This window comes from Mesocricetus auratus, unplaced genomic scaffold, assembly GCF_017639785.1.
Source record: "Mesocricetus auratus isolate SY011 unplaced genomic scaffold, BCM_Maur_2.0 Super-Scaffold_100676, whole genome shotgun sequence".
NCBI lineage: Eukaryota > Metazoa > Chordata > Mammalia > Rodentia > Cricetidae > Mesocricetus > Mesocricetus auratus.
The window spans coordinates 34,513,055-34,801,412 of NW_024429266.1; the positions used below are offsets into that span (position 1 = coordinate 34,513,055).

General features: G+C 42.2%; 3 protein-coding genes, 2 long non-coding RNA genes and 1 pseudogene across 13 annotated transcripts; 1 reads left to right on the forward strand and 5 right to left on the reverse strand.

The window, feature by feature from the left end:
• Positions 1 to 62,458: 62,458 nt before the first annotated feature.
• LOC121136644 lies at positions 62,459 to 63,513 on the reverse strand. Its single transcript, XR_005873687.1, has 2 exons — positions 63,303 to 63,513; positions 62,459 to 62,671 (listed from the first exon to the last, which is right to left on the reverse strand). It is a non-coding gene; the product is annotated as an uncharacterized LOC121136644 (long non-coding RNA).
• Positions 63,514 to 98,114: 34,601 nt separating this feature from the next.
• Positions 98,115 to 100,471, reverse strand: LOC121136979. Its single transcript, XR_005874179.1, has 2 exons — positions 100,102 to 100,471; positions 98,115 to 98,822 (listed from the first exon to the last, which is right to left on the reverse strand). It is a non-coding gene; the product is annotated as an uncharacterized LOC121136979 (long non-coding RNA).
• Positions 100,472 to 100,593: 122 nt separating this feature from the next.
• On the forward strand, positions 100,594 to 237,389 carry Ralgps2 (Ral GEF with PH domain and SH3 binding motif 2). Of its 7 annotated transcripts, none has more exons than XM_040738637.1 (21): positions 100,594 to 100,716; positions 131,468 to 131,605; positions 134,653 to 134,757; positions 135,660 to 135,710; positions 150,515 to 150,598; positions 154,354 to 154,443; positions 157,089 to 157,181; positions 163,616 to 163,742; positions 204,718 to 204,855; positions 204,991 to 205,081; positions 209,230 to 209,297; positions 210,769 to 210,904; positions 211,493 to 211,644; positions 214,293 to 214,347; positions 217,162 to 217,239; positions 218,673 to 218,778; positions 222,674 to 222,766; positions 227,501 to 227,606; positions 228,132 to 228,223; positions 236,802 to 236,869; positions 237,243 to 237,389. In XM_040738637.1, the coding sequence occupies exons 2-21, from the start codon at positions 131,549 to 131,551 to the stop codon at positions 237,274 to 237,276; spliced, it is 1,824 nt and encodes a 607-aa protein (XP_040594571.1). In that variant the 5' UTR covers positions 100,594 to 100,716; positions 131,468 to 131,548; the 3' UTR covers positions 237,277 to 237,389. The 7 variants fall into 7 exon arrangements, with proteins under 7 accessions (XP_040594571.1, XP_040594574.1, XP_005071372.1 ...); XM_040738638.1 differs by lacking the exon at positions 100,594 to 100,716 and adding an exon at positions 101,338 to 101,469; XM_040738639.1 differs by lacking the exon at positions 100,594 to 100,716 and adding an exon at positions 105,557 to 105,697.
• Angptl1 (angiopoietin like 1) lies at positions 173,628 to 191,400 on the reverse strand. Of its 3 annotated transcripts, XM_021227880.2 has the most exons (6): positions 191,094 to 191,400; positions 185,097 to 185,647; positions 184,802 to 184,973; positions 177,571 to 177,764; positions 175,636 to 175,906; positions 173,628 to 174,303 (listed from the first exon to the last, which is right to left on the reverse strand). In XM_021227880.2, exons 2-6 carry the CDS (start codon positions 185,619 to 185,621, stop codon positions 174,116 to 174,118), a joined length of 1,350 nt encoding a protein of 449 aa, XP_021083539.1. In that variant the 5' UTR covers positions 185,622 to 185,647; positions 191,094 to 191,400; the 3' UTR covers positions 173,628 to 174,115. The 3 variants fall into 3 exon arrangements, with proteins under 3 accessions (XP_021083539.1, XP_012969799.1, XP_005071371.1); XM_013114345.3 differs by having other exon boundaries at positions 184,802 to 185,647; positions 191,138 to 191,400; XM_005071314.4 differs by having other exon boundaries at positions 184,802 to 185,647.
• On the reverse strand, positions 199,284 to 202,994 carry LOC121136978 (zinc finger protein 217-like). Its single transcript, XM_040738636.1, has one exon. The coding sequence runs from the start codon at positions 202,626 to 202,628 to the stop codon at positions 199,512 to 199,514; it is 3,117 nt and encodes a 1,038-aa protein (XP_040594570.1). The 5' UTR covers positions 202,629 to 202,994; the 3' UTR covers positions 199,284 to 199,511.
• Positions 237,390 to 255,636: 18,247 nt separating the features above from the next.
• LOC101828710 lies at positions 255,637 to 256,800 on the reverse strand (annotated as a pseudogene).
• Positions 256,801 to 288,358: the final 31,558 nt, after the last annotated feature.

Here is a 288,358-nt window from a genome sequence, read left to right on the forward strand (position 1 = left end):
TGGGGCGGGGTAGGGGTTTGGGAGGTTTTCCATGGCCCTGTGGGATGGGTTCCAGTCAGGAACTGGAGCTCAGTTTGCCCCTCGCCCCCCACCCTCACAACCGCTGGCCTTTTGTTCTTGCCATGGTCCATTAGCTCTCTAAACAGAGGTTGAACAAGGAAAATGAAAGGAGAAAAATGGGGAAGCAAATACCTCCAGTAAAAGATCTGGTAGGGAAGGAAGTCAAAACCAATCATCATGAGATTTCAATTATCCCACCCACTGGCCTCTTGCTGGTGCATAGCCAGGGACCGGAATTAAATGCCGCACAGAAAAAACACATCTTATGCCTGTTACAGAGTTATTGGTCTTCAGTGTGAAAGCATGTGGGTCCAGGGGTCAAGGTGCTGCACTAGGGCTTGTTCTGTGGAGGAGCAAGAGCCGCCATGGGTGTGACTGGGAGCTCTGGGCTCAGTGAGGATCCTTCCGGCACCATGGAGATGTAAAAGGCTGGGCTGCAGGCATGGAGACCGTACAAGAGTCAAAGAAGCATCTCCCCCGTCACTCCCTGGAAGGACGCCAGAGTCTTGATGTCTGGGCCAGAAAATTACTGAGCTTTAGAGGAACATCAAGGAACAGATCTGAGCCGTGGGAAGAGGCCAAACAGTAAAGCCCCAAGTGCCCCTCTGGCAACCAAGGTGGGCCCGGCTGCCAGGAACACCAGGCCTGGAGGCTTCTTCCTCTCTCCCTTCACCCCCTTGTTCTTTCTCCTCACTGCACCATCAGTCAAAATAAGATGCTGATGCCGCACCGGGGATGAGCTGCAGAGTTCTAGAATCTCAGTGGTCCACTAAGAAGTGAACTGGGAACAAAGGAATGCCACAATGAGTGGGAAAAGCCCAGAGCTAAGTTCTATTCTCCTGTGGGCTGTGCAGAGTTATTGCGCCCCACCCCCAAAGCCCCATTCCTCCCTGTTCACAGGGCTTAGTCAGGCCCGTGGCCCCAGAGAGGCCACTTTCTCTAAGGCTTATTCCTTGTGCCTAGAATCCATCTTCGGATACAAACCATGGAACATCAATGGAGTTCCTACCTAGAAGATCTTGTCTCTGATTTAATGCCATATGTATCACCGTGGTTTTTGTATACAGCATGTCCCCATCTGGGACCATAGAGTTACAACTCAAGCGATATTTGACAGTTCCATAACCCACCCTGAGTTTGGATCACAGAGCACGGGAACTTGATAAGCCAACCCTGCCCCCAGATCAGCAGCACGAATTCAGCAGCCATGACCTTGAGAGATGGACATGGAGCCCTGGGTCAAACCCTGTCTATCCATGAGGGACTTCCCACACTGATGACCTGCACTAGGAAGCTTTCTGGCTTTACTGACGGGTCCTCTAGAGGAATGTACTGGAGCAAATGTGTTAGCATGTAAAGCACGGTGTCAAGTGCTGACCCACAGAACAACTACAGGAAACACGTTCTCCAAACACCACCTAGAGAAGAGAGTGGCATTCCCACTGTGTAAACCATGTTCAGAGAAGGGGAGGGAGTGCTTATGCCTCCCCGCTGAAATGGAGAAGAAAATAAACGGTTGAAATGACTGTTTCCAGGCCGGGGTTGTAGCTAAGTTGGTAGAGTGCTTGCTTAGCTTGCACAAAGCCGAGGTTCCAAGTCCCAGCACTGCTTGAGATCGGGTGTGGAGGAGCATGCCTTCAGTCCTAGAGCCAGGGAGGTAAAGCAGGAGCGCTAGAAGTTCAAGGGTGATCTTTGAGGCCAGCCTGGGCTCTGTATAAGACCCCATCTTATTAAAAAAATTAAAGAATTTCTATTTCTTCTTGCAAACCATTAAAGCAAGTAGATCAATATAGTGGGACTTTACTTTGGGCCACCAACCAGCCCCAAATAAAGACACAGAGACTTACTCATTCGGAATGCTCTGCCTCACCTTAGGCTTGTTCCGCTAACTCTTTTAACTTAACTGTCTCTAGTCACCTGTGTTTGCTCGGGGCTTTTAACCTTTCTTTCATTCTGTACGTCCTACTCCCCTCTCCCTCCACATCTGAGGAAAGGGACTCTTTCCCTCTTACATGGCACTGTAGCGCTACCTCACCTCACATGGCTGTCCCTCAGGCTTACGACATTCTGTTTACTAGACACGAATTATGATCCTCATAGCACAGACGGAAAAGGCGGCAGATGAGAGATTAAGTAACTTCTCATGAGCCTCCCTCTTTCCAAGGGGGCAGAGCTGGGGTTAGAGCCTTGACGCTCTGGCTTTAAATGATGTAACGGAGCTCTAACAGCTATGTCAGGGGTTTCTAACTATGTACTCAACAGGAAGTCCTCGGAGGGGAAGGAGATCACAGAAGCTGCAGTTTTACCTGTTTTATGTATGAGAAGCTTTGACTGTAAGATTTTGTGTAAACATGAGGGGAGAGTCTAAAGTAAAATGAAACCTCGCTGTCCTTTGCCATGATCTCTCTAGCCTTTGGCCACAACACAGGGAGCCTCACTTGGACTGAACATGTGGCAAAAGGGCAGAGAACCCAGCGCAGTCACTTCCAGGAGGGTCCCGCTTGCTCTAGAACTGCTTGCATGTTCTGCAAGGTCTGTGCTAAGAAGTTTGCCCCGCCATGGAGCAGTATTTAGAGGCTGTGTTAGTTACTTGTTTGACTGCTGTGACCAAACACAGGACAAAGGCAACTTAAGGAAAGGAAGGTTTACTTTGGCTCATGGCTTGAGGATACCAATACATCCTGGCAAGAAAGGCCTGGTGGCCAGGGAGTCACACTGTGCCTGCTGTCAGGAAGCAGAGAAAGGAACACGACATTCAGCTGGCTTCCTCCTTTACTCAATCAGGGACCCCTGCCCACAAGATGCTGCTGCCCTCTATCAGGGCAGTTTTCCCTCCTCAGCTGAACATCTCTGGAGAATCTCTCACTGCAACCAGCAGATGTGTCTTCTGGGTGATTCCAAAGCCTGCGGAACTGACAGAAGATGGACAGTCACAGAGGTCCTGGAGCCTTTGAGAGGCAAGCTTAGTGGATGGTAACTAGGTCACGGAGCAGTGTCCTAGGGCAGGATTCACCAGTCTCAAAAAGTGGGTTAGTTCTCATGACATCAGGGGCTTGTTCACTGAAGTTCTACCGCGTCGTTGACAGCATTTGCACACGGTGAGTGTCCTTTCCTTTTCCCTGTTGAGTTGCTGCAACCAGGGGCCCTTGCTGGGACACCAGCACTGTGCTGTTTGGATTCTCCAGTCACCAGAATCATGAGCCCAATAAGCTTCCCTACTTAAGTGCATCAGCCCAAGGTATCTCGTTAAAGCAACACAACATGGACTCGTATGAATGAAGGGCTCACAGACAGTACAGGGTTCTATTTGGCCAGCTCTGTGCATCTTTTCCAGATGTATCTAAAGCTTCGGCTCATAAATTGCCCAAACTTAATTGGTTTCTGCAGCCACTATAGCTGGTAACAGTGGTTCCAAGGTCCTCAAGTCCAGCCTTCGGTGAGATTCTTCTTATTCTAGAATTCACTTACTCTGACATACCACTTTTCCCTGGTGCATGGAGATTGTCGTCACTGATGCTATAAGCCCTAAAATATCCGCTATGGCTTGTAAATGGTTTGAGGGTTCTCTACGCTGGGTCATGTGTTAGGAACTTGGGCTCCAAGCTGTGGCGATGCTAGGAGGCATTGGAACCATTAAGGGGTGTGGTCTAGTGGAGGATATCTGGGTTGCTGGAGGTGCTGCACTCAGAAGAAATCAACACGTACCTCACAGAGCCGATTCTTGTGGGAGGGGCTTGGTATTTTGAGCGAGACTGGCCATCTCTATGGCCTCTGGCTTCCTGTTTAGTTCTGCGACCTGTCACTCTTGGGTGCACTCCCACATCCACCATGATGTGATGTAACCAAGGGAGCCCTTACCAGAGGCCAAACAGATCTGACTGCCTGATCTTGGACTTTGAGCCTCAGAAATGAGGAGCTAATGCAGACCTCTTTTTGCCAGGAGCCAAGCCCTGAAGGGCTAACACAGATCCCACCCCAGTCCCCTTCCAGCTAGGCTTACAAGTCTCCAGCCCTTCTCCAGCTGCTAAATAGATTCAGGAACCCTGTGTTCACCTGCTGGTTGTAGCTTCCCGGTAGCTCTCCAGGAATAGTCTCCTGATCTTAGCCCCAGCTGGCAAATATTTGGGTTTCCCAAGGGCGTTCTGTAATTAGGACGCAGGGAAATCAGTTAAGGTTGGTTTTACACTCTTAACATAGACAGCTGAACAGCTGCCCTCCAAAGAGAAACGGCCTGTCTAATTGCCTCCACCCAGCATCACAGAGGCCTAAGTTCATCCCTTTGTTCCGATTTTCTGAAGTGGTTGTGACTTGGTTTTATCATTTGCTTCCGTGGCTCCCTCCTTAAGCTATGTATGGCAGGGAGATGAGACAGGTTTCGTCTCTACCCTTGTTTTGCATTAGTTGCACTGGGTACTCACCTTTCCGGCCTTCCTTTCCCTCATTTCTCTGAAGAATCAAACAGGGCTGCTGTTGTTAAATGAAGAATGAACAAGAGTCTTGTTCAGGACCAAAGGGATGGCTCAATGGGTAAAGGGGCTTGCTGTGCACGCCTGGTGACCTGAGTTTGATCCCTGGAACCCACATAAAGGTGGAAGGAGAGAAGCGGCTCCACAAAGTGGTCCTCTGATCTCCACACACACCATGGCCCACCCCCCAATCATGTTCAGTGCTTTCACAGTGAGGGTTCAGCAAATGCCAACTTCCCAACCCCTCCCCTTAAAGATACAGCCCAAACTGTGTCCGCAGCTGGGTCTCCAAATTTAACACAGTGGCTCTCACTTATGCAGTATAAATGCAGAGACACCAGATCCAAAGAGTATAAGCAGCTCAGCTCACTTCCAATACTGGTTCCAGAAGGAGTTCCAAAGCTGGCTGAATCCCATAAGTCAAATGATCAAATTGGCAGTGTTAGAATTTGAGGATTGGGGCTATGGTTGTAGCTCTGTGAGAGCCCTGAATCCAGTGAAATAAAGAAGAAAGAAGGGGGGAAGGGAGGGAAGGAGGAGAGGAGAGGAGAGAAGAGGAGAAGGAAGGAAGGAAGGAAGGAAGGAAGGAGAATTTGGAGACATGAGAAAATGAGAAATATACTTTAAAAAATAACAAATGCACCAAAGTGTACACAAGCTATTCAGTGCTGTGCTTCTTGTCATAACAAAACTTGTAACAATCTAAATACCCAGTAAGGAGAGCTGAAAAAAATGAAAATGCCCTCAAATTCAAAGACTACCTTTCTTTTTTAAGATTTTTTTCTTTCTCTATTTTTGAAAATTTAAACTAGAATCAAGTTTGTTTTATATGTCAATCTGAGTTTGCTCTCCCTTCCCTCCTCCCCACCAATCCCCTATCTCATCCCCTTTCTGCTCCCCAGGGAGGATGAGGTCTTCCATGGGGGATCTTCAAAGTCTGTCTTATCATTTGCGGCAGGGCCTAGGCCCTCCCCTGTGTGTCTAGGCTGAGAGAGTACCCCTCTATGGGTCCCCAAAGTCCATTCATATGCTACGGATAAATACTGATTTACTATCTGAGGCTCCATAGATTGCTGAGGCCTCCTCACTGACACCCACAATCAGGGGATCTGGATCAGTCCTATGTTGGTTTCCCAGCTATCAATCTTGGGTCCATGTGCTCCCTCTTGTTCAGGTCATCTGCTTCTGTGGGTTTCATCAGTCTGGTCTTGACCACTTTGCTCATCACTCCTCCCTCTCTGCAACTGGATTCTAGTTCAGCTCAGTATTTAGCTGTGGGTGTTTGCTTCTGCTTCCATCCGCTACTGGAGGAAGGCTCTAGGATGAAATATAAGGTAGTCATCAATCTCATTATCAGGGAGGGGCATTTAAGGTAGCCTCTCCACTATTGCTTAGATAGTAAGTTGGGGTCAACCTTGTAGATCTCTGGACATTTCCCTACTGCCAAATTTCTCTTTAAACCTATAATGGCTCCCTTTATTATGGTATCTCTTTTCTTGCTCTCCTCTATTCTTCTCCCAACTCAACCTTCCTGCTCCCTCATGTCCTCCTCTCCCCTTCTCTTCTCCCTTCTCTTTCTCCTAACTCCCTCCCCAGCCCTCCATGATCCCAATTTGCTCAAAGTATCTTATCCCTTTCCCCTTCTCCAGGGGACCATGTATGTTACTCTTAGGGTCCTCCTTGTTTCCTAGCTTCTCTGGCAATGTGGATTGTAGGCTGGTAATTCTTTGCTGTATGTCTAAATTCCACATATGAGTGAATACATACCATGTTTGTCTTTTTGTGACTGGGTTACCTCACCCAGGATGGTTTCTTCTAGTGCCATCCATTTGCCCGCGAATTTCAAGATTCCATTCTTTTTATTTTTTTCCTGACTGAGTAGTACTCCATTGTGTAAATGTACCACAGTTTCTCTATCCAAAATGAAACAAAAAAACCTGGTAAAATATTAGCAGACGGTGGCTCTATCTGGCTGATGGGATGATAATAATTATTGCTCCATATATTGTACTTTTCAATGTCTTCTTTTCCTTAAGAAGTATTTTATTCTTATCTATGTGGCTGAGTGTGTGTATATGTGAGTGCAATGCCCATGAAGGCCAGAGACAAGGGATACTCCTGGAGCCGGAATCATTGATGGCTGTGACCCGCCGGATGCGGGTACTAGGAATCAAACCCCCGTCCTCTGTAAGAGCAGCATGCCTTCGTGACCATGGAGCCGTCTCTCCAGTCCCTCATTGTTGTATTTTGCTTGTCAGTGTCAATGCTAGCTTTACATTCTTTTAGACTCAAAGGAGAATGCGTCTGAAGGGACTGCAGCAGGGCTGGGGTGAGCTGGCTGTACCCCACAATTGGAAATGCCCTACAGCTCTCCTGCTCGCCACAGCTTTGGGTGTTAAGGGGCCTGATCCAGCCTTTCTCCTACAGGCCAGTTGCCTCAACACGACCCGTGCTGCCATGATGCCTCCAAGCTGCCGGTCTTCCTGGGCACCATGCTTTGTGTCCCTAGGTCATAAATTCCAAGGAGGGATGGCAGCCCCTCCCTTAACTTAATCTCTGCAGGAGACAGCTGTGATCAACAGTGGCCCAGCTTGTGGCCAGCCACACATTTAAGTCCATCACTGTGGCTCAGGAGGTAGGGCTGTATAGTAAGGGCTAGTGGATGGGTTGAGAAATAACTGACCCCTTCCCTGTCTATGAACCCAGATGGCCTTGAAAGTGAGGAGGAGAATGCAGTGTTACAAGTCTGCTTTGCTTTGAGGAAGACTGCCGGGAAGTGGTAGGCCAGGATGGTGGGTTCCTAATGATAACCACCAAAGGGAATGGGGTCTCAGAGACAGGACTTGGGAAAGGAGGACTGTAGTATGAATAATAAGAACCCAGAGACAGATGTTGGGGTTCAAGCTGAAGATCAGAGAAGCAAAGCAGCCAGCCACTAGAGAGTTCTCACCTCTACCAATGCTCAGACTGAAGGGGCGATCTACTCAGAATACCCAGCTCCTGCCTTCTCTGCCTTATAGTCCTCTCTAGTTGCTGGGATTAAACATGTGGCATCCCAAGTGCTGAGAGCTGAGATGACCTCTAGGTGAGCTCTGTTTCTGTTTTAGACTGGATCTATTTTGTGTATCTCAGTGTGGACTTGAACTCACAGAGATCCATCTGCCTCTGTCTCCCGAGAGCTGGGATTAAGGGCGTGTGCCACCACTGCAAGGCCTCTATGGCTTCGGTTAGCTTTGCACTCTGATCTTCAGGCAAGCTTTATTTGTTAGATCACAAAATAGCTCCACAGAGGACAAAGAGAAGACCTGAGAGGTTATGGGCTTCCAACCTGATTCTCCTTCCACTTTAGTAGCTGGAGTTCCTTCTCAGAAACCACCAGTGATGTCCAAACTCACCGATTCTCCAGGTTAATTACCCTTTAAGCCTACCCACAGTGGCTCCTCCTTCAACTCCCAGGAACAGAATCACAATAAGAAGCAGTGAGTGGAGATTGACCCGGGGCTTTGCAGGTAAATGCAACCTAGTGTAAAAAGAGTTCCAGATGAGAGCTGGAGAGATGGCCTAGCAGTTAAGCGTGCTTCCTGCTCTTGTGGAGGACCTGAATTCAGTTCCCAACACCCCTATCAGGCAGCACACAGCACAGGGGGATCAAATGTCCTCTCTGGTCTCCACAAACGCATACACAGACACACATATGCACATGATTAAAAATCAAATAAAAGCCGGGCATTTGGTGGTACACACCTTTAATCCCAGCACTAGGGAGGCAGAGGCAGGCGGATCTCTGTGAGTTTGAGGTCAGCCTGGTCTTCTGAGTGAATGCCAGGACAGCCTCCAAAACAATACAGAGAAACCCTGTCTCAAAAATACAAAAAACAAACAAAAATAAGACTTGCACTTAGGCAGGGGATACAGAGTACAGCCCAGAGCCTGCATCCAAAGGTCAGGGCAGGGCATCCCTGGCTAGTAGAAAGAGTCTGTGGCCAATCCTTGTCTAGAGAAGAATTTGGTACCTAAAGAGGGGCTCAGCCAGAAGCCCCAAAGGGAGACAAACTCACAAGGAGAAAGGAAGGTGAGGGGAAACAGCATCTGTGTACAATGACCTTGCAAGCCAAGGTTAAAAGGCATGAAGAGATCATATACCAATAAAGACACCTAGTGGTAAGCTGGTTGTGGTGGCACAAGCCGGAAACCCCAGCCCCTGGGAGACAGAAGCACTTCCGCTGCTGTGAGGCCAGCTGTGAGACCTGCCAGTGACTGAACGTGAGTTTTCAAGAAAGAAAAAAAATAATGGAAGTACTCGATAATTTGAAAATGCTTACATTTAGATCCCTCAAAGAGACAGATGAAGAAATGACACTCTTAAAAAGATGTGCGCTACCCTAGGATAAACATAACCCAGGCAGTCAAAGATCTCTGCAGGGAAACTCTAAAACAGTGGGAAAATTCAAGAAGCCACTAGAAGAGGGAAAGATATCCCACGGATTGATAGAAGCAATACAGCAAAAATGGCTGTCCTACCAAACGGAACCTACAGGTTGAAAAACTATGACACCAGCTAAGTTCTAATGCCATTCTTTATATTAATAGGATGAAAATCTTAAAGTGCATATAAAAATCTCTGGATAGTCAAAACAATCCCAGCAAAAGACTAAGTCCCACAGTGCCTGATTTCACAGTATATCACAGAGCCATAGTGACACACACAGCGTGGCACTGGCACAAAAACAGACATGGCATCAGCGGATGGGAGCAGATGGCCAGGCTCAGGCAGACTACATCGTGTTTCTCCTCATTTGGGCTCCCTAGACTTATAGTCACACACACACTCTGATATGACAGTAGAAGCAGTGTTGCTCGGAGGGACAAGGGGGACTACAAGAGAATTAACAAGAGGGGTGTGGGGTGGGAAGGGGGTCAGGGAGTACAAAGGGGAATATGTTCGGAATACAATATGTACACACACTAAAGCTTAATGTAAGTAAGATGACTGAAAACAAAAGCTGGGAAACCCTCTCATAGAAGAGTGTAAACTGCTGTGTATTGTTGGGCAATTTCTGATTTTTAATGAAAATACCTCACTTTCCCCCTTCTCTTTCCTTTCTCCAGTCTTTCCCAAATCCTCTCTCTCCAATTGCTACCATGTCTCCCACCTCACTCTCAAAATGATAACCTCTTCCCTAGCTGTTGTTACACACACGCACACACACACACACACACACACACACACACACACTCACACACACACTCTGGAGCACATGCACACACACTCATGTGCACACATGCATATATAAACACAACCCTCTGAGTTCTTTTTTTTTTTTTTGTATGTATATGGCCTCAGGCCTGAGCACTTTGCACTGGACCATCCCTCAGGGAGCTAAATTCTTCTCCCCCAGCGGTCATCAGTTGCCTGTGTAGTTTTAAACACCTCTTTCTAAGAGGTTTGACTAATAAATGTGGTTTTAGGTCCAAGTGGAAGAATAAATGAATGTATGCCATCAATATATATCCCCATTTAGTGCTATAATGTAAGTGTGGGTGAATCTAAAGTAAGAAATCATGGAAAAGAAAATACATCCTCTCTATTAGATAGGCTCTAAACAAAACGCAGTTGAAGGCACAGTAAACGGGGTAAGGAATTCTTCTGGACTAACAATGGTGAATAGGCTATGGAACACAGGACAGCAAGGCTTTGGTTATGGACGGGGCTCTGGAGACGCGTGAGCAGTGACCTGAGTCAGAATACTGCGAATGTAAATAGAAACACGTTTGTATTCGCACAGGGGTCAGAGAGCTAAAACTTTCTCAATTGTTTCAAGGCTGAAGGTGGACAACATAAAAGCGCACACAGTGCCCGGTGCAGAGTTAGTAACAGGCAAACGACTCTCTTCTACTTCTAGAGATCTGAGTGAACAGAATTCAGCACCCCCCCCCCCCGAGCTCAGGGGCTTTGGCCACCCCCTACTGGTTGCCAAATTTCAGTTGGCTGAGTGTGTCTGGATCCAGTAGCAGTGGCCTTAGTTCCCTGTGACAAAGAGCCTGGCCCGCCGTCAGTTGTTGCCTGCCTTTCTCCTCCTGCTCTCTCCCTTGAGAACATGCTCTGCCCCCCCCCACTAGCATTCACTAAACAAGCTAGTGCCGTTCAAATGTTCAAAATGTAGAGGTGACATTTTCAAATATCCAGGCAGCCTGGCTAGTTGTTCCTTCAAAATTCAACGGTCCATCCTCACAGCTCTCAAAACCTCTCTCCATTATGTCGGCCTAAGGCACAATAGACCTGGCAGGGGAGAAACACCACCTTCCTGAGCTCTGTGCCCTTTCCACTCCTACGCCTGATGACAGCATCTTCTAAAGAAAAGAACAAATAAGGCTGACTCCCAGCAAGCAACAACAAAAGGTTCCGTCAGGCAAAGAGCAGCTTCTTGGGACGTGGGAATGTGAGAGACTGGATTGCATTCAAAGCAAATTCCCCCCGAGTGATAGAGATTAGTACATCCTAGGGACTCAGCTACATTTAAAATTCTGGATGGGGGTGGGATCTCTGCCAAGGCCAGGGGGTGGCAGCTGGGTATCCTAGAGACTGAGCCAGGAAGGGATGTGCAACGGCCAAGGACGTGTGAGTGAGTTGGCAGCTTGGCGCTCCCTTGAGTGAGGCAGATAAAGGAGCCTGTGATGTCCCATGGAGGGGAAACTCGTGTTTGTTTGTTTTCTAACCAAAGAGAAAACATGTTCCATCCCGAGTCCTTGGTCAGGAGATCATTATGCAGAAGGAAGAAGAAAGGGGTGCCTTTGCTGGCTGACACTGGTGAGAGCATTCAACTCCCAGGGGCAATGTAGGCTAATGAACCATCTTCCCTCCCCAGGGCCATTGGGCCATGTCCAGGCACCTTTGTCAATCCTGTCTGGGCAGCTCCATCCTGCTCTCATCAGCAAAATTGTTCCACAATAGAAAATCTGTCTCCCCTCAGTTACTTGGAGTTCTTTCCTTGGTTTTCTCCCAAAACTGCACATCTCACCAAACATGAATTATTTACAAGAAAATCATCATTCAAACCTGGGCTCAATGGAGGTAAGTGTTCACACTTAGAATGAGAGAAGAGGAATTATGGGATTAAACAGTAAAGATTTTTGACATCTTCTCACATTCCATGATGCATCTTTCTCCTTCTCATATCTGGTAGGGGCTGTGCAGGAAGGTGGGGGACTTTAGGTCACATTAAAAAAAACAACAACATTAAAAAGCAGGTGTTTTTGAGGTGAACGCAGAAAAGAAATTGTCTCGCGCCAAGAAAACGAGAGTGTGGGGTGTGCATGAGCGAGCCCGTGTGAGCTGGACCACTGTTCTGGGGTCTTCACATGTGTTTTACTTTCACTTGTTTATCTCACACCTGCATGCAGCTTGAGATGTATCTTAGGAAGGTTTCAGTCCAAGTCGTAATCACGGAAGGAGAGAGATCAGAAACTTCACACCGAGCATGAAAGATGGGTGTAGCGGTTCAGTCCTGTAATCCCAGCCCTTAGAAGTCCTGTAATCCCAGTTTGAGGCCAGGCTGAGTTACACAGCTAAACCCTGTCCCAGAAAGAAACAAAACAAAAATGAGAAAATAAACCCCCAATTGACAGTCTGACATGACTTAGTAATGGGTTTATCAGACAAGGTTCCTGAGCATAGTGGGCTTGTGTATCTGTTGATTAAATCAATGCTGGTCACTAACACAGCAAGTGAATAGGTCCCTTTTCATAAGGACCAACATTTTGCCTCAATACCACTGTGTAAACAGTTGCCAACCCACGGAGACCGCAGAGTCTGTCTGAACAGCGAGTTGGAGTCTCACAGCGAAAACCCTCTAAAGCTGTGCCTCTGGCTAATTAGAAGCTTGCTGTTGACCTGTGTTCTTTCTTCTTGCCTCTGCTACTTGAAACTTTTGAAATACCCATGCTTTTTAGAGTCAACCCTTTCATATGACTCGAACCCATGATCCCTTGTGACATTCAGGAGAATAACCTGAAGGCAAATGACTTCCAAGGCACTTACTCTCAGAGCCTCTCTCCCTCCTGCCTCCACCTTGATAAAAAGGCCCCTAGGAAGACTTACAGTCCATGCTCTCATTTCCACTGTCCCCACAGAATGGGGGATTTGGAGTATAAGAGTAGAAATCACCTGTTCGTCTTGTAGAGGAAAACAGCAATTAAGCCAAATGAGAAATTAGTATTTACTGGTTGCAAGTGATCTTTTAAGGAAGCATAGTTTCACGTTCCATTAGACTATACAGAACAGCTGTATGCAGGATAGGTTTTTTGTTTTTTTGTTTTTGTCATGTGCTCGTTTGTGTAGGGACACGTTAAAAAGGAATGCATGGGAGCCGCAGAACCTTAAGACATCAGTTGAGCTAAACTAGGACTATTCATTTGACTAGTGAGTAGCTTGACTGGGAGCAGAAGAGTATTCTAGTAGCCTCCTCTTGGATGCGGGTCCCCGCACCATCACCAGCTGCCCCCACTCCCTTGTATCCTCCTGGAGCGACAGCCGCTCAGCAGCTGTTACAATTCAGCTACTTCATTTCCATTTTAATCAGCACAGATTACTTTTAACCAAACTAGCATTTCTGGATATAATCTATATCACCTGACCTCGTTCCATTAATGAGAAATGGTCTCCTCTGTTCTTTCTCTGTTTGTGGGATGCTAATTTATTCTGACCAACATTATTATGTTAATTATGTAAGAGCAGTTGTTCTTTCGGGCAATTTTGGTTATAAAAACTCTTGAAAATGCAATGAGAGAGGGAACAAAATGGAGCAGACAGGTAATCAGGGAGATTACAAGCATCCTTTCCCAGGCATTAAGCAAGTGCATTCTAAGGGTGAGAATTTGGGTCTTTGTACTATGATGTGCTTTCATCTGGTCAGGCTAATTCTTCAGTTCCCTGGGGTAAAATCTCAGATGACTACCAGACCAGGAAGATATGTGAGAAAAACAGGCTCCCATGCAGTCATGGGAGTGAAGACTGAAGACCCGGGTCAAACCCGAGGCTTGCTCCTCCTCCGGAGCTCTCTGCCTCCATACCAGTCACTTGATGTCATAGGGAAATAACCACAATGTGGCCAAAGAAATCTGGGCTAAGGACCCTGGTTTTTAAGTGGCTTTAGTTTTTATTTATAAAGTACCAAACTGGGTCAAATAACTTTCCCTCAGGGTAATATCTAGCAGAGTGCCTGAAACACTTTGGTGTGTTCCATGATCTATTCTTAACGTGCAACATAATACTCTTGACACTAGATGGGGGTCAGGGAGAGGTCTCCTCGAATTAAGCAAGTCTCCAGCAGATATTGGATGTCATCTGACTCAATTCTATCCTGGCACTACCTGGAGAGAGCCTCGGACCCGTAGATTGAAGGCTTAGTCCCCAGTCAGGGTCACCACTTCAGCTGCCGTTAAGTCCCAAGTTGTGATTTGTACTTCTCACCAATCAGTGGTCAGGTTCCCATGCCTGGCTCTGTCCTGGCTAGATTCATGTCAATTTGACACAAGCTAGAGTCAACAGAGAGGAGGGAACCTTAATTAAGAAGATGCCTCCATAAGATCAGGCTGTAGGTAAGTCTGTACAGCATTTTCATAATTAGTGGGAGGGTCTAGTCCAATGTGGGTGGGGCCATCCCTGGGATGGTGGTTCTGGGTTCTATGAGAAAGCAGGCTGAGCAAGCCATGGAGAGCAAGCCAGTAAGCAGCACCCCTCCATGGCCTGACTTCCTTCTGTGATGGACCACAATGTGTAAGTATAAGCCAAATAAACCCTTGCCTCCCCAACTTGCTTTTTGGTCATGGTTTTCATCCAAGCAATAGAAACCCTAACAGGATAGTGAGGTATATCTGTGACTGACCTGACCATATTTCTTTTTGAAGGACTGTGGGAATTTTCTTAATTATTGACTAATGGGGGAGGGTCCAGCCCATGGTGGGTGGGGCCATCCCTGGGCAAATGGTCCTGGGTTCTATAAGAAAGCAGGCTGAATAAGCCATAAGGAGCAAGCCAGTAAGCAGCACCTCCTTGGCCTCTGCATCAGCTCCTGGCTCTAGGCTCCTGCCTTGTCTGAGTTCCTGTCCTGACTTCCTTTGATGATGAACAGTGATGTGGAAGTATAAGCCAAATAAACCCTTTCCTCACCAGCTTGCATTTTGGTCATGGTGTTTCATTCCAGCAGTAGAAACCCTAAGTAAGACACTCCCTCTTCAAATTTTACAATAAAGTCCTAAGTTGGAGTAGAGCCTGTTTTACAGAAGCCATTGGTTGAAGACCTCTCTCAGTTTCTTGCTATATGGGTCTTTACATAAGGCAACTTATCATGTGACCACAGGCTTCATTGGAAGTAGCAGAGGAGACTTCAGGCTTGCATGTAAGGGTGGCCTTGCATATAAGTTGATATTCAGCCCTTAATAAACTGAAAATGCAACTCTCAACATTTTAAGAGATTTGAGATTACTGGGAAAATTACTGTCCCTAAAATTGGAGAATGGCAGGTAGACACAGAGACTCTCAACTCCCCCACCAAGCAGAGACTCACCAGCAGAACTGTCTTTAGGACATACGGTGCAAGCATGGAGAGATCTGAACTGTGTTTGATGAATGCAGGAGGATCCTGTGAACAAGTCTGAGAGTCAAAAACTCAAGGGAACACAAACATCAGAGGCCCATGCTCCAAAAGATTAACCTCTAGGAAGAATCTCAGTGAGATTCTCACATTACACATCACAGGGAAAGAAACACACACACACACACACACACACACACACACACACACACACACACACACACACACACACACACACACACAAACCGTCCAGGCTTCCAGAGGAGGAGAAAGAAACCGTTTTAAAACAGTACTCTGTTCTTAACGAGCCTCCCCTCCGGAGAAACTTTAACCAGAGCCTAAGCTGCTAGAGTGTTTAACTGATCTTTCGGGAAATGCTTAGGCAACTTTGGGCATCCTGATACGGGTCACAGAGAAACTACTGTCCTTAGAGTTGAAGAGACTGGCAGGTAGATACAATCACAGCTTACCTATAGGACAGACAGTGGGAAGGGCGGTACTGGAGGGCCTTGTGAGGTTCATAGAACAGAGCATGAGCACTGACAGACCCAGCTCTGGAACTACAGACTGCTCCCTCCTCCCTAGGCCTTCCTCCATGCTGCTAAAGGCCTTTCACCCAGCACATCATGTCCCTCTCTCAAGACAAAATTACAAGGCATGCTAAAAACAAAAACACACACAGTTTGCAAACAAACAGAACAATCTCCAGAGAACCAAAATGAAGGCAAAGCAAAAGGAGGAAACAGCCAAGACATGTGGGCATAGCAGAGGGTACCTAAATAAACAGAAGAAACAGCAATAGCCACTCATGAATTAATGGGTAACACCACACCACAGACTCAGAGAGCTCAGAAACACCAAGAATAAATTCACTGCACCCATGAATAGCATATTCAAAACTAATTAGGAACAAAAGAGCAAGCAAGAGTGAGGTTGAAATTCTCACTTGTCTCCAAGGTGACACCCCATCACTTTAGCCATTTCTGTGGCCTATGCCCCAGGGAGAGGGGTGCACTGGCATGAGTATCAGGGGTGAGTTCTTGGGAGCTACTGTAGAAGCTGCCTAGTATAGCATGTCTCCAGAGTACCCCTAATGTACAGATTCTTTTCTTTCTTTCTTTTTTTTTCCGAGACAGAGTTTCTCTGTATTGCTTTAGAGCCTGTCCTGGAACTCACTATGTAGACCAGGCTGACTTCGAACTCACAGAGATCTGTCTGCCTGGGATTAAAGGCGACATAAATGCTTCTCTACCAGAAGAGTTGACACATTCTATTTTTTACTGCAATCTCCAAGATTCTCATCCAAACACATTCATGGCTCTGACATCTTAAGCACCTGAGAGTCTCCTGGTGAAAGGTATCTAGAAAAATCATTATATCCATTAGATGCTTCAAGGAAGACCATGCATCCTCTCTCTCTCTCTCTCTCTCTCTCTCTCTCTCTCTCTCTCTCTCTCTCTCTCTCTCTCTCTCTCTCTCTCTCTCTTTCTCTCTCTCTGTCTGTCTGTCTTTCTGTCTTTCTCTCTCTGAAGCACCTGTTCACCAGGTGACCTCACTGGTAGACCAGTGTTTTTCCAGAATAGCCTTAGAAAATATGACTGTGGAAATCAAACAGATCAGTTCCAGCAATGCCAAGAGAGATATCTCAATTCAGAGCCTCTCCCGAGTTCTCACTGTCTGCACAATAATTGAAGTTGGAGGTTCCATTATCTTGGAGGGAACCAGTTTCTCTGGGATGGTAGGACTTTCTTGAGACAGCTGAAACATAATTCTGTTGTGCATTAATCCCTCTCAAATCTGGCAAGGACTGTTGCATTAACTGGAGTTAAATGAGACTCCCTCCCTCTCTCCCTCCTTCCCTCTCTCCCTCCCTCTCTCCTTCCCTCTCTCCCTCCCTCCCTTCCTCCCTCTCTCCTTACTTCCTTTCTCCCCTCCCTCTCTTCCTTTTTTCTTCCCTTCCTTCCTACCATCCTTCCTTCCCTCCTTCCCTCCCTCCCATTTAGTCCATTGGAAATCCATATTTCCTTCAGGAATAGCCCTCTTTAAAATCATGGCCATGAGCCCTTTACATCTTCATGTCTCTGAGAACTCTTCCATCTTGGAAAGCCAGCTTACTAATGTGCACACACAATCTCCTGGGCATTCAGCCAAGCGAGCATCGCCTGCCTCTTACACACAGATGACAGCTGGAGCCATATTTCCTCTTCTTTCTCATTTTGTGAGTTCCTGAGCAACACACTATGCATTTGTGACATGTTTTTCAGTTGGTGTCTTTCAATTTTCTTTTTATCACACGCAGGAATCTTAGGCTTATAAGATACTATGACTTAAAACTATCAAAGCTTTTTTTTTTCATTCTTTATCTCAAACCTTAATTTTTAAAATGTCATTCTTCCTCAAGGTCATGAGTAACCACTGAATGGTAGAACATCTGTTTTGCTTGCATGAGGCCCTGGGGTCATCTTCAGAAATACACACACACACACACACACACACACACACACACACACACACAGAGAGAGAGAGAGAGAGAGAGAGAGAGAGAGAGAGAGAGAGAGAGAGAGAGATTCTTTCCCATAAAGAAATCCAGTAGACTTTCTATCAGTGGTCTGGCTTAAGATCTTGGGTCCAGGGGCTGGGCTGGGCCTTAGTGGCACACGCCTTTAATTCCAGCACTTGGGAGGTAGAGGCAGGGGTGTGAGTTCGAGGCCAGCCTAGTCTGCAGAGTGAGTCCCAGGACAGCCTCCAATACAATGCAGAGAAACCCTGTCTGAAAAAACCAAAAAAAAAAAAAAAAAAAAAAAAAAAAGATCTCAGGTCCATAGCTCATTAGCACTTTGCATGCAGACTTTTGGTAAGTTACTTAACCTCGAAGAGACTCTATTAATAGACTCTCATCTGTAAAACAGGGTACAAGGCTTTCTTTAAATCTTATGCAGAAACAAAGAAAGGTCCCAAGGGTCTCCAAATGCTCAAATGAAAAAGGAATCCTTGAGTCTAGATCATCGACCTTCATTGTGGCCTCTTCATTCATCTCTTGAGCAATTTATCATCCTAACATCTGGGCTCACCGCTTCAGGCCGCTTTGTGCACTGAGCCTGAAGTGACACAATCGAGAATGCTCCTCTGTGCCCTCAGAGGTGAGCAGATCTGCCGTCTGTGTGTCAAGAGGAGCATTGTGGGCGATGCCTGTGGAACCAGAGCTTGGCCTATTTCTGAACTCGGGTTATTATTGGTTATGTTTCCACCTTTGCATCTGTGTGAGTAAATAGCAAGGTCAAGAATTGCATGGAGGCTTCTGACAACCCTTCCCATAGGTAATTCTCAGATACATGTGCAAACAAAATGCCATCTTCTATTCTCATAAGTGGCCCATGAGAGGCTCAGGCTGTCCAGGAGCAATTTGAAGCATAAGCAACCATGTGGACACACACAGCACCCGAAGTTTGGCCAGGAAGAGAAAAGCAGAGAAATGGACAAGTTCCAAATCAGGTTAAAAGAGATGCTCAGAAGCAGCAGCGGCTACTGGCGCCAGGGGCCAGGACCTACATCTAGAATACCTTGACTGTTTCAATAGATGTGAACAGATAACACACGGAGCTGATGGGGCCAAAGTGTCTCTCAGTCACTGGAGGGTTACAGAGGTCTTTTCTAGCTAGACAAGTAAAGACAAGGGACAGAATTGAATGTTCTGTTTGGAAAGTTAGGACTGGATGACACCATCAGTCCCTCCTGCCTTCAGATTTCTTTTTCCCAAGACCTTACCATAGGATCCAGCTCTGCCTGTATTTTTCATCCCTAATCCAGGATACCCAGAGAGATGGTTTTAGGTCCTAAGCATCCTGGCCAAATTCTAATTGCTTTCTCCTCTCTGCCACTGCCATTCCACACAGCCTAACCTACAACCCATGGTGATGAAGCTAGCTGTAAGAGCCTCTACAGAGAGCACGGGGTTCCTTGTATGAAAGAAAGACATCTTCCAAAAGCCACATCAAACTTAGCTTATAATCTTGCTAGTGAATTTCTTCTGGGATTGTCTGGGATGGTGGTGGCATTCCCCACCCCATAAGTGCTGGAAATGGATGTTCCTGGATTTATGATCTGTAGCTTTCCAGGACTGACTTTTCACTTACCTGGTGATTCTTCTGCCTTGCCATTAACAAGGTTTCTGTCTTTGCTCTCTTGTATATATAACAACCCAGAAATGAAAGCTCAAAGGAGATTCAGGTGTAAGCACTGCAAAGAATTTTGCTTATAATCTTTCCCCCATTGTCATCTCCAGCTTCTTAGCTATATATGTATGTATATATATTGTTTTGTTGTTTTATTTGCGTGTGTGTTTGGGAGGGGGTATGCTTGACTGCGCATGTGTGTGCTCATTCACACATGTGCATGTGGTGGCTGGAGGTCAATGGTGCGTGTGTTCTTCTAATACTTTCCACCCTTAGTTTTGAGAGCTCACCTTTTCAGTTAGACTAGCTGGCCAGCAAGTCCCGGGGGTTGTCTGCTTCAGCCAGTCTGGTGTGCTGGGGTTACGAGCCTGCACCTTTGCATTTGGGTTTTGATGTTTGCCTGGGCTCCAAATTCAGGTCCTTATGTTGCATGGCAAGCACTGTACTCACTCAGTCATCTTTCTAGACCCCTAGTATGTAGCTTTTGTCTGTGTAAATACTGGATTTTTTCTTCCTCTTTTTTTTTGTTTGTCTGTTTTGATTTTGGGGGTGGGGGTACAGGGTATTAAGTAGCCTAGGCTGGCCTCTTGCTATGTAGCTGAGCCTGACTTTAAAATCCTGATGGTCCTGACTCCACTCATCCACTCCCAAATGCTAGACTTACAGGTGTGTGCCGTTATGTCTGGGCAAAATATGAAATTTATAGAGTCCTGTCTAAGAATTCAGGAGATAGCTCAACTACAGGAGCTATCCCTGGCTACCAGAGCATCAACAAACTTGCCTCTAACCCTGTGTATGTGTGTATGTGCACGAGTTCACATACTGGTTCAGGGCTTTGTGCTGGGACACTCATGCACATTTTTATGGAGGTCAGAGGACAACCTTGGCTGTCTGTCCTCGGTTTCTTCTAACCTTTTATTTGGCATGGGGCCTCTCATCAGCTCAGCACTTCACTAAGGCCAGGCTAACTGGCAATAGAGCCTCAGGGGCCCACATGTCTCTGCATCTCCAGAACTGGGATTGCAGGCCCAGACCACCATGTCGAATTTTACATGGGTGCTGGGGAACTGAACTCTGGTCTTTAAGCTTTCGAGGCAAATACTTTACCAAATGAGCTATCTCCCCATAAGAAATTGCACCAAATCAATCTCCCCTGTTTCCATCTTCACTAGGGTTAGTAATAGAGTCCCAGCCTGGAGGACAGACTGAACTGCTCTGGAAAGTCGGGAACTACAGCTAGGACACGTTTCCACAGTGCTTGCCTGTGCGTGTCACACAGACCATGGCAGGTCCTCAGTTCTGCACCAGTCCCTCACCAAGCTCCTTCCCAGCGTCTCCCTCCCTCGCTTTCCCTCCCACCTGGTCACAGGGGGCATTTTCTGCCCTCTTTGAGCACACTGGTGTGACACGAAGATCCTGGGGAAATTCTTCAAAGAGACAGATCCACTAGATCCCTGAACTGCACACACACCCAGCCTGAGGCAGGGAGGCCGTTCTCAGCCAAGCCAGCTGCAGCGCCACCACCCACCAGGTGCAGCTGCCCTGCTAATTTTAGGGCTGGAGATGCCATCTTGTTTCCAGGCACTTAGACAGACACCTAACAAGCACCCTGTATATGAGGTGATCCTTGTAACATCTACCTAGTAATTTTGCAATTTTGATAGATTTGCCAAATTCTTTGGCTTCAATAAACATAAGTGAAATTTTTATTTTTTTGTTAATTTGATATAAGGGGGAAATGGAGGGACTTTTTTAACGTAATACTTATAAAAATCCAAGTATTATGACATATATGAAAATGTCACAGAGAGACATTGTAATTCAAAACATTAGTTCAACTGTAAATTTGAAAGGAAAAATTATTCCCTTATTGACTAATACAGAATGTATGCTTGTTTCAATGTTCCAAAACTATCAGATAATTTTGCAATTCTCTTAAATAAACTGTGTAACTGGGGGCCATAATATTTTCACCTGGGTGTCCTCTTATGAAAAATGACCATTTATTGTTAATTGTTAGTATATATTAGTAATGAAGGCCCAATTCTATTTATAGCAGGACACCAGAACTGGCTTATGAATGACTTGTGTGGTCCATAACACAAGTCAGTGACTAAAATTTTCACCCCTCTGACTGAATGACCAAAAGGAATGTTCCGTGTTACAAAGTTTAGCTGGAAATAAGGAAAGTTTTCAGGAGGGATGATTGTCAGGACCGGGGCAGAGGCCTACTCACCACAGAGTACATAATGCAACCTAGGAGACAGGTCAGCAAACCAGTGGTCCTTAACCTGTGGGTCACAAGGCATCAAACAATCCTTTCACAGGGGTTGTCTAAGACTATCAGAGCACAGAGATAGTTACATTATGATTCACAACAGTAGCAAAATTGTAGTTGTAAAGTAGCAACAAGAATAATTTCATGATTGAGGTCACCACAACATGAGGAACTATATTAGAGGGGCACAACATTGGGAAGGTTGAGAACCACTGCTCTGGACAGTCAACAGGGGTCCTCCCTGGGAATGCTACTCTAAGGCACTGTCGTTGGTTTCTTCCACAAGAAGCAGGGGCTGTTCTGAGCATCTGGGTATGCTGCTCTGTTTGGTGCCCCTGTTTTATAGTTGTTAATAGGCCATATCCAGACTGTCCTACATGGCCCACATGTCCACTCAAGGTTTGAAATCATCTTGCTGACATGGAAAAGATCACAGAGTGACTTCAGTGTGGCAGTATTAGCCAATAACTAATTCAACCAAACCACTATCTAGTTATTCTAAAATATTCCTTTCAAAATATTTGAACAGAGAAATTTCTGTATTAAAGGATTTGTGTGTGTGTGTGTGTGTGTGTGAGTGAGTGTGTGTGTGTGTATCCCATAAAGATGCCCAAACTAATGACCAGTAGGAAAGGCCCCTGAAAGCAGAATAAAGCCGGGATGGATGCCCCTTGCTCCCGCTGTGTGTCAGCTGGCTGCCCTGCTATGGTGACCGTCAGTGGCTGGTTAGGAAGTGCTGACAACGATAACATCAGAGCAGGGAAGGAGGCATTCCCACCGGAAAGCTGTGGTACTTAGGAGGTGGCATTCTTGTTAGGGTTATGGAGTACAGGGCAAACCTACAAAACATGGTAACATGCAGAAAAGAGATTCCATTTTAAAGAAGAAATAAAGCACATACATTCTTGAGAGCTGACTAAATCTGGAATGAAAAATACATTATCTTATTCAAAGAAATATAAGACATCACAATTGGAATAATAAAGACATTAAAAATGGGAACACTGGGTTCCTGGTAAAGAAAAACACACAGTCAAGATAATCTATTAAATTGGTATGTGAGCTTTACACAAAGTAACGTTCCCCCTAAGATGGTTTACAATGTGAAATTATTCATCCAAAACAAGGAACAGCCAGGAATAAAATCTCTTAACAACTTCATTGTTGAACCCTGTTAGATTTAGAAACATATAACAGCTAAGTCTGTGAAAATCATGCTATCTGACAGAAAAACAGAGAGAAAAAAGTCACCAGCTGATAAAGCAAATATTCCATAAACAGTCAGCTGCTTTTGTGGAAATATTCTGAGAAGAAGGAGTTGGAACATAATCAGTACAATAGCAATAGAAGAAAGAAATTAAAATAAAGTTGTAGGGAAACCTTGGGGAGAATTTCATATGTTTGCCTCTAAAAAGAGTGTGATATGTGATTCATGTAATAAATTTTAGTTCCTTTAGATTTTAAAATGCAGAGTACAGCTGAGACATGATGAATTACTTACATTGCTTCTTTGTATGTCCTTAGTCGGGTTTTTGTCACATACATCCTCATTCAACATCATTATGACCGAAAGTAAATGAGCCAGATGCCATGATTCACACTGGTAACTCCAGGACTGTAAAGAGGAAGGCAGGAGAATCGTGTATTTGAGGTCAGCCTGAGCTACACAGTGGCACTTGTTCTAAATCCACCAAACAAAAGTAAATGAATGTGGCATTCACTTAGTTGAGTTTTTGACATGACTTACTACTAAGAAAACTTAGCATTTCTGCTCAGACCAATGGACTGAGGCAGCCGATCTAAACCTAAATCTGTAATGTAAGAAACTTTGTTGTAAAAAATAAATAATAATAATAATAAAAGAGCCTTTTTGTAATATGAACAGACTCCACACTATTGTTAGACCACCGATGATAGTTGATATCTTTCAAGATTTTACTTCTATTAATCTTGTGTGTGTAAGAGAGAGATGTATGTATGTTATGTGATGTGTGATATGTGTATTCAGAATATATGTAAAACTCAGAGGACAACCTAGGGCATCAGCCCTCATCCCCTTCTTGTGTGAGACAGAGTTCTATGTCACTGAAGTGTACATACACCAGGTGAGCTGGCCTGTGAGCTCCCAGGGATTCTGTTTTCTGCTGTCTCCCCATAGAAGTACAGACCCTTGCAAACTGCATCCAGTTTTCTGTGGAGAACTCAAGTTCTCATGCATGCACATTGAGCATTTTACCCAGTGAGTTACCTGGCCAGCCCTCTCCCAAGCCTTTGTTTTTGTTTTTCTCTATTCCTTCCTGAGGATTCTCTGGCTGTGTTTCTTTACTTCTTCTTTCTTTAGACAGTAACATAAACTTGGATTCTTTATTTAGTAAGTTGGAATGTCATGACTATCCAAGAAAACACCAGGAAGGCCAAGTTCAATGTGGCAAGGGCTGAGCTGCAGCCAAGTGGTAGTGTGTGACTTCATGAAGTTGCTTGGCTGCACAGCATTGTGGTCCTCCAAACAGGATGGATGGGATGCTAAAGCTTAGGCTGATATTCTTCCCCGGCTACTGCGAGGCTCAGGTGAGATATGACACAACTGTCTTTGTTAACCTGGAGCCTGTAATCCCTATGGTATTGTTATTGGCACCCACTAAGACTGACTACATTTAAACCCTATTGAGCACTAAAACTGCTTGAAACTGTTAGGGTTGTTTGTTTTTGAGTTATTTGTTTGTTTATTTTCAGATAGGCACTTGTCATATATTCCTGGGGCCCCAAACTCTATATATCTTCCAAGATGGCACCCCACTTGTGTCATTCCTCCTGCCTCAGCCCCCTGGGTGCTAGGATTACAGTGTGACCCACCATGCCAGGCTCACTTCCTGGTTTAAATGCTCATTAATGGGCTCTACATCCATTGGAAGGAGCCTGCATATCTGCCCTGTTGATTTCTCCTCACTATCATCACCACCCTCTCGCCTGTGGTGTGTTTTGGATATAAACAATTTTGGGAAAATCATTGGAGAATTATTGGTGTTAAGGTGAACTATTTGAGGAGTTTGAAAATGGTCCCTTCAAAGAATAAACTAGGTCTTGTTCATTTTGGGTTGAATATTCAAGCATATGTCGTTGCTTTAATGAACGGATGGCCCATTAGAAGGTAGTACCCAAACTGTAGAAGAGGGTCCTTTAGGATTGGGTTTAGAGCTGGCTAGAAATGCAGAAGGCCTCTTGCTTTCCATGCTCTAGCTCCTCTGATCCCATTTTGGGAAGTCTTTGCCTTCACCCTGTCTCTGACAACATGAGTCCCCTTCTGGTTGGCCCTTTTCACTTTGGGGACACTAATGCGGGCATGTCACCGGCCGGATGGATGAGACAAAAATAAAGCTTCAAATATTCTGGCAAGCATTGGTGCATTCAAAACAGGAAGTAATAGAGATTCTGTCCATCAATAGCAATAGAACCCAGTGAGAGCAATTTTTGTCTCTCAGGACAGATCGCTAGTCCTGAGCTAAATTAAAGTCATTAAAGTCCACTGATGTTGTTGGTTGTTGGGTTTTGTTTTTGTTTTTGTTTTTCTCTTTTTACTCTTTGCTCTTTGAGGGCCTGACACCCCGATCCCAAATAAATACATACAGGCTTACTATTATTTATGAATGCCTACACTTAGCATGGCTTGTTTCTTGCTTATATTATCCCATCTACCTTTTACCTCTGGGCTTTTTCATCTTTCCTTCTTTATTTCTTTTTCTTTTTCTTTTCTTTTTCTTTTTTTTTTTTTTTTGGTTTTTTAGAGACAGGGTTTCTCTGTATTGTTTTGGAGCCTGTCCTAGAACTCACTCGGTAGACCAGGCTTGGTCTCGAACTCACAGAGATCCTGCCTCTGCCTACCGAGTGCTGGGATTAAAGGCGTGCACCACCACCTCCCAGTCCTTCTTTCTTTCTTATTTATTGCTGTTTGTGTGGCTGGATGGCTGGCCCCTTGCATCCTCCTCTCTTCCTTTTTCTTTTGCTCCTAGATCTTTCTTCCCAGATTTCTCCCCCAATTTATTCTCTCTGCCTGCCTTGCCTATCCTTTCTACTGCCTGCTTATTGGCTATTCAGCTATTTATTAGATCAATCAGATGTTTTAGAAAGTCCAAGTAACATAGCTTCACAGAGTTAAGCAAACGCAACATAAAAGAATATAACATATCTTTGCATCATTAAACAAATGTTCCACAGCATAAACAAATGTAACATACATTAAAATAATATTTCATAACACACTGACTTTCATGTTCCCACTATCTCTACTTCCTCATCATCTTTAGCATCCCTTCCTCTTACCCTGACAGGAACTCAGAACACTCCCACTATGATAACCAACCCTGCCCTTTCTGATTAGCTGGAATTGGGAACTTTTCAATTCCCAATACCCTATAAATCAGGCATGTTGGTACACATCTGTTGGAGGCAGAGGCAGGAAGATCAGAGCTCAAGGTCATTCTCAGCTACATCTGGAATCCCAGGCCACCCTGGACTACATGAGACCCTGACTTCATTCTAGGGCTAACTGGTCTACCTGGTAATTCTACCACCTTAACACATCTTTGTTCCTCCAGCCTAGGATGTCTTCTCTAGCTCCCGCATTCACACCCAATTCAAGTCAACAAAAGGGAGACAGGCAATGACATGTCCCAGAAGATATTCGCAGCACTTCTCCTTATGTACTAGAACTTATGTGCAGCCACACCAAATTCTGACTGAGAAGCAGGTCTTTTCTTGAAGGCCACATGCCTGGCTAGATATGGGGATTCTGCATCTGGGAGAAGAGGGAAATGACTTGGGGTGCAGAAACTAGTCAGGGCCATGCTGCATCTTTCCTGTTGCTCAAGACAGTTTGACTTGGGCTTCCTGTTCCTTGTGATCAAACACATCCTAATTGGTGCAACCCCACACACTCCGTACCTGACATCTCCAGTCACACACTGAAGGCTGAAAACATCTCAAGATCTTCCCTTGTTTTCCTCCCCAGACTTGGGACAACGCCTGGCACATGGAGTTGCTTGATAAATATTTGCTGAACTGAATAAAATTAACCATGAGGATTCAGACAGGGATGGTTTAATCACAGTTTGGCTTTGTGGTTTGTCAGGTCTGGTCTTGGGCATGATAAAACCCGAACTCCAGCTTCCTTACAGAAGTGAGAGAAGAATAGCGGCATATAGACATTATGAAAGTGCGTAGATGACTCTGGAATTTTCCCGATGGTCACACATAGACACACACATACACATACATGCCTGCACACCATGCATAAGTGGTTTTTTCAAGTTGCAACAATTTCAAGGTACAATTACATTAGGTGTATTGACATAACCCCTGAAGTTGCTAAAAGAGATTTTTGGCAAATGTCTCAATTGCAGGAAAGTCTAAGGGCCTTTATGTAACTGCTGTGTTCAAAGCAAAGAAAACTTTGGAGAGATTTTTTTTTATTAAAACTCTGAAGGCTTCTGAGATCCCAAATCTTTGTTTAGTTGACTAGAGTGTGAATAAGTCAGAACATATATGTGTTGACTTTATCCTGGAGTCCCGTAGCAATAAAACCAAACTAGAAAAGGCTCTGGCATTCTTTTGCTGCCTAAAGGCTAAAAAAACAGCATAGTGTTCTGCTGGACTTTAAATGACCTTGAACTCAGAAAACTGACCAAATGATGCAGAACACTGGGCCACTTTTAAAGGTCTTTACCATTTAATGACTCAAAACTTATGATTTGTGATCTCTCTTTTTGTTTGGTTGGTTGCTTTTTTGTTTGTTTTGTTTTTGTTTTTTGAAACATTGTTTGCTTGTTTCCTTTGGTTTGGGCTTAGAAACCTTAGGGAGAAAATAGAACTGAAAATAGAACCTGCGCCTTTCTCCGTCATGCAGTTGTTGAGGTGTGAAAACAGATGGGGAGTCGACTGGAAGTCACCCCTGTGACAATGTGCTCTGACAAGAAAGGAGAATTGTGGAGGCAGGGAAGTCATTCAGCTCTCAACTCCCGGCAGAGAAAGCTTTTTAAGAAAGTGAGAGATGGCAGTGGGAAGGTGTTGGAATATGAATGGGGTCAACTGGTCCAGCCTTCTAGTTTGTAGTTGAGGAAACTACCTCTTGGAGAAGTGACAGGCCATTAGAAAGGCCGTCACAGTAGTAACTGCGCAGCAGGTCTCTGGTTCCATAGCCCAGCACACACTTCAGGGAAAAGAAAGGGTAAAGTAACAGGAAGATCTGTCTCACACTATTTGAATTTGAGACTGGTTTCCTGTATGATGTCCCACTTGGATCTCACTCTGACAGGAGGCATCTTACATCCAAAGGCTGGAAGCATCTGGGAGAAGTGAAGAGACTTTTGTCCAAGGTGTCAAAATGCTCAGAGGAGTGGTAACTCCATTGTCTCCCCCACAGACATGCCACAGGCGAAAATCGTCTTGCAGCTCTTTTCACAGAAGAAAGAAATCCAATGCCATTTGAGAATTCTCTATTTAGACCTGTACCCCCATTTTTAAACTGGATCATTTGGTTTGTTGATGTCTAGTTTCTTGAGTTCTTTATGTATTTTGGAAATTAGCCCCCTGTCGGATGTTGAATTGGTGAAGATATTTTCCCATTCTGTAGGCTGCCGTTTTGTCCTATTGACAGTCCAAACCCTCAACCAGGGATCCTGCATGGGACCGACCTAGGCCCTCTGCATATATGTGACAGTTGTGTAGCTTGGTCTACTTGTGGGACTCCTGGCAATGGGAGCTGAGCTCTCCCTGGTGTTTTTCCTGGCTCTTGGGAACCTATTCCTCATGCTGCACTGCCCTGCCCAGCCCGAATACAGGGGGATGTTGTTGTTGGGTTGTTTTTTTTTTTATCTTTATTCTTTTACTCTTTTGACTTTTTTTGTTCTTTGGGAGACCCGTCACCATTCTCCCAAATAAATCATACATGCAGTCTTATTAGTTATAAATGTGCAGCCTTAGCTTGATTTGCTTCTTGCCAGTGTTTCTTAACTTAAATGGTCCCATCTACCTTTTGCCTCTGGGCTTTTTCCTTTTCTTACTTCTGTGTATCTTACTTTCACTCTTACTCCACGGCTGGCTGGGTGGCTGGCCCCTGGCATCCCCTCTCCTTGTTCTATCAATCATTCTTTCCTTCCTCCTCCTCCCAGATTTCTCCTCCTATTTATTTTCTTAGCCTGCCTGTCCCACCGATCCTTTCTCCTACCTTGTTATTGGCCATTCAGTTCTTTGTTAGATCATCAGGTGTTTTAGACAGGCAAAGAAGGATAGCTTCACAGAGTTAGACAAATGCAGCATAAACAAAAGCAACACATCTTTACATCCTTAAACAAATGTTCCAGAGATAAACAAATGTACCCCACCCTAAAATAATATTCTATAGAGATAAACAAATGTACCCCACCCTAAAATAATATTCTATAGCAGGGGGCGGTGCTTGGTCTTGAGGCAGCTTGATATGGCAGGCTTTGCTCATACCCATGGCAGGCCTGCCCCTTTCTGGTTGAATATGGAGGAGGAGTGCATTGAGATGGGCGGGGAGGAAGGGGTGAGGAGTGGAAGGAGAGGAGGGAGAAAAGTCTGCAGTCAGGATGCAAAATAAATAAATTAATAATAAAATGAATGCCAATGTATTATCCTAGTGTAATAACCTCCGTTTATTGACTACATGTCATTCAGGGGCCAGGGTTCCTTTCCAAAATATCTGAAAGTTTTCCAGGGCTTTTTTCATGGGGAGACTGCTGACCTCTTCCTTGGAGCTTTGACCTGATGAGAAGGGGGATGAGGGTGTGTTAGACTTTCCCTCTCATTGTCCACTCACCTCCCCAGGGCCCTCACCATCTCACATGTGGTGTATAGCCTAAGTCTTCTGTGGTCCCTGTGTCCACATCACTCCCAATGTATAATGTTCTTTCTATCCAACTCTGCAGATATGGATATCCCACTGAGATCCTGAAATCAGCCTTGCAGGGAGCATTTGCCCCAGAAAACCTACAAAACAGAAAAGACTGCAAAGCATGGCTCTATTTCAGAATGCCATTGTTTTCAAGATATGTAGACTGGTTCAACCTGGAACTTACTATTAAGTCTGAGGCTGGCTTTGAACTCCTAATCCTGCCTCTTCCTCCCAAGTACCAGGATTGCTTTTTTGGGGAGGCACAGGGGTACAGGGTTTCACTACGTAGCTCAGATTATCTTTGACCTAGAAATTACCCTGCCTTGGCTGCCTAAGTCCTGGTGGTGTGGATGTGTACTCATATACTCAACTCAAACCATTTTTATGCATTTACCAGCATGCCAAGGGCCAGAGCTAACTGCAGACAAAGCAATGAGGGCCTATCAAGATGACTGCTTTTGTCTATGGAAGATCTTATTTAAAATGCCACCAATGTATCAAAGAGTGACAATAGGAACTTAAAGGATCAGGCAAGTTTTAACTGGTATAAAACAAGAGTGCTTTTTGGCCTTCCTCCCTGCAGTGGTTAATACTAGATGATGTTTATTTATTTGTATGTATATGTTGTATGCATGTTTCTGTTGTGGAATATTATTTTAAGGTGTATTACATTTGTTTATGCTGTGGAACATTTGTTTAATGATGCAAAGATGTGTTGCATTATTTTATGTTGCATTTGTTTAACTCTGTGAAGCTGTATTACTTTGCCTGTCTAAAACACCTGATTGGTCTAATAAAGAGCTAAACAGCCAATAGCAAAGCAGGAGAAAGGATAGGTGGGACTGGCTGGCACAGAGAATAAATAAGAGAATAAATCTAGGAGGGAGATCAAGGATCAAGAAAAGAAGAGGCCAGTCACTAAACCACACAATCAGACATGGAGTAAGAGTGAAAGTAAAATTACAGAAGTAAGAAAAGGAAAAGGCCTAGAGGCAGAAAGTAGATGGAATAATTTAAGAAAAGCTAACTTATTTGGGAGCAGGGTGGCAGGCCCCCAAAGAGTAAAAAGAATAAAACAACCAACAACATGTTTCTATGTTCCTGTCTGCATGACATATGCATGGAGACGCAAGTATGTGTGTACGCGTGCATGAGGAAGTCAGTGGTTACCTTCCTCAATCTCTTTCAACCTAAGTTTTAAATGAGACCCCGTCACTGAACCTGAGGTTCACTGGCCAGCAAGTTCTAAGAATCCTCCTGTCTCGGCTTCCACATTGCTGGGATCACAGGTAAAGTCTACAGTATGTGGCTTTTGTGTGGATGCTGGGAATCCAAATTCAAGTCTTCATGCTTTTGTGGCAAGCACTTTCCTGGCCAAGACATCTTCCTTGAGCCCATGATGGATGATCTTGATTGGACTGAAAAACACCTGTTCCCCTGAAAGAAATTTTCAGACAAGACCAGATCAAAAAGTCCTTGGCATAATGAGTGGTTTAATATGTTGATTAATTCAAAATCTGAATAGACTATAGGGAGGTGGTTGAACTATAGAAGGCTAGAATAACTATGTCGCCTCAGGGCAGGAATGCTTTTGAAGGGCATATCCTGCCCTGGTACCTTCCTGTTAACTTTTTTCTGCTTCCTGATTGTTAGAAGACAAAAGCAACATTTCCAAGACAGTCTTGCCTCACCTTAGGTTCAAAGCAAAATTGTGGGTGAAACCTCTAAAACCATAAGCCAAAATAAATCTTTGTTAATTTAAACTATTTACCTCAGGTATTTGTCACTGTGATGAAAATCTTTGAATACAGCTCTTACTGGTTGATGATACTTTTAAAACAATATAGACAAGCACTTCTGCCATAATAGCATTATAGCATTAATAGCCATTAATAGCAGGTGTTATCTTATTACTTTATTTTTAAAATCAATTTATGTGTATAGGTATTTTGCCTGCATGTATGTTTATGCACCTTATGCCTGCCTGATGCTCACAGAAGCCAGAAGAGGGCGTTGGATCCCCTGAAACTAGAGTTAGAGATGGTTGTAAGCTACTATGTGGGTGCTGGGAATCTAACTTGGGTCCTCTGGAAGAGAAACAAATGCTCTTAACTGCTGAGACATCTCTCCAGACCCTCTTATTATTAAAAATAATATATAGAGGCCTGGTGGTGTGGGCTTATAACCCCAGCCACTTTAGAGGCTGAGGTATGCAGTTCATAAATGCAAGGCCAAAATGGGCAACTTGGTAAGATCCTATCTGTAACCAAAGCCTAAGGTTTTATCCCTAGAACCAAAAACAAGGAAGAAGAGGGCAAGGAGTAGGGTAATGTATTAATTCACTTTCAAAATCAAGTGTTTAAGCTCCATCGCCAGTGTCTAGGCGACCAATCTCAGATATATAACATGCTTTTGATTATTTGTGTGGTATTTCTGTGGCTAATTTACCCCAGCACTCACACAGGGGCTAAATTCCGATAGTTCAGGGCAGCTGAGAACTGTTCTTGAGTGGTGAATTTGGAGGGTAAAGCTGAGCAGGCGTGCCCTGCTCCCCTTCCTCCCTCCTTTGGAAGCAAGGATTCATTAGAGGCCACATGTTCTCTTTTAGCTCCTTATAGATGTCTGTGCTGCCCAGATGTTTTCCTTGATGGTACAGGAAGGACTGTCTAATTCTGGGGCTAAGACCCAGGAAACCCATTTGCCTGCAGCCACAAGCCACAGATGTATTTTTACTTACTTCTACTTTAGCCTTTCCTCGTCTTTCTCCATTGATTCAGGGCCACCAGGGAAAGAGGAGGCTGTGTTATGAGACCAGGGAAGTATGCTTAAGAATTCAGCTTCCCAGGGTTTTACTGAAATGTTTCTACGGACTAGCGAGGAAGCTGGCAACGTTCATCCACAACACATTTCTTATTAAAAGTGTTAATGTCCCACTCTGTAGAAATGTCATGTGTTGATGAAGTCCCAGCTTGGACTCACCCAGCTCCAACAATAGTTCCTAAGGGGAGGAAAATCCTGGCTTTTCCTCAGATTCTGCCCCCACACCAGTGGCCCGGAGGCCTTTGATCTAGACAGGGCTCCTCCTCTGGTCCTTTTAAGTTTCATAACGGAACACTACACTTCCCACAGGCTCACCTGGGTTTCAAAGTAAATGTTCCTGCCTGTGGCCATCTACTTGAGAGTTCAGACCCTCCCCAGGGAAGGCACCTAGGAACTGTACTCTCCCTGTGTCTCCAGAAAGTCCATCTGAGACCATCTTCATTAGGGAAAATAGATTAATATTTGCTATTGACATACTTATAAATAATCAGGTGAGCGAGCACTCCTGATATATATGTAGGAAACTGTCATTGAGAACACTCTCTAGTCATCTTCTAGAACCTTCTGTCTGATGACGTCCATGAGGGGAACCTTGGATCTTGTACTGGGTAGGAAGTTCTGTCTCCTATGGGGAAGTGACTTACTTCTTCATGTAGGATGACCAAATTCAACTCACTCTTTGTCTTGGCTCCCCAGCCAGATCCTCCAAGCCTAATTACTGAAGCTATACTATCTTAGTTATGTTTCCATTGACATGATAAAACACCATGACCAAAGCAATCTGAATAAAAAAGAATTTATTTCACCTTAGGCTCCACATCATAGCCCATCATCAAAAGTAGAGTTACAGACTAGGCAGGAACCTTGGAAGCAGAAGATTGTCATTTAATTGTTCAATCTTTCTTGTACCACCGGGGATCACCTGTTAGAGGGTAACACCAAGCCCTGTGGACTGAGCCTTCCCACAACAATCATTAAACAGTAAATTGCCCCACAGGCTTACCCACAGGCCAATCTAGTGGGAACATTTTCTCAACTGGGATTCCCTCTTCCCAAATGACTAGTTTGTATCAGTTTGACAAAACACTAAGCAGGACATATACTAACTCTTACTGGGTTAGATTTTTGGTTTCTTCTCTCTTTTTTTTTTTCCTTCCACTTTTATTGATTTTGATGCAGCTTATTTCCAAAGGGCTTGATGGGAACCTTGAGAAGCAGCTCCGAACCAACACTAGGGGCACTACATTTAGCCTCAATTGTTCAGGGTTGCAAGAGACTTGGGAGAGAAGAAACACCATTAACTTCCTGCAACAAAAGGAATAAACAATGCCCAAGAGACCCTGGGAGTTAAGGCACAGGTGGGGTTAGAGCCCAGTTTGGTTTAAATGCAAACTAAGCCAATGTTTACTGATTGCTGTACAAGTCGCTGTCGCTCCAGAGCCATTTAGACATTGTAAGATTCAAACCCAGAACAACTGGACTGGTGAGATGTTGCGGCTCACACAACTGACCAGAAGCAAGAATTGCCTGGGGGAGCGGAAGGAGCAGGAGTTGAAGGTCAGACTCAGCTATGTTGAAAGTTCAAAGTCAGTGTGCTACATGAGACCTTGTCCAAAACAACAAACAAAATCAATTTGTGCTGAAGCCAGTTCCCTGTGCTGAGATGTAGAAATGGGAGGAATCAAGCAGATGCTGTAGAGATGAGACGATCCAAGCAGATTATAGGGATAAAAGTGCCAAAAGAGTGGTGGTGCACGCCTTTAACACCGCCAGCACTAGGAAAGCAGAAGCATGCTGTTCTCTGTGAGTTCAAGGCCAGACTGGTCTACAGAGCGAGTTCCAGGATAGCTAGGGCTGTTACACAGAGAAACCCTGTCTCAGAAATTTAAGTGCCAAAGGTTATGTTGGTGCTTCAAGGTGATGATAACAATACCAGGAAGCCCAGAATCTTCTTTGAAATCCAAGAAAAGCAAGACTTGGATGGAAGCTGTGCCAGGAAATAGCTGCCTACCCCCCATGTCATGCCAGGGTCCGCATGACTGCCTACACACCCTTCCTTCTCATGCTCTGCCCATCACAAGGGTGGGAAAACAGACTAGATACCCCAGCTATCATCCCTCTGTCCTGTTAGATGATTTGCTGACTTACAAAACCAGGGTCCTTAATCTCCCTGTTCAGGTAAAGAAGCTAGATCCATAAGGTCGTAGCCCACAGACACACACCACTGACCCATTCCTTCCTTCTGTGCGTCAGATATCCCAAGAGAAGCAGGAATTAGGCTCGCCACCGTCTACACAAGCCTTGGCGCCCTACCCAAGCAGACAGAGAGCAACAAACGAAGAATCAGGCTACGGTTTCAAGGGACATTTTCCTTTGAGTGTGAGAATAGTTGGTTTTGGTTTTGATTTCCTTTTTTAGAAAGTGACTTTTTTTTTCAGCTGGCAGATGCTTCCTTCACTGACTTCTGATTCACAGTTGTACCCTGAACAGTGGAGCTAGCTCATGGAGTCAGCTGTGCACCTGACCTCAGCCAGGAATCTGGGTGGCTGAACTCTAAGTGAATGTCAGTCTTTCCCTTGCAAGGGATAGATCAACTTAACACTCATTGACTTTATAGTTTGTGACCTGGCGTTTCTGCTCATTGTCTCCTCACACGGACACTGCCACTCAGCTGGTGTGGAGAAAATGGCAGTGCAGAAATGACTCTCTTCAAAGTTAGGGCTTTTTTTTTTTTAATAAGCAGCAACAGGGTGTCCCTGAGACCAACAGCAGCATTGTAGATGGGCCTCAGGCTCAGTAAGGCCTGAGCCCTGGCTGAGAGTATGGCAGAGGTCTTGTGTTTTTTGCTGGTCCCTGTTTCTTACTTTGCTACCACACATGAGATAGCTCTCTTCTAGTCTGAAAACCCAGGAATGGCCGCAGCCCTTGCCTCCATCCTTACACTTCTTCACTTCAAGGGAACATAGTCTGAGAACCAATCCAGTCCTAAACTCTGGAGAGGCTTCTTGATTGTCCACTGGATGTCAGTGGCTTTCTGGGCAGGGCCGGCCATGCTACATGGATCAAAATAGCTTAACTTTCTTTTTGAGCTGCCTGCCCCCAAATAATGAAACAGAGACTTATTTTTAATTTGAAAGCTTGTCCCACTGGCTCATTTCTACCAATCGATGTGTTTCCATGAGTTCTTTACCTCTCCTCCATGTCCAACTCCCTCCAATCTCCCTGGCTAATGCTGTGTGCCTAGATTCACCCTGAATTCCTCTTTCTGCCTGGAAGTCCTGCCTAACTTCTCCTGCCTAGCTATTGGCCATTCAGCTCTTTATTAAACCAATCAGAAGGCACCTTTCATGCGGTGTGATCAAATATCCCGAAACAGATAAGCCATCCACGCAGGTCATTTAACAGAATGTCCTCTCACTGCCAGTTTGTCCTTTACCCTACTGATGGCAACAGCTCCAAAAGCATCTTATGACTTGGCCAATTGGTCCACCTCCGCTTGTTTCATTTGGTTTCTGGTTCCTGGTGAATTCTAACCCAGACAGGAACTTCTCTCAGAATGAATCCTAAAGGACGGATGTGTAGAACCTTGGACTGTATTTTCATTTCTTTGATTCAGCATTACCGATGTTCGTTTCTTAACCACATGTTTAGAGTCTGAACCACATCTTACTTTTGTCGTACAGCCTCCTTGTTCTGCTTACACAATGGCATGATGATGAAATCGAGGATATGGGAAATGTTTACTTCTTTTCAATCAGATAGCACAGTGAGTAGTCAACCTGGCAAATATTTACTTCTGAGCTGGCATTCTCCTTTGGACTCAAACATCCAAATACCCATTCAACTCAAAGGTCCCTCTGTCAGGCACCCCCAGAAGTGTGCTCTGGTAGGGGGACTAAGCAGAGAGGGGGCCTGCCAGCTAAAGCAGCTGTTCCCTTCATAGAAATCTGTTTTCTCTGTGGGTCTTTGCCTGCTCCTTTTCTTCCCATGGGCTTGAGATGGGGTTCCCCCCTTACCTCAAGGCTGCCAACACAAATGTGGTTAGATTGCTCACACGTGAGTGCTGAAGAACTCTGAAAGTAGGCAGAAAGGGTGAATATGTTGTTTTAATGGGAAAAGAAAATGTTGATTTTTAGACAGTCTTACACTCCAAGGATGGCCTCAAACTCAGGATGGAAATCCTCTTGTCTCAATCTACTGGTCCTGGGATTATAGATATGAACCACCATGCCCTACTTAAGGAGAACTTTATAAATTGCTATTGTGACTTGGAAAATACTTAGCTCCTGTCCATACTGCTGGTATACTTTGGCTCTAGCCTGGACCCTGCACTGGCTAAGAAAGGGGATAACCATTAAGTTTATGGACTGATTTTTAAAATATTCCAATTTGGTTTAGTAGTGTTTACTCTCTCTTTTTTAATATTACTATCCAAAAGTACAAAGTCCATGTGTGGGTCTCATTTACAACTTACACAATATTTATGTTATGTAGACTGGCTACAGTATTTTAATCTTCATAAAATTAATTTCTAGTTGAAAATTAAAATTTACACTTTCCATATTCAATGTGATATTTTGAAATATAGCCATGTTTTGTCAATGTTGACATAGGATGATGGCATCACAAGATTATCATGAAGCCAAAAATTTCTAATATCTAGTAGCATTGCAATCATGCTCAGGCTGCAGTAGAATGCATTACTCACATGTTTTATGTTAATGTTGATATAAACAAACCTACTGGTGTTGCCCATCAGTCATATAAATGTATAGTACATGCAATTATGTATGATGCATGATACTTGATAATGATAATCAGCAATTGTCTTACTGGTTTGTGTAGTGACTACACTATACTTTAAAAAATATTTATTTTGTTATTTTTTAATTATGGTCTGTGAGTGGGTGGGTGCACTCACATGAATGCAGGTGTCTGTGGAGTTCAGAAGAGGCAATTGGATCCCCTGGAGCTGGAGTTACAGGCGGCTATGAGTCTCCCAACATGGATGCTTAGAACACAATTTGGACCATCTGCAAGAGCAAAGCATTACATGTTCTTCACTGCTGAGCCATCTCTCCAGCCCCCATTTATTTACATGTGTCTGCCTAAGTATATATGTGTGTGAGACTATGCAGCCGTGTGTGTGGGTGGGTGGACATGCTTCTCTGCACCTGTGTAGGCCAGAAGAGAGTATCAGACCACTCAGAGCTGGGGTTACTGGAATGTTCAGAATGCTGGGTTTCATGTGTGGTTGCTGGGACCCGAACTCTGGTCCTCATGATTGTTCAGCAAGTATGCTTAGCAACTGAGTCATTTCTCCAGACTCTATACTTTTAATCATTATTTTAGAGTATACTGTTTACTGTGGTAAAAATTAGCTAAGGTGAAGCCCAATACTGAGCCAACAGTAGCCCTACACGACTCTGATAACAGCACCTCTAGATTGCATCAAGAGGTAATGGCCAGGGAGTGGCCTCCACTTCCAAAGTTAGTGTAAGTGTGTTCTAGATGGTCCATACAACTGTGAAATTGTATGGACAATACATTTTTTTACAATGTGTCTCTGCTGTCACTCTGCATGTGACTATATGTTAGCTTTGCTTTTGAATGAATGTGATAAGTTAATAAGCATTCTGAATTAATTAATAGTGTTGTAAGTGGCAGTACCACATGGTAGAAGGAGATTTAACTTGGAAACCCAGAAGCATGAATTCTAGAATTAAAGAAATAATCTATGAATTTTCACTGACATGAACAAATAAGAGAAAGAAATTAATGTAGAATTCCAGTGAACAAATAAAAAGAAAGCATAGAATTAAAGTCACCTCCAGGTAACCCACTCATTCAGACAAAAAGCACCAGTGGCTAATGAAATTAGAGAAAAAAAATGTGTGGAAGATTAGACCGAAGTCTCAAACTCTCTCTTTGAACAACATTAATTACAAAGGTGATAACTTTATGGTGGAAAAACCCAGCAGATACCATCTCCACCATGAGATCAATATTTACATTGCTGGAATGGGATAAGTTGACTTTAGGTGCCTCTTGGTTTCATGCCCTTAAGATGATGTTATAGCATGGTTGTGACATTTGTGAGTGCCGAGAATTCAGAACTTGAGTTTTATTGAAAGGAAATGTCAGAAAACCTAAACTGAAGGTGGTTCCTTAGGACAGCTAACCTGTACTCCTCAAACATCTCAAGGTCCTGAGACTGTCAGGGCTGCCCCAGATGAAAGAAACTGGCAAGATACAACTAAATCTGTCTGAACCTAGATCGAGTTAGTGAGAGACTGATAAAGTTTGAGCTAAGTCCATATTATTTTAACGTTAGTTTTTTCATTGTAATTTTACTGGGATGATGAGAGAGGATATCCTTGCCTTTAGGAAATGATTAGTGAGGTATTTAGAGCAGAGGGAGAGAATAAGACTCTTGTTTCAACTTTAATAAAGGATCTAGGACAAGATATTCATTTAAACATTGGGACCGTTTCTTCTTTCAAAAATGAGGGGGTTGTGTCAATTCAGTGATCATCAGGTTAGTCTCCTCTTAAAACTGAGCCAGCTGGGAGGTGGTAAAAAAATGCAGATTCTTAGGCTTCATCCTAGACCAGCGTTAGAAACTCCAAGAATATTCCAGAAGTCCTTGGTGCATGCTCAGGTTTCAATGCTATCATCTTTGCTGACCTTAAGATCTCTCTCTCTCTCTCTCTCTCTCTCTCTCTCTCTCTCTCTCTCTCTCTCTCTCTCTCTCTCTCTCTTTCCCTTTAAATGTTTTATTTATGTTCATTGATGCTTTTGCCTACATGTATGTCAGTGAGTGTGAGGGTTCCAAGTTCTTTTGAACTGGAGTTAATAGGCAGTTGTGAACTGCCATGTAGGTGCTGGGATTTGAAACAGGGTCTTCTGAAAGAACAGCCTGAGCCCTTAACCACTGAGCCATCTTTTGATGCCCCAACTTTTTTGTAATTTTTTTTCCAGACAGGGTTTCTCTGTGTAACGGTCCTGGCTGTCCTGGAACTTGCTTTGTATATCAGGCTGGCCTCAAACTCACAGAGATCTGCCTGCCTCTGCCTCCCAAGTGCTGGGATTAAAGGCGTGCACCACCACCACCACCACCACCACCACCACCACCACCACCACCACCACCACCACCCGGCTCAAGCCCTAACTTTTTTGTTGTTGTTTTTGGTTTTGGTTTTTCGAGACAGGGTTTCTCTGTATTGTTTTGGAGACTGTCCTGAAACTCACTCTGTAGACCAGGCTGGCCTCGAACTCACAGAGATCCGCCTGCCTCTGCCTCCCAAGTGCTGGGATTAAAGGTGTGCGCCACCAACGCCCGGCTTCAAGCCCCCAACTTTAAGATCTCTTTAACCTTAATGTTATGTGGTCCAAAAGACAGCCATTCTCCCAATTCATTCATCATGTACTTGGTGCCAAAGAAGGCTTGGCCAGGGACCTGGGAAAGCTGGAGCTGTGGAAGGGTGTTTCTCTCCTCCCAGGCAGTCAGACTAAGTATCTGCTCGTAGCAGGTACAGATTAAACGTAAAACATTTAACAGCCCCACTTGGCTTGGGAACCATAGAAGAAACCAAGTAATGCATAATTAAGTTCCATGCAGTGGCTCATCTGCCCCGGGCTCTCACTAAAGTGTCTCACCCAGTGGTCCCTGGAAAAATGGAGGGATGAATCGTTCCTGCACATCTCTATTAAAATATGTTCACTCAATCCTCTCCATGGGGCAAACATTTCCTGGATTCCCTGGGTAGTGTGACTCCTTCCTGGTCCTTCTTAGGAGTGCAGAGGCTAAGCTATGGCGTAAAAGAGGATTTAATCTTGCATCTGATTGGCTGATTAAAAAACTAAATATAAACAAATACTCTTCCATCTTGATTTATCGGCTGAGCACTAAGCCCCACCCTTGAGGATTTTCCACTCATATTTACACCCTTGTCTTCAGACCAACCTGATTCCCGGGATTACTGTTTTTAGTCTCACTTCAACTTCTAACCTTTAAAATTTTATATTTTTATCTATTGAAATATTATATATTCATATAATCATAGTTAAAATGGCATGAATGCTGTGGAAATTACTTTAACTCTGTAAAGATGTATTACTTTTGTTTATACTGCATTTGTTTAATGATGTAAGGATGTGTGTTTAGTTATATAAAGATGTGTTGCACTTTTTTGTGCTGCATTTCTTTAATTATGTAAAGATATTGTTGCATCTGTTTCACTTTGCCTAATTAAGGCACCAATTGGGCTAATAAAGATCTGAACAGCCAATAGCTATGCAGGAGAGGGATCGGTGGGGCTGCCAAGCAGAAAGAATAAATAAGAAAAATTTAAACTTATGAGAGAAGAACAAGAGAAGGAGGAAAGAGGTCAGGCAGCCGCCAGCCAGACGTAGCCAGTGAATGTATGACAAACAGAAAGAAAGGTAAAAGCCACGATGCAAAATGTAGGTAAAGAGAAACAGGCTAATTTCATTTAAAAGAGCTAGCCTAAGCTAGGCTGAGCTTCAAAACTAGTAAGTCTCCATGTCATGATTTGGGAGCTGATTGGTGGCCTAAAAGAAAAGTCCTGATTCACATGAAGATCTCCAGAGTGCACAAAAAAAAAATCTATACACCCTGTATCCTTTCTCCCTCTCACTGTCCCTACCCCCAGTCCTCCAGGTTCAATTTCCAACTGATTGATGATTGATCTTAAGATTAGGGCTCAATAAGTTGCCCAGGCTGGCCTTGAACTTCTAGGCTCAAATGATCCCAGGCTCTGAGAGGCTGAAACTACAGACACCAACCACTGTGGCTGGCTCCAGTATATGCTTGGAGAGTCCCTTTTACAAATCACATCACCTGGAACTCATTATGTCCAACATGCATTCATCCTCCTAACACCTGGCACTCCTCAAGCTTCAGTGTCGTTACTCCTGTGGGATCACAGTGGCACTTTCCTTACTGGGTCCTTCTTTCCTAGTAGAGCCACATTTGCAAGACTCCTGGGCACTCGGCTCTCAGTAAAAGTTAAATATTGATGACCCAGTAATAATCATAAAAAGAAAAGGAAATACTTCTTACATTTAATATCTAGCATGGTTTTGCCTCCCCCTCTCCCCCACTGCTCCCAGACCCCCAGTCTTCCACAATAGCAGCCTCTGGGGTTCTTTCTCCCCCTTCTTCTCCCTCTCCATTTCAAACAATTGTCCTTGTCACACTTCATCTTGTTCCATCTTGATGGGAGTTTGGCTGGAGCAAGAAAAACTCAGGAAGTTCCCCAGGGGGCTGCTTTGTTCTCAAAAGGCTCAGGGACCAAGCTTCGGACAATACTCAGCTGCTGGGTCACACCAGCTGCACATTGATCCCCACAGCGGATCTTCCAGGATGTTGCTAGCAATCAGTACTTCATTCCTGATGTCGTTGTCTCCTCCTGGGCCAAGTGACAGAGACAGATATATTTAAACATGTGAGGTTTCCTGGCTCTCTTTGGTGCAATAATCTTCCCACCACAGCTTAGACCTTCATATTTTGAGTCCCACAAACAAATGGACAACTCTTGCTTTTGCAACAAGAACATTCGAATGACTATATCCCTGTGCATGTCAAGTATTCCAGTTCTTATATATGAAGGATGGCATTTTGACCTTGAAGGCAGGGAGAGGCGTGGGGCATGGCTGTCTTACTACCCGTAATCAGTGTTTCAGAGAAGGAAGATGGCACCATGCTCATTTCTGCATTCCATTCTGTAGTCTGTCAACTGTATTGTCCCATTCCCCACCCTTAGCAAATGGACACTTAACACTAATGACTGTATTTGAATCTACTTGTATGAACCATTAAAATGTTTTAAGACCTTGAATTAAAAAACCCTTTCTCATCTTCGTGATAACTATGGAAGTGATTAAATTGGTTTTTTCCCCATATGTGTGTTTGCATGTATGTTCATATGTGTGGATTCATGAGCATATGCACAGTGTTTGCATTCATATAAAGGCCAGGAGTCTTCTTCAATTGCTGTCCGTCTCATTCATTGAGGTAGGGTCTCTCAGTTGAACCCAGGCTTAAGGACAAGGCTAGTCTGAGCAGTCGGCTTGCTCCAGAGAGTTCCTGTCGCCAACATCAAGAGTGCTGGGATGACAGATGTGCTGCCACATCCACTCAGCGTTTTTGTGACTTCTGGAGATCCAAACTCCATTCCCTAATGTTTGTTTAGCAGATGATTTAGCCACAGGTCCATGTCCCCAGACACTGTACCAGTGCTTCCAACTGCCCTCCATTTAACGAGACACCCTTAGACCAGTACAGTAGGACTCGCCCACGGAAATTACAGTCTAGTAGACCGTTATAATCTTGCCAGGTAAAGGGGTTAGAAGAAAAATGGCTCATGAACCCAAGCCAAAATATCTGTTCTTTTGTTGTAATGTTTTATCATTGGTTTCAAGGAGTGTTGCGTGTTACCCTGCTGGGACACCACTTGTGGGACCAACGACTCAGACACTGGGAGTCAGTGAGCAGCAGACCGTGCTACAGACTTGTTTATTCAGGAAGTTAGTCCCGCCTTTATACCCCCTCCCAAAGTCCCGTTGGCTCAGGCTGCTGACTCTGCTGCAATGTCCTTTTCTCATTGGTGTCTCTGGTCAGGTAGGTGCCTCTTCATCAGCAATCTTTGGGCATAGAGGCAGGCTTGGCTCAGGAAGTGCCTGCCTCGAATGCTCTGCAGGCTGGCCTGGCCACCTGGACAGGGCGACTCCAGCTCAGGGAGGCTGGTTGCAGTAGTTCCTACAAAGGAGTGCTGGCTTTATTACAGTGTGTGCTTCTTTCTCTCCTAACAGAAGCTTCCACTGTAGGACATGTTGGACTCAGACTCATCCTTCATGAAGCCTACCTTGGCTTTACCTCTTTTCCTGGCCTTAGTTTTGTTCCCAGGTATCTAGCTAGGGTTTCTATTGCTGTGACGAGACACCAGGACCAAACAAACTTGGGGAGGAAAGGGTTTATTTGCCTCATGCTTCCACGTCACTATTCATCATTGGAGGAAGTCAGGACAGGAACTCAAACAGGACAGGAACTCAAACAGGACAGGAACCTGGAGACAGGAGCTGATGTACAGGCTATGGAGGAGTGCTGTTTACTGGCTTGCTCATCATAGCTTACTCAGCTTGCTTTCTTATAGAACCTAGGACCACCTGCCCAGGGATGACAACACCCACAATTGACTGGGACCTCCCCATCAATCACTAAGAAAATGCCTTGTTGATTTGCCTGCAGCCTGATCTCATGGAGGCATTTTCTCAATTGAGGTTCCCTCCTCCCAGATGACTTTAGCTTCTGTCACGTTGGCATAAAACTATTCAGCACACCTGGGATCACATAACCCATAGCCAAAACTAGACAGCAGGGGCATTGCTTTGGGCTATGCGTGTGTTTGCTTGTTTATTTTCAGATGTGTTTTACTTTTAATTATGTATATATGTATTTTGCCTATGGGAAGATGTGTGCAACCAAGCACAGGAACCTGAGGAGGGCAGAAGAATGAATTGGATCTTGGGTCTCCAGGGCTGGAGTTACTGGAGGTTGGGAGCTGCCCAGTGTCGGTGCTGTGAACTGAACTTGGGTCCTCTGGAACAGCAGTGTATTTCCTGATAGTTATTAGACAGGGAATACGGAAATAAGCTTGCCTGAATGTGGGCTCTAGCTGCTTGTATTGTTCCCATCTTTGGAAAGAGAAGTAACAGATGGCGTTTAGCCTTTGCAAACGGCAAGAACTACCCACGGAAGGAGATCCAGACTGGCTTCTCTGGCATCCTGGTGGGGGTTACTTTTCCAGCAGAAACAGATGGATCAGACTTTCGTAGCTTGGCGGCAAGAGCCATTAAGACCATTTCAAATTCCCTTTGCTATAATTCCATACTCGCTTTTAATTGTGCTTTGGCTGTCTGCGAAGCTTTTATACAGCAAGATAATGAACTGGTCAGCCAAAGTGAAGGCTTTTAATCCACTTGATGTTATTTCTTCTTCATAAATTAGTAATTTGGCCTTCTGGTTCATGTATCTTATGGGTCTTATAAGTATGAGAGGGAAGCTAGAGCAGTCTTCCTTAACTTGCTTCAAGGGATCCATTAAGCTCTGAGAGTATATGCAAAAGTAAGTGTGTGTGTGTGTGTGTGTGTGTGTGTGTGCATGTGTGTGTGTTATACATTTATCAAAGGGTCAATATCTTTCACAAGGTTCTCATAAAGACTTTCAGATGCACTGACAAAAATAGAATGTCTGTTCCTGTAAAACCAGAGTGACCACAATAAAACACTACGATAACATACTATGGTTTTCTTTCCTTCCTTCACTTCCTCTTTCTTTTTTATTTCTTTATTACTCTATAGTCCACTACAAAATTATCTAACAATATAGCTTTATTGACTTAATTTTCCTTTTGAAATTTTGAAACTATGTCTCACTCCGTAGCCTGGACTGATCTAGAACTTACTATGTAGACCAGACTGACTTCCATCTTTTGACAATCACCCTACCTCACCTCCTGAATGTTAGAAATATACGCATGAATATACTCACCTGGCGATTTTTTTATTTTATTTATTTTCACAGAACACGCCATAATATTTTCCAATTTTTCTTTGCCACATTTTTTGAAACTTCATAGGATACAATTGCTCAAATTCATCTCTTTTAAACTTTTTCACTTACAGTGTCTAATAAGTTTTAGAGAGGTGTTGGTTATATCAGTAGATGCCCTAGCGTGACAGTGACTAATCCAGCTGACATATGTGAAATAATCGCTGTGCTCCAGTGTAACTTATTGCGTACTATGTCTAACCCTGAGTCCTGGGAAGTAGGTCTTGTTTCCATTTAACAGCTGAAAAAACAGAAGAGTAAGAAATTGACAAAGACACACTTCTCTCAGCAATGAGTTGATGAGCCAAATCTGCTGATTTTTTCCATGGACCATAATGTCCAATGCTGCCCATTAAGCTCCACTTAGACACACTTAAAGCTTTATTCCTACCCAAAGTTATCTCTTCCTTCTTGGAAATTTTTCGATTCTTTCTTAGCTGGTCTGAGCCTCCCACGTCAACACCATTAGAGGTCATCATACTTTCTCCATAGAGGTTCAGTGAACATTTTCAATTTGGGGGCTCTCTGTCACAACCACTCATCTCTGCTGCCCACTGTAGCATGAGACAGGCCATCAACAATACACAAATTAGTGAGCATGGCTGCATTCCAGTTAAATCTTACTTAGGGATGTTGAGATTTCCCGGGCAGTGAGGGTGGGAGCCTGTGGAGATGGCTTGGTTGGTATAGCACTTTCCCTGTAAACATGAGGACCTGAGTTTGATCCCCTGAATAAAGCTGGACATGGTAGTGCATGCTTGTAATCTCAGCAGTTGCAAAATGGAGGCAGCTTGATCCTTGGTGCTCACTGGTCAACTTGATTGGTTCCAAATCAGTGAGAGAACTTGTCTCAAAAATCAATCTGGGTGGCTCCTGAGGAATGCAAATTTAACCTCTGGCCTCTACATGAACACACATAGCCCTGCATCTGTATTCATACCCACTCATGAATGCATAGCTGCACATTTGCACATATGTGTGTGCATACATATATGTACATACAAAAAACACTTGGATTCCATGTAATTATTATATACTACAAAATGCTGTTCTTTGGATTTTCTTTCTCCAACCATATAAAAACAATGCATCCTTAGACCCATGAGGTGTCAGACCAGATTTGACCTCTGGGCCAAATTCTGCTGATTGACCTATCTTTTATGTGCATATCTCCACACCTAAAAAAGAAAAGAAATGGAGATTAACAACTCTGTACCGTTGCCCATGAACTCAACATGGAGGTCTCTAAGAGGAAATATTTTAAATGTCCATTTAAAAACAGGTGACATCTTTATCTTCTTCATCCTTCGAACCCCCCCATGACATTCTGTATCTCTAAAATATGACAGCACTTTTTCAATTCTGAGGCCCCAAGAAGAAGCATCCCTGAGCTTGGCTAACTTAAAATCAAATGGCATCTTGGCTGGGGACCACGGCATACAGCTGGTGAAAATTCAAGCTGCCATACACTTGTTGCTGGCTCTGGTTTCCTATCTCTTTCCATGTGAATTTTTAGATTATTTATCATAATGGTTCACTGCATGAGCAATCATCTTTAAAACCATAATCCTCAACCAGAAGAGATGTCATGACTTGATGGACTAAATTTAGGAGCATGAGAACCATGCTCTAAGACCAGCTGCCTTGCATCTTCTGGGTGTTTCCTTCCTCATCTATGAGTAGAGAGCCACAGTTCACCCTCTTCCTATGGCCAACACAGAGGCTGGGTGTGCAGTGCCCTGCAGATAGAGCCCAACAGCTGCCAGCATCTCCACTTATTTTGGCTTACCCCATGGAGCAGCACTGGGATACAGTAATCTAACACAAGAATGTGTCATGCTGTGTGTGTGTGTGTGTGTGTGTGTGTGTGTGTGTGTGTGTGTGACTTTAAGGCCATCTCAGCAGGCCATGGCATCAAGCTGATATTTACTACTCAGGACACAGTTGGAAGTGATATAACATATGTCAGTGAGCTTTTCTGTTCCGTCACGTCAGTGTGAAATCCCAGAGACCTCAGTCCTTTTGCCATTCTGCCACTGGCCAAATGCCACTCTACTGAACAGTATGTGACACTCAGGGAGTCATTTTAGTTTTGGTAAGGATGGTCTATGACACAGTTTCCAAGACAAAACTTGTCATTGTTTCTAGTCCCCCTTAGGAAGGGCTAGCTGCTCCTCGGGAATGAATGACTATTCTGATTTATTTTAGGTATTTAAAAATACTTTCTCACTAGAGTTAGTTTTCACTCACTTTTCAAATGCCTTAAAATAACCTGGTGTTGAAAAGCCTTCAGACAGCTGCCACCTTGCCCTGGGAGGTGAGGAAGCTGCTCCCTTGGGGGCAAAACAACACTTGGTATAAGCAAATATTTAAAACTGGTGGCAACCAAAGACCTTTAGGAGTGCATGGTAACTGCAGTAAGAAGGGACTTCCTACTTGGAAATCCCCCTACATGTGTCAGCAGACTCACGATCCCTTGCTTAAAGGAAGACAGCAATCTTATACATGACATACATGTAAAATATAAATGGATTTAGAGAAGGTACAATTACTATGAAGAAGGCTAAGTGGCATTTAGTTCTGTAACTAGAGCCTCCATCACAGTTGGAGGGTTAAGAGTGTCTGCCTCAGAGGTACTGGTTGCTAACCTTCTGTGTCCCAAATGCTGCCTCTTGCCACAGATGGGCCAGCTGGTACCTGTCTATCTAGTTTGTGACTTATATTGGGTACTCATGGTGCTTGGATGAAAGTTGCTTGTAGGAATGCCGGTACTTAATAATCATTACTACAATAGGACTGGGAGACTGATGACCTTATATAAATACCCAGCTTTGATGTAAGACACTCCCAACCCCTGATAGGTGGTTAGTGTCATTTTGGTCAGCTGTTACAACCTGCGGTGGCTATTATGGAGCCTCACCAAACATAACCCCAAACTGTAGTTTGCAGGTTCTGTGTCCCTTAGTCACCGAATCATTAATTAGTCAGGAACTCAGGTTGCTGGCATGGCAGATCCCGTCTCTTACCTCCTAGCATGCTAGCTGTCTCTCCCTCCAGCTGCAATGATAAGTCCAAGGTAGAGGTGAAAATCTTTCCCCCTATATTTGAATTCCTACTGTTTGAAAATGAAAAGCCCACAAAGTAGTCCCATTAAGTAAAGCCTCAGAAAGATATGGAAAGGAAAGGAAAAAAACACGATCTGGGGGAGCTGCTAAGTATGTTTGATTATTTTAGTGAAGATTAAATTCCCATGGAAGCCAGTTATTGGAAGCACAAGAAACAACCCTGTGGGGCAGACTGCAGGCCAGAAGACGATACAGACAGACTGACAGCTTCCATAAAGAGCCACATATGTGGGTCTGGGGAGATGGCTCAGTTGGTGAAGTGCTTGATATAGAAGCATAAGGGTCCTCGGCACCACAGACAAAGCTAAGTGCAAGGCACGCCTGTAACCTTGGTGTCAGAGAGATGGAGATAGTTGGGTCCCTAGAGCATCCTGGCAGATAGCCTAGCCAAACCAGTGAGCTCCAGACTCAGACAGAGATATAAGATGAGAGAGATTGAAGAAGGGAGCTAACACTGACCTCTGGTTTCCAAACACACAAGGACACAATGTACATGCATTTTGCGCGTGCGCACACACACACACACACACACACACACACACACACACAGAGTCACAAATACAAGATGCACACACTAAACATAGTAGAGGCATAGAGGCAAGAAGGACTTTGTCTACAGGAGTGAGCTGCAGGGGAGAGAACAGACAGTAGCTCACCGTTGGAAACTCCAGAAAAAGTGATGGTGCTCCAAACTCACAACCCCCCTGATGCCAGGGAGCAAGCGCATGGAGGTGAGAAACAGGCCAGCCTGGGTGGTGACTTCAGAGAAGTCAAAGGCAGAAATCTCCCAAGTCCTGTAATCACGGGCACCAGTCCTGTCCAGTCCGACCAGGGGCCTCTCCAAACACACTCCTCCCTAAAACCTTCTGGTCCCTTTCGCTCCTGAAGCACTTCAACTGTGTGTCCCTTCTCTGACGCACCAGCCCCCTTCCACCCTACCCCATTTCCATGGCATCCTTCTTGGCCCTGGTGACAGGGACTGGGTCTCTGCAGGGGCATGTGCCACTATTCCACAAACACTGCACTTGGTTTAAAACAGTGTGAGTTACTCTGCCCTAGGACAGAGACCCACAGTAGAAACTTTCTTCTGTTTTGTTTTGTCTTTATTATTTTTTCCTTTGGTTTAAAAATACATAGAAAATTTGTACAAATAACACTTGAAGCTCTAAGTACTTCCGCCTACAACCCTCAAGTACCAGCACACCGATCATTACCCAGAACGCTACTTTGTAACTACATCTGCTTTATTCTCTAGACAAACACCAAAGCTGCTTTTTCTCTTGGATCGCTTGGAAAAAAAGTTGTGGTCAGGATGCCTCCTCACTGCTAAATCCTGCAGTGTTTGTTTCCTATAAACAGAGATACTCTCTCACACACTAGAGTCATCAATAACAGTATCAATAAACAACATAGACTGACAATACTCTTCCTAATCTACCATGCAATTCATCAATATTTCCTGTATGGTCCCAGTAATACCTTGTGGAGGTTCAAGCTCTTTAAATCATTAGTGTTTCTTTTTAATCTTCATTTTGGAACAATTCCTCCATTTTTCCTTCTTTCCTAGCCTTGACATTTTCGGATGCACACACATCCTTTCGTAATTCCTCATATGATTTTCCTTGTGATTGATGCATTTGGAGCAGAATCTCTGGGGTAAAGCTTTGCTCTCCTCATTGCATTGTGTCAGGAAGCAAAAGATACCAAATTGTCCCACTTCATGGGGAGTTCCACTGAGTGACTCCTGAAAATTTGGTCAGAAGGCACCTTCCAGCTGCCATTGAAAGACGGAGGTTTCTTTTTCTTTTTTTCCCTCTCCATTTGTTCATTTAATTTTGCATGTGTGTGAAAGTGCACCTGGGTTTTTGTTTTATTTTTTAAGTGTTCATTTTTTGAGACAGGGGTCTAACACTGGCCTGGAACTAGCCAACTATGCTAGGTTGCCCCATGGATCCATGCGTCTCTGCCTCCCAAGCAGTGTGATTAGAAGATTAGAAGCACACACCATCACGCCCAACTTTTTTCCAGGATTCTAGGGATTGAACTCACGTCTCTGCATGCAAAGTAGGCACTTTTCTGATGGAGCTATCTCCCCAGCCCTGTTCTCTTAAACAATCAGACTCATAGATTCCTATTGTACTCCAAGCATTAAAATCTGTGTAACTATTGTTGAGAATGGTGACCCATGCCCGCAGTTCTAGTTACTCAGGAAGTTGAGATGTGGGGTTCTCCTGAGCTCAGGAGTCCTCAGATCCACCTTTCTAAGAGGTCTTTTAAGACAGCTCCTGGGTGTTTTTGCTATGCCCCCATCATGCTGGTAATGTTTTCGTACCCCATAGCACAGATGCTCCTATTCCATATTTTATTTTTCACACTCCACCCTTAGAGCCAACCATTTAAATGGAGAATTATATTTAAAAGTTGAACCCTAGGCATGCTCACTGCTATCAAGAAATCTTTGCTTCTAACCTTCTCAGCCCAGAGAAGCAGGAAATAATGTATATACCTATCTACATGTGCATATGTATGTGTGCATATATGTATGCCTATCTGTGTATCTACACATATACCTATCTATATGTGAATATGTATATAAACATAAACATCTACATACTTATACACAGTGTCTATATCTACCCAAAACTATGAGCACGCACTGGCTCTTAGCCACACAGCTTCACAATATCCGGTTTATTGAAGACTTTCCCCTTTCTGTATTGTCATTTTCTCTGGACAGCAAGAAGCCTGATGACCCTCATCATCCTTGGGGCATTTACTTATTTGACCAATCATCCTGACACAACCTCAGGCCCCAGCTGCAATGGCCAAAAGCTTGCTCGCTCACCACAGGCCCCCAAACAGGCAAGTCCTTCCCTACAATGGGAAGGGGGCTGTGAACGAACAATGACTCACTGTGATCAGAGTGCACCCTGGGAGTGAATTCTGCAGGCCTCCGTCTGCTGTCTGGTCAGAGAAGCACGGAGGTCTGCCTTTCCTGTTGTTGCCTAGCAGAGTGAATGCTATGGTCTTTGCTATAGCAGTGACCACTTTTAAAAAATTCTCCTCCTTACTCTGATTACCCGTGGGACAGAAGAAGACTATCGAGATCCACCCAAAGATGTGTGGTTCCCCAAGCTTCTCCCAGGAAGAGTGTATTATAAATATTATACAGTTGTTAAAACCCCAGCTAGAGGTCAGAGGGCAGCCGATTCCCTCCCCGCAGCTGCCAGATGGCTGACTTCTCTGGCACATTCTCAGGGTCACAAGCATATTTCTTTAGGTCACCTCTGACTCTGCTGTCCTGCGCCCCCACCCCCCTCACAACTGTAAACTTGGAAGCATCAAGCTCTCAGTGCACTGCAGCTGGTCAGCGGTTTCTCCCTGACTTGTTCGCGGTGGCAGTGCGGACTGTCATCTCACAATGTCCTTGCTGTTCTTCAGAGCAAGGGAAATCCTTTTTGGAGCACTAAATCCTCCCGACTCGTTTCAGTGTTTTCTTAGGGAATTTTAAAAACCAGATAATTATGCACTCCGTGTTTACCAAAGGCAGCTGGAAAACCAGTTTCTAGAATCACTTCCAGCTCTCCCACAACTTCTATTGTCAGAGAAACTGGACAATAATGAAGCCCCCAGATTTTCCTCTCAGACTTGACTTGTAGAGAGGCACAGATCGCTGCCTGGCAACACAGTGCATTGCTGTGCATCGATTTTATTTACAGCCAAGGCTGGAGTAAAGGAACAGATGGTGAGAAATCGGATTTAAAGGAGGGGCAGATGCGCCCACATGGGAGCTGGGTAAATCTCCTGGCTACCGACGTGCACACAAACCTAAAGCCTAGCTACCTCCACAGTTGCACCCCACCTACTGTTGATCTCAACTTGTTTGGGGCTTGTTTCTCAAGATGGTTAATACAACCCATTACAAGCATGTATCTCATCCCCCACCCCTAGGGACTGTGTTTTATGGAAAGCAGTTTCTTGATCATCTGTGTGATCGTGCATCTAAAATATCACAGACATTTAAGCTGTTAGCCTGCTTGTCTGTAGAGGACGACTTTACATTTGTATGATCTTGGAAACATTTACAACATTCACAACCATATACATACGTCCCTTTCAGCTCCCTCCCTCCCTCCCTTCCCCCCTTCCTCCCCCATGCTTTTCCTGTGAAGGCAAAACAACTTTTCAGTTGTTTGAGCCACAGTGTATAAAATAGCTATTACAAATGCAAATGCTGGTATTTCCCCAGACTTACCCTTCCCTCTTAGAGGAAAATGGAGGTTACTCTTCAGATATTATTTCCAGTGTCTCCCTTGGGAGAGGGAGAAGAAGGATGCAGGCTCTCTACCCCAGCGATGTATGGTCACACTCAGCCCCAGTTGTTCAATGCTGGATTAGTCATAAACAGTATTGTTCCAACGTGACCCCCATATAACTTTATAGCACAGCTGGACATGGGGCTCATGCCTACACTCCCAGTACTCTGAAGGCCAAGCTGGGAGGATTGCCATGAGTTTGAGGCTGACCTGTACTACTCAGGGGGACCCTGTGTCAAAGAAAGAATAGTATGGCAACTTTGTGGTCTTCAAAGTCACACCTGTGACTTTCTGATCCCATTGCACTGTGACAAGAAATTGCACAGATTCCGGAGGTTAACAATGTGACATTCCTCAGCAGCCCGGCCTATGACACTCACTCCAGATCCATGCTGAGTGAAAGATGGAATGATTTGAGCAGAGCAGAGTCTTGTGAAAGTAGTCCCTACAAAGTAGCCGAGAATTAAAAACTCAAAACATTGCACAGGATCATTGTAAACGAAATCGTTACAATGGACTCAACTTGACTCCTTGCTTCTCAGTCTATGCCAGGCCGAGTGTACCTCTAGGATTGGGGTAGAGTGGGATTTCCTTTCGTTGGTACCCAGTTTCTCTCTTCAGTGAAACTCCAGGCCCTCCTCACCTTTCCTCTTTCTTCCCTAAGGTTGTCCCCTAGACCTTCTAGGCAGTTCTCACAGCCTATGATTCTGTGTTCAATGTTTGGACAGGCAAGGTTAGGATAAGCGACCTGTAGCTTGATGATACCCTCATCGCCCAGGGCATTTGGATTCTGGCTTACAACCTTACTCTAACAGCAGAGAGATTTCCTGCTCCTGGCAGACAAAGGCTAAGCTGGGCATGGGATGCCTATGGACAATTTACCACTCTCAGTTAAGTAAGTCATTCTTCTACCTCACACAACTTCTGAGTCAGCCATGAATTCCCATCTTCTACCTCCAGTCTATTGCAGTTAACCAGAGAAGATGCACTACCAAGAAATCCCAGAATAACTCACAGCGCCATACCTATTCACGTGCTACAATCTATGGACCTAGCGGTTACTCAAGGTCAGTGATGAAAGCCCCAACGCTGGGACAAGAACCAAGGCTGTGACTCATCCTACCAGCATCTTTAATTCACTTTCCTGTTTGGGAATCACGCTGGCATCAAGTATGTTCTCACTGGCCTATCCAGGTGTTGGCTCTGGCCAACAGCAGCCAAGTGAAAGGCAATACACGCTTCCTTTGTTCCCATTCCTGGCTTTGCCTGACACAAATCCCTCGGTCCCGTGGGACACAAACTTTGAGAACAGGATCCCATTTAGGGTATCTTTAGTGCAGTTTTTGGGGTCTCCCTGGCCTCTGCCATTCAGATTCATGAGGTCCAGTGTGGGGCATGGAAATGTGTGACCTCGGGGGTGAACCTGGGGAAGGGGAAGTGCCCTAAATAGTAACCTGTGTCTCTTTGTCTTTCACTTGAAACAAGCCCTCTTCCCATCTGCTTTATCACAAATATGCTAATAACTTCCGTCTATACTTTTATTGCCCTAACTGTTCTCTCGAATGCTAGGCCAACAGCGCCATCTCCACAAAGCCAGTCCGATGGCCTATAGATTTGCTAGGTACATCAAATACTGAAGACGTAACAACGAAAGTGACAGAGGCTCATCTGCTACTTTGAGAGTAAAGCACACTACATCTAGGTCAATTATCCCCTAATCCAGTGGTTCTCAACCTGTAGTAACGACCCCTTTGACAACCCTTCATTTCCAAAAATATTTACATTATGACTCATAAAAGTGGCAAAATTACAGTTATGAAGCACCAGTGAAAATCATTTTATGGTTGGAGGTCAGCACGATATGTGGAACTGTATTAAAGGGTCATAGCATTAGGAAGGCTGAGAACCACTGGCCCAATACGTGAGTCCCCAACATGGGCCAGCCAGCCTCCACTGTCTTCCCGGTGACAGCCCATCTGACCTGCAGTTGGCTCTTATTCTTAGAAAGCCCTTATGTAAGTGGTGTCAGGATCTATTGCCTTCCTCTGTGTCTTGACAGGCCTTGGTTTCCTCCTCTAGAATAGTAAGTTAAATGTTCTTTCCTCTGACCACACTTCAAATATTGGTTAGTCGACACATTCCGAGTCCTCCTGCCTGCTTCCTTCCATCTCCCTGCTTCTCTCCTCTTTCCACCACTAGCACAGATAAAGCTGCTTCCTTCTGTTCCCAGCATGTTTGTGCACAAGTGTGTGTGCACGCACATATGTAAGTGTGTGAATGTGTGTGTGCATGCATATCCATATATGTAAATGTTTATATAGATATGCGAGTGTGTGTATGCCTGCACCTGTTCATGTATGTGTGTGTGCCTGCACATGCCTGTACATATGTTCATATGCGCATGTGTGTGTGCCTGCACATGTGTTCATGTGTGTGTGTGTGCCTGCACTTGAGTGCATGTGTGTGGTGTCCACCTCTGAGTTTCATTTATAGCCTTTTCCTCCATTTTTGCCTTATCTCCTCTTGGCCTCATATTAATATTTTGGCTCTTTGGGGCTTTTTATTCCTATACTTTTTAAAACGTATTTTTCCTTCATGCCACATCTGTCTCCTTTCAGTTGGTGTCTGCGTGTGGTTGTATATGACTATGTGAGTGTCATGGCTCAGGTATGGAGATCAGAATGTATTTCTCTCCTTCTACAGTGTGGGTCCTGACAATCAAACTCAGATTAGCAGGTTTGGCAGCAAGCTCCCTGACCCACTGAGCTGTGTCCCCTGCCCTCTGTGCCTGTTTTTTGAACTAGGCTGTTACCACTCTGGACAAACTAGAACCAGATAGATTGTGGTGACATGGGAGTTCTAAGTGTGGTAAGGCTGCTTTTTCTCTGGGGGTCTGTTTTGTTTTTGGCAGGGTCTGTTATTTCTTTAGTCTAGAGAGTTACCAGGCAGAAACTGGGGGATTCCAGGGATCCACTTATTGTAATTCTTTTGATTACTAAAGCGAATGGTAGTGAGGCATACATACCAGCAAGCCTTTGTACAGAGGGAGAGCACCAGCTGAGAACGAGGAATAGATGACCAACAGATGCCTCCGGGTCCCTGAGTTCCAGAATCGGCATTGTCCAATTTTAGTTTATTCCAACTCACACCAAGTAGATCAATAAAATGGATAGTTTTCAAAGCAAAGTAATCCTGTTCCATTACCACAACTAGTTTATTGATACTGTTCAGATGTGTAACCCTGACACACTATGAGGCATAATTAGCAAGCACTTTGCTGTTGAAGCCATGGCCCAGTTTCCTCAAGAAATCTGTTTTCTAAAAGGGTTCTTTTATAACTGAAATTAACAGTTACTATTCAAGTAGGGCTTCCAAATAGAATATTTAACCTTCGCTTAAGTTAGAATGCTGAAGGAATGACAAACAATTCTGTAGCATACGTTGTGTCCAGCATTGCACGAGACATGCTTATCCTAAGACAATACTGAGTTATGACTCACCTGGCCATCCTGTATTGTCTTCAGCCTCTCTGTCATCCTTTCTTCTTTCATTTCTCTTTCCCCTCACGTTCCTTCTTTCTATCCATTCTTTTGTGTATGTGTGTATAAATGTATTTATTTGTGTGTAGGGCACATGTGAGCCCTGGTACATGAGGTAGCAGACACCCTCAGATAGTCAACTATCGGTCCTCAGCTTCCAGCTTGTTTGAGAGAGGTTCTCTTTGACTGTTCATTCTAAATTCCAGCCTCGCTGGCCCCAAAGCATTCTGTCTACCTCCCGTAGCTCATGTGTCTACTGCGCCCAGCTTACATTGTTTCTGAGAATTTGAACTCAGGTCTTCACACCTGTGAGGAAGCATTTACTCACTAAGCCATCTTCCAGCCTCCGACCATTCTTTGTCTCCTTCCCTTTTTCTTTTCTTCCTTTGCTCTTTCTTTGTTTCCTGTTCATTCCCTCCTTTCCCTTTCTCTCACTCCCTTCCCCCATCTTCTCCCTCACCTCCTTTCCTAACCGTGACCATTAACACACAAGACTTTATGCCTTGATAACCCATTCCAACTGCTCCTGGTCTACTACCACCCTCCCCTTCTCCATCTCCCCACCTCCCTTCCATCTCCCCACCCATGTTTCTTTCCTGCCCTGCCCCCACGCTTTCTTCCTTGTGAATGGTCTCTCTGGTGAGAATGTTGTCTCCCCGGGCCCAGTGAATAGTCTCACCTCTATTTCAAATTCTTTTCAGATTTCAGTCTCATAGGACAACATACAATAGATGTGTTGCCTTTGTTGATTTCTACTATGGGATTTCAAAGTGTGTGTAGGATAAACTGCCCAGGAAAGCTGCTTAAGCAACCTCCCAACTGATGACTAATAGATCAACAGTTGCAAACAGGTGTAACCAGTCTAGCTGTGTAAATGATACAAACGTCACATGGGTGGAGACCCATGGTAGTTAAGACAGAGTTCTTGTCAACAGGAAGCATCGTGCTGGGAGGTATCTGCAGTGGTCTGCAGGCATGTATATTTATGTCCTTTCTATTTGTTTTAACCAAAGAAAGATCGATTTACTATTTTACTTTAGTACTACTATGATTCCATTTTACCCCGTAAGTTCTTGACCCCATTTGTGGGGTGTCTTTTCTGAAGGCTCGGGTCATCTCATACATCAAAAGGCTTTATATCTTCCTGCCTAAGGAGTACCTAGCTGATGAGAAATCTCTTCTCAGCTGAGGCAAACAAGCATCATTGTGCTTGCAATATGGTTGATTCTCAGCCCCCACCCCATTCCGTGCGTGTGTGTGTGTGTGTGTGTGTGTGTGTGTGTGTGTGTGTGTGTGTGTGGTTTCTGGGGACTAAATCCTAAACCTGTGTACACTGGGCAAGTGCACGGCCACTGAGCCCTCCAGCCCCTGTTTCATTATTGCACCTGGCTCTCAGCAGGCAAATCATAGTCACAGGACAAGAAAGCACATGCTTGTTAAGGACAGGCTGCATCAGTGTCCCTCATGCAACTTTAACTTGCTAAGTAATTATTGTCAGCATGTTAGATGGATGCAAGCTGGTTCCATGTGCAGGAATATGCTCTATGCCTCTGGAAATGACAGCTATGCAGCGAGTCGTTATCTGTGTTTAAAATTTTTTACTAAGAGTCATCTCTGAAATGAATGCATACCCTAAACGTGGGTGTTAAGAAATGTCAAAGAACTTAGTAGGGCAAGACTGAGATATCTCTGAGGTACAAGAAACATACTTGAAATCCAGTGAGCCATAAAAATGTCCCAGTCATTGTTCTAAATACAGGCTGCTCTGTGGCCCATCTCCAAGGACTCTGTTCCTGTGGGTCCTTGCAGCACTTTTTGTGAGAACAACAGCTCAAGAACTAGACTCACTGGCTGCTGAATTACTTACAGAACACTCTCAGGCCTCAGAGTCCTCATCTGTGATGTGAGGACAACGGTGCCTATCCCATGATGTGTTGTGTGACCAGTGAGTGACCATGCAGAAAGCACCAAGAAGAGGGTATGCATATCATAGCAATTTATCTTAAAGTGTCACTGCAGACACGGGCAATGCTTTATTATTTTTTCTTTTAATTAAAATAGAATTACATCACTTTCTCCCTTTCCTCCCTCTAACCCTTCCCAGCCCCTCCAACTACCTCTTAAAGTGATGGTTCCTTTTTCTTTGATTATTAATAATATACATAGATATCACTATATACATATATGCATGTGTGTATAGAAACATGTAATATGCAAATACAATCTTCTGCAGTTGCCCGTAGTTCTTTGCCGAGGGATGAGATGCCATGAAATTTCCCCTTGTTCGGGTCTCATTTAGGTAACCATATTATAGAGGGACCATGGATACAGTCTCATTTCTAGGAGACATAACCTCAGCTGGTGTCCTGGTCCTCTGCCTCTTATAGTCTTTCTACACCCCTTTTCCAAAAAGTTCCCTGACCTTAGGTGCAAGACTTGTATTGTAGTTGCATCTATTGGAGGTGGACTTCCCACAGTCAGTTAGTTGATCTCTACTAACTAGTTGTGGTTTTCTATAATGGTCTCTGATGCAAAGAGAGGCTTCTTTGATGTTGGTTGAGAGCTACACTTATCCGTGGGAATAAGGATAAGTCTCAGAATGCAGTTAGAATCATGCTGGTCTCGTGGAGTGGTGGTAGTAGATTCTCCTCTTAGATCAACCCACACTTTAATGAACACTGTGTCCTTGGGCTGGCTTGTGACACAGTTAGGCTGTGCATCATTTTCTCTGCTTCTGTTTACTGCTAGTTGACCTAGTCTGAGGATTTAGCCCTCAACAAAGGAAGTAATTCATTTCCCCAGGAGCCTGGCAGTGTCTTTCTGCTCTGAGAGTTTGGAACACTGGGAAGCACATGGCAAGCAAGGACCCTACCAAGAACATATGCACCAAGGAAACACTGTCAACTTCTAGGGCGCTCTTGTGGAGGCGCATGAGTGGTTACAAGACCTTTGCGGCATTGGTCCTCCCTGACAATCTAGCACACACAGAGCTGGTATTATACCATATACCATGCCTCCTGAATGTGCAGGACACCTCAGGACATGTGTTCAAGATCCCCCTTCTAGCACCTCCTTCCTGAACTCCAAATGCTGCTGGGTCCCAGGGCACTGGCCTCTTCTCATCTCAACCTTCTCATTATTTTCTGAAGTGATGTCATCCAGCCTTCTTGCTTTTGATGAGTTCCAAGTTTATATTACATCTCTTGATAGGCACAGACTCTTACACATCCTGTAGTTTGTCTGCACCTACATGTGGATGTCCAGAGGGCTCTTTCCCATACTGTGTCGGAAAAGGAACTCTTGCTTCCAGATCCAAGAGCCCCGCTGTCTATCCCACAGATCTGTATCCACTTCCTTCCCCAAGTGTTTCCTCCTGGGAAAGGGCACCGCCACCTCTTGGGGTGCCAGCCTGAACGTTAAGGAGGTGCTCTTGCTTCTGCTCCCCACTCAGTGCCTTCCTTTCATGTCCTTTCCTCCCCACTCCACCGCACTTCCTACTGTACTCTGCCCCACCCGTTATCTCTCTAGAACATTCATGTCTCAGGAACTTCCTGAATTCCTTTTACTTCAAACACTCTTCTTTTGTATTAGTTGGTGAATGATTTCTTTTAATAATTTAAATTTGTGCTCAAATAGCAAAGACCTACCCAAAGAAGCCTTCCCTGCCACCACATGGAAAACAGATCTGCTCCCATGGCCATGCTGGGAGCAAACCTGGCCCTACCTTTTAAAAAGTTAAATAATTGACTCATTTGTTGCTATCTAAAATGTGTCCCTTACAGCTCACTTGTCAACCTGAAGCGAGTCTGGACTATCTTATTCAACACAGTATCCCAAGTTCTAGAATAGTGAGCAGCTTATACTGGGTTCTTCATAAATACTGGTCGCAAGAATAAATGAAGGATGAGTAAATGCACTGGAAAAATAATTAGTGTTAGTAGATTATATTTTGAAAAACCCAGCTTGGCCCTGAATGACTGGAAGGCCCTGTCAGAGAGGTGAGAAAAGAAGAAAGGAATAGCAGGTGGGGAAAGAAGATAGGGAAAGTATAAACAAGATCATGAGATCTGTGAGACAGCAGATAAAAAACAAAAAACCTGAGCAGCAAATGACAGACCAAAAAGAAAGGCAGGAAGGAGAAAAAGCCAAGCAAATGCTGAATCTGTCACAGAGAGGAGTTATTTGTTGGGGGGGGGGGGGAAGGAGGGTAACTTTTTCCAGCCGGTGTCAAAATGGTAATGATGTGTGCCTATCCTGGTGACGGGAAGCTGGGAATAAAGGAGTGCTCCACCACCAGCCAATGACTCAAAGGTTTGGTCAAAGCCTCAGAAAAAAATAGAGGACTCTTCAGTTAATCTCCCCCATGGCCTTGGTAGAAACCCTAGAAAGAGACCCCATTGCTCTTCATATATATTTCAGAAAGGAGAGGTTACTACAGAATCTGACAAAGGGTCTAGCCCGACCTCTGGTTAGGGAGGAGCTGTTTATTGCTGAAAGACCCAGCAAGCATTTTTGTTGTTGTTGTTTGTTTCCCCTCTGAACACAGGAGAGTGGGTATTTCCCAAAAACACACTGGAAATATTTTGGGGGCAATGTGCGTTTTTAATCATCAAAAAATAATCACAGTAGAATCTCAAACAAATCACCTACATGGTTTTTGGTGCTTGGTTCTGCTTTAGGAAGTGTGACTTTTGTTGGTTTGAAGTCACACTTGGCAGCTTTGCTCTGAAGATGCACATGTGACCTTTGAGAAGCCCTATTTCTTGCAAACGTGTGGACTTGTGTCAGTGGTGCAGAACTGATGGACTGTGTGAAAAGCTGGAAATGGCCTAGATAAGTGCAGAAAACCCCAGAGGATCTGCTTTTTTTTTTTTTCTATTAAGATCAAGTGACTAATTGGATGGTAAAGCCGGTTACAGTTGCCCGGCTTCCCTCCCCTCCAGGATGAAAGCAGCATCTCATTAGGCTTCGCCAAAGCCAGGGGTTAAAGAAGCTCAAGAAGGCCTCGGCATCACCTCAGCCCCAAGCCTGTAACTGGGTCATTTGTTGTGCTTGGTGAAACATCCTCCCACTGTCCTCCCGCCAGGCCACACGTCACAGCATCATCACGGGCAGGAGGGACACTCAGCTTGAGCTACCCTCTTCCCGGCTTCAGGGTGCCTCTCCCCATTCCCATTTTTTCATGCACTTGGATAGAAAACTCCATTTAGGGATGTCACCTGCCTGGGCTGTGTGCCTTCAATATTGTCACTCAGTGAATCCTCACATCTAAAGGAGACATCACACCATGACACACATGAAGAAAGTAAACCCAAAAGACATTTTGAAGTGACCAGACCCCCTCCCCCTTTTAGCAGCCATGACAGGCTAACATGTGCTTGCATGACCTTGCTGCTCCTGTCCTGGTCACTAGGAGGTCAGATTGGCATGGAACCAATCAGAAGTCAGCTGGCAGGGCTGTGCTTTACAGCTCTGGGTGTGCTTTACGGACAAGTGCACAACAGTGATGTGCAGAGCATAGCAACTGCCCTGGGAGGGCCTATGGGCCATAACAACCAGTTGACCAATCAACACAGGGCAGGTCGTTCAAGCCTGGAAGCGCACCAATCCCGAGACTGTTGTATACCCCTTGACACTCCCCTTACGCTGCTCTATGAGATCCCTGCCTCGGGGTCTTTTCTCCAGTCATCCACCTTGGTGAATGGGTGAAAGGCCCAAGGTAATGGGGTTAGCTCATTAAACAACTACAATAAAAGACTCTTTGCTTTTGCATCGAAATGGGCCTCTTGGTGATTTTGGGGTTCAGAATTTGGGCACAACAATTCGTACTTTGAGGTCTGTTTCTTTCAGATAAAGAATATCTTGACTCTCAGAGCTCCTTTTTTGGGGACCTGAACCTCCACAATAATAGCTCTGCCCAGTCACATATAGGTGGAGCCCTTTACAATAGCATTGCTGTGTGACACAGGTACAGTTGGGGCTTGCTTCGTGCTGTTCTCCCTTCTCTTGCTCTAATTGTTAGGTGGCTTTGCTTCTTTTTTGTTTTGTTTTGTTTTGAAACAGGATCTTTTTTTGTTTTAGCTCAGGCTGACTTCAAACCAGCAGTCCTCCTGCCTCCACCCCTCAGTGACTGAGATCACTCTTGCTAGACTTCACTTGTTTCAAGTTGTTGCTGAGAAAACAAGCCCAGGAGTCAAAAGGGTATGCAAGTCACAAATCTCTTCCTTCTGCACACAGCTCCCATTATCTTTGTTAATCCTGATGCCTACAGTCAGGAGAAGGAGAGACAGACTCCTGTTCTATCTGTATTGTGGAGTGGGGTGGGGGGGGGATCTAGTTCCCCAGATTTTGCTTGAAGTAAGTGAGGTTTGGTGTGTGTGATTCCAGCACTTGGGAGATGGAGGCAGGGGACCAACCAAACTCATTCTAGGTCTGTTTACACCCAAAGTAAGCAAGAAATGGATCTGGCCTATCTCCCTAAGGTCTAAAAACCAACACAGATGGGCAATCTGAACAACAAAATAGGTTTAAAATAAACACAATCCCATTGTCTTTTCTGGTTTTATTTTGTTTTAAGAAACAGGCATCCATTGGCAGGAGAATTCCTGGATGTTCCCCACAGCAGATAGAATGTTCCTTTACCCTCATGTTGTAGGAACCAGCCAGAGTAAGGAATGATGGAGCAAAGAACAACAGGGCAGGCCTAGACAAACTGCATCTGGCAAAATCCTCCAGTTCAAACAGCTCTTGAAAACAATATCTGCAAAAATATTCAACACAGTCATTATATTATTAGAGCCTACAGAGTAAACACATCCTACAAGCACCTGGGCACTGCCTATCATGGCTATTCTTAGTTATCAACTTGGCTACATCTGGAACTAAAACCCAAAGCTAAACCTACATCTTAACTGAAACCTAAATGTCTAGGCACACCTGTGAGGCATTTTTTTTCTTAATGGTAGCATTTGAAGTAGGAAGACCCACTTCTAATCCAGATCTTTGAGGTGGGAAAATTCACCTTTAATCTGGGCCACCCCTTTTCCAGGCAGTCTATATAAAGGACATGAGAGAAGGAAGCTTACTTTCTTTGCAAAGTCCATTCCTCCACTTGTAAAGTCTACTTCTTTAGGATTCTGACATACTGAAGACTATCTGAGACATCCAGCCTCACGGACTGAACAACTGCTGGATTCTTGGACCCTCCATTGGTAGATAGCCATTAGTAGACTAGCTGGGCCACACTCTGTAAGCCATCCTAATAAATCCTCTGTGTGTGTGTGTGTGTGTGTGTGTGTGTATGGGTTCTCTAATTCTGTTTTTCTAGAAACCTCTGAGTAGTACACTGCCTCACATGGCAATTATTGACAACAAGCCTGACTTAATCTTACCATCATCATCATCATCATCATCATCATCATCATGTTTTGCTGTTGTTGTTGAGCCGGGGTCTCTATGCTGTGGACCCTGCTGATATTAAACTCACTGTCCTCCTGTTCAGGCCCCCAGTGGTGGGATTACAAGCAGATTAAGCAGATTCACCTCTCCGGAGGAAGTGGGTCAATATTAAACTTTGTTAGAGCATTTTTAAAACCTGTTAAAATCACTTAGTATAAATGTTAGTGTAAAAAAAAATCACTGTTGGTGTAAAAAGTTTATATTATAGGAATGCCTCCCAAGGTTCATCTCCCAGAAATAAACATTGGGGATCGGGCAATCTGATACCCTGATTAGCAGCTATTGAACTCTCTCCTGTTGCCTGAACGAACTACCTTGAGCAAAAGACCTATTTGTCTAAAAGCTAGCCAGACTATTCTTATGGCCCTACCCACTGAGGTGACAGACTTTGAGATAATTTGCCAAGAGTGCAGCTGATTGCCCCCAACTCCTGAAGGCACAACCCCAGCCAGAGCTGTTTAAAGCAGCTTGTATCCGACTTTTTGCAGTCATAATCTTCAAGAAACTATTCACACCTTGGCGAGACAGGGAGCACTTTTCTTGATGGAGGGGCTACTGTGGTTGGTGATAAGGAGCTGGGCTAAACTTGGTTTAAAACCTAAACCTTAATGACTGTGATTGCAAAGCCATAATTGGTTGCAGAAAGGGCCACTAATTGACCCAAAATGAATGGTTGTGATTGGTCCAAGCACCTTCCCAAGCTACTTAGGTTCACCCAGGGTCACATGGGATCCAATGCCACTTGCCTTATAATCACTGGTGCTGGGCTCCTGAGTAGCCCAACTTATCTTCCAAAGCTTCTGGCCTCAGCATCCAAACATGCGTGAACTTTTCCCAGTGCCGGGATCCTGGGCAACCTGGTTTGTACCTGGCCCTTGGGAGGGAGGGAGGGAATAAGATGGTTTTCTGATGCTCAACCTTTAGTTACTCTAAGACTACATCAAAATTTGTTTCAAATTCTCTTGACATTTCATACATAATTCCCCTCAATACCCTAAAATCTCTCATGAGAATCAAGTAGAGATCCTAAGGCCTAGGTAAGATTTGGTGGTTTGCCTTTTCTTACCATCACAACCTCCATATTAACTCCCTAAACCACACCTACAGCTACCATGGTCTCTTAAGCTAGACTGCATCAGCCATGAAATGCAGTTAAATTACAAAATTACAGTTTCTTCTACTTCAGATTCATCCTGCTCCATACCACCTGGTCCAACTGTATATACCATAAAAAGATGGTTGCAGCATCCTGGTGTTGCATACTGGGTAAATGTTCAGAGCCAAGAAAACAGGGGCAGCTACTCACCCTACTTCTGCTTTTAGCCTCTTTTAATCCATAATAGTTCCTCAGCTTTTCTTTGTCTTTTATAATGTTTTTTAAGAAATCAAATGGGGGGGCAGGGGAATAGGGGAGGGAGAGGGAGCTGGGATTGACATGTGAAGCAAGCTTGTTTCTCATTTAAATAAAAAAAATGAAAAAAAATCAAATCAGGGCCAGGTTGTGGTGTCACATGCTTTTAATCCTAGCACTTGGGTGAGTTCAAGGTCAGCCTGGACTACAAAGCGAGTTCCAGGACAGCCAGGGCTGTTACACAGAGAAAACCTGTCTCAGAGAACAAAAAACCAACCAAACAACAACGAAATATATAAAAAAGAAAAGAGAGAAAGAAAAAAGAAAGAAATCAAATCAGAGACAGGTGTGGTGGCTCATGTTTAAAACCCTAGCACTTGTATGACTGAGGCAGCAAACTTGCTACTAATTCAAGGCCAATATAGGCTACATACATAAGCAACATCATGAGACCCTATCTCAGAAAAAGAAACTGTAAGGTGCATTCTTCCTGCCAGCCTGGTCCCAGAGGCCGGGGAGTCCCAAATGAACACGCAGGGCACTATATTAATTATGAAGCTGTTGGCCATTTGCTATGGTTTCTTAATGGCTAGCTCTGACTTAATTATTAATCCATAATTACTAATATATATTTTATAAGGTCTTATCTTACTGAGAACGACAGACTTGCATTCTCTCCTCCTGGGATCACATGGCAACTCTTTACTCTTGACTACATTTCCCAGAATCCTCCACCTATATTGCTTCCCTATTGGCCAACCGTGCTTTATTTATCAACCAATCAGACAAACATATACACATAAGGACTTCCTCCATCAAGAAACAAATCCAGTCGTTTATTGTAGTGATTGTCCCTCTGGTGGTTTCATCTGATGCTTTCCCAGGTTATCCACTTAGGAATGGGAAGCTACACTAAAATTGTGCCTGGTTCAGAGTCACAGATATCTATCTTCCTGTGCCACTAATGTCAAGTTTGAATACAGTCAGGGGTGTACCGGGTTCATATTCATGTACTTACAACTTCCCTCCCTTTCCATGTTTGCTTACAGTAAACATTTACACACACACACACACACACACACACACACACACACACGTATCCCTTGTGAACTTCAGAAGGTGTAGGGCACATTTGATGGCTTCCTTGCACTTGACAAAATGAAGTACTTTGGAGTCCTCTCCACTGTCATCATGCAATATAAAAACCCATTTCATTCCTCTCTTTTTCCTTCCTTGGTTTCTTTAAATATTTGAGGTGAGAGAATTTTGAAAATGCAATTATTTCACTTTTAATTTTTTTATTATATTTTGTCTGTCTGTCTGTCTGTTTTTCAAGACAGGGTTTCTCTCTGTAGTGCTGACTGCCCTGGAACTCACTCTGTAGACCAGGCTGGCCTGACTCACAGATATCTGCCTGCCTCTGTCTCCTGAGTGCTGAGATAAAAGGTGTGCACCAACTACCACCTGTCTTTTTTATTTCATTTGTTTGTGTGTGTATGAGCATTCATGAGAGGCTTGGTGCCAATCGCCTTTACTACTGAACCATCTCACTGGTCTTTTTTAAAATCAAACTTCAAATTACAAATGCATATATTTCTATGGAGTCCTTCTTTTCAAAATGTCAGCACATTATTCAGAACAAGATATGCCTTTCTGTTTAAATATAGGATCTTGATAGCTGTTCTGAAAGTGAAAATTGTTCAGGGAAAGCATGCCATTTATGTGTGGTTGAGACCTTTACACTCTGATATTGACAAGCCCCACTGTCATCAGTTTGTTGAGTATTTAGTAACTAGCAAACTGTCTGCATTTTACTGTATTGTCTTTAGGGGTTGGGCTTAGGTGGGAATGGGTAAGAGATGGCAAAGGTCTTTGGCTATCTGAAGATACAGAGGTCAGCAGATACTGGGCACATTGAACCCAGGTACTAACTACAGCTTTTATCACCTGATAACACCTGCATATTCTACTTATTTCTCACGTCTGTTGTTAGTTATTCTTCTTACCTTGCTTCTAAGCGAAGAAAGTTCTACAAAGTTAGGCAGCTTTCCACAAAGCTTTGTTCCATAAACACTGGTTCCTGTTCCATATACTTCCCCCAACCAGATCTGCTGTGTGAGCAACTAAATGAGCTTGGTCACCAGTGCCATTAATGTAATGACTGCCACTGACTTGCTTACTTAACATGATTAAACAGGAAATATATTTTGCCATACACACAAAGTTAAAAATATAGCCAGTTGTCAGGGATGGTGGTCCATGCTTTTAATCCTAGCACTTGGGAGGTAGAGACAAGAGGATCTCTGTGAATTTGAGGCCAGCCTGGGCTATATAGCAAGTTCCACAATGCCAGAGCTACATAATAGGCAGACCCTATCTTAAACAAAACAAACAAACAAACAAACAAAAGCAGCCAGTTTACGAAGGCTGGCCCTAGATTATGTTATATAACCTCTGCCCTTCATCCCAAGGACCAATGGAAGATCAGTCAGTTTCAAAGTTCCTTGATTCAAGTTTTGTTAAGTTCATAGTGTTTCTTGATGAGGTTGAAGAGTTACAAAGATAAACAGCCCCTTTGGCTTAAACTTTCCTGTCATGTCACACTCTACGGAGGCTATTACTGTTGCTGCTTTCAGAGGTTTGAAGAAAGGAGCCTCAAACCTTAAGATTCCCATGTGATCATTTTGTGTTTCCCACAAGGAAAGGTGAGGCACTGGTTGATCATCTATCTGGACCTGAGTGCTTGCTGCTGGGAAACTAGAAATTGCCTCCTTGAAGAGAATGGAGTTTGTTTCGTGCTCTGTTTTCAGGCAAATCTTCTTGCCTTAGTAGGAGAGCCCATCTCTGCTAATGATGACATAAACAAACAACAAACAAAACCAAAAAACATAGACAAGAATGACAGGTGGTGTGGTTGCACACCTGTCATCCCAGAACTTAGGAGGCTTAGGGAAGAATTAAGTTTGAGGTCAACCTGGGCTATGTTTAGAGGCCCCATTTCCAAAACAAAGCAGAATAACAGCTGACAAGCATTCTGTGAGTTCATTTAACCGAAGAGCAGTAGTGACATTCATCATCAAACCCGGGGAACTTTCTGCATCATCTTTGTGTACAGCCTTATGCCTTATGATTGACAGATACATTCAAGGGCTCTACTAGGCAGAATGTAAAATCATTATAGATCAAAGCTACTGCTCTACACCTTTCAAATTACCCGGTTTGCTTTTTAAATATGTGAGCATTTTGCACAAGGTATAACATGAATTTAGACACATCATGGTCTTTATGAGTGGATCTTGACCTATAAAAGTCTCCACCCCAACGCCGACTCTCTCTGAGGCTTGAGGGTAAAAGAGAAGCCTACAGGGGTACAAACTAATAGGAAGCTTATGGTGTTCACATGAGGTCTGGAGTATAGTGAGTGTTCACAACCACCAACGAAACCTGTTGAATTTGACATCTAATTCAGTGAGTTAGTACCAGATAAGAAAATAATAACAAAAGGCTATGAAGGGTAGAATGGATGAGCGCTTATCATTCACAAATTTCCTACCACAGATTCAGATGGGGAGACTACAGACATTGAACATCTAATGTGCATCTTTTAAGTGCTTCCACACAATTGATCTCATTTCACTTATAGCTATAGCTACATGGATTAGAGAATTATGATAGGGCTGCATTGCAACTCAGGGGTACATCTCTGGCCTGGCTTGCAAAGTAATAATAATAGCACCCTTGATTATGATAGCCAGTGTATTGCTTTCTGTCTGTCTGTCTGTATGTCAGTCTCTCTCTTTTATTTTTTGTGGTGCTCAGGATTGAACTCAGAACTTCAAGATGCTAGGCAAATGCTCAGCCACTTAGCTTCAACTCCAGCGCAGCACGTTGAACTCTTTGAGATGAACAGTTGTGTGCTCTGCTAAGAAACTCATCCTCTCTTACTTCTGCTCTTCTTTTTCAATTCTTTTCATCTCCCTGTGTTCCCCCACACCTCCTTTTCGTTTTGTTACATTATAGAAAGAGGGAGATTCTCTTATTTTCATTTTCATACTGCTACCTTCAAAGCTTAGATACATATTTTTCATGATCCTAACAAAGAGGGGAAAGAGTGCTTATGTTGAAAGACTTCCAGGTTGACTTTATGAACTCCAAGCTGATATTTTGTAACTACATTTTATTCTAACTATTCATTTTAGTTAGAATGTCACTACCGTATTTAGCTTAATTGCACACTTTGATTACGGGTTGCAATAAAGATGCTGGGCTTGAACTAGAAGTGTCACAGAAGAGAGTAGAAAAGTTTCCAGGATAAGAACTGTTGACTCAGCTAAATGTGATGGTACACACCCTACACTTGGGAAGTGGAAGCATAAGGATTAGGAATTCTGGGTCACCCTTGGCTGCATACCAAGTTCAATGCCAGCCTGAGTCTGAGACCCTGTCTCAAAACAAAAGCAAAATCCAAGGACAACAAAAGAAGGGAAGAAAACTTTATAGACTCAAGAAAAAAGAAGAGGTAAGGATGGGCATAGATCCCAGTGGCACAAGGCCCTAGGTTCAGTCCCTAAAACAAGGAGAGACAGGTGGGGACAAAGTGTTAGTAGGAGTAGGAGTAGGAATAGTAAAAGGCATCCGAATTGAAAAGGAAGAAATCAAATTGTGTTTGTGAAGACACAGTCTTACATATGTAACCCGAAAGACTCAACCCACAAACAGTGGGAAATGATCAATTCTATAGACCAGGACACAAAGCCAACATACAAAAGTCAGTTCCACTCCCAGACACCATAATGGAACCTTCTGAAAGAGAGACTAAAGGTTGGGGTGTGGCTCAGATGGTTGTCATCTAGTTCTTGTGGGTGGTGGGAGGAAGATGAAACATTCAAGATCATTCTCAGTGATGTAGTGAGTTCAAGGCCTGCCAGTCTGGAATAATGAGATCCTGAAAGGGGGGAGGGAGGAAAGGAAGGAAAGAGAAAGAGGGAGAGCAAAAAATTAAGAAAAATCCCATTTAGAATAGTACCAAAAAGAATAAGATACTTAAGAAATGAATTTAACCAAGTAGATGAAAGACATATATACTAAAATTTTAAAGCCTTGGTGGAAGAAACTGAATGAAACACAAATAAGAACACGGACTGGAGACATTAATGTATGTTAAGAAAATATCCATTCTTCTCAAAGTTTGCATACATTGAATGCAATCTCCCAAAAATCCAACGGCATAAATGTTATAATGAAACTCATTGTCATATATATAATCAATATATGCTAATAAAACATCTTAACCATCCATTGACATATTTTACAAAAATAGAGCATTTCCAATTTTCATGTGGAACTACAAAAGATTCTGAACAGCCAAAGAAACCTTGACTAATAAGAATAAGCATAGTGGAGCTGGGTAGCGGTGGTGCATGCCTTCAATCCTACCACTTGGGAGGTAGAGGCAAGAGGATCTCTGTGAGTTCAAGGCCAATCTGGTCTACAGAGGAAGTTCCAAAACAGGGTCCAAAAGCTACACATAGAAACCCTGTCTCAAAAAACAAAATAAATAAATAAACATAGTAGAATAATATTCCCTAAGTCCAAATGATGCTATAAGTTAGAATAATTCAAACAGTAGGACACTGGTACAAAAACAGACACAGAATCTGTATGTATTGTCACCTAGTCTTTAATAAGAGCATTAAGGTGACATGCCAAGGAAAGAATAGTCTCCTAAACAAATGCTGTTGGGAACGCTGACTATTGCCATACCATAAATTTGCTCTTAAATTGTACACGAAAATTCACCCAAAATTGATTAGAGACTTAAATAAAAGCTCAAGAACCATAAATTATTAAAGCAAAACATGGGGGAAATCCACAAGATTAGCCTTGGCAATCCCCCTGAAAACATATATACAACTGAGAGGGTTGTTTTGTATATATATATGTGTGTGTGTGTGTGTGTGTGTGTGTGTTCCAAAGCATAACAACAAAAGCAAAATAAGCAGTCAGATTGCACCAAACTGAGAAGCTTCTGCACTACAAAGGAAGCAGTCTGCAAAAGAAAAAGGCGACCTACAAAATAAGTGCAAATATTTGCCAGCCCCTGTCTGGTAAGAGGCTAATGCGATAGAGCTGATAAAGAGTGCAATGCTCAACAGTAGAACAACCAAGTAGCACATAAAAAAAAAGGGCATGCCTTTGCACTCAGAAAGCTGAGACCTTGGGAGTGTTGTATGTTTGAGGCCAGTGTGGACCACACAGTGAGTTCCAGGACAGCCTGAGCTAGAGAATGAGATCCTGTCTCAAAAACAAGTAACAGCAACAAAATGAGGCTAAGTTTATAGCTCACTGCTTGTACTGGATAGTTTTGTGTCAACTTGGCACAAGCTAAAGTCATCTGAGAGAAGGAAGCCTCAATTAAAAAAATGCTTCCGAAAGATGGGTTGTAGTGGGTTGTAGTCCTATAAAGCATTTTTTTCTTTTATTTTTCCTTTCCTTTTTTTATTTGTTTGGGGGGTGGTTGTTTTTTCAAGACAGCTGTGTAGCCCTGGCTGTCCTGCAACTTGTCCTGTAGAGCAGACTGGCCTCAAACTCATAGAGATTCACTTACCTCTGCCTCTAGAGTTCTGGGATTAAAGGCACATGCCACCACCAACTCACTAAGGCATTTTCTTAGTGATTGATGGGGGAGGGCACAGTCCATTATGGGTTCTACAAGAAAGCAGGTTAAGCAAGTCACGAGGAGCAAGCCAGTAAGCAGCACCCCTCCATGGCCTCTACCTCCAGGATCCTGTCCCTGTCCTGGCTTCCTTCAAGATGAACAGTAATATGGAAACATAAGCCAAATAATTCTTCCCCATCTTGCTTTCTGATCATGGAGTCTCACCTCAGCAATAGAAACCCTGACTAAATCAGTGGTAGAGCTCCTGCCTGTTACAGCACCACCACAAAAAAACAAAACAAAACAAAAAAAAAACTTGAGTAAGCAAATACTAGGTGATATGCACGCACATGACCAGAAGGCATATCTAAATGCTCAACAGCATTAATCTGCAAGGAAATGCAAATCAAAACCACAATAAGATATCTGTCATCACCATATGCTAGGATGACTTATCAAAAAGATAAGAGGTAGCAACTGTTGGCAGAGCTGGGAAGAAAAACAAAGCTTGCACACTGCTGATGGGACATAAATTGGTACAATCATTGTGAAAAGAGAATGGAGGCTCTTCAAAAAGTTAAAAACAGAATTGTTAATCTGGCACTCCTACATCTGGATATATGCAGACGAAATTAAGTCAGTATGAGACATTTGCATCCCTATGTTCATCACAGTAATATCTAAAATAGCCAAGATATGAAAACAGCCCAAATGTAAGCAGATGAATGGATAACAAGAATGTGAGAGACAGACAGACAGAGATTTATACCCAGTGGGATATTCAGTCTTTTAAAAGCAGAAATCCGCTCCCTGGGGAAACAAGGGAGTATGGGGAAGTGGAGGAAGGGTGTGGAGGAGAGGAGGGGAGGGGAGAGGGACCTGGGATTGACATGTGAAGCAACCTTGTTTCTAATTTAAATTTAAATTTAAAAATAAAAAAAAATAAAAAAAAGAAATCCAGGCTAAGGACTAAGGAGACAGCTTCATCAGTAAAATACTTGCTTTGAAAACTAACTACCTGAGTTCAAAAATTGAAACCTCCCTTGGTGCTGTGGTAATCCCCTAACTGGGGAGGCAGAGACAGACAGATCCCCAACTGCTAGCCCAGCCTACATGGTGAGTTCAAGGCCAGTAAGAGACTCTGTCTCAAAGATAAATGCATACAAACATACATACATACATACATACATACATACATACATATGTACATGCATGGTAGTGTGTACCTGTGGTTGTCCCTCTGGTCTCCATATGCACTCACTTGAACCCCCGCAACACACACACACACACACACACACACACACACACACACACACACACTAAATAAAGTAATAAAGAAAGAGAAAGTCTATCATTTGTGAGAGCATGGGTCAACCTCGAGGGTTTTATACTAAGTAAATTAAGGCAGACCCACATTCTGCATGATCTTGCTTCATGTGGAATCTAAACAAGCAGGGAGTGAACAATTGGCAGCAGGGACAAGGAGGTCACAAGTCAGAAATGCCTGACTCTGATGCACGGCGTGGTAACCAGTTAGTAGACTGTGCTAGGTGCCCAATGAACAGACCTCACGTGCTCTTACCACACATACAAACACGGCAGCTATGTGAAGGGATGGATGTCAATTACTTGATTAAGGTAATAATTTCAGAATGTATACATATATCGAGTCGTCACATTGCACACCTTAAGTTATGATTTTATTTGTGAAAAATGAGATACGTGATTTTATTTTTCAATTATATTTTAATAAAACTGGAAAAATTGCAGCAGCTTTCCAAAATAAAATCAGTTTTAAAATTCTAACTTTAAAAATCAGTAAGATGGCTCATTGGGTAAAAGCACTTGTAGATTAAGCCTTATGACCGGAGTCTCACCATGGATCCCACACAATAAGAAGAAAACAGACAAGTTGTCCTCTGACCTCCATACATGTTGTATGCACTCACACATGCATACTAAAAATTTTTAAGTTAAAAAATTCAAGAAAGGAAGATGAATAAAACAAAAAAAATGGGAAAGAAGAAACATTTTCAATAGTTGTACCATCCTTCTTCTAAATCTTTGCTCGAACATTGATTTCTCCGTGAGCTTTTCATGACATCTGCTTTGAAATTGTTGCTCATGGACTGGGGATGTAGTTCAGTAGGTAGGATGCTTGCCCCAGCACCAACATCATCAATCAACAGACAACTAAAATAATTGCTGCTCATCCATCTCCACATGTGAGCACCAGCACTCTCTATCTCCAGCACCTCCAGATGTTTGACCCATCATTTAGTTTATCTGTTTATCATATGTATCTCTCCACAAGAAATTAAATGCAAGGACCCTGACCACTTTATTCCTTGTTGTCACCCTAACACCTACCTGCCCATCATCAGTCTTGACAAGTGTGTGTTGAATGAATTCAGCACACATTCTATTAACATGGAGATAGGTTTCTCCCAAATAGGCTTTTAGATTTATATGGTGAGGTTATTACTATCTTTTGAACATTAAGGAAAAGTGACTTCTATTAAACATCAGGCACAGTGATAGGGATTTTACATACTGTATTTCATTTAATCTCTCAATAGCAGTGAGAATGTTATCTCTGGTTTACAGGCCAGAAAGCCAAAGGCTCAAAGGTATTTAGCAATGTGCCCAAGGCCACACTGGTCAATCAAAAGTATATATTCAAATCAAAGTGTTTGACTTGAGTCTGACTATTCCTTTGATCCCTAGTCCCCGGCCTGTGTATTTATTCCCATTCCTCTCTCCTCCTAAGTATTTTCTCGTTTCATGCCTATTGTAAAGAACAAGCTAGCTGTGTAAATGTGGACAGATGAAGGCTGTATTATGAAAGACTTAGATATGAGTTTTCCTAAGTATCACATCCAACCCAGTCTCTATGCTTAGCCCAGAAGCCCCTTGCTAGCACCCACCACTCTACATTTCTGTGAACTGAGATTCTCAGGTTCAGCCAAGCTGCCTGAGGTGTTTTGTTTTGGTTAGGTTTGGTTTGGTTTTTGTTTTGGTTTTGGTTTCAGGGTGTTTTTGTTAGAGGAAACTAGATTTAAAACTGAACAGTTAGGTCCTGAAAAGGACATGTCCACTGACTCCTGGCTTTTGGACTCCTCTCTCCTCTCTCTCTCTCTCTCTCTCTCTCTCTCTCTCTCTCTCTCTCTCTCTCTCTTTCTACCTGTTGCTGTCAGGCCCTCAGACAGGCCTTCTTCATGGGAGAAGATCTAGTTGAGGGCACACATCCTTGCAGCTTCCTACGAAAGAAGTAGGAAGGAAGGGAAGAACAGAGAGAGGGAGGAGAGGAGATAGAGAACGAGGGAAATGAAGAGAGAAAAAGAGGAGAGTAGGAAGGAGAAGAAGGTAGATGGGATGGGACGCAGAGAAAAGAAAAGAGAAAAAAACAAAACAAAAAAAACCAAACAGGCATGCCTTTTTCCAGCTGAAGTTTGACACTCATTAGCAAAAGAACAGGCTGTCCAGGCTGGAACCTTGAGCCTGATGAGGACGGGTGGGTGTGTCCAAGGAAAGCCAGGCAGGGCTGAACTGCTGGGGCCATGTGTCTTTCTTCAGAAGCACTGCATGATTAGTATCTCCTCCCCACACTGAGCCTGTTCTAGGAAAGTGTCTGTTTAGAGAAACCAAAGGCTGACTGCTCCATAAACTCGCATCACCCCTGACTCCGTCATGGCTGCCTCGGGCAGTCGTCATTCCATAAGTACAGAGATCCATGGTCCATGCAATGCTACCATGCAGGAGGCCTTGTTGGGTTCTGGAGACACCCACTCATTAAGCCTCTCTCCTAGGTTTGTGCTGAATCACCCAGACACTACAGTGAGGAAGGCAGATGGGGTCAGATAAACCTTGTCATAGAAGAACAAGCAGATAAACAAAATGAGCCCAGGTTGTAAAGTTCCGCTCCATGGTAAGAGAGTAATGAGGGCGGGCACAGGGACTTAAGTCGGTGAAGGTCAGGCTCTGAAGAACTGACTGTTGAGAAACCAACCACCTACTGGGGACCTGAGCAGGCTTCTCCCATGGGCCCTGGCATAGAGGTTGAACACATGAGATTTACTAAATGAAAAAGGAATAACCGGCTTAGTATTTTATTTGTTTTAAAGAATTAAAATTTTTAATTCTTAACTGAGAACTCTTGGTTAAAGGAGTCCATACTCGCTGCCGGGCGTTGGTGGCGCATGCCTTCAATCCCAGCACTCGGGAGGCAGAGGCAGGTGGATCTCTGTGAGTTCGAGGCTGGCCTGGACCGATAGCCTCCGAAACAATACAGAGAAACCCTGTCTCGAAAAAAAACAAACAAACAAACAAACAAAAAAAAAACCCAAAAAGGAGTCCATACTCCCTTAGGAGTTTCTGGTCATTTGTTTGTTTGCAGGGAGGGGCACTATTTAGCAGTCATTAAGAAAAAAATGTGTCCACAACACTGCCAAGCTCACATGGTCTCAGTACTCATTTGACACAAGCCTCAAAATTAACAATGAAATGTGTCACTGCTGTACAACTCATTCAAAAGCAAATCTATGCTGACGGAAAAGAGCAAGGCTGTTGTGTGGTCCATGCCACTGAGTCCTTCTGAAAGCCCAGTCATCTGTTGCTTTTGATAATTTTCTCCCCAGATAATTTGGTGGTAATTTATGAACAACAAATAATAAAACCTTTCAGGATTGCCGTGAACACGTGTATGCTATCTAACCACACAGAATCACAAGCATACTCTAGAGATGCATATATGCATGTAAACACGCTTATGAATGTAAAGGCAGGGGTGTGTAGGAGGAAGTATGGGTTTGGTTAGTTAGAACTGACCCTCGATTCTGGTTCTACAACTTCTTGGCTATGTGACTTTGAACGAGCTTTTTAACCATTCAAGACCTAAATTTTTGAGAAATGAGATGTGTTGGATGCTAAGTGGTACATAAAACAAACACACACTAAAGTGTGTTTACTACAACTGAGTATATGAGGTGTGGATCAGACATGATCGTTTGATTAAGTTTATAGTCTATGAAATGGCAAATTTGGGATTGTGTGTGTGTGTGTGTGAGAGATCCTGATATTAGAAATGTAATATGAAAGTGACTATTCACCTGCTGAACATAAATTGAAGCAGGTCCAGCAATAAAATCACTGAAAGAGTTAGATCAAAAAGAGGGCTTTGTGGTGACTCATGTGTAAACAGAACACCTCAGATAGCATTCTGTCAATTGGCCTTTCCAGACATTGGGGTGTTTGGGAGTTGCTGCTGCTCCCTGTCCCTTCTGGTCTGTTTCACTTCCATGTTCTGGCTCAAGTGCTCTTTCACAGGCCTGGCCTGCACCTCTGTCCATCTAAAGCACATCCTTCTTAGATAACTACTCACTACTTATGCCATGATTGCTCTGGTTTTAAGAGAAAGGAGGCTCTGATAGTCTTATTATGATTATTATTCTATAATGAACAACAGTTACTTTTTTGCTTGTTTTTGTATTTTCGAGCCAAGGTATAGCTATGTAGCCCTGACCAATCTGGAATTTGCTATGTAGCCCAGGCTGGCCTCAAATTTAGGGCAATCCTTCTGCCTGTCTGTGAAGTACTGGGATTATAAGTGTGTACCACTATCACCTCCAGCTTAGTCTTGAATGTCTTAACTTTTCCTAACCCTTTGTAAAGTATCTTCCACACTTAATCACTACTTGATTCAATCATAGAGTACTGGTATCCTATAGCTACTTAGGTCATCTTTATCTAAAGTAGAAATTTTCTTAAAATAACTTGCTTAAAGAGACAAATTAAGAGTTCTTTAGCATATAGACATATCAGTATTGGGAGGTGGTTATTTTTGAATTTTAAAGGCAAGGCACAGTCTCACATGACTTGAACTAGCTGTATAGCCAAATTTAGTGTTAGATTCCTGGTTGTCCTGCCTTTATCTCCCAAATTCTGGGGTTATAGGCATGTACCACCATGCCCAACAGGTAGTTCTAGTCTTCAGAAAGTGTTTCATCAAATAGTTCCTGATAGCTCCGGAAGGTTCTGGCAGAGGCACACGAGAAGCCAGGAAGAAAATGAGGGAAATTTTCACATTTCGTTGCTTACATTTCTGTTTCGATTGTTGCTATTTTTTTCCTTTGTGAATGAATTACTTAAATTTAATGAAATTCTGATTGTTGGTAAACTTTAACCTCCAGAAGTAGGGTTTTGCAAAATAAACCAACGTTTCTTCCAGATGGCACCTTAAAATATTCAAAGAAAAATCTCTTAGCCTTACTTTCCTGCATTTTAATGTTCTTCCTGTAATGAGGTGGTAGCTTTTATTGGTTACTTCTGCAGCCTCTATTTCTCTTTCCTTCTCCCCAGTGGCCCTGATTTCCACATGAGGCTCCCCAAGGCCTGGAAAACTGGGGGAACCGAATGTGTTGCCTGGACTAGTATTTCATTTTCCTGGACTCAGTGATATCTTAAGGAATATGCAGTTGGTAAGCCAACCCAGTAAGAAGAAAAAAATCTCAGGACTTCCTCTAGAAATGCTACTAGCTTTAAAGTGTGGGATGAGGATGAAGACACATTGAGCCCTGGGACCTGATGACCTTCACCTTGGACCACAAAGGAAGAGTCTATCTGAAATCACCAGTATCCAAAAGCAAGTGGAGATGAGGGAAAGGCGAGCTTATTACAGCGTGCAAACTCTCAGAGAAGCTCTGGGTGTTTGTTTGGGAGTTTTTGTTTTGATTATTTTTGTTTTTATGACAGAGTCTGATTCTGTATCCCAGAGTGACTTAGAACTCACTATGTTGTTTAGACTATAGACAGAAGTTTCTGTCCTGCCCAGTGCCACAGCTGTTTAGTCCCAAATAAACACATAGAGGCTTATATTAATTATAAAATGCTTGGCCAATGGCTCAGGCTGCTTATTGGCTAGCTCTCTCTTAATTATTAACCAATTTCTATTAATCTAGGTATCTCCATGTGGTCTTGCCTTACCGGAGAACGTCCAGGTCTCTTGCTTCCTCAGCAACTATATGGAATCTCGCTTTCAACTCATTCTCTCCGTTCCTCGTTCCACTTCCCTCGTCTCATCATCACACCTATACTTCCTGCCTGGCTACTGGCAAGCAGCATTTATTCATCAACCAATAAGAGAAACATATATTCACAGCATACAGAAAGACATCCCCCATCATAGACTAACTTTGAACTCTTAGTAATCCTTCTGCCTCAGCCTCCAGAGTGTTGGGGTTACAAGTATGAGTCATCATGTCTTGCTGCAGAAAAGCCTTGTTTAAAGATAGTTCTAGCCTGGACCTGGTAGTGGACAGCTGTGATCTCAGTATTAGGAGGGAGAGGCAAGGTGATTCAGAGTTCAAGGCAAGTCTCAGCTGTACAGGGAGTTTGAGGCTAGCCTGGGCTAGAGAACCAGTAGCAATAGTAATAATAATAATAATAAAATGTAGCAATAATTTATAATTGTGTGGTTTAAATCATAGGTACATAAGTTATTTTATTCAGCCCTGGTTAATACTAGTGCTTTGTTATTCGCAATTTAAAATATCCTGACTGGCACAAAAGAGCTGTTTTTTTTTTCCTATGGTTGCCTTGGTTTAGATAAACTCCAGTTTGTCGTGACCCTCTTCCCATATTCTCAGAACAAAGCCCGCTGTTCAGCACAGTGACAGGGCAGTGCAGGTCATGAGGTTATGGATTAGAATGCATTGTTCCACCTGCACTGGGGATTGCACTAGGGTTTTGAGTATCTCAATTCTAATGACCTTCTCTGAAACCACCTAGTTTTCCAAATTGCTGGGAACACAAACACTAAACCCCTAGGAGCTTGAAGGAGAAAGTTATGTTTTAGAATATACTTGCAATTGGTCCCTTCCCTATAAGAGGGCTCCCATGACCCTTCTGGTTTTGCATTAGCTTTCAAAAGCAAATGACAGCTACTTCCTTGATTTAATGTTGTCATGCATCTAACAAACTGCACTTCGTCAAATGTATAATTACTCTACATAAGCACCATGTTAAAAAAATAACATTTGGCTAAACAAAATGACCATGTTTTGCAAGCATGTTGAATGGTCTCTACCCACAATGGAGTAATAGCACCAGGGCTCTTTCATGCTGCCTGCCTGTCCCCCAGATGGCTCTGGGGTGATCTGTCCTTGGTAACTGTACCAAGGTGCAAGTTTTAGACTTCAGTTGGGCATACTTGTGAAGCAGACTTTGAGAACATACCCAGACATGCAGACTCAGTGGATGTGTAAGCCAAATACCATTGCATTTACTTTCTGGGAGTGGACAGGTATCCTGATCTCATTCAGAACAAAGATATCTGGGTACCTGGTTTAGTAATCAAGGGAGTTGCCTATGAGCATAGAACTAAGAGAGGGAATGGGTTGTCTGGAGGAGGTTTTCTCCAGACCTTTATGACAGTCTGATTAAAACAGGTCCTCATACATGGGGACTTGTGACCTGGTCAACTATGGCGAATTTTCTTTGCAGAGTAACTAATATTTACAGATAACTGTGCTTACCACGTAGCCAGTTTCTGTTCCAGACACCTTAACAATTAACCAAATTCATTTTATAATGACCCTTTGTAACTTGGGATGTTGGGATGTCACCACACACACACACACACACACACACTCATTTTATAGATGGTAACACTGAGACATCAAGGGGATAAGTCAGTTGCCCAAAGCTGCATGGTTAGTTCAGTAGTGAAGTGAAGATTCCCGGGTATCCTGGCTCTGGAGCCTATGACGTAGGCTGCTGTGCTATCCTGCCTCTTGGATGGTGTGATTTTCAACGCTGAGCACCCATCTCTCTTGCTGTATTATACCCGGTATGTCAGTTGATTAATATCCTTGACACTACCTTTTAATAGGTTTGACTTCTTATGACATTGTGTTTCTGAAGTATTTTTTCCTCTAAAATGTTGTGTACAGAGCCTGGGGTGAAACTAAGTTGGTAGAATGCTTGACTAGCCTGCAGGAAACACCAGGTTGGGGCACTACATGAAAGGTGTGACGGCACCTGCTGCACTTCCATCTTTCAGGAGTTCAAGTTCAAGATCATCCTCTGTAAAAGAGCCAGTTTGAGGACAGCCTGAACTACATGAGACTTCTTCTCAAAAATGTCTGTATGAGGGGAGAGTGTGTGTGTGCCTTTGTGTGTTTGTGTTTGTGTGTGTGTGTGTGTGTGTACCTGCGTGTGTAAGTAATAAATGTATATATAATTATAATACAATTTTGCAGGCGTATACAATCCTTTACTGTTGTTTTCAAATATATCAAACATAGCCCAGGAAATCTGAGCAAAATCAGGTTAGTGTGGGCTGTTGGCCAAGGCAGGAACTTTGTTATATTGAACTGGACAGCGTGATGATAGCTGTTAAAACAGGATAGTACCCATACTTAGTCCTTCTCCAAAAAAGGAGATACTCTGTTTCAGACAGCTATTTAGTAGTTGCCACAAGAAATATTAGAAGGGAATGAGAAGCATGTGTTGGCTTGATGCTCCGGGGAGAGCCAGCTGCTGCCACACAGCAGCTCCAGGCAGAACACCCTCAGATGGCCATTCTGTCCTTAAATCTCTGCAGAAGGTTACGGTTAGTTCTAGATTTTATTAAACTGGTTTGATCCTGTTTGACAAGGATTGCATTTTAAAGCACCACATATTTTTTGTTTGTTTGTTTGGTTTATGAGACAGGATTTTCCTGTGAATCCCTTGTGTATCCCTGTGCATCCTCTGCCTCCCAAGTGCTGGGATTAAAGGTGTGTGCCACCACCACCTGGTTTAGAGTACCATAATCTTAAAGAGTGCTCCGTTCTTTTCCTTTGTGGAAATTAACTTAAAATGAAACAGATGAAGCTTCATGATCCAAATGCTTTCAGTACACAGAAAGAAGGTCCTACAGTGCAGAGAGTCTCCCACTGGAACCCTCAGCCCTTGGTTCCCTCCTGGGAGGCAATTACCAGTTCCTTCTTTATGCTTTCAGGGTGGCCTGTTACATTCTCTTCCCCTGGAGAGATGAATTTAGGCCTTTTAATCTTAGTTTGCCATGTTTTCCTCACTTTCCCATTCAACAAAGACAAGGTTGACCTTCTCTGGTGACTTTTCTTTCAAATGCCAGTGTGCTGAAAGCTGGTTTTGATCTTACCCCCCTTCCAACTCTCTCCCCTGGTCTAGCTGGGAATAAGTTTTTATATGACAGCTGGTGGTCCCAGGCACCTTCTGATGCATGATGGATGGGACCAAGAGGAGCAAACGTTCTCTAATATCATTAATTACAAGATTTTTGCAAATTCAAAATCAAAAGAAGGACAGTTGTCTCCAACTGTTACCAGCTGTTCATTTGGCTGAGGTGGAAGGGACCGGAATGCTCTTCTGCAAACACTTGGAGGGCAGGCAGCTGCTAGCTCTGACACATCTCTGTCATGCTCCATTCTGATTTAAAAATCCCACCTTAAATCCATTCCAGAGTTGCCCTGTCTATCACCTACCACAAGACCTCAGGACAATGCCCTTGTCTGTGAAATGACAGCCCTTGCAGCTTCCACCCCTAAGAATTCCATAGGAACAGATCTGCTGTCAAATGCTGAGTGTAAATCACAGTCTTTACTCTTTACCTCAGAGAACTGAAAGCCCAAAGGAATGGACCATCTATGATCTTCACGCCCGGTTGATATGCCCCTGGGCAATTTGAGAGCAACAGCTAAAGGACATGCTGCCTTTTGACTTAGAACTGAGTCTCCTTACTTACAAAAAATATTCCTGTTCCCATGTTACGGCTTGAATTTCCCCATAAAAACCCTGTTGGATTGTCAGCCCCATTGTGAGGTTTTAAAACATGGAAGTAGGTTGTTGTACCCTAAGGGTTTGACCCATTCATCAATCAACAGGTTATCCTGATCGTGAATCTGTTATAAAAACCCTTTTGGGGGTGGGGAGAGAGTGCAATCAGTAAAATGCTTGCCTTACCGAGGTGCAGATAGGGACCCCCACAGCAAATTGGTCAGTCAGCCTAAACTACTTTTCTGGCCAGGAAGAGACTGCATCTCAAAAAGCATAGTGGATGGCTTCTGAGAAAAGACACCAAATGTACATGCATGCCCTACACACACACACACACACACACACACACCACTTTGGTTCTGTCTCTTGATTTTCCCCTCATTCTGAGATATCTTTGGCCAGCTGGATAGCCAACATCAAGCAAAGTTCAGTAGATGTGTCCCCTTGACCTGGGAACTCCCAGTCTCCAGAACTTTGAACTGAATAACCCTTTACTAATTAATTAATGATTTATTTATGTATATATGTATTTTGTGTGTTGTGTGTATGTGTGATCTATGAACTTTTGCGTGTGCATGTGCATGTGTGGATGCACGTGGAGGCTAGCGGTTGCTTTCCATATTTGTGCTTGTTTTTGAAACAAAGTCTCTCACTGAACTTAAAACTCATTGATTCAGCTAGACTGGCTGGCCAGGGAGCTCCATGATCCACCACTCTCTCCCCGACCCCCAGGCCTGAGGTTATAAGCACGGGTCTGGCCATCCAAACTCAAGTCTTCCTGCTTGCTCTTTTCCCGACGAACCATCTTCCCAGCCCAGCATTTATTCTGACAAGTTACCGAGTAAACGAGATGAGAACAGGTACCCCTCCAAGCTATAGTTGAGTGGAAGGTTTTTATTATACATATGAGAGAGACTACAGCCAGAGGCATCTGGAAAAGTTCAGAGTCCGGAGAGAAAGAAAGTAGTACACTGAACATGGCCAACAGACTAAACTGGGCCGTGGGTCAGGTGGAAGGTGGGGCAAAGGAGGGGGACAAGAGGAAGGAGCCTGGAAAGCACATGGCTGAAATGGCAAGATCGCCTAGGAATGAGAAGGTGTGGGAAGGGAAGCCATGGACTGGAGAGGTTTAGAGTAGGGGGAGGGTGAGAAGAGCTGAGAGGAGCCTGGAAGGCAGCATGGGACTCTGTAACAGGTACACACACACTTTGGTATGCTAATAGGCACCATAGTTAGCCATTGGTCCTGAGTGTCTTTTGGATCTGGCCACCAGCCTGTGACAGAGAAGAAGAGCTGACACCTGTCATATATGACATGTAGGTAATAAACATTTTCATCATTTTCAGTTAGGACAAGGTTAACTTCTTAAGGAAGCTGTAACAAGGCAACAAAAGAATCTCATCTATATAATGTCCAATTAATCTAAAATTCTTGCCCAACTTGAACATTATTCTGAGTTATGGGAGTCACAACTTCGAGGTATGTTTTCTGCATTAGATGCCGCTCTCTGGGAAAGCTTACCTGGCTTCAGCAACAGCGTCCATACGTGTTATTTTTGTAAGAATGGGTGTTGCTGTTGCATGTTCTGAAACCAGTTCTGTCAGGACACATTGATGTATCAAGTTTTGGGATCCAGCTACACAAAGAAAACTTCCAAGACACTGGTATTCAAACAGGATGAACAATTTGTCTTTTTCAGTGGGAGGAGCCCTGGGTCTACTGTGTAGACATGTTCCTCTATAATGAGGAACTTTCAGAGAATCGTCTGATCCAGAAGATATGATGAGACTGGAATTAGATAGAGGAACCACACCAGGTGCTGGTAGAGAGAATGGACAGTCCTTGTTGTACCAAAAAGAAGTCCAGATGACAGTGTCTCACATGAGGCGTTTGCTCATTCTGCAAACACTTGTCAAACCCATTAGCAGATTTACTGGGTTGGGTTTGGTTTGGTTTGGTTTTTTTGTTTTTGCTTTTTTTTTTGTTTTGTTTTGTTTTGAGACAGGGTTTATTTGTGTAGCCTGGCTGTCCTGGAACTAGCTCTGTAGACCAGGCTGGCCTCAAACTCAGAGATCTGCTTGCCTCAGCCTCCCAAGTGCTGAGATTAAGGTGTGTGCCAAAACTGCCTGGCTAGATTTACTTAAGTTTTTTGTTTGTTTGTTTGTTTTTGTTTCTTTGTATTGCTTTGGAACCTATCTTGGAACTTGCTCTGCAGACTACACTGGCCTCAAACTCCAAGAGATCCGTCTGACTCTGCCTCCCAAGTACACGGATTAAACGTGTGCACCATCAACACCCAGCTCAGATTTACTGAAATTTTAAGAGCTTCGATGTTAGTCACAAATGGAGGCATATGCCTGCAATCTCAGTGTTCAGGAGGTGAAAGCTGGAGGGTTGGGAGTTCAAGGCCAGTGTGGGCTACAGAACAAGAACTTGTCTCAAAATTCTAAAGGCTGGGGACATAGGTCAAGCGCACAGCACTTGTTCAACTTGTTCAATATGTACAAGGCCATTGGTTTTATCCCATACGTCATATGCAGCAAAAGCTTAAGTTTTGTGGTCCCTACTACCTGCAGTCCCTTCCACACCATTGACGGGACCTTGGTAATATGGTCACACATTTATGCATTAAAAAATTTTGCATAAAGGTGTTCCAAGTGCAATCTGTTAAGACTGTCAGCACATCCCCTTTAGCAGGGCAGGACTGAAGGGACCTCAGGAATCCTAGGATTTGGAAAAGGAGGAATTGGGACACATTTTTCTGGAGTTTGGTGGTTCATCAAATTCCAAGGGAACAAAAATATGTCACAATTTTGACTGAACTCACACACGTTGAATATCGAACATCCAAGGTTCTGGGTTCAATTCCCAGTATCACCACCACCACCAAAAACAAACAACAACAACAACAAAAACCCCTGGAACACATGCATGGTCTATGTGTCATTTGACAGCATAGCATAGCAATTAAGAGGGAGTCTCTGGCATCTAAGTGTCTGCTTGTCTGCATACCATAGGCACCTAGATAGGAGAAGCAGCTGTCCCGTGGGTGAGGCATACATTCTCCAGTTGCCATAAGGGCCTCAGCATACCACAGCCAGAACTAACTGCCATTTATCATCCCACTGATGCTGTTGCCTTTCTTAATGTTTCTTGGTACCTTTCTATGAGAAACAGCAACCATTTCTTTTTTTGTTGTTTGCTTTTTGATTTGCTTTGTTTTCCAAGACAGGGTTTCTCTATATAGTCTGTACTGGAACTTGCTTTGTAGACCAGACTGGCTTCCCACTCAGAGATTCGCCTGCCTCTGCCTCCTGAGTCTGGGATTAAAGGTGTTCAACACCATGCCTGGATCAACCATTTCTTACACTTGTACCTGTGCCAAAGCTGGGATGAGAAAAGTAGAATGAAAGGATTAAGAAAATTAGAAGCTGGGTGTGGTAGTACATGCCTTTAATCCCAGCACTTGGGAAGCAGAGACAGGCAGATCGCTGAGGTCTGTGTAGTGAATGACAGGTCAGTTAGGGATACACATTGAGACCCTGACTCAGAGAGAGAGAGAGAGAGAGAGAGAGAGAGAGAGAGAGAGGCAGAAAGAAACACTCCCCACCCCAGCTTGGCTGGGAAGAGTATCTTCACACGTGGTGCTTATGGGAAGGAATTCAATATAAAATACCATGGTGAAGCCCATACAGCATTTTGCCTAACTACGCCTTGTAAACCTTTGCGTTTTCCACTCTGGCCTGGTGTCTGCCCAACCCAGATTATCTTCCTGAAGCTACATAAATGGTTTCCCTTTCTCTTTGAAGCTATCTGAAGTAGAGAGATTGCTTCAGCTTGAGAGGCATTCCGTTTTCAAGGTGCAGATCCTCAGGACAAGTTAGAAGGGCACCATACGGTCGCTCTCAGAGTCACACCCCACCTCCATAACTGAACTCAGCATGAAGGTGTAAGTCGTTTAACTGATGCAGATACTAATAGCTCCCTTTCCGCTGGCTTGCTGAGGATCTAAAGAGCCAAGGCATGCTTGGAATAACTCCAGACACCCAGGAAGCTCTTACTGAACTTAGTGTTCACCGATCACTTAAACCAGATTGCCTTCCCCACTAATCAACTCCACTGAGGGACATTTGCTGGGAAGACAGCCTAGGGGTAGGGTATGGTGGGGACCAGAAGGGAGAGAGATGAGAGATGGAGAAGGGGAGGAGGATGAGTACTAAGGATAGAGAAAGCTAAGAACTTTGCAGACTGAAAAAGGTCTGAATGGGATGCTGCGATTGGAGCCCTTGGATCCCTCCAGGAAGGGCATTAATGAGACAGGGAAACAGAAGAGGAAGATAGTAAGCAGCACACAGATGTTTCAAAGCTTTGTCTAGTATTCACTAGACTCCAGAAAAGGAGGAAGATGGTATTTTTCCTCCCTCTTGCTCTTGGACAGTCTCATAACTTAACTACACTATGAATGAAATACATTGCTGTGGACAGGAGCGAGGTCCCAGGCGTCATTTATAATGCTGCTTCAGAGGGGAACATTTTCTGAACTCTGAACCCTGCACCTCTGTAGTCTTTTTGAACGGAACGTGTTTGTGAGTTGGGGCCTTCCTTTTGCTGAGCGGGGAGGGTGCAGCTGGACAGGTCAGGTAGAGCTGGTGTTTCACAATCAGATACTGGAGCTATAGTGTGGGCTTGTTTGGACAAATAACACAAACGGAACTAGAGCTCTAGTCCCCAAATCCCTGTGTTTCCAGCTAGCAGTTTTATCTTCAGAATCAGTGTTTCAGTGAAATAAGAACAGGGATGGGAATTTAATGTACCATACAGTATACACACAGCACATACAGCTCGATAGATATAACATATACAGTATGTAAAGCACAGTACACAGAGCTCAGGATATACAGTTCATAGAGCACAGTATGTATAACGTACATACAGCATAGTACATAAGCACTGCATATACAGTACATACAACACAGTACATACAGCACAGTACAGTACTTTCATATACAGCACATGCAGCATCATGTGCTCTGAAATGCTATACACTTTAAAGACGATTGAATCTGAGTTTGTAGACACTTACACCCAGCTAGAGACTGGTAATTGGAAACCGCCTTGTCGGTCTTCACACGTGTTCCTTGGTTGGAGGGAGGGTTGGAGAAAAGCAAAAGCTGAATGACATTTTGCTGTTCTGTATGAAAGAATCTAGTATCAACTTGGAGGAGGTAGAACAAAGGGGGGGAATGGGGAGCCCCTCAAGTCTCCTCCAAATGCAAGATTCTTTATTCTGTACTTCCTAACTTTAGGGTACAGCACAGTAAGCATCAATCACTTGGTCTTTTTCCCTTGAGAACTGCAGCAGCCTGGATCAGAATAACTCCTCGTGACAGGTCTGTTCCTATGCTCTGACCTGGTTTGTGAGGAGAGATAGTTATAAGTTACTTTGCATCAGGAAATGATAAAGCAGTTATTTATTGTTGACTTGTAAGAAGTATCCAAGATCAATATTGTTATTGCTTCCTTTACATGACAACCTGGGACACAGAAGACTGTGGAAAGATTGGGGGTTATAGCAAAGACATGTGGCTTCCTCAGAGGACCATCTTGACTTATTAACAGGACACAGACATTGTGATGATTTATAATCTGATCAGTTTTAGTAACAGCTCATGCACGCATACACACACACACACACACACACACACACACACACACACACACACCACATAGCAGCAGGCTCAGTGAAAGCCATGAGTACCTCTATGTTGCAGAAATAACTATATGAACTAAAAGAATAACAGCCACTACTAGTTGAGCACCTACTGTGTTCCAGATATCATGGCAGCCACCTTGTCTGCACCACTCTTTCTGTGTGGTTTCTACTTGGGGGATTGAGTCTAGGGTCTGGAGCATGTGAGGCAAGCAGAGTACTACTTAGCTCTATCCCCATCCTTGTAGAAGGAGTCTGATGGAGGTTTTCTCATCCTTGTCTTTCTGCTGAAGAACTGAAGCTGAGTCTTATTCCTACAGCTGATGAGAGGTGGAGCCTGGAGTAACCTCCAGTAAATGTGTCTTGCTGTCCTCTGTGATCAGTAGCAGCTCTGGAATGGCATTCTGAGGTGTTTGCTACAGGAAAGAACAAACTGTGACAAGGTTGTGGTATCAGGGATAACTTAGTGGTAGTGTAACATTTCTATAAAAATGGAATGTCATGATAGCAGCGATGATGCTACTTTAGGTTACACTTGAAGCTCTCAGGTGCCATAGAGTGGATTGTTAAGCCAGTGACTGTGGAGCACAGTGCCTCAAATCCAGATGCTGCCGTTCTAGCAATGCAACTTTAGTTTCTTGACTGATCTGGTCCCTACCACAGAGGGTTGTGATGGTGGCGAAATGATTAGGTGCAGGTGATGCGTCCAGTAGGGGAGGAGAAATGTTCAGAAAAGGCTTGGTTTTCTACATTCAGGAACTTAAAAATCAGCTTCAAGAGAAAGCATCTATTTATAACATCACTTTTCAGAACCATATTACAAACCAGCTCCTTTAGTCAAGATATAACTACAGTATCACTACCCATCCCCCAAATTGGGAAATAATCAAAGATACAAAGGAGAAGGGTTTCTGGAGAAAGTGAGCTATGGTGTATATTTTGAAGAAGCTGCAATTCACCACAATAGAAACTTGAATTCAAGGAGTCTGTCCACTGACAGCATCCACTCATGCTGATTAATTACACAGGAAGCAGAAGCCTCCTTTTTGGTGGACACTGGGACAAGGGCACAAAGAACTTCAACTGTGAAGACACGCTTATATTCAAGGAACTTAAGAGTCTGTTATAAGGCCGGGCGTTGGTGGCACACGCCTTTAATCCCAGTACTCTGTGAGTTCGAGGCCAGCCTGGTCTACAGAGCTAGTGCCAGGACAGCCTCCAAAACAATACAGAGAAACCCTGTCTTGAAAAACCAAAAAAAAAAAAAAAAAAAAAAGAGTCTGTTATAAGAAGTTATATGTAGTTGGGTATGGTAGTACATGCCTATAATCCCAGCATCCTGAGTCAGGGGGAGCAGATGTCAGCCTGTGAAAATGGGCATGGGGGGGTGTTCTGTTTGGAAGGGCTTCTGGGACTTGATCTTCCTTGACTCTTCAGGACGAGAAATTACATCAGGTTGCTCAGAGCCTAATGAGACCACTAAATATGCAAGGAGTGAATCACAATGAGAATTTATTAGACTTCCTAGTTAAACAACAGAACTGACCACCAATACATCCCCTGACCCTCTTCCCTCCCCTCTACCCTCCACCCTTCCTGAGAGAATCACCCAGAACATAAATTTTATACCAAGAGACTGACATTTTCCGCACTAGTAATATTTCTGTGCATGACCACTTTGTGTCCAGGGCTCCTGGACACTTTTTTTCCATTTGAAGAAAGATGTCTTGCTTGCTACAATTTCCAGGTTCCCAACTCATTTTACATTGGCTACAAATTTAGTTTCATCCTGTGACATTCAGGAGAAACACTGAGTTTCTTACCAATGTATCTGAAATCTTGCTGTAGGAAGAAATATGTTGAAAGGCTTTCTGCAAAAAATTAATACTGCCCTAATAGTTGATTTTTTTTCTTTTCCCAGAAGTCATAAAACCCAGTGACAGAACACTTGCCTAGCATGTGCAGAGCTCTGAGTTCAAGTCCCAGTACCTCAAACAAATGATCTCTCTTCCTAAGGATTCCATCCTCATGCTGACTTCGTCTTCGTTTCTTCTACCTCCTAAATACTATTTTAGATGTAGACTTTTATTTGCTGGTTATAAATTTTACATGGTTAATTGGACAGGATTCATATCTCACTTAAAACCTTCATAGCTGAGCACCCATGGGCTGTCCCAGGGGGGCTTATGAAACCTCAGAAAATCAATGTACTGCCCATCAAAGTGAAATAAAGAGCAAAGGAAGGGAAATTTAAAAAGAGCTCATGGAAGAAGGGTGAGGTACAGCTTTCTCCTCTCTGAAAGGGAATAGCTACTGAAAGATGGCGCTCCTGACACCCTTGCATGGCCAGTCTTCCTAAGACACTGAGAAGATGTGGCAGTAAATTTTGCCATATGAATTTGGAACGTCATGTGGGCTTATCAAATGCATGGCTCTGCAAAGAATGGAGTGTGTTAACTAAATGCACCCAAGTAAGAGCATCAGGATCTTCTTGCTAAGCAATGTGGGCCCATTCCCATCTCCAGGAGGCTGGCTTGGATGTGAGCAAGACAGGGATGGCCAGGGGTTGGGGATGCAGAGAACTGGATGTCCGAAAGACAGTGTCCCCAGCTGAATCTGGGATAAGACAAACACAATCCAGTCCAAACAGCTAGCTACCCAGTGGTCCTAGGCAGCAATGGGGAACCAACAGGAAGAAAATGGAGACATAGGTCACATGGGTTTGGTAGCTTCAGGGTAGTGTCCAACATCCAAATTAACTTCCACGATTCAAGGAGATGCTCAGAAATAAGCCTGATGGCACACAACGGATAACAGTACCTGACATGTTAAAATACTGCTTCTGGGATATTATCTGATCATCAGAATAAAGAAGAGGGGGAATAGTATCTTAATTTTAAAATAAAAGAAGCTGGCTGGGAAAGGAAGGTTGTTTACTGTGGTTTGTTGGGAGAGCGATGACTAACTCCAAACTCACCAGGTTTCCACCATAATATTATTTCTACTGGGATAAACAACGGGATCATTAATAAAGATCAGTTCTTAATATGGAGGCTCAGAAACATCATGTGCATTATAGTTGATATTCTAGCTAGGGAATGGTTTAGTCAAAAGAATAAAAAGCGATCACACCAGCTTGAGGTACAGGCTTGGGGGACAGTAGCTAGGAATAAAGACAAGTCAGGCATTGGGCCCAAGAAATGTCTCTCACGCAGCTTCCTTCTCTTTTCTGACTTTATTTCTCACTGGAGTCAGACTTCCTTCCCCTTGCTAATTTGTATCACTTCTCCCATAAGTCGGGAGGTTTGGCTCCCAGAGTTGGAGGACTGCTTCTTGTGACCCTGAGATTCCATATTCCTAGGGAAAGTAGCAAGGTTGAGAGCATGGCCCAGCCATCTCTACTGGGAGCAGAAAGGGATGTTTATGGGTTCAGTCACTGGAAGCCCACCATTTTAGTCAAGACTATAGCAGTGGTTGAAGTAGGATTAGGAAGCCTAATACTGGACTGTGGGTGTAAGTCAGTAATACAGTGTTTACTTAGCATTTGTGAAGCCCTGGGTTCTGTCCTCAGCATTGGAAAACACACACACAAACACACACACAAGAGAGAGAGACAGAGAGAGATAAAAAATAATTATAAGAAATCGAAAAAGAGGAAAGTGTATCTTCATAGAGGCCAAATTTAGCACTCATGTTGGCGCATGCCTTTACTACCAACACAAGACTCAGGAGGTAGAGGTAGGCAGGTATATGCCTGAGGTCAGCCTAGTTTTCATAGCAAGTTCCATGTCAGCCAGAGGTACAGAGTCTGTACCTGTACAGAGTCCTGTCTGCCAAATCTGGGATTTGGTTTATGCATGTATAGCATCTGCAATCACAAATGACATCAGTTTTTAAAACTCATCAGGAGCAGAGTGTTTGGCTAATAAATCCTTATGCTGGGTTTACCATCAGCCAGCTGCAGCCGGGATGGTGTCCTTGTTTGGGCTTCTCTTGTTTTCCTTGTCCACAGAGCTCACCTCCAGCTAAAGGTCAGGATTCAGCTGCTCTGAATTCTTCTAGGTATGACCCATTTAACACAGAAGAACCCTTCAGAAATCCAGCTCAAGGGTATGTACTGTAAAAAGACATCCCAGTTTTGAAGTCTAGAAACCACTGGTGTATGACTTACATGAGACACAAGCCTGCAAGCTGCATATTGACTACTTAGGAATCTATCTTTAAAGATAAAGTAGAACTTCTAGCAAACCAACCAGTCAAACAATTTACACTGCCCCTCCTGAAAAGTTTTTCAGGGCCAGTTTTTCAGCTGTCGTGGAAGTGAGTGAACATGGAGCTGGCTGGAAAGATGGCTCAGCCTTCTAGAATGCTTACTGCTTGTGATGGCTATTCTTGGTTGTCAACTCGACTGTTTCTGGGATGAACTCCAATCCAGAAACGGAGGGCACACCTGAGAGATTTTCTGCTTGGTATGGAGTGGGTAAATCCACTTCTCATCTGGACTTCTGAGGTAGGAAGACACAAGATCTGGATCTTGGGGCGAGAAGGCACACCTTTAATCTGGGCCACACTTTCTGTTAGAAGCCTATATGAAGACATGGAAGAAGGAAGCTTTTGTCCTTTGCCTGCTTGCCCTCCCTTGTTAGAACATCCACTCCTCCACTGGCATTGGAGTCTATTTCTTCAGGACTCCAGCACACACAGAAGACCAGCTGGCACACCCAGACTTGTGGGACTGAGCAGCTACTGGGTTCTTGGACTTTCCATTCCCAGCTAGCCATTGTTGGACTGCAGCCTATAAGTCATTGCAATAAACTCCATACATATATGTGAATATAAATACATATGCATTCATTCTGTAAGTTCTGTGACTCTAATGCACTCCTCTTGTAGATGACCCTTGGACAAATATACATCCAAAGAAGGGGGAACTACCTAGAAAAAATTACCAAGAAAAGAAATAATCTGACCTAATGTGTGATCTCTAAAGTCTCTAAAAAGAAGATTGAATCCAAGCTGGGTAGAGGTCACACACTCCTTTAATCCCACCACTTGGAGACAGAAGCAGCCTGGTCTACAAAGTGAGTTTCAGGACAACCAGGACTGTTAAACCTGTTAAACCAGACAGAGAAACAAAACCAAACAAAAAACAAAACCAAACAAAAAGGAGCCCCACAAGGACAGTTTTTCCAGGATTATGACAACACCATTAAGCTGAACAAGTACTACTAAAGATTGGCTTTGGACTACAAACTGCTTAGAACAATTTCAAGGAGGCCAGCTGAGATGATCCAGCCTCACAGACTACTCCAGCCAGGAATTGAGACAAGCCCTGCACTTTCCCATTATGCAGAGACTGGACAAAAATGATATAGCTTGACAGTTAACCCAAAAGTTTTCTTTTCCAGATCCCCTAAAGATGTCACTGCCACCAGACAGCAGGAAGTAACTTTAAGAACATGACATACACATTCCCAAGAGTTGGGGTGGCTGGTTTTTGATCATTCAATGGGTTAAGGATATTTGTCACTGTTTAGGGAGATTGGTTACAAAATGTTGTTGGTTATAGTCAGAAAGAAAGTTGACCAAAGGGGAATAGATTCAAGGCTTTTGTTTTGGAAAAAAAAGGTGGGGGGTACAGATACAGGATAAAGATAGATTATTGAATTTACTCTGAAAAGAAAAAAGGGAAGATACGATAAGATTAAATGGTAGATTACTGACTCTACTTTTAAAAAAACTACTAGTTTTAAATATTTTACATTGGATTGGACTTATATATATTGCATACAAATATTGTATATTGATACAAACTTGAGATTAGTTTGGTTAAAACGTACATACATTTCTAACCTTGTTCAAGGTATTGTGCCTATATAGCTCATTTAACAGTGTAATACAAATTTCTAGTCCTTGAAAGTTATTATTACCAACTATATAGGATAATAAGGAAATGCAGGCTAGTAATGAGTTACCTATTACAATCGAACTTGTGGTTACATTAGGTATGTTTTCAAGGTCTAACAGAGATACATTTTAGAAAGGTCGTCTTCAAACACTTCAGAGATCTACAGAATATGGCATTTAAGATGTTTTAATAACATAGGTTTTCTTTTTTTTGTAATGACAATGAAACATATCTGCTCCTGGTAGCACCAATCTACTACAGAGAAAAATGATGGGCATCGAAGAAACTTCACATGGAGTTTATTTTCTTTGTGGCGGAAGTAGCCACTGGGCAAGATGTGTCCTTACCTTGACTGCTGACAGCATGCTGTCCAAATTGGACAAGCAGGACACAAAAGAGAGTGACTGCCAAAGCTTGCCAAGACAAGGCAGGATGGTCCTTCAAAAATCCTGCTTCACAGAAAAGTCTGTCAGATATGCGAGGCCTATAGGCCAAAGACGGATGCTCCAACATTGCAGAAGAACCTTGGTTGACGGTCCAGGCAGTCAGCTGTTTTTGTCATTTCTCACATTTTGGGGGAAGTTGCTTGCTCATACTTCCTGCTTACTCAGTTAATATTACTTCCTTGTTGGGTCTCTGAGGGAGTTGAAGACTAGATAGTTATAGCCTTCCCTGTTTACCAGACTCAGAAAAGAAACTCACTAAGGAGGTGTAAAGTGTAAAAGGTTGAGAGACATTAAAAGATAATTTGATAATGCAAACTAGAATAGAAAGTGAATTAGGTACAACCTTTTGGTTTCACCAAGACATGACAGATAATAGAGTATTTTCCCAGAATCTGTCAAATGCAAATGGACTAGACACCGTTGATATACTTATTGCCTATGTATAATATATATTATATAGTTACTGTACTTATTGTATACAGCTTTTATATTAGTTATAACCTTTTTGTATTAGACAAAAGGGGAATTGTGATAATATATTGTTTATGATATAATAAAGCTTGCCTGAAGATCAGAATGCAAAGCTAGCCCCAGCCATACAGGCCAGGCAGTGGTGGTACACACCCTTAATTCCAGCAACCACACTAGTTAGCCATAGAGGCTGGGCAGTGGTGGTGTACACCTTTAACCCTAATCTACAGACTCCCATCTCAGAAAAACAAAACAGTAAAGAAATGTACATTGATAAAACAGTAAATCATTATATAATTAACTACAAAGACCTAACAGCAGAAGAGTGATGTTTCCTCTAGACTTCTGCCCTCAACAATGATGGAGGACCCTGGGTACTTGTCGAGGTAGCCTGCAGATTAAGTTTCTGTCATTTTCAATCGCTAACTCAGGTGAGATTTATCCTTCTCAGAACTCTGATGGTGTTTGATGACTAGTAGCTTCCTATGGTTGGAGCATGCCTTTAATCCCGGCACTCAGGAGGCAGAGGCAAGCGGATCTCTGAGTTCAAGGCCAGCTTGGTCTACCAGAGAAAGTTCCAGGACAGCCAGTGTTACACAGAGAAACCCTGCCACAAAGAAACAAACAGAACTCCCAAAAGCAAAAATATTAAAAAAAAAAAACAAAAAAAGAAAGTAAGGTAGGAAAAGAAGTGTGATGCTTATTTAAAGCAAAGAGATGGTTGTTTATGCCACCTTCCTCCCAGGAGCTGGGATGACAGCCTGTGTCCACACAGGGCTCAAAAGGTAACGATTCCAGTTGAGCAGGGTGCACTGGCATAGGCCTGTGACCCTGGCACCTGGACAGTGGACACAGGAGGGCAGAGAATTCAAGGTCATTCTCCAAAATGTAGTTTGAAGTCAGTCTGGACTACATGGGACTGTCTCAAAAAACCAAAACCAAAACTAAAAGACCAAATTTTACTGAACATAACTCTGAATTTATAGAAAGATTGCAAATGCCCACTTTTTGCCTAGTCACCTGCTGTTAACATTTTATCTTTACATATATTTACATAAATAATGTAGACATACTGTATCTTTTTAATCATTCATGTGTATATATCTATAATCTTTGCTGTTTACTCCTAAATACTTCAGTGTACAGTTCCTAAGGATGTAACCACATTAGTGATGTCAGTGACTTTAACATTAATTGTATACTTTAATCTACAGTTTTCCATTAACCTACTAATGCCCTTCATTTTTTGGTTCCTTTTGGAAAAGACCCAGTCCAGTATCTCACTTAGTGTCACACCTCTTCCACTCTAATATTTCCACAGCTTTTGTCTTTTATGATATTAACAGACCCAAAGATTATCCACCATCATCCCCCTTAAAAACAAAACCAAATACTGCTCCCTGGGAACTGAACTTTATTTCTGCACTTAGATGTCGCATCTCCAGAGAATCCTATCTGAAAGCAAATAATGTCTGTCTGTCCCTCATCTGTGAGCCAAGTGTGACTGATTTTTGCCCCTGTAGCCGATAAAGCAGATAAACTCACCAAGACCATGCAGGCATCTGGTTCCTCATCTACACTTTTTCCTAAATGTATAGATTCACCAATGGTTCTCCCCAATGTTTGCCACCTATTGCATGATGTTCCCCCTACACTACATTCTACCATATGAATATTTGTTTTTATGTCTGTAGTTCTTTTATCAGTGGTGGGGGACAAACTCAGGGCCTCATGCACACAATATGAGTACTCTTCCACTGACATTAGCCAATCTACTTTAGTATGGATTTATGAATTCCTTTTAAAAATTTGAACCTATTTACTATTTAAAAAGGAAACTGATGTGATACTGGACAAGGAACTTCTCTTTCCATTACATCTGAAAAGTAATACTTCAATTTCTCATGAGGAAACTTGAACAACCCACTTACTTAGGAAAAAAAGCTATCAGATAAACACAGTTATCCAAACGTAGGGGAAGACATGAAAACAGACAAAAGGATTTTCTGTTAAATGGTCCCAAAGTCAGAGTGGTTTTAGCATTTATGTTTTGTTTAAAACATTGTTTATTTGGTTTCCAAGGCTACTCTAACAAGCTATAAGGCAATTCAAGGTGTGTGTGTGTGTGTGTGTGTGTGTGTGTGTGTGTGTGTATTACTGTAGCAAGGCAATGCTATAGCATCAGGGACAGTAATAGGACAGTAGAAAAGTCTTTTCTTAGTGCCAGACCTGTGAGAAGACTGCAGGAACGGAGTCAGCCAAGACTGTCTACTCAGTGGTTAAGAGAATAAGTATTGTAAGTTCCTGAGGACATCTTGTATCACACAGCTTTTCATTTTAATCGCATTACTCTGGGTCATCAGGAAAAGGTTCATCTACAATGTGCTCTGTTTTCTTGTGATACCGTAGATCAAACCCAGGGCCTTGAACATGCTGCAAACACGATCCTTCTGAGCTACAAGCCATATTGTATTTTATTAGCTTAAAGCAAAATGTGGTGAAATTTCAAAGAAAAAAAATCAATGAAAATGGTTTAAACAGTTTGTAGTACTCCAACATGAAAAGCCAGTTTACCTAGAATAACTAATTATAACCAAGCCTTCAATGACTCCTTTAGTAGCCATGTCAGATAAAGGGGGCACTGCTGAAACTGCCTCTAATACTGAAAAATTGTAAAACACATTTATACATAAACTCAACCCCAAAGGCCATTCCAGGGAAATATTAATATCATTAAGTAAATAAATCCCTGCTGATGCATGCCTGACACAGAACTACTCCTGGAAGGTACAGCTTATATTGTAAATCACTTAATATGGCACCCAGATTTGAATGCTCTGTTCAGTGCTGCCCTTAGTATCCTGACTCTATTGCATGTCTCTCTCTGCTGGGAGGCTGGCAGACTCTCCTCATAGCTGCGCATCCATTTTCTGTAGAGCATCTACCTCTCCAAAGTCCTTTAAGTCTGTCCCCATCGGGGATTTTTGGAAATCCTGGTTTGCCTGTATTTTAGAACAGAACATTGGAAACGCAGCTGACATGTTACTTCAAGATGCCTGCTTAATTTGGTTTTGACAATGAGATGAATTGTTTGATTTGCTTTTTTCTCTAGTGGTGTTTTGCCTTTGAAGTGCCCATTCTCTATCTAAATGGGTCCCTTGGCATACCTCTTGGAAGTAATGTAATGCACAGTAATAAAACTGTTACACAATGGTGACTCCCCCAAAATGACTTTTAAGCATATTGAATTCTTATCGATTTCTATTTTATATAATAGCATTTCTGTTGTATCCATTAGCATTTTTTGTTCTAAGACTGTGCAGATTTCTTCTTTTGGCAAAAGCAAATAGAACTCATAAAGCAACTTACAGAACTATAAAAAAATAGTGCTCTGGTAAAGAAAATTTGTTGCAAGTAGTAACTGCTTTATTTACATATAAATGGATGGGGAACAGACTTTGAAATAACTCAGTTTACAAACAACAACAAAAACATACGCTTTTTTCTATCCTTTTGGCTTTTGGAGTTAGGATTGAAGACTGTCCTTCCACCTCAGCCACCCGACCCCTAGAATTACAGAGCGAGTACCACACTTATCTTTTTCTCTTTTTGTTTTTTAAAGACAGGGTTTCTCTGTATTGCTTTGGAACCTGTCCTGGAACTCGCTCTGTAGACCAGGGTGGCCTTGAACTCACAGAGATCCACCTGCCTCTGCCTCCCGAGTGCTGGGATTAAAGGCGTGCACCACCCACGCCAGGCATCATCTTTCTTTTTTATTATTTTGTGTGTGCAAATGTGGGCACTCAGGCCATAGCTGTGGGCAGCGGGCAGCTCTCACCTTCCACCTGGGTGAGGTAGGGTCTCTCACAGGCACAGCTGCACATTCCAGGCTAACTGGTCCAAGCGCTTCTACTCAAGTCTCCTGTTTCCACCTCCCATTTCCTTGCAGGAGTTCAGGGATTACAAAAGCTTGTCAAATTCTGGCCTTTTACTTGCCACTCAGATAGATGCTGAATTCAGGCCCTCAGGTCTACTAGGTAAGTGGTGCCTTTGCCTTCTTACTCATCTTCCCAGCTTCTTGCAACTTTTTTCTTCATGCAGAAATTCTCAACCTTATCAAGTGAAAAAAACCTTAACTGAACTCTTACGGTTAATGAAGTGTGATTTTTGCAGGCTGTCAACATGAGCAACACATTTTGGGTGATTATATCAAATTCAGACATTCTGCAGGCATGGGAATACACTGTATACATCGATGGATGAACTCCTGAACTTTTTCTCTTCAAAGTCTGAGTTACTGCTTTTACAGTAAACTGTGAAAATTATTGACAGATGTAGAGAACTGGATTCATTTGTTTTTATGACGGTCCAATTCAAGTTTAAAGTAACTGAAGGCATTTATATACAATAGAATCCCCCAATTTCCTAAGTTTACTATTTTAAAAGCAGTTAATAACTTGGGGTAATGGTATATGCATATATAAAAACTGTATGCATTATTGTTGGCACATAGTCAACTACTTTTTCCTTAATATCTTTCTAACTCAGAAAAAAAGATCATTTACTCAAGTGAGACTGTTATTTCAGTTTGCCCATTGATTGGGACTTGAAGGAAATAGTATTAGGGGAAAGCTCCCACACCCCAGCGTACTGGAAGCCTTTTCCACAGTCACCTGTTTCTTCTCCCCACTGCCCTTTCTAGCCTCAGCTGAAAATTTGATGGTTTTTTCCCCTTCTTTTCTGGTTTCTCAGTGATTCCACCACTATTGGGGAGACTTTCACAGTAAAATGGAATGAAACCCAACATTGGGCTTTATTGCTTTTGCTTGCTATGTTTCTACCTTACATCTACTTTTGCATGGGGGTGACTTAGCCAAGGGGATGAAGGAGCACTCTACCGTGTCCAACTAGAGTAAGGCTGACAGAAGACAGTCCAAGGGGACACTTGCTAGCTTTCTTCTGCATAAAAGAGCAATCCATTCTGTTTTAGTTATTATATGGAGGCAGGAAATCAAAAGAACAATTTTGGTCCCTTCACAATCTACAGTCAGTGCCGCTACAGACTTGTCCCTCCACATTCCATTGTACATTGCCTAAAAGAGGACTGCACCTGTTCCCGAATGATCTAGGTGGCTCACTGAAAAACCTTCCACTAAGTCACACTGCATCAAATGGTGCTAATTTTAAGTAGGCCACCTAGGTGCACCCTGAGAAACAACACTCTACCATCCCCATTCATTCGCAGGAAAAAAATTCACGTTTTAGTGTCACGTCCCCACAAGGTCCACCTGGAACTCATCAGCCTGGGACTGGGGGGATGCCAAATTTCTGATATTTGTTTATAAAACCAAGGGTAGTCAGTCACCCTGCTTAGCACCTACAGAGGCCTACCCAACACTTCCGGCATGTTAATGTGTGAGAGTACCGACTCCATCATTTACGATCCCATCGCTTGTGGGATGACTTCCCATCTGCAGCCCCTTCACTTGTCCGCCACGACAACCGAGGACGCCGCCTGCGTGGGCTGGGTATTGGATCCCGGGGTCAAGCGTTTCCTGACTTCAGTTCTCTGGCTTCAAAGGTGAGCTGCGCCAGCATCGCAGGAGCGGCCGTGGAGCTCCACCTGTCCGTCCGTCCGGAGCCCCGGGGCTCTTCTCTGTGGCCCGCGCTGCGGCTGCGGCTGCGGCGGCTGCGCGCGCCGAGGACACCGGTACGGGCGGCAGTTGGGCTCGGCGGGCACCAGTCGGGCGTCCGCGGCGCGCGCCGAGACCCCGGCGACCCGGAGCTCCCGGCCGCGCGAGCGCGCTCGGTTGGTGCGCGCGCTGCGCCGCTCCGCCCCGCCCGCCCGCCCGCCGCGCGCCCCCTGCGCGGCCGGGGTGGATCCGGCGCACTCCCCTCCCCCGAGCGCCGGCGGCGGGCACTGAATGAGAGACGCCGACTGCTCGGCTGCAAGAGCGCTGCCTCGGAGCTGCGGGCGAAGCGGAGGCGACGGCCGCGGCTACACAGGTCGGCGTGGCGGGCGCCCGTGCGGGGAGGAGCGGGCAATGGCGGCGGCCGCGGTGCGCGGCACGGAGGAGGGAGGGAGGGAGGGAGGACGGGCTGCGGGGCGCTCACGGTCCCGCCGTGGCGGAGGCCCCGGCGTCGCCTCAGCCTCTCAGGTGAGCCGGACCGGGCCCCACCGTGCCAGCCACACCCCCTCCCGGGCCGGGTGCCTGCACCCCGCGGCGGGTCGAGGCGGGTGACCTGTTGCGGGGCCGAACCGCCCGCGGTGAGCGGCGGCGCCGCCGAGGCCGCGCGCGGACACGGAGGGGGGCTCCCGCACCGCCGCGCTATCTGCCCGCAGCGTCGGGAATTCCTTTGCAATATGGGCTTGGGCGGGCTCGTAAACACCGGGCTTGGGAGGTGATGGGGAGCCGACCTGGAAGGGAGCCCGGACCTGTGCTCTGCCGCGGCTCCCCGCCCCCCTCGAAGCGCTTTTCCTGCCGCCGTGTGCGGTGTGGACGCAGGCGGGTTTCAGGGTGCGTGGGCGTGTTTGGGAAGAAGCTGCGAGCTGATAGGAGGTACCTCGGTACGAATGTTAATTTGTTTGAGCTGGGAGGGTTGAGGGAGGAGGAAGAAAGGGCCCTGATGCTAGCTGTGGAGGAGGGGCGATTGCAACCCGAAATCTTTCTGCAGAAAGCGCTCCACAGAAGCTTCCAGTGCCTATTGTTTCAGATCGGAGGATGAAAACACGGGCGACAGTTAATTGAGCCTTTCCCTGTAGGTGCTCTGTATTTCCTTTCTCTCGTAACGCTTGAGTAGCTGTGGAGCTTTGTTTCTGTGCCAGTGTTTGTTTATGAGTTGACTTTGGTGTTGTTTGTTTAATGTTTACCATCCGGTGGACTCGAGTCCGTGTGTCTTTGAAGGTGGCCATTAGAATCCCGAGGAACTTTTCATTCCCTGCATGCAGGAGAACCGCAGTGCCACAGTTGGTAACTTGCAAACTATAAAGCCTGTCCCACCCAGATATGATTGTTCCGGCTGTGGCATCACAAATATAGTAAGTGTAATGCTGTTACGGCTGAAGTGGAATTTATAGCCAAACAGTATCTTTTTAATAATAATAACCTCTAGTGAGCACGTGTAGCCATGAAGCTTCGAAATGTGGAAAATTACGTGTCTTAGCCACATGTGTAGATTAAATGTGTTTATTATAGTTCCTTTGAATAACTTAAGTGTAGTTATTTTAAGCTTTAAATTCTGGCATAGTAATTTTGAAGTACTAAGACCTGTCTTCCTCCCCATCCCATCATAGCCTACCTTCCCCTGATTTTAGGAACTTTACTTTTTTCAGAAATATTGTTCACTTTGTCTTTTTACACCAGATTGCAGCAGAAGTTGAAAGATCTGTTTGTCAAGATCACAGTATACTTTTCTGGTATTATAGTATCAGGAAGGATACACCCAAAAATTATGCGAGAAAAATACAATTTAAAAGTCAACTGTGGCCAGGCAGTGCTGATGCAAGCCTTTAATCCCAGCACACGGGAGGCAGAGGCAGGCAGATCTCTGTGAGTTCGAGGCCGGGCTGGTCCGACAGCCTCCAAAACAATACAGAGGAACCCTGTCTCGTAAAAAACCAAAAAAAAGGTCGACTGTGAATCAGATACGCATGAGTAATGCAGTTTGTGTGCATTTACTAGAGTATCTTTTTTAGTTTATTATGTCCTTACAATTGGAACAGTGGTTGTGTGCAGTGAAAGATGGATTTGTTGGTGAAATTAATTTGATTGCAATTTGAACCTTTTTTTTTCGGGTTTTGTTTTGTTTTGAGACAGGGTCTTTTTAAGTACAGGAATTCATGTAGACTAGGCTGGCCTCTCCCTCACTGAGAAAGGCCTGTCTCTGCCATCAGAGTGCTGGCATTAAAGATGTGTACCTCCAGGCCAAGCTACTTTGAAGCCTTTGTCCAGAGGCTAGTTTATTCTACACACATTGAGTACCTGATTGGTGCTGCAGTCTGATGGATGTGGAGGGGACTCTGCAGAAGAAGAATAGCTGTGCTTCGATGGAGATAAAGCCATAGCGGGCAGGTCTGTTAGTTTAAAAAACTCACAATGCCTTTTGAGTTAGGATATTGTTTGCATTCTTCCTTCTGAAAATAGAAGGGGCTGCTAGTGAACAAAAGCACTAGGACAACTGTCCTAAACTATGCGTACGTCTATGCACACTGGGTATCTGGTTTCCAAACATACTCAAAATACGTGTCTACCCGGAATCAGAGGGTGTGCGGTTTCTATGTGGCTAAACAATTATACTTTGGGTTTCTATACTTAAATGAAATGTTTGCTGATATTCTCTTTGTATTTGTTTATAAGAGTCTTTAAGAATTAAAGTAAAGCATTCCCTGTCCCCCAGTGAAACAGCACTCTATCATTCTTCTGTAGTTAAAAGAAAAATCTTACTGGAAGTGAAAAATCTGACAAGAAGTGATCATTTTATGCTGTGATTTATAATCAGTGTGACACACATTGGTGTAGATCTTTGTAGATTTCAAAGCTTTAATAGAATTTATAAATATTTCATTACTTCTTAGGACTATCAGTAATTAACCTTTACCCTAGGTAGGCATTATTCTCTTCATTTCAGAGTGGGAAATGAGCCACCACTAAGCCTTCAGTGACTCCCAGTCCAGACAGTAGCTCTTACTGGAGTGTGATGTTCCTCCTCTGGCGTGTAGAGGTTTTTGGGAAGATGCACACTTGGTCACCAGAAAACTTTTTTGTTGTTGTTGTTGTTTTTGGAGGAGACAGGGTTTCTCTGTATAGCTTTGGTTGCCCTGGAATTGTAGACCAGGCTGGCCTCAAACTCACAGATATCTGCCTACCTTTGCCTCCAAAGTGCTGGGATTAAAGGAATGTATTACCACCTCCTGGCTCTGAGAAACTTTTAAATGCTAATCTGTTAGTTGAAATTGGCTCTTTTCTATGAAACTACTGCTTTTTTGGGGTATGTAAAATGAACACAAATAAAGTGCATTAAAATGGATCCTGTTTTTTGAATACAAAGTTTTTGTTATCTAATATTTGAAATAGTCACTTCTGTCTGGATTTCACGCTTTTTAATAGTTATTTACTTTTCAATAAAAATGGAGTTCAGAGAGCTTGAAGTTACATTACTGTTAGTAGGTCCCTTGGAAAGGAGAGTGGGTTTATTGCATTACTCTATAATTACTTCCTTAAGTGTTGTTTAAATTCCCATTAGTTCCTTCTTAGTGAGAGAATGAAGATTGGATATGATAAAATTCCAATAGTCTTTAATTAATCTGCACTCTTTCCTTTTTCATGCTTTATGGTTTTATTTTATTTGGTTCCCAAGTTTTATTCAAGAACTCATTTTAAATATTCCAGATGGGTTTTAATCCTCCTTTCCCATCTTCCCCTTCTTAGAAAAGTACCTGACACTTAGTATTCAATTATTCGTCAGAGAGTAAAGTAATTGGTATTAAGTGATATGACCACTTTGTTTTTTTCTTTAAGTTAGTACTTACTAATACAGTGCATATGTGAGAAGTTACATTACAAGACTCTTAAAACCTTTAGTCCCCTCCCACTTCTCTTCATGACTTTCCTCCTAGGTCCTGCTTATGGGACAGCAGTTTTTGATACTTCTTGTTTTGGTTTGTTTTTTTCTTTCTTCTGAAGGCACAAGTGCAGGGTTCTACAGTTTTGTTTTTCAATTTTAAATTTTTTTACAGTGGTTTTACTTTAGGATTCCTATGCTACCTTGAACTTCCTCTGTTGTCTTCCCTAAGTTGTGATGTTGTGCTTTTGATTACAAGTTCATTGATGTTGTGCTTTTGATTACAAGTTCATTGATGTTGTGCTTTTGATTACAAGTTCATTGATTATTTGCTTTTGCATTATTATGGTTCTGCAAATATATTTAATGGTGAACCTTGCAGTGTACTATGATTAAATTTGTTGGCATTAGAGTTTCTTTTGTATTTCCCTGCTTATTTTTCTTTTGTCTATAGTCTGTCCAAATCTACCAACACGTAAGGTGATAGGTATTCAAACTTGTTAAAAACTGGGAGCATCTAAGAAGCCTCTGCTTTTGCTCAATCTGCAGTGTTGTTCTGCACTGGGGTGCACAGCTCCCACCACTGTGCTCCCAGCAAGTGTCCCGTTTGTTTGAGTGAGTGCTTGAAAGCTGAGGCAGAAGGATTGCTAGGAGTTCCTGGCTGGTCTGGGCCAAAGTGTGAGACTGACTCATAGCAAACAAAATATGCGTGGCAGCGTGAACTTTTTGAATTGTTGATGTGGCTGAAAATACTTTTTTCTGCCTTGATCACTGTCTGGGCTAGATCCTGAATTAAGAGGATAATACTTCCTTGAAACAGAAGGGAGCACCGTGAAATAGAAGGGAACACCATAAACTAAAAGGATTGCTGAATGATTTCCTACCTTCAAGTTGTTGAAAAGTCTTAGTGCCATTCAGTTTACATGGGACATGGTCTTCAGATTTTTTTCTTTGTCATCATTCTGCCTGTTGTAACCTTGATGTATTGCATGTGTCTTGTGAATCTTCATTTCTTATGCACAGGGTGTAGTGGGCCATGTAGCCTGTCTGCTTTAAAGACCTGAATTGTAAGGGGTGCAGGTAGAGTGAGCCGTGCAGTCTTTGTTCATCCAGTGACAAAGCTTGCTGCTCTGTAGAGTGTGAAAGCAGCTGCAGGTGGCATGTGGGTGACAGGCCTTGTGGTTTGCAAGGCCTTGACCTAGCTTTGCATTTGCCTCACCAGTAGAGCATGTTATTATAGAAATGGGAGGGAAGACAACATCAGTAGAGACATGATGTGATAGCTTCAAGTCTCATCTAAGCGTTTCTGTTTACTTTATGGGGATTGGTCATCAACAGAGAGAAAGGAGGAATTGGAGAGTGTAACAGAGACTTGAGAAGAAAATGAATGACATCATCAGAGTGATGGAGGAGTATAGCAGAAACGGTAGTGTGATTGCCAGGCTTACCTGAAGAGAGAATTTCTGGATTTTCTAAGTTCGGGTGTGTATGTGCGTGCGTGCGTGCGTGTGCGTGCGTGCGTGCGTGTGTGTGTGTGTGTGTGTGTGTTTGATGTATGTTCTAGCCCTCTCCCCTGTTTAAGACAGCATCTGTTTGCTGGCTGCTGCATACCCCAGTCTAGCTGACCTGCTTTAAGGAACTCTTCTGTCTCTCCCTCCCATCTTGCCCTGGAGCTCTGTGATCGCAGATGTGTACTGCTGTGTTCAGCTTTACATGGGTTCTGAGGATTCTAACTCAGGTCTTCACACTTGGACTGCAAGTGTTTCACCCACTGAGCCGTCTCTGCTGCTTAGTGATTTTGTGTTCGGAACTTAATAGGAATACTCCTAAAGTTTGGTAAAGATAATCTTACTATTGATTTCTCATATGGAAGGTAAAAGATTCTTGCTCCTTCTGGTCTTGCTCTGTAGTCCTAGATGACCTGGAACTTGCTGTATATCAAAGTTCTGGCAGCCTTCCTGCCTCTTAAATACTTGGATTGTAGGAGTGATCCACCATGCCCTTTAAAAGTCTTTGATAGAAAAGATTGAGAAGACTTTCTAGTGTCAGTGTTAGTTTTTAAAGTTTCTAAAATACAAGTATTGAGCTCATCAAGTCTTTCTGTATTGTTATAGACAATCATAGGTGTTTTCTTGATTAGTAATAGGATGTGTTGTGTTAATGCTGCTTTCTGTTGAGTTCTGTGTCTTGACTTCAGCCTCCTCTGAACTGTGATGTACTCCCACTCCCCAACACTGCTGAATTTGATTTGCCAGTGTCTTAGAGTTTTTTTTCCATAATCTACAGTTAAAAGCTTATATGTTTGCCTTTTGGTTTGCTTCAGAGTTTTGCTAAGTTCACAACTACATTGTAAATCACTGTCTTTTTTTTTCCTGTTGTCTGAATTGGTTTCATGGGGGTTTTGTAGTCGACACAGAATGTGGAAGGTGAGCGGGAGGTTTCTAGGACTGAGGGTGTGTGCTGGTGATGGGGAGCTCAAATGAGCCTAGCATGTGCACAGCCCCAGGTATGTGCTTTCTCATCCCCGCCTCAAAATATGACTCTTGTAGAGGAAAGTGGCTTTTTGTTTTGCTTTGTTTTAGCAGAGCACAGAAAGTACTAGCCAGAAAAGTAAAGAGTGATAGTGGGTATTCACAGTATCTGGGCATCAGGTAATAGTATTAAAGGAACAAAAGGGCAAATGACAAATTAGAAAATGTGTTTGCAGCACTTATCTCTGCCAGAGGGCTTGTTTGGAGTATATTTTAAAGATACATCATTGTGAAAATGTATAAACAAATGGGTGAATGATCTGAATAGGTATTTACAAAATGAAATATCCTAATGGCCAAGCTAACAAAGTACTTGTCTGTCAAGTTCAGAGAGGTGCAGTTTAAATGATCATGGCAATACTGCTCACCCCAATGACATTGATGAAAATGTCTGAAATGCAGGTTGAAACTCGGGTGGTGGGTTCGGCTTGGGAGAGTACATGGTAGCATCTGCTAAAACTCTGCATGTGTGTTCTTTTATCCACCTGTTGTTTAACTGCGGAGTGTGTGTAACCTGTCAGCTGCTAGAGTTGGCAGAACTCTGCTTGAGTGCCCAAGGCCTAGGAGCCAGAGTGGCAGACACAGGCCTTTTGCTGCAGTCTGTGAGACCTGAGTGCTGGTTACCCCAGGCTTTAACACAAGCAGCCTAAAGCAGCAGTAAGCATAGCAAGCGGCCACAGTGGCTGCTGCCTAAACTTACAGCTCCTGTCTAAACTTCTGGTCTTGCTTTGGCTATTGGGCTCCACAGTGGCTAGTTTCAACAGCTCTTGGTCCTACCTGGGGTGTCAGGACCCTTAACACTTGGCAGGTCCCTGAACTCTAACAACTGTGTCCCAAAGTTTCTTGTCTCTGGTGTGTTCCGTGTCTCGTGTGTGTGTGTGTGTGTGTGTGTGTGTGTGTGTGTGTGTGTGTGTGTGTGTGTGGTCTGTGCACGCTTCAGTTGTCTCTGGTGGTTTCTCCGCCTTGGCTGCTGCTGTCCCTCTGCTGCGTTTTCTACTGAGTCCTCTTCATGTGACCAGCTCACCATGCTGTAACAGTGATAATGATCGAAAGTGGCAAAGAAAGACCACTGGGAAGCCCTTTGTGGGCTGAATGTTACAACACTGAAGGGTCAGCACAGGAGGGTGTCTCATGGTTGACCCTAATGAACTGTTTCTAGCCAGAAAGGAGTGTTTGACAAGGCTGTTTCCACCAGCCACGGCACAGCCTTCATTCAGTCACAGGCCTTGTGCTGGAAGTGCTCCACAACTCCTTCCCTCTGTGGAAACGGCTGCCAGGGTTCACCGGGACTTGCAGGTCAGCATTGACTAGAAGAGTGCTTTAGTAGTCCAGCAGCCACTGTTGCTGTAGCTTAGCCTCCAAGGCAAACCTAGAGTGCCCGAAGCTGCTGGGTTGCTGCTAGGGCAGTCCCACTGGCTCCCAAGGGCTGTTTGACTGGCAGACAAGGCACTAAGAAAGTCAGGGCATCAGATCGTTAGTCCATCTGAGCTTGCATTGTAGAATATAAATACGCAGGGGGCGTAGACAGCAAAGGTCCACCACTGACTTCCATGGTGCTTTAATAGTGTTTAGCAGTGTTCTAGTCATAGCCAAACAGAAGTTGTGCTGCTTTGTCTCACAGACAAAATAGAAAGCAGCCAAGTTAGGCGTTTGTTAGTACAGCGGGGAAACTACATGTACATTAGAAGAAAGCAAAAACAAATTTTTTTTTTTGGTTTTTCTATATTGGTTTTGGAGACTGTTCTGGAACTCGCTCTGTAGACCAGGCTGGCCTTGAACTCACAGAGATCCACCTGCCTCTCTCTCCCGAGTGCTGGGATTAAAGGCGTGTGCCACCAACATCCAGCGAAAACAAAATTTTGTAAGTGAGTAAGTGAAGTATTCTTAAGTATGGCACTAAATGACACCCAAGGTGTCTGCTGTTGAGGCTACAAAGCATCTGGGTTACAGAACAGTAGTAAGACGCAACACACCCACACATACACCAGGTGTCCTCTAGTATTTAATTTGTGTTTAAAAATCAGAATGATTTGGGGCTGGAGATGGCTCAGTGGTTAAGAGCACTTGTTGCTTTTGTGGAGGACCCAGGTTCAGTTCCCAGCTTCACATGGCAGCTCACAACTGTCTGTGATTCCAATTCCAGGGAATATGACACCTCTTCATGCACACATGTTTGTGCAGGTAAAACATCCATACACATAAAATAAAAGTAGATAGATCTTAGCCAGGCGTTGGTGGCACAGGCCTTTAATATCAGCACTTGGGATACAGAGGCAGGCGGATCTCTGTGATTTCGAAGCCAGCCTGGTCTACAGAGCAAGTTCCAGGACAGCCTCCAAAACAACGCAGAGAAACCCTGTCTTGAAAAACCATAAATAAATAGATAGATAGATAGATATTTTTTAAAAAGACTTTTCTATGTCAGAATTTTTACTGAACTACATCTCAGTCCTTTCTTTTTTCTTTTTGTCAAGCGAGCATAGTAGTACCACAATAGACTCACTGTAAAGCTAAATGGAAATGCGTTAATAAATAAAGCATGCTTCTCTGAATTTCTGGGATTTGATACAGCTGCTGCACAGTATCTGAGATCACTCTGGCTTCCTGGATTCCTCTTCCAGCTCTGATATAGAGGTTTAGTTAGAATTGTTTAGAACTTTGCTGACCTGGGATAGAAAACCCGTGTATATTCTGTGGCACTCCGCACGTGCCAAAGCCTTTATAGGCATTTGTAGGGTAGTTTGATGGACAGAGCTCTTAGTCTGTAAGTGTCCAGAAGTTGTTACTTAGGAGTGACATCTGCTGCCTTTCTCTTACAGTTTGATTTTCTTATAGGTTTGTGTGGTTTGTACTCATGAGTGATGGTTACTGAAACAAATATCTTGAGGGTTTTACAGATAAACAACTAACTTTATCACCTTTAAGGCAATGATTTTTTTGTTTGTTTTCTCTGTGCATAGTACTTGAGAATGTTACACAGGTGTCATTGTTTACAACTTGGTGAAAGACAGAATCTCATATGTGAGACCGTAGTAGATAACCTCAGATGATACATAATTACATGTCAACTTGAAGAGTACCAGCATTTCACAGGAGGGGCACACAGGAGTCCTTCATGAAAGCGCATACTAAGTGAGTGCTGAAGATAAGGCAGGAAGAACCCGTCCTCTTGGCATCCTGTCTAGAAAGGTTTACTTGGGATAGGGTGGAAAGTGCAGTTTCATTTGACAGGGTAGGATTAGGTTTTGAAACCCTCAAAATGAAGCAGGACAGATGAGCATTGAGATAGTGTGTGCTGTTAGCCATAGGCTCTGAGCTCCTTGCTCCATTTCCTTCTCAAGGCTGAAGAATGTTTGTAATTGAACTTGGGAGAAATCTAATCTGCTTAGAATGTGACTAAAAGAAAAAAATGTCTCATGAATATGTTAGACAGTCTTCTAACAGAAGTGCTTTGAAACCATTGACAGAAAGTAGCATTGCTGCGTTTCGGGTTGCTTTTTCCTTCTGTTCCTGTTAATCTGTCATAGCAGAGAAAAGGGTAAATTCTTACGAGACCAGAAGTTTTGTTTTGTTTTTTTTGTCCTTCCTTCCTTCCTTCCTTCCTTCCTTCCTTCCTTCCTTCCTCCCTCCTTCCCTTCCCTCCCTCCCTCCCTCCCTCCCTCCCTCCCTCCCTCCCTCCCTCCCTTCCCTCCCTCCCTCCCTTCCCTCCCTCCCTCCCTCCCTCCCTCCCTCCCTCCCTCCCTCCCTCCCTCCCTCCCTCCTTCCTTCCTTCCTTCCTGTTGTGGAACTCAAAACTCAGGGTCTCATACATGTTAGACAAGTACTCCACCAAATGAACTATAACCCTCAGAGATTTTTAAAGATTCTTCTGTGTGGGTTTGGACTTCAGGAAACTCATGGTACTATTGGAACCTTCTTTTGCTGTACTTGTTTCTCCAACCAGTGTGTAGCTGTGAATTACCGATAGTATTGGGCCTAATGTACCCAACAGCTAAGCCATGGGAATGAAAATTTCATGGAGTTAGAATGAGAAATGATAGTTGACAATAGGTTTTCCTCCTTTTATTCCCTTGATATAGCATAGAGATTCAGATTAAACAATAGTTGGTCAAGGGACAGTGAGATGGCTTAAGCTGGTAAAGATGCCTGCCACCTGAGGACCCAAAGACCCATAGGGTAGAAAGAGAACTGGTTCCCACTTCTGCAAGGTGTCCTCTGACCTTCACACCCACACTGTGGGTTGTACACTCATATTATACACAGTACAGATGAATGGTAAATATATAAAAAAACTGAAAAAGTGGTAGCTGTACCTCTGACCCATGTCTTAAATATGTGATGCTGCTGTAAATGATATGATCTCCTTAGTAACCACCAGTGTGTATTTATAGCTGCTTAGTTACTGTAACTAAACAGATTAGAAAGACTGGCAGGACATTTGAGCTCCAGATTAGCAGTGGTTTATCTGACTCAGTGTCCCAGACATGCTGATTATAATTCTGGCCTGTCCATAGTTCCTTTGAAGGAAATCTGCCTTTTGCACAGTACACTACAAACTTCATAGCGATGTTGTATGCCATATGGAACTATATTGCAATAGCTGGTTCAGCAGTGGATACTTGATTCAAAGGCCACTAAAAATGGCTACAGCGATCTAACAATGTGGGAAAAGTGAAGTCAGTTATAACAAATATGGAATTAATTAGCTGTTAGGTTAAGTGTACTGAAGCTGGAAGGCTGCATTACATTAGGGTCCTATAAATCGTAGTTTAAAGGAGTGGAGAGTAATTCTAACCAGAAGCTGTGAATTATAACAAATTTAAAGGAGATGGGGAAGCCTTTTGATGGGCCTGTTTGCTTAGACAAACACAAGTTACATAGTCTGAGAGACACAAGGTACAGAACATGACCCTGTCTTAGTTCCTTTTCTGTTGTGCTAAAACACTGACCAGCAGCAGCTTGGGAAGGAAAGGTTGTATGTCATTTATACTTCCAGCCAACAGTCCCTCACTTAGGGAAGTCAGGGCAGGAACTTAAGGCAAGAACCCAAAGGCAGGAGCTGATGCTAGGTCATAGAGGATTACTACTTACTGCCTTGCTCCTCATGGCTTGCTCAACCTGCTTTCTTAAACATCCAGGACCACCAGCGCAGGGGTGGCAGCACCTTCAGTGGGCTAGGCTTTCCTGTCAATCACCAATTAAGAAAATGCAGACTTGCCTACAGGCATATTTTATGGAGACATTTTCTCAATTGAGAGCCCCTCTTCTCAAAATGACTGGCTTGTGTCAAGTTGCCATAAAAATAGCCGCCACACCTCCTGTTCTTAAGGCCACTTCAACTTCCTACCATCCCCCCTCAAAGATTTCAACTTTAATATCAATAGTTTTAGGTTTAAAATTCTGGCTCTGTCTTTTAACAACTGTATTAAGTGGGTGAAGTTTTTGTTGGTTTAACTCAATGAGTGACAGGTTCTTACTGTGGCTGAGGCTGGCCTTGAACTCACAGTGTAGCAAGAACAAGCTGGGTTTGAATTCAAGTCATCCTCTCCTCCTGCCTCAGCTTTTCAAGTGGTAGGATTACAGGCATGAGGCACTCACTAGTCGGCACAGGTTATGAACTTCTGTCTTATTTCACATCTGTACAACAGCTTCCTCACAACACTTCCTACAGGTGATGCGAGGCTTTTACAACAGTGCTGTGCACAAAACAATGTCCAAGCAAACAACGTGCATTTTTATATAATGCTGTTTGAGGTCATTAAATTTCCTTTTTTTCTCTTTGTCTTTTTTTTGTGAACAACCAAAAGATTGTCAACTGGAGTAGTCACTTATTTCACACTAAGCTCACAGGTGGGCTGCTAACATAACTAGTATATAGGATATGAAAAAGTAGGGTACAATGTGACCACCAGAAGTTGCTATTTATTAGACACTTAGTGGATACATGGTGGTCTAAGTGTTTTATTGATATTAGTTCATTGGGTCTTCATGGTAACTTGGTGAAGTGTGCTGTTAGCTGTGTTGGAGAAACTGAGGTACAGGATGAGGAATCAACTTGTCCAAAATTATGTGGCATGTAAATGGCACTGTGGTAAATTAGTCCCGTCAGTTTAAAAAGTGTGTGGTCTTTTGTTTCTTGAATGAACAACACTGCAGAGGGAAGATATTAAGTATCTAATTAAGGAGTTGTGTCTAAGATGTATAAAGAACTCTGAAACTCTCAGGACCCACCGACCACCTGACTTTTAAAAAATGTGCCAAAATGTGATAGACACATCACCAAAGAGATAAACTATGTGTATGTAGAGATAAGCAACCTTTATATTGATTGAAATATTGTTACTCACTAGAAAAATGAAAATCATAATAAGCTACTACTACAGAGCAAAAGACCTTTGTACCAAGTATGTGGAAGAAAACTAGGATTCTGTGCATTCCCCTTGGGGCTAATGTGGTACAACCTCCATAGGAGACAGTTGTTAAAAGTGTCCCAGCTATTTCATCCCGGGTGTTTGTTGAAGATACAGGACTGACATACTCCCGTTTATAGTAGTCGTATTTATAACAGCCCCACATGCAAAGAATTAGCCAGTTCCAACTGCTAGTACTGCCACAGTCGAGAAACCCTGAGACTGTCTGCAGTCATCTGACTCCTGCTGTCAGCATTCCTGGCCCAATGTGTTAATTGTCAGAACAAGTCACAGAGTCTTTGGAAAAGATTGTGTCTGAGGTCTGTGGGATATCTAGGGATAATGTGTGTGTGAGGCTTGGATTCATAAAATAACCAGTGCAAGCAGCTTGACCATGCTGCAGTGTCTTCTTAATCTTGTGAGAAGCCTTAAAACGTAGCCTTCCCTAGCCTTGTCCAACAGAGGCCATCAGTACAGATTCGTTTTAAACTATAGGCAGGCGTTTAACTTTTACTTTTGAAATAATTAGTGGCTATTTAAAGTATGAAATACCTATTTAAGACTGATGAGTTAAAAAGGCCTTTTGGGTCAAGTTTTTGCTACTATTTCATAAATAGTCCAAGACCTCCATTCTCTGATCAGACACTTCAGTAGTTTTACATGATAATACTAGGATCCTGGAAGCTGCTTTCTTTTCCATTTAAAAAGTTTGCTGGGTGGTGGTGGTGGTGGTGGTGGTGGTGGTGGTGGTGGTGGTGGTGGTGGTGGTGGTGGTGGTGCACACACCTTTAATCCCAACACTTGGGAGGCAGTGAGTTAGAACAGCCTGGTCTACAGAGTGAGTTCCAGGACAGCCTCCAAAGCTACATAGAGAAACTCTGTCTCAAAAAAAAATTACAAAATTTACCTTCAACTGATCTTTAAAATCAGAAATGTGTACATATTTGTTGAAGTGTCCTGGTATTTCAGTACATGTACACATTTGTATAAATCTGGTTACATCTACCATTTCTCTGGTAAAAATACCCAAACTCCTTTGTTCTAGCTTTTTGAAATACACAGCATACTGTTATCCTTTCCCATTTTGGAAGAGCACGGTAGATGTGAAGGAAAGATTGGCGAAAGGCGATGACATGGTTGAGGTTGAAAACAACGAGGTTTAAGGCTCTGCTTGTGGAGATGGCAGTACTGGAGTTTGTAAGTTCAGTTCGGCTGGGGTCAAATATATCTTGTTGCTGCTGCAGACTCACCTGTGGCTGTCCCCATAGGCTGGTGCGCACATGGCAGTGTGTTTGGCCCTGCTTTGCGTGTTCCTCTCTTACCACATTAAAACAGTGTTTGTTCAAATAGACCTTGCTGTAGACCAGGAGTTGGCAGACCTGTCAAGGTGCTGGTGGTATTGTGGACATGGAAGACCACGGTCTCTGTGGTGGCTGTTTTGCCTGTAGGGTGAAAGCTCCCAGGACAGTGTTGATGGGTGACTGTGCCTGTGCTCCAGGAAGGCTTTCTATGCAAAGTCGGCACTGGCTTAGGCCTGTCAGCTCCAGTTCTGTCGTTAGCATTTCTTCTTTGTGGGTAGTATTTCTGTCTAGTTCCCCTGAGGTGGACGTTTGCAAATGGAATAGTTTCCTTCACTTGCAGCTGCTCTCATTCTTACTGACAGTGATGTGGGGTGAGCAAATGGCGTGAACTTTAAGGAGCAGAATGATAAAACAGCTTTAGTTCCTTCATTCCACACACAGCCCACAATCAGATAGCAATTCTGGCAAGTTTAGCTTTCAAAATAGGCTTTAGAATTAGGCTTTCCTTCAAAAGTCATCTGTTTGCTTCCCCTGCCTTTAAGGGTCCCTCTCTTACTCATCAGCCACAAATGTTGCTTTCTAAAATAAAAGTATTATGGCATACTTCTCTCTCTCTCTAATTATTCAGGGAGTTCCATCCCCTAAAATTCAATTCTTAACCATTTTTTATTTCTTATTTCCTTTAGAAAATCATTCTATAGCTGTATCTGCACAGACATAAAGGTTTTTTTAAATATGCATTTTTTTTTTTTTTTACAAGACAGGGTTTCTCTGTATTGTTTTCGAGGCTGTCGGTCCAGCCCAGCCTCGAACTCACAAAGATCCGCCTGCCTCTGCCTCCCGAGTGCTGGGATTAAAGGCGTGCGCCACCACTGCCCGGCTTTAAATATGCATTTAAAAAGTGCACTTTTTTACATCCTGGGCAGTTCCATGTCCTGGGCCTTCCCTTGGTCTTTCAGCTGGGAAGCTGGGATGTACTGGTTCAGAGAAGAGTGCAGTTATCTCCCATGCTTTCAGGAGCCTCACGATCTGCTGAGGTCTGATGTAGTGTGTCTTTTATGTACATGTGTGCACCCTCATTTCCTTCTCCCCAAAGCATTACACATGCCAGTTCTATCCATTCCTAAGGCTTTGTAAGAAGTATTTCCCCTGTTGGGTGAATGAGAAGAGAGAAAGGAGGCTTGGCAGCTCCTACTACGCTGGAGGAGAAAGTTTACTGCAGATAGGAGGGAGCACAGCCAGAGGCAGAGACATCTGGGAGAGTCCAGAGTGGACACGACCCTGAGCTGGGCCTTATGAGAAAGGGTGGGGGGACGGAGAGCCAAGAGACCAAGAGTCCAAAAGGGAGAAAGGACCAGCTTAGCCAGAATGGCTGGATTATATAGTGAAGGAATAGAGGGGGAAGGGCAGCCCAAACCCTGGACTGGAGAAGTTTAGGGCTAAGGGGTAGGGTATGCCAGACAGGAGGACCCTATAACAGGTAGGAACTGAGAGATCCTGGGAGAACCTGGCAGCCAGTGTTGGCTTTGATCTGTTAATAGGCACCCCAGGTAGCCATCTCTCCCAGGTTTGAGACCCAACACTGGGGTTGCTCTTCAGCATAAATTCCTACTCCACATTGTTTCTACTTGCTAAGGTAATCTAAGATTTAAGATTTCCTGCGTGTATCCTGACATTTTCTCTTTGGCAGACAAACCTGAAAGAGCACTGGCAAATGAAATGTGAAAGAAAGATGAGAAGTAGGAGCTTTGTAGAGAATGTTCCTTTGCTCTTGAGAGAGCTTCTTCCCTTCTAAGCCCTGCAGCCCCCACTTTCCCATTTGCTATTAACCTGGGATGACCGGTCCTCCAGTGTCCACAGCACCTCACTGTTCACGCAGGAAACTACCTTTGCTCGGGCATCATCTAAAGAACTGGTTCTCAGTTCTCAGTAAAGACAGTGTGGTGGGAAGCAGACTGAATTTGCTAGAACATCATCTTAAAATTATGACCATGTAATGTACTTGTAGTATCAGATTGTGGTTTAATCAATTGACGTTTTCCTAAAGAGTAATTGATAAACACTCGGTGTGTGTGCATGCTTACATGTGCCTGTGTGGTGCGTATGGTGGTGCGTATGGAGGCCAGGTGTCGACACTGTGTCTTCCTCACTTTCCTCCTTATTTTCTGAAGACAGATTCTCTCTGTGGCCTGGAACTCATTGAGTAAGCTAAGTTGGCTGGCCCGTGAGCTCCAGGAATCTGCCTGGCTTTTGTGTGGGTGCCAGAGATCAGAACTTAGGTCCTCATGCTTGTGTGACAAGTGCTTTACCTGCCGAACCATCAGTTGATCTCTAGGAGGAAGATCCCCTGGCTGAAATTATTTTAAGGCGCTTCTTTGTACATGGCATGCTTGCATTTGTCTGTATATGTGTGCATGAATGCACTCGAGAGTGAGTATGCCTGTGTGCTTCAAATCATGTAAACAAAGAAATTCATTCCCTGAGTATGCATAGGGTATTGGTTACCAAAACTTTCAGATCTTCAAATACTCTATTTTAAATAGTGCAGTAGCTGGGTTAAAAAGTGAAAATGGGAAGGTTGAAAATTCAAGGTCAGTCTGACAACATGGAAAGACTGGGAAAATAAATAGATAAATTGTATTTTATCTATTTATAAATAGATAAAATAGTATTTTCATATAGCCTGTGCACATCTTCCTAATCATTAGATTATTTATAATATATAGCCCAATATAGATGCTATATGCTGTATAAAATAGTATTTTGTTTAGGGAATGTATTGTTTAGGAAATGAGAAAAACTACATCTCCAGTGCAATTTAATTTTTTCTCAAAAATTAAATTTTCTCAAATATTTTATAGCTGGTTGAATGTGGACTGTAAAAGCCATATTTATTTTGCAAATCAGTCACCCCCCTCACCCCTCCTTTTCTTTTTTGAGATGGGGTTTCATACTTGAGCTTATTATATAGACAAAACTAGCTTTGGAACTGTTGTCTCCCACCTCTGTCTCCCAAGTACTGGGATTATGGACACGTGCCAACACAACCAGCTTGAGTGGTTAATTTCACATTAGTGGAGGACTATGGCCGTTGCCCAGTGATGATGCCACAGGCTCAATCCTAGTACTGCCAAGAAACAAGCACCAGCCCTAGTTAATGGACTATTTAACATTAGAGGAGTGCTGTTGTTTTGGCTAGTTAGATACTCATGGAGTAGATCCCCGAATTTCACAAATTAAGGCTATGGTTTTTATTGTTCTGTGAACGACTGGGAGATTGTATAATATATGATAATTTGTAATTGTAATGAGTAGACATTTGATCCTAGTCTACCACTGTAGGCATACTCCAGTGTGGTTTATTAATACACATGCTGTGTAGTGACCCTTGTTACCAGCTGTTAGAGCTAATTCATAGTGACTGAAAAGAAGTCAAGAAGTATCTATCATTTTAAACTTCTTAGAATCCTTAACTGTTTGTAGTACTAAAAAGAAAATTAATTATGCCTTCATGTTTTGTATGCCATAGTAGTATTTTCAATTGAGGGTATTTTAAAAGCTGTTTTGAGGACAGATCTCTCATAGTGTCAAGGATTTTATTGTACCTGAAGTTATCACAAAGGTATCCATTTGTTGAATTCAGTAGCTGACAATGTTCTCAGCCATTTTATCTATATATTTTGTTTTATTTAACTTTCTCAGTAAATTTATAAGATCCTTCTCGTTTAACAGTCCATTTATAAGAACTCGCTCTTTACTGAGTGCAGGATAAAGTCCTGGCCTTTGTCTCATCGTGACAGACCTGACCCTTTGTACCTGTTTCTCTACACTCAGTTTCTGATACTCCAATTTCTTTGTTGAATTTTGCTCTCTGCTATTCTCTAACTATTGGCATTTTTCTAATGGAAAGGATTTTTGCCTCTCTTGACCTTGGTTTATACTATTAACTGTATTGTGTTCGTATAATGAACTGCCATTAAAAGTGAAGAGAGACTAGTTATCTCCTGCTACTCCCTCATTTTCACAGCAGTTAAACATTTGGGAAAGGATTGGTAAGGAAGGATGGTCTGGCTATGCAGAATGTGCCAGGGATTAACAAACATGTACAATTAAAACCTAGCTCTGTCATTAACCAGTTATAGGTTGGCTTACATGATCTTATTGAATTGATGCTCTCATCTCTAAAACTTGAGAAGTGGAATGAAGCATTGGGTTAGCAAACATGCTTTTTACTCTTTCCTTTCTCTTCCTTTTATTCTAACATGTTTGAAAGCTACTAGACTTTCTCATCAGTTTACAGCAATTTTCTGTGGCCGTGTTTCTCCCTGGAGAGCTGGGGAAGGATTGAATGGCATGCCTTGGAGTGAGGAAAGATCTGGTATTTGAAATGCATACCAAGATGAAATCTTTCAAATACCTCTACCTTTTCAGTAATATTTGTCTGTCATTCTTTCTTTTTGCTTGAGGCAAAAATATATGTAACTCAATTCAAAACACAATTCATGAACGCATTTTACTGTCTGGTCTTGTTACTGAACAAGTGACCTCTATTGCCATCTGTTGGTGAAAGTTGGGATTTTTAATCACACATGTAGTTTGCTTAGATAACTGAATTTTGCAAGTTGAAGAACTTTGTAATTCAGGAGAATTTAATTTCCCTTCATACTTGGTATTTGGAAGTAGTTTCAAATTAACAGTGAAGCGATAAGAACAGGAGGCCAGGATTCATCACAGAAATGACCAACGAGATACACACACACACACACACACACACACACACACACACACATATACATACTTATATATGTATTCTGCCTTTATAATTATGCATGTGCATACTTTAATATGGTTTCTTATAGATCGGAAAAACCATTTATACATATATACGCAATATGTGTATATGTAGACACATTAACTAGGGAGTTGGCTCTGTAGTCACAGAGACTGCGAAGTCCCAAGATGCCATGGGCAGTTGGCAAGCTGGAGACCTAGGAGAACTGATAGTAATTCATCTTTTCTCCCACGCCATTCTGTTCTCTCGTCATGCCACAGTAGCACACTTTGCCAGATATTTAAATCTACTTCTGATTCAGTTGGCTTGTTCTTATGCCACAATTGCTAATAGTATATAAGTATGGTTAAAAAAAAAACCAAAAACTGAAGTACATAGTATTGGGAGAGCCAACATAAAACTAAATGTTTACAGCACATTTATTTAGTTAACCTAGTTATCATACTTTGGTATAGGAAGTCAGAATTCTTTTCTTAGTTATTTCTTCTATTTTTTGAGATTATAATTTCATCATTTCTTTTCATTTTCCTCCCTCCAAATCCTCCCATTACCCCTTCTTACTATCTTTCATATTCATGACCTCTTTTTTGATTAATAGTTGTTACATAGATATATATGTATATATATTTCTAAATACACAAATGAAATATGTTCAGTCTGTACATATTTTATTTATTTATCTATCTATCTGTCTATTTATTTATTTTGGCTTTTTGAGACAGGGTTTCTCTGTATCGCCTTGGAGGTTGTCCTGGACTTGCTTTGTAGACTATACTGGCCTTGAACTCACAGAGATCTGCCTGCCTCTGCCTCCTGAGTGCTGGGATTAAAGGCGTGCACTACCAATGCCCGGCATGTATATATTTTAAAGAATTTGTTTTACTTTTTTTGTGTGTGTTTTTTCGAGACAGGGTTTCTCTGTATAGTCCTGGCTGTCCTGGAACTAGCTCTGTAGGCCAGACTGGCCTCAAAACTCACAGAGATCCACCTGCCTCTGCCTCTTGGGTGCTGGGATTAAAGCTATTCACCCCTGCCCTGGCTTGTTTTACTATTTTAAATTACATGTGGTGTGGGTAGGTGGTTTTTGAAACTAGAGGTGTCAGATCCCCCAGAGCAGTGGTTCTCAACCTGTGGGTTGCAACCTCTTTGACAGACTGCTGTCTCCTAAATTTTTTACATTACAGTTCATAGCAATAGCAAAATTACAGTTATGAAGTAGCAGTGAAAATAATTTTATGATCGGGGTCACCACAACACAAGAAACTGTATTAGAGGGTCACAGCATTGGTAAGGCTGAGAACCACTGCCCTGGAGCTGGTTTGAGGTGGTTGTGAGTGTCCTCCTTGAGTGTGGTGATTCCTGGAAGAGGAGCTGTAAGTGCTCTTAACTGCTCATTGTCTCTCCAGCCCTGCCATCATTCTTTGTGTTAGGATTACTTTGCAAATTATCTTCCTGAATTGTTTACGCTTAACCGTGAGATAGTCTATTTTGTAGTCTGTATGCCCCTTCAGAGTTGCACTTGCTTAACCGTGAGATACTCTGTTTTATAGTCTGTATCCCCCTTGAGAGGTAAGCATTTGAAAATCCTGCCCTCTGCAAGTTACATTTAGCCACCTCCTGTGCACAAGCAGCTCAAGCCGGTTTGGAACTCCGCATCTTCCTGCTTCTACCTTCTCAGTGCTAGGTTTGTAGGCGTGTGTCCCCATACTGGACTGATGGACCCAGTGTTCCCAACCCGTTGCCTTTTATATATGCACTCTACTTCAACGAGGGCATTAAATGGCTACAGGGTAAATGAAATACTTTCCTGCTGGATCACCTTCCTTCTAATTTAAGATGCTGACTTAGTTTATTTTGAAAACCTTCTTTCTTAAACTTCTTAAATGTGTGCCTCAAGCATTTAAAAACTTAACATAAAGTATAAATTGATGTTTTAGCTTAAACAACAATTTGGTGAATGAGTAAGTAAAGCATCCTGAGGAATGATTTATCTAGTTGTTCTGACATGATAATCTAAACATCCAGTAGAGTCACTTAACATTACCAGAGGTTTTCCCTTTTACATCTTGGGTGGTGTGTGAAATTGCTAGTCCTGTCATTATGGTTGGCTTCAAGTATTGGGAGTTTTTCCAGAACTTATTTTCTCACAGTTTTGGGGTGTGTTCATGTCCATGTGAACTACTACTATTGTTTGAAATTCTTGCTACTCTCAGATTTAAAATTAAGTACAGCTTATATTTTTACCAAGGATTTTATTCCAAGGATAAGTAACCTTTTAGTTCAGAACTGAGGATACATTGTATAATTTAAATAAGCTGTTAATAGTTGTTTAATTTATTGATACTAGGTATCCTTAGAAAATTTGAAATGCTTCAAAATGGGGAACATTTAAAGTTAGCTATTCAGACAGTATCACCTGCATAAGTATTCCAAAATTTGAAGAACTGGTACTTGAACTGCGTCTAATCCCCAAGCACTGGAGCTGAGGGAGGTTCAGTGGGCATTTAGAAGTCTGTTGTCAGCAGTAGAGGCTAGCACTCTATGGGATCAGTGTTGGTTTAGAAATGCAGATAGGTAGACTACACACTGAAGACTTAGTGTTTTTATTAAATATGTAAATCCAGCCCCCTTTGCCCTGAGTAAATAATTTGCCTAGCATAACACCCTTGTCTAGACCTATAGTTGAGGTTCCACATCCCAGGCTTTTACACTGCATCTCTAATTTACTCCTTAAGCAAGTTGGACAATGTGAATTGTTCATGGGTTCATGTGAATTGCATTTTTTTCTTTTTGATATCATCTGGTTTCTGTGTGACCAAGACTTCTGCATTAGGGTAGGTGCTAATGTATGAAGAGGATTGAAGTCAAGAGGGTAGAATGTGGGCATGCATGGTTTAGAGAAAGAGTGTCTAAATGAGGGTCGCAAAGAGAAGAGCTTGGAGAACTTGGATGGGAAGGGCGTGCCTGTCACTTCAGATGCTCTGCTGGTTTGGTGGAGGTGGGAAATTCTTAGTGTGTCAGGTATTTTAAAGATAGGAAATCGCTTCCTCAGATCATTTCCATATGGAAGTTCTTAATGATTCCCAGAACCTGTCCCTTCTAGTCTCCGTTTCTCTACTTGACTATTAAGATTTACACGGTCCTGCTGCTTGGAGCTCTGCTAGGGCTCATCAGGATTTCTCCATGTTTGGAAGGCCTGTGTGCTGAGTTGCATCTTCTCTTCACAGTGCCCTTCCTTTTAAATTTGTCTGTTTGTATTGCTTGTACTATTTCATCATGGTTTTGCCTTTTTACTTTTCAGCTCTCTTCTTTGCATTTCTAGATACCAACTTCTGCAGAAACCACCTGATTCTTGAAGCAGAATCACATCACAGTACAGTACACTAGTCCCTGGATCTTTCATTCTTTTGCTTCTTTCATTCCTAGCTATATTTTAAGTTTGACCAGAGTAGGAATACCTTCCATCCATCCTCTCTCTGTCCCTGTCTTCAGGCTGTCCATCTCTACAGTATAAACTTAAACAAGTTGTCCTCTTTAAAATGGTGTTGGATAACCAGTTGGCATGCTTTTCTGTAAAGAGAAGCTTTTTCCTTGAGAGGAGCTGTTCTGCCAGTCTGGTTCTAGAGCAGCATCAGTCCCAAATAAACACACAGGAGGCTATATTAGTTATGAAGCTGTTGGCCTTGTTTGTTTCTTACTGGCTAGCTCTGCTTTAAGTAATTACCCCATAATTGTTAATCTAAGTATGTCTCTTACCGGAGAATAGTTCCGGGCTCCTACCCCATGGCGTTACATGTTGACTCTCTTGTGTTTCTCCTTCCCAGAATCCTCCTGGACTCCTAGTCCCACCTATCTAGATTCCTATTGGCTCAACAGTACTTTATTGACAAAGGACTTCCCCAACACTTTTCCCTGGAGAAAACACTTTCTCCCACTCCCAACATTTCTTAATTGTCTATAGTAGTTCTTAATGTAGGACTGAGGCCTGATGGTGTTCCTTACCCCCCCTTTGGCATGGCTATTGTGTCTTTGTTCGTGTTGGTGAGACTTTGAGTGTAGCTTCTGGCATTTCCCAGGAGACACAATCTCACTGCAAACGCTCTGATCCTCTGGCTCTTACAGTCTTTCTGCCCCCTCTTCCACAAGTTCCCAAAGCTTTAGGTGCTGTAGTTGTGTTGTGTGTGTATCTGTTGGGACCGGGCCTCACAGCTCTACATTTTGATTGGTTGTGTTTTCTGAAATGTTGACCATCTGTTGCAAAGAGAAATTTCCTCTCTGTAGGTATAAGGGCAAATTGGTTAGCTAAAACCAAATGGTTGGCCCTGGAAGCATACATACAAGTTACACTCTACAGATTGAACAGGTTGTATTGGGTGTATTTAGGAATATGTATGTATAGATGTATACATTGTATGCAGCAACAATAATGAAAAAGAGGCCATCAATCTGAAAGAGAGCTAGAAGAGGTTTGTGAAAGGGTTTAGAGAGGAGGGATGTGTAATCATAATTTCACAATAAAATAAATAATTAAAAATAGATTACCTTAGTTTGATTGAATGTATTAAAGAGAAGATTCTTAGTGCATTGCCTCCTGGTAGAAAGCACCCCATAAATGTTAGTCTCATTTTTGTGCATTATACTGTTGTATCCAGTGTATGTAACATGTGATCTGAATTCATATGAAATTGCTTATTCCTTCTTTATAAAAGCAGAATGTTGGGACTGGAGAGATGGCTCAGTGGTTAAGAGCGCTGACTGCTCTTCCAGAGGACCTGGGTTCAATTCCCAGCACCCACATGGCAGCTCATAATTGTCTGTAGCTCCAGTTCCAGAATGTCTAACACTCTCACACAGATACACAGGCAGGCAAAACACCAGTGTACATAAAATAAAAGCAAATCATAAAAGCAGAATGTTATTTATGAAAAAGCTAGCACGAAGAGTTAATTGTGAATTTGTAAAACACTTTGGCAAAGCTCCAAAAATAGTAGTCATTTTAACAGTCATGGTTAAGATAGTTATTTGGATAGGGCTTTTTTTTTTTTTACTTTGGAAATATATTTTCTTACTATATGAACTATTTTGTGATACATTGCTGGGAGCCTTTATCGTTTACTACAGATATCAGCAATTAATATTCTAGGTATCAACTGCAGAATATTTGTTACTGCAAATTTGGTTGTATACAGAATATATACTGGGTACTTTGTATTCTCAAATAGGCCCCAGAGAAAGGAATTCTTTCTCACCGGGGCATCAGCAGTAAGAGCTGCAGCCTCTGGATCTCACACTCCGTAGCCTTAGTTTTTCCCTTTGATATAGCGCTGAGAAGCCCCCTTTAATGAGTTCACAGCAAGTGTTGCAAGTCACATCCCTCCTGAGACTTAAGTTTGCCAGGACGTTTTACAAATCACGTCCAAGGGGGAGATATGAGGCACCTGCTTTTCTCAAGGCTCTGTCTGCCCTCCCTGCTTGAGAGGTAGGCATGCCCTATTGTCAGAGAGTTGTTAAGTGTGCCTGTGGGTATAAAAACTAAAAGTCTTGTGGGATAAGAGACCTCAGGAGAACTTTTAGAAGAAGGAACTTTTGGAGACTTTCTAGAAAGAACTTTAGAGAATTTTTAAAGAACTTTAGAGAGCTTTTGAGAACTTTTTTGGGGAAGCCTCCATCTTTGAAGAGTAAAGAGCCATGGGGAAGAATGTGTGTGAGCCGGTTTATTTCCCTCTCACCTTTTAGAAAAACTTTACCCCGGCCTGCTGTCTAGCCCCTAGCCTGGACCCTGAGAGAGCATCGAGGCTGGAATTTGAATGGTCTAGTTCATATATGAATTCTTTGAAACTGTTTGTGTCCTTGTGTCCCGTGCCCCTGTCCCCCAGCTGATGACCAGAGAGAACCCAGGGCTTTATCCTGCCACTGAGTTAAATCCCCAACCCTTGTTCTCCCTCTTTTAAAAAGTGCTTGCTTTTTAATTGTGTGTGTGTGTGTGTGTGTGTGTGTGTGTGTGTGTGTGTGTGTGCGCGTGTGCGCGCGCCCAGCTGGACAAGGAGGTGTGGGATCTGCTGAAGCTTTAGTTAGAGGTGGATTGTGAGCTGTTCATGGTGGATGCTGGGAACCAGTTTCTCCTGCAAGAGCAGTGTGTACCCCTAACTGCTGACCAGCTCTTTAGCCTTTGATTGGAGAAGCCAATTGTGAGTTCTAAATTGATGGCTGTTTTGTCTTAGCACATTGAAGACCTTATTTTCTTGTTGGTGCTGTTGAGAAATCTTCAGGTTGTTTTTGTTGTTGTTCCTGTATGAATAATTTACCTCCCTTCACTCATTTTTAAAATAATTACTTGCCAGTTTAAAGTGATACGTGAGAAATGTGGTTCTCTTTGTTTGTCCTGCTCAGGGTGGTGACTAAGAAGAGGCACATCTCTTAGTTCTGGAAGCTCTCCAGCCCTTATCTTTAAAAGATGGCCTTCTTCCTTTCTCTCCTTTAGAACGCTCTTATGACTGTTGGGGGGCACTGTTTTCCACATCTCCCTCTGTTCACACTTCCGTCTGAGTGACACTCGCTGTTTTGTCACCCCATGAATTCCCTCTTCAGTAGAGTTGACACAATGCTTCTATAATGGATATGATTTTGTTTAAAGGGCTTGTTTCTTTTATGCTTTCCTTTCCTTCTTTTTTTTTTTTTTAGGTTACTGATTTCAGTTCTTTTGGGTTTGTAGGCCGTATCTGGTAGTTTTTCATGAGAGGTAATCCTAGTCATTGTTGCTTCCTTTAACTTAGAGCAGTGTGCATATATATACAGCTGGTAGTATCTGTGTGTTGAGTGTGTATGTGTGCGAGGGGGCATTTGTCTGACTGTCATATTACCTGTTCCTTGTTCAAATTTTGTTTCCACTGTCTTGTATTGAAGGATTTCAACTGGTGTGAATTTTATTTTATTTATTTTTAAGGCAGTGCCTCACTATATAGGGTGACCTCAAAGTCATGAAGTATGCCTGATCATGTGAATGTATTTTAATGTGAACTTCTTATGTTGAGGATCTTGGGATGGTGAAATTCAGATTCGGTATCTGTGGTATCGTCCCTGGAATAAGGATTGCAGGGGTAGATAATTTTATTCTAATCTCAACATCAAGCCCCAGCCAACACAGAAAAGTTTATTCATTTTCTATGCCAAGACAGTTTCCCCCAGAGCATCTTCCCAGTGTTGGGCCCAGCTTTGACCTCTCTGGCTCTACCTCAAACGGAGATGGGTGGGGGTGGGGTGGGAAGGAGAGAGTGAGTTATTTGCGTAGTTCTCTTCTTATCTCTCTTCTACTGGGACTCGAATTCAAGTTCTTGTTCTAAATTTCTCATGAAGCTCAGCGAGTTTTTAGATTATTTTGTCAACTCTGTTGCCTGGTCATCATCCTTTGCTAGTTAAATGACCAAATCTTACCTGTCATCTTATGATCTTGTGTGTGTCATATTTGATCACTATTGCCCAGTCCTTTTACTGCTCATCTGACTTTTATATAATCTTGCCTTATGAATGATTGCTTTGTTTAGGCATTCTCATTCTTTCAACTGATATTTATTAAGTAGATAATTGAGGTGAAATATGCTATATGTACATGAATGCAAAGATGAAGGATAATGGTGTGTTATTTTCTTTTTTTAAAACATAGGTAGGTCTTTAACATTAAGAAACTAAAATTATCATTAAGGAATGATAACATAAACAGTGTGAAAATGACATTGTAGGAGATATTGGGCAGGGAATCTTCTATAACCCAGATCTTTATCAGAACTCATTCTTTTGACATTTCTATCAAAATAAATTGAGCTTTTTGTGAACTCTAAATAGCAAAAATAATCACTTAGTACTGTACCAGAAATGGCCTTAAGAGGCAGCTGCATTTTTTATTAACCTTTTGTCATAAACAGTTCAATATCAATTGTACTCAGCATTTTTAGTGACTAATTATAAAAACAAAAATATTGTAATCCGGGACTAATCCAATCTTACTTTCTTAGATTAAAAAAAGGTAAAGTCACATGGTAGGAGTAGGCTCGACTTAGTGCATGGGCACAGACTGCTCACACTCTGGGATTCCATGAGTAGCAGAAAGTGTAACTTTAAATGTTATTTAAAATAAATGTTGAAGAAAAGCTGGCTACCTGTCATAACTTAAATACCAAAGAGTCTAAGAATGTCACCTCACAGCTTTTTAATTATTATTGGTGTGCATATGCCACAGGCTGTGTGAAGACTGGAGTACCGTTTTGAGGCATTTGTTTCTCCTATCTTTACATAGGTTCCTTGTGGTTGAACTTAAATTGTTAAGCTTGTGTGGCAGTTGCCTCTCCATCTAACTCGCCTCATTTCTTAAATTTCTTACTTGTAATAATCTATTTGAATATTTAAATTATGGGATATCATTTTACATAAATTCCATTAAAAGCAGAAACAGATTTTGCTCAACTCCAGATGGTCTAATAGTATTTGAGTCAAACTGGGAATCACAGGACTCGCAGACTTTCATGAAGATTATGCAAATGCTGCAGCCACAAAGCAGTCATAATTATGGTAGAAATCATTCTATAAAAAGAGCGACCCATATTTTGGTCTGACTCACAGGTACACCACATTTTGGCTGGTCAATGAATAGTGTGCATACATTATTAAACGCATGAGTAAGGGAATGAGGCTGACAGTTAATGGTGTTGAAGAATGAAAACTAACAGTATGTCCAGACAATGGTACACTTGCCTTTAATCCCAGCAGTTGGGAGGCAGAGGCAGGCAGATGTCCAAGTTAGAGATCAGCCTGGTCTACAGAGTTAGTTCCAGGACAGACAGTGCTACACAGAGAAACCTCTGTCTCAAAAGAAAAGGAAGAAAATTTAAAAACCAACAGTCTAAACTAAAAGTCTTCTGTATAAACTGTGTAAACACTGCAGCTAGAGTAGAGATGGAGAGGCAGCTGAAGCCTTGAACCCTTGATAGATTGGAGACTGGAGGCTTGTCTACACAGTGCTTGACTTGGAGTTGATGATTCAAGAAGTGGGTGTCTGACATCCGACCATAGCAGTAAGTGTCTGCTATTCTTATTCCCTAATGAGAGTATTACAGTGTGGCAATTACAGAGAAGGGTGTACGTATAGCCTCGGATGCTAAAGGAAATAAAGTTTAGTTATATGTGGTTTTTACGATTATCAGTGATGTTTGGTTGTCCAAATAGTTCCAAAGAAACCACACCAATTCATTGTGTATCACACTAGTTTCCTTGTTATAGGACATTGAAAACACCAAAAGTGTATGCTTTGTAAAAATGGTTAAGATGTCTGTAATACTCACAGCACAGATCATCTTAGGAAAAACTATGCATCTGTGCACTGAGATTGATTAATAGCGTATTTCCCCATCAGCTTTAATCCTGTGTTTGTTTATTAAAGGAAAAGACAAAAATCCTTGGTGTGGTATTTGAAGTACCCTTGAAAAGATGAGCAGTTAGGAGGCTAAGTGGTTGATTGTCTGCAGTTTGATGATCTGGATTGTGAACTCAAGCAAGGATATGAGTCTACACATTTCAGGGTTTCCTACTAGGGGGCTCATATTGCTGGTTGGAAAGAACTCAGAAGACAGCCAGAATAAATATCTTCAGAACTAGAAAAGAGAGTAAGTTGAAATTAGTGAACTTAACTAAGAAATAGTTACTGTAATATTTGTAATCATGTGCCACTTTATATCCCTAGTAAAATTAAATATATATATAAGACATTTATTTAATTTGTCTTGGAGATGCATGCCAAAAGAATAAACCATGTTTCGTTTAGTTTCGCATATAATGGATTTTAATATAACTTGTTTTCATGAAATATTTTAATAACAAAAATTGGCAAAGCCAGACATGGGGCATGAGGTAGGAGGATTGCCTTAGATTTGAGGCCAGCCTACATTCTACAGTGAATTGTAGACCAATCTGGATTATGAAAAGAATCTGTTTCAATACACACACACACACACACACACATTGAAAGCAAAGAAAACATGATTCAAATATATTAACGTTTTGTCCTTGTCTGTATTACCTTTTTTTAGTAAATAGTAAATTCTATGTATCCAACATGTAAAATAGGTTAAAGATACAATAAGTCAGTTTTTCCTAACAGTAGGGGGCGCTCTTAGACTTACAAATTCTTGTTACCTGTCTCCCCCGCCCCCCCCCCCCAAGGCTAGGAAATCATTTGAAAACATTTTGTTACATAATAAGCGTTATTGCCAGAGAAAATCAGAGACCAGCTTAGGCTCTGTAGTAAGTTTTAGATCAGTCTGGTCTGCAGAGTAAGATTCTGATTCAGAATGCAAATACACCTCCCTCTCCCTCTCTGAGACTAAAATTGAAAATAGGCCAAGAAAACCTGATTCAACTGTATTAATGTATAATTAATTATAAAACTGGGTTTAAAATATTTATTTATTGAGATTGGCTCTCACTGTAGCCCAGGCTGGCCTAGAACTTTCTATATAGCTCAGACTGGTCTAGGGCTGTGATCTCTTACTTTGGCCTCACAGGTTGGGGTTACAGATATGAATCACCATGCCCATCACAATTTGATTTGTAGTGTAGTAGGGCAAATGACAGCCTTAACCTTAGTATATCGTAAGGATAATGGAGCCTGTGCAGGGAGACAGTGTGAGCTAGAAGGAGTTTCTATGCTCTTGATTTCATATTAATTTTGTAAATGGCTTCTAAATTCTACCAATTCAAATATATTTTAAAAAATTGTAGCACCTAGGAGGTGCTAAGGCTAATCTGAAGAAATGAAGATAATTTAACACATTCTTGAAAGCTACTGCCCTTAGTTATAATTTGAAACCCCAGGAGCATGTTTTGGTTCATCTAAGAAACAGATTCCTAATCCTCGCATGTGAGGATTTTCATGCTGCTCACCAGATATACTCTGATTGCCAGCCATGTATTGAGTTTCTGTCTTTTTTATTTATTTAGAAAGCTACCACATTTACACTATATAGTTGAATAGACATTGAGGAATTGCATGTTCGCTGCATTGTTGTAGGAGCATATGCACCATGTGTCAGTGCGTATTAGCTCAGTTTCTCCACCACAGCGCTGTGAAGTAGGCACTGTTGCCCATCTTATATATGAGGAAACTACAGAAAGTTGATTTGTTGCATTCAGATGTAGACGGCAAGCTCGTGATTTGTTGGGGAGGTGGCAGAGGAGTCTGTACTGGGAGTTGAACCTAGGTCTTCACACTGCACGCATGTTCTACTGCTGAGCTGTGTCCCTGCCTGCCTGCCTCACTGTTCCCCCTACTCAGTTGCCAGGTAAATAGTGTAGAATGCCTAACTTACAGTTTCTCTTTTGAAGAAAGACATTTAAGTTTGGAAGTCTGTTTACCCCTGCCAATTTATGGAAAAGAAGAAATTATGGTGTATTGTTTGGGAAAGCCAGTAAAATCCCAAGTGGATATTCTGCTCTTAGTGAAGTGGAAAGAAACAACAGTGTCAATGCAGAGATTATTTGGCTGGAGTTTTAAATGTTCTGAGTCATATTCTGCTTCCTCTCTTGCCTGTTAGTGTCCTCAGATGCTGTCCTTTGTGTTATATGGGAGTAGTAATGGCGTTGTTGTCACACTTGAAAGTACAGAGTTTTTTCTTTACCCATGTTTTCAGTGAGATAACAGATTGAGGATATTCAGCAACACAAATGAACCTACCATGTATTGTGGTTTGGTGACATGTCCTATAATCTTTTTTATTTTTGAGTATTTGTGGTATCTTGGTAGAGCAGTAATGTCAAGTTTCTTCAGTATTGTTAATCTAGAGGTGGCATCTGAATCTTGAGACCATCACGGAGTTCCGGGATGTATCACTTTGCCAAATGTTTCACATACTTGTTATTTAGTTAAAACTAAAAATGCTATGCAGTGTGAGTCTTGCCCTCACAATATTCACTTACTGAGTGAAGTGGGACTTTGTTTTGCTGTAATTGAAGCGACTATGACACACTTTGTATTTCTGATCTTTGAACACAGTGGCTTAGTGAAAACAAGAACTTAGTAGACTCTGATAGCCTTTCCCAGTGCGGCAGGGGCATGGCTGTCTTGGTGAGCTTAGACAAAGACACACATTTTGATTTCTTTTCCTTTTTTCCTAACAGGAATAATGTATTTGTGGCCTTGGACATGAAGTAATCAGACCTGTTGCTGTTGATATAGGATCAGGGACTGATGAGGGAAGCATGGACCTAATGAACGGGCAGGCAAGCAGTGTTAATATCGCAGCCACTGTTTCCGAGGTAAGACATGCAATGACCTCATTACAAAGTTTCTTATCTGGGTTTCTAAAGTTCTGAACATTAAAGTTGGTTTTAAAATCAATGTGAGCATAGAACTAGCTAGCTTCTACAGTTGTCTTTCCAATTACTCTTTCTCAGTCATCATACAAAGTAATAGCTTTTGTTGTTAAGTATCTTTGTGCCTTGCTCATGTTTGTCTCTTCCCTCCTGTCCTGCTCGCTAGTCTCCGTCCCTCTTATAAATGGTCCCCCTCAGCTTTGATCACACACACATGCCTAGGTTCTGCATATGCGAAAGAGTTTGCCTTTGTCCCCTCCCGTTGCTTTCTCTTATTTTCTCCTCCCTTCCTTATAGGCTTCTTACTCTCACTTAATAGCTCCCATTCTGCCTTCCTGTTCTATACAGATACATGCATATTTATATTTAAATGTGGATTCTTCATAATCAGAGAAAAGCATGCAGTATTTGTTTTTCTGAGGACTAGTATATGTGCGCTAGCATGTGTGTGTGCACGCGTGTGTGTGCGTGTGTTGTAGACAGATGGATGTACAGGTTCATGTGCCTGAGTATGCCTTACTGCCATGAGACAGACAATGCTGGGGTTGCAGGCATGTTTGGCCCTGTCTGGTTTTTTATATGTTGCTGAGCCTCATCAGGGCCTCATGCTCGGAGAGCAAGCTCTTTTACTGCTGAGCCATTTTAAAGGATGCTTGTTTGTCTATTTATTTGTTTTGAAACAGGGTCTCACTGTGCAGACCAGGCTGGCCTTGAACTCACAGAGGTCTGCCTGTTTCTGCCTCCTATGTACTGGAATTAAAGATGAGTCACTATGCCCGACTTTAAGAAGAAGAAGAAGAAACCCCCAATAAGTACTTGTATGATGCAATTAACATGCTAAGGACAAAAATGATTGCTTAACACTCTTGATTAGCATTGAAACTGTTTTGGGGTGTTCTTCTATCACATGAACCTTTAGGTGCCTTCTAGACTTTGACTTTAAGCCTATGGCTGATCAGATTGTAAGAGGACAAGCGCAGTTGAAGTGGACGTCAGGACTGAGCCAGAAAGTCAGTTCGTGCTTTATGTGTTGTGACTTCATTTTTCCTCACCATTTCTTGCTTTGTTTACAAATCTTGAATAATTAATAATTTCAGCATTTCCTACTTTTGGGGAGATTTTCTTACTGAGCTAGAAGAGAATGTTGTACAAAACATTGTTTTTTCCTCTTAAAAGTAAGTGAATTACATTAGGCTTTAGAGTAATGTACTTTGTTATATGAGAAGGAAGGTTAAAGAGGTCTACCTTTAAATAGTTGTACTGTGGCAAGACAAAATTAAAAACATGTTTTCTCTGCTTCATTTTAAGTTTTAGATTTTTAACACATCACTGCAGATTTCCTTAAAGGTGATGTTATGGATAAAATACTTAACTTGAACCAACTGATGTTTTCCTTAATGTCTTCTGTGGCTTTTAGGCTTTCTGTTGGCATGATAAAACACCACAACCAAAAGTGACTCGGGAAGGAAAGGGTTTATTTCAGTTTACAGAGCGAGAGGGCAGGAATGCAAGGAAGAAAACTGGAAGCAGGAACTCAAGTGGATTCCCTGGAGGAAAGCTGCTTACTAGCTTGTTCCCAGGCTCCTCCACCAGCTTTCTTAGTCCAGACCCATTTGCCCAAGGATGGTGCCTCTCTCACACTACCCATAACTCCAGCTCCAGGCAGCCTGACCCCTCTTCTGTCCTCCAAGGGTATCTGAACGCTTGTAGAACAGACACACACACACACACACACACACACAAACAGTTCATAAAAGAAAGAGTACTACTTGCTATTTAATTTCAGCTAAATGAACCAGGAAAAAACCAGGAAAGTGAGGCAGGCAGAGCAGGGCATGGCTATAATCCTAGCATCTGGAAAACAGGCAGAAGAGCATCAGCTGTACACTGGGCTTGGGTGAGCCTGGGCTCCATAAGATCTGGCATTTTAAAATAAAAACATTCTTGAGTAATTTCACCCCCTCAGTGTGGGCAGGACCTATGATTTGCTTCCAACGAAGAGAATATGCATCAGTTAGCAATAAGAAAATGTCCCACAGCCATGCCTACAACACACAGTCTGATGGAGGCAATTCTTTAAGTTCCCTCTGATGTGTCAATTTGACAACCAAGGCTAGCCATTAACATATATCAACATGTATGAATGACTTATGCCATTGTTTAATAAATGGAGTTCTAAATATTTTCTTGTGGTTTATGTTATAAGAGTATTTTCTGTTTCTTCTAATTTTAAAAGTTATAAGTACAGTCATTCATTGCATAATGGCATTTTGGTCAATAGCTACTTCATGTATAGTAATGGTGCCATGATCATGTTGTAACCATTGTAGATTATGTGAGTAAACTGTGATAAAATTGACAAGATTGTTTAACAGAAATTGGCAATATCTGCATTGTTAAGTGATGCATGCCTGTGGGTATACAGTGGTCTCTTTTCTTTACCTCATGCCAGAACTAGCTAAAATCAGACATACAAGAGTGACTTACATAAGAACCTAAAAAAATTGAAACTCAACATTAGTTTTCAAATTTTCTGACTGTTTATATAGCATTCTTCCAACTAAGCAGCGTGCTCTGCTCAGCTTTTTTCTGCATCTCTTATTATTAGTGTTCTTAGTTCCTCTGTGTGTGTGTGTGTTCATGCTCATGTGGATGTGCTCATACTTGTGCAAGTGGACACCAGCTGCTGAAACAGGTGTCTTCGTTCACTCTCCAGTTCCATTCTGAGGGCATTTGTCCCTGAACCCAGAGCTCATGATTCAGCTGGTCTGACTGGCTGACACACTCTATGGATCCTCTTTTCTCCGGGTACTGCCCAGCACTGGGGCTATGGAAGTGCATACTCTGCCTACATTTTACAACATAGGCTCTCAAGTTTATATAGCAGATGCTTTACCAACTGACCATGCCCTCAGCCCCAGAACAGCCTGTTTGCTTTGTGTGACACAGACTGAGATGGTGTTTAAAGGCTGTGCTTTCTTTCTTGACAGAAAAGCAGCAGCTCTGAGTCGTTAAGTGACAAGGGCTCTGAACTGAAGAAAAGCTTTGATGCTGTGGTATTTGATGTGCTTAAGGTTACACCAGAAGAGTACGCGGTAAGCTTTCTGCCTCCAGCTTTTCAGTTTTTGCATGTAGTTTACATACTTGTATTACTATTATTACTGAGTTAGAGTTGGAGAATAGCACAAGTATGGCGAAGGAGGAGGTGGGAGGGAAGGACAACTTTCTTTTTAAAGGGCAGTTTCTTGTTACCCCTTCTGTTTGTTAAAAATCGGGTGTGATCACTGCCTTTGCTGACTCAAGCCACCTATTGTATCCAAAAGTATTTTCTTTTTGCTGTTTTGTAAATTTAGAAATTGGGAAATGGTATTTCTCAATCATTGGAATATCTAGAATTTTCTCAAATTACCTGGCAAATCTTTTTAGCTGACATAAGTGTTTGTTTATTTAGGTATTTGGTTTCCTTTTGTTAACTGAATAAACTGCTTTTTTGATCTGGAACCACTTTGCATTCCAGGAATAGTGTTCTTGTGTGTAGTATGTGTTCCCCTTGCCTGATTGCTTCCCTTAAATGTGTTTGTTTGTTTTTATACATATATCTGTCTATTTGTTTGAGAAAGGGGCACATGCACCATGGTTGGTGGGTGTGGTCAGAGGGCAACTTCAGAGTTGGTTCTCTGCCTCTGCCATATTGGAACCAGGGTTTGAACTCGGGTCCTGAATTTAGGTCATCAGTCTTGATGCTGAGAGACCTAATGATCCATTTAATGGATGATAATGCCAAAATATGTTCCTTTTCCAGCCTTGAGTATGGTACCTAGGAGTAATTATATTTCATGGCACAAAGACTACAATTTCTACTTTCGTTAAGTCCTTAAAGACTATGTATTTAGTAATTTAGTAAGGAGTAGAGATTTATTTTGAATAAATTTTGTATCATAGGGTCCCGGAGAACTTGGCATTCAAAACAAAACAAACCCCATTTTTTGTCTTTCAGGGTCAGATAACGCTGATGGATGTCCCAGTGTTTAAAGCTATTCAGCCAGATGTAAGTAGTTTTAGGAATATTCCTGTAAACATAGAGAATAATTAACCACAGTGTCTTAAGATGTTCAAGAGATCCAAATCATATTTCATATAATCATTAAATGTCAAAGCTTGTACCTTCCCTGTGTTTATTCTGACCTTGGAGACTCAGGTGGTGTTCCTCAGAGTACATTCTTTATCATGAATGGGATACTTGAATCACTGGGCTCATTTGCTGTCATTGCTGAAGGACATAATAGACTTATACAAGTTAATTGATTTACTCAGGGCACTGAAGCTTTTTAATGGGAAGGTGAAAATTAGACATAACCTGAATTTCATATAATGTGACTATATTATTTTAGCTTATTTAATTTTTAAAAATTATTGTGTGTGCTCATGTGTGGTGTGGTGTGGAGGCATGTGCAGATCAGAGAACAACTTTTATGAAATCAGTTTTCTTTTTCTACCTTCATGTGGAGCTTGGACTCAGGTGGCTAGATTTGGGCAGCCCCTGTGTTAACACTTTAGAGGAGGACCAAGAAACACATTTTCCCCCAATAAAAATAAAGGAACTGATAGTATATATCTATCTACTCACTCACTATAAGCGTGGGTGTGGGTGTGTGTTTGTGTTTATCTTTTGGGGGGTCTTTTGAGACAGGGTTTCTCTGTGTAGCTGTGGCTGTCCTGGAACTTGCTCTGTAGACCAGCCTGGCCTCAAACTGATCCCTCTGCCACTACCTTCTGAGTGCTGGGATTAAAGGCATTTTCTGGGATTAAAGGCATTTGCTGACATGCCCAAAAGAGTTTATCATTTTTAAGACCTGTGTATAGTAATATTTTTGCTTTATTGATCAGGGAATAGTGGTAATTATTTTTTTATATACAACTGTCTACGTTTCTTTTGTATTGCTGTAACAAAATGTGTGATGCTGAGTACTTTTATAGAAAAGGTTTATTTAGGTATAGTTTTAGGGGATGAAAGTCCAGGGCCAGGAGGTATTATCTTTGGACCTTAAATGAAAGCCCCATGGGCTGTCTCAAATGTGGCGAAAAGTAGAAAGGGACATGGCCATGTGCAACAGGGGCCAAGTGTGGTTGTCTTTAGGATGACCCAGTCCTGGAGAGAGCCAACTCAGTCCTGGTGTGCTCCTATGTGCTGACTGCTTTATACAAGACTTCCTCTTAAAGCTTCTCCATCCCCCCACACTGGAGACTCAACCTTAGCACACGTGCTTTTGAGGACACATCAGGTTGAATCCAAACTATACCAATATAATTTAGCTTTGACATTTGGCTCAGATTCTAAGAAGACAGTTTTTGCTCTTAGTGGGTAAGACTATAACTTGATTTTTGTCCCCCAAACAAAAAACCATTTTGATAGTTGATGGTTGGTTCTTTGGGGAATAACATGCAGTAGTTGTTGTGTTATATACAATCTATAGTGACCCAGAACACTGTAATAACTAATAAATCCATTACATCTGAACTGTAAACAGGTTATTTTGATTTTTTTCTAAGTAGGCTACTTAATGTGTTAATACCCCGAGTTTACCACTTATCAAGTGAAGTGAGAGCTGCCTGCATGTTCTCTGGGCCCCTGACGTGTCCCACAAGCCTCTGATTGTCTTTTTCTACCTTGCAGAATGGTTCAGAAGTAGAGCTATTGGATTAATAGTGGACAGAGGAGAACTGTGTGCTCTATAAATAATGGGCAAACAGGGAATGGCTTTTATATTTCAGTGACAAAAAAAAAACCAACCTGGAGGACTGACTCATTTCTGTTACTGACAAAAATTACCCCACCACATACCCCAGGATATAAGTCTTCTAAGAATCATTTTTCTTTTGACTAAAGTACATCATTGCTCTTTCATGGAAATCTAGTGTTGTTTACTGAACGGTGCATTATGTAGTAGCCACTTTATAAAATAAAAAGGGGAAATCAGTGGGTAGTTTTATTTAACCTGTGATATTCAAGTATTTCAGCTTGTAACCAACATAAGATTTTTATTGAGATATTTTATCCTTTTCCCCTATGCTAAGCTTTCTGATCCCAGAGTTGTCTTTAGATTACTGCATGTTTTTACCTGGAGTAGCTTCCTTTCAGGTGTCTGTAGGACTTAAGACTAGTGACATAGAGATTGTACACTAGGTTGTTGTCTGAAGAGATAGACTTCCATTCTGAAAGGATTTATTATGTCTCTTTGGATACTGAACAATACTTTGTGAACCTTCAAGTTTCCCTTGACTTCATTTCTTCAGTAAATTTAGCACAATCTCCTTGATTCCCACTCCCCCACCCTATTTGAAACAAGGTCTTAGGTAGCCAGGGCTAGCCTTGAACTCAGTATATATAAAGCTGAAGACATGAGACCAGGAACTCCTGATAGCCCTTTCTCCACCTACTAAGTGCTAGGGTTATAGGTGACACTATTGCACCCAGCTCTGTTGATTTTTGTTCTGCCTTCATAAATAATTAGTTTTTCTGCTATCAGCACCACAGTCTAAGAAGCCATCTTTTCCCACTGAGTCACAACAGTGCCTTCTCACTTCATCTGTGTGTGTACTGGTCACTTTTCTTGTCACTGTGCCTAAATATCCAACAGAACCAACTTTCTGGAGGAAAGATTTAAGCTGTGGTTTCAGAGAGGCCCAGCTGCCTGGTGGGGCAGGAATGTGGAACAGAGTGGTTGACCAGAGACAGGGGCATGCTGGCACTCAGCTGGCCCCTCATCCCACGCTATGGTGCTCCCCTCATTCAGAGTGGGTGGGTCTGTTAGTTAATAATCGCTGGAAAACTCTCACAGACACACCTGGACAGGTATGTGCTACACCATCTTCTGAGTGACTTGAAATCCATTCCATCGACAACACAGTTAAACCCTCACAGTGAGCTTTTGCTCTGTTCTGATCCCTGAGGTCTGTTCTCTATCAGGTAGCCTTGGCAAGCAACACTGAAACTGAAAATGTGCTCACGTGACTCCTATTCAAATCACCTCAGTGGTTTCGCTTGCTTTGAGGATAAAGGAAAACCATCACAACGGGGTTTGTGAATCTCTTCATCATGTTGCCTTTTTCTTGCTTCTAAGCAGATTTCTACCTTTCTTTCGGCCTAGCAAAATGGCCTCCTTTTAATCCTTCATCACTGAGCCTGTGCCTCTCATGCTTACCTACCTCTTCCTCCTTGAGTTGTCAGGTGAAGTTAGACATTTTTGCTTTTCTGCAGGCTCTCCTAACATCTTTCTCACATCTTTACTTGTCGCCTGACAGTGTTTAGTGCAGTAAGTTTACTGAGTGCCTGTTGTGCGTTAGTACTGCTTTAGTTACTGAGATATAACAATAGGCATGCACTGATATTTGCCCCCCCAGACGGTGTGTTCCGGTGAGGTGAGCTGAATGGTCCTGCATGAAAAATAGAGGGGAAGAGCAGAGGACACGAAGTGCAGAGGGCTTCCATTTTAGAGTGGGCCATCAAGAAGACGTCACTGAAAAGCAAAACCCTTAAGGAGACGAGACTTCATACCATGAGGGCAGTGGGTCGGGTCATGTTTTGGGGTTGAATGACTTGTTTACAGGGATCAGAAAACATAGATATGTGCATTCATAACAGAAGCAAAATTACAATTATGAAGTGGCAATGAAAATAATTTTATGGTTGGGGGTCACCACAGCATGAGTAACTATTCAAGTGTCATAGTGTCAGGTTGAGAACTGTTGTATTAATGTGTTTAGGGAAATGTGTTCTAGTCAGGAACAGGTGAGCAGAGGGTAGTGGATTACGTCCTTCTAAGCTAGGTGAAAGGGCTGTGTACAAGAGACGACAGTTGAGTGAGGGCTAGGTGGGTATGTTACATTGGAGACGGCTACTCTGATAAAGGTGGTAAACCACTGGGAGATTGTTTTTAATTGTGTGTGTTCATGTGAGTAAGTGCCCATGGAGTCAGAAGAAGATGTTAGAGCCACTGTGTTGGGGTTAACAGGGGATTATGAGGTGTCTGATGTGGGTGCTAGGAACAAACTCAGGTCTCTGCAAGAGCAGTACATAGTCTTAACCAGAGTCATCTTTCCATCTATGCAGGGTTTTGAGCAGAAGCGTAGCTCCACGTGCTGACAGTGAGCATGGCTGGAGAGGAAGAGAGTGCAGAGGAGTGAGTCAAGGAGGAAACCTGAGATACCAAGTGCTGGCATTAGTGTATGAGTGGGAAGATAGGGAAGATTTATCGCCCTGTGTATGTGCCATGTATCATGGTGACACCAGAGTTTTTGGGCTAACATAGCTGATATACTGTCTGGAGCAAGAAATTACAATGTCCGTATCACACCAGTGTTGTACATATAGAACATAATGTTTTGTGCTGGACCAAGTGGGAGCAGTGGATTTGGTGGCAAGGGCAATAGTTTGACTTTGGACATTATTAATTTTACATGCTTGATAAACCTTTCCAAGGAGACAGTTCAGTCGGGCAGTGTATAATGGCATGTATTTGTAGTGTGAGCAGGAATTAAGTTTGACAGGTATCAGTGTAGAACTGCTATTTGTTGTGCTCGTGAGAGCCAAGAATAGTTGTAGACTATGTGCTTACCACTGGGCCTCAGGTTCAATCCCCTGCACCCAAGTAACTAAAATGCGGATAGGATTGCCAAGAAGTACGTAAAGAAGTGACCCACGTTAGGTGTGCAGGAACTGCCAAAGAGATGGAAGGGCAGCCATTGGGAGGGAAGCAGTGTGGATACCAGTGTGTCAGTGAGTGAGCAGTTGCATGCAGTGTTCTCGATTTTGTGTCGTTTGGCTGCTCTTACCTCTCCTTGATTTGAGCTATGTAAAGGAGGGGAGTCACAGTTTTTATATACCGTTTTGTCTGGCTTTTAGTACGAACTCAGTGTTTAGGATAGAAAATGAATGTAGTGTTTAGGAAATGCTCAAAGAGTGGAAGCTTTAACAAATTGATAGGAATAGCTATTGGGAGAAATGTTAACACCAAAATATTCTTGTTTGACATTGGTTTTATTGAATCATGAGATTAAAAAAAATCTGCCAGCATATATAGGATGAGTCATGTGGCAGAAGAATGCTTGTTATTTTATTATGGAATGTAAAAGACATATAACAAGGTCTGAAAGAACTGTGTATACTATCCTGTCCTGGTAAAGCCTTTCTGTACCTTCCTACCCAGATAAACAGTGTCCAATAATAGACTGTATTATACCTGTCTAGTTGCTCATATTTTCTCAAGTGTAGGTATTGCTTAATAATGTGAACTATTTCTAGTTTCAGGTTTTCAAATTTTGATGTAAATGACATTCCATTGCTTTTGTGTTTGGCTTGCTTTTTTGCTCAACATTCTTAGTCACCATCCATCTAGGTACATGACTTAAGTGTATTAATCACTGGACTATAGAGCACAAACATACTTGAAATTATTGGATACCACTGAATAGTTTCTGAAATTTTGCTACATTTTAGAAAACTTTAAGCTGTGATATCAGCTAGTATAATTATTTGCTTTTTTATTAACCTAAAGTAATGTGTATTACTTAGATACAGAGTTAAAATAGTAATCTCACTAAGGAGCAAAGGGCTTTCTTGTGAAACTTAAGCTACTACAGAGAAGTAGTGGCTATCTGAGCTGAAACAACTGTATTTATTTTCGTTTGTCTGTTCCAAATTTGAATTCTACATACAACATCACATAAAGTGTTACACAAATTATACACATGCTACATTTTCATGTGAAAGCCCATCTTTTGTCTGTAGCTGGCTCTTGCTGTAATCCCACCTCCCTGTGCACGCTAAGCGAGCACTAACTGCTAATTTGTGGCCTCAACCAAAGCTGTACAAAAAATATTTAGGAAAAAAATGGGTCTGGAAACTGTTGACATGATATGTACATTGTAGTATAGTCTAAGCATTGTTTAAAGTATATGGAGGACATTTGTGAATTATATTCAAGTATGTCCTCACTTCCTATAGAGGATTGGTATGCAGGGCAGTCTGAGGCTAATGTTGTGTGATTTTATTCACATTCCCTCACCGGTGTGATCTCTGCTAGTACACCCCCCGCTTAGTGATGGGGGCCACAGTGATGTGCTTACCAGAGTTGTAAAGAAAGTCCAGTCATTCCATCTTCTACCCTCACTGAGTTAGCAGGGCCTTCATCATAGTTTCTCTTTCATTTCTCTCGTCTTCTGTAACACTCTCCACTGCCAACTGCTATATGCATTTTGCTGCCTTTAAATCAGTGTCCAGAACACAGTTCTAAGTAAATTCTTTCATTTGTTTTTAATTTTAAAAGTGCCAGGGAATGAACTCAGGGCCTTGCACAAACTGAGGCATTTCACCCCTAGATGCTAAAATACATTTCCTCTCCTGTCCCCTCTTTCCCCCTTCTCCCATCTCCTTCCTTCCTTCTCCTTCCCTCCCTCTCTTTTAAAGGAAAAAGGATTTGTTTTATTTAGTTCAGTTTCTGAGGGCTTAGTACATCATGGCAGGGATGCATGACAAAATGGAAATACTTACATCATGGTTGTCCAGAAAGCAAAGAGAGGGAAATGTCAGATTCTGTCACTTTTTTTAAGTTGCCCTATTTTATGTGTGTTGCGTGCGTGTGTGTATCTGTATCATATATGCAGTGCTTGTGGAGACCAGAGGACAGCATTTGGAGTTACAGACCATGTGATGCTACTAACCCAGCTGAGTCTAATGCAAGAGCAGGAAGTGTTCTTAACTGCTGAGCCATCTCTTCAGCCCATCTACATTTTAAGCATTTCATTTCACTTACTTTGTCCTTTGGATTACAAAATAAAATTTCTAATGTTATTAGAACAAGGAGCCAGAAGAGTTGTGATTTTTTTTTCAGCTTTGACATTCATAAATTGTACCACCAATGTGTTTTCATCATTGATTTTTTAAAAAGTTTTTTTTTTTAACCTGGGATGGGAAAAGGAGTACTTGAAACTGCCAGATCTTTGAGTAATCCCAAAAGTAGGTGATTTCAGAACCAGAGCTGCAGTTTTATATGTAATTAGAGCTGTCAGAAGAACCCTGTCAAGACTGCAGCCATCTTCAGAAAGGGTAACAGTAGAGGGGCCACCACAACTTATTGGAGTTCTGTCATCATACAGTGGCAAGAAACTGTCTCTTGTTTAGTGGTAAACTAAAGCAGTGATTATTAGTCATTTCCAGTTTCTTATCATGCATGGAGTTTTGTATCATTCAGTGCAGGGTGAATTATGCCAGAAAGCTGGCTTAGAATCCGGTAGTGACAGCCTTAATTAAGAGTTGAATTTTGAAATCTGCCTTACAAGTGTCTGTTGCTGTGATAAAACATTACCAAGGCCACTTACAGAAGGAAGGGTTTTATTGGGACTTACAGCTCCAGAGGCCCATCATCACCATGGCAGAAAGCCTGGTGGGAGCCAGGCAGTTAGATCGCAGCAGCTGGGCGCTCACATCCTGGTCCACAGAGGAGACAGAACACTCAACTGGGAATAGCTGGAGACTTTTGAAATCTTAAGCCTAGTGACACACCCCAACAGGGCCATACCTCCTAACCCTTACCAAACAGCTACCAACTGAGGACCAAGTATGCAAATGCTTTATAGGGAGAGTGCATTCAAACTACCACACAAGGTTCTCAAGTATTCTTAAAGGACAAGGTCTACCTAAAACTTTTCTAACAAACATTACACTTGCTGAAGAAAATTCCATGCTGTAATTCCAGCCAATCACAGAGCAAAAATATTTGGAAAAAACAGATCTGTCTGTACTACGCTTGTACAGACTTCTTTTCCTTTTCCTTGGCATTTCTCAATACAGCTCAGTAGTCTGAATCTGAAGGTCCTAAGGAGTCAGTAGTCTGAATCTGAGCATCCTAAGGTGTTAGGGACACTTTGAGTTTTTTTTTTTCATGTTTTCAGATTAGGTACCTTCCAAAATTGGGAAAACAAATGTAAAACACTTGTTGACTAAGCCTTTCATATAAGGCATATAATTAACCTGTATAAATTAAAACACGATCCATTAGATTTCATAATATTATCATCCAAAGCATTTCAGTGTGGCATAAGGCTGAATAGCCCTGCAGGTGCATTGTGTTAGGTGTTAGGTGTCATCTAGAGGCAGTTTAAAGTATAATGGGGGACATGCATAGGTCGTACACAAATCTAATTATATGGTTATGTTTTTAATCTGAGGGAAGTCCTAGAACTAGCTTTTCAGTTAGTACTCAGAACTTTATCAGTGAATGCACATAATCTTCTAGGAATAGTGGCCTCTTCTGTATGACTGACACACTAAAGATTGTGGGAGAATGCTAGCCATGTTAGGGAAAACACTTACTAGTTAATTATCAATCTTATTCACAATTTTCTGAAAAATCCTATCTTTTGGTGTATTTCTTGCAGGATGTGTAAAAGGCTTTCTGTGCAGATATTTTTGTCTTTGTCCAAAGACTCATTTTAGCAACATACAAAATCCTAACAGGAATACTATCCTGTTTTAATAAAAAACAATCATTGTATTAAAACGTGAGTGAAAGGTGGCCCTCATGAGAGAATGGCATCTGGGAAGGCCTTGTATGCTAGGGTAGTGTTAGAAGCACGATGCAGCCATTTGTCAATGTGTGTCCCTGCTGTCCCTCACCCAGGCGTCTTAGACTGGTAAGGTCAGGCTTCAGTTGGGACAGAGAAGGCTGGGAAGAAGGTTGTTTTGGCATCTGTGGAAGTAGAAAATAGCTTCTGTCTTTATCCCTGATCTCATTGGAGAGGCGTAGCTGCTTAAATACTGGGAGGAGGGAATAAGGAAGGCTTCAGTACTTTAGGGGGGCCAGCATTGCTAACTTACCCTGTTAAGTTGCATAGTTTCAGGGCTTTGTTGTTGTTTTTATTAAAAATGCAAGCACAAGCGGTGTTTTATCTGTGGTGGTGTCATCTTTATGGCCATATAAATTGGGTACAAATGGATGATGTCCTGTCTCTTTCAGGCTCCCACTCTGAACCCAAAGCTACCTCAGCAACAGTTAACCTTCTCATGGACGTCTCTGTCCTAGTGGCTTCCCTCAGCCCCAGCCTTTGGGGTCCTACTGTTTCCTTTCCTTCCTCAATCTCTGTCTACATGCTGGTCTATATTGGCCTTTTCTCTTCTTCTATCTATAGGTATCCCTACATCATCACCCTTAGAACAGTCCTTTTAAGAGTGTTGGAACCTACAAGATGAAATTTAGATCAAACCTACAAGACGTAAGAGAAGCTGTGACTCCTGTGAATTGAGTCATTCTCTCATAGGGTAGGTGGTCACCAGTTGTGGGGGTTTTGCCTTCCCTGTGCGTCTGAAATAAATGCACCTGAAAATTGATCTTCATAGTGAATCTATATGTGTTCTGAAATACATTTTAGTAACTATTAGGATTGTCTTTTATATTTGAGGCATTATTAGAAGATTCTCTTTACTGGCTACACTTAAAATCGCAAGTCAATCATGTTAGAGGAAACATTAGTGTGTCCAGGCTGTGGGATTTCATTAAACCTTTGCTGAGATGGAGGCTCACATACAGAGCACATCCAAACAGCCCTGTCTGTCTTAAGTTAAACCTTACAAAGCATTGCTTGAACCACCAAGTCACTTGAGTTTTGTGGTGTTCATGTGAGATGCTTTAGTGTAGGTTTCTGTGTGATCATTGAGCCAGTGTAAAGATGACACGTTTCTTGTGTAATGCTATAGTGTCGTTTGTAGGAAGATCCTGGAGTCTGAAACAAAAAGAGAGAAGAGGTCAGATAATTGTAGTTTGTAAAATGAACTGACAGTATCCAGACTGTTGCATACAGAGTATCAGGCCCGTGCTGTCTGCCTGAGCTTCCCGTAAGCACCAAGTAGCCTTCTCCGGTACATTTCAGGTTGTTTATTCAGAGTGACTGTCCACTTTAAGTCATAAAAGTGGTTCTGAAAGCTGTTTCTTTGGAAGGAAGGGAGACAAGAGAAAGACGAAAGAAAACATTTTCAGGCTATGAGGTACAGTAGAGCAGGTCAAAATTCCTTAAAGTCTAGGCAGCTATGAATACAGGTCAGGATTTAAGAAGAAAGTAGTGAGTCCTAATACAATTCTAGCTTTGTAATCAATTAGGTGGGTTTTTTTTGTTTGTTTGTTTTTTGAGACAGAGTTTCTCTGTGTAACAGCCTTGGCTTGTCCTGGAACTCACTCTGTAGACCAGACTGGCCTTGAACACACAGAGATCTGCCTGCCTCTGCCTCCCAAGTGCTGAGATGTGCCATCACTACCTGGGACCATTAAGTGGATTTTTTTATGTCACTTTTAAGATATTGTGTTTTTAAGGTAGTTTTAGAACATAGGCAGTTGTTTAAAAAAATACACAAAGAAACCCCGTACAGAGAGATCCCCACACCACAGATATAGTGGTATCTGTGCCATGCGTGTCTGTGGAGTTCCGTGCTGTTTCATTGTGCACACAGACCTGTACTAACTTAGAGGGGCAACTCTTCATCTTGGAGCTTTCCCTCTGCTATTCCTTTTTAGTCACAGCTGTCATCCCACTGCCAGCATCCTGCCTTCCTCGACTGCTCCTCCTTGCACGAAATCTCTGGCTCGTCCCTCCACTCTTCTGAAGATGCCAGGGCTATTCTACTGTTAGTCAGGCGGATTCTAGTTACATTTTTTTCTATGGTGGTTGCTCAGTTATCTTCTGTTTTTCTTTATTGCTGTTGAGAAATGAGCCCAGGGCCTCACGCATAAACTCTACCACTAAGCTATGTCCCCAGATGTTCTCTTTCTCCTTACTTTGCCCCTCCTTCCTTTATTCCTCCTTTTCTGTCTTTTTTAAATGCATTTGGGGGCTGGAGAGACGGCTCAAGGGTTAACAGTGCTGCTTGCTCTTTCAGAGGTCCTGAGTTCAATCCCCAACAACCGAATGGTGGCTCACAACCATCTGTAATGAGATCTGGTGCCCTCTTCTGGCCTGCAGGCATATATGCAGCACAGCACTGTATATATAATAAATAGATAAATCTTTTTGAAAAATTACATTCTGTGTGTGTGTGTGTGTGTGTGTGTATGCACACAGGTGTACACACACTTAGGTATGTGCATGCCACAAGCACTTGTGGAAGTCAAAATACAACCTGCAAGCTTTTCTACTGTGTGAGATTGAACTCCAGTCAGGCAGCAAGCAGTCTTACCTACTGAGCCACCTCCACCTCCACCTCCCAGTGTTACCTACTAAGGGCACTCCCATCCCCGCTTTTGATGTTGTTGCTTTCAGTTGCTAGTAGCATTAACTCAAGCTAATTTGTGGTTGAGATTTTTTGTTGTTTTTAATGTCTTTGTCTCCAGGGTCCTCGTTTTTTGGATGCCTTGCTTTCCCCCGTCCCCTTTACACAGACACACACACACAGACACACACACACAGACACACACACACACACACACCATCTATTACTGAGCCATAGGAAGATCAGTTGTTATCTTTAAGTTCTTGGCCATCTTGCTATTTTCTTGGATCTCTTAAAGGTTCCTAATATTTAGATGTTACCACATGGATTCTTAGTTAATGTCAAATTATCTGTCTGTCCGTCCGTCCATCCATCCATCCATCTCTATGTAGAAAGGGTATTTATTAAAGTGACTTATAGGCTGTGGTTCAGGTAATCCAGTAATGGCTGCCTACCAACAGAAAGTCCAGGTGTCCAGTAATTGTTCTGTCCACGAAGCTGGATGTCTCAGCTGGTCTTCAAAATATGTCAGAATCCCAAAGAAATAGGCTCTAATGCAAGTGAAGGAATGGACTAGCAATTGAGAGTGAGGGCAAGCAGGCAAAGAGCAAAAGCTTCCTTTTTCCATGTTCTTTACATAGGTGGCCAGTAGAAGGGCCGCCCAGGTTAAAGTGGGTCTTCCCACCTCAAAGGACTTGGATTAAAGGTGCATCTGTCCATGTCAAATGACTTAATTGAGAATAATCCCTTGCAGGTATACCTAGTTGCTTAGATTTTAGTCAATTACAGATGTAGTCAAGTTGACACCACTAATAGCCATCACAAGTCCACCCTTTGTCTGCTTGACATAATCATATCTTCTTATGTCATGCTTAATTTCCAAATAAAAATGATAACCAGGTAATAATTACATCTAGCATGATATAGCTATCCCACATACAACTGCAAATGCATTATAAATTTTAGAATAGGTGGCAATATCCTATTGAAGGACATTCTTTTAATATCTCAAAAATTAAATACAATAAACACTGATAGTCTCCTAATTGATGTTATACTATATGATGAAGAAATTAAGGAAAATATACAAAATATCTATACAAACACATTTTTCCCTTTTTAAAAATTTAAATTAGGAACAAGCTTAATTTGCATGTCAACCCCAGTTCTCTCCCCCTCCTCTCCTCCCCTATTCTCCACCCATCCGCTTTTTGCTCCCCAGGGAGGGTGAAGCCTTCCATGGGGGATTTTCAAAGTCTGTCATATCATTTGGGGCAGGGCCTAGGCCCTCCCCGTGTGTCTAGGCTGAGAGAGTATCCTACTATGTGGAATGGGCTCCCAAAGTCCATTTGTGTACTAGAGATAAATGCTGATCCACTACCAGAGGCCCCGTAGACTGCTCAGGCCTCCTAACTGACACCCACATTCAGGGGGTCTAGGTCAGTCCTTTGCTGGTTTCCCAGCTGTCAGTCTGGGATCCATGAGCTCCCCCTTGTTCAGGTCAGCTGCACAAACGCATTCTTAATAAGATATGACAGGTATAATAACTTATCTAAGAGTACTGATGGTATCTTTCTTTCTCCAATTTCTTTTGTTGTCTATCCAAAGGGTTCTTTTCCTCTTTTCATATGGGTTCTTTCCTTGATGACTTTTGCTGTATTGTAGAACTCCTCCAATGAACTTGAAATCTGTGAACAGAAACTCTTCTTTAAATTCAAAGGGATTTAGTTCTATTAGCATACACCTATCAGAATATTTTTAAAAGGTGGTATACATTAGCCATGTATGTGTGCTTCATTAACGCATATAGATATGGAAATAATCATCATATTTTGAAGCAGGGAGGCAGAGTGATATTTCTAAGCTCTTTCTACCAGTTGTAAAGTGATACAAAAATGTGATTTCTTTTGTATCACAAAGAGTGCATATATTGTATGGTATTCTGCAGCCTGAATTTATAATCATAAAGACTTGCTTATTTTTTATTTTATGTGTGTAGCACCAATTCTAATTGGTCTTAATAGTATAAACCCCTAGTCAGATATAGGAGCAAATGTTGAAAGATCAGAAAATTAGAACAGCCAGCCACTAGTTTTTTTTTTAAAGATTTATTTATTTATTACATATATACCAGATTGAATTGTAGATGGTTGTCAGGTACCATGTGGTTCCTGGGAATTGAACTCAAGACCTCTGGAAGAGCAGTCAGTGCTCTTAACCTCTGAGCCATCTCTCCAGCCCCCAGCCACTAGTTCTTACTGATAGTAAATCCTCAGATGGAATGGGCGATCATTTCTCTAGGAATCCTCAGACTGAATTTGTCTATGAAACCTCAGACTGAATGCTATGAGTTCCTGTCTCCTCCTACCTTATATTCCTCTCTCTGCCCAGCCATATCTCTTCCTGTCTCCACCTTCCTAGAGCTAGGATTAAAGGCATATGGCTTCCAAGTACTAGGATTAAAGGTGTGAGCCATCACCCCCTGGCTCTGTTTTTCTTTTAGACTGTATCAATCTCGTGTAGCCCAGGGTGGCCTTGAACTAACAAAAGATCCATCTGCCTCTGTCTCCTGAATGCTGGGATGAAATGTGTATGCCACCACTGCCAGGCCTTTATGGCTCCTCACTCTGATCTCCAGACAGCTTTATTGGTTAGAGCACAAACAAAATATCACCACATATGTGGATAGATTTTGCCTGAATCCATATCTGTATACTACTTGAGTACCTGGTGCGCACAGAGGCCAGAAGAGGGCGTTGGATCACCTGGAACTGGACAGTTATGAGCACCATATGTGTGCTGGTTATCAAACCTAGGTCCTCTTTAAGACCAGCAAGTGTTCTTAACTGCTAAGTCATCTCTCCAATCCAAAATGGTTCATTTCAAGTAGACAGCATTTAGTGTAAAGTTAAATATAAGATCTTGAGCCATTTGAATTCTTTCCTTAAGCCATTGGTGTGATCAAGAACTTATTTATTAAAGGTATCTTCAAATATCTGAGGTCAACAACTTTCAGGTCAAAAAAAGCAGAGCAGTAGCACCCAAGCACTTAGTGGGGGTTGGGAAAAGGGACAGAGGAGACCTGGGACTGGGGATGGCTGGTTGTAGTCAGTCTAGATAAAATGGGAGCTCCAGGTTCAGTGAGGTGCAGAGTGATTGAGAAAGACACTCATTGTTGGCCTCTGGTCCACGTAGTCATTAGAAAGCCCATAAACGGATGCACACACACACACCATTCTGTACGTGTATAAAAAGGAAGAGAGTAAAAGCTAATTGTGGGACTCTGAGTGATTGCATGGGCTTGGCAGTCAGCACTATTTATTTTGTGTTCTGGGATATTCAACTTTATCTCTTAGAAAACATCTCTTCATACTCTGCCTATGAAATGCAAGTTTGTATTTTTTAGACAGGGATTTCATGCATATAATCTAATAAAATTTGCTTTTAGGTTTTACAGAATAATTAATATTTTTATATATCATTACTGGTTGTTCCAAAAAAGAACATACGTAGTCTTTAATGTTTAAATTCCCTAGTATAAGAAAACGGAGCTATGTCTTACATTTAATTTATACCGATTTTTTATTTTAATCTTCTAGGAGCTTTCCAGTTGTGGATGGAATAAAAAAGAAAAATATAGTTCTGCACCAAACGCAGTTGCTTTCACAAGAAGATTTAATCATGTGAGTTCTGCTTATTGGGCGAGGAGGGCGTGGCTGTACCTGATGTTCATATGCTGTTGAAGCCAGAGATTGTGTCTAATGTCTCCTAGTATTGCTCTTCATTACCACTACTCCATTTTTAAGACAGTCTCTCACTGAACTCGGAATACGTGGATTGACTGTACTGGCTGACCATTGAGCTCCCCAATCCTCCTGCCTCTGCAGATCCTCCTACCCTCACCCAACACTGCCTACCCAGCATTTTACATGAGTGCTTGAGAGTGAAGTGCAGGTCTCCATGTTTGTACAGCAAAGCACTTTACCCACTGAGTCGTCTTCTGCACCTTTATATTACTATTTGTGTCACAAATTCTAATTGGTCTTAATAGTAAAAGCTTGGAGTCACATATGGGGAGGGTGCTGAAAGATCAGAGAAGCAAAACAGCCAGCCATTAGATCATCCTGAAAGGGCAATCCTGTCTCCATGAATCCTCAAACTGATTGCCTAGACTGCATCCTCAGACTGCTCAGATTGCTTCAGACTGACTGCTACTCAGACTGCATTGAGCTCCTGTCTGCTCCCACCTTATATTTCTCTCTCCGCCCAGCCATATCTCTTCCTGTCTCCACCTCCTCAGTGCTGTGATTAAGGACATGTCACTCTAAGTGCTGGAATCACCTTTGTGTGAACTCTGTGTCTCTTTTAGACTGGATCATTTTCATGTAACCCAGGGTGACCTTGAACTAATAGAAATCTGTCTGCCTCTGCCTCCCGAGTGCTGGTATTAAAAGTGTGTACCACTACGGCCTGACCTCTATGGCTAACTAGCGTGACTAGCTTGGCACTCTGATCTTCAGGCAAGCTGTATTTGTTAGACCATAGACTAAAATATCACCACATTTTTTTTTAGGTGTGGTCTTGTGTGCTCAGTCTAACCCCGTTTGCTGTGTAGCTGAAGATGACCTTGAGGCCCTGATCCTCCTTCTTCTGCCTCTGAGTGCTGGGATTGTAGACATGTGCCACCATGCCTAGCTTCATTTTTTTATTTTTACTATTTTGTTTTGTTTTGTTTTGTTTTTCGAGACAGGGTTTCTCTGTGTAGTCCTGGCTGTTGTAGAACTCACTCTGTAGACCAGACTGGCCTCAAACTCAAAGAGATCCGTCTGCCTCTGCCTCCTGAGTGCTGGGATTAAAGGCCTACACCACCATGCCCCTCCCCCATTTGAGATTATTAGAAGATGAATTCTCATTTCATTCTTTTTATTCACCATTTGTAATGCTTGTTGTAGTGCTTTGCATGAAGCCAGCTCACGGGTTCATATGTTTGAATGCTTGTTCTCCTGCTAATGCATCTGTTGGGAAGGATTAGGAAGTTCTTGTTATAGGTGGCACATCACTAGAAAGGGCTTTGAGATTTCAAAAGCCCATACCAGGCCCAGTGTGTCTCTGTCTGTTGCCTGAAGGTCAGGATGTAAAGCTCTCAGCTACTGCTCCAGCACCATGTCTGTATGCTTCCTGCCTTGATTATGGACCAACCCTCTAAAACTGTAAGCAAGACCCCAATTCAGTGCTTCCTTTTATGAGTTGTCACAGTCATGGGTGTCTCTTCACAACAGTGGAACAGTGACTAAGACCTTTGGGGTTGATAATTTTTGTACCTGTAGTTTGTTTACCTAGACACCCATTTTAAAGGAAGTACGAAAGGACTGAGGTTATCACCACCCCCATCATCATCTAGTAGTTTTAAAAATGAGTTGGTGCTCCATCATCTTCAGATAGTACCCAAGTAGTTTTTGTTTCTGTCCTGTTTCCCTTCCACCCTTGGTTGTCACACTCTCATATTTTCAGCCAATAGGTGTGTTACAGCTGTCTCATTCAAGCCTCAGAAACTCACTGATACTTCAGGTTCTCAGGACCACTTTTTCATTTGTCTCTTCTTTAGTATAGCTCTGCATGTTCTTTCTCCCATACTCTATAGTCCAATCACTTGCTTTATCCTATATACCAAACCACAGTCTTAAGAATAGCAATAGCTGAATATTCCTAATTTGAAATTCCAAGTGCTCAAAAGCCCAAAACACACCAGTGTGATACCACAAGTTGACTTTTGTTCCTGACTTCATGTGATAGGTAAGATGTAGGTGCATTCACAGCTATTGAATAAAATTTTAGCTTTTTAGCTATGCGTTTAAGGTGTATATAAAACCTAAGTGAATTTAGTGTTTAGACTTGGATCTTGTTCCCAAGACATCTCATGTTTGTACCAATACTCCGAAAAGCTAAGAAATTATTTTGACTATGGTATATTCAACCTATACTGACAGCCAACCACTACCATGACAGTGGGAAACAGCAGGTTTGCAGGCGCACGCTCTCTGTCTTCCCTGTTGCCCATTTTGATAGCTGAGCTCTGTACTGTCTGAGTGCATTGGGGTTGTAGAGTGCTCTTTATTTTTATCTTAGTTCTGTGAATAAGTATTTAGAGCTTACTCACACTTATGTTGATGCCTATCATCATTTTTATTTTATTGTCCAAAACTTCCTCTCAGGCAGCTCATTGGACAATGCCTCAGTTCAGACATGAAGGCAAATTTGCTTGTGTTCGTTGTAAGTGAAAACCGGTTTTATTGGATAAAAGATCCTGATTCCGTTTTCTTTCCTTGGATGATAGTTTTTTAAGTCTAATTTTATCAAACTGTTTCTTAGCCCTGGTTATTCTGTCAGTGTCTTCAGAAATGATCATCCCTAACTGGGACCATTGTAGTCTTTTTAGCATGGGGACTCGGTGTGCTTGGGATGTAGCTCAGGGTTTCCAGGGGGAGTGTTCTAGCAATCAAGGCAGGCATTATGTGGTCCTGGTGGGACTACTCTGTAAGTAAGAACTCACTTTGCTAATAACCTTTCCATGAAAGCTGCCCAGATTCATCAAGGAAATCACTTTTTATGAAAGTGACAAATAATTTGGACTTTAAAAATCATATTTGTCTTAAAATGTATCTGATGTGAATTTTAATTAAGTCATTGATTATGCAGCTTGGATTTGAATTGTTTATATTTACTCAATTCCTATTTAAATATATTCAAATGTATATTATAATGATTTTGTAAAATACGTAATTTTCTAGTAACATAAATTCACAAAATACTTGTAATTACACATACACACATGTTGACAGCTGTTTACAGGTAGAAATTCCAAGAAAACTCTAAAAATTTTTTTCAAGTGAAGAAGTAAGGACATCCTGACCTTTCACTGAGACTCAGCCATGGCTTATTTTGAGACTAAAGCTTGAGCCAGCTCTAAATACTTAGATTCTATTTTTGCAGTACTTGAATTAAAACAGCTGTTTGTATAATTTTGCGTGTGGGGGGGTGTGTTCATTCATGTTTGAGTGAACACATGCCATCTTGCACACCTGGAGGTCCGAGGACAACCCTGAGTTAATTCCCTACTCCCACCATGTGTTCTAGGGATTAAACTCAGGTTGGTGGCCCTGCTGTTGTAGCAGCAAGCTTTTTACCTGTTGAGCCATCCTTAGTTTCTGAGGATTTTTGTTTGTTGGTTAGTTTGTTTTAAATTAACGCCTCATTGAATTAGAAGCTACCACAAAACTTTTAGATTTCAGGGTATTTTCTTTATATAAGAACCCATAGTCAAGGGCGGGAGAAAGTGTGGTTTAAAAATAACTACAAGAAATACGACAGGTAGCATTTAATATTAATTTTAATCTTGGTAAATGTTGCCCTTGGGTTATTTTTTACTTTTTCTTTTCAGGTAAGCTTTTGGGTTGTTAGAGAGATTCTCCATGCTCAAACATTGAAAATAAGAGCAGAAGTTTTGAGCCACTATATTAAGACTGCTAAGGCAAGTATGGCTTGGTCTTTAGCTCACCCAGTCAGAAATGTTTTAAGTTACTATCTGTTTATTGATTGTGGAAAATAAGGCCTGTTGAGTATGTTGAATGCCTCTTTTCTCTGTCTTTTCCTTTAGTCTGGTCACCCCCATTCTTATAGACAGGGTTTAGAGTATGGTAAATTATAATATTTGTAAAATATTAGACTATGTTGAAGGTGTTAAAGCCATGTAGGATTAAGTTGGAAAATACACAATGATTTTTTGTTACTTTTGGTTTTTATTTATTTGCTTATTTATTTTTGATTATGAAGTAAGCTGCCCAGTTATATAGAAAATAAGACTTTGCAGGCTGGAGCGATGGCTCAGTGGTTAAGAGCACTCGCTCTTCTTGCAGAGGACTCAGGTTTACTTCCTGGCACCCATTGGTAACTTGATGCTGCCTTCTGACTTCCATGGGCACCAGGCACTCGAGTAGTACATAGGGATGTATGTGTGCAAAACACTTACATACATAAAATAAAAAATACATAAATCTTAAGAAAATACTTTTTTTTTTTTGTATTTGAAGTTTTGTTGAGGGGGAAGTAAGAAAATAAGGTGCAGAGACTCAGAGTCAAAATAGAAGCGGTGGGCAGGAAAGGTCCTGTCTGCACTCCAGAGAAACAACAGGAAAAAGAGCAAAGAGTTTATTTTTGAGACAGTGTTGCAGTAGTGCTGACTTTGAACTCAGGTACCCTACCTTGGACTCCCAAGTCCTAAGATTGCAGGTGTAGCTGCAATACCCTCCCAGACGTTAGTTTAGATGAGTAGTACATATGATGCAAACAAGTGCACTGAAGAGTCAGTGAGAGGCCGAGATAGTAAGTATAGTTGGAGACGCAGCATGGATTTCAAAGGTCATCAGAATTTCAGAGAGAACAGCATGTTTTTCACAGGAAGATACTGAGATCAACCTGTAACAGCTCCAAATTTATGTTAACTTCACTAAGTGTGATGTTACATCCATGTTTATTCTGCATGATTTCTATAACAGGCCTTATCTCACCTGTAGATTGAAAGGTGGTGGAATAAAACAGAAGTATTCTGCTTATAATTTAAGTTGGAATTCTTCTGTATTTTCCCTGAACATTTGGAAACAATCTTATTCTAACATTCTGTGGCACTAGGTGGCAGGACTAGCCTTCCACATTTGTGAGATTTTACAGAAATGTTATAGGAGTTTTTTAAAACATCATGAAAAGATACTTAAGTACTAGTTTTTAACTGAAGAAAGTAATGACTTTTCCCAAAGATTCTGAATTTCTATTTTTCCTGTATCTTTGATAGATTTTTGTATTTATTTGTGTGTTTTGCCTATACAATCTACCATTTTTATTCCAAATAATTCCATTTCTGTCCACACTCTTACATTTGACAGCTTTTGCTTTTATTGCAAATCCCAATTCCCTAATCTTTTCCAATTACTGTTAAATCACTATTTTGACACTCTGCCTTTTGTATTTGAGCTTGTAGTAAAGGCTTGAAATGGTCTTTTCCTTTAATGCCTGTTTCTGTCGGATTCTCTAGAGAGATAGAACCAACAGCATTCTATGTAAACATGCATAAAGATTCAAATATAAAATGTTTGATAAGATTTAAGATTGGCTCATATTATTGGTGGAGCTTGAGTCTGAAAACATCAGGGCACACCCACAAGCTGCAGACTCAACAGGAGCTTCAGGATGCAGGTTTTTTTTTTTTCCTTCTAGGTCCTCTGCATGTTTTGACGTATATCAAGTCTAAGGTGATACTTAGTCCCTAGTGAACATTTAATGTATGCTCATTTAATGACTAGATCATACAAGCTCCCGTGAAGGTTTATATCCTGTTTCATGTTTGCTGTTTTGTTTTTATTTGATTTCTTTATATTTTCAATTAGATGCCCACCATAGGGCTTATCTGGTTGTTTGGGACAACTGGAAAATGACATATTTTTTAGATATCACTTATAGGGCACAAATAAGACAAAATTCTGAGATGTTAGTTTCAAATGTAAAGTGGGTCTCTTGGGAAATTTGTGGAACCCACTGTTCGATGCATGCATACTATAAGAGCAACATCCCAGAATGAATTAAAACAAAGGATTTGGGATCTTGGACATGAGGAGACAGGATATAGAGGGAGCACTAAAGACAGCAAGTTTGAACTCTAGCCCTGGGATAGCAGGAACACTGCACAGGAAACCAACCTGTGTAGACCCTTTCTTGTACCTTAGACCACAGAGCACACAACCAGTAATACTGCCCTGCAAAGGATGCATCTGCTTCCAGAACCCAGGGCATGGCCATTATGGTCTTGCCAGTTAACCTTGACACTAAGCTGCTTCTAGAACCCAGGGCATGACCATTATGGACATGCCAGTTAACCTTGACACCATTCCATAACTTCAGCTTTGAAAATATATTGCCCGTTTAGAGCTGGATCTATTCCCAGAGCTTGGGTGAAAATGCCAATGTAGAATATTTACTGTGTACCCTAGAAGACAGTTCTCAACAATGACAGTGATAAATACTGGTATTCTACCAACTTCCTAAATTGTGTTAAACTATATTTTCCTACATTTATTTTCTTTAAAATAATAAATCTTCCCCCCCTTTTTTTAATTAAATCTTCAGAAACTGTATGAACTTAACAACCTTCATGCACTTATGGCTGTAGTTTCCGGCTTACAGAGTGCACCAATTTTCAGGTTGACTAAGACATGGGCGGTGAGTAACCCTCTACAGTTTAATGAAATGTTAGACTTTGTGCAAAGTAAAGATTTTATTACTTTATTTTGTAAGTCTCAGTAAGATGACTATTATGGTAATAGATAAGAATTCTTAAATGTATTACACTTTGTTGTTTGAAACATACATTTAATACTCCTTAAACATTGCACTGAGTTTAAGAGGTAATTAGTGGTAGACTGAGGTTGATGCTTGGGTTTTGCACTTTAGAGAATCGTTTTTGAATGCTTCTTTAGATATCTCTGACGACATCCTGTGTCATACTCATCTGATAATTTGTATTTAACGCTGTACATTTCATACTTTTGGCAAGTTTCAGGATCTAAGTCACAACCTTTAAATTTTTTTATTAATTTCAACTTCTATTATTTTTAGCCACAGACCTTAAGCTCTTGGTAAACATGGGATTATATGATATTGCTGATGTTATTTTACAACAGCCATCAAATTGGCTCCTATTATTTTAACAAGATTAGGGTATGATTTGGCATCTGCCAGTGTTTACATCTTTGTCTTTGAGTAGCATGATACTATACTCAATCTTCCTAGGTTGACTTTCTTCTTTCCCTTTCTTTTTTATAGCTTTTATTGTGACACTAAGGCCTCACACAAGCCATTGTGTCACTGAACTACATCCCCAAACCACTTTTTGTTGTTTGTTGTTTTTACTTTTTGAGTCAAATCAATGTCTTGCTAAGTCACTCAGAATGGTCCTGAACTTGGAATCTTCCTGCCTTAGCCTATCAAGTAGCTGGAGTTATAAGCCTGTCATTCCAGCCTCTGTGCAGGTGTGTGTGTGTGTGTGTGTGTGTGTGTGTGTGTGTGTGTGTGTGTGTGTGTGTGTGTATGTTACTACATTGAGCAAAGGCTTATGAAAATACTAAATGTCATTGTGTGTGCACATGCTTGTTTGCCCGTTCTCATTTGTTAATGCGTATATATTTAGAAACCAGAAGGCACCCTTGAGTGTCATTTCCTCAGATAGGGACTTTCATTGGTCTGGAAGTCACCAGTTAGGCTCTGTAGATTGGCCTATGAACTCTAGGGATTCTTTTGTCGTGTGCTCCATCCATCCCCCCCCCCCCGGGACTGGGATTGTTCCACTCAGGGCCTTGTGTTTTCCATTGCAAGCACTTTAGTAAAAGAGCTTTCTCCCTAGTCCCCTCACTTTGTTCATAGTTAATCAGGAAAGTGCTGCTCTTACTTTCCTGATGTATACAAGATAGACTTTATATAAAAACTATAGAGTTTTTATATTGGAAAATTATTAGTGTGAAAGAGGTTGTAATCTTTATTTTGCCATTAATAAATACCTGGAGAAGGATTTTCCTTTTTTAATTATGATGGTCTCATTCTTTAAAATCTGAATTCCATGGAGGGAACTGGAAATGACTACAAATACAGTTATGAGTTCTGTCTTTAAATTTTCAAGGAAAGGCATTATGCTTTTTATGTTGTGATTTAGAAATGGAATATATTTTCTTCAAGTTGTTATTTCCCTTGAAAATATTTTTGTTGTCCTCATCTAATTCTGTGAAAAGATTTTTTTGTTTGGTTAATAGTTCCACTAATCTATAATAAACTTTAAAAAATTGGATTCCAGTGAATGATATAGATCCCATCCTTACATACCTGACAGTCTACTGGAGAAAGATAATCTGTAATAAATAAATTGTATGGTAAGAAATATCAGAAGAAAAGTAGGATGAAAAGGAAAATAGGGCAGCATTGTTTTTTTAGTAATATGAGAAGAGCATATCTCATAGTGGGATGGTGTCAGCTTTCTAACGCTAACTAGATATCTAAGATAATCAATAAGGGAGGATATCTTGGATAGGAGAAGCAAGTGTTGTAGGAAAACATTTTTTATGGTACAGGGAGAACTTTTGAGTTGACCATTAAGTCTGACAGTTGAAGAAGATTGGTGTTGTTGGCAATAGTGATGTTGGTGTGGTGGGGTAAAAAAAATGATTGGGTTTGAGATTGATGGCAAAGGACTAGGTCAGTAAGTGTAGACTGTGCCTTCGAGAAAGTTTGCTGTAGAATGTTGAGGACCTGGCAGTAGCTGGAGAGAAGGTAGACTAAAGGTTTGTGGCACGTCCTTTTTTTATTTTGTAGGTGGGATTGTTGACCAGTAAGTTCTATGCAGGTCACAATGATGTAGTAGGATCAGGGAGATGGTGAGAGAATAATTTCTTCAGGGGTATCCTTAATTAAATAGAAAGGAATTAGTTCAGTACTGTGGTGTTTGGAAATATTTTTTCCATGTTAATAGTCAGAGAGGGTTGTATCTGTTTACAGATGCAGGTGAATTTGTAGATTGGGTGGTGGGAGTCTATAGAAGTTCCTCTGGCAGCTTTCATTCTTTAGAAACAAAGTCCTTAGTTGAGAATTTTGAAAGAAATCCTTGGAAGTTTGAAGAAAGAAGGAAGGGTGTTCATCCAGGAGGGAAAGAAAGCACCATGTCTAGGAGGCATGAGAGATCACTGGGCTTTATAAAGAAGATTTTTGCTTCAGAGTTTAAAATGAAAGCAACCAACAATTACATACTTTCTGGGTTCAGGCTCAGTATAAGTGTGGTATACTGGTAAGAACTGTATTTAACCAGACTTGGGGGTTGGTTTGTTTGTTAAAGTCAGGTTTGTACTAGAGAGATCTATAGTAGAACAAGAGCTGAAAGAAAGAATATAGCATTATCTTATTAGAAGATTAGGAAACTAAGTCAAGCAAATAAAGGTGAGAAATGATAAATGGTGAAAAGAAAGTAAAACATGACAGTGACCATGAAAGTCACAATAAAGTCCATGATATGTTTAAGATGACAGAATAGTGGATCAAAATGGCAGAGGTGCAAAAACTGGAAGAGAAGTCAAGAAAAAAGACTGGTGAGTGTTATACACATGTAAGACTCATAAAAGAAGCAGTGGTTGATGGGCTCTTTTGTTCTAGCCTCCAAAATCTTAAAGGCATAAAGGGAAGTTACTTGTAGGCCATAAATGACAGTAACCAAGTATTAACTCTTTTGAAACATAGTAAAATTGTTTGTTGGTCATTGTTCTCATCTCTGACATAGTAGCCAGGGGTGGCTATTAATTTTAAATCATTAAAACTAACTCCAGTTCCTCAGCCATACTAACCACATTGCAAGTGCTCAGGAATGTTGGCTAGCAGCCATTGTTAGGACAACACAAACATAGATCTCCATCATCACACAAAGTCTACTGGACAGTGTGAATCAGTACTAGAATGTCATACATACTGAGGACTTGGGAGAGGAAAATGGACTGATGAGCTTGGAGCAGTTGTGAAGCTCAAGGAACAAGAATTATATCTAAGCCACTCCCAGGCTTAAATCAAAAGGTTTATGAAAAAGGAAAGGATACTTGCTGTGAACAGGACCTGAGTGGCACTAGGTATAGATTGGAAGGTTTGGGTAGAGTAGTCTATTGATCTGAACTTAGAGGGATAATGTAAGAACATAAATGTTCCATACTCATTTGGATTACATGTTTTAGTGTTAAAATCTTGAGGGTTTTTGTTTGTTTGGGGTTTTTTTAATTGATAGAAGGAACATGGTACAAGCTCTTAATAGCCTAGGTGCATTATCTCAATAATAACACTGTTAATGTTCAACACAGGACACTTAGCTGCCATAATAAATACATCAATTTACAAAAATCTGTATTTGGAACAATTTTAAAGTATTGGCTTCAAAACCACTGGGCTGCAAAAATGGTTGAGAAAGTAAAGCCCTTGCTAGGGCCACAATTTGGATCCTGTACCCATGTAAATGTTGAGTAGACATGGCTACCTACCAGTATTCTCAGTACCCGAGAGGCTGAGACAAGGGAGCCCCAGAGCAAAGACTAGCTAGGGCAAGCTCTGTATTTAAGTCATTAATGTCTCAGTATATAATGTCATTTGCTATTGAAGATGGCATCTGACATCACCTCAGGCCTCAATATACATTCACATACATACACATTGGAACATTCACACATACACACACACACACACACACACACACACACACAGAGAGAGAGGGGGGGGGACGGAACAAATAAAGAGCCCAGAAATTAATAAATACACACATTTAGAGTCATTTTGACAAAATGCCTCAGCCCGTGTTAAGAAAGGATAGTATTTTCAATAAATGGTCAGGGAAAGTGACCATGTGTAAAAGAATGGAATTGAACCCTTATTTTAGAACCACAGGACAAAAATGGACTCCAAAAGGATTGAAGGGTTAATTGTAAGATTTAAAACTGTAAAACTACTAGAAGAAAATATAGGAGGAAAGCTTCTTGACATAGGTCTAAACAGTTATATTTTGAATATGACTCCCAAAGTGTAGGCAGCAAAAATGAAAATAGACAAATGAAATGAGCCTGTCAAACCAAAATTCATGGCAAAGAAGACAGTCAGCAGAGTGAGGGAATAGTCTATGGGATGTGAAATTATCTATAAACTACATCTGTGAAGAGGTTAATGCCCAAATACATAAGGAATTCAGTCAGTGCAGCAGCAAGAAAATAATTCACTTCAAAATGAACAAAATGTCTATATAGACATTTTTCAAAAGAATGCACACAAATAGCCGGTAGATATGTGGGAGATGTTTAACCTTCCTAATGGTCAGGGCAGTGCAAATCCTGCAAGGCTGGCTGCCACCAAAAAGATAAGAAGTCACGAATACTGCTGAGGGAGTGAGTGGACCAGAAAAGGAACTCTGCTTACCAATGGTGGGGATGACAGTGGTACAGCCATAATAGAAAACAGAATAGAAATTTAACTTGCCTCTTTAGAAAATTCACAGTAGAGCCATGGTATGACCCAGAAGCTCATCTGAGTCTGTTTCCAAAGGGCCTGGCACTAGAAGCTGAAGGGCTGTCTGGATATATCAAACTGTGATAAATACCAAACTGAATAGAACCCAGAAATAGATCTTTGCTTTGGATCCCCGACATAGGATAGGGTGTCTTAGTTACTGTTACTTTTACTGTGGTAAAACACCATGACCTTCTGGTAACTTGAGGAGGAGAGGGTGTATTTCATCCCACAGCTCTCAGGTCACACTACATCACTGAGGTAAGTCAGGGCAGGAAGCTGGAGGCAGGCACTGAAGCAGAGGCCATGGAGGAGCTCTTTTTACCTCTTACTCGACTTGTTCTCCTAACAACTGAGGACTGCCTGCCACATCCTACTTCGCCCACTGGAAGTTAGGTCTACCAGCATCAATCATTAATCAAGAAAATGTACCACAGACTTGCCTGTGGGATTGGGTGTCAGAATGTTCTTTACCAGAACCAGCCTCTAAGACCCTGAGAAACAGAAATACCTGTGGAAGAGGATGGCTGAGAGCATTACTACATCTTCTACTTAACTAACCTGTGATTGACTCTCCTTCTCTGTCATCTCTAATGAAATACACAAACTTTTTTGTAAACACTATAGCAGAATTAGATGACAGTTTTGTAAGTGAAATGTTTGCATGCCATACAAAGAGTCAGTATTTTAATGTGTAATAAAGTCAAGTCTTACTGTGTGTTGACGAAATCGTAACTTCAGAGGTTTTAAACCACATCTTTAGAATGCTAACAGAACAAAAACAAGTGTCTGGAAGCTTTCAGTTTGTATCATGGGTACTAACCTCACTTGTCTTTTACCATCCTTGATTGTTTGAAGTAATCTCAAAGGGCATGTATTGCACACTGTCTCTTCAAGCCACTTGAAACCACTTTTTTGTAATTCTCTATATGATAAAACTCTGGTCAAGAAGAAAATTTGCTATCAGAAGTCAAAATACAGACTTCCCAGCTGTTGTTAGGATCAGCCACAACTGGACTTGTCAAGAAAAGTTGTTACTTATATCACTTAAAATTAAGTGTTTCTTAGTGATTATTGTTATGGTGAAAGCTTCAAATTTTGGGGGTGCTGTTTACATACCCTGTGGGGTGGTCTTAGCATCTCTGGGGGGCTTTCTGAGATGCAGCAGGGTTTGGAGAGAAATAGGGGAGGAGGCTTGGATAGAACATCCACCATAACATTATGAAGGAATTTTATTTGAGGCAATTGATAAAAATATTTGTGCATTTGAGGTGAATGTATACACATAATTTAAGTTGTTAAAAACAATAAAATTGCTTAATTATATAGAGTTGTAAAGATAATATGTTATAGTTTACCACTTAGTAGGTTCATTTATGTGCATGTAAAGATCATTTTATAAATACTTTGAATTGTTAATGCATGTGTCTGATTTTGTTTTATTGCTATCCTACCATAATGAAATTAGGGAAAGTGTAACTTTGAAGTTAGAGTCCAGATTTATGATAAATATAGCTTCCCTTCAGTTCTTTGCTAAAGTAAGATGGAACTTGCAAATAACTTAGACTTTTCTGTTTGTTTTTTAGTTATTAAGTCGAAAAGACAAAACTACCTTTGAAAAATTAGAATACGTAATGAGTAAAGAAGATAACTACAAAAGACTCAGAGACTATATAAGTAGCTTAAAGATGACGCCTTGCATCCCTTACTTAGGTGAGTTACATCGCTGTGTTTGCATTCGTAGCTGTGGCTCTTCCTGAACCAGTCGTTTCTATGAAACACAGAGTGTTTTTAAAGTGCATGTGTAAGATTTCTAAGCTGAAAAAAATCAGGTGAAGAAGTGTTTGCCTTATTGTCTGGAATGCTTTTCATATTAAATTAGCCCCTTGTCCTCAGGTTTTCTATAGAGTATAACAATAACTTAGAAATGGGCTGTGGGTAAATACGGTATATTTTAGCAACACTTTTAATGGCTGAAATAATGCTTTGTAGTAAAGCTTAATATAGTAACTGAAGACATTATGCAAGATCTTATGTAGTACAGGGTTGGTGTGGATTCTGAAGAGTGGTTTTAATTAATTATCGGTATTACTGTTTGCCTAGATGAATTGATTTGTCTGACTGTTAAATTAAGGTTAGTGCTTGACAGTTTTGTATTTATCATTTGTTTAAGAACTTAAATCTTTATATAAAATCTTACAGTATTCATAAGTTCCAAAAACTATTTAATAACATTATAGATTTTTTTTAGCAAAGCATGAATAATGTTTTGTTGACTATCTGAGTTTTAAAATGCCCTGAATAAGCTATCCTTTTAAATTCGTATGTAACTTAAAGATAGAGGTCATGCTGTAGATGATACATATCCAAGGTACATCAAATCAAGTTGGCTTGACTTTGTAGAAATTCATCAGCTGATAAGCATTTGTTTCTCATCCTTCTGCCCATCTGCTCTTTACCTTTTCAGTAGTGATCTACAGTAGACTCAGAGAGAGCAACTTCTGAGAGTAATCACAAGTGTGTCATTTGTTTTGAACAGTTCATTTGAAGTCTTTACATTATTAGTGACTAACAGGCAGGCTCAAAGGCTGGTCCATAAACTTCCATCTGTCATAGAGAGCATCAGTCTTAGTTCACAGAGAACACTTGACTAATAACGTTGTAATCCACTGAGCAGTGGTGGTGCTCGCCTTTTAGCAAAGTGCTCGGAAGGCAGAGGCAGGCGGATCTCTGTGAGTTCGAGGACAGCCTAGTCTATAGAGCTAGTTCCAGGACAATTAGGGCCGGTTACACAGAGAAACCCTGTCTTGAAAGACCAAAAAACAAACCAGAAAAAGAGCATTGTGGGGGTATCCTAAGGCTCCTGCACAGAGATATAGTCACACCTATTGAAGGCACAGTAACCTAAAAGTGTAGTGTAGTTAATGGCCACTGCATTTCTTTTCTTTTTTAGCTTTTGTAGCTTAGCTGTGTCCATATTTAGAAATATAATTTGGTGTAAAAGAAAGAATAAAGGAGCTTTTAAAATTATTGTCCTTAATAAACAAGATCTCTTGAGTAAGTTGGGCTCATGGGGGTCAGAGGGGAGGATGGAAGGGGAGTGAGGGGAGATGTATAACCCAATTTAAAAAAATGGTTAAAACAACAACAACAACAAAAACCTGTTGTCCTTGTCCTGTGTAAGAGCACAAATAAACCATTTGTCGTGTAGACCATTGGACCCAGAGTTGGTGACCCTTGGTTCTTAAAGGGCTTTTCTATGCTGAGTTTTCAGTTTATTGCATTCTTCTATACTTAGATTTCAATCTGTTTCCTTTTGAGTCAGGAGATGTCCTTACTCCACCTACTTCAAAACTGAGAACCAAGCACCTAGAGGTAGAAATCGACTTTCAGTCCTCTAACAACCATTTATAGCATATCCACAATCTAATGATTCTGTCTAGCACGTTCCAGTTATGCCTGATAAATTCTCTAATTCAAATATTTACTGACTCTGATTGCCTTCCTAACCGAATTGCCATAATTTGATATCTTCTTGGGAAAGTTAATTTTTAAATTATGAATGAGAAAATGACAAATGAATCATTATACTATGATTTCTAGTTTAGGGATATTTGTCCTGTACTGTTTCATAGAGGAAACTTGGTACAGAAGTTGAAGCTGCGTGTGTATGTGCACTTGTGTGTGCACAGAGCTGTGTGTATTCATGAACCTCTGCATGTGTGTGCAGAGAGAAAGAAGGGACGCTGTTGAGTAGAATCTGGAAAGGTTTTCTGTTGGAGACTGCCCCTTCTCTCCCAGCCTTGGGACCTGAAGCAGACAAGGCAAAACTCTGATGTGAAGATGCTAACTTGCAGAAAATACTAGAACCATCATCTTCACTGTATGCTCTGGTTGATCTCAGGCTCTCTTTCTTATCAGTTCTTGTGTCTTGGAGCCTTAATTCTCACTGTTACCATGTGTTTTACTTCACCTGAGGAGAAGGGACCCTGTTGTTGCTTCCAGTTGCTCGGCATACCGTTGTCCTCTCTTCACCTACTTGGCAGTGTCCCATAGCTTTCTTCTGTGGACTTCTCAGACTTCATCTTAATTTTGTGATTAAGGTGCTAGTTACTTCTGCTCTTGGAGATTTTTCTGGGACTCTCTTGGCCACCCTCTAAACTTCTGGCCTTTGTTTCATTGGCTGCTCTCTCTCTCTTAAGTATGTAGTCATATAAAGATGTCTGTCTGCTTGTTTTTACATTATACTCTGAGTGTAGTGGAATGATCTCACTCAGGTTTGATATATTTAATAATCTCATCTCTACGCTGGGCCTATATGTCTGTCCACTTTTTTTAGAAACTGAAATATCAAATCGGTTGACTTGTGATACTTACATTGACTTCTAGTTGAACGTGTGCTTATGTGAGCTCTTCTCCCTTCCTGCAGACCTGATCCCCATCTCATCTTCTATTTTAGTTCATCGCTAACCTCATCTGTATCCCATTACATACCTTTGAACATTATAAAAGGAAGCACCTTATTAGGTACTTTGTTTTGTTTAGACAGGTCTCACCGTGTATTTCTGACTGATCTGGAACCCACAGAGATCTCTCTGCTCTGCTTGACATTAAGGTGTGCATCAGTACACCCTGCTAGAAGATAACTTGTTTAGGGAACTATTTGCCCAGTCCCTTCTGGCTTTCCCCATTGTTCAACAGTGTTGTTTTACTTCTCTTTGAATATAATAAGGTACTAGAGTAGAATATTTGTATGATTCAACTCTTCAGCCTGCAGTTTTCTTTTGGAACTTCAGCTGACATTTACTTAGTACCATGCTTGGTGCTAGATGTATAACAAGGAATAAGGTGGACTTTGTCCCTACCTTGTGGGTTTAATAGGGCTTGAATACAACCTGTGGTTCATTTCATTTCATCTCCTCCCCTTCTTCTGCATCTCATGTAGTGTAGGAAAATGAGATGAATGTGTCTAAGAATTAAAAACCTAAAGGAAGTTGGATATAGTGATACATACATAATTCTCAGCAGTAAGGAGGTGGAAATGGGAGAATCATGAGTTAGAGACTAGTTTGGGTTACAGATCAAGACCTGCCTCTAAAAATAGGAGTTGGGGATTGGTAAAGAGTTTAGGACGATTTTTTTGAGACCATACATTTCAGCAGCTGCCCGATTCTATGTGTAGATAGTCCTCATGTGGTTATCCTCACTCTGTTCTGTGAAGAACATCTATTCTAGAATGATAAGATAAGGGACCATTTAGCATAAGTACTTGATAGACTTGACAAAAGAAACTACCACATCAGTAATTATTACTCGATTTAGTTTCCAGCTTGAAAATCATCCTTTATCTGAACTGAGAGGTGTGTTTAGTAGCAAACCTTTTGAGTAAACTTAATCTGTTAAAGCATGTGTACTTTTTTTTTAAGTTTGTGTGTGTGTGTGTGTGTGTGTGTGTGCGTACTCTGTTTGAGAATATATGTATGTATGTGCATAATGGTGTCAGATCCCTTGGAGCTACAGTTAAACATATTTTCAGATGCCCAACTTGTCACATAGACACTGACATCTAAACTCCCTTCCACAAGATTGCACAACAATCTTAACCACTGAGCTTCCTCTCCAGCCATTGTACTTGATTTTCTTAAGAAAATATGAAGTAAACCTCATAGGACTTATTGACTACTTAGTTTACATTATAGACAAATGGTTCTTTTTTTCTCATTTCTGAGTTTTAGTACTGAAATTTATTGAAGAAGAAATATTTGTTGCTAATTTGCATCCTATACTGGCTTTTCTTATTTTCATTTGAAATTAATTAGGTCTTGAATTTTCAGAGTTTAACTTTCCTCGATTTTAGAATCCTTTTCTGTTCATGTGAAAATAGAACGGCTTCCAAAACCAATAGCTCTTGTAAGATACTGTACATTTGATGGGCAGGACTCAGCCAGCACTCACCTCACTGTCCTTTCATACTCATAATGCTTTTCTTTGCCCCTTTTGTCTGTAGATGTTCTTAGAGAAAGGATGCCATCAGCCAAAGGGGCTATAGTGCATAGAGAAAGGGTAGTGGTCAAGCAGCTGCTTCATAACAGAGATGTTCTAAACTGCTAGCATTTTCAGTGCTGACAATAATCGTCAAGGGCTGTCAGTGACTCAGCAGGCATAGTCCTGTCACACAGTTCTGATAGCCAGTTCACTCTCCAGAACCCATGTCAAGTTGCAAAAGAGAACCACATTCTGGCTTCTAGGACATTTGTGACACACAGATCCACACCATGCATACACACTAATAATGAATTTTTAAAATTAAAAGACATTAAAAGTTAGTAATGAAAACCAACCATGCACTGTAAATATTTTTCTAAATGGATGTTAGGGATTTATATAGTAGTGCAATTTTTCCATATTGCCAAAAGTATCAGTAATTCAATGTGGATTAAATCTCAGGAAGTAGAAAATACTTTCTTGGCACCCCACTCATCCTCTCTTGAAATGGTCTCTTCTGTTGGTTTGCATTCAAGCAAAAAGTGGTCAGCTTGGACAATATAGTCAAAAACTCTTAAACAAGGATGTACTTTGTCTAAAGAGGAGTAGTTTGGCTAATGTCAAGGAAAATTTTTGTTTTCTATGAGTTATTGCTTTAAATCTGAAAACCATTAGCAGCATTCATCTGTCCTGGTCACTGCTGCAGAGCAGTCGTAAGGGTCTGCTGACGAATTTGGCATGGAAGCTTTGCTGTACTGCAGAGGAAGACTAGAACACTGCTCAAAAATAGTTTAATTTTATGAAACATGGTAACTACTTCTTTGTGTGTATTTTCTGAACCCCATTCCTATTTAACTCATGTAATGGAGAAATGCAGTAGCACAACCAAACTAGAGTATGTTCTGAAAAGGGCATGCTGTGGGCACTGAAAGTGAGTGAATCGTGACCTTGTTAAGGGAAGCAGAGCAGAGACGTTTGTGTAAACGCTCCAGCCCTTTTGCAGACATCAAAGTAAACTGTCTTGATGTATGGAGGTACATTTCCCTCAGTCTTCAAGAGACTGCTCTTACCTTGTCGTCCTTTAAATTTCAACTGAAATACCACATTTTCATGTGAGGGTTTTTTGAAAGAGAGAAGAGTGCTCTTATGATCTTTTGCAATGCAGTGTTCCATTCCCTGCTCTCCAGACAACCACCCTCTTTTATTTATGTAACACATCGCCCTTCGACCCACATGGGTAAGCTCTTGTCTTTGTGTTTCTTTGTTGTTGTTGGCCTGGTTGGTTTCATTTGGTTTGGTGGGTTTTAGCATGGAAATAAAGGGAAACATTTAATATAGATACTTGCTGATTCAGCTAATCAAAGGCTCTCCTTCTGTTGTTTTGGAAACTTTTGTTTTAATCTCTGTTGTGATACAGTTCTGTGTTCATGTGGCATGTTTACAGTTCTTCAGACACTCAAGTGTGCATGCATGCATGCATGCATGCACAAACACACGAATGTACTCACACACACACACCATTTTCTTCTGGTGCTTCAGCTGGCAGTTGTACTTGCTCAGCACTGTCGTTGGAGCTGCTACTAGACCTGGAGCTGGGGGTGCGGCAGCCCTATCCCAGGGTACATGGTACTGAACATGGCCTTAATAATAAGGAACCTGGTTGATAGCCATACTTCACAAAAGGCTTAGTTTCCTGTGTTGGAGGAGATGTGTATCATTTGTTACAGTGATTGTTAATTCGCCATCACTGTCAGTGAAAAATTTAAGGCATACCTAAATTTAAAAGAATCTTCACACTACCCCCCCAGGAATTGATCTCCGAGTGTAGTTTTTAGTGTAATGTTGGTCTTAGAAATGTCTGCTATTTATATGAATTTTTAAAATTATATTTCTCAGTATTTTCTATTAAAGTAATTTCAACAAGGCCCTGGGCTTCTTGCAGTTACTTTTGCTATTTTGGGCTTTTGGAAGACATGATCTTGGGTATGCATGTTAGCAGGTCTTGAGCTCACGATCTTGCTATCTGTTAATGCCATTTGTTTGTGTTCAGTCTCTGTGTGGGTGTGGGTGTGGGTGTGTGTTGTGTTAGGGATTGAACCTAGGTCTTCACAAATGCTATCTACCACTGGGCAGCCCACAATTCCAGTCCTGTTGTCCCATAGGTCCTTCTGTGAGGAAGTAACAAAAACTTGCCTTTTCACTTTGATGAAATATTACATAAAAGTCACTGACAGTGATATCAAAATCCCTAATAGTGATCTTCAAAATATTTGGAAATATCAGTTATTTTGATAATAAAAAACAGGCCTTTATATTTTAACAATTTTATTCCATTTTCATGTCTTTGGTTCAGTAGTTAGTACACACTCTGGATTAATTTTACTTAAATTTTTATATTTACTCATTTAGATTGGGAGGACATACAGAGATGCGTGGACAACTTACAGGAGTAGATTTGCTCCTTGTACCAGCGGGTTCTGGAGAACAAACTCAAGTGGTCAGGGTTGGTAACAAGTGCCCTTAACCGCTGGACCACTTTGCTGGCTCTTATTATATTGATTCTGTATTGTGTTCTAAACAGCAGTAGAACACATTCAGTCCTTTTGGATTCTGAGAGTGAACTCTGATCAGATGGCACCTAGCTGTAGGTTTTCCGTACTGCAGTCCTGTTTCCCATTTCCTGGAGTCCTTTTTGTCTTCACTCTTTTGAAATGTATTTAAAGCTCCACTGATGTTATCTTTTCTGTTGTGAGAGTTGGTGACTTTCAAAGACTTGTGACATAAATCATTTGAGGATTAAGTTGAATTAATATCATTCTTGTGCTTTTGGATTCTTAGGAGCTTATTAATCTTTAAAAATAAAAGCAGATATTCAGAAATGAATGCTAGCCACAAACAGAATTTTCAGTTGTTGATGCTTCTGTAATTTGTTTTAGCCTTTTTTGTGTGACACCAACAGAGGAATAGTTTTAGTAACAATTAGCATTTAGCCATATGTATCTGATACAAAGTATGTCAGTTCTTCAGTACAGAACAGTAAGAGCTATTCGTATGTAACAGACAAAGAACCAGCACAAGGAAGGACAGGTTGCCTGGCTAAAGATAACTGCACCATAACTATATTAGTGTTAGTTATTACCTCATGTAGCTTTAGAATCTGTGATCAGGTGGTTTATTCATTCATCTTTCCTGTCCCTTTCTATAGGATCATATAGCTTGCTAACAGTTAATCTCATAGATAACCTTGGAAGGAACTTATTTTTAGCTGGCCTTTTGGTTTTCTCATGAGTGGTCCAGGCTTTGTAAAAGTGGAGTCCTTTCTTTTTCTACTTACTTTGTATGGATGATTCAGTTAAGTGAACATGAGTGAAAATTCATCTCAAAGTATATTGGAGTTGCAAGCTACCCTGGAGTTTTTTTTTTCCATTTCAAAATTTCAAGTTTTTGTCCAATTTTGAAGTTAATCTAAAATCTCAAATTTTGAAATCTCTTCAGAGAAGTCAAGTATCCCTGACATTGATGCCTTCCACTGAGTGCAGGCAGAACTTAAAACAATGAGAAATAGCTTGGATTTGTTTTGTTTTGTGGTCCAAACCCAGTCCATTGGTAGACCGGATGAGGCTCTTTTCTTGGTTGGGAGAGAATTTATGACAGGATTATCCTACCTCAGGCTCCTCAATGCTGAAATTGCAGATGTGTGCCTCTACAGCCAACGAATTAAAAATACCTGAACATAAAGAATCCTTTTACCGTAAGCTAGCTTGAAGGCAGGTTTATATGAGTCCATTCTTACTGCAGATAGGCAGTCTTAGTGTTGGGTTTTTAGTTTTTTGAGACAGGGTCTCCTGTAGCCTGGGTTACCTTTAAATTTGATAGGTAACTTGGGCCAGCCTTGAATTCTTGATCCTTCTGCCTCCACCTCCCAAATGCTAAGATTATAGGTATGTGCCACCATGCCTAAGTTGATGATTCTTTGGTTTTGTTTTGCTTTCTGAGACAGGGTTTCTCTATGTATCTTTGGAGCCTGTCCTGGAACTTGCTCTGTAGACCAGGCTGGCCTCGAACTCACAGAGATCCATCTGCCTTTGCCTCCCGTGTGCTAAGATTAAATATGTGTGTCACCACCACCAGGCTAAATTGATGATTTTTATACCTCACCACTAGTAACCTAACCTATTCTTCCCCAATATTCTCTTTATACTAAAGCTGTTGATGCCTAAACTTTTTATTACTTTTAAATTAACTGCCTGTCTTAATAGCTGGCAGAGTGAAAGGTCACTGTAAGATCATGCTTGCAAATTTGGATATTGTTCAGTTCAAGACATTTATTTATTGATCTCCCTCCCCTACTCTGTATGCTGTCATTGACCAAATAGACTGTGTTCCAGGCACCTTCTGGGGACTGCATCAACTTTATAACAGTAGGATCCATCTGTTAGTTAAGACAGTTTGGAAATCCATTTCTGTCTTCTAGTTTGTGTGTTTACTTTCTCTTTGTTCTGCTTTTAATACTGGGAAGATTCTGTAGGGTTTGTCTTTGGTGAGATTCTGGTTGATTGCAAAGACCAATGCCACTAGTGTTGGCCTGTAACTTTCACCAGAAGTTTTCATTTGCTATGTGATTCATGAAAAGCACTGATCTGTGAACTTGCATCGTGGCCGTCCATGTTAAACCATCCCTGTCTTTGACAAATTGCCTTGCTCATTTTTAGGTCTTGTTGCATTTTCTTTCTTTTTTAAAATTTAAATTAGAAGCAATCTTGTTTTACGTGTCAATCCCAGTTCCCTCTCCCTCCCATCCTCCCCTGCCCCCCACCGGCTCCCTATCCCATCTCCTTTCTCTGCTGCATTTTCTTTTTAATTAAGCATAAATCTCAGATCTTTAAAATATTAGCTTCACAAGTGAGTTAAGAGATCATCAACTGTTAAGAAGTGATATGTTAGTGTGAGCAAGTTGGTTTAGAAGGCCCCTAGTAAAGGTGTTGGTTGAGAAGATGAGTTGGACAAAGTAGGACTAAGGTTTAGTCACACACGCTGCAAAGTAGAATTATCAGTTTGGACCTGCCAAGGCCCTATGGATTTTGCTCTAAGGCTGTTGTATCCTCACTATTAGTAAAATGTCTTTAACCAACTTGAAATTGTTTTAGAACCAGCTGTAAGTATACAGTGGTATGTAGAAAGCTGTCCAGTGGCTTTCACAAGTAACAGACAGACTGTATGTATGTATGTATTGCTACTGCCATGCATCAAATGCAGACTTTCATACACACCAAGCATACACTCTACTACTGATCTGTACCCCTAGCCTGCAGCTGGGTGTTTTCTCTTACAGTTCAATAAATAGGATAGGGGAGTAATTAATACTTTTAGAATCATAATTCAGATATATATTAGAAGTGGTATAATGAATATTCTGTTTTGTCATTGTATAACATACATATCAGATTATGGTATCAGCATATCATAAATGTCAAGAAATTAATCTGTCTTATACATTTCCCATTTAAGTAACAAGGGTATTATTTATGCGTTTCAAAGTAATACATATTGTACTTTGTGTCCTAAATTATTGAAGGAAAATGGTTATAAATGAAAAACATAATTCAATTAAAATTTTTATTTTAAATTTTTATTCAGTGGAAAAACATATTTTCAGTGGCAAAACTAGAGATCTTTCTCTAATTTCCTGTCTATATTTTTATAAATAAAATTAACTGCATGGCTGAAATCTTAAAATTACTTTTTCTTTGGAAGTTAGAGCAGTGTTATATTTTTTTAAATAAATCATTAAGTGTCTTAAGCATGTATTTGGATTTGATTCAAAATAAAGCTAAGATTTGTTTTACATCATGGCACATATTTACATTTACCTGTATTCAGTCAATATAATCCCTAAAATAACAAGGATTTTCATACAAATAATCTTCTGTAGCATATTAAGGGAAAATGGAACTATATTCACAGATACATTCTTACAGTCACAGTACAATTTATTTTATAAACTGTACCTGTAAAAATAAATTGTGCCAAGTAACATGTAGTGTTTACACTTGGGGAACTGAACAGTAAAGCTCTGTGGTTTCTTTGGAGACTGTCTCTCTTCAGTCAATGGGCTTGATCATCATCTGCACTGCCCTCAGAGAGTAGGACCCGCCTCTGTATTCAGCCCAGAAAATCCCATCTTGGTGCTTGCTTCTGTAATGGCCTCCTCTGTACCATACTCCGTTGAGGTTAGAGTGTGCACAGGCATTGTACCACCAGCCTCCCTTATGAAAGTGGGCACAGTTTCCTGCAGGAGAAACACGGACACTGAGGTCAGAGCCCTTCTGCACATGGCACCTGGCAGACTCAAGAGTTCATGCTTCCTTCGGAGTGATTGGAGTGACTCCAGTCACGTCCATCTTGATTTTCTTTTCTCTACTCATATCACTGGAATTACCTTATTCATTATACTCTTGGCCTACTTAACATTTATATAAAACATCATTTTCTGCACATTAGAGTAAATAAAATGCAGTGTTGTATGTAAGTTATATACAAAGGAAATGAAAGGGTGGACTGAGAAAGATAGTAGAGTTTGAGAGAAAACTGAAGTCTAAAAATAGCCTAACTAGTCATTAAGTGAGTTTGTGAACAGAAAAGTAGATGTTCCAATCCTGTTTCTCTTCTTCCTCTTCTGCTACTAGGAAATAAATTAAAATAGTGCCCAGTATGCTGTTGTATAGGGTAATAGCTGTTTGATAAGCTGTCCTAGAAAGGCTCATTCATAGGTGATGTCATCATCTGAGTCTCATTATGAAACAGCACTCGCCAAGGGTTTGATGACTGCCATATTCTGTTCTCTTCTACCACCTTGACATACTCTACAGTCACCTGGGAAGGGGATCGTGCAGGTTAGTTGGACCTTTGGGCATGTTCTTGGGGATTACCTTGATTAAGTTAACTCAAGTAGGAAGTTCTGCCTGCTGTGGACAGTTACCATTTCCTAGGCAGAAGTCTAAACTGTAACGAAAGCAAGCCGAGCCATTGGCATGCATACTTGTATTGCTCTGTGTTCCTGAGTAGGGGTGGGAGGTCACTGACCCACCTCAAGCACTTGCTGCATGACTTCCTTGCTGTAATGAACTGTAACTTGGAGCTGTGAGCTAAAATGAACCCCTTCAGCCTCTCCCTGTGCCTTAAGTTGGTTTTGTCATGGCATTTTATCACAGCAAAAGAAGAAGAAACCAAGAAGCATTACTTGGTTCCAGTTTTCTAAGAATATCTATCAGCACCTAGTAAATTATTTGATCTCTTGGAGGGAACCTCCAAAGGGCAGAATTTAGTTCCTCACTGAATCCCCAACATCTACAATTTCTGACATATGGTACATGTCCACCTAGTATATGCATGTTAGGCAGAATTTCATTTCTAAGTGGATGTAACTTGGTTTTGTTTTGGTTCTCTCAGACCTTGTTCTTCCCAAAAGAACTTAGGGTTGCCTTAGACATCCTAAAAACCAAGTTATATTTTATTCCCTTTGACTGTGTCCAAAATAACCTTTCTGAGATTTGAGAAACGTATGCTTATTTAATGCATAGAAGGTGATGATTGCACAGCCATGTTTGTTTGTTTATTTTACCTGTATACATATCTTTATCTCTGTCCAGTGTGGTGAATTGTTTACCATTATGCCACATCATAGAATCCCCTGCATTCCCCTGGTAAGTTCCCAAGCGCAGTCTGTAAAATTCACTTTCAGATTCCAGACGAAAGCTACTGTATTCTGCATAGACCTTCTTGTCACTCCAGTCTTCTAATTCAATCATCAGCTTATAATTGTCTTGATTACTGAGCTTATAGATATTGTCCAGTCCAAGCCAGTACTCTCCGTCAATGTTTCCAAACCCTTTCTGTTAATAAACACAGAAACAGGAACATATAAATAAGTATAGAGATAGTAAATATTGCTGCAGCTACAAGTTAAGTTTAAACAATGAGTACAGTGAGAATATTGTCCATTTAGAGTAATTTGACTTCTGTGGTAGACTGCCTTACTTCCGTAAGTTCATTTCAGGTCTACACTGTCATTTTCTTTTGCTTTGTTTTTTCTTAATGTCAGTACTAATTTACATAGCTTCAAATACTACAAGAATAGCAAAGGCAAACAAAATGTGTTGATAGCTACTGAAAACATTGATTGAATTACCTCAGTCCTTCAGAAAGGTTCCTGATCACACCCTCATCCAGAGTTGTGTGTCCTCAAAGTATGTGCATACTGTCCCAATGTTAGGCAGGCAGAGCATATACAAAATCATGACCAGTGTGCAGTCAAAATGATAGTGTGTTAGAACAAATAATCTTTAACTTTATTATTATAAGTAAAAAATAAGTATTGTAGTAATCTTTAATGTTCACCCTGTGAATATTGTAAATTACTATCTGAAAGAAATGGACTATATTAATTTAGTAAGGATTTCACATTGGAGGTTTACAGCAGAATAGATTTAGTAAACTTCACCTTAACATGAGAGTTTGTCTTGAAAAAGAGTGAAAGGGAGGTGTTTGTGTGTGTGTGTGTGTGTGTGTGTGTGTGTGTGTGTGTGTGTGTGTGTGTCCGTCCACATGAGGCAGTTACTTGTTTAGAAGTCTCTATCATTTCTGACCTGGATATATTAAATTAATGTTTCATCCTTAACTTCCAGTAAAATTTTACCTAACAAGTTAAGCACATGGTTACTTCACAGTTTTAAACAAGGAGTTAGCACTCTAGACGATCTATTCTTCCCTGTTTGCAGTCTTTAACTGATGATATATACATATCTACCTCACTCATAGATTACCATTATGAACATCAGAATTACCAACAGGCCAGTGGTTATTTCCTCAAACTGATAATTACATGATCTGATTCTATCTAGAAATCTAGTTGTGCTCATAGTCCTGCAGTCCATGTCATGATAAAACTTAAAGCATGGTTATTAAGAATAGTTAGTCTAAGAAGGGGTCATTTTTTTAAAAGTTGTATACTTTGTTATTATTTAAATACTATAATGTTAAAAACAAAAAAGTAGTTGCAATAAAAAGTGGAATCAAAGGGCTGAAGAGATGGCTTCGTGGTTAAGAGCACTTGCTGGGTTTGATTCCCAGCATCCACATGGCAGCTCACAACCACCTGTAACTCCAGTTCCAAGGGATCCGATGTCCTCTTCTGACATCAGTGGGCACTGTATGTATATCGTGTACATGTTAATACAGACAAAACACCTTCACATACATAGATAGATAGATGGATGGATGGATGGATGGATGGATGGATGGATGGATGGATGGATAGAGAGAGAGAGATTTTAAATTATTAAATTATCTTTGTAAAAGATGTTATCTAGACTCAAAGGAATATCTAAAAGAATATCTTTTGTTTTCTTTTCCCATTTTAACTTTAGCTGTACAACTATAGATGATGAAAATCATATGGCTAGTTATGTTTTTATACCTGCATGTCTTGTTTACTGCATGGTCACTATTGCAAGACCTGCTTGGGTCTCCTTCCCTATGTCTGAACTCACTCATTTACCTTATAATTTTCCCAGTTTCTGAAGAAATTGACAGAGCCATCTGTTCTTTTCTGAATAACAGTCCAACCCCCAGGATCCAGACTGTTTTCACACCATAACTGCATCAGTCCATTGCTGTTCTCAGGTTTAATCATATAAATCCCACTGGCCGAGTGCCCAGCTTCCTTTGCTTGCTGACAGTCTTTGAATGGACCTGTAATTCAAATGTCGATTGTTGAGAAATATAAAAGATAAGTATTAAAATAGTTCTTAAATTAAGATTCTTTCCTTCTTGGCTTTCTTTACAGATAACCACATTTTATCTGTTATGTGCTTAATACTCTACAAAAGTTAAAGAAACTAAATTTAAAATATATATTAAAACTAAATGAAAAGATGACATCATTCCCACTTTTCAAAGCATTAACTGTTTCATCTCCCATTCTTCACTAGTTTGTATTTTATAAATTTGCTCTCCTAAACACATAGAGTATTGTATTGTCTTTTATATTTAACAAATGTTTCCTTGAAGCTATGGTCTTCATCCTAATACTAGAGTAGCCACTGGCAATTTGGTTTTCTTGCTCTATCATATGGACATTAAAGTTTCTTCTAATTTTTGCTATAATAATTAATACTGTGCTAAATGACTTTGTCTTTACAATCTTTACTTTTTTTATATACTTAAAAATATTGTAGGATTGATCTGCTGGTATTACTAAACACATTTTCCTGGTGCCATATTTATGGTATCTTTTATTTCAAGGGAACACACATAGTTTGTATGTTCAGTAAAAGTGGAGCATTACAGCCTAGTAAGCTTTGGCAGTATTAAATGTTGCGTTTCCCTTTTAAAAACTCAATCATGTTCATTCACTCATTCATTAAATGCTATGAAGCCCCGAAATAAAGAAAATGGAATCTCCCAAACTTAAGTAATCTTAACTTTCTCTCACATCCATAAAGAATACATGTCAGGCCAGTGTAAAGTCACACACCTTTAATCTTGGTACTCAGGAGACTAAGGCCAGATAATTGCCACAAGAGCAAAGTGAACATAGTGAATTCTGGACTGGCCTGGCTTCAGTGGAGACCCTTTCTTAAAGCTAGAAAAAAAAGTAGGAATGTTGGTCTAAATGTCTTCCTAAGATACCGTCTGAGTTATGGCTAAAATGATTTTCTTATCAAAGCTACCAGGTGACCCTGTGATAGCTTTCAGTGATCCACAGAGAGTAGTTAATTCAGGTCATGTGAGGTAGTGGTAAACTTTTGCTCATCCACTCTTCTGCTCCTGGGTAAATGTTCCGAGTTGCTGTGCAGTATTTGCCCTTTTGTTTCATAGCACCCGCCATTCCGTATTTTTAAACTTACTCTGTGCACAAATGCCAGAGAACCACCTGTGGGAGCATGGTCTTTCCTTCTTTTGGGTAGGTCCTAGCAACCGATCTCAACGTCGGCCACACGGGCTCTTGCCTCCTAGACATTCTGATTTTGGCCAACTAAGATTTTTGACTTTGTAAAAATTACAAAAGCATGATGTTTTGTAGAATAATTTGTATATTGTGGGATCTAGAGCGAAAGCCCTGTAGTTGTACTGACCATCCTGGAGTTTCACCCTACAACATTGTTTGCAGCCTTTTCTTTTAAAAGCAGGAGCAAATTATGACCCAGAAAAAAAAAAACAAGTATGCTAAACAAAGATATTTGAATAAGAGAAAGCTTTTAAAGCCATTTGTCAATATCTTTCCTAAATACTTCTAAATTCTGACAGAAATTTTAAATATCTGAAAATAGTTTAGTCAAAGTTCTTAAAAGAATTTCTGTTCTATAACTATAATTGGATTACTGGAATTTTGAGCAATGTGTGCTGAGAACATAGTGTCGTCCCATTGGATCGTACTAAGATAAGTTAATTTCATCATGTAAATACTGCAGCATTTCTGTCATTGCAGGGGACTCTCGGGGAGGGTGATCTTTTCCTTCTGGATTGCCCCTGGGGATGGAGGCAGCATGTGTTGTTCTTCAGACTTCATGTCTGCTGTTTAAGTTCAAGTAAATGAATCAGTCTTTTTACTTTAAATACAAGGAAATGGGAAAGTATATGTAAAAATTAGAGTATCAAATTCTCTACTCCATGTTTTTGTATTTCATATATAACTTAGAATTTTTTTTAAATTGTCAGTGTCTATACTACAGATTACTGGTTAAAAAATAAGATGACCTGGAAAAACATTTAAAATATTTAAACATAAAAGTTTCATGGGTTCTTTTTTTTCTCTTTTGAGATTTTCTTATCTTTTCATCCATTGTGAAGGCCTCAAAGACAATTGCTTTAAATCTTTTTTTAAATTCTTGTTCTTTGCTTCCCCAGTTTGCTGAAGTTGTTTGTTTTTTGCTTTGAGATGGGATTTTAGCGTGTCACCCAGGCTGGCCTGGGAGCAGTGGTGTAGTCCAAGCATGTCTTAGAATCTCACTCATACTGGCTCAACCTCCCAGATACTGGAAGTACAGCCCTTGTTGTCATAACCGGCTTAGTTTTTCTTTTCAAGTCGTGTGGATTTGGGGTTTCAGTCAAAGTATTCAGAGGTTTACCTCCCTTTTTCCTTTTTTGAGACAGGCCTTGATATCCAGATCCTCCTGCCTTAGCCTCAAGTGCTGGAATTGGAATGTATGCCCTGTGCTTATCTCTGCTCAAAGCCATCAGCACAGTACTTAACACACTGTCATTGTCAGCCCCTTTTTCTCTGTTTCTGTTCCTGATCTTTACCTGCGGAAGTTATGTGCTAAATGACTTCAGTACTTTATTTAATACATACATATTCATTTAATACATACATATTCAGTATGGCTCATCAAAGGTTAGGATATAGTCATTTCTTCCACAGAGAAATAAGACATTACTGAAAACCCTTAAGTTATAAAAATTTATAAACTAAAAATAACAACTGATTTTAGCCATAAACATACTCTGGATTCTACTGCATTGCATGTGGTACAAAACACTACTACACGTGTGCTGTAGTCAGGCAGAGAAGAATAGTTACATTTCAGATAGAATGAAAGGTTTAATTTCCTACAGGGGAGAGAATGGAAGGAAGCATGAGGACTCCCAATCCTATAATTTGACTAGTCTGCATGATATACATGGTAAAGTATTTGTTCATTCATAGACAGGGACTTTATCTTTCATTGGGTATCCACAGTATGGACACATTTGAGGACTCTCATGTACCATTTGGGGACTCTCATGTACTTGTACTAAATAATTTCTGATGGTAGTCATTTTCAGAATTTCTTGAGTTTTATATTGTTACTTTAAGAAGTATCTTTTCTGGGGGGGCAAAGCTTCAGTCGGTAACTTTCTTGCTATACAAGGGTCTGAGTTCGGATCTCTGATGTTCCCATAAATGCTGGGTAACTCAGTGCTGGATTTGGGGGTCAGAGACAGGAAGATCCCTTTAGCTCGCTGGCCAGCCCATCTAACCACATCAACGAACTTAATTTAATGAAAGACCCTATCTCTAAAAGGTGGAGATCAGTCAAGGAGGATACCCAGTGTCGACCTTTGACTGCATGTACACAAATATTTTTTTTTATTTAAAAGAATTATCTTTTCTGAATCTAGTACAGGCGAACTGTTTCCAGGTCCAGAGATAGCTAAACAACCTTGAGGTTAGGTGGGAGGTGAGAGAGGCTGTAAGAAAATGTTGGTTGTGCTGCAGTGTGATAGCACTTTGATGACGTTTCAAGCAGAACATGAGGTCAGGATGGGAAGCACAGCTGAGATTTGAGCAGGAGTGTGCTGTCTTCTGCATCTAAGCTAAGAAGGAGGAACACAAGTTAGGCACATTGGGAGTTTGGGGGCCTCGTCTACGCCTCATGTGTGTTTCCCCTTGCACAGCTGTTATAAGTGTCTGTGTCTGAAGTGTAAACGATGGGGTGATGTTTACAGGCTGTCACGTGGACCAGAGACTTGCCTCAGTCACTGCCTGGTTGCCTTACTTTAGAAGTCCAATCTTGGTGGGTTAGCCACATTTTGTTCCTGAATTGTGACTTTAGGGAAGTTATTTTAAATTCTTACTTAGGGCCTGGTAGTATTTCACTTAATGACACAGAGGTGCTGTGGGCAGCCCACATAAAAACTGCTCCTGTCTAAGCAGGGTCCATGTTCCTGTCTTGTTTCTGCTGACTCTCTAACTTAGCTTCACAAGTATTTACAATGTACCCTCTTGAGTACAGTGTGGCTATCACATTTTGTACAAGATACATACTTAAAAGTAGCCCTTTGACTTACTTAAGTTGTTATAAAATATTTAGAAATGTCACAGTTTGGGATGGTGACAAAGGCCAGGTTAAGTTGCCCCTGGCTTCTGCCTGGACAGGCATGTTCTGAACTGTGTCAGATTTGGGACTAAAGTTCTCCAGTTGATACTTTACTGCCAGCACTCAAACGTTGTAGGTTTCTAGGCAATTTAAAGATATATCAGCCTATTTTGTTTAATAGCTAGGTTTTTTTCTGCTACTTAACAGGTGCTCAGATGTTTAAACAAATTGAAGAATTCTAGGTAGTCTGAATCCAATTTTCATTTGATAAAACTTCTAGTACATGCAAATTTAACTTTCTCTTCAACTTTTGACAGTGGACCTTGTGTTTACAGTTTGAATATTTGTTAGGCTTAATTGATATAAAACCTCAGGAAAATTTAGTTCAAATTATTTTGTGGAACATGGATAAAATAAGCAGTGCTCCTCTTTAGTAAAGACAGTAAATGTCAGAATCAGTGTTTTGTTTTTATAAATATACTATTAACCCATTGCTTACTGTTGATCTTTGCAGAAATATTTTCTCATTGATGCTTGCATGCTTTTTAAATTTTTACTCTAGAATTAAATGATAGTTTATTTTTATAAATTAACTTCTTTCTCTGAATCATATTTAACACTAACAAAAATCTTAAAACTACTACTAGAAAATTATCATCTTTATTTTTGAAAATCCAGATGAACTTAATGCTTTGCATATTATCAAACAAATTTATCCCTGATTCAGAAATTTGGGGCTTAAAAGGGTATAGGCAGGAAGACTATATAGCTTCAAAGGATATAGCTATTCTTTTAAAACCAAACTTTTATCTCCCTTTTCTTGCATGCAGTGATCTTGAAATAAGCTTCATTCATCCCCTGTGATACACATTTTAGTTCTTCTCAAAGCAAAAATCTAGGTTGTGTATGGTGAGGTACTAGAATGTTCTAGTACCTCACATAAGAGGAGTCCTGGTCTTTGTCATTTTGAAACTGGCTGAATACCCTTTTAGGTAGTACAGGTCATTGTGTGTTTTACATTGTGCATATAGAGACTCTAGAATAACTACCTATATGAACAGTGCAGTAATGATTTTCTTGGAGCCAGAACATATGTGAGCATAATAGCTGTCTGTTTTTACTCATTTTGTCTGTGTCCAAACAGTATTAGATACTTCTCCCTAGAGTTGTAAAGATAATTTTAATATTATATGAAGAGATAAAATAGTAGGCTTATTAGCTGTTGCTTGTAGGAGTGTATATTTGTTAGGAATTGGGGTATTAGAACTGGGAGACATGTGATAGGCATCATCAGTTCATTCGGTACTATTTTTACTCGAGGCATATGAATAAGCCAAACCTTAATGAGGGGAGTGGCACTTGTTAGGACAAGCTGATTGTATCCGTAACTTTGTTTATAGAGTGAAACTGAAGTTAATGTTTACTGAAAGTAATAATGAAAAGTTTGTCTCTGCCTTAATTTTTATGTTAAAGAGTGCTTTCTTGGGACTGCTGTGTGCACCATTGTTTTTCATGAACGTGAAAACACTGTAGGGATTGGGCATACCAAATCCCTGGCATGAGTGTAATTCTGTGAATTTTCTTGTACTGTATGAAAAACCTACAAAGTAATGCTTTCATTTTGTAAAGCATTTTATTGATTTGTTATATAACTAAGATGCACATCTTCATTTCTGCTAAAATTGACGATGCCCATTGACTTAGATTTCAGGATGTATTTAGAAAACTCAACAGTAGTTGTTTCTACACTTCTGTAATTGTACCTCCATAGTTAAATCAAAATACACCTCAGTCGTCTTTCTGTGAATTCCATATAAACACACCAATAAATTATATACCTTAAAAGCATAATAAAACTTATGTTTTGAAAAGGATGGGAAAGATAAATGTTTTCTCTTTTCTAAGCCCAGTGGATAGTTTTGTACATGTCTTTGAAAATTAAAGGGCTTGGGTTACTAATTAATGATCATCATTTACCTAATTTAAATAATACCTGGACGGTCACTGCTTTTAACAGTTTTGTTTTCATGGAAGTCTTTAGAATAACCACTGTAAGAGGCTCTGTGTTATCATCTGTTTTAGCACCTACAGTTGAGACACAGTATCCATCTGCCAGAGGGAGCTTATATTTTAGAATGCATTTCTCTTAGATGTGCTTTGGGTTCTTGTAAAAGTAATATAATTCAAGAAATGTACGTGTTACAGACAGTAGAGGTGTTTGTGGATATGTACAACTACTTCAGACTTGTGAGGTCAACAGCAAAGCAGTCAGAAGAAGGAATTCAGAAATTGAGACAGAGCTTTCTGTATCAGTGGAGGAGTTTGTACTGTTATCTAAAGCACTGGTTGGAGCACAGGTTAGAAATTGTTTAGCCTTGGAAAACAGAACCCCTTTTTTCTCTTGATGTAACAAACCTAGGTTTTGTGTAGATGTTTTAAAGTTGGAAAGAGGAAAGAACGTAACCCCAGGATCTGATTAATCATAGAGCAGTGTTAGGGACCAGACTCCATTGTAGACTTGAGGAGAAAGAGAGCAAAATGTGAAATATTCTTTCTGAAAGGGATGAGGGCAAGAGCACAAGAGGAACAGAAAGGATGCTGAAGGGTGGGAGGAGGTGGAGCATCAGCTGCAGCTCAGGGTGCAGAGCCAGTTCCATCGCTAGTGCATCAGTGGTCGTGGACAGCAGCCTTCATCGTAAGAGTTTGAATTGATGGCAGAGTACTTTTCACGGTGGGGGGGGGACTTGGAGCAGGGAGGAGAGAGAGATTTTAGATCAAATCCTAATACTACTTTAGAAATTGAAATTTTACCTGAACATGTATAATGACATCACCACACAAGAACAAGGGCTTACTAAGAGTATTGTTGCATGAATTGTATAACATGCTAACTTCATTCTTCCATTTGACCAGTCAGAGATGACTCACCTTCATTGATGAAAGTCACTGCTGGAATCTTGAAAGGGCTTTTTGTGGGAGCTGTTGCCACATCTGGTGGTGGTATAACATCTCTGGGATACCCTGGATCCCTCTGTATCTCATTGCCTCCTAGCAGACCAGGCGTGTACTGGGGGCTGTTAGGAATGTTGCGTGGCACAACCTGAACAAGAGGGGGAGACACGTGGGTGTCTTGTCGGGAAAATACCCTCAAGCACTGTTCTTCCAACAATGTGATCATCACAGACTGGTTATTGACAAGATCAGTCAAGGAAGTATATTTCACCTCTAGTTCCCTGTACCTTGTTGCCATCTTCAGCATTTCTGTGGTGACGTTCAGAATTTTGTTTTCCAGCTGGGAAAGCTCGAGTGAATTGTCTCTTTTCCGGATAATCTCATGTAATAGTTGCATATAGAGTTGAGTGACTCGAGAGTTCATGTTCCGGCTCTCCTTTCGCAGCAGCTTTACCTCATTTACAATGTTCCCATCTACGTCCACCACCAATTGCAGGACGTCTATCTCTCGTTTCTGCCTAGAGAGCACATCCTTCAGGTTCTCAAGGTCCATCCTGGTGATCATGTCTTTAATAGTACCTGCATCTTGACCTTTGGTGTTGACACAGATTGGCCCTGTTATTTTTTGCTCAGGTACCAAGAATGTATATGAACATTTCTTTGTTTCCTCTTTACCGTCTGTGGCACGGGGATATCTCCTTTGGGTTACTTTTTTTATTTTGAACTGTTCTCCTTTGCAGTGACCAATGCCCAGTAGAAAGAGTATCACACCTAGGGTCCAAACAAAAGCCTTCATTTTGAAATGAAGTTGTATCACAGCGTCTTTTCAAAAGCAATTGAGTGAAGAGAAAAACATAAAGAGAATTAATATAAATTTACATGCAGATCAAAATAACACTGAGATTCCATCTTATCCCTGATAAAATGGCTGTTATTGAAAACATAACAAATGCTGTCAAGGATGAGTATGGAGGCACATTTTACACACAAGTAGTGGGAATATAAACTAGTATGGACACTATGGGAATCAATGTAGAGGTTCCTCAAACAAGAACTAGAGCAATCAAGTCAGGCATTGGTGGTGCATGCCTTTAATCCTAGCACTCTGAAGGTAGAGGCTGGCTGTTCTCTGTGAGTTCAAAGCCAGCCTGATCTACAAAGTGAGTTCCAGGACAACCAAGACTAGACAGAGAAACCCTATCTCAAAATACAAAAACAACAAAAGGAAAAAATAGAACTGACATATGGTTGAGCTGTTTCACTCCTGGAAATGTATCTGAAGGACTCCTAAGTCAATGTACTTGAGAGAGATTTGCTTACCCTTGTTTATTGCAACATAATTCACCACGGTTAAGTTATGCAATCAGCCTAGGTATCCATCAAGAGAAGAATGGAGAAAATTCGGTATACATACACAATAGTTCAACTATAAAGAACAAAGATAAGTCTTTCACAGAAAAATGAATGGGATTCAAGTCATCTTACTAAGAAAATAGGCCAGACTCCAAAAGGCAAATATATGGAACCTAGGTTTTATTTGAACATACATGATATTCACATCTGACGTGAAAATAGGAAATTATTTGGGGAAAGGACTAGAGGAAAGATGGTATATGAATATGGTCAAAATATATGATATACTTGGACAAAAATATTGTGAAGCCTATTGCTTTGTATGGTGAATGTAAGCTAGTCTTTTTTTTTTTTTTTTTTTTTTTTTTGGTTTTTACGAGACAGGGTTTCTCTGTATTGTTTTGGAGGCTATCGGTCCAGCCCGGCCTCGAACTCACAGAGATCTGCCTGCCTCTGCCTCCCGAGTGCTGGGATTAAAGGTGTACGCCACCACCACCCGGCGCTAGTCATTTTTTAGATCAGTAATACTAAAGAATAAAACCTCTATATTAGTTACTTTTCTGTTATGATAAAACACCATGACCAAAAGCCACATATGGGAGAAAGTATTCTGGTTTCCACTTCTGGAGAATCTATCAAGAAGCTGAGGAATCACATGAGTAAAGACAGAGAAATCTCAGACCAACTACAGCTCTTCCTCCCACAAGGACACCTCCTAAACCTCCCCAAAAAATTCCACCAGCTGGGGGCCAGTAAGTCCATTCTAACCACCACAGCATTTAAGGGAACGCTGAGTGATTGGTACTAGTAAATTAGATTTAGCTTGAATTCTTGAGTTCACTGTTAAGTTAGTATTTTGATGTTTCTTGATGTTTGTTGAAGGATTGGATCCCTATCTCTTGCAGCTCTTTCAGCCCCCCCCCCATTTCTTTTGTTCCCAAGCTCACTGAAGAGATCTTGATCAGTGCCCGTTCTGTGAGAGGCACACTTCGAGGTGCTCTTAGCGCTTTTAAGACCCCCCAAAAGTGCCTTCCTTTAGGAAGTTCACTCTATCAAGGCTATGAAAACAGTACATATGTATATAAGATAGTAATTAAGGCATTGCTTGGTTAGTACTATAGTCTCTAGGTGGTTGTTCTCGTCAGTGTTTCAGAGAGTAACAATATCGTATAAGATGTTGGTCTGTAGTAAATACCATGACTTTTCTTTGACCTACCAAGTCAAACATTTTAGATTGAGGGGAAGGGGAACAGTTTTACTATCACATGCTTTTGCAGCGTCTGCTTTTTGCTGGAAACTGGTTTAAGAATGACAGGGTGCTCCCAATCATTGAATTGTAGTCATGCATATGCTTTAACCTTGTGGGTGATTCAGCGGGTGTTTTCTGTTAAGAAAGTCCAGTGAGTTGTATTTGGTTTAAAAAAAAATCCTAATTTTCAACAGCACTACCAAATTGAATATTAAGAACCTTTTTGTACCCGTGTGTGTTGTAGAACAAAGCCACACTATATTAGAAACAGGTCTAGATCTTGGGTTCCTTGGCCCTCAGTCAGTATTTGTAGCAGCAAGACGTCAGTCACAGTGTGCTGTTGGACTGTGTCCTATTGGCTGTGGCAGATGAGAAGTACCTATTCTTTAGAGTCCAACACTGGAACTCTTTCCAGGAGCCTAGATCTCTCCCTTTGTCAGTGGGAAGGATTGGGGAAAGTGCCCATGTGATGAGGTTCATGAGCACTTTGTACCTCTGTAAGGCTAGCCATGGGTACCTTTGGAGCTTTTCTTACCTGTTTTTCTGCCTGAGCCCTTGCTTCTTCATTTAAGAGGTTAGACACCAAGTTGTTTATACATAGAACTGACAACACTCAGTAACACTACTGAATACCTAGTGGATGCTCTTAAGTAAATGCCACTGTCTTTAGTCCCTTACCAAACTCTTGACATCATAACCCATTGAGGCAGATGATTCCGATACTCATTTTCACACAAACTGGCACCCCACAGTGCCCATATCAGCTGTGAGAATGTATGGCCAGGCTGGGTGGTGGTGGCCATACTGTTAATCCCAAGGCTTTGAAGGCAGAGGCTAGCAGATCTCATGAGTTCAAGGACAGCCTGGTCTTTAGAATGAGATCCAGGACAACCAGGACTACACAGAAAAACCCTGTCTCAGGGAGAAAAAGGGTAAAGCCAGAATTTGAACCAAGACTTTTAATTAACTACTTTATCATATGACTCTGCTTTCAAACTGCTTCCTGTCAGGAAACAAAAAGCAGTATCACTCTCAAAGAAGTCCCAGAGAAGAAAAGACTCAAGTGGGATTCAAATACTAGACCTGCAATGTGTGTACTATTGCGGCTATCATAGCAAAAGGCATCTTGGCAGTGCTGCTTGTGATCTTTCCCTGACCTGTTCCTTTGTTGTGCAAAATCACTTGCAGGTCATTCTTATGCAACCTGTGTTTACACCCCTTACTTTGTTGCTATCATTCCTGTCAGTTGGTGTTTGTGTAATCTAATTTACAAACCACACACACACACAATTTTCTTAGTGAAACACGGACTGTGAGCTGTCGTGAAGACTGTTGCCACCTTTTCTGTTTAGTGCTGTGTTCAAAGAGGACAGATAATGAAATCGAGCAAAGAATGGGAAGAGTATGGGAAGTTATTTGGTGAAATAGTAACATTTACATCAAAACCTTCTGTTGCTGACTGGTGGCAATAACACATAACTGAGGACTTGAGAAATACAAACCAGAGGACATCCTTTTGTCACAGGGTCACCTTTTACTTTCCAAGAGTTACCTATACTAAAACTGGTGATACATTTAGAGTTATAATTACAGGAAATTCTTGGCATTTAAATGTAACTGTTAAAAAGAAAAACAGGGAACATTAAGAATAAAATGAAATAGAATCCATTAGCCTCTCAGCAAATACACACACACACACACACACACACACACACACACCACTTTTCCTAAACCTCCTTATATAATTTTAACAATAGGACAGAAATTCTTGAGTCACTAAAATATTTAAATACTTTCTAATGAAATAAGCTACCAAGACAAGGAAATTTTAAACTTAAAACATGAGAACTTTTGGTGTTTTGGTCTATTCTGCCTTGTGTCACCACCGTTCAGAAAATCAATCATAGGACTTAAGATGATATTAAAAGTGGCAATTGGAAGCTCCTTGTGGTCGTGGTGCTTGTTTTATGCTTCCTTCTTACAGCAGTGATGATCTAATTGTCCTTATAGCAACTAGGAGACACATTCTTAAGGAGTGGGCTAGATACGTCATGAGCAAAGAACCAATTTTTGTAATTTGTTACGGTTACATTTTCTAAAAATATTATCTTACCCAGTGTTTCCCACACGTGTTCAGATTTAAAAGTGAAAGATCCATAAATCTGCATTACCTTGCAAAACCTTTCTATTTTGAAGCTTTCCCAGGTCCCAAGACAATGTTATAAATTAGTTACAGTAACTGAAGTTTGCATCTGTGTCTTTGCCTGGTGGCTTTTAGAAAGAAAAAAAAATCTGTGCAGTTCCATTAGTTTTCTTAGTAGTATTTCTCTTCGTGGTTGCTGTATTGCCAGCTGTAATTAATAATAAACACCTGGATTTGCTTCCGTTGGCTGTGCCCTGAGACGTGAAGGTAGCTGTGAGAAGTACTGACCAGGTGGATGCAGACCTTCCTGGTTGTGTTTCAGGAAGTGACTTGAGAATAGCCCAGGAAATGGCCTCCAAACAGATAAATCATCATCTGTGATTTACACACGCATGCACGCACACTCGCGCCTGAGTCATTGGATGACCTGATGTTAAGTGAAGTCCTGCTTTTGTCATGGCAAGCAGTAACAGAGATGGCAGTGTTTCAAATCGAGTATGACTTAGAACTCTTATCAGACTCTCCTATAAAATTTACATGTATTTAATGGAGCTCTCAGAATTGAGTTTTAATGTTGAAGTAAAGCTGGAAAAACAAAACTGAAAATTTTATCATTATTTGTTGAAAATTCTTACAACTAAAGATTAAAAGTCAGCAAACCTTCCCATCATAACAAACTTGGCTGTCTTGGTGTTAAAGCTTTCTATTGATGAGTAGTAATTTCATAATCCTCGTGATTAACAGAGCCCCTTCGTAGACTATTGAGGGACACCTAGATCTTAGATGTAGTTAAAGCAGACTTTTGACCTTTCATTTTTTTCCAATGGTTAAATCTCCTGAGTTCATATTGTTAATCCTTGTGACCCTAACATTTCTCAATCCTGACCTCCTCAGGTTTTGATTCTTTGTATCAATTACTTTTACAACTAATTCCAGTTAGAAGCAGTTTTAATCTGTGGCCAAAATGAAGTATCTGTTGTAGGTAAACTTAGGAAACTCTTTAAAATGATTAATTGTCATAAGAAATACCATAGATTAACTTAAAGTCTTTTTTGAGTTTTGTTCTATTGTAATTGAGATTTTGTTGCCAACATTCAGCTAACCAGTTCTTAGCTTTGTTTTGTAGCCATACACGCATACACACTCACACTTTCAGATAAGAAACCCACCATGCTCACAATTGTTTTCTTTAGTTTATATCCTTTGTTGCTGATTGTGCTGTATAAGCCTTAGGCATTTAATGAGTTACTTGTAAAATTTCCTAGTGTTACTAAAGCATTTGTTTTCAGAAACCCAGCAAAGTGTTTCAGTCTATAGTCACTGTAGTTTGAACCTCAAAGAATACATTAACCATCATGAAGTACTTCATGACTAGCTTTTACAGAAAAACGAAACAAAACCTTAAGATGCAAATCAGTAGCAACTTCTAAAGCTCGTTGGTAGATCTCATAATTTCTAGTACAAAGGAAAGTTCTGCATTTGACATACAATTTTGAATAAATATAAGAGAAATGTCAAAATACCTTTTGTGTCTGTTGAAAAGTAAATCCAGAAACTTTGTCCTTACCCTTGCCTTCTAAAAGATCAGTGTAGAAGTCTGTTGGTCTCTGACTTCAGTGGCAACTGCATTTTTTTTTCCGACGGTTGAATCCAAGCAATAAGGAACTTGTGAGTGTGACAGGCCACCTATGTAATTTGGGGCTGTCTGTGGACTTTCTCTAATCCAGCAGAGAATGCATTGTGGCTGTGCTGTCTGCAGCATGGAGCAGTGCAGAAACCAGCCGTAGCTGACAAACTGTCCGCACAGCACTGGAAGAGTGATTCCCTCTTGTTCTCAGTAGACTCAAGTTCAGCCCACATATTACGTCATTAGAAAACTGCTGGAGCCTGGGGACGGGGTGGAAATCTCCTCCTTAGGATTTCCTCTGCAGCCCTAAATGGGGAGGGGGAGCCGGACTAGCAGGAGGTTGAATAGCTCTGAACAAGGAGAGATGTGTGCAGGTTGAAGGAAGGGCACCATCTGGAAACAGACTATGGTAGTTCAGCAAGCAATTATAAAATAAACATTGTAGTCTGCTGGCCACAGAGCTTTTGAGTTGAAAAACTAGTGCTCCGCTTTGGAAGAAGCATCGAGTGAGGAGCTAGACTTTGCCGGGAAGCGGCGTCCTAACATTCAGTTCTTAACAGCCTCAGGAAACGTCTAAACATTTTATTCTAGCGTTGCTGTTTCAGAACATTTTAAACTTTCAAGAAATTGTGATGAACTATGTAATGTTTCTTAAGAGAAAACTGCTTTCATACCTGGACCTTTATCCTAGCACTCGGAAGGCAGAGACACTCAGATCCCTGTGAATTTGAGGCCAGCCTGGGAGATACACAGTGAGCTCCAGGTCAGCCAGGACTAGTGAGTGAGAACATGACAAGAGGGCGAAGAGACCTTGCTTTTATATGTAATAATAATAAATCTAGTGGTTTTTAATGTTAAATTCTGTTACATAATTAGTGCTTCTTTCCATCTTAGGTTCCATCTTATGTAATATGCTTGCTTACAAAATCATGCATGTCCTAGCTAGGGTTACTATTGCTGTGAAGAAACACCATGACCAAAAACAACTTAGGGAGGAAAGGGTTTATTTTTCTTAACACTTCCCTACCACTGCTCATCATGAAAGGAAGTAAGACCTGGAGGCAGGAGCTGATGGAGACTCCATGGAGGAGCGTGCTTACCAGATCCCTCCTTTTGTCTTGCTCAGTCTGCTTTCCTGGCACCCACCAGCCCAGGGGGGGCTGGGCCCTCCCACATCAATCGCCAACTAAGAAAATGTCCTACAAGTCTGCCTACAGCTAGAACTGATGGAGGCATTTTCTCACTTGAAGCTCCCTCCTCTTGAATGACTCTAGCTAATGACAAGTTGACTTAAAACTAGCCAATTTAATGCCTATGATTGTCTATTATAATGCTTTATATTGTCTATATAAGGCAGTAACAAGGCAAAACAGTTAAAAAATTGAGTCAAGCAAATGAAATGTCATTTTACACCTCTAATTTGGCATAATTTAAAATAGCAACTGTTGGCACCAAGTGCACCAGTAGAAACTTACACACAGTCTATATAAGTATGTAAGCTTTGAAAAACAGTATTGGTACCATCTCCTGAAGCTGAGTAATGTTATACCTTACAGCATGAGCATTTGTTTACTGGAGTGAATGTACAGACATACATGCATCCTAGAGAAAAATCTCTACAGGCATGTCTATAGTAACCGAGAGAGAGGAGGGAAGTAACTCAAAACTTTATAAAATAAAATGAGTAAGGTGTAATATAATCATATATCAGTTTATTCTCAACTTAAGAAATTACAAAAGCATTTAAAATCAGAAATAAAATAGTAACAAAATAATGATGTAAAATAGTCATGGTAGACCATATCTGAAAAATTGTATTTAATAAATGCTTACAAAATTATCTGGAATGTAGCAAGCTTTTTTTTTTTACATTTATGGAACATTTTGTGTGTGTGTGTGTGTGTGTGTGTGTGTGTGTGTGTGTGTGTGTGTTGCCCAAGAAACATAGCACATGTATGTAGGTCAGAGGGTAACTTGCCTGAGTCAATTCTCTCCTTCCACCAGGGGATTGAACTCAGTCCTTAGGCTTGGCTGCAAGTGCCTTTACCAACTGTGCTATCTCAGGTTGCCAACAAGCATTTTCATAATGTTACAGGTGTTGTTGAACTTCACACATAAAGAATTAATTTCTTTGTATGTCTTTGAGGAAACTAAACTAGGCACAGCCTATTCCTGTATGACCCACAAGTACTTCAACATACCCTCCATATACTCCCTTACTTGAGAGCCAGAAACAGGGAAATGTTGGCGGCCAGATGAGGCTACATCGTGAGTTCCAGGTCAGCTTGACAGTCTAGGCTACAAAGCAAGAACTATCTAAAAGGAAGCTGGGGGGAGGGAGGCTAAAAGGAATGCTCTTAAAATCCAGAGTAGTAGTTCCTTCTGGACAGAAACTGCTTGTAGTAAGCTGGGTTCATTCCATGGTAGTGATATTGTATTTCTTTACATCTTATTCTTTACATCTTATTTAAGCACATCAATTCAGAATGAATCCATTTGAAATACTCTGGCTGGCAACACTGTCATTGAGAGTGTAGCCTATAGATTTAATGATAAAGTAGAAGGGGGAAGGCAGCCATACTCACATCCCACCTCTACTTCAAAGCCTTATATGATCCTCGTTATGTAGGAATGACGTTTTCTCATATGGATCCTTCATGAATACCTCCTTTAGTCTTGTCTTTGTATCCTGTATTGTTCTCACTGGTATAAAGGACTGGCGCCCATGGCATTTCCTTAAGTAGACTTTAAGCTTTTCCAGGGATGCTGCCGTCCTTAAGTTGACTGGTTTTTCACATATCCTGGATATATAAGTTAAAGGTGACTTTTAAAAGATAAATTCAAGCCTGGTGGTGGTGGCGCACACCTTTAATCCCAGCACTCGGGAGGCAGAGACAGGCGGATGTCTGTGATTTCGAGGCCGGGCTAGACCGACAGCCTCCAAAACAATACAGAAAAACCATGTCTGGTAAAACCAAAAATAAATAAATAAATAAATTCAGCTGGTGAGTTGGCTCAGCAGGTTCAAGCACTTGCTGCCAAACTTGATGAGTCCCATCCCCAAGACTCACATGGTAGAAGAGAACCCATTTACACAAGTTGTCACCAGACTAGTATACGTTCAATATGGCCATGCATGCCCACATACATACATAAATACATACATATAGGAAGATTAATTTGTGATGTTTTTCTTGTGAGTTTAAAGACTATATTGCCAGAATATTTATTTAAATCCTTAAATATATAAAAGAATCAGGAAGATAACAACCATTTCAATAACTAATTCAAAGAAAAATATACATAGGTAAAGAATACTGAAACGGGTGTACAAACAATTACAAAATCAGTTCGCAATCACAGGGCATTAATCAGTCACACATAATTCATCTTCATCGTTGTGGTCAAGAATTTCAACAACTTAAGAGTTATAAAATAGCCTAGAGTTTCCAAAAGAATGCGCTGGGGTTTCTGAAAGTACTAGATAGGATACCAGTAGTGCTTCTTTACCTCATTCAGAGCCCCCAGAATTTTCCCTGACCTATACAAACCATGTGCACACCAGCTGTTAATTCAAAATAGAATAGAATAAAAAGATAAGTAAGTGCACTACTCTTTGCTGCCCTTTGGGGATGTCTGTGGAAGGGGATTTAAAGGCAACAGTAAGGGGCTTTTCTGAGGAGAGTAGCAGACCGAAAGGGAAGGTCGCTTTAATTTTACACAGGGTGAGACAAGAATGTTCATTGTGTCTCTGAGGCAAGAGTCGGAGAGAGTGATAGAAAAGGCAGTGTGGGTGTCTGGAAGGAATCTCAGTGAAAGTAGTGGCCCCACTAAGGGTCATCATCTGGATTTGGGAAGAAGGGAGGGTCTTTTCCTGTGGGTAGGTAAGATTTTTCTTTGACAGTAATTTTTATTAGAGGTACTCAGCTCAATATACATAGTCCACTCCTTGTTTGAGATGACTGGTCACTCACAAATGTAATGCAATGTGAGCAACTCTGCATTGTTACACTCTAGATGAAAAACCACTACATGCTGAGTTTGTTTTAAAACTTAATATAAAGAATTTTCATCAGAGGTACACAATTACAGATACTTGGTTTTGCTAATTTTAAGACATCATAAAGTTTATGGTAACTACATCTAAGAATACACTTTGACTTGTACTTTATTTCAATACTACTTTCAAATATTTATTTAGTTTTATGTATTGGCATTCGTATAAAAGAGCACATCATGGTCCAAATGCAAGCCAGAACAAACAAATTCTAGGCTTTAAAACACTGTACTGTTTTGTGCAGTTAAAAACAAGGCAGAATCAAGAACAACTTCCTCAGTCTTAGAATAATTGAGAAAGAAACCTCAAAAGACTCACGATGAAGATAATGTGCATTTGAAAGTAAACATTTTATTCTTTACAAATTTTACTTTTTTATGGTTAATGTCAGTAAACATGGTTCTTCAATCTTTAATTTTGTATGTAAAATAAAATATTCTTAGCATTTCTAAGTTAACTTGTTTTTCAAATAAAGTCATCACTACCATATTAAATTACATGGAGTTACTGAGTCATGGACTTAAAATTAGTGGCACAAATCACATATATGCAGGGTAATGTACCAAATGCAGTGTTAGGTAAGTGCACTATCAGCTGTATATAAGAGGTAGAACCTTAATCATTGTGTTACAGAAAGATGAGGAAGACTGTAGGTGGACCCTGCTTAGTCAGTGATGGTGCCAGTAAGTGTGTCTCATGAACCTAACAGCAAGTGGGGAAGATGCCCAGTCTTTAGGCAGTGATCTTATTGGCCCTTGTTTTACACATACTATAGGAATTCCAGGAAAACTGAAGGGGTTTGGCCAGTTGCTTATTATAAATGCTGTCTATATCATTTTTTAAAAAAATCTCTGAATAGAGAAATATAAATTTCTAGTCTCGCAGCCTAAGAAAGAAACAAGCAATGTCTCTACCATTCTGAGTGTAAGTTGTGAAGTTGGTAGCTTCACTTTTGTGAGAGTTCAGGGTAGTATAGGCTCTTTATGATTCGGGGAGCACTTGCCCAGTGCATAGATGCATTCAGTGCCCACACTGACCGCTAATTCTAGTGCATTGTACATTTAACATAATACTTTAAATAGATATACCTTAAATTCTGGTTAAATTACTAATCTTGAATAAGGCTTATTACAAACTGATAGACTGGAAAGGCAGAGTTTCTGTGTGTTTGTTTATATAGTAGGTGTTTAAATTTGGGACAATTCCAGTCCTTCAGTGTCAATAAGTGATCAGAAGTAATGTTGTAAAAGTTACAATAACTGTGACTGCTCAGTTCTAAACCTTACAGTAGAGTATACATTTCCTGAATCTACCTGGGCATTTACAAGATAACTCAAAACAGTAACAGAGAAGAAAAACCATATCAAATAAACAGTTTCTCCCAGTGAACTGGAAATTACCCTGATTTAGACTGGGGATGGCAGAATGAACCCTCTGATTCCACATGCATGGGTCTATTGAGGTGAATTGTTTGTTTCAGGTAATTTCATGTATATCTCAGGGTTTGGGGCTTGTTTGTTTTGTTTATATCTCTGATAATTTTGAGAATTTAGGAACTGCTTATTTACAATAGAGGCAGGACCATTCAGCAGTATTTCCCTTACTCCTATTATCAAAACAATAGCCATGTAAAAACTAGCAGTGCCATTGGCAGATACTGCAAAAATACATGTACTTATTTCAACTTCATTTTGACCTTAAAACCCTGCGTTTTAGTTGGGGGCTAGACAGAATGCTGCCCATTCATAAACACCGTCCACTTTTCACATAAGAAAACCTTTAAAACATCACTTCAAAGAGAAAAACATCTGATTTCTATGATATAAACATATTTGCAGTTATCAACTGTCAGCTTTTAGAAATACAAACTAAGCGTGTAGAACTAATATTTTTGTTAATGTTTCATATTGTTACATATTTGGTTATAAAAATTCTAGCTGGGCAGTGGTGGCATACACCTTTAATCCTAGCACTTGGGAGCCAGATTCAGGCAGGTCTCTGTGAGTCCTGGGCCAGCTTGGTCTACAAAGTGAGTTCCAGGACAGTCAAGCTATACAAAGAAACCATATCTTGAAAGCAAACTAACAAAAATCTCAAAAATGTTATTTCAGTAATATACTTCTGTTTCTTTTTTTTTTTTGTAAAACACCAAATCTATATTTACATCCACATATAATAACATAACTTTAAGCTGAAATATATCATAAATAAAGCATGTCTACAGTCTGACAACTTAAGTATCAACAATTAAAATAAATCAAACTGGAATGAAATAAATACATTAACAAAAATCCAACGAATTGTACCTCTATCACATGTACTGTTGCCTCAAAGGGAAGACACACAAAGCCAGTAGTATCCCAAGAGTTAATACTGATGACAAGAACACACTGTGAAGTACAAAGGGCTGTTTAAAAGCAAAAAAACAAAAAAAACAAAAAAAAAAACTGGAATTTTTATGCATTCAGAAAATGTAACTAGAGAAATCCGAAAGCCCCCAAAATTTCAGCATTACACCATTGACTTGTTTTCTAATAGATTTGGTGATTTTTTTTAATACAGGTGTCATTTTGCCCCCTATTGTATATAACCTCCCCCTCAAAATTTACATTTATCATCTCTGCGAGCTTCCTGTATACTCGCTGGATTTAGGCAAAGATTGAGTCAATCATCTTGCAAATGTGTTAATTTTCAAAAATATGCTATAAAAGTGTAGAGGCTAAGAAAACAGTCTAGATTATGTACATATGGCTCCGCTTGTGGACGGGAACAGGCTCTAGTGTACACGGTTCCTGATACAAACGCACTGTCTGCAAAAGCAGACACATCTCAACCCAGCTCTCCCTTCAACACAGGAGGTACAGTCTCCCTAGGGACCTCACACAGGTCTCCCGAGGACCCCATGTCACACAATCAAAGTAGGGAGCAGTCGGGTTCTTTGAGCTCTTCACCCTTTTGTCCTACCAAGAGGGGTAGGGCAAGAAAAACGAGCAGTGCAAACTTTTGAAACAGTTTCTTAATAAAAGATTTTGGGTTCGCTAAACCCATGAACTGTTGAATAAACTCAAGGCATCAAAGGAACTCAAGTTTAAAATGCTGAGTGAGCCAGCTGGTGGCTGTCACCCTCAATCCCAAGCTGCCTGTGCGCTGAGGAAATCACCCTGGCTGTGACAGGCACCGGGAGACAAGGGTACAGCAGCTTTCTCTCCTCCCAGGAGGCTCAGCCAGCAGCTCCTCACCAGACTCAAGGTGTCTCCACCTCATACCAAGACTCCAGACACAAACTAAAAAAACTTCCTCAAACCTTTCACTCCCTTTAAAATTGCTTCCCAGCATGCGATTCACACAAGGAAATTTGGCGTATTTATCTAGACTTAACTCAGACAACTCTCCAAGAAACTGATCTTACAACAGACATCAACAACTGAGATAGCTCCCATGAAGCCTGGCTGGTCCACTCAACATCTGCCCCTCTAGGACGGTGGCTTCTCTGTAGGCTCACTAGCTAGAAGCACCACAGGCCACCCCGAGGCAGGATGCTGGGGCTCCAGGACAACCTGCAGACACAGGAAGACATCTATCTATCTACCCTCCTCGGCGACTCGCTGACAACAGCTGACTAAAAGGTGCCAGGTTCAGTGCTGCTGACCTCAAGATGCACAGCACACCTTCAGAGTGTCAACACTTCCATCAACAATTTTGTTAAGACAAACAATAGATTGTAGAGGACTCAACATAACACAGAGCAAAGAGAATTTGCTTTAAAACATGTTTTAAATGAAAGAGCATAAAGAAGCAGAAACTGCTCAAAACATTGAGCTCCACGAGGGAAAGAAATACACACAGTATGTACTTAGGCAAGTTTACAACATAGGTATTTACAATGACCTGAGGTGCGAGCATAACGTCGGTCCCCTCCCTCCCCATCCCACCCCAGTGACTTCTTTTCAGCAGCGCTCAAGTATGCAAAAATGTATTTGGTCAACTCTTTAAAAAAATATTTAGGGACAAAGTAGATTGCAGTCCCCATTTGTGTACAGCCCAACTGCTCCCACTAGTTTTTATTGCTATTTGGTACAAAAGTTAACAGAACTTTAGAGGATGTAGTGTTCCTTCTCTGCTCTTGGAGTCTATGTACAATACAGTCACAGCTTCTTCAGTAGCTATCACCACGCGCTCGCACAAGATGAACCAAAGTGTGATTCCGTGGGAAGTGTGTACTTGCATCTGGCGAGACCTTTTCCCCAAACTCAGAAATCAAGTTTTTTTGTCATTTGGTCGATAATGTGTATTTCCCACACAGTTCTCATAGCTTCTCTTCTGCAGCATGCTGTTGGATAGGTGCTGATAGGACACCGGCCTCTTTCCTTCAAGGGCTGGGCTGGCTCCTGCATGTCCCACAGGTCCACAGGTATACAGAGGTCCAGAGGTGCTACAGGGCTTCTGCACAGTCAACACACTGGGCGACTCCACCTCCCCAGGGCTCAGGAAACGGGCTTTGGGGAGCAGCACAGGCGATGGACGCACATACTCTGATGGTAATAGCGAGGTGATACTCCTGGCCACATGGTACTTGGGGAGCTCAAAGCCCCTTCTGCCGTTGGGCCCAGGATGTTCTGTGTCCAGGGCCACCACACTGGATTTGAGTCTTTTTGGATGTGGCTCACTGACCTCTGCTACGGCACTGCCAGCATTCCGATGGCAGTAGTAGTCTCTTCCTTGTGACACCCATGGGCCATCCACCTTCACAGAGTACTCGATGGAGCCGTTGCCATTACTACTGCCGAGGGGAGACTGAGATGGGGCAGCTGGCAGGGCCTTGGGCTTCAGCTCGGGTCTCTTCACCTTCTCTGTAGCAGCAGAGACGCCGCCACCTTTGGGAAACAGCTCTGACTGCTGCTGCCTGGCGGCCCCAGGACTTCCGGCACTAGGCTGTGACCTGTGTGACTTCAGGTTACTTGGGGCTAAAGTGCTGTTGTCTGGCCCTGATGTCTGGGGAGCTTTGTTCGGCCCCGAGGAGCCCTGTCGGACCTTCTCCGGGTGCAGGGACTTGGCCTGTGATGAGAAGGCAGGCTTGACCTTCGACTTGTGCAGGCTGGACAAGGGAGGCACATCTTTGCCCAGCAAGGCAGGAGGACAGCCTGTCCTCCGGTTCCTCATCACAGACTTGCTGCTGCAGTTCTTGTGGGTGTCAGGGTTGTACCTATGCTCCAGTCTCTGGTGCATCAACAGAACTTCTGGATAGTAGGTCTTAAAGGTACAGAAGGGGCAGGAGATGCTGGGAATGAGACACTTATTCAGGGTGATGGCAGGAGAGGCGTGGAGTAGCCCAAGGGATAGATTCAAAGGACTGTCCTGGCAGTCAGCTTCCCACTCCATCTTCTCCCTATGGCCGGCTTCCCGTGCCAGGGGTCCGACCCCCTCTAGCTTGCAAGCAGGGCTGCTGGCCTGAGGGTCACCTGCTGCTCTCTTCTTTGTCGTGTCCAGATAGGCAGGGGCAGGGCTCTTTCGCACTTTCTCGCCATCACTGGCTGCATGTTTATGGAAATCCTGAGTATCCTTGTGTGCTGGTGAGAGGACAGTGCTGCTCAGAACACTCTGGAAGACAGAAGGCATCTCCTTCAGCTGCTTGGCAGGTGGGCTGCCCTTACCATCTTTGGCACCATCAAGAAAGCGCTTTAAATTTTTGGTCTGCACGCTGTTGGCAGTTAGCAGTACTTCCTGGGGCTCCTGGCTCCGGCCTTCGCTTTTGGCCTCCGTGGCAGCATCCACCAGCTGCTTGTCCTTGTGATGTCTCTCCAGGTGGTACCTCAGAGACGTCTTCTGGGCTGCGGCATACTCACAGAATTCACATTTGTATGGTTTTTCACCTGTATGCGTTCTGAGATGAATATTGAGGTAATAGTTTGAACGGAAAAACTTGCCACAGTAACTACACTCTCTCGACGACGTGAGGGGCTTTGCTTTTCCTCCATCATCATTTTTATCCAAATGGAGCCCTTCAGTGACGCCATCCTCAGACCCGTCTTCAGAGCCCCCTTCTCGGTCCACGGCCCCACCTTCTTCCAGAGGGGCAGCAAGGTCTGGGGAGCAAGTCCCAGGCTGTCGTCCGTCCACAGACATGGTAGGAGATGGGGCATCGGCCCTCCTGTCCTTCCTGTGCACCCTGGAGTGCAGAACAAGCTGGTGGTAGGTCCTGAAGGCTTTACTGCACTCAGAGCAGTGTGTGGGCTTCTCCTTGCTGCTGGGCACCTTGGGATCACCATCCCCAGAAGGCACTTCACTGTTGGCATGTCTAGGCTTCTCTTTGTCTTGGGAGAGACCTGGACAACTGCTTCTATTTGTTTTGGACTTTCCAGAACCTTCCGACTTGCTCCCAATCCAAATTTCTCCAAGTTCCTCTTTCTCTGAACACGAATCGTCATTGTCCGTGCTCCCTTCCTGGCCTGACTCCTTCACCTCTTCTTGGGCAATGGCCACTTTCCCTTTGGTGGCCAGCTGCCATGCCTGGTAGGTGGTGAATGGGTCAAGCTGAGGTATACAGGTGGTGGGCTTCACTGGAGTCTCCGGGTGGGATCTGGGTCTCAAGTTCAAAAACTGCAGCAGCTCTTCCCTTGGGGGCGTGGGTCCCTCCTGCTGGACATCAGGGGCTGTGCTAGGGGCACTGGAGGCAGTTTCTTTGGCATGAACCTTACTGTGCTCAATGAGGCTCTGCTTATTTGGGAAGAGGAAGCCGCAAACCATGCAGATCTTGTAGGGAGAGGAGATGCTCCCAGCTACATGTGCCTGGACTACTTCATTGATAGTCATAGGACTCTCAAGGATCTGCTGCAACTTGCTCCTGGTGCCAGACTTGCCATTGTGTGTCCGCATGTGGTTCTTCAGGAACCATGGCTCCTTGAACCGTCTCCCGCACATGCTGCACCCGTATGTGAAGGAGTCCTTGTGTTTCTTCATGTGGCTCTCAACGTCAAAAGCCCCTGGGAACGTCTGCCCACACACATCGCAGCTCAGCTCCTCGTTCTCTTTGCAGTTCTTCTCCTTGGACGCTTCTGCTGGCACCTGGCCTTTATCAAGAGGACTCAGATACTCAGCCTCCACCCGCAGGACGGCCGGCTCGCAGAGGGTGGGTCGGTGCTGCAGGAGCACGTGCTGACTGAGGTCCTCTGCATGAGAGAAGGCCTGGCTGCAGAACATGCAGTCCAGGGGCATGTGCCCTTCAGCTGGGGTCATGCTCCTCTCCGGAGCAGCTCGGAAGGGGACTGAGGCTGGCCCTTTGATGGACACAGCATCATCCACCTCCATCTGGGTACCCAGAGAGCTACCAATGACTTCCGGCCCATCCATGTACATGAGGAGGGATTGAGTTGGCATGTTGCCTGCCCCTTCAGGTCTACTGGAGAATCTCTGGGAGTTAGAATAAGGCCACTTGTGAGACGTCACACAAACCTTGAGGAACCTGGGCTTGTAACTAAAGTTCAGAGGGGAGTGTACTCCAGACTCTGGGGAAAGCTCAGTGATGGAGATGATGGGTCTTTGCACAAACACAGTATCCCAGCTGCCCAGTGCTGTGATTCAGATGTGAGTCAGCACCAGGGCACTAGTTCCGTCTGTCTTCATTGGCTGAGTGGCTCATTTGAGCAAGACGCGGATCCCGGCAATGTGAAGACAAGGGACTTCCAAAGTCTGCGGCCGTCCGGCTGCACCGCCCGGCCGCGGGCTGAACCAGCGGCAAGGGCAGCGCGGCCTTTGTGCGTCCGCCGCGGGGCCCGACGGCGCGGGGCCCCGGACGGGGCCGCTCCATGCCCGCTCCATGCCCGCCTCCCTATACTTCTGTTTCTTAGAAGCAATATAGATATAACAGAGAAAAGCTGATCTAATCAGTTTATAATTACATAATTCCCAACTGGTTTATAGCCTTCTATTTTAGAACTTCAATTAATTTATAACTGCCTTATTTCTAGAGACACTGCTGGGTAAAAGCAAGCTGATTTTGTGTTATGAACAGTGCTCACTTAATTCATGTATGATATTTGGGAAGAGTTGTCAAATTTAGAGAAATTACTATAGCTTTATTCAGTTAAATTTAAATTTTATATGATATTCCTGTTAGACACTAAAGTACAACTGGGTCACTAAAATTGATGTCTGGATGTAAAGTGAAAGTTTGCTTTCCAATGTTACATTTAAAAAATTCCCAGAATTGTTTTGTGAAAGATTGTTCATGATATCAACTATATTGGTACATTAGAGTTTTCTCTTTTTCACATTAAGACTTTGATAGAGTCTGTAGTTAATTTGTTGGTCAAGGTGGCAATGTCAGCTATCCAAGTTTATGTGCTGAAAGTCTGTTTAAAGATAAGAAAGCATAGGACTTAAAACTCCTAAATAGATTTTCATTTGAACGCTTCGTGAAAAAAAGCATTTAAATAACGTGAAGCATTCTGTAAAAGCCAGTCGTGGGGGTGGGGCAGGCGAAAGGAAGAGTTTGGGAAGAAAAGCAGAGTGTCCTGGGAGAGCTGGCGGGCTTTTGTGTTGTATCACACACCACCTCTTATCCAAACATCATACAGGGTTTTCTTTTTCTTAGAAAAGAAAATAGAACAACTCAAAAAATGAGTTCATGGTCTTGAACAAATGAGATCTGAGCAAACGCAAAGCAGTTACACATTCATGAATGTGTATAAGTTAATGGTGTCAGTAACATCAGCTTGGTATAGGACATGGTCGAGGTCAGGATTCAAGGGACTGGCTGTCCCTGACAGGTTCCAGAGTGATGGCCTGCTCTTTTCACAACTGTAGATTTCAGGCTCTTCTCTGTGAAAACCTACTAAATAGTTTGTAAATTTCTTTCAGGAATTTATATGCAAACTGGGGGATAACTGACACTGAGCTAGACTTAAAAGATTTGAATTAATGAACCTATAAGTGAAAGAAAGTGGCCAGCAGGAAAACCAGGGACTTGTTTAGAATGGGCACATGTCCTGACAATTCATGAGTCAGTAAGGCACAAGTAAGGAGATAGATGTCTCCAGTGACAGTTTTCTTTGCATTTCCTTTATGTGTAGTGAAGTCTTGGGAAATACTTTTGAAGTAGTAACCACCTGTGTTCAGGATTGATATGACCAAGTGGTAATAGCTGCATGCGTGTAATTGCCGAGATTCAGAGATTAAAATGACCAACTCTGCCATTTCAAGAACTCAGCCTCTTTGCCTTGTGTATGTTGAATTTCTGATTGCAGCTTAATCTATACTTGAAAAACAACATGGGGAGACTTTACAAGGAACATGGTTTGTATGGCTTGACCCCAACTCTAGAAACCTTAACCCCAAGAGATGATGTTATTATATTACCATATTCTAAATATGACATACTGGAAAACATCTGTAAATTGAGTTTTCTTCCCTCTTCATTTTGCATCTTTCAGACTGTGCATGAGAGCTCTCGTCTGTTTTGTTCCAGGTATCTATTTGTCGGATTTGACGTACATTGATTCGGCATATCCATCCACCGGCAGCATTCTAGAAAATGAGCAAAGATCAAATTTGATGAATAACATTCTTCGAATAATTTCTGATTTACAGCAGTCCTGTGAATATGGTGAGTTAAAAGAATGTCCTTTAGAGTTAATTTCAGTTTTGGTGCCATGTGGCCTTAACTGCCTTCAGTTATATTTCCTTCCTTAGCCTCTAGTTACTATGTACTTTACTTAATCATTTCTCATCTTTTGTTTAGATATTCCCATGTTGCCTCATGTTCAGAAATACCTGAATTCCGTTCAGTATATAGAAGAACTACAAAAGTTCGTGGAAGATGATAATTACAAGTAGGTCCATCTTCGAATCTGAATGATACTTTGTCTAGTTCTCCACTTTGAGCCTTCACCCCTTTGTCTGATGTGTTTAAACATACAGAGTCAACCTAGTGCCTAGTCAGTGATCCAGTAATAATGGTAGGGTAATTACATGTTTCTTTTAATCACGTGATACAGTTGAGCCAGTATACAAATGCTTGAGCTTTTTCTTTATTTAAAAGTAGCTTTTACACCAGCAAATGCTAAGCAGGTAAAGGCACTTGAAGGCAAGCCTGGTAAGTGGACCTTGAGTCCAGCGTCCACATGAGGGAAGGATAGAACAACTCACACAAGTCATTCTCACTGCCAAAAGTAAGTACAGTAATTTAAAAATATATGTTGGCATTATTAAACTGTAGCAAATAAGACATTTGATTCAAAAATAAGTATAGTAATTTAAAAATATGTGTTGGCATTATTAAACTGTAGCAAATAAGACATTTGATTCAAAATTGGATTTTTTTCTTTTCCTCGTGTGCTCAGACTCTTTTCCTAAGGAAATTTATATTTCTGTAAGCAGAAAAAGTTTATGCCATTCACAAAATACAGAGTTATTCCTTGCTGAATGATTATTTTTAGACACATCTTTGAAAGTGCTTCCATGGCTTGAGAGACTTTTAAACTCCCATATCCTAGTTACTATGGTACCACTGTAGCACTGTGTTTACCTGTATCATACTGTCCTTTAGGAAGGACACTTAAGCTGCTAACCCTTTCTGGTTCCCAGTGGCCTCACTCACATCATGCCTCTTGTTTTTCTTTTGGTTTCTTTTTTGTTTTTGTTTTGTTTTTTCTTTTACTTTCTTCATTTACGGTAGTTGTCCCTGTTGAGCTGAAGCAGGTCTTCTGTCTCAGACCACTGAGGACCTGGGCCTGTAAGGTGTACACCACCTCACATGGACATTGCTTAGCTTTATCATGCCAATTATTGTCAAATGTTAAAATTGAATTTTGTGTCTTCAGCCCTCCCCCAACACCCCAATTCAAAGGCCTGTTTGAGCCGGCAAGATGGCTCAACTAGTAATTGACTCTGTTTGATGAAACTTTTCCCCAGGCAGACTCAACACATTAAACATACAGGTGTTCTCACCCCAGAAAGGGAACCCTCTACACACTAAAGTACAGATACCACCAAAGGCCAACTTGGTAAACCAATGAGTTTTATTGGGGTTACTTACTCAAACACGGCTACATCACCAAAGCCCTACCAAGCATGGAGGACAACTCACAAAAGCTGGAAACTAGAGCACACTGCACAGCCTGCAGGCTGTGAGTATCCTATAGACCTGGTCTAACCCTCTTCTAGGCAGCTCTGCTGGTTTCTGCTTCTTCCTGGGTGCTAACTCCTTGCAGTTAGCTTGCTTACATCTGGAGAAGGAGGGCCTAGAGAATCTGGTCAGTTTCAGGGACTTCCTGAAGCTATTTTGGGTTGTTTACCTTCCTGTCTCATGAGCTTCCAAGAAGGATGGAATGTTTAAATGGAAACCATCCTCTGACTTTCACACTTGTATCATGGCTCCTATGCATGTGAGGGAGGGAGGGAAGGAAAAAAATTTTAAAGGCATGTTTTTAAAACATACCAAAATAGAAAAAAAATCTGATTTTTCCCAGTATTAATGAAATAATTTTTTATTCCCTTTGATTAATGATGATCAGCTTTGTATATATAGGTTTCAACAGTCTTAATTCTGTGGAATCGAAATAATCCCATTGAGAAACTACGAATTCTGGAAAGCTATAAACTATCTTCTTCTGATATTAAATATATTAAGCTCTAAAAAATTGCCCCTTTTTTTTTTTTTTGTTCTTGTTGTTTTCTTTTGTTTTTCGAGACAGGTTTTTTTCTGTATTGTTTTGAAGGCTGTCCTGGAACTCTGTAGACCAGGGTGGCCTCGAACTCACAGAGATCCGCCTGCCTCTGCCTCCCGAGTACTGGAATTAAAGGTGTGCACCACCAATGCCCAGCTCTAAAAATTGCTTTTATACACCTAAAATTGTGTTGTTTGAAAATACTTTTATTACAGTTTTCTTCCCCATTTAAATTCTCAATTTTTACATAAAATATTTATATGTAGTGACTCACTTGAACCTAACATGAAGCCAGTGTTAGCTTTTAAGGCTGCAGTTTCACAGACCTCATGTGCTGTGTTGTAACTGTCTTGAGTTTGATGGCCTGTGTTTTACTGCTTATCTCTGTTTGTGCCTCTGGTTGCTGCCTTGAATGTAAATAAAGAATTTATGCTTGATAAACAACACATTTTTCCTAAGGAAATATGAACAGTTACCTTGATGTCCTAAAATCTCAAGATACAAGTATCTATTAAAATCTCTCTTCTAGTCAAAGAAACTTAGTGACTTAAAAAGAGCTACAGTATCACATAGAAGAATAGTCTGAGTAAAACCTATGCAATTACAGAAAATAGTAGACTTTACTGACTACAGCAAAATTGTGATGGAGTTTTTATTAAAAGTAATTGTGTTTTGTTTTGTTTGTTTGTTTTGTTGAGACAGGGTTCCTCTATGTAGCTCTGGCTGTCCTAGACCACTCACTTGGAATAGCAGTTTATCCCTGCAATGCTTTTTGCACTGCTGCTAGATGCCATAGATAGCATTGGAATGTAGTCAGCCAGATCCCATTCCCTTCCACCCCGAGAGGGTGTATTACTAACAAAGGCCGACAGTGTGTCCCAGCAGAGTGTGCAGGGAGTGCAGTCGACTGAGCCATTTGTCTGCCCTGTCGAGTATCTAGAATGTGATTGTTTTTTATTTTCTTAGGTTATAAAGGAAGTAGTTAAATACCTTCATTGAATTTGCTTTCAGTATGCATGCTTCTTTATTTTGTGATTCCACTGAAAATTCTAGTCAGTTAGGACATTGGCCTAGTGTTTATAAAGCCCCTGATTAAGCCTCCGGAGCCACAAAACAAAAGACAACTTAATGGATTTCCAAATTACACCAGAACATCTTCTACAGTTAACTGCTTCAGTATTGTTTCCCAAAATTCCTTCCACTAATAAAAATCAAATAGCTTTCTATAGAACTCAAAACTGGGTATATAAATAGATCAAGTAACAAAAAACCCAAAGCAGTAACCCCCAATCCCCAGAGGCCCCAGATGACCAGGATGGCAGTGTGTGCCACTCAGCACAAAATCCTAAGCTTATTGTGGGACATTGTGAGACTGGTTAGTTTGTTTTTGAGTTTGTTTTTATTTTAACTTGATTGTACAGTTTGTAACTGTGAGATTTGTCAATGGTACATCACTGCATGAAAAAGTTGGGCATACCTGTAAGATGTGATTGGAAAGTCATTTTGCAAGCAATCTTTGTATTTGTATGGACCTTTATTTTCATTTGATTTATTGGGTAGTTTTACAAAAAGTGTTTTTAAAATGTTCACTATTAAAGTCAAACCAGTAGTTAATCTTGTAGAGATTCTAGGAATAAAATACATATTACGTAATACATGAGTACATTCCTGGATTTGTCATTCAGTTAAGTGTGTGTCATTACAAATCTAAACCTTTTTTTTTTTTTTTTGCTTCTTGGTTGGTTTGTATGAAGCAGGATTTAAACTCTAGCCCAGGCTAACTATCATATACAACATAATTAAAATCATCTTTTAGTAATTTAGTAAATGCCTTTACCTGTAGTGAATTGTTTGGCACAAAGCTTTGTGTGGTAATTAAAGAAATTTGTGTGTGTGTGTGTGTTTGTTTTTAAATACAACATTTTTATTTTTTTTCCTTTTCAGTATTTCTTAGAAGTAACCATAAGATTGGCTTTAATTTAATTTAATTTAGTTTAATACCTTAATTGAAAATTACATTGAAAGAAAAGGTTTTTTAAGATTTATATGTTTTTATTTATATGTCTGGGTATTTTGTCTGTGCACACATGCTTGCCTGGTACCTGTGTGGGCCAGAAGAGGGTATCTATCACCTGGAACTATAATTATGGATTGTTCTGAGTTACCCTGTGGTGCTGAGAATTGAACTTGAGTCCTCTGGGAGAGTATCTGGTGCTTTCAACCACTGAGCCATTTCTCCAGCGAAAAGAAACATGTGACTGATACTTTGACAGTGTTGATTGTTTCTTATGTTTCCCCCTTTTAAAATTTAGGCTCTCATTAAAGATAGAACCTGGGACAAGCACACCACGTTCAGCTGCCTCCAGAGAAGATCTAGTCGGTTAGTCCTTAGCTTTTGGTTGGTGCATGGTTGCTTGGGGAGGGTGTTTTTCCAAGGTGGAGTTTATTATCAAACAGTTGACCTGATCTCATAAAAAAATAATTAAACTTCCAAGTAAGTGAATACTTAACATATCTTATACTGCCTACAAAAATTATTTGTACTAAAGTATATCAGTTCTGTCTGGATTTTCTGTTTGATTTTCTTTTTAATTAAAAAGTTTTTTATTGTTTGTCAGTAATTATATAAATAAATGTTTTCTAATCATGGAAAATGCATATTATATAAGCAGGAGATTTATTAATTATTTTAATTATTAAGAATGCAGTTTATTGGGCAATGAAGACATGTCTATGGTCAAAGCAAAAATTCTAATTTGAATAATTATAGAATTCAATTTTAGTGACTTAGGCTTTCTTGATATTTACTTCAATGCTGGGCCACATGCCAAAAATATAAACATCATCCTTGCTTCTTTACCCATGGATTTACAAGTGATTTATAATGTGCATAAATCCATCAAAAACCCTACAATTTAAGAAATTAGTCATTAAAAAGTATTGATAATTACCTTGTAAAAATTACCAACACAAACCTTCAAACTAAGCTTCCTAGTACATATCTAAAAATCTTTGAAGAGCTAGTTTGTCAAGTGGAGGAAATAAGCTGCACGACAGTGTCCAGAGGAAGGGCGATTCCAAGCAGAAGATAATTCTGTCTGTGTCTCTTAAATGTGCTTTTTGCTCCTGTTTGTTTCTTAACACAGGGTCCTACTATGTAGCTTGTTCTGGCCTCTAACTCACCATCCTCATGTCTCAACCTCCCCAGTGTGGGATAGTAGATACATACCACCATGCAGAGGTTTTGTTTTGTTTTACTTTAACATGGTCTTATTCACTGTGTAGCCTGGAATTCACAGAAATCCACCTGCCTCTGTCTTGAGTGCTGGGATGAAGGAGGTAGGGTCAGCAGCTTTTTATTAAAGAGGTATTTTGAAAGATATACAACGTGGGCTGTTTTTTATTCCAATAAATCAGATCATGTCAGGCAATGAGATAATAATTTCTAGCTTGAGCACTTGACCTCACCTACACATTTAAGAGAAATTCAAAGCTATGTATAAAAAAGCAGGGCATCAGATTGAAGCCACCGAGTCAGAAGACCTAGGTACTTACGCTTAGTCCAGCTTTTGTTTGTGAATTAAGAGCCCAAGCCGATCTCTTTTTCTGCTATATAAACTAGGGAAATATTTATACTGCCTTGCTTTAACATAAATAAAAGCAATAAAAATTAATAGATTTTTGTATGGTTGGAGGTTTGTTTTAGAATTTGGAAAAGACATATTCCTTCTTCAAGTCAATTAAATAGAACTAATAATAGACACTTTTATATCAGAGAGTTTTGTTTTGTTTCTATTTTTTAAGGATCCTTTGAAACCTCGTGACAGTTGCGCTCTGTGCTCTGCTCTTAGGTCCTGAAGTGGGAGCCTCGCCTCAGAGCGGGAGGAAGGGCAGTGCTGCAGAGGGGGCGTTACTGCCACAGACACCCCCGTCCCCTCGGAACCTGATTCCACACGGACACAGGAAGTGCCATAGCTTGGGTTACAAGTCAGCAGTTTTAACTTTGTCTTCTCTTTTTTTTAAGTTGTTTGAGAGTGGGTTTGCTTTCTGTTTCCTTTGTTAGTAAAACATGTTTCTGTATTGTTTACTTTTGGTTAAGTAGAAATTAAGTGCCTGGTGATTGGTTTTAATACTAACACCAGTTTTCAAGTTCAGTAAAATCTATCTTGTTTGCCTAAAAGAATTTAGTTTTCTTTTACCTGGATTTGGAAATGAGCATTCCCAGAAATGCTCATATTTGAGGGGAATAAATCAGGAATTCAGACAGCCATGGTAGATAAATCTGTAGAGCAGATTTAAAATTGTAACCTTGTTTTCAATAACTTGTTATTTGTCATAAGAAATACAAATAATGGATTACATTATAAAAAGCTACTCTTTATTCCTAAATATAAAAGGGGAGATCCAGTTCTCATTTGGTGTCATTAGTTTTGCACTGTTGATTCCTGATAGATGAATGCGTCCTCGGTGAGCATGTTCTGTCCCAAAACAAACTCTGAACACAGTTTTGGTTATCTTTTATATCCTGGACTAGAAACGTAGGAAGTTGTAAAGAGTATTTCTCTTTGTTTTTAGTTTCATTCATAAGATGAACACAGCAGAATTTAAGAGTGCGACATTCCCAAATGCAGGGCCACGGCACCTGCTGGACGATAGCGTCATGGAGCCACATGCACCATCACGAGGCCAAGCTGAGAGCTCCACACTTTCCAGCGGAATATCCATAGGTAAAAGAGACTCACTGGTGCTTCCCGTTGCTGTGAAAAAAGAATTTGAACAAGCAAACAAAAACAAGAGAACTTAGCTGCAAAAACATTCATCAACTCTAGGACAGTGGTTCTCAACCTTCCTAATGCTGTGACCCTTTAATATAGTTCCTCATGTGTAGAGAACCCCAACCATAAAATTATTTTGTTGCTAGTTCATAGCTATAATTTTGCTGCTGTTATGAGTTGTAACATGTTTCTGCTAATCAGTCTATCTCATATCCTGTGAAAGGATCCTTTGAGAATCCCAGGGTTTGCAATCCTATTCCCTAGAATAAATTCAAAAAATATGGTTCAAAATAAAGGCACAGTTAAATATAGGATGATGGTAATAGTTGTTAAATATTTTTAAAGTACTAATAGTTTTGACTCCAAATAAGAAGGCATTTAAGGGCTTTGAGAAAAGACTGTAGGCTGTTTTAGTTGATTAACTACATGCACTTCGAATGAGGACGTGAGGGAAAGGAAGAAATAAAGGGGTCAAGTGTGATTCCAAAGTCATGTGAATTAAGCAACTCTTTAGCTGATGGTGATCTTACCATACACAGGACTGGGAGAGAATTGTGTCAGACTGGTGACTTACTTACTGAAGGGTGGCTGATTTTGGCAAGTCAAGACTTCTGTTTTGAACTTGTTTGGTCATAATAGAGCTGTCAGGTCATTCTGGAGCTCACATTGAGTAGTCTCAGGTCTGAAGCTATATGAAAATTACTGTATTTGTAGTATTTCAAACTATAAGACTTGTTTAGGTCACCCCAGTATAGTATAAACAAGAACATTCTCATATATAGATGTTTGTAGAAGTTGTTTTTTTTTCTTTTTTTATTAATTTATTTTTTACATTCTTATCCCAGTTCCCCCTCCCTCCTTTCCTCCCAAGCCCTCCATTCCTCCCCTCCTCCTGTCTGCTCCACAGAGAGGGTAAGGCCTCCCATAGTAAGTCTACTAAGTCTGTCCCATCATGTAGTTGAGGCAGGACCAAGGCACCTCTCCACCCCCACACCCGAGTGTCTAAGCTGGGCAAGGCATCTCTCCATATAGAATGGGTTCCCCTAAGTCAGTTTGTGCATTAGTGTTAGGTCTTAGACTCGCTGTCAGTGGCCTCATATATTGTCCCAGTCACACCATTGTCACCTATATTAAGGGAGTCTAGTTTGATCTTATGCAGATTCCCCATTTGTCAGACCTGAGTCAGTGATCTAGCTCAGTCTACAGAGAGAGTTTCAGGACAACCAGAACTACACAGAGAAATCCTGCCTCAAAAAACCAAAAAGAAAATATATATGTAAAATTTAGTGTATGTATGTGTGTCAGTTTGTGAATATATGCACATGAGTGCAAGTGCCTCCAGGAAGCCAGGGGCAGAGGCCTCAGGTACTCCTGGTGCTGGAGTTCCAGGCATTTGTGAGCTGCTTCAGTATGACTTCAGGAAGCACCGGCAAAGACCCTAACTGTGGAGCCATTTTTCTAGCCCCCATTTTTACTCTCTAAACTGTTTTATTATCTGATCATTATGTCTTTTTATAGTTAGAAAGTATATCCATAGTATGATCAGTTGTTGTGGTTTTAACAGAGAAAAGGGTCTTCTGATTGTTACATTGCTCAAGGGCTTAACTGTATTATTGCTATAATCTCAGTGTCAAAGTCAGTAGAGATCCATTATCTGAGCATACTGGCTCCCTTAGCCTGAGGATTCCAAACCCTAAACATAGAATTGCTTCTGAGCCCTCCAGTGCCACCCAGCACTTGTTTACTCTGGTGCTAATTAAAGGGCAGAAGACAGATTATTACCTGAAATACCTCTTTGCTAATGTTCTAAGTAGTCTATATGCAGCACCAACCTTGATCTTAAAAAACCAAAAAGACATGAGCCCATTTTCGGTTAAAGTTTGTTATGCCTATGGAATCTAGTATGTTACTTAAAAAAGATTCTGTATACATATTTGGCTTTTCCCTTGGTATGTATTAAAATCATTCTCTAGTTTAGCTATAGCTTTTACTTTTTTGTAAGTCTTGTCAGAGACATGGATGAAGCATTAATGAAGTTCCACAGAATCAGGACTCCTGTCTCCGCCTCCCTAGTGCTGTGATTAAAGGTGTGGGATCCCAACTGCTGGGATTACCTTTGTGCGATCTGTTTCTCTTTTAGACAGATTCAATCTCGTATAGCCCAGGGTGCCCTTGAACTAACAGATCTGCCTGCCTGTGTCTCCCGAGTACTGGGGATTAAAGGTGTGTGCCACCACTGCCTGGACCTCTGTGGCTAACTAGTGTGTCTAGCTTTGCACTCTGATCTTCAGGCAAGCTTTATTTGTTAGATCATAAACAAAATATTGTCACAACTTAGTAAGAAAGACATCTTTGCTCTGTACACTTTGATGATAGGAATTTTTGTTTTTGTGGTGTTGAGGGTCTAACTTGGGAAGACAAGCTCTCTACCAGTAAACTACATCTCCAGCCCTGTGGTTGTGTGTTTGTTTTGTCTCCCATCTCCACCTTCTAAGTACTAGGATTATTAGCATGTGCCACCAGAAAATTCATTTTTAAAATAGAAGATCTCAGCTGGAAAAAAACTGATATAGCAATAATAGAACAACTCTTGATTTTAGGGAGTAGTGATGGCTCGGAACTAAGTGAAGAGACCTCCTGGCCAGCTTTTGAAAGGTAAGAGAAATTAGTCACTAAATTTGCTTTGAACTTTGACCTGTCTTAGAATAATATGAATATGAATTTGAAGAGGTTATTGTTATTTATCACTAAGTGACTAATCTTTTTTGGCCAGAAGAAATGACAAATAGATATTTATCTCTGGAATCATACACGAGAATGGCTATTATGATCTTTATTTATGTTTATTTGATGTTTTTACTTCTGCTTTGAATTTTTTAATTGTAACAGATTTTTAATAATAATGAATTCTTAATAAAAATTTTAAGTAACATAGTTAACTTCTATGTTCCAAAATGAGATTATTTCCTTAGGTCTGGGTAAGACATTTATTTAATTCTTGCTTTCTTATGCACAGAATGACAGCTAATTTTAAGTTAAAAGACTGGCATTTGACATGAAAAAGTCAGTGCATGTGGGGTGCTTTTCGATGATCTGCTGTAGGATCATGCTGTCTTCTCCTTCCCTGTTGCTTTAAGCTATAAACTTTGTCATCTGTACAGAGACAGTGCGCCGTATTGATCGCCAAATAGAACTCTCCCTGAGGCTAACAAAATGTTATTTAAATAGATATGTGCCAAACATCCATTCAAACTCTTAAGTTACCACTTCAGTACTAATCTCCTCTGGCTCAAGATATCTGCTTGACAGCAATAACTGCTCCATTTTTACACGTGAACTTGTGAGCTGCAAGTGCAGCGGGGAGGTGGGGAGTTGGTGCTTGGTTGTCAATGCTAGGGGCTGAACTCAGGGCCTTCCCCTGAGCCTCACGTCATTGTTTAGATATTGGTGTTCTATGAAAACTCAAGACCAGTCACTTTTAAACAGGAAGATTTGAAGTTATATTTAAATCATTAATTTCAAACTGCTTATTGGAAACTTCCTCTTTAAAGATGTCTCATTAATATTCTATTAAGATCTCACTTAAATACTCTGTGAGTTTTGATATTTTCTACACTGCATGTTCCCAAGTTTTGTTTTCTCTGTTGGGGAATTTGTAACAATTTGTTTTCATATATTCTTTTCTGAAGTTTTACTTTCATTCTCTTTTTTGAAAATTTATTTTTATTTTGTGTGTATAAGTAACTTTGCCTGCATGTATGCCTGGCACTTACAGATGTCAAAAGAGGGTGTCAGATCCTCTGGAAATGGAATTACAGGTGGGCATGTGCCAACATGTGGGTGCTGGGAATTGAACTCAGGCCCCCTGTAAGAGCAGTCAATGCTCTTCATACTCAGCCATCTCTCCAGCCCAACTTCCATTCTTTTGAGTTTACCTGACATGGAGAAAATACAAAAGTTGCATTTGGCTTGTTTTATGAATCTGTAAACAGTTAAATCTTTCCCTCTGGAAAAGGTGTACCATCAATCATTATTAAGGCATAATTTTTAGATTAACAGTATTGGTCAGAAATTGTCTCTTAGGTTGTTTAAACTATAAACTTATAACCCAGTGTCATGTTACATTAATCTCTTCTCATTCCAACAGGTTACCTATGAAGGCAGTTTGTAACATGTTAACCTTCATACCTCAGAATAGTGTTTTTCTTGTATGGCACAGTTTGTTTTACATACATTTGCAGCTAAAGCAACTGTACTTGTGCCATGTTTAAAGCAGTGGCTCTTCAGACATTTAGAAAACAGCTAAATAAATGCAGCCCAAAAAGATTCAGACTTGAAGTAGTACTGAGCCAGACACACCAAGTGCCCTGTAGCAAGCTCGGGGCCCTGAGCAGGTAGCAAATGGGCATGAGATGTCTGTCTCCTCAATCTCTGTCTTCTCCTCCCATTTCCTACATTAAGTATCATGTATTGCATACTTTTGGCTTTCCTAAACAAAGAAATACCATTGTTTCTGGGTTTATCTCCTCTACCAAGTATGATTTGATTTGGGATGAATACTGGTTCATGCCATTCTTATCATTTATTGGCTTTGACAGTTGATATGAAAAAAACCCACCTATATGTACTCCTCAATTTGTCTCTACTAGTTTTCTTTGAGTTATGATAAGAGGTTTTCCTCATTTCTAAGTTTATAATCCTCATTGCTTTTAGGTGTCTTCATAGGGACATATGATTGTAACATGTAGTCTTCCCGCCAGCCGCGCGGGCCCTGCTGAGCTGTCTGAACCCCCAAATAGCACAGGACACTATATTAATTATGAATCTGTTAGCCGTTTGCTATGATTTCTTATCAGCTAGCTCTGACTTCATTGTTAACCCATAATTGCTAATAGTATTTCCATGTGGTCTTTGCTTACCAGAGAACAGGATCCGGACTTCTTACTCCTCTGGCTTTCTACGACGTGACTCTCTGGGCCCGTCTTTCCCAGAATCCTTCTTGACTCCTAGTCCCACCTATCTTGCTTCCCTATTGGCCAACAGTGCTTTATTCAACAACCCATAAGACAACATATACACAGGACTTCCCCCATCAAATGATAAAATGAATTATTTTATATAAGTCCATATGTCATATTTAAACCTGAATCCAAGAAGAGTAAAGGGGGCTTTGGAGCATTTTTCAGGTTTCTAAATTATTTGGCCATAAATAGTTCTTTAATCTCTTGACAGATGTATGAAAATGAGTGCATGTATAAATTGTATAGTGTAGTGTATACTTTACACCTGTGTTTCCAGAGTCAGTAGAAAAAAAATTAACTATGTTGCATGTTTTAAAAAATAATATCTTGCCCTTTTTAAGGATTAATATAGAAAGCTAGATGACAAATTAGTATACTATTCTAGGTATTGATGATTCTATGAATAAAAATATGTGTAATATATATAATTTATAATGGAATCCAACAGGAACAGATTATACCATTCTCTCGGCCCGGTGACAAGAGTGCCACGAAATGGCTATCGAAGCCACACGAAGGCCAGCAGGTACAATTCCCCTGCATCAGGGGCCATAGCACTCCCTTCTGGTGTTGGTGGCTGGCTCATATGGGTGTTGTCTGACGTTTTTTTCTCTTCTTTCTCCGCTAATTGGTTTTAAAACTAAACAAATTGCCCATGAAAACTTTCTTTCCAAGATTTAATATAGTTTAAATTTGAACTATTCTTTCTAAGTCACAGGACTGATTGTTAAAATTTGCATCTTTATGTTACATTTTTAAAATGCTACAAAGTTGTTAGCCCTTTATACAATTCCTAATGCTTCTAATTATGGCTGGACTGGGTAAAAATCAATTTGTTACTCTTAAGTTGCAATCAAAGCTTTTCTTTTGCCAGTAAGTTTATATTCAATTTGTCTTTTTTAAGTAAGTTTTTCTTTTTACAGATAAACCACAGAGCCTGAATTTAGGCAAGTCTATTTCATTGAATAATTTTTTTAGGTCTCTCCCTAGCTGGGCCTCTCTGCACTATATTAGCTGTACAAGCACCTAAAGATGATACATGCATTGGGAGGGGGCCATTCATATCAGGAAACCAACTCAGAACAATAGAATAGCTCTTGATGTGTCTCCTTTGTGTCCCCTCCTTATAAACAGCTGGAGCATGAAATTTCTAGGTTGTCACTTTGAAGACACCTAAATAATCATAAAGAAACTAAATGTCTGCATTCTTTGCTGTGTTCGGAGTTCTGCATCTCATAACACATCACCAGAGATTGGCTTTGAAATCATTGTTTTAAATATAGACTCTAAAATCAACTGAGAAAAGACATTAAAATGATTACTAAATATGGGTTTTCTTCTTTGTTAGAGATATGTTAACCATAATCAAACCCTGAGTATTGGTACTTTTGAGTGTCATTAAACCTTATTACAGAAAACCAGTTTCTAAAAGCATGTTATTGACAGTTACTTTTCTTTATATACTTTAAAATTAGCAATGGGTTTTCTGGGGTTGTTTTTGTGGGGTTTTTTGTTTGCTTTGTTTTTGTTTTGAGCTTATTTGCATTTTCTGTTTCATATACTTAATTCTAACCAAATCCTTGTCTCTCCTGCCAACAGAGTTCTAATGGGTTACCATAGTGATGTACTGTGGCATGTTAAGAAGAAGGAAAAAAACTTACATTGTTTTAACTAATCTTGGTTCAAGTGAATCCCTGCTTTCTTCTAAATTGAATTTGTTGAAATATGTGATAGAATGTGTGTTTAAACATCTGCTAACTTTAATAACTTCGTCATTAACTTTACGACAGTCTAAAAATCTCAAATCAATAAGTCTTTAAAATCCTCAAGTTTCTTACCAGCTCTCGATAAAGTATCAAAGTTTTAAACTTAAGAATAATGAGATTCCATTTAGCAACACTCTTAATGATTGCTGCAGATACACACTTAGCCGGTTTCTGCTTTGTCTTGTTGTTACAGTTCTGCGGAGTCGGAAGACTTGGCGGTTCACTTGTATCCAGGAGCTGTTACTATTCAAGGTGTCCTCAGGAGAAAAACTTTGTTAAAAGAAGGCAAAAAGCCCACAGTAAGATACATTTATTCTAACCTAGGTCTGAAGATACGCAACCACCCCAAGAAGCATTGGGATTGAAAAAGAAGTAGCTCTGTAGTAGACTTGAAGTCACTTAAAATATACATATACACTGTCCTCATTCTGGTTGGTTTTGGAGAGAGAGAGAGAGAGAGAGAGAGAGAGAGAGAGAGAGAGGAGGGAGGGAGGGAGGGAGAGAGAGGGAGAGGGAGGGAGAGGGAGGGAGAGGGAGGGAGAGGGAGGGAGAGGGAGAGAGAGGAGAGAGAGAGAGAGAGAGAGAGAGAGTGAGTTAACCCTGAACAAGAACGGAGTAATCAAGAGGGTGAGCACACAGAGACAGGAAGTGTACTTGGTTCTCATTGTGGGGTATTCACCAGAGAAGACTGTTTGGACATGGGTTTTTATTAGCTTTATCAGGCGACTACACTGGCTCTTTAGGATCCCAAGCCTCTCTCAGAGTGAACTTTTAAACATACTTCAGTTAACAAGAATAGTTAGCTCGATGCAGAACTACAGAAGCCAAAAAGCAAGGTTAGTACATTTAGATACTTTCCCAGAACCATGGAGTTTGATAGGTTAGGCCTTTGTTTTAGTTTGGGCATGTAGAGGTATCTGTGTGCTAAGTTTTACAGCCTGAATAGTACTTTCATCATGCAGTTGGTTGTGCTGAGGTCTCAGGGCCTAATAAGGTCTGGAGCCTCATCGCAGCTTTTATTATAACTTGGGTAGTTACTGTGTTTTTCTTCATTGACTTGATCAGTCTTATTTAGTCTTAAAATTTTTTGTGCACAGGAAATGAAGAAGGAAGGGAAAGGGAATCATAGCTCTAGGCCATCAAATTCCCCTACCCTGTTTCTTAAAGTATTGCACCTGTTATGTATATTGTAGCTAAATCACATTTTAAACATGCTTAAATCAAATATTCCTGTACTCCAACTTCTAAGGTAATTCTTACCCTCTCCCAAAAAAATTTTTTTCTGGTTTTTTTCAGGCAGGTCTCTATGTAACAACCCTGGCTGTCCTGGAATTCACTTTGTATACCAGACTGGCCTCAAACTCACAGAGATCACCTGCCAAAATTATTTCTTAATGAACCTTGAAAATACATAAGAAGTAACCACAGTAAGCTGGGTATGGTGGTATACACCTTTAATCCCATCATTCAGCAGATAGAGTTTACATAGTAAGCTCCAAGCCAAACTAGGGCTACGCAGTGAGATCTTGTCTCAAAAAGGAAAAAGGAAGAAAAAGAAAGAAAAGAAAAAAGGGGTGGGAAAGTAAGTAAATTGTGATCCGTTTAGGGAAATTGAAAGTGGGGTAAAACCTAAGAAGTAGAATAATTTTGTTCTGTCAGTTTATTTAAACTTTGTAATGTATTTTTCCATGTAAAACAGAATCCCAATACAAAAATGTCCTCCAAATAATAACCATCCCAGAAACAAAAGGCTTGCATGACAGAACTTTTAGTATATCATAAAAAGTTTGTTTTTCCTCACAGCATAATAGTTTTGACTACTAAGAAAAGTTTTTTCTTTTCTCAAATCACAGTATACTTTAATTTAAAATATATATCTACTAGGCAGTAGTGATACACACCTCTAATTCCAGCACTATGGAGGCAGAGGTAGGCAGATCTCTTATGTTTGAGGTCAGCCTGATCTACAGTGCAAGTTCCAGGACAGCCAGGGCTACACAGAGAAACCCTGTCTCAAAAAAAGAAAACAAACAAAGGAAAATCCTTTGGCACATATCTACACCTAGAGGTTTTGAAGATCTAAGGGTTTCTTCCTGTAAAAATGGTTTCCATCTATGTCATCTCATTTTTGCCTTTTACATTACATTAAACCAAAGGCACCCACATTTGGAAAGCTAGTTCTGCTCTGCTCTCAAAGAACCTTAGAGTCACATATGTGTTGAGCATTGTTGTAACTGTTACTGCTAGGTGCTTGAAATCTCTAGCAGTGAGCACTCAAACAAAGAGCCCACCTTGTGGAGAGTGTACTCCACTGAGGAAAAAGGAGAGTAGGTTAGCATGCAGATGGTCTTCCAGAGGTTGGACTGCGTGGGGTAGCACCCTGAGGAACTGCCACCACTATATATCTGTGCAGCACAGCCCTGAGTTCATGATCCCTCTGCCTTGTCAGACAGGGTTATGGGTGCCACTCCTTCCCTTGTTTGTTTTCAAGACAGGTTTTTTTATATAGTCCTGGATGTCCTGGAACTCACTCTGTAGACAGTCTAGCTTCTAACTCAGAGATCCACCTGCCTCCACTTCCTGAGCTGGACTTAGGATGTGCACCACCACGCCTGTGCTAGGTCAGCCCTGTGTTGGCACTGCTAAGGAGTAACCGTGATAAGAACAGAATGGTGAAACGTCAGTGGGCATTGATCTTAACAGCAGCTGCTTAAGCCTGGAAGCCACATGAAGGGAGCTGAATAGAAAATGGGAAAAGCAGAAGTGGAGGCAAGAAGTTATGCTGTGAAAAGAGCAAAGGAGCCGGATGATGTCAAGAGGGCTAAGGAGGACTTTTAGGGAGGGAGAACTCTTCAGGCTCATCATGGAAGGGGGAGGAAATTGAGATGCAGAGGGGAGAGGAGTAACTGCCAAAACAAACTAAGAAAGGAACTAGAAATCCAGAGCATAAATAGTTCAGTTTGTAGCTGGGCGGTGGTGGTTCATGTCTTTAGTCTCAGCCTGGTCTACATAGTGAGTTCCAGGACAGCGGAGGATACAGAGAGAGACCCTGTCTCAAAAAAAAAAAAAAAACAGGAAGGAAGGAAAAAGAGTTATGTTTGTCTTTTGATAGCATCAGGATTGACAAAAGTTTTTTAGCAAGAAAAAAAGGCTGATTTTGTGAGTCTGAAAACAGGCAGTTACAGAATGTGTGCTGGAAATATGAGCTTTTATTTTTTTTATTTTTATTTTTTTTTGGTTTTTACGAGACAGGGTTTCTCTGTATTGTTTTGGAGGCTGTCGGTCCAGCCCAGCCTCGAACTCACAGCGATCCGCCTGTCTCTGCCTCCCGAGTGCTGGGATTAAAGGCGTGCGCCACCACCGCCCGGCGCTTTTATTTTTTTTAAACCAGACTTAATCTATTTTGTAGAGGAATTATGTAATGAAACCATGGGAGAGTATATTATAACTTTGAGGAATGGATATGAAATAGTTATCTATAGAGAAATAGTACAGTGACTTGATTAATTAAAAAGTATTTAGAATATTTAAGAATATTACGAGGTTGGTAAACACAATCTTTACCAGTCGGCGTAACTGCTCCCTCCATGGTAGTCTGCTGCTATAGTATGATGCTACGTAGTCAGATACAACTAGAGGTTCGAATTTTATCAAGAGAAGCAATGGGAACATGATTAAGTGTTTAGAGACCAGATAGAGTGTTTGACTCTGGGATGTAGACCAGATGGGAAGATTAGCGGGAGAAGATATGGTATTGGGACAAGAAGGTAATGCCTCTATAGCCTAATACTGGATGGTGATACGATTTCTGTATGTGTACATATTCATGAGTTTGTGTTTTGCAAATAAATACACAGTTCTGCATGTGTGTGGCCAATACTGGGTGTCTTCTATAGCTCCACCTTATTTTGTGAGCTTTTCCGTGTGCTGGGGGTCTGAACTCAGGTCATCATGCTCACACACAGCAAGCACTTTACTGGCAGACCATCTCTTGAGCATCCAAAAAGTTAAAATTCTTGATAAGATCTCACGTTATTTGAATGACTACTAAGGTGTGTTCACTGAAAGTGATGTCTGAGATGCAGATTTTAGAAATGCTGTCTCCGATAACTGAAGTGAAGATTAGGATATTGTCACTAAGGAGGTCAGGTCAGAAGCCTTTCGATGGTGTATTCATGTGTTTATCTTCTCCAGGTAGCATCTTGGACAAAGTATTGGGCAGCCTTGTGTGGAACACAGCTGTTTTACTATGCTGCCAAATCTCTGAAGGCTACAGAAAGAAAGCATGTAAGTTTTTTTCACAACTTCTTCCTGGTCGTAAAGAAAATACCCCTAACAGAATACAAGATTATATTTATCGTCCAGCAGCTCTCATGCTTACTCCTAGTATGCATGTAATAGTTTGAAATGTGTTTAAGCAACCATTCCAAGGAATGCCTTGGAATCACTTTTGTGTTTTCAAGTTTTTCCATTGCAACTGTGAAAATGGCAAATTGCAAATATCTGTCTTGGCATCAGACCTTTGTTAGCCCTGCACTAGGTCAGATCATGGCTCAAAACCCCTACCTTGTAGCCCCAGTTCCTAATATTAATGTGAAAATGAAAACAATACTTAAAATCCTGTCCCAGATGTGGGCATGGTGGCACACACCTTTAATCCTAGCACTCTGAGGCAGAGGAATTATGATCTCTGTGATTTCAAGGCTACACAGGTGAGCTCCAGGACTACATAGAGAGACCCTGTCCCAGAAAGAACAACAGTACACCAGTTTTCCCAACAGTAGAGAGGCATGTATAGGCACAGTGGTTGCAACAGTCTGCTTTCTTACTTCTGTGTTTCTGTAAAATCTTCTTGATGCTCTTTCCTCTGTATACAGTCTTTTAATTATGAAATGTTTACTTTTTAAATAGTATACCAAGTATTAGATTTTATTATGATATTTCAAACGTAATTTTTGTTTTGTTGACCTTCCTTCTCCCATCTTTTTTCACTGCCCCCACCTGTGCCCTCTTTTTCCCCCAGAAGCTGCTTTTCTCACTTTGGGTCACATGTTCTGTCCCGCTCCCCCAGCCACTCTCTCCTCTTCTCATTCTCTGTCTGGTTTCATGACTGATACCCAGATCCACATCTACACACATATATAAACACTGAAGCTAGGATCTGCACATGAATATGGGATACCTCCTTTAGTATTTTTCAGATCCATCCATTTCCTATAGTTTTCATTTTGTTTTTCTTTGTTAGTGAATAAAAATCTATTGTATATATAGCCACATTTTTCTATCCATTCATCTGGTGATGGACTTTGGGTTTTAAATATCTAGTATTGTGGATAGAGCAGCAATAAAGATGGAAGTGCAAATATCTGATGTAGTAGAAGGTGTATAGGTGTATGCACAGAAATGATACAGCGTAAAATCTGCATTTATGGGTCATAAAACCTTTCCGTTGTGGCTGCCCTCCCATCCACAATAAATAAGGCTTCCTCCTTCCCCACATTCTCACCAGCATTTGCTGTCATGATTTAGATTAGGGTGAGGTGGAATTTCAATTTGCATTTCCCTAGTGGCTAAGAATGTTGAACACATTTTAGAATATTTATTGGCCATTTGTGTTTTATGTTTTCATAACTGTCTGTTCCTTTATTGAAAGTTCATTTATTACCTGGCAGTTTGGCTCATGTTGGGTTTGATTTTTTTTTATTTGAGAATTTCATACATGAATACACTGGGTATAAATCATTTCTGCCCTCTACTCCTCTTGTGTCTGTCCTCTTGAATTCATTGCATTGTTTTTTGTTTGTGCGTTTATACATACACACTACCAAAGATATGCAACGTACTGAATCCAGTTAGTGTTGCCCGTGTTTGCATGTGTTTAGAACTGACCACTTTGGATTGGGATCTTGTCCCAAGAATTGCTGGGGAGGGACTGAGGCAAGAATATTACAATAAGTTTAAGGCCAACTTGGGCTACAATGTGAGACCTAATCTCAAAAATGAGGAAGAAGAAAAGAAAGGAGAATACTTGACAACCTTATGTTATGCATATACCCAAATTGGAGTTATTATTTCTTGGCCTATGAAGAATAAACTTGGGTAGAAAGAAGGTACTATTTTGTTATGTCTCTGAGCATACTGATTATATAAAAAGTTTTAGTTGAAGTATACTCACTGCAAAAAAAAATAACTACAGCTATGTTTAAATCTATCACTGTATGGTAGTGATTGAACAAATATGTTTGATCAGTTAAATTTTAAAAACGAAACTTGCACTTGGGGGAGAAAAAGCTGTAGTGTTTATAAAGAATAAAACAGAAAAGTAGAACAGGGAAATGAATGGAAGGTAAAATGTACTATCCATCATTACAGAAACGTAAAGATGGATAATGTTGCATTAGGTCAGAAGCTTGAAGTAAGTGTGTGTTTGTGTGTGTGTGTGTGTGTATGTGAGCAGGTGTGTGCGCGAGTGTGTGTGTGTGCCTGCATGTTCAGGGGGCAAGCATTTCCTTTAATACACTGCAGTTCCTCATCTAAGAAACATTTCTTCAGTTATCTTTGAACAAATGCACAAAGACACCAGTAGTAGAATATTCCTGTAATGGTTATAATAACAGAACTCTTAAAATACACAAAATAATTATCAGTAAGGAAACAGTTACTGATCATTTAAAACCACAATCACAGTGTCAGTGAACCCAGTTAGCATGAAACTGTCAGTAACAGCACAGAAAAACTCTGATGCCAAGAGTAGGAAGAAGTCAGGGAAGGGGCGTTACTCCCCAAACATGGCTGTCTGCAGACTTGTGGGATATCACTCTGTGTTTGTATCTTATCCCTCTTTACTATGGGGCTTATATAGCTCACTAATGCAGCAAAGGTTAACAAGAGCATATTAGAAAATTGTGCTGTGTAAACAGAGGTGCAGTTTTTCTTTTGTCCTTATCAGTCCAGTCCTAAGTATTTTGTATTAATTACAAAATATTTGGCCTATAGCTCAGGCTTATTACTAACTAGCTCTTACAACTTATATTAACCCATTTCTATTCTATATTTTGTCACATGGCTCATGAGTTTACCTGTTCTCTAGCATGTCATATTCCTCTGGCAGCTAGCTCACATCCCTCTTTCTGACTCCGCCCGTCTTCTCTGTATCTCCATTTGGCTTTCCTACCTCGTCTTATTCTGCCTGGCTAATAGGCCAATTCAGCTTTATTATTAACCGATGAGAGGATACATGTTCACAGCGTACAGAAGGGTTATCCCACAGCAGTGCTGTTTGTTTGAAGTAAATTATGAACTGAGAGAGTATACCATCATGGTATATTTGTTCATGTCAGTCTCTCTGGTTTCCTGGTTCCCTTTTTGTTTTTATATCTCTTACATTACTGTCATACTATATTCATTCCTTTCCCATTTCTTTTAACTGTGAAAGATACGCAGTAAGCAAACATGTTTAAGCCCTCCCCCAGCCTAAGAAATGGCACATTACCAGACCTGTCAACGCTCTGAGGGAGTTGTTCTCAATGGGGCACCATCTTACATTTCATTTTAGTCACAGCCTTGTTTTCCTTCAGAGTTTTACAATACATGTTTCCTTATATAAAACTTTTTAGCTGTGCTTGAGGGGGTTGCATACCCATTATTTTCCCTTTTTTTTTTTTTTTTTTTTTTTTTGAGATGAGGTTTTACTGTGTAGCCTTTCTGACCTGGAACTCACAGAGGTCTTCCTCCCCTGCATTTGCCACCACATCCAACTCCATGTGTATTTGTAAGATCAAGTTCCTTTGCTTTATACTGTTGAAAGTCATTGCTGGTGCCTGTAGTTGTCATTTGTTCCCTTTATAGCTAAATGTTCATCTATTTTATGTTTATCATAATTTATTTATCATTCTATTTGTGAATATTTGATAGGTTTATTTCTTCCCTATTTGTAGTACTTGTGGATATTTTTTTACACAAATTCTCTGTGTTATATTTTGAGGAGTATAAATACTAACCTTTTCCCAAAAAAAAGGCAAATTAAGTTTCCTGGTCACCAAGAATAATGAGGCTCCCTTTGGTCTTGGCTGCTCGTGTGAATAAAGCACAGCTTTATTTTCTATACTGTTGGTTACTTAATGAGTTTCACCCTTTTCATGCTTTTTCTTCTACAAAATGTTTATGTGGATCCGTTGATTATTCTTATTGAATTAATTAAGTTCTGCATTTAACCAAGCTACATTCCACGAGCAATTACATGGTGGAAGTATGGTTCAGTTTGACTTTTACTCTGTATTGTGACTTCTGGCAGCTTTTTGATAAACTGCTAGGTTTGAGTTGCCAGTGTTTTTAACATCCTTTATTTCTTTTACTGAGATTAACCTTATTTTCTGCTCTTTATAGCACTCCTTCCCCAACAGAAAAGAGTAGTGAACTATGAAAGTAACCAACATACTAAAAGTACCTCCCATTTTTTTTAACATTTCTTGATTTTGAAAAGTTAAGAATTGTCTTACAGCCTCGCTGGCATATGAAATCGTCAGGCTGAGGAAGCACAAGTGTTAGGCTGTCAGCAGTTCTCACCTGTGGGTCTCAAGCCCTTGGGGGGGGCTAAAACCTTGGGAAAACACGGGTGTTTGTATTATGATTCATAACGGTAGCAAAATCAGCTATGAAGTAGCAATGGAAACAATTTAATGGTTGGGTCACCGCATGTGAGGAACTGTATTAAAGGGTCAGAGCGTTGTGACTGTTGAGAAGCCCTGCTCTAGGTGGTAACAGTGTGACTAGGAGAAACAGCAGATTGACAAGCATGCTTTTCAGAAATGGACAGTGATAGTGGTGACTGGGGATGACTGCAGAGTGGGAGACTACGTGACGAGGGCATGCCAAGCTGACCTGGGTCCACAGTAGGTCATACATCTTACCTGTCCTCAGGACAAACTGAAGATAAGCCCCCCAACACTTAACTTTCACTGAGAACTGGCACAAAAGTCACTGGTTGTCACTGTTTGCTTTTCTGATTATCCTTCATGTCAGTTCAAGTCAACATCAAATAAGAATGTGTCTGTGGTGGGATGGATGGTGATGATGGCTGATGACCCAGAGCATCCGGACCTCTTTCTGCTGACGGACTCGGAGAAAGGTGAGTTGCTAGACAGACGGGTTCAAGGTGCTATGGACACTCCTGAGCCATGATCCTGTTTCTGCTGTGTTACCAACAGGGAGATGTTTGAGGAATTGTATCTGTTGGGCTTACTTTTATTCCATATTGTGTTTTAAGCATAAATTAAAAGCCCAAGTAATCCAAATCATAGAGTCTGTACTTTGAACAAAGTCTCAGTATACATATTATTGGCAGTCCTTCGTAGATTCAGTACACAGTAAAGTGTGGAGATGACAGTATTTTGCAGACATATCTAGAGAAGCCACACCATTACTTTAATGAACCATAATCACCTTTACTGTATATGCAGTAGGAAGGTGACTTCTAAATATAACATCTTCTGGCAATGTGTCATAAAGAGTTCTACATTGGGAAACTGTAAACGAGTAGATTTCTGAAACTGAGCACTGTAGTCTATTTTGTTCAGTCTTATATATCTGGCAGGAATGTTGGATGGTATTGTCTTTAAATTTATTGCTTTCTACTTGCTTTTGCTAATTTTAGGAAATTCATACAAGTTCCAAGCTGGCAGCAGGATGAATGCAATGCTGTGGTTTAAACATTTGAGTGCGGCCTGCCAGAGTAACAGGCAACAAGTGAGCATTTCTCTTCCTCCTCTCCAGAATCTGTAACTTTTACACTTTTATTTATGTATTTTAGAGATACACATTCAAACATAATGGCCTAGGCTGGCCTGGAACTCACTAGGATAGCCCAGGCTGGCCTGGAACTCACTAGATAGCTCAGGCTGGCCTCAAACTTGTGCTCCTCCTGCCTTCAGTTTCATGTGTGTGCTACCATACTCGGCTGGATAATTGTCTTAGTAGTGTTTCCTTTTTGCTGTTTATGGCAGTCAGTGAGGCACGAAGTTCACATTTTAGAAAGATAGTAAGTCAAGAAAACTATGCCAAACAGAGTAAAGAGGAGAGACTTGTAGGTCAGGGCAGCGTGTGCAGCTGAGCTTCCCAGATACAGTGATGTTGTCCTGAGCAACAGGAAGGACAGGCTGTGAAGACGGAGAGTGGGGTGCCAGTTCAGGGGACAGCAAGTGTGCAGATAAAACTAGAGGTTTTTAGAACATATGGAGACTCAGAAGGGTGAAATCTAGGTGGTACTTGAACAGAGCTCTGAGTTGTTTCTGATAACAGCTTGAAGTGGGGTCCTGTGGTTGCCGTGAAACCATGGTCATCTAGTGGACCAGTCTCTGTACAGGCGGCTGTCTGCTGTGCTGCTTTCCCAGGTCATCTTGCAGAGAGATGCCCTCAACCAGATTAGCAGACAGAAAACTGCAACCACAGTTATGGAAACTGCTTGAAGCTTTTCCAGTTTCATATACTGGAATCACAAATTTAGGTTTTACAGTATGCTTTTTACCATCCGTGCCTGTCAGCAGACAATAGTATGCACTATAAATAAGAAAAAAATCTCAAAGACACGAGTGACTTTACACAGTCAGCAAACACAAATGCTGGGTCTTTAACCCGAGTGCCATTTGCTTTTCCTTTGTAAGTGTTGTTGGGTGGGCTTTTTTCTACTGCACTTATTTCAGTGATGTTTGAAAAAATTTTTGGTCCAGCCTTTATCAACTCCTTGAAGAACTTAAAATACAAATGTTTTGCCCACATTAAGTCAGTGTCTGGGGAAGAATGAAAGGAATAGATTTAATTTTGCCTAAGACAAATAAGTAAAGCTTTCAGAGTTCTCTTCCATGCTGTGCATGGTCTTTAAATGTACTCAGAGGTACTTTATTTATAAAGATTCCAGCCTGCTGGCGGTGCTGCACGCTTTAATCCCAACACTTGGGAGGCAGAGGCAGGCAGATCTCTAAGTTCGAGACCAGACAAGTGTACAACTCTGACATCCAGGGCTACACACAGAGAAACCCTGTCTTAAAAAAACAAAAGCAAACAAACAAAAGCACCCTCAGGTTTCAAGATTAATCTAGGAGTATATATATATATATATATGTGTGTGTGTGTGTGTGTGTGTGTATACATACCAGCATAGAGAAAGGTGCACATATTTTACTATATTAGTAAACCTTCCTAATATCACACAGATGTGCAGAAATGGTTTTGTTTGTTTTTTTTTAAGCTGTCGGAGTGTTAGCAAATTTATAAGAGAACCTGTGAAGTTTGAAAATTACTCAAAGATCCTGACTCAAATGCAAAACAGTCATTAGGCCCCTGTAAGGCAAGAAAACACCTGTGTCCGTCCTCCTGTCCAGCCATGCCTACTTGAAAGAGCTTATTAACTCAGTGACTTTCTAAAATGATCCAGCATGCTAGACTCACTGCTATCAGATTCCTTTTAAAAAATATTTAAACTGTGTGGTGGCTCATGCTTTCATTCCTACCACTAGCAAGTTCATGGCTGGCCTGTGCTTCAAAGTTGAGACCTTGTCTCAAGAAAGATACATAGGTCAGAATGATTTGGGTTTGGCAAAATATGTGCTAAATGTAGTTTATTAAATCTTATATAAGTTGGAGCAGAGCAGTGGTGGCGCATGCCTTTAATCCCAATACTTAGAGTGAGTTCAAGACCAGCCTGGTATACAAGAACTAGTTCCAGGACAGGTTCCAAAGAAACACAGGGAAACCCTATCTCAAAAAACAACAACAAAATCTTATATAAATTGTTGAAGACCACTTACTTAACAAGAAACCCTACATTTTGTATATAGTATACAATTTATATGTTAAATTTTGAGTTACAGAACCCTCATCTCAGTGAATTTTGAGTTACAAAACCCTCATCTCAGTGAATTTTGGAGTTACAAAACCCTCATCTCAGTGAATTTTGGGGGGGTAATCACTTTAGGACCTTGTGACAGATGTATTCAATGACTAGTAAAACAACTTCTAAGCAATCTGTTTGGAGTGGTTACAGGCAGTGTGGGCTGCTCATGTTTTTTAGGTTCCTACAAACTTGATGACTTTTGAGTAAAAGCCTGAGAAAAAGGAGGTGTACCATTGTTCCTGCACGGAGCAAGGACCTACGGAGAGCGTCTGCCGCATCATCCTGCGTCAGGAAGAGCCCCCAGGCTCCAGCCCAGCCTCTGGAGCTCAGAACCAAAAGCACTAATTTCAGGGAATGAAGTGAGATATTCCCAGAGAACAAATTGGAGTTGCAAAACAAACTGCCATGAACTACGCTTCTTATCTCCGAACTGACCTGTGGAAACCACTGCCTTAACAGAGTGCGAGGAAAACCAACACCAAATAGTGTGTGTGAATCTTCTGGCGGTGCTGTGCTTGGAATAAATTGTAGCTAATTTGCGTTTCTTTTAACTTTGTACTAATTTTGGAGAGGAAACCATCTTTTTTTAGATACACTTTAAAAAAGGAAAAACCTTTCTTATGGATTCCATCAAGAGCTGTTTTAGGTGCAGTGAGAAGTACCCGGTGAGGAGCAGGCCAACAGCCCACCTGCAGGTTCTGCTCAGCCTCTGGTACTGGCTTCCTGGCACTTCCCCACAGCAAGACGTGGGAGTTGAATGATGATAATGCAAGTGTGGAGTTGTGTTTGCGATAGGGTGTGCTTTACTTTGGATGAGGTACGCATTTAAACATTACACTCTGGAATTCAGTGCTGGAAGGAGACAGAACTCCCTGAAGGAGGTACAAGGGCTGAGTGCTCACCTTGCAGCAGGCTCCAGAACACGTGTTTGTTTCTAATTGGGTTTAACTTCCTATATGAATTCATTGCTGGGCCACAATTCTGCATAGGAGAATGGTAATCCCAAGCTGAGGTTTCTATAGAGTTTTCTGAAATCTACAGTCAAGTGGATTCTCAGGCCACAGTGGCTCGGCGTCGTGGCGAAAGCCCTGGTATTACCTGGCCTTTGCCTTTTGCAGTGTTTAATGTGCGTTATGCCAGACTTATTTTTATTGCATTTGTTTTTGTTCAGTATGAGGTTCAAGAGCATACTTGTTTTAAGAGATTTCTTCATATATATGTATGTATTTTATTGTAAGACAAAAAGATTTTAAGAAGAATAAAGGCAAAGTTTGCAGTTCTAGGAGTTAAAAATATAAAACTTTTTCTCTGTATGACTTTCCCAAAATGTACCACAACGTTGGTTTTTTGTTTGTTTTTGTTTTTTGTTTTGTTTTAGGAAGCTTTACTGTCGGTGTCCAACCTGAAAATCATGTTTTGTTAGTAACTGGCCAAACAGTTTTGAGAGTGCTCTCCTAGGCAATAACACATTTAATTCTTAAAATGAATGTTAAACTTGAGATAGCCTAAATTTTAACCAAGAGTTGCACTTGAATAGACCACTATGGGCTACAGCTCTTCATAGTGGCTCCACGTGCAGAGGCCTTGACTTACACCTCGAAGCAAACTGCTCTTTCTTTAGGTCTCACATAAAATTTCTCACATTTGTATCCTTCAAGAATTGTGTGTTTTTTATTTTATCATCAAGTCCATTGGGCTTAATTAGGATATACTGCGTGTACAGTAATTAGCTAAAAAAGAAATCAGTCCAAAAGAAAGCAAAGAGCCCTTTCTTAGTGTTTCTAATTTCAGTAATTCAAATATGTTTGTCGTGTGACAGAAATACATTATTTGGTGTTTCATTGACAAGCAAGGAAAGGCAAATGTTGCCTGTATGGAATGATTTTTCAAATAATGGCCTAAGCTTGCCCACGTTGGGTATACATAGACAGACATTACCGAGTAGCCAGCAGTATTACAGTATAGACTTTGCACATCTTACTTTTGTTTTGCATATTTTTAGCAATCCCTTAGTTCATTTTGCTCCTGAAATGATTTTTTCAATAGTGCCCTTGCTGTTTTTGAGATACTGTGAATGGGAACCCTGTGGCTTTTTTGTTGTTACCTTATCATGCGTAAGCTAAAGCCGTTACATTGTAGGTGAATCGCATCTGTGGAGATTGGCAGCTAGCCGAGGCCGACCTCACCATTTTGCCAAAGAAAAAGCACTGAGATGGAAGATGTGTTCGATGTGCGCAGGTCTAGACACCTATGGGTGTGGAGGGAAAGAACCATGTTCAGATTCAAGTAGCCAGCCCATATTAGCACTGTGCCCTCCAGCTGAAACTGAAACTATTTTTCTACTTTAAAATTTGCTGCAAACATCAGTCATTGCTTTTTAGGATGATTTTTAGAAACTGAGAGATGAGTTACATAGAGCAGGTTGAGTTTTTTATCTATAATTCACAAAATAGTATCATTATAATTGAAGCAAAGAAAATATTGCCAAACTATAGTAAATATTTGAGTACTTTATTTATTGGAGAGTGGATCCTGTTCCACTGAACCTCAGTTGTAAAGTGACTCACAGGCTCATTGTCCATGAACGTTAAAGCTCATTCATCATTTCTCTCATAGTCAAGGAGAACTCTTGAGAAATTCGATCAAAACGTAACATATACTTAGGCTAGTTTAGAAGCAGATTGAATGGGATATTCTATGGCCTGTTGCCAGGTGTATAGTGCTAGCCAAATCTCATTTGACAACCTATTTGAACATAAAGGCTTGTTTTTCCCTAAGTCTGTTTTTAAGGCGTACCTATGCAAATGACTGCATAATGCCCCAAGCATTGTTTTGCTCTTTTGTGTGTTTATTTTTCAGAATATTTTTGCTATAGTGTCTATACTGGAAGGATCAAAAGAGAATTGATGAAATACAGCATTCTGTTTGATTTTGTTCAGTGTGTATTTGTGTAAACAATTCAAAAAAGGATCCAATTTGGGAGTATTATTCTCTCTTTCTCCTTAGCATATGTTTGAGTGGCAATTATTTTTCCTGTGTAAACGGTACCATCCACTGATGTGCCACCTTCTGCATGGTCTGTTGCTATTGGGCCTCCGTGTTGAGTCCATCAGGAGACTCAGAGCTGCAGCGTTTTCCTGCAAGAATAGAGCCGCTTAGACCCCTTGGTAGCTGAAATGGCTGCCTGGGAGTAGTGTAGCTTCCTCAGTCCCTGGGGATTGTTAGCATTTACCTGTCCAAATGACTTCAGCAGAAAGTCTTTTCCTGAGGTTAAATCTGTAAGTTACATACAGTTAAATCTGTGGGACATTATATTGTTGGAAATCAGTACTAATAGACTTAATTCATTGGCTTTTTACAAGAACATGCCTGATGCTGGTTTCCTTCCTGTTAACTGAGGCACATTCCTTTCTAACTGTTACCTTCCACAAACAAGAGGCACCAGTGTTGCTTAATGGACGTTAAGGTTTAATAAAAAGAAATTCCCTGCCCCCCAAGACTTTTTAAAGAATTGCCTCCTTTTGAAACAAAGCTGAACTTCATCGTGCCGGGGCCATGGCAGCATCGCTGCTGCAAGAGCAAGTCTGACTTTCGCCTTCTTGTAGGGCTTGTGTTCATTTTCTCTTTTATATTATTTCTTACTGCCATCCTGGTTTTAGAGCCAGGAAGGTATTGCTTTTTTCTAAGCTTCTGAGACACAAAATTGCTATTAAATAGTATTGATGATAAATTATGTGTGAACTTTTTCAAAATGACTTAAGTACCTTTTGGGTTTGCTTCCCTAAAAATGGCTTGTGTCTAAAGTGACTTTTCAGTTTGAGAATTCTACTGAAGAGATGCATACACTCCGCTTTTCAGCTCACTGAAGATAGCTGCATTTTACCTGTCTCCAGCCATAGTGTGGGTGAAATTGAATCAGTGCCTTACCAGTTTGAAACCAGTTTCAGGGCATTGAGGATGGCTTTAACCATGTGCTCTCTTAACCCTCTGGCTTGAGGGGTGTGCCATCCCTCCCTCCACCCACTTAATCTCACAGCAACCTGAAGATGACTTTGTAGACATCTGGATGCTTGTAGCCCTCCCATCTTAGTTATTTTTCAGATAAGCCTCCCTCCCTGTGAATCTCTTGTCTGGGTAGGTTAAACATAAGTGCACTCACATTGGCCTTTTGATCATGCTGGCTGTCAGGAACCTCCATCTGAGTGTATTTATATTTTGTGTTGTTTTGACCTTCAGTTTAGTGGCAAGGCCTTTTGGGGAGATCTCTAACGGAATAAGATATATACCAAAGGAGTTGTTTCAGTTTTAGTAACACTACTAAAATATTGCGATGGCAGTCCCTTCAGCCAGAAACAAAATTTATTTCAGTTTCATATTTAAGACAGAATGAACAAGCAGTCCCTTACCCTGCTGGTTATTGCTTACTTGAAAATACACAAGAAAGACAGCGCTATTAATAAATCAGGGGCAAGAGACTAGGCTAGGTTTCTCAGCCAAAGCAAAGTTTAGATACATTTTGCTTAGGACATTGGAAAGCCAGGAGATACTTTCATCTGTCTTGAGTAGAAATGCTGTTTTCAGATTCCTTAAAGAATAGACACATAGACACACATGGTTTTGGAGCCAGTGAAAGGGTTAGCAGGTCCTTGGGGGTTATTAGCAAAATTTAAAATCTGATTCCAGCCAATTGGTCTACAAAATAGAGTTAAAGGAGTTCATGGAGTGCTTGGGGAAAGGAGAGCAGAAAATGTAAAATATCAGCAGGAAATTTCAAATTTGTGTTTCAAGTAACAAATGTCATGTCCCTGAAGATGTCACCTGATAGAACTCACAGTATGGTTCCAAGAAGTATTGAGTTGGTGGATGTGGCTTAGAGAGCTGGTAGGACACCAAACTCAGTACCAAACTCGAGTTTCTACAGCTTGATTGTTGATGTTCATTCCTTGACAGCCCACTGAAGGGCCTGGAAGGAGGCGCACAAACATCTGTGGGGATAAGTACCCAATAATAAAAAAGGAAAAAAGAAAGAAAACTTCACAGGCCACATTCCTTCTTTGTCCCAGTTAACTTGAAGTACTTGATGATGCAGCGTTCACATGCACTATGACCTCCCTGAGTGATGTGCAATTTGGTTCCTCTCTGGTTTTGTTTCTTTTTAATATGCAGAAGTGAGCGTGTGATCTTCAGTGTGTTCGCATAAGCTAACTTAAGATGAATTTAAGAACAGTTTTCTGAAATATTTCTATTGAAATAAATGGCTTAAAATTATAGATGGTGTGATGTTTTGTTACCGTATTTGCATTTAAAATACAATCTGCATTGTTGGTTGGGTTTTGTTTTTTAACCTTTCTTTCCTTTTTTTGTTTTGTTTTGTTTTTGTTCTGTTTTTGTTTTTCAAGACAGGGTTTCTTTGTGTAACAGCCCTGGCTGTCCTGGAACTCACTTCCTAGACCAGGCTGGCCTAGAACTCACAGAGATCCTCCTGCCTCTGCCTTCCAAGTGCTGGGTTAGCTGGGTAAACCTTTCAAAAGAAACTAACAAGAACTGTAACTGCAGAGAAAGTTCTGAGTGACTAAGCCCAGAATGAAAGTGTGCTGGCATTCAGTGTATAGAGAGGAATCTTCTACTCTCCCAGTGAACATGAGCAGTCCCCCAAAGGCCTCTTTGCTCAGACTATTCCATAGGTTCTAAGGCACAAGGTTTTGCCTCCAGGACTAGATACTCAACCTAGGACATCATGTTTGCTAGGCAAGCATTCTGACACTGAGGTGTAGTCCCAATTCTTTTAAGACGGAATCTCAGTAACTTACTAGGACTGGCTTTGTAATCCATCCAAGTAGGCCTTGAATCTGGGATCCTCCTGTCTGACCCAAGTAGTTGGGATTACAGGCCCATGCCAAAGGCCAGGTTAAGACTGTTTGTTTGTTTGATGGACAGCTCCATTGCCCAGCCTGTGTAGCTTTCGGTCACTCAGAAGTACAGAAGCACCTGTGTTGAGGTAGGGTCTGCCATCCATAAGAGTTCATCATGAGCTCTGTCTGCCTGGTAAGTATTTGGGGAAGTTTCTCGGGGCAAAAGTGTCCTGTATTGCTGCTATAAGAACCAGCTTTCTGAAGCTCAGGAATTGAAGGGAGTCACAGTGGGGGAACTAATCACTCACTTGACTTTGCTTTCTGAGGGAGTAAAAATTCCCTGGGGCTGGTGAAAAAGGGAAACACACCCCTCCATCGTGTCAAGATCTCACCCAGGGTGTTGATGATGGGCAAGGAACTGAAGCGGAGTGCAGAGTAGTAGGCAGACCACTGGACAGGCAGACAGACAGACACGAGTACATTTTATTATTCTTCCTGTTGCTTGTTCTGCTCTGTTCTTTTTCTGTTCTGTTCTCCCTTGACATTTCCCTTCTTGATGACTTCTCTGTTTTTCCCCTTACAGCTCATATACCCCAGCAGAATCCTTCAAGCAATATCAGAATTACAATGTGGCTACATTCTGTTTTTCAAGTGAGTTATTACAATGAATACAAGTAAAGAGCAAGTTTTCCATATCACATGATTAAACATTTTCCATATTACAGGTAAAAAGCAGATTATCCCCAAGAACCCACTTTTCATTCATGTCCAAGCAACTTGTTACATATTAACAAAGTGAAAGCCAGCAAGATTATTTTTCTCAGCCAGTTCTTTTACTGGCAGGCTGCATTTTGCAGTTATAAAGAAATCATTTTGTTATTTATTTCAAGAGGTAACTTATAAAATAAATTTAAAGAATCACAAATCTAAATTGTCATATATAAAATCAATCAGCTGTTCCTACTTTAAATCCTCAGGGTGCATACCCACTCATAAACAGTTTTTTTTTATTAAATCTTATAAGGAAGATGAGGACAGAAATGAATGCAAGAAATTAATCATCACCTTTGATTACCAACCCATCCTATCAAGAAAAGCATGTCAGCCAGCAATCACCAGCCTGAAGAACTTAAACTACTCTAACTCCTGGGACTCTATTGTTTTCCTTAATCATTAAACTATAGTCTATACATCTCCTCAAGAGAAACTCACATGTCCTAGCTGTGTGACACTTCCTTGGTCCTATTTTCTATCCTCAGCAGCCCCTGCTTTATTGGGCAGGGGACAACATGATATCCTGCCTTTACCTATATTAATATTCCCACTAAAGTAACCTCTATCATAATCCTTTATTACATGTTAAAAACCCTTAATCATCAAAATTCTATTTAGCACTGTTATTGTATAAAATTATTACTTCAGTTAGACAGTACAGCTTAAGAGGAAATCATAATAACCCACAGGTAAGAATGCCCAGTGGAATGGGATGTTTCCATGACATAGTCACACGACATTGAAGGCAATGGGGGTTCCCCCCACACCCATTCTCACCATGCTGGATGCCAGGGGAAAGGCGGCAATGCAGACATAAAGGCGCAGCAGTAGCAAGAGACTGGAGCTGAAGCCCTCAGGGCTTTGCCTACCTGAGGTTCACCCACCAGTGTCTTGCATTCCGGTGAGCCAGAATCCTGAACTCAAGTGCCACCTGCGGCTGCTCTGGCGTGACTACCAGCTCCCGGTAACCATAACTTGGTTTTCAATAATTTCCTCCCCTCTTTACTGACCTCTGAAAGCTCGGTTTCTTTAACCTATAATAGAGTGTAACAGTTCAGGGGGCTTCAGCCTGACCTCCTACCTTGATCATACATCATGTTCCATAAATGCATAGGTCTTCAGGTCTAGTTTACTATATAATTCTCTTATCACTAAGTCACTACAACATTATGTACTATATAACTGGTCTTCTGCGTCTTCAAAATCACCTTAGTTGTCCCTGAGTCCTGTCTCTAAGATAAGCTTGTCCAGTGTAGTGAAAACACTGCTGTCACTTTGTTATTGCTTTGGTCTATAGATGAGTTTGAGAACATTTTTTTAAGTTTATCTGCTTATCTATCCATTTATTTGGGGATTTTACTGCCCCTTCAATATTATTTCTGTTTTCTTCTTAGTGGTTTTATGTATGTTCTTATTAGCTTAAATCTAGTTAAATGTGTTTTTACTTTGACTTTTTTGTTCATTTTCTTTTAATTTCAGAGAATGCTGTTGACTTTTAGGTGCTTATATCCAGCAACTTTTTGGAAGTCAGTTACAATAGCTTGTCCTTAGATTTGTGTTGGAATCTAACTACAAACAGAACGGTATTATTTCTTACTGTCTTTAGCTGTGTGTGTCTGTCTGTCCTGCCTCATTTGGACTGGAGTACAGTGCTGGCTCAGATGCAGTGATGGCGTTTCAGAGTTTCATTACCCAGTCTCCTCAGCAGCCCTTAGGACTGTGTAAGTCAGAGACAGAGAGGCAGAGCCCAGATGGCCCCTGAGCTGGGTTTTTATCACACAACCCAAGTGTGGTTTTGCTTGGCTTTCATTTCGCTTTTAAATAAGCTAATTTTCAGCTTCAGCTCTCTCTTGTGATTCATTTTTATATACTCAGGCCATTTACTCCAAGCTGCTACTGATAACACTAAGTAGAACACTGTGCCACTGGGCATCACAAGGTCTGGAATCAACGCACAGTTTATGCCACTGTTTCTGAACAAGAAACAATCTTGTCCCCCAGGGAAATCATGGCCTGAAGAAACTTGGCACAGCTGGGAAAGGGTCCTCTGGGCATTCAGCAGGTGAAGAGCCGAGGGCTGCTGCTGAACTGCACATGATGATCTCAGCGTCAGTAGTGTCCAGACTCCGAAGCCCTGCTCTCTGCTATCTCATAAATGCCAACTGTTGGTCTTGCTTGTGGGAAAAGTTCAGCTTGTGTCTGGAATTTTAACTCTCCCCTTTGTCATAACAGTTCAGCCTACTGTATCTAGAAAGAGATACCCTGAATTAACAGCACAAGAACATATTCATGGCCTGAGCCATAATGGGCTAAAGTATTTGAGGAGTGCTAAAGAGCAAGGAGCTGGAGTTTTAGTTCTATCTGGGAAAAAAATCAAAGTCCAGAAAGGCAAACAAGTCTGCAGCTGTAGCTCATGTAATTTAGTCTATTTCAGCAACAACAAAAACATAATTGAGCTAAAAGCTAAATACTTCAACCTAAAGCAAATTGAATGAGAACATACTACATGAGAATGTCTGCAAATAATGCCTTCCTCTCTGGTCCTTGTAGGTCTGGAAGGATGTCCTACAGAATTGGCCATCAGTGTGTTAGACCATGTCTTCTGTTAAATCTTTGAGTAAACCAGAGGCTGTTTGCTTTTTGATGATGTGCAAGTATAAAAACATCCTCATTGGGGAAAAAAACCCAAGCAATACAAAAAGCTGTCAGGTGGAAGTTGCCTGCCCTGCTTGCCAGACACCCCTCTATGGTTAATACAACCATTATCCTTGAGTCGGTTCCCAGAATCATTTATTTCTGACTCAAGCCCTGGGAATGTATTATCTAACTCTGGAGCAAATGTCCAACTAAGGACCCTCACGTATATTCCAGCACTGGTATAGCTAAGACCGTGCAAATGACAGTGCTGCCTCAGAATCAACAAGTGATGCAGTTTTATTACACTTTTCTTTTAATCTGAGGGGATTAGATGCAGCATCCGAAAATGACATCAAAGGCTTTCTTGCATGATACAGGTTACATAAAAGTTTGGATGCTGAGTAAACTAGCTGGCATTTTCCACTTTCCTATAACAGATAAGTAGCTCCAGATGTCGGATTCCTCAGCCCACGCCTCTATTAGATGTGACACAAAATTGTCTGTATTAACAACTTTGGGCCTCTAAGATGGTAATTTCATGTGTCCTAATATTTTTCTTAAAGAACCAAGCAAGTAAAACACAATTTATTTCAGTTTTTTAAAAAGAAATCAGTGTTGGGAAAGTTTGGCTGCATAAACACAACTCCTCTGGGCTTGAGAAAAGTAAAACATTTTTCTGATGCAAGTTTTTAATATTTTGACATTATGGGGGACTAAAAGTAGTTCATCTTTAAAGATATATGTATTTTTATTCATATGTATGTGTGAGCCTGAGTAAGTGTATGTGATTGTGTGTGTGCAGTACCCAGAAAGGTTAGAAGATGGCGCCAGGTTCACTGGAACTGAAGTTACAGGTAGTTGTGACTCCACTGGGTGCTAAGAACCAAACTGGGTCATCTGTAAGAGCAGCAAGTGCTCTTAATCACAGCCATCTCTGTAATCCCCTGAAAATAGCTCACTTTTGTCCTTCAGTTTTCATTTGAGAGAGTCACTTTTTCTCACCTGTCTCCCTTTTCCCCTTTTTTTCGTTCCGTTGTCTTTAGAAATGTTCACAGAAGTAGCATGTGTTCCATGGTGGTTCTGTTTTGGTTCCTTGACTTAAAATACACTACCAAACTTAATACCATGGAAGGGTCCCAGGAAGAAGTGGATCCCAGCATGTGTTGCCCAACTAGATAAAAGTTACATTGGAGGAAGCTTGTAATACACCTTATGGCTTCATGGTCAAACATAATCTGAAAGTAGTAGGTGGAAGGTTCCAGAAATTGCTTGCCAGCCTGAGTAACATAATGAAATTGTGCACAGTCTCTCACCATTCTGCCCAGATACCCCCTTGTGTAGTGGATTCACGCTGTGTGCATGACTTGCCTGATAGTTGTTTAGTAACTGCCTTGGTTCATGTAACACTTAAACAAGTGGCCCCCCTAATGAGAGAGTAATGGCACTAGTGATGGGGGAAGTCCTGTGTATATGTCAATAAAGCACTGTTGGCCAATAGGGAACCAAGATAGGTGGGACTAGGAGTCCAGAAGGACTCTGGGAAGGAAGAAACACAGAGTCAAGATGTAACGCCATGGGGTAGGAAGCCCGGCAACTTCTCCGGTAAGAGACATACTTAGATTAACAATTATGGGGTAAATACTTAAGTCAGAGCTAGCCAGTAAGAAACAAGCAAGGCCAACAGCTTCATAATTAATATAGCCTCCTGTGTGTTTATTTGGGACTGATGCAGCTCTGGAACCAGGCTGGCGGGAAGGCTTCTCTTTATACACTAGCATAGCAATTCAGATAAGTCAAAGAAGTAGTAAAGTGAAAGATGAAGAGAAATAAGTGATGAGGTCACTAAGGTCTACATTAAGAACACATTTTTGGCCGGGTGGTGGTGGTGCATGCCTTTAATCACAGCAGTTGGGAGGCAGAGGCAGGCAGATCAAGTTACAGGACAGCCTCCAAAGCTACACAGAGAAACCCTGTCTTGAAAAAAGAAAAAAAGGGAACACATTTTTGAAATCATGAAGAATTTGAGCAAACTTTGATACCAAACAAATCGGCAAAAGTCATGTCCATTGTACAAGACACCGGGCAATACACACCTTCCCAGTAATAAATGAATATTAATGTTTTAATTCCTCCATCAAAAGGCAGGCTAGTCAGGCATGATGGTATGCACATTAATCCCAGCTCTTGGGAGACAGAGACAGATGCAGATAGACCTCTATGAGTTTAAGGCTAGATCTAGATAGTTCCAGGATGGCCAGGACTACATAGAGAGACCTTGTCTAAAGAGAGGCTATCAAATGGATTAGAAAACAGAATCTCTCTTTTGCTGCCTTCAAAAAAAATGTCACTATTAAATGTAACAAATCTTTTCTCTGTCCTGCCAACCAGCTCTCTAATAATGACATGGAGATTATTTTTAATTATGAAAGCTCAACCTGTAACTTAGGCTTGCTTGTTCCTAACTCACTCTTATAACTTCATCTACATTCTAACAGATGGTGTTACCTCTCTTATATCTTGCACCTTCTGTTTCCACTCTGGCTGGAAACTCTGCCTTTCTTCTTCCCAGAGTCCTCTCGGTCTCCAGAAGTCCCACCTAACCTCTTCCTGCCTCACTATTGTCCATTCAGCTCTTTATTAGACCAATAAGAAGGCACCTTAGCAAAAACACATCTTCACAGTGTAAACAAACATTCCACAACAATCAAAGAGAAACACCAACTACAGGTGAAAGGATGAAAAAAGGTATTCCAAGCAAGTGGGACTAGAAGACAAGCAGGCATGGCTTGCTTCTAATGTCTGACAAACTTCAAAACTGGACAGAACAAAGTGAGGGCACTTGATATTGATCAAGGAAACAATGTGTCAAGAGAAAATTACAATCCTAAACACCTATGCACCAAATACAGGCTCATCCAATTTAATAAAAGAAAAACTATTAAATTTTAAATCACAAATTTAACCCTAATGTAGTAAGTAACTTCAATATTCTACCTTCTCCATTACACAGATCAACTGGACAAAAAAAAAATGAGTAAGCATTGGGTTTAACCATGGATTAAATGAATCTAATAGACACCTACAGAGCATTAATACACATCACATTCTTAGCAGCCCAGGGAACCTCTCAATAGATCACATACTAGGGCACAAAAAAGTCTCAATAAATACAAGAAAAATGAAACAACATCCTGTATTCTATCTGACCACAGTGAGATAAAGCTAGAAGTCAATATTTTTTTAAAAAAGCAGAAAATACAGAATCTCAGATTAACGCAATATTAAGTGATGAAGAAAGAGATCCAAAATTAATAGTAGATGAAAAGGGATATATAACACATAGAAATTCAGAGTCATAAGGTCATACTTGTATATTCCACGAAATGGGAAAATCTAAAAGAAATTGATGAATTTCTAGGTGCATATGACCTCCAAAGGGCAACCAAGATGTATTATATGATTTAAATACATCTATTATAAACGTCAAGATAGACGCAGTAATTTAAAATCTAACTTAAAAAAAAAAAAGCCCATGGCCAAATGGAGTTGACACCAAATTCCACCAGACCTTCAAACAGCTAACATCAGTGCTTGTCAGATGAGCCATTAAGATAGAAAAGAAACACTTCCAAACTATTGTTCAATGCCAGTATTTCCCTGATACTGAAACCAGATAATTGTCCACAAGAGAGGGCAAAAGGAGATCACAGCCTAATCTCCCTGGTGAAAACAGAAATACAAACCAAGGACATACCATGATAGAGTTTACCATTGGTCTAAGGATGCAGGAATGGTTCGACATTGTCCACAAGAGAGAGGGCAAAAGAAGATCACAGCCTAATCTCCCTAGTGAAAACAGAAATACAAACCAAATTTAAGGACAGACCATGATAGAGTTTACCATTGGTCTAAGGATGCAGGAGTGGTTCAACATACCATAAATCCCACATAAATGGACTCAAGGACAAAAATTATATGACCACCTCAACACAGAAAAGGTCCTTGGTAAAATCCAACATCCCTTTATGGTTAAAAAAAAATCTGGAGTCTAAAAGAGAAAACCAGCATAATAAAGACTATTTAGACAAACTATAGCTACCATCGTTTTAATGAAGGAAAACACAAAGCATTCCAGCTAAGATCAGGAGGAAACAAAGGTGTCCCTTCATCACCGGTCAGTATAGTACCTAAAGCCCCAGCTAGAGCGTAAGGAGAGATGAGGGAACAAGGAATACAATTCAGAAAGAAGGAAAAGTTAAAGCCTGCCTATTTTCAGATTCTATGCCTTGATACTTTATACAGTGACAGGTTGACTGGTTCAAATTTAACATACTCAAATCAGTAGCCTTTCAATATACTAAGACAAACATGCTGAGAAAGAAACCAGAGAAACGATCTTATTCACACCAGCAAAACAACAAAAAACTTCATCATGAACCTACCCAAGGAAGTGAACTACTTATACAATGAAAATAAGACACCAGACGATAGCCGGGCGTTGGTGGCGCACGCCTTTAATCCCAGCACTCGGGAGGCAGAGACAGGCGGATCTTTGTGAGTTCGAGACCAGCCTGGTCTACAAGAGCTAGTTCCAGGATAGCCTCCAAAGCCACAGAGAAACCCTGTCTCGAAAAACCAAAAAAAAAAAAAAAAAAAAGACACCAGAAGATAGTGACTCACCTACCTCCACGCTCATGAATTGGTAGAAAATGACAATCCTACCAAAAACAATCTGCAGACTCAATGCAAGTCCCATCAAAATTCCTATGAGATTTTTTTCACAGAAACTGAAAAACAATCTTAATATTCATATAGAAACTTAAAAGACTCCATATAGCCAAAACAATCTGGAAAAAAAAAAGCATTGCTGAAGGTATCACCAGTCATGATTTCAATGATACCACAAAGCCATAGTAGTAAAAAGTATGTGGCTCCAACAGAAGGATCTACCATGTGACCAGCCGTACAATTCCTGGACTCTGTGTCCCACTACAGACACATGATCAATGGAGTAAAACTTAGGATCCAAATTTAATTCCATGTACTTATATCTACCTGAATTTTTACAAAGATGCCAAAAATATACACTGAGAAAAAAAGAGCCTCTTCAACGAATGTGCTTAGAAAACTGCTTGCATGTAGGAGAATGAGTGATATTTACCTCACCCTGCATAAAAATCAATTCCTAGTGGATCAGAGAGTTTGAAGTATAATACTCAAACTCTGAAACTTCTGCAGGAAAGAATAGGGAGTATACTTCCAGAGAGAGTTCAGATAAGAACTTTGAATAGGACCCAGAAAATAAGACCAAAAATTCAAATGTGTGGTGGTGCACAACTTTAATCATAGTATTTGGGAAACAGAGAGAGGCAGGGCTCTGTGATTTCAAAGCCAACATGGCCTATATAGTGCAATCCAGGCCAGGAAGAGTTATGTAATGAAATCGTGTCTCAAAAAAAATAAAACTAGATCTCCCATTATGACCATCTATATCAGAAGGACTCTATATCCTCCTATACACATACGTGTGCATCCATGTTCATTGCTTCTCTAGTCACAGTAGTAAGAAATGGAGGCAACTGAGAAAGGTGATAAAAATGTGCCACGTCTAGTGTCTTAGGGTTTTATTGTTATGAATAGACGCCATGACCACCACGACAACTCTTACAAAGGAAAACATTTAATTTGGGGGTGGCTATCCGTTCAGAGGTTTAGTTCATTATTTTCATGGCAGAAGCGGGTGGCATGCAGGCAGACATGATGCTAGAGAGGTAACTGGGACTTCTGCATCTGCATCAGCAGGCAGCAGGAAGAGCGAGTGAGCCACTGGGCCTGGCTTGAGCTTCTGAAAGCCCACCCCCTGTGACATAATTCCTCTAACAAGGCCACACCTCCACTAATGCCACTCCCTAAGGGTCTACAAGAGCATTCTCATTCAAACCCCTACATGTACACAGTAGAATTTTACTCCACTATAAAGAAAAATGAGGCAGGTAGTGGTGGCTTTTGCCTTTAATTCCAGCATTCAGAAAGCAGAAGCAGCTGGATATCTATGAGTTCAAGGCCAACCTAGTTTACAGAGTGAGTTCCTGGACAGCCAGGACTGTTAAACAGAGAAACCCCAGGAAGACAGATACCACATGTTCTATCTCATATGTGGATCCTTGTTTTGAATCTTCAGGTTTGTGTGTTTAACCTGGAGATCTGTAAAAGTCAGGAAACTAAAAGGGCTCTTCCATCCCCAAAGTTCCCCTGTTCTGGTTTCCCTGTGGCACATAATGCAGACTGATTTTCCAGAGATGGCCCTTCTGCTGTTCTGATGAAAAGAACCACTGCTTTGGAGATGTATGCCTGCTTTCTGTTTCTTCCTAGTCACCTCCATCGATCCCGATCTAACAGTGTACATGTATATAATCCTCAAAGAATAAAAGGTTGTTTTCTAGAGTTCCAATCTAATAGGATTAATCTGTGTGTGTGTGTGTGTTTGTGTTTGTGTTTGTGTGTATGTGTGTGTGTGTGTGTGTGTGTGAGAGAGAGAGAGAGAGAGAGAGAGAGAGAGAGAGAGAGAGAGAGAGAGAGAGAGAGAGAGAGACAGAGACAGAGACAGAGAGAGAATTTTCACATTTCCACTTGTTGAGCGGTCACCCATCTGGGTTAGTAGAGTGGGGGAAGGGCTGCTTAAGACTGGGAATGCCACTCCAGATCAGCTGAAGCAGGAGCTGGGGCTGCCTGGTTTACACGGAAAGCACAGTGCCCCTGGATCTGCCCTCAGCTCATGTTGAGTGACTGCAATGGCTGAACTTTCTTTCTCCACCACTGCCTGATTGTCAAAGCCAAGCTCATCAACCAGTTAGGCTCCGAAACCAAGATCTGCATTAAGCTGCTGCAGAAGAAACACAAACAAGTGAGCGGCTGTTTTTGGTGCCAGGAATGACTCTGAGACGTTAATGTGAAAACAGGACCCTTTTCCTTCAGAAGTGCCTTGCTCCGATTGGCAATGAACTGTAGGTCCAGTCCATGAACAACGGCCAGCCGTGGTCCTCCAGGGGCCATGTGTTACGGCTTATGTAACCTGAATCATGTTCAGCCACACATGCATGAGGTTATAATTTCCATTTTAAAAGACAAATAACTACACTTGTGTGATCATGTCTGCCTGGAACTTTGAGTTCAGAAACAGTCCAGAGTATAGCTGCCGTGGCTTGAAACGAAATCTAAATCTAGCCTGACCTGCATTTCTAAACAAGGTAACTGGCTACATCTGGAACTCATACCTTCTACGTGATTCCTTGTATTTGCACGCACATGTGCCCATTTGAGGATTGTGCACACACAGGTGTCTTGATCGCTTATGCATCTTGTTTGTTTGTTTGTTTGTTTGTTTATTTTATGGAGGGGTGGCATATGCCATGGTGCTTGTGTGGAGGTCATTTGGGTCCTGGGGACCAAATTCAAGTAGTGAGAAATGTCTTTATGTGCTGGGGCAACTTGCTGACTATACACCCTATTTTCTGAGACAGGTTTCTCACTGAACCTGGGGCTCATTGACTGGCTAGACTGGCCAGCAAGCACCAGGCATCTGGCTGTCTTCACATCTGCACCCCTGGAATTACGTGGGTGTCAGGGACCTGAACTTAGGTCCTCATGCTTACATGTCGTGCTTACATTCCTGATTGAACCATTTCCCCTACCCCTCCTTGATTTTCCTTAAATCAAAATGGCCTCCACTCTGATATTATGTTTTCCTCTTAAAAAAAAAAAAGCCTGATGTTCTATTTTCACTGTTAGCTAAAATGGCCCATGCATGTCTTACTTCTTTAAGCTGGTAGCAGGAAGGCCTCTGCACCCCAGTGACATAGGACACTTGCTGCTTCTGCCTCATGTGATCTGAAGCCCCATGACAGACAGTTCAAGCACTGTACCTCTTCCCTGCATCTGAACTCCCAGAAGGGGGAAGGGCCAGTGAAGGAAACACGCCAACGGCGAGGATGTTACATAACATTTTAAAGCAATGGGGAGGATTTGTCCAGGGTCAGCAACCCACAGAAGTTTAGATGTCTGCTCCTGAAGGAGGTGAAGCGATTTCCAGCTTCCCCTAAGTCGTGGGAGGGATATATTCCCGAAAGTATCTAACCCAAATAGATTCTTCTATTTCTATTTTTAGAGCACACTCTATGAGCACTTTTTTCTTTTTTCATTCCATGTTCATGTGTTTCTACTTTATCTTTGGTGGTACAGTTCTCTCCTTGAGGGCTCATTCAGATCAGTGGTTCTCACCTTCAGTCTAGAGTCACCCGAGGTACTAGTCAAGCTCCCAGGTGCACGGAGGATCACGAACATCAGAAGCTGGGAGCCGGGGGAGGACCCAGGGATTGCTCAGTTTTGCAAGCTCACTGTGGGACTTGACGGTGTATCTGAGAGGAGAATCCTCGATTGCTGGTCTCTAAATATTTGAGTGCTTCATGACAGAGGTTCTCAAACTTCAGGAGGCACCAGAAGTCCCAGAGGACTGCTGAACACTGTTAGCCTAGTCCCACCCCTAGGCTCTGATTTAGTAGTAGAGTCTACAGGTTAGTGTTCCAAACAAGGCCCCAGATGACGTCACGGAGGAGTACAACTGGAGAACCACTGGACATCAGAAATGAGTAGACAAGGGGCTCATTAGAGTAGTCACCCTACTGTGTGAATGTAAGTGAGGCACCATGGAAAAAGCGGGTGACAGGAGGATACAAAAGGAGGAAACCCCGCCCCAACCTTTGCTCACCTGGGGACTTGACTGTGGCAGCAGAGCTAACGACTAAGCAGGGCCAAGTTGCCCCAGTAGCGATGGAGAGCCCAAGAGGAGGCTGGGATAGAGAAGCCCTATACCCCTGTTGAGCCTGGGTGGGTCACCTCAGCTACCTGTTGCACCCTCTGACTTCTGCAAAACTTCAACTGTTTGCAACAACCCATGTGAAGGAGTCCTCTCAGAAGGACAAGGACTCCTGCAAGTTGTCCTCTAACAATATCTAAACATTTTAAAGCAACTGGTGTCGGGGGTGTTTTCTATTCGAGTGACTTAGGCAGAGCCATTTCAACTCTGCACAGTCACTACCCCAGCATCATCACCATGCTAGAAGCTGTTACACCATGCTAAGAACCAAGATTCCGTTTCACAGAGGAGAAGGCCGCTGGCCCTCGTGCAGAGCTGGTCCTGGAGAAGAAGCCAGAAAGAGGCTATGTCCTCCAAGGCTCCCTGTGCTGCTGGATGATCACATGGGAGGAGCTTCTCTCTGGCTTTTCAGATGTCATAGCATTTTTTTCCTAAAAAGGGAGAGAAAAGAAAACCAGGGAAAGGGAAGGGGAAAAGGTGAAGAGAAAAAAGAAACAGGAAAGAGGAAAAACGAAGGGAAAAGGGAATGCAAGAAGAAAACAAAAAGGCAGGCTGTTTCCAAGAATTTTATAAATGTTGGGGCTTTCAAGAGGGCTCAGTGGTAAAAGAGACAGAGATCAGGGAGAACTGTCACAGAGGTCAGGGAGCACTGCTATGGAGATCAGGGAGGACTGCTACCGTGGTCAGGGAGGATTGCTACAGAACGGTGTCTTCCAGACACAGCAGGGCAGCCCCACACATGAACTCACAGTCCCTGTAACTGTATGTACAAGACCTGCACAAGATCAAGCCAATTAAAATTCTAGCATGGAAAGCCAGGCGTTGGTGGTGCACGTCTTTAATCCCAGCACTGGGGAGGCAGAGGCAGGCGGATCTCTGTGAGTTCGAGGCCAGCCTGGTCTACAAAGTGAGTTCCAGGACAGTCTCCAAAGCTACGGAGAAACCCTGTCTCAAAAAACCAAAAAAAAATTCTAGCATGGAGTGGGAGGGGGTCACAAGGTCCTACCCTCGCTGAAGAACTATTGGTGATTGATGGCTACTAGGAGGGGGAGGGTCAGTTTTCTTTAGGGATTCAGTCCCTGAGAAGCTAACCAAGCTCCAGTAATTACAGGCATGAACATACAGCCAGCACCAAGTGGACTTGGGGAAGAAGGAGGAGGAGGAAGAGGAGGAGAAGAGGAAGATGTATAAAATTGGGGAGGGAAGAGTTACGGTGAAGATAGGGTAGGTATTAGAGGAGAAGAATGGGGTTTGAACATCATCAGAACACTTTAGTATGCATGTATGAACAGTCAATAACTAGGCAGTAGAGGGATAAGTGGGACTGACAGGCAGAGAGAATAGCAGGAGGAGAAATCTAGACTAGAAGCAAGAAGGAGAGAACAAGGGAGAGAGAGAGGAAGATGCTGGGGCCGGCCAGACAGCAAGAGACAGCCAGAGACAGAGCAAGTAGTGAAAGTAGGACACACAGAGTGAAAGAAAGGTAAAAGGCCCCAAGGCAAAACATAGATGAATCAAAACAAGTTGTTATAAAGTTAGCAAGAAACAAGCATAAGATAAGGCTGAGCATTGATAACTAATAGCAAGTCTCTAGTAATGATTTGGGAGCTGGTTGGTAGCCCAAAAGAAAGCCTGCTATAGGACCTGGTTCTATTTCCAGCACCCACGAGGTGACTCACAATTATCTGAAACTCCAGTCCCAGGAGATCAGATGCCCTATTCTGGTCTCCTTGGGTAGTAGGCATTCACTTGTGCACAGACATACATGCAGGAAAAGCGTCCATACATGATAGGTAGATGGGTGGATAGATAGATAGATAGATAGATAGATAGATAGATAGATAGATAGATAGATAGATAGATAGATGCACACACAAATAAACTAAACAAACAAAGGAGAAAACTGGCAAAGTGGCCTAGCAGGTAAATGTGTCTGCACCTAGCCTGACAACCTGAGTGTGATCCCTGGGACCCACACGGTAGGAGACCAATGACTCCTACAACTTGTCTTCTGACAGCTTGTGCCATGGTGTACATACAGCACATAAATAATCAAAACAGAAATGCTTTTAAAGGAGAAGAAATGGGATCTTCACAGAACACAAGAGTAGAATTTCCCAAGCCAAACAGATGCACTGGAAAAGCAACAGAACCCTGACCAGGCAGTCTCCTTTGCCACCTAGAGCAGGGCTGGGGAGCCCTGATCTGCGTTCTGCCCCGAAGCCTGTCTGTGGGCTCAACTAGAAAAAGGACCAGGGTCAGCTGAGTCACCTGGGAGACGGGCATACTGCTTCTAGGCGTCGGTGGGCAGTCATAGGTGCCCCAGGACAACAGCCGAACCCTGTGCTCTTTCGTCCTGCTCATTAGTTAATAGCTCAGCTTGTTCAGCGATGCTAGATTCTCCAAACAGTTAAAGCCAGATTGTTTCCCTCTTCACTTTTGTTTTGATATGTCTTAAAATAATTATGCTTTTACCCTCAAGTGTTTCCATTCTGTTATTAGAGCAGCACCTCTCCTATAGCACATCAGGGCGAGGCGCTCTGGCGGTCCAGTAAACAGTTACCAAACAAGGCCAGTCCTGCTCAAGTAAGAGACCTCACCCTCATTTGTACCCATCCTTCCATCTATGTAGCTGTCAATCAACTGTGACCCCTGGGCCCCCCTGCAGGGTGTAAAGAAAGCAGCTCCTCACCCATTGCCAAAGATTTCCTTACATCATCTTAATTACCCATTTGCTGGTTAGAACCTCCATCTAAAAAGAAGCCCTCTTAGAGAATATGCACTTAGGAATGTCTAGTAAAACCAAGATGTGGGGCTGGGATGATGGCTCAGTGGGTAAAGTATTTGCATCATAAGCATGAGAGCCTGAGTTCAGATTCCCCCAGCACCCACTCAAAAGAAATGTTGGCTGAGAGTGACAGTGAGTATCTATAACCCCAGTGTGGGAAGAGACAAACAGGAGTATGAAGACACACACGTGACCCTGACTTCTGACGGATATACTCACACATGGACATGCACACCCTTAAATGCACACATGGTGCACCAGTGCGTGAGAATGCACACAAACGTGTGTGCGCGCACACACACACACACACACACACACACACACACACACACAATGTGCTGAATTCTAGTCCTATGGCAGATTCTGAGGAATACGAAATCAGGCTCTCACAGTCAGGGGTAGGAAACAGCAAAGAAGCAGCAACCAGGGAATGACCAAGCTCCCAGTGAGTGTGGCAGTGCCGGCCTGTGTGACATAGGCATAGTGTGTCACCCAGCAGTTCAGTTAGACCAAAGAGTGTACTCAGTGGCTGCAAGGAAAAATTAGCCACTTCCCCATCTGGTGGCAGCTACCAACTGTCACCCATCCTGTGTCACCAGGGTGACCTGATTCTTGTCTTTGAAAAGGAAAGAATGCAGCCGGGCGGTGGTGGCACATGCCTTTAATCCCAGCACTGGGGAGGCAGAGGCAGGCAGATCTCTGTGAGTTCGAGGCCGGGCTGGACCGACAGCCTCCAAAACAATACAGAGAAACCCTGTCTCTTAAAAAAAAAAAAAGAAAAGAAAGGAAAGGAAAGAGTGCAGTGGAGAGGCACAGACAGAGTAAGCATGTGTTTATTTAGCAGAACAACCAAGCTCTCTGGAGGGAAGTCAGAGCATACTGCTGCGTGGGGCAGAACAGTGTGTTCTTTGTGGCAGGCTTTAAGGACACTTATGAATTTTAATAAGGTGGATAGCATATTCATGAGGTAACCCTTTATCCCTCCCAAATCACCTGTAGAGTGTCTCCTCCCATGATCCTCCAGAAAAGGTCACACCTCATTTACGTACACATATGGCAAAATGCCCAGGTCTCTTAGTTTTGACAGAATGGGAACAAATGATCAACAGCCTCAAGAGCGTTTAATCACAAAAGGGGTTTCCTGGCTGTAGGGAGACACCGTGACCAAGATACCACGACCAAGACACTGCTGGGATTTTCTTGGTTATCTCATATCTAACTTCTTTCTGAGACTGTTCAAGGGCCCATATTGATTTCGTGGTTATCCGTTGAGAAAACTGAGACTTTAACATGAGACCGGGGTCGGGGTTCACAACAGACTGGTGGGAACAGAACCCGGGCTATCTGTGGGGCTTCCTTCTCCTCGCTCAGCTTCCCAGATCCCTCTTCTGCCTGGCTTAACCTCACCACAGAAAAGGTGACTAAGCAGTTGGTCTCCTGCCTACCTGACCTGTGGTTCTACCTTGTGTCTCTCCCATAGGTCCCTCCAGGTGCGCTTCAATGTTCCCGGTGCATTTTCTGAAACTGAACCAGTTTAACTCAATACAATTATTGAGGCTGTGGCTCTACTCTTACTCATTTTATGTACAGTATATCACTTATTCCTTTCAATGCCCCTCTGAAGATTGTTTCTTCTTGTGATTCAAGAATAGTTACTCTAAAACTCAGAGAAGTTAGGAACACACCTCTAGTCACCCAGCAAACAGGTAGAGTCAGGATTCAGACCCTAGTCTGTCAACCCCAGAGAGCAGTGCCTTTCAGAGTCATCTCTTGCAGTTTTATGCCCAGAGCTGGTCACTCAAACGTCCTTGTGATAAATTTCATAACTGAAGGACAATCCAGATGTCCTAAGGATGCTTGCTAACTGAAAAACAATGTTTATGCTGTCAGCATGTCTAAGTAACTGTTTCTCTGTGCTGGGGCACTGCCTCTCTGTGGGCCTCAAACCCTGCTGCATCTGGTCCCTGGCATTTGACAACTTTGCTGCCAACACAAAGCACAGAGCACGTAGCACAAATAGTCTCAAGTGGCTGAATGTGATGCTGTCCACACTGGACAAGGATGGTCCAAGCATGCTGACTCAGGCCAAGCGCTGTGGCCTAAAGAGGCTGGCAGGCTGGAAGGAAGAGGAGACATTGAAGCTGGTAGGCAGGGCTAAGGAGCAGGGGCGAAAGGACTGCAGGAAGTAGAAGGGTACAGTTGAGGGTGGGGAGAGTTGACACTGACAGGGGAGAGGGAGGTGGGGAAAGGGATTAGAGTCCAATTGCTTAGGACTGCAGCTGCCAAGACGAGGACTTGGAGAGAGGACCCTGGAAGCCAGGCTGAAGGTGATGCAAGGGAGAGAGAGCTGGCCTGTCCCCACGTGAGGTCAGTAAAGGAAAAGGTGACAGGGGTTAGGATTGGGCCTAGAAGCTTCTCCTATGAGGTCCTCTTCTATGAGGTCTTTTCTCTCCCCTCATAGCTGCTGTAAAGGGAACTGCGGGCTTCCTACTGACTATCTAAGGGTCTGTAAATCTCACCTCCTCGAAGGTCACTCAACTCCCTAAGCAACTGAGGCTACAGGTGGCATACATAGTCCCTAAGCTAGACAGGCATGAACCAAAGGACTGACTCTGTCTTCCCTCCCCCTACTGCCGGGGACTCAGAGGCAACCTGATTGCAAGCCCTCGATATGGGCTACTCATCGACTACATGGTGTGGACCACCCCACACTCTTGAAACCTGTAAGAGGAGATCCATGCTTTGTTTCACAGGCCCAGACTCTTCAGAACCCCTGCCACCTTCTGTGGCATTAAGATCTCCTCTAATAAAGCTGTCACCCACAAAGACAATCTGCCCCAACGTCCCTCTTGGTCATCTCATCTGAAAATTTAGAGGCGGCATTTTGAAGGAAGAATGTATCTCTGACCCGCATGCCCAGGCAGGACTGCTCATTAGCCCATCTGTTGGCAGGACACCCTGACCCTTGCAGATGACACAGTGCTCTGTTTAGAAAAAGAGGGCCACAGTCCCACCCCACACTCCCATAGTCCCACATTCGGCATCCCTGTCACTCAACTCCTCCAGTCTCCATTCTTCACCTGTTTCTTTATCTGTGGAAACTGCACTAAGCAAACAGTCCGTCCTCCCAGAGGTGACCTGGGGTCGAAGAAGATAGCACATGGACAGCGGTTCAGGGCCTCGTGAAGCAGCCCCCACAGCAGATGGCAGCCACTAGCCCGAGGAGTCCGCTTCTGTGTCAGCAGGAAGTGACACCCATGGAGCCGTCAGCATGATTACCATGACCTGCTGCGATTAAACTAAACGTGGCTACTGTGCCCTGACAGACAGCTGAAGGAGAAACCCAGCAAGTCTGAAGTGGGATCCTTCTCGGGAGAGATAAGTCAGACAACTTTGAAGTCGCTCCATTCTGACAGCAAAGCGTGACTCTTAGTTCCTTAATGTTATAACTCTGCTATCACAGACGCCTCTCCGCTGTATCCATGCTATAACGGAGGCCCAGCTGGGAATGTGGAGCCCCGCTGGATCCCTTCAGTAAGAACTGATAACCGGGAAACAGGAGACGGACCCTTCCCACAAGGGTTCCATCGTTCCATCCCCCTGTGCATTAGGCACAGACAGCGGAAACTTTACCATTTCCACATGTGCCAGACAGCTGTGCATTTTGACATATGCTGTGGTATTCAACCCTCACACCCATCCCATAAGAGAAGAATGGTCATCCACATACTTATAATGACAAAATAGCGTCTTGCTTAAAGAACCCTGCCCAGACTCGTGCATCTAGCCAGAGCTTCGATGCAGTGGAACTTGGCTGAAAGCTGTGTTTCCAACACATAACCCTCCTGCAGCCTCGAGGTAAGCCTTCTGCTGCTCTTACACAGACTTCCAAGACCAGCTTTTTTTTCACAGTATGATTAAAGGTGTGTAGTTCTGTATGGTGACTGACTAGAATACTTACCTTTAACTACGTTATTGGGAATAAATTTAAGCACTGCAAAGATCTAGTCAGCCTGAAACAGCATCATATTTAGTGACAAGTAGAGGACAGTTAAATAAAAACAAAAGCTGTAGGTCAGAGCAGAGAAAGGTACGGTAAGTGGTATTTTGTGATTGTTGCTTAAGAAAGTATTATGGGATGGAGACTCCAAAATTCAAACAGCACGACACAACAATTTGTTTTAACTTTTTATTTACTTATTTTATGCCCATTGGTGTTTTGCCATGGGTGCCTGGTCCCCTGGAACTGAATGTGAGCTGCCATATGGGTGCTGGGAATTGAACCCACGTTCTCTGGAAGAGTAGTCAATGTTCTTAACCACTGAGTCATCTCTCCAGCCCTGTGTTTTAACCTTTTTTTTTTCTGGGAAGTATATTTTATTTACATTTTTAAAATCTGTAACTAGTCTCTCTTCCTCCTTTCCTTCCCCAGAGAGTTGGGAAAGGAAAGAACGGGAACCTCAAAGGCCTACCCCCCACATAGAAAGATGCACCCTATGGCTCACACCAGCAAATCAAAGTGAAAGAAACATGGGCCTCCTAAAGGGCCCCAGGGCTGGACAGGGGAGGGAGGGCCTGGTAAGGCGGGTCTCCAGGGAAAAAAAGGACAAGGAGTGGGCAGGTCCTCTGAAGGGGTTGGAAAGAGTCCAGTGCCCTCCCCTCCTTCTCCCTCTGCACCCTACACCTCTGCTGGGCGCAGAGGGGTCTCCCTTTATCCCCTCAACACCAGACACTATGCCAGAGCCGCAGCCACTAACAGTCAGGTCTCTGGACACAAAACACTTTCGCTTTGTGGTCTCCTGATGTTGTCACCACCAGGAAGGCATCTTTGCTGAGGGCAAAGTCCAGGATCTCACAGCAGGGTAGCCCCGGTAGTCAGCAAGCAGGCAGCCAGTCCAGGCATCCCAGAGATGAACAATGCCATCCAGGCTACAGGTGTACCCTACAGCAGTGCCAGCCTCCCACAGCAGCTGAACAATGCCCGACTGGTGCCAGAGTGTCTGTGTGAACAGGTCATAGATAGCCAGTGTTCCATCCAGATAGCCAACAGTGGCCGGAGGCATCACACTGCAGAAGCCCAAGGATTCCACAGAGTTCCACTCACTCTCCTCCCCTTTTCCCAGGCTGGGCTGGGAGGTGACCGTCTCAGGTCTGAACACACCCACCACCTTGCCCGTGGTGGCAGTGACCAGCTTGGCCTGGCAACCCACAGAGCAAGTGAGGATTAGACTGCCATCCTGGTTGGTAGCAACACAGATCAAAGGACCCTGGTGACCCTCAGTCCCTTTCAGTACGTGGATGGGGTTTCCCTGTTTGAGGTTCCAAATCCTGATGATACCATCTTCATATCCTACTACAGCTCTCTTCCCATCAGGGAGGACACGGCCACAGGTTGCAGGGCAGTTGGGGCCCTGGAAGGTCTTACAGTTACCATTCAGTACTTTCCACATCCAAGTGTTGTCAGCTGTGCCCGCTAACAGGACAGACAGGTGCCCAAGGGTGCTGCTCCATCCACCCCAGCATCTTGTTGTGTGAGTTTGGTTAGCCAACAATCCATTGCTTGTAGCCTGGAAAACAAAAATACCCTTGAGCCCATGGACAGTGAAAACATGTCTTTCCAAAGCTACTCTCTTGAACTCTCTTTCCAGTGTGTTCCAGAGAAAGTAGATTCATATTAGAAAACTACTTGGTAAGCAGGAATCAGAGAAAAGGTATTGGGGGGGGGTGTCTCACTCCCAGATCATTACTAGCTAGATTCTGACTGTTCACCTCTTCCTAAGGTCTGCATGGAGTCTTCCATGCCTATCTGTTTAACTCTTACCAGGTCACATGGCTTATTCAACTACACTATGTCATGTGTCTTAATCTCTTAGTAAATGTGGTATCATCCAATCTTGACGGAATAACCCATGAAATATTCAGCAATGCGCTCCCAAGACCTCCACAAAGTGAGTAGCATCTGCAGGCGACAAATTTCAATTATTTTGTGAGGATTCTTGCAACCACTCTCTTCAAAGCCAGACACCCTTCCACCTTGTGCCCAAATGCTGGAGGTGCTGGCAATTGCCCACACAGGCAACAAATGTTTTAGATTCCACAAGTACTAGAAGAATCTGGAAGGAAAAAAGAAATTCAATTCCTATTGGTGTGAGATAGAATGCAGCTGAGCTTGGCCCACACAATGGGATCAAGTGCAGCTCAACTGTATAGGGACCTCATTCTCTAGCACTTGTGATAAAGGGGACCTCCTAGCCTACTTTACTATGGTGTTAACCAACTGCAGATGTTAGTACAAGATACCAGAGGCTGAGTTTCTTAAACAAGAAAGGGAGTTCTCACGGTCCTGAGAATGCCACGTCTAACGTGCCAGCAGATTCTCTTCAGCCACGCCTTGTTTCTTGGCTTGCAGGCAGACATCTTCACTGTGTCTTCACTTGACAGGGACAGAGAGTTCTAGACAGTTCTTTTTCTGATAAGGACACTAATTGGGGCTATGGAGAGGGCCCATCTTTGTGACTTCATCTAAACCAAAGGCCCCACTTCCAAGGCCACTTGGGCTTCAGCATTTGAACTTGACGGGTCATTTGTGCCCTAACAACGCTCACTGCCCTCACATCTAAGGTTCTCTGCTCAGTGGCATAAAGGGGGACAGTTTTCAGTGCAGCTGTTTGGGGATAGAGCCCCAGTGGCAGGATGAGGAATTCATAAGCAGCCGGTTACCTGAGTTTCTAGGAAGGAGTAAAGAGAGAGTGGAGTGACATCCCTCCATGCTGGGACACAACTTGATTGACAACTGTACAGGGTCCTTTCAGGCCACAATTAGACACAAGGCCAGCACTTTCCATTCCTCATCAGCTCTGCTGGACTCCGAAGCATTGCCCTCTTCCAAAAACAGGAAAATTAAAAACAAATTCTCAAGTGGGTTGCTAGGATTTCAGCCCAGCACATTCTACTTTCCGTTCAAAGTCAGCAGCTGTCATGTGCTCAGCTTTGAATGGAAAGTACTTGCTCCCAAAGAGCCTTTCTCAGTTGATGTCACCTAGGAGTTTTATTTTCTTCTAATGAAAAATGGATTTGCATTAGTGTATCCATACTGACAGGAAGCCCCTGGACACAGGCCTGCCTGCCTTGGTGATCTGCCCTACCCTGAGGAGAACTAATTGCTTTGGCAGCCAGCTTGGAAGATTGACACTGTGGTCAAGACAGGGCATGGGGAGGCAGAGAGAGCAGGGAGGCGTGGCCCACCTTCTTTCCATGACAGCCCCACAGAGCTTATCCCCATCAAGAAAAAAAAAAAGCTTCTTTCAATAAACAGTGCTTTTAAGTATGGAGGAGGAGGTCTTGGAAAGGGGAGTGAATAGTTTAATGTGATTAACGATTTCCAGGGAGGCAATTCCTCAGAGCCTCAGACACATGTGTCCGTGGAGCCTGCTGCTGAAGAGTTCAATCCTCACCAGAGCTCTCCTCAAAACTAGCCCCACTATGTGCAGTCTGCCAAGGTTCAGGTCTGTGGCAATCAGGATGATGACTCTCAGAAACAAACTGAACCCCGAGGTAACTGTCATTCTCCCACTTGAGAGGTTTAAACGGAAGGAGTAAGAGATAGAGGCCAGCTTAAACTACAGCGTTAACACGATTCCCAAAAAAATAAAATAAAATAATCAAAGCAAGAGCAGCAAGACACAATAAACTGCATTAAGACAACAGCAGAAAGACAAAGACAAAACAAACCTCTGGGCTGGAACTATGCTGGCGGCATGGCAGGGAGGAGCCTGGTGCTCCCAAAAAAGCCAGCTGAGTTCCAGAGCCTTGACAACACTGACTGCACTGGGCCCCCAAGCCTCAAGCCTGTGATTCAGTACTCAGAACGGCGCTGGCCCCACTGGCCTCTCCATAGAGATCCTATACACACAACTATCACACACCCATCTCTTAGATATGTCCATGAAAACAGTACCCAAGCTCCAGGCCGGCCCAGGCAAAAGTCCCCTCCCCCATCCCCACTCCTCTTTCCAGCTCGATGCAAGGGCTTAGAGGCGTCCAAGAGTTCGTGAATAATGTTCCTGACAGACACTACAGCTTTTTCCTCCTCCTGCCTGTGGAGAGCTCAGGCTGCCCCCAGGGAAGACTCCCCTGGCAGCTCCCAGCCAAGCAGCTGGCTTTGGCTCCAAGAACACTAAATTCTGGCTGCGTTTCTAGCCAGGCCTGGTTACTTTAGAATCCCTGTCCTCCAGTCTTTTCGAGCAGGAGCCAGCCAAGATATTCGTCATATTTCCGAGCTACCCTGCTGGTTGATTTATGTACACGCAGGGTAGAGGCCAGGAGTCGAGGAACAGGAGTACTGGACTCTTCCATCACCCCAGGGGTCACCAAAAGGGTGACCCTTAGGATCAAGCCTTCGCTCAGCTCAGGGCAGAGGATGTACAGCCTCTGTGACCCAGGGAGCAGAGACAAGCACTCGCTTTCGTTCTGTGTGTGAGATGTCCATTAAAGGAGAGTAGCTGCATGTGCCTTTCCCTGGGTCCACCTAAAAAGCCTTTCTGAAAGATTCCAGCCTTCTCCTTCAAAACACTGGATGCTGTCTCGCATCTCTTGGGCCAAAGTGAAAAAGAGTAACAGATGAAGCTCTCGTGGACACAGGAGCACGCCAAACCCAAAATGTTAATCACCTCCAAATATGCTCGGCTCTCTCCAGCCTCTCTGGCTCTCCTTTGTAGATCCATGATTGGAGACTTCTCCCAGGGGCTGGGAACTGGCTACAGATATTCGGGAACTCATCAGAAGGTCCAATTGCACTGACAGGGTAATTGCCAGGCGGTGTGCTTAATGTGCCTGTGGGTGATTTTGACTGGCTCAAATACCCACTGTTGCTCTAAGTTCGAGTTAGACTTCAGAACTCCTGCAAGATGGACTGATGCTGTCATCCAGAATGAAAAATTCTTTTAAAAGACTCTTTTTATTCCACTGCATATGAAAGCATGAGCTCATTGGAATATATTTAGAGTGGGACTTGGCAACTTGCATGTGTTTACAATTCCTAGACTCGGGGCTCTGGTGTGTATCAGACACACTCTTACCTCTTCACCTTCCCTGCGAAAGTGAAGTTCCAGGAGTCTAAAATTTCTTCCTTGGTAGTACCTAACATTGACTTTGCTAAGGGACTGACTACATTCTCAAGACCAGCGGCCAGTGAGGAAGCTAGAGACGTTGGGCGTTCTGGTAACTGTATGACCCCTGGGAGCCAGGGGTGGGGGCACTTCCCACCAGGAGTCCTCCCAGCTGAGTGGACCAGCAGAAGCTCTGAATGTACACTGCCCTCTCCTCAGCCCCCATCACAACTCAGTTCGACCTTTTGGGTGGAAGACTAAAAGACTATGCTCCTTGACTGGTTACGACTAACCTGGGTTCCTTCCGAGGCCTTCCAAGACAGTATGGAACCCACATTGGCTGCCTGTCTTCCCTTCCAGGTGCTGTCCCATCTCTATGGCACTAGTTCTCAGAATCACAGAGAAGCTTTAAAACACACTGATGCCGGTCCCGAGGGAGTCTGTCTCTCCTAAGCTGGGGTCCAGCCAAGCAACAGAGGGTGTACAAAGAATTAGACTTTATTCCTATGGTCTAAAAATTACCTTTGCATTTTTAAAATGGGGAGAACATTCATGACTATACTCGTGGACTATCTCTGAGGAACAGATTTAGGAGGGATTTTAATTCACGGTGCGTATTTCCCGTTGTGTCCTCAATCTTCTCGAACAAAACAAATTGCAATGAAGTAAGTTATTAGTGAGTATGTGTACACGTTTGGGTGTGGGAGGGGGTGCTGAATTTGCTTCCCACTGAAAAGACATTCAGCACACCCACAACAGAACTCTGCATCTCCCTCTCCAGACAGATCTTTGCCCTGCATCCTCAGCGCTGAAGATGGGGACCAAGCCACGCCTCTGCCCGTGCACAGCAGCCACCCGCCCTTCTACCTCCCCAAGTCCATTAATCTCATTGCTCAACTGCAGCACCCAGGTCTTAATACTTCTCCACTCTCCCTCCTCCTTCCGCCACAGGCGCCCTCCTCGCTGCTCCTCAGTTTGTGCTCCCTTCCGTGCGGGTGAAGTGTCTCCTCCTCACCGAGTTCTCTTTCTTGGAGGCTAAGGCATGAACATGGTCCCCATATCAGGCATTACAGTCATGGTGTTCATCTCTGCACCTCAAACCTGCTTCTGTCAATTGCGTGCTTTAGAAATTTCCGGTGGCATCTTCTCATTCTCAGAGAGCTCTCCAAGCAACTGGCACGATTTTAGAGGCCCCCATGCTCGGACTCTGTGACATTCTGAGTCTCAGGTCTCAAAGCCTCCTGTCCACCATGCACAACAGTCAGAGGTCTTCCAATGTGCCCCAGTCTCTTTGAGCCTCTGATATGGAGTGCCATCCATGCTACCCATTTTCACAGCATGACTCCTGTCCTGCAAGAGTCCTCTGGGGTTGCCTTCTCCGGCATCTTCAACACCTGGCCCTAAACGTCTTGTTCCCCACATGCTTGTTGTTGGCTCACATGGGTTATTCTAATGAGTCTGTCTGGCCACAGTTGTTTTATTTGTCAATTGGAACTTAAATTCCTGTACATGGCACCTTCCACGCTGCCTTTCATTTATTTCCCAAGCATTTAGTCATTGAGTTAATCAGTGAACCAGTACTATTAATTTTTTTATGTGCATGCGACTCTGTATAATTCTCCAAAGTATTTTGAATGTGTGTTTCGGGTCTGCATTTTGCACACACACACACACACACACACACACACACACACACACACACACACACAGAGTCATCACATGCCTAAGCAGGCTGAGTTGGGAGTCAGCAGAGGCGGGAAAGACAAAATACAAAGTGATTAGGGGGTCCTGTCGCCTGTCTCACAGGGATGCAGGGAAAGCCCAGTAGGCCTAAGTTCTGAGTCCCCTCGCCTCATTTCTCTAGCACACTAACTCCCTTAGGCTTGACCTCGAGTGTGTGCTGGGCTGTGGCCCACAAAGAAATGGGGATTGTCTCCTTAAAATCCTGCTTTCCTCCATTTTCTGCACGCATTTTCAAACCAGGAGACATGAAGCACAAGCCAAGGCTCTGCGTGGTTCCTGATCAGCTGCTCCCCTCATACAATTTTCTAAACTAACTTTTCCTAGAGAGGAAGAGACTCAGTGCATGGAGGTTTGCAGCGCCTGGAAAGAGCAGAAATCCATTAGTCCTTCCCACTTTAATCAAGAGGGCTGCCAGGGACCCTTTCCAGAATGAAATCAGCTGAAATGCAAAGCCACCTGCCTTCTGACTTGCCAGCCGGGAGGTCTTATCCTTAGACCTTTCACAAGGCAATGGCCAAGCTTATGACTCCTGTCTCTGATGATCAAGCCATATTAGAGGGTCATTTCTCTGCAGTCAAATGACACAAAGAGGTCCCTGTCCCTGGTTCATCTGTTGACCGTGCTTATTTTAGGTTTCCACTCAGTCTGACTGGAAGAGGACTCTGGCCCCCTCTCCACTCAAGCAGGAGAGACATATACTTATCATCCCTTTCCAGATTGTGCAGGGGTGTGGCTGTGAGAGTTTGAGAATTCCCTGCCCACCCCACTCAGATTATTCTACAAGCAACTACTGACAGACACTGCCTTTCAAGAAGCAGGAAGTCATAGCAAAGCTCGATGGGTCTTAACCAGCGCCTACAACATTGCCAGCTGCTATGGTCAGAGCTGGTCAAGTAAAAAAACATTGGACATGGCTCCCTGCTGTGACAGAAGCATGACCAAGGTGGCTAGAAGAGGCTGACAAGAAACACAGATGAAGAACTATGGGGATTCGGAGCATATTGTGTCCAGTTGGGCTCTTGAAGAAGGTGGCACCATTCAAGCTGAAACTTGAGAGCAAGCTTTGGACAAGAAAGAGCACCAGTTAGAGCAAAGAGAACTGTAATCAAGGCAGGAAACATATTCTAAGTAGCAACGACTATTATCAGGTTGAGTTGTATGAAACAGTCGATAGATTACTGGTCTGGGCCCTGTGCTGGCTACTTTTATGTCAACTTGACACAAACTAGAGTCATCTGAGAGGAGGGAAGCTCAACCGAGAAAAATGTCTCCATAAGATCAGCTGTAGGGCAATTTTTTAATTAGTGACTGATGGGGGAGGGCCCGGCCCACTGTGGGTGGGACCATCCCTGGGCTGGTGGTCCTGGGTTCTGTAAGAAAGCAGGCTGAGCTAAGCCAGGGGAAGCAAGTCAGTAAGCATCACCCTCCATGGCCTCAGCTCCTGGGGGCGTCAGCTCCTGCCCCCAGGTTCCTGCCCTCACTGCTTTTCACTATAAACTGTTACATGGAACTGTAAGTGAAATAACCCTTTCCTCGCCAAGTTGCCTTTGGTCATGGTCTGACTACGACAGACTCATAATAAGGACTTCAGAAGAGCCAATATAACACTTAGCAGCTACAGCGGGGGTGAAGAAACCCAGATTATAGTGAGAAAGCCAGGCAAAGGTTAGCCAGTCTGTCAGCAGCTGGTGTGTGTTACACTGGGTTTATCCTTTGGAAGACAGAGTGATAGACATTTCCTAGGAATGCATTTCTTACTTTCAGTAAGGAATGATACTATAATATCTGTCTCTTGTCCATGGACAGCCCAAGTTTGACTTGGGTTTTACCATCAGACTGAGAAATCACTCTTTATAATCACAGGAAGGCAGGATCACACCCGGACTCTGAGAGATGTGTGTTTAAAATTCAGCTCTACCACCACCTCCGTAAATCAGTCTCGTTTCCTCAAATGGAAGATGATCTTAATGATACTCCCCCGCACCTGGCTATGGTTGCACTCAACTGTAATCACCAGCACTTGAAGACAGAGGCAGGAGGATCACCGCGTGCTTGAAGCCACACTGGTCTGCGTAGCCAGGGGCCTGTGGACTGTTTTCAGCACCTACTCCGTTCTTCAGCAGAAGTGGAAAGAGCCGTGAGAAACTGTGTGGTGCGTGGGTGTCTCCAGCCAGCACAAGGGTAATAGGAAGCCCAGCGTGATCTCGTAAACCACCAATTGTTCTCAGCCCTGGCCTGGACCACTAAGGAGTTCCACATGGTCAGGTCTGTCCTGGCAGCCGGGCCTGGCTGCGAGGTGGATTCTTTCTGCTATCTAGTCAGCCTCGGGGAAGTGGTTCCCAGGAGAGCTTTGGTCAACCGACAGTGGGTACCAGAGGCTCAGGAAACACAGGATCTGGGCTTTCCAGGAACTGGAAACTTGACCAAGCCCAGAAAGTCTAAAACCTGAGGGGTAAGTGAATCTTCTGATAATGCCAGTCCTGACCCAGAAAGCTAGGCTGCTTCTAGAAGCTAGAGTCTAGATCATCAGTTCTCAGCCTGTGGGTCGCAACCCCTTCAGGGTTTTAAATGACCCTTTTACAGGGGTCACTTAAGATTACTGGAAAACACAGATCTTTACATTATAATTCATAACAGTAGCAAATTTACAGTTATAAAGTAGCAACAAAAATAGGGTTTTTGGTTTGTTTTGTTTTTTCATTTTTCCAGACAGGGTTTTTCTGTGTGACAGTCCTGGCTGCCCTGGAACTCACTTGGTAGACCAGGTTGGCCTCGAACTCACTGAGATCAGCCTGCCTCTGCCTCCCAAGTGCTGGGATTAAAGGTGTGTGCCTTTAATCCATCTAAGTATTTCTCTTACCAGACAGACATCTTACTTCTCTGGCGGGCTACATGATGACTACCTGTGTTTTTCCTTCCCAGAGTCCTCCTGGACTCCTAGTCCCACCTATCTTGCTTCCCTATTGGCCAACAGTGCTTTATTGACATATACACAGGACTTCCAAATCAACTTAGATTAACAATTATGGGGTAAATACTTAAGTCAGAGCTAGCCAGCAAGAAACAAACAAAAGGCCAACAGTTTCATAATTAATACAATGTCTTGTGTGTTATTTGGGGACTACAATGCAGCAGAGCCCAGGCAACCAGTGGGGGAAAACCAAAGCGGCTAGCAAGGAAAAGGCTTCTCTCTACAGAAAAGCCTGCCCAAAAATCCAAGGTGGATAGCTCCTGAGAAATGACCCTTGAGATTAACCACTGACTTCTGCATACATAACCCTCTCCCCCATGAGTGTGTGTATGTGAGTGTGTGTGTGTGTGAGTGTGTGTGTGTGTGTGAGTGTGTGTGGGTGTGGGTGTGGGTGTGTGTGTGTGGGTGGGTGTGTGTGTTGGGAGTTTTGTGGGGAATAGTTGTTGTTTTGTCATTTGTTTTTCAGACGGTCCCACAGCATAGCCATGACTAGCCTGGAACTTGCTATGTAGACCATACTGGCCTCAGACTTTTAGCAATTCCTCTGGCTCCACGTTGACCATTCTAGGATTACAGGTAGATGCAACCACACCTAACTCCTAAATATTACTTATATCTGGTTTAATCCTTTTACCCTCTTAACAATCATTCTTCCTCTAAATATTTATGTGCATAGATAATAAGGTAAATTCTTACTCCAAGCACTCCAGCTCACACTTCTAAGTATGGTCAGAGTCTAAACAATAGGGACTCATGGTCATACTTGAGGAATGCCAAATGGTACAGCCACTTTGGAACTCTGTCCAAACTAAAACTACTTGTACAAAGGACCTGGCAGACATGCTCCTGAGATTTACCCAAATGAACTGGAAACTTTTTATAGACATGAAAACCTGACAAAGGGTGCTTATAGCTATTCATACAGAATTATGCAGAACTGTTGAAACTTAGAAACAACCATCATGCCCTTTAGGTAAGTAAGTAAACACCCACACTGCGGGATGTTATCCAGTGCGGGGGGGGATGAACCATCAAGCTATGAAAAGACATAGATGGTGATTTGAAGAAGAATAGCCCCCATATTTGGATGCTTGGTTCCCAGTTTGTGGAACTGTTTGAGAAGGATTAGGAGGTGTGGCCTTGTTGAAGGAGGTGTGCCACTAGGAGTGGGCTTTGAGGTTTCAGAAGCCTTGCAATTAGTTCTCTCTGCCTCATGCTTGTGGATCAAGATATAAGCACCATGCCTTCCTGCCTGCTGCCATGCTCTCCACCGATGCGTTCTTTTACAGGTCAGGGTATCTTACCATAGCAATAGAAAAGTAGCTAAAATAACATGGAGGAAACTCGCATGCATATTCCCAAGAGAAAGAACCCAACTTGAAAAGACTTCCTGTGGCAGCTATGTGTGACATTCTGAGAAAAGCAAAATGATGAGCACAGAAAAAAAAAAAGACCAGGGGAGAGTGAGGAGAAGGGGTACATAGCAGAAGCTTTCTGGACAGTGTTTTCAGGCCACAGAAATAATTGTGTAAATACTATGTGGAGGACACATGTCATCACACATTTGTCTAAACCCACAGTGTGCATTCTGAGAGTTCGCCTCTGTGTGAACGATGGACTGTAGGAGATAAAGGTGCTTTTGTCTAGGTACCACTATGTGGTGATTGTAGGAGAGGCCATATGAAGGTAGAGGGGTTTATAGCAACTCTCCCACTTTCTGCTTAATTTTACCCTGAACCTAAAACTGCTCTACTCAGTTGTTTGGAATTTTTTTTAACTTGTTCTCAGTACATAGGCCTGGCTGGCCTGGAACTCCATAAATGGACCAAGCTGGCTTTGAACTTCCAGTGTCTCTGCCTCTTCTTTGTGCTGGGACTACAGATGTGTGCAACCACATACATAATCTTAAAACTGTTCTAAAATATAACCTATACCAGGCCTGGTGACACATGACTATAATCCCCGCACTCAGTGGGCTTAGGCAGAAGGATCAGAAGTTCATAGCCAGCCTGGGCTACATAGAGAAATGAAAAAAAAGGATGAGGGGAATCTATTAAAAAATGTCATATATTCAGTAAATTGATTTTTCACAAATATTTAACATTTATTGCAAATTAAACACCTCCAAGAATTTAATTAAATTCATAAATAGCAGTTTCTCTTAAAGACCTGAAATATGTTAAACATATAAACAAAAACCACCATGATTAATCCCAAAGCTGCTTAATACCCTTGTGCCAAAACCGGCCATAAAACTCCTAAGACTGTGTAGACTTCACTCTTTCTTATCCTAAATTCCACACCTTCCCAGGGTGCCAATTTTAACACCTTCCTAGGATTTCAGTGACTTTTACCAGATACTATTTTTTGCCTTCTTAGGGATTTTTAACAACTTTACCAGACCACAAGAAGAAAAAGAGCCACCTCACAGTGCCGGGGCTGCAAAGTCTGGGCTGGGCTGTTGACTCTGGGTCAGGAGATGAAGCTGGGCTACAGTGTGCAGGGGAGTCCATGGGAAAGCTTCCCATATGCAAGTAAACTTGGTTGCTTCTGGAAGACTTTAAAACTCCCCACCTTCGGGGGAAGGTGTTGGTAGCACCAAACATCGCGCACAAGTGAGGTTAGTAGACTCTGGTCTGGCCACCATCTCACGCCCATCGCAGTAGTCATGGTGGACTTGGGAGCCTATTAGCATAATTGCAGCTGGGTGTACTGGGTTGCACCCTAAGTCACAGGCCTGCTGTGAATTCTAATTGCCTAAGGGAGGAGGTAGACATCTATCTGGGTCATTGGGCTCCTACAGGCCCCTGGGAACACATGAAGGACCCTTCTTTACTCAGTTACCAGACCCCCAAGACTAGGAAGCCCTGTCCTGGCACAGAGCCTATTTATCCTGCAGACAGAAATGAGTGCTTGTCCTTTATAAAAACATATATACTAAAAAGAGGTCTATTTCTATGAAATGTCCCATGTATCGAAGTAAGAACAAAGGAACCCACCCCGTTATATCCATGCTCCTTTTAACCTGCCCCCCTTAGAGTTTGAGTGTTTTAGTGAATTCACTATCTCTGTCTTTCCAGGCTTCTTATCCCTATGGCAGTTACATCTTGACTCCCTGTGTTTCTCCTACCCAGAGTCCTCCTGGACTCCTAGTCACACCTATCTTGCTTCCATATTGGCCAACAGTGCTTTATTGACATATACACAGGACTTCCCCAACAACTTTGTTCAGTTAATGCCCAGACTATTGAAGTTTGACTTGGAGCCTCAAGTTAGCGTCCCATGTCCTTGCAAGACCGCCTCTAACATTCTTTTTTTTTTAATTATATGTATTGTTTGTATGAGTGTTTTGCCTGCCTGCAGATATGTGTACCGTGTGCACAAGGGTAGAAGAGGGCATCGGATCCCCTGAAACTGGAGTTACAGGTAGCTGTGAGCCATCGTGTGAGTGCTGGAGCAGAACCTGGGTTCTCTGCAAGAGCAACAAGGCACTCTTAACCACTCAGCCGTCGGTCTAGCCCATTGCCCCTGACAGTCTAGAAAGCCTTCTGAGTGGCCACAAGAACACATTCCTGACTCATCTAGTCGCCCCCATCCCAACACATGCAGACAGCCATCCTACAAGGAGTCATCCTGGGAGCTGAGGAAAGGCTCAATGATAAAGTACCTGCTGTACATGAGCACCCATGTAAACCGTGGCATGTAAGTATGTAAACCCCAGCACTGGATGAGGAGGTACGGAAACAGGCAGATTTAAGGTTCACTGGCTAGCCAGTCTAACTGAAACAGCAAGCTCCGGGTTCAATGAGAGACCCTGACTGAAAAAGTGAGACGAAGAGCAATAGAGGAAGCCTCCCAATCTATACCTCTTTCTGTCTTCATACATGCACACAAGGGTGTATACACATGCACATATGTGCATATACCCCACACCCCAAAAAATCAAAGTTGGGCATTCTGAATACTTGGTACTGTGAGCGTGAGAGGCTGTGGGGTTGGGCACTGCCTGGCTGGTAACAGAGATCAGAGCCATGTGTCAAGGTCATGGTTTGTACTCTCATCAGTTACTTCACACACTGGATCCCACTTGCTCTTCTCACCAGATGAGCCTTTAGAGAGCTCCGACACTTTGTCTAGGCTGATCTGTACAATCCACCACAGAACTGGTTCTCGCCTGTTTGCCCCCATCCTCTGTTGTAGGGAAAGGAACTGGTCAGACCTCCTTCCCACCCCACCAGAGTGTCACCATCTCTAAGAAGAACAGGCCCTGCAAGGCTTTTTCAGCTGTTCCCTCCAGAGCACACTGAGATTGTAGGAAGGGGCAATGGTCCATTTTGTATTTAGAAAGAGTCTCCTGTGGGATGGTTTTGAAGATGTGTAGGGTGTAGGCAGTCAGGTCATGGAAGCCCTTAGTCCTTCTGAACAAGCGTTTTGAACCCAGGAAGTGGCAAGAGAGTTAGGGAGGAGGACTCAGCACAGGGAGCACTCGGTGTCTGGGTTAGAGAGCCACGGATGTATGCAGCAGCTGTTTCTGTTCTCCCGGTGTATGACGGTACTGGAAACTCAGATGGGCATGAGGCCTGGGCAAAGTTTGTATTTGACCTGTTGAGTAAGAGGCGTTTCCTTTCAGATGGAAACATCTAGAGCCTGTTGCATGCATCAGTTAGCATTTCTAACATGAACCACAGGCGCAGGAAGCCTCCCAAGTTCGAGGCAAGTGGTGTGGGATGCCTGCTGCCAAGGGGTGCTCTCCAGAGGCTTCCACGGCTTGGGCTGCCGCTGGCGTGGACCACTGGGAAGACTTGGGGACTCTTCTGTTTTCCTAACTCAGTTTGTCTGAGTCATTGCCAGGGTTCCCCTGATGTTTTTACTTATTACCAGAATTCCAACCAAAATTAGCAAATCGCCCAGGAGGCGGGGCCCCAGAGTAGGGGCTGGCCCTTCTCCCCCTTTTCCAGACCTAGAGAGCAGGGAAGGGTAGTGGTTACGTGAAACCAAGGCTAAAAGGCTCTGGGGCAAGTCCTGGCCGTTCCAAAAGATTGTCTCTGCCCCCCAACTTTTTTCTGATAGACTGTTTCTAGACAAACAGCAGAGGCCAGAGAAAGAGAAAGGTTCCCCCCAAAATCCTCCTCTCCCATCTCTCAGCATTCCCCTGGGAGTCTGGCCTGATCATCGCATGCCCCCAGGAGTCAGCCTCACCTCAGGCAAGGACAAGCCCATCTCGGAGAAGACTCTGCTGTGGCCCCTTCTGGGGCAGCTGCAGGGGTCTGTGCTCATCAGGGATGAGCTCATCTGTTTCCACTCAGAGTCTGGACACAGCAGCGTGGGTCTTGTTTGTTTACCTAATTTAGTGTTAGGTTATTTTCCTTCCTCCTCTCTTGATTACAAGAAAGTGCCAAATGCAATCAGCCCCTTCCACTGTTGCCTCTGCCGAGCCAGAGAAAGTCAGTCTGGAAAAGTGATTACTCCCTAGGCTGATGGTACGCCAAAGGCTTCATCTGAAGCCTTATCCCTCGTGGTCCTGTGCCGTGGGCCGCACCCATGAGTCTGACGCACTCTCCATCCCTGCCTTGGGCTGTCCTTCCCATTTCTCTGTACCAACTGGGATCCCACCCAAATCTCAAAGGTGAGCCGACCCCACCATTGTTTCCAGCCCACAGCAATGGGGTACTTCTCATCAATTCTCAAGACAAAAGGAAAATATGACTCAGACCCTGCCTTCCAACAGCCACTTGCAAAATTGGAGGCAGAATTCTGGTGGGCATTAAAAAAGACAATTACCTCACCACAAAGAAGCGATAGGTGCTGGAGGTGGGGCTCATTTCCTTTGATCAGAACTTCACATAATAGAGTCACACCCATAAGTAGAATTTTTATGTATCAGTTAAAAATAGAGAACTATGCTTGGGAGGGAAAAGAAATTCCTACTGCATTCATAAGGGAAATCCTCAAGTGAAGTGGGCCCCACTCAGGCCTCCCAAGAGCACCTGCCCACGGCCCCACTCAGGCCTCCCAAGAGCACCTGCTGGCCCCACTCAGGCCTCCCAAGAGCACCTGCCCGCGGCCCCACTCAGGCCTCCCAAGAGCACCTGCCCGTGGCCCCACTCAGGCCTCCCAAGAGCACCTGCCCGCGGCCCCACTCAGGCCTCCCAAGAGCACCTGCCCGCGGCCCCACTCAGGCCTCCCAAGAGCACCTGCCCGCGGCCCCACTCAGGCCTCCCAACAGCACCTGCCCGTGGCCCCACTCAGGCCTCCCAAGAGCACCTGCCTGTCCCCTCACCACTGCTTTGCCACCCCAGTGTCTTACAACCCGAGTTGGGATATGAGTCCTAGTTGACCCAGTGTGACAACACTTCCGGGGTCATCCGGAAATGGCGCTTGCTATGCTAAGTCTCCTTCATTCACTGGGGTCAGAGTAACAAGAATATCTTCAGCTTCCCATACTTTTTTCTGGAAAGGACACAGACTGGTCTAACACCCTGGCTGCACAATGCTCCCAAGTGCCGACACTGTGTGTGGGTCCTAGGTTTCTAGATGTGGGAATGAGTCCGAAGTATTCTAGGGGAGACCAAGGAGCTTCCTGTTTGGCATTCAGCTCCAGAGAAGGAGGGGTAGGAAGCAGGACTTGGGCAACTTGTCCTAAGGAGATGGGAGGCATTGAGTATTTGGCGAATCCTGCAGGAAGGCTGACACACGTACAAGGCCCTGACTGTGTGGTGTGCTTGGTAGGACCTCAGAAGCATACTGCTGAGGTCTCAGGCTACATGAGGCACAGTTCGGGGGTGCCTTACCATCTAGTGTCCCAGGTCCCTTCTTGGGCTCCCAGGAGCACTGGGAAAGGAACAAATTTGCAGGGAGTGGGTGCATGTTGTCACACTCCCACAGATTCTAAGAGCTGTAGGGGTTTCATGGTGGTGGGTAGAGGTCCACAGAGAACTGCTACTCATCCTGTCATTGTGATCTTAACTGACCACAGTTCAGACTCACGTACATGGGAAGCTGGGTCACCAGGATAAGGCTCAAAGGCCTGAGCATGGTGTCAAGGCACAACTGGGTCCTGTTTGTCCTTTCTAGCTGTACCTTCCTGCTGTCACCACCTCTTTGCCCAACCTACTTCCCTGCCTGCCTGCCCCCTCTCTCTGCCTTTCTGCCTGACAGCCATCTACACAGACACCTGGTGCACATGGGACACAGCTGTGAAGCCTCAGCTTGGGCTCCGCCCACAGGCCAGGCCTTTTCTGGTCTGTTTTAATGCTGTGCATCCCTCACTGCTTGTGAGGGAACTGGCCAGCAAGCACAGCTAGCTGCTTCATAGCAGGGACAGCACCCAGTGCAGTTCAGTAGACTGCTTGATGAGTGTGGGAGGCTTGCATAAAGTAAATAGTAAATGAGCTCAAAAGAGAATGCCATATGACCGCATCACTCCTAGGTATATGTGTCTGAAGACTCCTAAGTCAGCATACCACACCCACGCTTACTTCAGCACTGGTCGCAACAGCCACGTCACAGAAACTGCCTCGTGTCTGTAAACAGACAAATGGGCAAAGGAAATGGGATGTACGTGTACGGTGGAGAGGAGTCGGCCATATGGAAGAATGAAATTGTGTCATCTGCTGGAAAATGAACGCAACTGGAACTCATCATATTAAGTGAAATAAGCCAGACTCAGAAAGACAAAAGTCGTGTTTTCTCTCATTTGTGATTCCAGATTTCATATACATGAAATCATATATGAGATCATATATATATATGTGTATACACACACACACTCACACACTCACACACACACCATGAAAGCAAAGAGACAGACTGTAAGAAGGAAGGGGACTAGTAGGAGTCCAGGAGTAGAAAAGAGAGGATGTGAGAGGGTGGATATATTTATGTAACCTATCACTCACGAAGCACAATGAATTTGTACCAGTTGAAACAATTTTTCCATGGGAGTTAAACATATGAGAGGCTGAGATAAGAGGCCCACTGCAAATCTGAGGCCACAGGGCTACGGGGGATTACAGTAAAGTCCTGTCTCAAAAAAGCAAAAATGGGACTGGAATGATGGCTCAGTGGTTAAGAGCACTAGCTGTTCTCAGGGACCGGAGTTCAATCCCAGGCACCCACACAGCAGCTCACAAACTGTAAGCTCCAGCTCCAGTGGTGTCCCCTTCTGGTCTCCAAGAGCACTGCATATAAAGACGTACATTCTGGTAGAAACACCCATACACGCAAAATAAAAAGTAAATTAGTGAGAAGAGAAGGAACTTGCCGAGGATTCCTCAGCACTAGAGTCTTCAGGTGAGCAAATCTGTGTGTCCTTGGTGTTTCTGTACTGCTGCAAATGGCATGATGACCCCAGGCACGTGGCCCCACAAAGCTGGCTGCCATTCATTCTGCCTCAGGTAGGCACTCAGTGAGTGTCACCACGGACAGTCCCATCAATTAAATTTAGAAGAGTTTATTTAGTAAAACAAAATTATTTGTGAGCTGGGCTAGCTTCAGAACTGTGTCTTTAGGAGGCATCTACAGGAAAACAGGAGGGAGGCAAAGAGGACCACTTAACCTTGCTACAGCTTAGCCAGCCAATCAGTTATCAGCTACATCAGCCACACCCTCACACCCTCTCCTTTCTACTCCTTGCTCCGCCCCTGCGCACTCTAGTCCCCTTCCTTCACATACACTATCTTTTGCTTTCACGCCATACATACACACATACATATGAACATACATACATATTACACATACACACACACACAGCAGTTACATCTTAGCAATCTACAGCGCAACCTCCCAAAGCTTAGTCATGATTGAACTCCATGTTAGCTTTGCCTGTTAGGCTTAGTGCCAGTGGTCAGTTCACTCTGGTGTCCTCTGGCCATTTATCTCACAGATAATGTATATGGAGACTGCGCTTGACCATTCATTTCACTCAGGTTTTGAGGTAGCCTGTTTAGTCAAGAGGTGGTCAACCGTCCTCGGTTTTATCAAAAGCTTGAATGAGACAACTGCTCTATGACCCCTGACCCTGACCCTGACTATCCCAAAGAGCAAGGTCCTTTGGAAACATAGTGCCTGATCTGAGAGAGCAGATTTAGAGTTCCCATGGCACAGATCACAATATGGGTGGTGATGATAAAGCCTGAACTTGTAAGGGTTTGAAATCATGAAGCAAGAGTATCCTGGGCTGCACACCCAGTCTGGGACCTGCCCTCAGGGGTTCCTATGCTCTTCTCTTCCTCTTGTGGTGATGGGCTCAAACCCAGGGCAATGCCCCACGACTGGGCCACATGCCAGCCCCCCTGTGCCATTCGCCATGACTCACAGTGCTCTCTCCATCTCTTTCGTCTTGTGGTTCACTGGGAACATCATGGACTTGGAAAGAGTCTGCCTGGTTTCCTTCCAGCCCCACCAAAAAGACGTATTGGAAACAAAGACAGTGTCCCTTGAGCAACACTATACTTTTGGGTCCTTGACTTCCTCCCATAGTCAGATGGGAATCATTAAATGCCAATTTTACTGAAGGGAAAATCAAGGCTGGAGAGACTAATGACTTGTTCTGAGACACCCAGTTATACATGCTGGGACTGCAAACTCCATTCTTCCTCCTCCACTGGCGCACATTGACTCCCAGCCTGGGACTCACCCAGATCACCTCTGTCAAGTGTCAACTCTTCTCCCTTGAGGTCTCAGCACCTCTGCCCTTGCTGTTGTGATCTACACCACAGACTGCACTAAGCTGGAGTCTACCTGTGCCATGAAATGGGGCACCCAGAAACTGAAGACCATTTGCCACCATTGGCTCCTTAGGAAGCTGGCCCCTGGGATAAGCCTAGGAAACTGTAATGGTGGCTTGTTTCTTCAGTCACTGGGGTCTGTGAGGAAACATGGCAGGAACTGGCTCACACCACTCTGCCTGCCTAAGACCCGCATCTTCTAAAGTTCCTTCTGCCCTGTAGGAGGTCTCATTGGGCTGGAGAGGTGGCTCGGTGTTTAAGAGCACTTGCTGCTCTTCCCAGCATCCATATGGCAGCTCCCAGTCATCCACAACTCCAGATCCAGGGGATCCAATGCACACATATGGTGCACAGACATAACATGCAGGCAAAACAAGTAAAATATTTGTAAAAGAGGTCTGCTTCCCAGGAGCCTTCTTCCTGATCCAAATGGACAACCAGGAGAAAGGAATCTCAGACCACGGCACACTTGACATGAACTGGCTTCTAATTTTATAAGACATTTTTATTGACATGACTTTTACAATAACAGAAGAGTTTAAAGGGAAAAGCCAATGTGTAATCCAACCTGTTCCTCTCACACAACCGTTTTCCCTTTTCTCTGTCCCTTTGTAATCTTCAGCTAGAAATACTGAGTCTTTACTTAGCTCTAATCACAGTGCTTATAAGTAATTTTGTGTTCTGTTTATTTTACTTAGAACTAGCTTGTAAACACGTTTCTACACTCCTGTGTGTTCATGTTGGTCCCTCCTGACATCTGTAATCTTTTTAATGTTTTGTGTGTGTGTGTGTATGTGTGTGTGCTGTCTGTCTGTCTGTCTGTCTGTGTTTGTCTGTCCATCCATATGTGTGTCTGTCTGTGTGTGTGTGTCTATCTGTCTGCCTGTGTGTCTGTCTGTCCATCCGTGTGTGTGTCTATCTGTCATGTGCCATAGTTACTTCCTAATAACTGAAAATTGAAGTTCCTCTTATAAACTATTGTGCTATGAACATCTTTGTGCAGATATTTTCATTTTTCTAGAATTTTTTGAGCAGGTCAGGCTCTGAGATTTAAGCATCAAATGAGATGTGGCATCACATCTACAACAGCACTAGTAGGTGTTAGTTAGCCTCTGACAGCATCAGTGACATTCTCTCGTGACTCATGACTGTGAGGTAGGACCACTGTCCCCTTTTCACAGAAGAATGGAAAGAGGCCCAGATAGATGAGGCCATTCATCTGGATTGTGGATCTAGGACAAAGAGTCTGAATCCAAGTTTCCTGGTCCAGAAAGCTGTTGGCTACATCCTGCTGTTGACAGCATTTCCAAAGCTATGAAGTGCTATACTATACAAAAGCCAGGCATTAATAATTATTATTACTTCCACCTCCTGGAGCTTGGCTTGAACCCCTGTGCAACCAACACCTCAGACCTGCTACACTGCACATTTGACCTTCATGAAGAGCCTCTATTGGAAACAATTGTGAGACCCCTGTGTCCAATCTCCAGTTTCTAACACAATGTCAGTCTCCATCAAGCCCACTGGCCGACCCCACCCTATGTGCACAAAGAGACAGTGAGGTCCTGCACACTGTCCAAAAGCAACCCTCCTGGAGTAGGACACTACTGGGACAGATAGAGCTTTCAGCTTTTCTGAGTTGCTATATGAGAGGGGACAGGCCTTACGGTGCATGTGGATGGCTCAGAGTCATTCAGGACTGTCGGGTTATAGCCTTAGTATTTCCCCTACAGTTTGGTTGAGCCAACATGAATTCCTGGTATTAAGTGTTGTGGGAGAAAAGTTGATGCAGGAGACAGAGGAAGGAAAGGGGGGGAAGGGCCTAAACTTTCTGGAAGTCAAATACTCCCCAAGAAACATTTCAATATATAAAGGGCTGAGAAACATATGGATTGAATTTTCCCAAAGAATACACATGGATTCAAAAATGTAATGGTCAGGATGGGGGTTGGGTCCTTGTTTGATGATTAGGTATCCCCCCCCCAAAGCACATTGTGGGGAATTTTACTGGCAGCTGAACAACTTAAAACATCCGGACATGTTAAGCAGACGTGGCGTCATCCAGGTGACCAGCACCCCCTTTGCCATGGTAGTGAACTATCTCACGTGTCTCTGCCACAGAGCACACATTCTTGTTCAGCCTGTTCACTCTGTCCCAGGATGGCACACATGGCCCCAGAGGATGTCAAGGCGTGGCCTTACTGCACGCTGCCACAGTGGCCTCCAGAGGTTGCTTGCCTGGGCTCACCACTGTGAGCTGCAGGATACTGATGTTAGCCTCTTCTTTGGATTATGACTTCCTCACCTGGAAAATGGGACTGATCACAATATTAATCTCTCTGGGGTTGAGAGAATTAAATGGGTGAGGACATGTAACATGCCCAGAGCAAACCTCTCAGTACATGGCACTAATAGTACTGAGGAGCCAGAAAGATTGCTCTACAGATAAAGGCAATTAATGTGCAAGCCTGGATACCTCAGCTCAATTCCCAGACCTCACACAGAGGTAGAAGGAAAGAACCAACTTCACAAGTTGTCTCTGACCGCCATGGACATGCAACATGCATGCCTACACATGCATACACAATAATTGCAGCATGCATGCCTACACATACATACACAACTATTTCAATACACAGGCCCACATATACATAATAATAATAAATAATAATTTTAAGAATATTAAGAGTATTAAAAGCCAGGCATGATGGTGCATTTCTTTAAACCCAACACTCGGGAGGCAGAGGCAGGTAGATCTCTTTGAGTTCAAGGCCAGCCTGGTCTACATAGAGAGTTCCAGGCCAACCAGGGTTACATTATGAAACCCTGTCTCAAGAAACAAAAGGAGGTGCTGGAGAAAGGACCCAAGTTCAACTTCCAGTACTCACATGGCAGCTCATAGCTGTCTGTAACTCCAGCTCCAGGGGATCTTGTATCTTCACACAGACATACATGCAGGCAAAGCACCAATGCACATGAAAATAAATAAATCTTTAAAAAAAAACAAAAAGCAATTGTTATATGTATATGAAGTACATGTCAATAGTTGGCTTGAGTGATACTGTTTAAACACAGGGCTTTTGAAGATTGTAAAAGGGTATTTATTAAGGACTTACTGTATCAGTCAAGATCAAGTAGGTTATTCCCCAATATCACAGTAACTCAAAGGATTCCTTCCTTCCTTGCCAATCAATGTTCTGATGGGGGATGCCATTCCGTATATATGTTTCTCTTATTGGTTGATGAATAAAACACTGTTTGGCCAATAATGCAGGAAGATAGGTGGGTCTAGGAGATAAGGAGAATTCTGAGAAAGGTGAGCAGGAGAGCCCACCAGAGACAGTAGCCATGTAGACCACAGAGGAGTAGCAGGTCTGGACCCTTCTCCAGTAAGATTAAGCCATGTGGAAATACATAGATGAATAGAAATGGGTTAATAATTAAGACAGAGCTAGCCAATAAGAAGCCCTAGTCATAGGCTAACAGTTTCATAATTAATAACTTTGTGTTTATTTGGGGCTGAAGGCTGGCAGGAAAGAAAATCCAGCAACAATGCTCCCCTGGCATCCTCGGTTGCAACTGTTTTCACTGAGGGACAAGAGTTGATAAAGCTGCCACCATCCTGGGAGGAATCTCCAAACACAGTGTAGTGGTGAACAAAGTAGAATATTGGTGAGTCCTGCACATCCCTCGCATTGCTCCTCTGCATAGCAGCATGCATGCTGCTTGTGTGCTTTGTTGGATGCAGTAGACAACATGCTTTAACAGGAAATGTGACAGAGAAGGTAACATCTCTAAATGCAGTGTCAACTGTGACTTTTCTAGGAGGGTGTGTCACTTTATTTGCTGTTCCTGGCAAAGGACATTAAACACACACACACACACACACACACACACACACACACACACACACACACACCTGGATATGGTTGCATACACCTTAAAAGAATATATCATATTGTCACATGCCTTTAGTCTCGGCACTCAGGAGGTAGAAGCAGGCAGGTCTCTATTAGTTCAAGGCCATCCTGGCCTACAGAGTAAGTTCCTGGCCAGCCAGAGCTACATAGTGAGACTTGTCTCAATAAATAGATGATAGATGGATAGGTGGATAGATAGTTAGACAGACAGACAGACAGAAAGACATGTCAACATAAGATAAGGCAAGCCTGAGGGTACTGTCAATCAGGCTCTGTTCTGGGAGTCAAAACAAGTCACATGACTTCTGAGCTCATCTCTTTTCCATTCCACTGTAATAGTTTAAGCTACATTTCCACAGGCATGCCCCTATGTAATCCCACAAATTAATTCAAACATTGAATGGTTTAAGAGCTACCCCACATACATCAGTTTAGGTCCACCCCCCCTCCCATGACTGAGTTCCTTAACAATGGCTCTAAGCACTTTCTTTGAAGTAGCTGCAGTCCCATCTAACCAGCTAGCGAACCAGCTATCGTCTGAACTCTTTCTTTTCCAACCTCACATTGATGAAGGTCATGTCAGAGCCCTGACTCTCCTTAGTGTTACATCTCCTGAACCCTTCAGTCTGATGGCTCCACTATTAAAGGAAATGAGACCATCATCAAGCTAGGGGTCTGTCTTTGGAATTTCTTATTTTCTTTTTTTCCATTTTAAAAACTTGGCTTAACATCTGCAGGGCCCCTGGTATCTCTGTCCTTCTCCAGAGGAATGGGAGTTTGGACTCGGATTTTATTTCAGTTTACGGGTGTTTTGCTTGTATGTATACCTCTGCACACAGAACACAGAAGAGTGCATTAGATCCCCTATAACTGGAGTTACTGACAGTTGTGAGCTGCTACGTGAATGCTGGGAATTGAACCTAGGTCCTCTGGAAGTACAGCCAGTGCTCTTAACCACCTGACCATCTCTCCAGCCCCCAACACAGTAACTTCTTAAAACATGAATGTGAGTATCCTCTCATTGAAATGTACTAACCTCAAGAAGGATGAAGGCAAACTAGGCTCTTACACACACACACACACACACATACACACACACACACACACACATGCATATATGCATTTATATCCATCCTCCCCCATGGGAACATTCTGCCCAGCAAGAACCACACATAGGTACTCATTTAACTGTCTATTCCTGGCACTGGCTGGAAAGATTCTAAGTATTTTTAATGGCAAGAGAATTCTCAGAGCCAAAAATGAAAAGTGAATTAGAAATCAGTCTAAGTGTGAGGAAGCGGAGCTGGGCAGTGCTGAGGGGGTGGCTGTGACGGAGGAGCGGGGGTGGGCTACAGTACAGACAGACACTGGTGGCCAGCAATAACCTCCATCCTCCACTCCAACAGAGAAAATCTTCAAGGGGCCACTCTGGGTCTGAACAACAAAGGTGTCGGGCACAATCATAATATCCTGGCATGGTGAGATCTTGAGCAAGTTCTAGAATCTTTCTGGGGCTCAATCCCCTCGTGTATAAAATAAGAACAATCCCTTGTGTCGGGCAGGTTGAGAGGGTTAAGTGAGTTACAGCTCTAATGCCTGCAACAGTTCCTGACACGTGGCATTGTGTTGTCCCTGGTGGTGACTGATCGGTTTGAGGGCCTTGGGTTCTGGGAAAGAGACAGTTGTGGTAATAATTTAAACAGGATTTCCTGCCAAGCTGGCAGGATAAGAACCTGGATTCAGGCTGAAGTTGTCTAGGAAAAAATAGAGAAATCTGACCCTTCTTCCACATGTGAACCTGTGGGCCAAGAGTGTCATCTGCTAAGCTATCTCCTGTACCAGGGACAAATGCACCTTAAAACTGTTTGGAGCAGTGGGCTCTGAGTGGGCTCTAAGATCTACTAACAGTTGCCTCTTTCCCCCAAGTAGTCAATTTAACCTTCCATGTCTATCTTTCATAATGATCTTACAAACAAAACTGTGGCCTATGGAAGATGTTTACATATAAACTCCGGAATCTGTGAATTCTGAATGTATTTCATGGCACAGTGTGTGAATGGGATTAAGGAATTCAAGGTTGTCTTATTCTGGACCACTTATGTATGTCCAGTGGATCACGGGAGACCTACAAAGCAGAAAAGAAGAGTCAGAAAGGCCAGCATGAGAGGGTCATGGCCCCACAGTCCTGTTCTTTATCATGGGAGGGGGCCACTAGCTGATGAATGTGGGCAGCCTTGTTAGAAATTAGAAAAGACCAAGAGGCAGGCTGTCCCCCTGGAGTATGGATAAGGAGCCAGACCTGACCTGCTGACACCCTGACACCAGTGAAACCCATGCTGGGCTTCCAATCTGTAAAACTGTAAGAACCTAAACCTGTGTTGTCTTAAGTTTCTCGGTTTACTAGTTACAATACAAACAGGCAAAAATAATCCAGTGAAAACAGTTGAAGGAGACCTCTGTTTTTGCTTTCCTGAAGTATTGTCTTCCTTAGCACAAGCCCATGCTTGTCCTGTCCCTCTCCTGGGGTTGATAAGAGACATTTGCATTAGATCAGTTAAGCACTGGGTGTGTGGCTGCGTTGCTCTGTTCCTTCAGCCATGTCCCTCCTCTTTACCGAGGTCATCACCACTGTCCCCTGAGAGCTTCCATCGCCTGGGTCCCATCTGCCTTTTTCTAGACTTTCCAAAATCTTTTCCACGAGTCAGGTGTCTTTGCATGTGACTGACTAATCAAAACCAAGAGCTGCCAATGTCACCAAGATATAGTCACTCAGAAGCCATTGGTGGAAACACATGGCATGGTCTTTTTAGATTTAAAATAAAAGCCAAACCGAAAAATCACACACCTATCAGTAAATCATAGAATTTGACCTAGGGTAAGGAAGAGTGTTCAGTTAGTAAAAGCAAGGCCATTGTGTCACCTGAGGACCTAAGTTCAGAAGAACCCCAACACCCAAGTAAAATCCAGACATGGTGACAGTGGCATGGATTGTTATTCCAGCATTCCTCCTAGGAGATGTGAGGTTGAGACCAATCCCTTGGAAGCCGGAGCACCAGCTCTCCTGGAGTAAGCCGTGCACACAACTCCAGAGACTGCCTCAAACGGGAGGGAAAGTGAGGAGCAAAGCCCAAGGCTGTCCTTGCCGTGGCACGAATGTGCAGTCCGCCTCACCCCGAAGTTCACACCCTCCGCCGCCCAAACTTTCAAGACGCAGGTGCTACTGCCAAAAGTCCAGGGTGTGAATACAAAAATCTGGCTCCCAAGGCAGGAATGGGGAAGAGGCTCCTCCTGCCTTTGGAGTGACCTAGGGATGTACAGAGACAGTGAAGACCATGTCAGTGACAGTGAAAGGAACCAGAATAGTCCGTTGAAGGGGACTCATTTAGACAGGCGTGTCTCACAGCAGAAAAGGACCTCAATGGTGTGTTCAGCAGGTCCCCAGGGTAGAGGTCATTCAGGTCTTGGGCTCTGTGCTAGCCTCGTGCCCTAGGAATTCTCCCAACTTGGCCGCACTCTGCCCCAGCTGAAGTTTCTAGGACAGACTCAGACAGACCTGCCTCACCCAGGGTCACACAAATAGAATTGGGAGACCGTGCCCTGCACAAGCAGCCAAACAGCTGCAGGAAACCTAGAGTGAGACAATTTCTCTGTTAGGCTGTCAGTTTCATCAGAAATCAGTTCCAGAAAATGGGAAATGTCCCAGAGCTCACTGTCTGTACGTGTGTGTGTGTGTGTGTGTGTGTGTGTGTGTGTGTGTGTGTCCTCCAACACCATTACAGGTTCACCTGAACCCTGAGAGGTACAAAGCGGGGCTGGGAGGGAGTGGGTGGCGGGAAGCAGTGCTGATGATCTGACGAGAAGTGAGGCCCGGGTCTGCCTGCAGGCCTTGGCAGGCAGCCCTCACCTCTGGAAACGAAGCTCAAGTATTTCTGCCTCTCTTCTCCTGGGGATTCCTGTTTCCTATTTGGTCTCTGGTTTCCAGGCAACAGTGAATACCCCCAAACTCCTGACACGGGTCCCTCTCTCTGAAGCTTGCATCTCTAATGAGTTTCCCATCTGCCAGGTCTCCCAGGGCCGCCCATCCATTCTGCTGTCTCCGAAGGACAAAAGCAATTGAAGACGCCTTGTGGTTTAGGGCAGCACATGCTTTCCCTTTTGTGGGTTCCTCCAGCTTAATGACTCTTCCTGCAAAGTCAGTTTGGCTGGCTTGGGGGCAGGGTTGAGGATTTAGGGTCTCTGCTCCGATTTGGAAAAGCACTGAATCCAGAAGGCGCTCCCAGCTCAGAAGCAAGGTGGGGGAGTCAGCATGGAGCTCACTTCACAGGGAAGCTGCTTCTTCCGTCCTACAAGTGGGAGAAAGGCGGCTTTCTGTGTGCTTCTGGTGGGCTTCAGGAGAGTCTGAGACTGTCTTAGACGCCTGGTGACATAGTCTCGGAACACAGAGGGCCTGGTGGAAGTACAATACAAAATTGAGAGGACTCAGAGATTTTGGACAACTAGCATTCATTTTTATACTGTTATACAGTTGTGCATAATTGTCTTAGTTTGGGGTTTTGTTGCTGTGAAGATACACCTTGACCACAGCTACTCTTTTCTTTTTCTTTTTTAAAAATTTAAATTAGAAACAAACTTCTTTTACATGTCAATCCCAGTTCCCTCTCCCTCCCCTCCTCCTCTGCCCCTCACCAACCCCCCCCATCCCATCCCCTCTCTGCTCCCCAGGGAGGGAGAGGCCTTCCATGGGGGATCTTCAAAGTTTGTCATATCATTTAGAGCAGGGCCTAGACTCCCCCTCATCCCCCCTTGTGTGTCTGGGCTGAGAGAGTATCCCTCTATGTGGAATGAGCTCCCAGTCCATTCCTGTACTAGTGATAAATACTGATTCACTACCAGAGGCCCCATAGATTAATCTGACATCCTCATTTAGGGCGTCTGGAACAGTCCTATCCGGTTTCCCAGCTATCAGTGTGGGGTCCATGAGCTCCCCCTTGTTCAGGTCAGCTGTTTCTGTGGGTTTCTCCATCCTGATCTTGACCCCTTTGCTCATCACTTCCCTCTCTGCAACTGGATTCCAGAGTTCATCTCAGTGTTTAGCTGTGGGTGTCTGCTTCTGCTTCTATCAGCTACTGGATGAAGGGTCTAGGATGGCACATAAGGTAGTCATCAATCTCATTATAGGAAAGGGCATTTAATGTAGCCCTTACATTATTAGTTGGGATCAAACTTATAGGTCTCTGGACATTTCCCTAGATTTCTCTTTAAACCTATAATGGCTCCCTCTATTACGGTATCTCTTTTCTTGCTCTCCTCTATTCTTCCCCTGACTCAATCTTCCTGCTCTCTCCTGTCTTCCTCTTCTCCCCTTCTAACTCCCTCTCCCCTCCCCCCACCACAGCAACTCTTATAAAGAAAACACTTAACTGGGGTGGCTCACTTAAATTGCAGAGGTTCGGTCCATTATCATCATGACAGAGAGCACGGTAGCGTGCACGCAGACACGGTGCTGGAGCTGAGAGTGCTACCTTTTGCAGGCAACAGGAAGTCAACTGAAAGTCACACTGAGTGAAGCTAGAGCAAGAGACCTCAAAGCCCCCCCCCACATACAGTGACACACTTCTTCCAACAAGGTCACCTCCTAACGATACCACTCCCTTTGGGGGCCATATTCTTTCAAACAACCACATTCCACTCCCTGGTCCCCAGGGGCTTATAGCCATATAATAATGCAAAAAAAATGCATTCAGTCCAACTTCAAAACTCCCCATAGTCTATAACAGTTTCAAACCTGTTTCTAAGTCCAAAATCCAAAGTCTCTTCTGAGACGCATGGAACTCTCTTAACTGTAATCCCCCTGTAAAAATCAAACAGCAGATCACATACTTCCAACATATCATGGCACAGGATATACATCACCATCACCAAATGCAGGGAAGAGAGCATAGTGAGGGAATACTGGACCAAAGCAAGACTGAAAACCAGCTAGGAAAACTCCAAACTCTACAGCTCCATGTCTGATGTCAAAACACTCTTCAGATCTCCAACTCTGTTCAGCTTTGTTGACTGCAATAAGGCTTTCTTTGTCTTGGGCTGGTTCCCTCCTCTGCAGGGGTCTCCCTGGCAATCCAGGCTTCAACTTCACAGCTTCACTCAATGGCCTCTCTACCAAGCATCCATTCAGGGACACCCTGACACACACCTGGCCTCAGGAGCTTTCTTTAGACATGGAGGCAAATTCCATAATCGGTTTCTCCTATCCTTATCTACAGCGCCACAAACTGGAGACCAAATGCTCAAACATCCAGGACCATGAAGCACACATCTTATTTAGACCGCTGCACCAGCTCTAGGCCTCTTGCTCTTATCTGGTCCTGGTGTGCTTCCCTCCAGCACCATTCTGGAGCTTTCCATCTCCCTCCTAAGTTCCTTTTTAAGCCTACTTTTGGTGGAGTTGCTGGTCAGTAAGGTCCCGAGCAAAAAGGGTATATAGGGCTAAATTCACAGGTCCCTTCTGTCTGCACAAGCCAGGCCTGGACTAGGATTCAAGGCTGGCAGGCATTTCCCCACCACTTTGAAGGCACTGTTCCTTGTCCCCTGGCTTGTGTCCTGGTCAGAAGCCTCCTTGTTGTCCTTTGTATGTGACGTCCCCTTACCTGCTCCGTGTTCTTGATGCTCAGACAACTCAAGATTAAGTACCTGGCTGTGGGTCTCATTTCTCCAAATGCCTTCACACCAGCAATTTATGAACTTGGCACGGAAAATCTTCCTAGTGTGCATTCTCTGGTCTTGCTCACTAAAACTCCTGCAGTATGATATTTGACCTTTCTTAGTTTTCCATTACTTTGACTTTTAGTTTTACTCCTGGGAGATTTCCACAAATTGTTATTCACAGTCCCAGATGGGCTAGAACTGTTACTAGTTTCCAAGAGTGGCTTCTTATTCAGTTGTATCCCCCCCCCCTTTTTTTAATAGCACCCTCCTCCTCTTAAAAGCAAAACAAACAAAAAATTGGACTGTAAGCAGGGCATGGTAGTACAGAAGCAGGTAGATCTATGTGAGTTTGAGACCAGATTGGTCTACATAGTCAGAGCTAAAGAGTGTGGTCATCTCAAAACACCAAGAAAAAAACAGGAAAAAAAAAACTAAATTAACCTCACACACAAAAAAAGAAGAGCTGGGTGATGTTGGCACATGCCTTTAATTCCAGCACTTGGGAGGCAGAGCAGGCAGATCTCAGTGAGTTTAAGACTAGCCTCGTCTACAAAGCAAGTTCCAGGACACCCAGGGCTACACAGAGAAACCTGTCTGGAAAAACCAAGAGAAAAATAAAGAAAAGAAAAAAACTAGATCTTGATTTTTCTGAGAATCACTGACTGTAATTGTTTTAAGGAATTTTTCTATATCTTATATTCCCTTTGTTTCCTGAATTCTCTCTCTGCCTATTTATTTTTTTGTTTGTTTTTGGTGTCTGTCTTTAACATTCAAAGTTGTGTAGTGTGGCTAAAAAAAAAATACATAATCTGGGGCAGGGTTTGGGGAGACCAGTAATGAAATAGAAAAGGCCTCCTTTAAGGAGGCAAAAATCTTATCTTTTTTCTTTTTTTAACTCAGTAAAATGTTTTGCTAGGTAAATTCATTAATATAAAGTGAAAACTCTCAAATTAGATTGCATTTTGCTGTGCACTGTACTTTCTGAACTATATTTTAGAAGCTCCTGATACCCAAGGGATAGTAAAGGAATTATTTTGCATTAGTTCTTGTTTTTACTAAAAAAAAAACTGCATAGCATCACTTCCACTTTTGAATTAGTTACCATTGTCAAATTGAGAGTGGTTTATTGAGAGGACAGAGCTGTTCCCTGCTCTTGGGGTTTAACTCAGGGCACGAGGGTCCCAGACAATCAGATAGTAGCCAGACACCCCAAGCCAACAGACCCAAGTTCTTTGTCTCACACCCAAGGAGAAAAGGGAAACACAGATAAGCAGTAATCAGAACAAACACATATTTATTGAGGAAAAGTGAGAAATAACTTGTCATAGTTTCAAGGCAGCACACACCTAGAGTCATCTAGGAAGAGAGACTCTCAACTGAAGAAAATTGCCCTACTCAGATTGGCTTGTGGGTAATTTTCTTAGTTGCTATTTGAGGCAACAACACTACACAGAATCGTGGTTTGGAACTGGTTTGGAACTTTTTTTTAAAAACTATGGCCTTTTTGGGGGGTGTATTTGGACTATGGGTGCACATGCTGTCGCATGTATATGGAGGTCAGAGGACAACTTGCAAGAGTCAGTTCTCTCTTCTACCAGGTAAAACCCTCAGATTAAACTTGGGTCATTAGACTTAGATAGTTGTCTTTATCTGCTGAGCAGCCTCTCAGGTTTGTTTTTGCTTTCAGATAGTAGGCAAAGTCTAACACAGAGCTATATACTCAGCATGCTTTTATTTTTGAGACAGGCTCACTTAGTAAGTAGCTCAGGCTGACCCTGAACCCACTTTTTCCTCAAGGCAAGCCTGTAGATTACAACCCTGTCTCGGTAACTGGAATTCCAAACTTGAACCAGACAGACCCAGCCAACTCACAGGAGTAGGGGAAAGCTTATACTGTATATACACTTATTCCTATTTATTTTACTCCAACAACAGTTCACAGTACCAAATGAGGTCCCAAATACTCATAATAACACAACAGCTACAGTGAACAACTTCTGTGTATCTTTGTCATTGTTCCCAGAAGTGTTTGGTTGATGCTCAGGACGGATGTCAGCAGGGTCCTTCAAACCCCTGATGTTTCTATGTTGGTGGTCAACCTTTGGTGCTCACAGGAGAATTCGAGTGGTTTTTCTCGTATTTCCCAATTGATCTTTCTTTGCAGTCAAGATTTAGAAGGCATTCCTTCATAAAAGTGCTGCTGGAGGTGTTCTTTGTCTAATTGCTAAGACTTTTGATAAACAAAGCAGATCCAGTCTGGTCTTCATAGATAGCTCCAGGATAACCAGGGCTACATATTGAGACTCTCTCTCAAAAATAAACAAAAACAAAATAGCATCATGGATGAGAGCATGGATGGAGTTGTCCTGTGGCCCTCAACAGGCTCATAGCCACTGAGATACCTTGCTGCCCAGGGGCTACTGGGAGCTGTCAATCACCCAGGCCTGTTCTGGTTTTCAGCATCCATCCAGCACCATCTGTGTGTCAAGAACTGCGACACATCGATAAGTAAGGCACAACTTCTGCCCTCAAGCATCGGTCTGTGCACAGTCTGATGGGGCCTGGGAGAGGGTGGCCATGACCCCAGACTCCCTCCCATCTCTTCATACTAGAACTTCAACCCCATCTGCAGGGGTGAAGTGCTTTCCTCTGAATGTGACTATAGTCTCTAGGCAGCCCTTTGTTCAGAGCTAAAGACAGCCGTCTCTCAGTGCATGCTACACATTCATCCTTCAGAATCCAGAGGAGGCGAGAGCTGGTGAGATAACAGTGTTGTGTTAGGCATCTATTATCTGACTGTGATCCTGGAAGGAAAGGAGATGCCCTGGAGAGGCTGGGACCCAGATGTGCTGTTAACCCTTTGGAAGGAACTGGAAGGAGAGGAAACTCCTT

Coding starts and splice junctions, on each gene's coding strand:
- Ralgps2 (XM_040738637.1), top strand. CDS start 131,549: ATGGACCTAATGAACGGGCAGGCAAGCAGTGTTAATATCGCAGCCACT. Junction 154,444..157,088: donor ACTATATTAAGACTGCTAAG/GCAAGTATGGCT, acceptor TTAAATCTTCAG/AAACTGTATGAACTTAACAA. Junction 157,182..163,615: donor GGTTGACTAAGACATGGGCG/GTGAGTAACCCT, acceptor TTTGTTTTTTAG/TTATTAAGTCGAAAAGACAA.
- Angptl1 (XM_013114345.3), bottom strand. CDS start 185,621: ATGAAGGCTTTTGTTTGGACCCTAGGTGTGATACTCTTTCTACTGGGC. Junction 177,765..184,801: donor AGTGACTTTCATCAATGAAG/GTGAGTCATCTC, acceptor TTTGAATTACAG/GTCCATTCAAAGACTGTCAG. Junction 174,304..175,635: donor AGATAAAGATATGTATACAG/GTAAAATAAACA, acceptor TTTCTCCTGCAG/GAAACTGTGCCCACTTTCAT.
- LOC121136978 (XM_040738636.1), bottom strand. CDS start 202,628: ATGCCAACTCAATCCCTCCTCATGTACATGGATGGGCCGGAAGTCATT.